This window comes from Thalia democratica, chromosome 1 (assembly GCF_965202585.1).
Source record: "Thalia democratica chromosome 1, ktThaDemo2.hap1.1, whole genome shotgun sequence".
NCBI classification, from domain to species: Eukaryota; Metazoa; Chordata; class Thaliacea; order Salpida; family Salpidae; genus Thalia; species Thalia democratica.
This window is the reverse complement of record NC_139165.1, coordinates 73,102,831-73,357,080: the sequence shown is the minus strand read 5'-3', so window position 1 is coordinate 73,357,080 and position 254,250 is coordinate 73,102,831. Positions and strand designations below refer to the sequence as shown.

General features: G+C 28.3%; 16 protein-coding genes and 1 non-coding gene across 17 annotated transcripts; 8 read left to right on the top strand and 9 right to left on the bottom strand.

The window, feature by feature from the left end:
• Window positions 1-18,998: 18,998 nt before the first annotated feature.
• LOC145830762 (uncharacterized) lies at window positions 18,999-24,261 on the top strand. The gene is made up of 4 exons (XM_082938290.1): window positions 18,999-19,109; window positions 19,664-19,753; window positions 19,838-19,944; window positions 23,526-24,261. The coding sequence occupies exons 1-4, from the start codon at window positions 19,046-19,048 to the stop codon at window positions 23,718-23,720; spliced, it is 456 nt and encodes a 151-aa protein (XP_082794416.1). The 5' UTR covers window positions 18,999-19,045; the 3' UTR covers window positions 23,721-24,261.
• A 4,139-nt stretch (window positions 24,262-28,400) lies between these two features.
• LOC145849163 (lactoylglutathione lyase-like) lies at window positions 28,401-33,805 on the bottom strand. Its single transcript, XM_082954263.1, has 5 exons — window positions 33,705-33,805; window positions 31,371-31,453; window positions 30,907-31,047; window positions 29,149-29,306; window positions 28,401-28,803 (listed from the first exon to the last, which is right to left on the bottom strand). Exons 1-5 carry the CDS (start codon window positions 33,768-33,770, stop codon window positions 28,718-28,720), a joined length of 534 nt encoding a protein of 177 aa, XP_082810389.1. The 5' UTR covers window positions 33,771-33,805; the 3' UTR covers window positions 28,401-28,717.
• Window positions 33,806-35,315: 1,510 nt separating this feature from the next.
• LOC145838989 (solute carrier family 12 member 8-like) lies at window positions 35,316-37,544 on the bottom strand. Its single transcript, XM_082946608.1, has one exon. It carries the CDS (start codon window positions 37,542-37,544, stop codon window positions 35,316-35,318), a length of 2,229 nt encoding a protein of 742 aa, XP_082802734.1.
• Window positions 37,545-49,349: 11,805 nt separating this feature from the next.
• Window positions 49,350-53,864, top strand: LOC145838979 (potassium/sodium hyperpolarization-activated cyclic nucleotide-gated channel 2-like). Its single transcript, XM_082946599.1, has 11 exons — window positions 49,350-49,430; window positions 49,699-49,859; window positions 50,060-50,209; window positions 50,521-50,643; window positions 51,076-51,205; window positions 51,569-51,704; window positions 52,036-52,217; window positions 52,453-52,533; window positions 52,625-52,804; window positions 52,966-53,169; window positions 53,754-53,864. Exons 1-11 carry the CDS (start codon window positions 49,350-49,352, stop codon window positions 53,862-53,864), a joined length of 1,539 nt encoding a protein of 512 aa, XP_082802725.1.
• A 2,858-nt stretch (window positions 53,865-56,722) lies between these two features.
• LOC145829891 (large ribosomal subunit protein eL8-like) lies at window positions 56,723-61,138 on the bottom strand. The gene is made up of 8 exons (XM_082937804.1): window positions 61,094-61,138; window positions 60,570-60,690; window positions 58,646-58,795; window positions 57,990-58,077; window positions 57,675-57,807; window positions 57,330-57,460; window positions 57,069-57,138; window positions 56,723-56,881 (listed from the first exon to the last, which is right to left on the bottom strand). Exons 1-8 carry the CDS (start codon window positions 61,094-61,096, stop codon window positions 56,771-56,773), a joined length of 807 nt encoding a protein of 268 aa, XP_082793930.1. The 5' UTR covers window positions 61,097-61,138; the 3' UTR covers window positions 56,723-56,770.
• On the bottom strand, window positions 57,208-57,289 carry LOC145849294 (small nucleolar RNA SNORD24). The gene has a single exon (XR_014372338.1). It is a non-coding gene; the product is annotated as a small nucleolar RNA SNORD24 (small nucleolar RNA).
• An 18,449-nt stretch (window positions 61,139-79,587) lies between the features above and the next one.
• LOC145838968 (uncharacterized) lies at window positions 79,588-155,083 on the top strand. Its single transcript, XM_082946587.1, is given in 153 exon segments — window positions 79,588-79,797; window positions 80,283-80,353; window positions 80,793-80,925; window positions 81,161-81,284; window positions 81,422-81,556; window positions 81,871-81,977; window positions 82,056-82,232; window positions 82,894-83,125; window positions 83,617-83,784; window positions 83,926-84,046; window positions 85,666-85,747; window positions 86,733-86,883; window positions 87,025-87,107; window positions 90,316-90,387; window positions 96,995-97,148; window positions 97,282-97,406; window positions 97,691-97,879; window positions 98,080-98,203; window positions 98,384-98,501; window positions 98,750-98,840; window positions 98,974-99,097; window positions 99,235-99,431; window positions 99,869-99,994; window positions 100,263-100,466; window positions 100,732-100,897; window positions 101,087-101,194; window positions 101,571-101,678; window positions 102,101-102,298; window positions 102,353-102,481; window positions 102,853-103,045; window positions 103,326-103,456; window positions 103,669-103,893; window positions 104,029-104,170; window positions 105,776-105,899; window positions 106,176-106,356; window positions 106,613-106,743; window positions 106,951-107,133; window positions 107,360-107,554; window positions 107,689-107,797; window positions 108,130-108,312; window positions 108,588-108,736; window positions 108,915-108,992; window positions 109,305-109,467; window positions 109,605-109,718; window positions 109,904-110,092; window positions 110,444-110,584; window positions 110,765-110,834; window positions 110,896-111,028; window positions 111,301-111,439; window positions 111,500-111,532; window positions 111,714-111,908; window positions 112,052-112,201; window positions 112,494-112,685; window positions 113,245-113,361; window positions 113,541-113,690; window positions 114,061-114,213; window positions 114,317-114,532; window positions 114,723-114,842; window positions 115,312-115,456; window positions 115,658-115,854; window positions 116,118-116,330; window positions 116,789-116,895; window positions 116,962-117,215; window positions 117,741-117,907; window positions 118,347-118,460; window positions 118,606-118,716; window positions 118,848-118,971; window positions 119,860-119,972; window positions 120,149-120,333; window positions 120,418-120,472; window positions 120,531-120,866; window positions 121,019-121,147; window positions 121,437-121,582; window positions 123,797-123,959; window positions 124,225-124,341; window positions 124,916-125,106; window positions 125,279-125,519; window positions 125,742-125,838; window positions 126,130-126,281; window positions 126,558-126,731; window positions 126,863-126,972; window positions 127,061-127,217; window positions 127,572-127,760; window positions 127,903-128,010; window positions 128,430-128,591; window positions 128,873-128,992; window positions 129,175-129,273; window positions 129,515-129,781; window positions 130,115-130,284; window positions 130,425-130,542; window positions 130,611-130,733; window positions 131,025-131,190; window positions 131,455-131,531; window positions 131,657-131,780; window positions 132,111-132,259; window positions 132,503-132,721; window positions 133,086-133,223; window positions 133,375-133,488; window positions 133,853-134,054; window positions 134,288-134,508; window positions 134,905-135,051; window positions 135,340-135,524; window positions 135,757-135,946; window positions 136,137-136,256; window positions 136,515-136,639; window positions 137,258-137,447; window positions 137,595-137,771; window positions 137,875-137,991; window positions 138,052-138,171; window positions 138,501-138,632; window positions 139,054-139,293; window positions 139,514-139,771; window positions 139,829-139,921; window positions 140,178-140,401; window positions 140,734-140,884; window positions 141,049-141,229; window positions 141,888-141,972; window positions 142,189-142,313; window positions 142,481-142,617; window positions 142,927-143,040; window positions 143,302-143,479; window positions 143,812-143,879; window positions 143,977-144,125; window positions 144,349-144,399; window positions 144,443-144,574; window positions 144,629-144,709; window positions 144,943-145,149; window positions 145,534-145,711; window positions 145,771-145,916; window positions 146,639-146,755; window positions 146,984-147,067; window positions 147,138-147,299; window positions 147,539-147,664; window positions 147,721-147,888; window positions 148,118-148,348; window positions 148,551-148,754; window positions 149,351-149,455; window positions 149,522-149,626; window positions 149,740-149,798; window positions 150,029-150,143; window positions 150,458-150,565; window positions 150,808-150,993; window positions 151,261-151,347; window positions 151,668-151,775; window positions 151,862-151,957; window positions 152,092-152,209; window positions 152,270-152,378; window positions 152,689-152,828; window positions 153,048-153,252; window positions 153,483-153,715; window positions 154,052-154,194; window positions 154,788-154,834; window positions 154,903-155,083. Coding segments are annotated over 153 exon segments (22,428 nt in total).
• On the bottom strand, window positions 89,905-96,056 carry LOC145843520 (epoxide hydrolase 1-like). Its single transcript, XM_082950947.1, has 8 exons — window positions 95,839-96,056; window positions 95,215-95,413; window positions 94,926-95,082; window positions 93,479-93,608; window positions 92,473-92,678; window positions 92,144-92,225; window positions 90,749-90,904; window positions 89,905-90,466 (listed from the first exon to the last, which is right to left on the bottom strand). The coding sequence occupies exons 1-8, from the start codon at window positions 96,054-96,056 to the stop codon at window positions 90,268-90,270; spliced, it is 1,347 nt and encodes a 448-aa protein (XP_082807073.1). The 3' UTR covers window positions 89,905-90,267.
• A 3,491-nt stretch (window positions 155,084-158,574) lies between the features above and the next one.
• LOC145847354 (uncharacterized) lies at window positions 158,575-162,116 on the top strand. The gene is made up of 7 exons (XM_082953580.1): window positions 158,575-158,699; window positions 158,758-158,840; window positions 159,132-159,213; window positions 159,439-159,603; window positions 160,127-160,387; window positions 160,709-160,881; window positions 161,919-162,116. The coding sequence occupies exons 1-7, from the start codon at window positions 158,642-158,644 to the stop codon at window positions 162,009-162,011; spliced, it is 915 nt and encodes a 304-aa protein (XP_082809706.1). The 5' UTR covers window positions 158,575-158,641; the 3' UTR covers window positions 162,012-162,116.
• Window positions 162,117-170,231: 8,115 nt separating this feature from the next.
• Window positions 170,232-171,077, top strand: LOC145838957 (uncharacterized). The gene has a single exon (XM_082946576.1). The coding sequence runs from the start codon at window positions 170,232-170,234 to the stop codon at window positions 171,075-171,077; it is 846 nt and encodes a 281-aa protein (XP_082802702.1).
• A 3,121-nt stretch (window positions 171,078-174,198) lies between these two features.
• On the bottom strand, window positions 174,199-199,566 carry LOC145829102 (condensin-2 complex subunit D3-L-like). Its single transcript, XM_082936837.1, has 33 exons — window positions 199,481-199,566; window positions 199,216-199,355; window positions 198,673-198,835; window positions 197,875-198,050; window positions 192,272-192,457; window positions 191,652-191,710; window positions 190,979-191,069; window positions 190,511-190,705; window positions 190,072-190,197; window positions 189,449-189,562; window positions 188,953-189,095; window positions 188,792-188,859; window positions 188,355-188,578; window positions 187,486-187,584; window positions 187,167-187,279; window positions 186,887-186,990; window positions 185,697-185,851; window positions 185,380-185,443; window positions 184,767-184,891; window positions 181,938-182,184; window positions 181,251-181,398; window positions 180,987-181,079; window positions 180,764-180,851; window positions 179,492-179,712; window positions 179,080-179,213; window positions 178,827-178,915; window positions 178,256-178,378; window positions 177,637-177,747; window positions 176,994-177,149; window positions 176,645-176,675; window positions 175,896-176,074; window positions 175,266-175,428; window positions 174,199-174,988 (listed from the first exon to the last, which is right to left on the bottom strand). Exons 1-33 carry the CDS (start codon window positions 199,545-199,547, stop codon window positions 174,888-174,890), a joined length of 4,296 nt encoding a protein of 1,431 aa, XP_082792963.1. The 5' UTR covers window positions 199,548-199,566; the 3' UTR covers window positions 174,199-174,887.
• A 6,064-nt stretch (window positions 199,567-205,630) lies between these two features.
• LOC145838946 (uncharacterized) lies at window positions 205,631-212,984 on the bottom strand. Its single transcript, XM_082946568.1, has 2 exons — window positions 211,557-212,984; window positions 205,631-205,668 (listed from the first exon to the last, which is right to left on the bottom strand). The coding sequence occupies exons 1-2, from the start codon at window positions 212,926-212,928 to the stop codon at window positions 205,631-205,633; spliced, it is 1,410 nt and encodes a 469-aa protein (XP_082802694.1). The 5' UTR covers window positions 212,929-212,984.
• A 1,125-nt stretch (window positions 212,985-214,109) lies between these two features.
• Window positions 214,110-215,651, bottom strand: LOC145838935 (uncharacterized). Its single transcript, XM_082946557.1, has one exon. The coding sequence runs from the start codon at window positions 215,649-215,651 to the stop codon at window positions 214,110-214,112; it is 1,542 nt and encodes a 513-aa protein (XP_082802683.1).
• A 2,030-nt stretch (window positions 215,652-217,681) lies between these two features.
• Window positions 217,682-219,237, top strand: LOC145838924 (uncharacterized). The gene has a single exon (XM_082946547.1). It carries the CDS (start codon window positions 217,690-217,692, stop codon window positions 219,235-219,237), a length of 1,548 nt encoding a protein of 515 aa, XP_082802673.1. The 5' UTR covers window positions 217,682-217,689.
• A 2,317-nt stretch (window positions 219,238-221,554) lies between these two features.
• On the bottom strand, window positions 221,555-222,904 carry LOC145838913 (ADP-ribosylarginine hydrolase CG3568-like). The gene has a single exon (XM_082946537.1). It carries the CDS (start codon window positions 222,902-222,904, stop codon window positions 221,555-221,557), a length of 1,350 nt encoding a protein of 449 aa, XP_082802663.1.
• Window positions 222,905-235,175: 12,271 nt separating this feature from the next.
• LOC145834323 (V-type proton ATPase subunit B-like) lies at window positions 235,176-237,171 on the top strand. Its single transcript, XM_082941764.1, has one exon. It carries the CDS (start codon window positions 235,189-235,191, stop codon window positions 236,674-236,676), a length of 1,488 nt encoding a protein of 495 aa, XP_082797890.1. The 5' UTR covers window positions 235,176-235,188; the 3' UTR covers window positions 236,677-237,171.
• A 52-nt stretch (window positions 237,172-237,223) lies between these two features.
• On the top strand, window positions 237,224-239,930 carry LOC145834416 (uncharacterized). The gene is made up of 3 exons (XM_082941881.1): window positions 237,224-237,367; window positions 237,847-238,043; window positions 238,986-239,930. The coding sequence occupies exons 1-3, from the start codon at window positions 237,254-237,256 to the stop codon at window positions 239,110-239,112; spliced, it is 438 nt and encodes a 145-aa protein (XP_082798007.1). The 5' UTR covers window positions 237,224-237,253; the 3' UTR covers window positions 239,113-239,930.
• The last annotated feature ends 14,320 nt before the right edge of the window (window positions 239,931-254,250 follow it).

Genomic DNA, 254,250 nt, shown 5'->3' with positions numbered 1-254,250 from the left:
TGCTAGCTTTGAAAACGCATTAACAAACCAATCTAACTTTAGCTAGTACTTAAAATACCAAGTCTTAGAAATCTTTTTGATGACATTTGTACTGAAAGTTACCTTTGAACTGCTGATTAAAAAGTATTGACATTTTACTCAATATAAAAAAATTATATAAAAAATTATTTTAGATAATTTCAATTAAATTTGATCAAACTTGGCATTATATAGCAACTTAAATATATTTATTAGTCTCAAAATTCTAAAACATAAAATTAAACTTTTTTCAATCATGAAGATTAAAAAAATTGATTGTTGCTTCAAGCATATGATTACAACTACTTTGTTTAGTTTAAAAGTTTCAGTGTAGGCTAAATTTTAAAACTTATTAGTTCTGTTAAAACTTGATAGTATAAAGCCGTCACTTCAGTTAAACTTGTTAATTTCAAATTATTTTTATAAATGTATTTAAGAGTTGATAGTTATAAAAAAAGGTTTTTCAAAAACTACATTCATAAATACCCTAATATCAGTTATTGCCCCTTTACTAGTTAAATAGTAATTTACTTTTTCAACCCTTTATTTATTATTACTCTCTGATAGACCAAAATAGCCCCTAAGAGTTGATACTGGCATTTTGGGAAAACCTGTTATAAATATTTTTCATAAAAGCCGTTGACTTGAGTTGTTACAGTTTTAAATTAAAATAAAACCTAAAACAAAATATTGAAAAAAAGGCCATAAAACTTCAGATAACAGTTTAGCAATTTAAGCTTTAATATATTACTAACACTTACTTAATTTTTCTATACTTTTTAATTAGTTTTCAAAAATTTAAAGTTTTTAGATTACTGCTTACTTACCCTTTAATTAAACAATTTAATTTTATATGCATCACCAAAATTAAGTTATTTGTAGTTTCAAATCATAATAAAATAAATCTTTTTATATTTTTATTTAAAGTACTGGTTAAATTATCTAATAACAATTGATTATTACTGTCAAATTTTTATACAAAATGAAAAGAAAATAGTTTGAAAAAATCAATTTTTAAATTTCTTTGAATAATATTAAATAAATTTACTAACCATATTTAAATAGCAAGACTTTACAAATCAATGTGGACTAAATATAAAGCATTAGTAACTGTCTTTAATAACTTTAGCGCACTTTTTTTTAACTACCGTTGAACTTTCTGTATTGAACAAAATTTTCATGTTCTAAATTACTTTATCACAAGAGTTATCTTGTGTGTTTTAAGTAGATATTAGAAAAAAAAAATTTTTTTTACAATCGCATTGAAAGTTGCTTTAATTTTTTTTTTATAAAACTAAAGATGGTTTTTTATCAAGTTTAAGCATTAAATAAACTATGTACGCCGTTTTGCAGCAAAATTTTTTGTATGTTGTTTTGTTTTAGGTTATATACAAAATTATTTTTTATATATTTACTATACAACTTTCTAATGAGAAAACTACGAGTACTCTAAACTTTACTAAAAAATTCATATCGCAAAAATAGTTGATTCAGTATATCAAAGTATGTTTGCATACATTTTTCTGTTGTAAGATTACAGCATTAGAAATAATTTGTAATAATTGCTGTATTGGTTTCAGTTTAATCAATAAGAAGATATAATATTGAACAAATTAACTTAATTTTTAAGATAATATATGAGTGCTACAAACAAATATATATATAAAAAACAAAAGTGCCACACATACTTTTTTATACACGCTAATTTACATGTTTTCAGTTTCAGTTACTATCTTTAATGATTAACTTACTTATAAAATGTTATTAAGCTACTTATTTGTAAACAGATTTTTATTTGATGATAGTTTATAAACAGTATTTTTGTTTTTGTGCTACTTACTGAGTCTACACATAAATATTTGTTTCATAAGAAAGTGTCTGTACATATTAAATGCAGACAACAAACATATGATTAGTACCACAAACGATAAATAATTTGTTTTGTTTAGCTATTTAACTATCTTTTAATAAATACTAAAGTAAACTAATTTGTAAACAAGTAAATTAGTACTCAGTTATTTGCGTTTTTAAATAATCTTACATATTAAAACTCTATGTAACAAATTTGACACTAATTAAGTTTCATGAAAAACATATGATATCAAAAGAGTTTGTGTAAAAATAAAGGTGTTTTCATAACTTATGAAAAATACTGACAACTTTAGAAACGTTGTTCTAAAAGTTTTGTTTACTTCAAATACACAATTACAAGACATAGCATTAAACAAATGCTGGTTAAAAATTTCCTAAATAAACTACCTAAAAAGCATAATTTTAGTCTACAAGCATATCTCACTTTAAAAAAAGTTTAATTTTTTTTAAATTCCTAGTAGTAAGTTAATTGTTTTATATATGTTTTAACTTAGTTTAAAATCACCAACAAACGTTTTACATAAAATAAATAACTTACATACAACCACCAAGCTACTCTCATTTTACAATAAGTTTGTTATGATTTTAGGAGTAAGCATGCTGTAACGTTTTTGGATTTTTTTAAATTTATACAAGTCTCCAATAGAGCCTGTTTCAGAAGTTTTTGAATGAGCTTTAATGTCTTTTTTATCAACAAGCAAAAACAGCCTTTTATCATTAAAAACAACTCTAATTTTAAAAAGGAATGAAGCAAAGTTTCTTGAAACCACTTGTCACTAGCAAAGATAACTTAAATAAATTCAAAACCTTTTGTAAAATTAAGTATATGAAAATTGTGCTCTCTTTTGACTATTAAAGTTTTTGTATTACAACCTTACTACTTTACGTAGAAATATTGATATGATGTAGTACTATCATTAAAATAAAGCATCATAGATAGTTTTTAACCTTAAAGTGAATTAAAAAAGTTATTAATACCTTACATATTTTTAACAACTAAACAGTATATGTTTGAATTATTCTTAAATGATAATTTTTTTTAATTGTCGTGTTACTTTGAAATAAGCTATACATACCGACAATTATAAATTCGTTTTAGTTCAATTTAAACTGAAATTATTTAGCTTTTAAAAAATTGCATAGCTTAATTACGAAGTTTTGTTTTAACGTTTAACAAAAGGTTTGAGCTTTTGATATCTTGTTACAAAAATAAAAGAAAATTAGTTTTGTATTTCACTAAACAAAAACGTGCTGTCGCAACAAAGCGCATTTTTTCTTAAATTAAATTTTTGAGACTAATTTGACAACGTTGTTAATAACACGTACATGATTTATTCATTTTAATAGTGCTACTGGTATTTTATTTAAAAGAAAGAACAAACTGAATTCGTTTACATTTTTAAACGGTATTATGGCAATACTTAATCTATGATACCTTTGTTTATCTTTTACTATTGCTTTTTTAAATAGTCACGTCACAAGTATTGTAGAATAGTTTATTGAAAGAAACGACGAAAAAAAAAACAACAGTACAGAATTAGAACTAAAAATAGCAGACATATTTTGATGCGCAAAATGTGAACAGAAAAGGCACCAGCAAATAAAAAATGTTTTCTTTGAAAATTTACTATACGATGACAAACGAGAAATTTAACCTAGGAACAGGAAACAGAAGACAGCAACAGCCAGGGACCTTTGTTGAGCGATGAAACCAAACGCCTAAGCGTCGTGGTTGTTTTGAGCCTGCTGAGCAGCGAAGTTGGCGAAGCTGAAAGGCGGCAACGGCGGCTGGGGCGCGAAATTGAACAAGTTGGGCTGAAAAACCGGGTTCAAAAAGCCAGGTTGTGCCACCGGCGGCGCCACAGAGTAGAATCTCGGGTCGATCATGGGCAGGCTTTGGAGGCACACCTGCTGCCAGTAGCTGCTCATCATCAAATTGTGGTGAATGCGTGCCCTCAACAGCTGATTGGCTGCAAACTCGTTAGTTCTGGATGATGATTGGCTCTCAGGCGTGCTGCTACAGCTGCCGCCGCTGCTCGGCTGACCATTGGCCATCGAGCTGAGCTTGGGCTGCTTGTTCAAGATGTGGTCGATCGAGTGGTCGCTGGCTGCAGGCCTCTTGTGGCCACTCGATCGCTGGCTCTCGTTCTTGACGACCTGCTGCTGTTGCGGCTGGTAAATCATGCTGCTGTCACTTGAAGGCTTCACATGAAGGTCCATCTGCATGCTTCTCTGCTGCACCTCCCTCCAAGATGGCGTCGGCCCGATCAGCGCGAAAACTTGCTCTGAGTTTTCCTTTAGAGTCCAGTAGTTTCCTGTAATTTGTATGATCATATAAGTAAATATATATGTTTAACAACTTAAACACACAATGATAGTTAATCTACTTGTGAAACATAACGTATCAAAAACGTATCTAAACTAGATGTTTGTATAAAGTTTTGTTATCAAAAATAGTAATATAAAACTTGCTACCTTTTCCTGGTGGGTCTCTTTCTGTTCTTGGTACTTTTACAAAGCAGCCATTTGAAGACAAGTTGTGCCTCACAGAGTTCTGCCAGGCTTTGCAGTTTTTCCGGTAGAATGGGAAATGTTGCTGAATAAACCTAAAACATTTTTAAAATTAAAATAAACAGCTTACCTTTTAATAAAACAAACAGTTTAAACTTTACTAGTAACGTTATAAACCTATATTATTAAATGAAAAATTAGCAGTTTAATTGTTACATAACTTTTGCAAATTTTTATGGCTAAACTATGAGTTTTGTTAAGTGTAAAATAAAAGTATAGTTAAGCACTGAGATTTGATTGTTTTAAATCTTAAAAATATTTTTCACAGCAACGAACTTGTAAATTCCGGCCAAGGTTTCCCTCTTCTCCTTGGTGGACACTATCGCCATGACGATCAAGGACACGTAGGCGAACGGGGGGCGCCTGTCCTCGATGTGCCGCCACCTGACCATTTCCTTCATCTGCTGGTGGTACTCCTGGTGGCACTGGTGGTGCTGCATGCGCTGGTGGTGGTTGGCGGGGAGCAACATCTTGTACCTGAAACAAGAAAAAACGGTTGGTTGGTTTGCCGTTTGTTTGTTGTATACTGTTTATTAGTTTTTGCATGGAGTATTTGTTGTTGTTTATTGAAAAGGCTGACAACAATGAGTTAATTACCTAATTGTTTATATTTGTTAATTGTTCCAACAGTTTTAATTTCCGTGTTTTTAGAAAATTTTTCCAGTAGTTTTTAATATTATTTTTAACCTACTAAATTGCAAAAAATCATAAGTTTTTAGACAGTTTTTAAGAATAATGCTTATTTAGTAACAATTAAATCATATAAGGTAACTCACGAATTGAACGGAATCATTCTGAGTAGACTTGTAAGCAATCAAAAGACGCTACTGGCGTTCAAATAAAACTTAAAGTATAAGCCTGTTTTTAAATTGTTAGATTAAAATAGTTCTAACTCATTTTACAAAACTAAGATAGGCATTTTAAAGCATATCAATAAAAACATATTTTATAAAAACTAAAAAACACGTTTAGAGGACATTTTATTTAGTATGCATCTTTCGTTAAAAAAACATATTAAAAAATAAATCAAAAAGTTTGGAGTTAAAAAAAAATCTCAAATCTCAACAAAGCTTTTTAGTCAAAATGTTGTTTATTTGACACGACATATTAGTTTTTAGTTTATATATACGTTATAATTTCTAAATAATGAATATAAGCTTACTTGCATTGTATTTATAAACACTCTCGTTTTTCTAATAACTTCTTTTTTCTCTCTCGTTTTTAAACACTTTCTTTTTTTGTCATTTTTTAAGTATCAAAAATAAACAAGCTTGTCTAAAAATAACTGAGTTTAAAGCTACCAGATTTTCAAAAAGAAAAATATTCAACTATAAACCTTTTAAAGTTTTTGAAACTTTTTACTAATTTCAATGTATCAAATTAGTAGAGAGTTTCGAAAACTTTAAAAGGTCTATAGTTGGATATTTTCTTTTAATGTATCTTTCAATAAAAATTTCCTCAGACTATAACAGTATTTATAAATTAAAACTACTTTTAAGTAAACTCTAATAAAAATGTAACGTTTTATAATGTCACACTTTTTTTTTACTAAATTGAATTAACACAAAAACTTTAAGATGTTTGATAGCATTCACTAATAACACTTCAAAGGTTTTTTAAACTATATTCACTACAGTTTTTATAATAGTATTTAAAAAAGATGTCTTTAAATTTCATGTAACAAAATAAAAGAAAAATTAAAAATTATCTGAAAAACTTACTTCAGTATATAAAACATTGAAGGTTTATTTTAAACTGTATTTTATGATGTCCTGCAATATTTATAACAGTATCAAAAAGCATATACGTTAAAACTATAAGCGATAACAAAAAATATTAATAAAAAACATTTTATTATTACGCTACAAATTGTAGCAAAAATATCCGTTAAAAAGTCGACTAATTAAAAGTTTTTTAAAGTTGTGAGTAAACTGGAAAGTTATGAAACAAAAAACAGGACTTAATTTATGTAAACTCAAGCAGGTAAAACTTAATACACAGTTGAATAACAGTTGAAAACCGTTTTTTAATGTTGCCAAAAGTTGATTTACAAAATGTTTATAAACTAATGTACTCAGTATATAATGAATACTATGTAAAAACTTACAAGTTTTTAATCTACTTAATAACAATAATTACCAATAGCCGAGTCTAAAATTTTTTTATCACGTCATAAAGACCTGTCAATTCATCGCGTGGGCGTCTTGTTTCAGAAAACGTTACTTCGAGTCTGCACGGCTCACGACAAAGTTGTCTGATGCAAGAACATAAAGACACAATAAAAGTGTCATCTCACAACCAGAACAATATAACAGACCGGCGTGAACTTTTTGCAATTGAAAAGACGTTGTCTCGCGCGCCGGCTAATTGAGCTCTTCCTCAAAAGTGTCACCATTGTACTTTGGAATGTCTTTCACGACTTTCCATTTCCCTCTCACAAGTAAGAGGAGTCACGAGACAAGTTCTATTAATATGCTATATGTATGCAGCAGCCCACACGTTTCTTGCTACTTTCCTTGGCGTGACAATGCAACGGGCTAGATTTCCTTGTAGCTGCAGTGAGCGCAACAAAATTAGAAAGAGCATTCGAGGTTCTTTGAGGTTATTCAAAGTTGAGGAAAAGAGTATGATGGGTTTTTTTTTTGTAAAATTTAAACAATAGTGGCAGATAAAGTTGGACTAAACGGTTTAGGAAAGTAAAATTTTTGTAGTCATTTTAACTTAACTGAACTCAAGGTTTTATTGGTTGTCCTGTTTATACTTTCTGTAATTTTTTTTGTTATTTTAGTTTTCTTTTTAAAGGTACAAAAAATTACTATACCTTTGCTTTTTTACAACTTTATTTACGACTCTCAGTACATAAATAATAAATAAGAGCAACATTTTAGTTTGAATAGTTAGATTTTCAAAAACATAAAATTATTTAAATTAATTTTATAAAACAACTAGTTTAGAAGTATTTTTAGCCTAAATATAGACGAAAGATAAAAAAAATATATAGACATTATGCTTCATTTTTTTTTAGTATGTTTTTACTATATGTATCATTTTTAAATAAAATAAAATTAAATTCTAATATTTTCTATAAAAACTAAGTTTTAAGTATTGAAAATTTTCTATTATCGTACTTGAGTAATTTTTTAAGATCAAAAGTATTTTACGAAAAATAATGATGATTATTCAAACAGAGTTTGAAATATCTTTGTTAATTTTTTTATGTAGTAGTAAAAAATTATTACAACCAAACAAGTTTAATACAGTTAAAATAACAGTAACACTATATTTGAATATCGAAAAAATTATTGTATAAAACTAAAAGTTAGTTTTTAATAACTTTATAATAAACGTGATATATCCAATTAAGCGTGTTTATATCAAATATATTTAAGTCCTTAGTTAATTTTTGGATAGCATCATTTTGTACTACTGAGAGGCTAAAATAAATATAACTTACAAATGTGGTAGAAGAAGTTTAGTTAATTATTGCAGTTATTATACAAAAATGTTTTAGTATAAATTAGCAGAAGAAAACAGAGACTAAAATTAATGAAACACTTATTCGAAGTTTAAATGGTTTTGAAATATTATTTCAACATCACTTCATCTAAGCTAATAAAACTTCGCCTAATTATAATAATTAAAGAGCTTCGCTTAAACGATGTACTAGTGATTTAAGTTTATTGCAAAACTACAGTCTCACAGTGGCAACACTACCAGTGATCATCAGTTAGGATAAACTGTGAAACTGAAGATTTAAGAAAATTAAAACAAACTTTTTACAATTAGAAAATTGAAAGCAAACTCAATCAAATGGCAGTTTAGTTTTTTTTTTTGAAATATTTGATCAATATTATCATACAGTTCGACTTTTTCGATTTAAATTTAATTAGTATGAAAACAACTAACTTCGCATACTCTTTGCATTAAAAATACCTACAAGCAGATAAAGTTTTGCGAAACCTCAAGAATCACAAACACCTAGTATTGAGTAAGTTGCTTAAAAGCTTAAGAAACAAATTTTCTATTCAAATGAGTTTCCTCATTAAAAGGCAGACGACAACTTGACGGATTTTAATAAACGTCTGTCTTTCGTAATTACACGGTAGCTTCTATTTTAATCCTCTTTCTCGTTGAAACAGGGCAAGTGGCGCTTTTGTACGGCTTGTTTAGCCGGCAACACGCTTACGCTTTGTCGAGCTGCCAAAAAATACGATTAAAATCTGCGCAGCGCTAACAGAGATATGAAACGCGACCCTTAACCCAGCGCTGAAAAACGCAACACAAACGCCACCGAGAGAGAGACAGCAAAGTGGGCATTCAAAACGAGATGTTTGCGTGTTTGTTTACAAGTCAGGGAATTACCAGATAATCCCCCTGCGCCGCCACCTGGGCCGAGCAGCCACCCAGGATGCTGACCACCTTGCAACGTCGGGCCTGATGGCTGGTAATCCGGCTCATCCATGCAAACGTAAGCAAACAAGGCGCTAAACCGAGGCGCACGATTTATTGCGCTCTGGTGTTATGCAGCTTATTTATAGGCTTGCGTGTAATTCGCGGCGAAAATAACATTTTGCTAGTTTTGTTTGCTACGCTTGTTTTAATAACTTTTAGCCACCGTTCTCACAAAGGTAGGTCACATATTTTTGCAAAACAATAGATTAGTCGCAGATCAGTTTAACATGCCTGCGCGTACAAAGTTAAAGTTCGCAGTTTTTGTAAACAAAAAAGCGTCTAAGTTTGTGTCAAGTTTATTTAGGTTTGAATTTTGTGATTAGTAATCGTTTTTGTCGAAAAACTTTAAAAATACCATTATAAGTGCTAATAAAGCGTTTTTTGAAGCTATAGTAAATTCAATAACAAACATATCAAACTTTGTTGGGAACAAAGTTCAATGAATTATTTAAGAAATAACAGTTTTTATCACTTTTAAACACTTATTGTTTACAACACTCTTGATTGTTTTTTATTTGTAATACTACTTGCTTATTAATATAAAACGTTGACAATGTTTTAATTTGCTAAACAAACAAAGTTCAATGTAGCTATTGTAATAAATTTTTAATACTAATCAAAACATTACTGTTTCATTTTTTAAGCAGTTCCAAAACATGAAGTTTTAATGTAATTTATCAGCGTAAAATCCAGCAAACACTTCATAAACTTTGAGTGTAAGCAATTATTGTGAAACACTTTAACTCATCACCATCCTTGAAAAAAAAGCGTTAAACACAATACATCACATCAAAAACCTGCAATGTTTTATCCTCGGGCTTGTCGTAGTGGCAACTTCGAAACAAATTAAAACGCTGGCGAGTCGCTTAAATTCAATTTCAGTGACAAACTTTGCGCTTGGGTGGTCTTTTTTGTGCGCTGCGACCCCACTGCGATAAAAGCGAGCGGGTTTTGTTTACGCTCTCCTTTTGTTTATTAGACTGGTAATGCCGCTGCGAAGTCGCACTCGCACGTCGCTACTGGTTACTAAGTGGCCGCCGTCTCCGCCGGTGGTCCGTTTTCATGCGATAGGTAAATATTAAAATTTATGTTTCATCATGTTATTGTGTATCGCTTTATGAACGCGTTTTGATGTGAATTTATCGGCCGGTCAGAACTTCGTGTGTGGGGAGTTGAGACACCTGAGAAAAATAGGAGAGAGCGCGCTGCCATGTGAGCATCTGAGGGCTTTGTTTAGAAAACAAGCGCACATACTGAGATGGCGGGGTGTTCCAGCGATCTCATGTGTTGGTTTGTATACATGCTACTTAGCCTGTTGCGCACACAAACAACGTACAGCTGAGACGCTCACACAGAAAGAAACCCAACTCGAACGCAAATCCCTGAAACTGAAACTTGTTTGTCTTTCGGCAGCTTATTCTGGCACACGCAGACATGGTGTCACGCACCTTTTCTAAACATTCTAAAAGCGCTATGATTTGAGCTAATCACCCTTACAACTAGACACAACTTATTAACGTGTTTACTCAAAACGGCATGTAAAAGTTAAACCGTTGAAAAGATAACTCGGGTGGGCAAATTAGTAACAAAACGTCTGGCCGTGTTTTTCAGATTTGTTTTTCATTAAAAATAATTACTGTCTAGCTTGCAGAACTTGCAACTTGAACTGCTTGTTGCGAACACAGGCGCATTTACAAACATCAATACAAAGCAGTGTCAGGTGCAGGGAGATTATCACTTGTTGTTGTAAGAGCTGAAGAATCAATTTCGAATTTAATTAGAATGTGACAAATCGGCCCACGGCAACTGTTATCGTTATTGAAAATGGTTGAGTGTTTGTTTTAGATGTAAACATTTTTTTTGATCTTTAAATATGTGAAAGATTCTAAATAAAAATAAAAGTTTAGGTTAAACCTTTACTTATTTTAAATTTAAAACCGCTTTAGATTTTTCCTATTTAGTCAGATTCGCTAACCTTACAATAGTGTACTGTAATATAAAAATAAATTATTTTGATAACTTTAAACATGTATGTATATATGTATATATATAAATTGTTAACATGTTATATAAATAAATATATATATATGTGTATTTATTTATAAATTTAATTATTTAATCGTATTGAAAGTTTAAAATAAGTATACAAAACATCGTTCATAACTTAACATACGTTGTTAAAAAGTTATAAAAGTAGAAATATTTAAAGAATACTCAAAGTTTTTGTAGATACTTGAATATAAAAATAAAACTAAACTAATAGCATTTTAAGAAGAATAAAATGTAGTAATAAGAAAAAATAAATAGAGATCACAAAATTATTAAAAGTTTAAGTTTAAAAAGCTTAAAATATTTTTGACTATTGTCAACAAATTTTTGAAAACTTGTATAATTTCTTAAATTACTTATACTCTTTCCTTACAAACAACTTAATGTTTATAGAAAACTTCTTAACATCTTTTTTTCTTAAAAATGTACTTATTAAAATATAAAATGAGTATTATGGAATTTATTTAAATATTTTCTCAAAATTTCTTAAAAATACAAATAAAAAAGTGTTTAAATTGTATATAAGACTATTTTTGTAAATTTCAACATGATTTAGTAAACAAAACTGTAAAACTTGATATTAGCACACTTTTAATAATTATGCCTTACAAATGCTAAATTTATTGTCAAATCATAAGATTTCCAAACTTTAAAAGGCGTGAAAAATTGATACCGTAACACAATAGTTTCTAGTTAATTTAGGATGTAAACTCTTATATGACTTAATAATTAGTTTCGCACAAAGAACTGTACTAAATATATACATTATTTATACAAAAAATTAAGGTAGTAATATCATCATCTACTTTTTATTTCGTATTGTAAAAAAATGTTTGAAATACGTAGAAATAATTTTGTTAAGTATAACTGTATTATGGCTAGTCTAAGTTTATACAATTAAACAATTAATAGCAACTCTAGTGTATGTAGTTTTTTATTAACAGTGTAAACAAAAGTATTGTATAGAAATAATTTTAAAATAAGCAAATAGAAAATCTTTTTTTGAATTTTTTTTTAACTTACTTTATTTAGTAGGTGTATTACTCAATGCACATACAAATAATTTTATTCAAAATACAGAGACAAAGAATAAAACAAGGTATAGATACACACACCAAAACCAATTTAAAATGTTATCAAAATTCAAAAACTCATTAGCAATAACCTATGCTTAGTTGAAGACAACACTTTTATAAGATTTTCTAAGTTAAACTTTTAATTATTAAATACCTAATTTTCTAGATACCTAAGTAGTAAATAGTTAGAATTTTTGGAATATAATAAAAACTTAAAACATATATCTTAAGTAGAGTTTTTTTTTAATTGAAAACTGTTCAATATTTTTTAAAGAATACAACGATAACTTTACTTAAATGTTTTTCATTTGTCATAAACTGTAAATGTTTTTTTGTTTTAATTAACCTACAGTTAATTTATTAGATTTATTAAAAAATCTTTAATTTTTTTAATACATTATTTTTTTGTCTAAAAAGACATTTACCATCGAGTATATCCTTTATGCATTTTACGAAACAGGTAATGTTTTTTTTTAATATATATAAGTGTTCAATTATTTCTAAAAGGCTTTAAAGATTGTAAATAGTAACATATACAAAAATGTACCAGATTAACAAAGACTACCAAAGAGAAGACCTAAAGTATCCTTGCAAACAGCTCGAGCTCTCGCGACCATCGAAACTTTGTGTGCAGCTTTTTCGAATGTTACAAAAAAAAAGATTGTCGCTGGCTAATCGCAGAAAAGAGGCCAAAAGTTTTGCACCTTTCCACTTTTCGCGCTCGTCAAACCAACAGCCTGCTAATTTTGTTTTGACTTTTAGCTAAACAACACTTCAAAGCGCACGGCTGTTGCTCTTACACGGCGTGAAATCGCATGGAAGGTGTTTTGATGGGCTTCATCTTGTGAAATTGCGTGTTTGCATCATCTCAATTCAAAACAAACCTACTTAGCGCTCATTGAGAGCGTTATTGTTGCCCATTACACAAACAACAATAATTCGTTTTCTTGTTTTCGTTTGGAAATTAATTTCGGCCGGCCATGTCACAGCCGTGTCAGGTTAAATGCTAAACAAGTCGCAAATAAGAAGAGTAAACAATAATTTTTGTTCAACAGTGTACATGCAACAGCGCCGTGTTTGAAGTTTTGATAGCTGCGAATTATCCCAAAATATTAAGTTGTTGTGACCTTTGCTGAGATGCGATTATGTGTTTTAAATTCTTGAAATAGCAGCTAGGATTGAACTTTTTTTTTGATTATGTAGTTATGAAATGTTTTTTATTGTTTATATTTAACTTAAATTGTAGCATTATTGATATTACAATCGGCAATAGTTTTAGATAAAAATAGTTTCTAAAAAATATTTTGGTAGCTGTAGCTTTTATACATACAATTTTTTATGGTGTTTTAAAATCCTTTAATTACTAGTATATATTTTGTTTGTGTCTTAATATTATACAAATGAAAAATAAGAACTTATGAAAATATTCAAGATATGTTTCACATTTTTTTATTAAAAATTGAGTAAAAACTATTTACTTTTCTCGTAAAAAGTACTATTTCTTAAAATATCTATATTTTTAAAGTATTGGATTAAAAAGTCAGTTTAAATAATTTAGGAGGAACATTTATTAAACTATTAATTTTTATGTTAATGCAATTAATTTGCTATCAAAGCAAATTAAGGTTAAAACTAAAAATTTTTAAATAAAATCTCAATGAAAGTGTAATGCTAAACCAACGAAAGCTTCTTTTCTAAAAGCAACCATTATCTTTAAACATATAAACAGATTGAAGTGTGAAGAACTAAATATTCTAAATTTAAACTTAGTGTTAGCGACAACTAAGTGTTGTTTAGCTTTTAATTTATGAGTAAAACTGCATGGTTAACCTTTAAATCTAAAGCCTGAACTTCTGTTTGAAGTTCTTAAACAACTGCTTTATCTTAAATGTTCGCATTATCTTTTTTTAAATTTTAATTCAAAAAATTACTATAATTATCATAGAGTTGATTAAAAGTATTTTGTACACTTCTAATTGCTTTTTAGAAACTAAAAAGTTAGTTTCGACGAACGCAATAAAGTATAAATTTATAGATAATGAATTTTTTAATGCAACAAAATTTTATTTTTTTCATTTAATACTAGTAATAAAATTGCTGAGAAAATTTCACCGTATGTTTACAAAAAGCATAAAAAGTCCTTTAAGCAAACACTTTTAAGTTTTAAAAGTTCTCACTCAAGTGTTGTTTATTTGTATTATAAACAAAAAAAAAGTTAAAGACGTTAATTTTTCCGTTTGTTGAAACCTAAACATGTAAAATTGTTTTACCAAAAATAATTAAGCATGTAAATAAATGATAAATCAAACACTTAGGTAAATCCTTTGAGGCTTACACATGTAAGTATGTTTAATGACACGAAATGACCATTTTAAGCTCGTATCTTAAGTTAATCTCTGACTCTAATATGCAATTTTAATTTTATTTTTTATTCAAATTTGTATTACGGGCAGTAATTACAAACTTAATGTTAATAAAAACTTTTTATTTATTCTATTAGCTCTAAAACACTTACTTACAATCTTCTTCTAAAGTTTAAGTATAAATAGTTTATTGTAAAAAAAAAGTAAAATCAAAAATTTGATAAAAGTCAAAAAATCTTTCAAAAAATAAAAAAATTGTAGTAATAGTAAATATTTTTGTAAATAAACAGTGATAATAATAATTCTTACGTATATTAAACAATTAGCTTTATATAGTCAGTACGAAAACAAATTACGTTATAAATAATCGAGGTTGTTTCATAAATTACATATTTGACGCATTAGAATTTTAGACTACGATTAATTGTGACCTAAAAGGATTATGAAAATTTTAAGTTTATGTAAACATACAACAACAAATTTCCTAAAATTTTTATTTCTTTGTTTGATATTTGTTTGTGTGAAAATTTTCTTTTATATATTAATATATAAATCTTATAAAACAATTGTAAAACGTTTAGTTTTGTTTTTGGTTAGAAAAATTGGTATGCAATTAGTATCATTTTAAAAATGCAACAAGTAAAAAGATACTTTCATATATATAAATTTTAAAGTAATTTTTGTTATAAAATCTCTAAACAAACTTTGCTTATTTTCCGACAAAAAAACCAGCTTGTGTTTGAGACTATGTTTGACTGATTTTAAAATGTTTTAGACTCATATTTTTATAGCAGTGGATAAAGTATTTAAAGTACATTAATTCTTTGTACAAAGCCAAACTTATAAAAATTGTTACTTTGGTCATTTTAAAAAAAATAATAGCAACAGTTATGAAGAGTACCCAATTCTTAAAACTAACGACGTTTCTTTTAACTACGAATGACACAGTTGGATGGAATTCTATGAAATTTTTTTTTTTTTATTTACCGGACTGTAGCATTTTTACAAAAAAAATAAAGATAAAAGTATAAAATAATACCTTTTTTTTTAAACTTACGTTTTTAATGGTTGCTATACTATAATAAACCTACCTAAAAAGTATTTTAAAATTGTGTCTACTGGTAAGAGATTTATTAAATATAGCTCCATTAAACGACTTTAATTGAAACAATGTGTGCAAAAGGTGTTTTTAAAGTTTTTTAAGTTGAAAACTCATAATTCAAACAGAAAGATTAGTATTAAAGCTCAACCTAAATAGTTAACTTTATATTATAATATTTGTGTAAAACAGCAGTTGAAAAAAAAGAAAAGTTTCAGAAACTGTTTGAAGTAAAAACAGAATAGTAGTAGTTATCTATTACATTAAATTACTTAGTTTCGACCATAAGGTAAAAATTTAAGAATAAGCTAACACTAATGTTACTCTCTTTTTGTTTTTAAAGAAAATTACCTTTTTATAAAACAGTAAAACTTGTACACATACTTATTTAAATCAAAACATAACTATTGGTACCTAGTTTTACGCGTGTTTGCAGCAGAGGTAAATTTTTTAATCTAGTCTGCACTTGAAGGAAAAAAGATCCAGTGAAAAACTATAGGTGGGGTGACTAAACTGTTTTTAAAGAATAATTAAACGTTGCAATATCTAGCAACTTATAAAATAGTTTCATTAATTAAAACTTAAATAAGCACTTGAAATAAAAGTATTTTTTTATGATAAACTTAAAATTTGTACTAACTTTGTTTTTATAACTGTGGTTAAAGTTTCTTTAGCACAAACAAATATATTGTGATTCGTAAATTAAGTTGGTTTATTTTAAAATTTATATATGTATACACCTCTGTTACCACTATATTTTAATAAAAAATGTCAAACACACATGATTACAACCACTAAGAGTTTTATTGATTTTAAATTTTTGTATACTTAAACAAAAACTTTTTAAACATTCGCAAATGGAACAAAATGTTTTTTACTTAGTGAAACACAAAATTTGGTTAGCTATTTTAGTCAAATTATAAACTTAATGTTATAAAAACATTTTTAAGGAATAGTTTATGATAAGGTATTAGTATACTGATGAACTTTAATACGATCATTTTATTTCGATACTTTTTAATTACATAATCTATAGTAGGGGTGGGCAACGTTTCTCAATCAACGGGCCGGATCCGGAAATATTTAGTCTTTTGCGGGCCGGAGCGTTTTGAATTAGTTATTTACCGGATCCAGTCGAATAATGACTTTTTAAATCCGAATCCTACTGTATACTATATTTAAATCGAGATCCAATTCCGGTCGGATTCTAGTTAAAATATAAGTTTCGGATCCGGCCGGAATCTAGTTGTATTGATACAGTATATTCATATTTTTTAAATCCTTAAAATTCACAAACTTTTCTCAAGTCTGACAACTTAAGATATATATTGAGACATGTCAGGTGTTAAAATAGTGTCTATAAATATAATTGACATTTGATTGACAAAGATACGTATGTAAAATATCGTACTTAAAAAAACACTTTACTTTGGGTAATTTGACAAAGCGATATTCCAACTAAGTTAGAACAACACAAAACATTAGGAAAAAATGGTATATTTATTAATACACGTTAATTTACAAAGTCATTTTTTAGAATATTTTAAATTCAAATTCTGAAAGTTTTTATTTGTAAAAATATAATGCAAAGTTTTATTAAAACTTTGTATATTGACCCTTAGTGGGCCTGTCACTTTGCTTGCGGGCCGGATCCCATTAATGTTTAAAAAACGGTCGGGGGGCCGGTCATTTTCACTCTGCGGGCCGGATCCGGCCCGCGGGCCGTACGTTGCCCACCCCTAATCTATAGCTTTCCAAGAAGTTAAAAGTGTTAGTTATTTAACTAGCTTTGAAACAAAAATTAAACAGTTATTTTTTTCTTTTTTTTATTATTTAAATGCTTTTAGTGCACTATAAAATGAACACGGCTTAGTATTCTAACTAACTTCCAAATAAGATACTTGTACTTAGCCAAATTAAAGATTAAAGTGTTATTTTAATGTTTATTAAACTAAAATGTCATGCTTTTACTTCTTTCTGTTTTGTTTTGAAACTTATTTAAAAACTTTAGTTTCAGCACAAACTATAAAACAATTATTGATTGAAATAAAAATTTGCTTTTTTTATTATCCAAAGAGTACCTATTAAAGCTTAGAAAAAACTTACAAACTCAACTAATTAATGTTTATTTTCAAAACATCAAACTAAAGGTTCTAAAGTCTTTAATATAATGCTTTAAACAAAGAGATTCTAAAATTTCTCATAAAAAGTTTTTGTCATCAAGTAGCTTATAGTTATTTGATACATATTTGTCAAATTCTGTAAATAGTTGCTCTAAAAAACTCAGGTGTATATAATCAAGTAGATTGGATATGAAACGCACGTAGGATACGTAGAAACGTACGTAGTTCATAAACTTATAAAATACATATGCGTGCATTAAATATTTAGTTCAATTATTTATTTACTGGAATAAAACATTATACCGTTATGTTTATTGAGACTTATTAGCTTGATAAAATGAGTTTTGTCAGTCATAAGCTTTGTAAACTAAACCAAATAAATGTAACTTTACAGTTCTCTATCAGATAGCAAGTGCTAATCACACTTGTTTGAAATCATGTATTTTGCTTTGTTTTAGCTTCAGTATTTTTTACGACAACATTAAAGTTGTTACATCTCTTTTCCTGCTGAAGTAAATGTTTTACTTTAAAGTTAGAACAAGTAACCCAGATCGAAGAAATCAATATGTAGCTAATACTTGTTTCTAGCCTGCATATCTTACTGCAAACTTTGTTTTTTCACCCTCAGAGTAATTTCAAAGCTATTGCAGGCTGGATAACTTTTCTGATTAGCATTTTTTAATGAAATTTTAAGTTACAAAGGCTATTAAGCACCTAACACTTATAAGTTTAGCAGTTTTAGTTTAAAGTTTTTATTTGTAACTCAGATTTTCCGTTATCTTGTACACATCGAAAACATATGGTAATTATTATGATACGTATTTTTTTTCTTTAATCAAAAAAATAGTTTCATTATTGACTTAATTATATATACGAGCTTTAATAATAAAAAAAAAAAGTAAGTCATTAGTATAGTTTAAAGTTAAACGAAAACTTATTTAAAAAGCACATTTTTCACTTAAAACCCTTAAGAAACATAAATCTTTTTTTTTGTTGTGTAATGTAAAATACCAAAAAAATCTTTCTATACCAAAATATTTCTATGCATGGTCAATTGACCGTAGACTTCCCTAAAATATATTTGCAATAATATGTATAATGTGTGTTTATGTTTTTACAAAAGGTTTTACGAAAACTATTTTTTTAGAACTAATCATTTTAATATTTTAAGCTTAGTTGTAAATCGGAAATTGCAATAACATAACAAAGTTACGTCAGGTGCACGTCAAACACACAATTTTTTAACTTACATGTGTTTAAACTGAAAAGTTGAATTGGATGACAGAGCTTTTTTTCTCAAACTAAATATAGTTGGATTTGTTTAAAAATTAAGCTGTATATTTAGTTCTTTTTTATGTATAATTTTTTTAGTTAGGTTACTATATAAAGTTAATAAAAAAAATATTGCACAGCCATTGTATAATGTCAGCTTTTAAAGTTTTAGTTGCTGTTGATTCAAGTGAAATAGCTGAAAAGACTTGCAAATGTAAGCATTTGAACAATTGTAGCTTTTGTTTATATCAATACAATAAAAATGTTACTAGTTTTAAATTTGAATTAAAAAAATTTTAACAACTAAATCTATTTTAATACATTATATTTTTTTTAATAACTAGTAACATTTTTTTCTAAATGTAAAATAGAAATTGTTTTATACTTTACTTAGTAATAAGTAAAAACTTTATATTGATCAGTATTTAATTTTTACCAGATTTATTAGAGCCTAACTTGCAAATGTAAAACTTTGAATAAAAATATAGGCATTTTCAATAAAATATAACTATTCTTAAGAAAACTTTTTAAGCTTTTAATAATAACAAAATTGAAAACAGTTTATAAACAAATCCTTTATTTTAAATAATACGACAACAAACATTTTAAAACATACTACAAAAGTTTTTTTATTAGTTATGACTAAAATAGTTTTTAGTTTTATCAAGTTTATCGTAACACCTTTTGTAGTTGTTATAACTAGCTAAACAGTATTCTGTGTGTTCTTTGTTTAAGCTTTCAATCGTACCTATATTTTCAAACATTCAGGGTATTTTGAAAATCTGCACAGAGACGGAAATGAGGTCACGATTGCGCACTTGGCAGAATCTCCGAGACTTCCTTCGATTTCATTCAAACGTTGGTTTTCCTTTAAACTTGTTTTGAATTGGCCTATACGTTCTTAATTAGTGCAAAAAGTTAAATTTAAAAAACAAAACGTAGATCTAGGAAGCTTTCCAACGGAAGAAATAAAAGAAATAATAGACAATCACAACAAGTCACTGGAAAACTTAAAGTTCAAGTTCATTAAAGTTGCTAAGGATACTAGTGTAAGTCTAGTTGTTTACAAATAAAACTTACTTTAAATGTGCTATTAAACCTTAAAGCTGTAATACTATTTGAGAGGATTATATAACAAAGTTCATTAATTTAAAAAAAAAAATTATATTGTTGTTTTAAAAAGACCAGTCTAAGTTAAAAAACTATCAGCTAACTATAATTTTCAATCATTAACTATTTTAGCTTCATTTTATTTCCACAATAAGTATAAGTATTTTATTCTTTATTACCTGTTTGTACTTTGATTTTACTTTTTTAAATTATTTTTTAATATTACTTTAAAGCTTAAAAATTATCAATAAATCAGTTAAGAATTATGTATGAAAATTAGAAACTAACCTGTTCATAGTTTTAAGAGTAACTTAAGTTGCCTTACTTTTCATAAAAAATATATAAATAAAACGAAAACTATTTCAAATTTATTTTATAAGTCTTTTAAGATAATAAAAACTTTGTACTTTAGAAAAATATATTGTATAACAAATCTAAAACTAATAAAAAAATTTTCAAAAACGTATGAAACAAAAAAACATACAGCTGAAACTAGTAAGGAAAGCTACGAAGTAAGGTTTTCAAAATTCAAAATTTATATAAAAAGTTATAAAAAATGTGTATATACACATTTATAATATGTATACAGTGTTAAAAAAACTAAACAACAAATTATTAAAAAATAATATTAAAGTATACCTTTTTTTTTGTAGTCAAGACGTACTGAACTTTTCATTTGTTGTTTGTGTTTATAGGGCCTTTGTTCTAAATTAATATAAGCAATGAAGAATCATTTTTTTAAGTACTAACTTTTTACCCAGCAAATTTTATAGGGTCAATGTTTTGCTGCCGTACAGCACAGTACTAAGTAATAGTTACAACAAACAACTGGCTTTAAGTTTATAGTTACTTTAATTTGCTCTTGTAGATAAGCAAGTATAAGTTGCTGAAGCTTAACTAATGTAATATAATAATTAATCTCAGTGTTCATTAATGACTTTACGCAATACTAAAACCGAGATAGATATTTTTTTAATTTTTGATAAACTTGTTAGAATTCATTTCTTAAGGTTATTAATCAGGAAAAAATCTTAACAACCTGACAAAATCTAACTTAAAAAATTCTGCAGATCTTTGGTCAAATCAGTTACAAGTAAAACATTATAAGCACAGATAGGTATCGTAGGGTAATAATTTTTATCTTACGACGTGCAGAATGATGACCCATAAGAAATGTTGCAGCGGTTAATTTGATAAATTTTCTTTGAACATATTCTATATGTTTGATTTTTTTTAAGTATAGAGACCAGATTGGTGTGTTATATTCCAACTTAGGACGAATGTACACGAGAAACAACTTTTAAAAGATGTCTTCATCTGTAGACATAAAGCTCTTAAAAACTAGTAAAGATGTATTTGATGCAATTCGGTAGAGGTAATTAATATAGTGGTTCCATTTAAAATTTTCAGCAACAAAAACTCCAAGATCTTTAAAGACTTTAGTTGCATATAAGTTTGTATTGTTTATTTTAAAGTCAAAAGAGATAAAGTAGTGTTTTTTTGAACATTTAGGACTTGACAGTTACTAGGGTTTAAGTTTAAATTTCTTTCCTTTAGCCAAATATAGATTTTATCTAAGGAATTCTGTAAAGTTGTGTTCGATTGGCTAAAAAATTTTGTGTCATCTGCGAAGAGGTTAATGTTTTTTATCTAATATCTTAAGTATAATGTTTAAGTAATCAAAGTTTAGATAAAACTATACATACGAAATTAATTATAAGTCTTAGTACCTATTGTTTTAAACAATTGTATCATTGAATTATGGTTTTGTTTCAAATCTATTTAAAAAAAAATAGATAAAAAGTTCAACATTAACACCTTTTTACAATATTAAAAGATATCTATAAAACTGTCTTAATTACACTTTAATGTGTAGTAAACTAAGTTTTAATTTCAAAAATTAGATTGACTAAACGAAGTTGTTTTAAATACAGCTGATAACCTGAGGATAATTAAAATAAGAATGTTTTTGTTTTACAACAAAGTTACTTTAAAAACCTCCTTATGTAAACATTCATTTTAGCCTTTTTTATTCACTGTTTTTATAAGTTTACTCAAAAAGTCTAAAATCACGTTAAATAGCAATTTTTTAAATGCACAGCGGATACATTTATGAAAAATAAAAAAGTGACTTATTAATAGAAAATTATCATTTTGCAAACAATTTAATTAATAAAGATTTTTTAATGTCTATTTTTTTAATCGATCGACCAATTTTTTTTAAATTGTATAAAGAAACATTTAAAATATACTAATATGTACTTACGTATATGTGGAAAGAGTTCTTTTAACACAAAAGGTATCGACAAAAAATTGTTTGTAGATAATACTAATAATAGTTTTATGTACAAAAAGACAACGACGTTTCACCCAAAATTAGGATCTTCAGGTCTTTATCAATTAAATTGAAAGATCCTAGTTTTGGGTGAAACGTCGTTGTATTTTTGTAAATAAAATTATTATTAATATGTACTTACTTTAAATTTAATAGTTTTTCCTTGAATTCAAATTGCATTTGACGCTTTTAATTGCTCTATTTTTTTTATTTAAAGCAGGGTTTCCCAAAATGGGCGGTACCGCACCCCTAGGGGTGATTTTAGTAAGTTGGGGGGAAATAGTTAGTAAACGGGCGAAGAGGGGGGGGAGGGCAATTTTAATATTTTGAAATTTACACTAGATATTCTTGAGTTGCAGAAAAAGAGCAAAAAAAAGTCTTAGGTGTATTTATTAGTAATTTTTAAATTTCTTATACTAGATATTTTAGAGTTTGCAGGTGAAGAGCAAAATAAAAGGTCTTAAGTGTATTTTTTAGTAATTTTGAAACTTACACTAGATATTCTTGAGTTTCAGATGAAGAGCAAAAAAAAGTCTTAGATGTTTTAAATGGTAGTGAGTCTTGTGCAAAAGCCTTTTTGATTTCTTCAACGGGGACATTTTGAAAAAAAAGTTTGGAAAATCCTGATTTAGAGGCTAGCTAAATGATAGATAGTTTATGATCAATGCATTTTACAAGTAGTTTTGTTTTAACTTTTATATTCTTGTTTAAGTTATTGTTGGCTGAAAAACCCAAATTCTAATTTTTGGTTTTCAAATCAAACTAACTTAGTTTTCGACAACTTTAAAATTTCAACCTTCTTTAATTTCTTATATTGTAATACAACATTAAATGTTTCAGAAAAAAGGTTATAGATTGTTCTTACTATATTATAAAAACAACTGTTTTACCATAAAAAAAACACAATTTTTTTTCTATTTACTTTTAGTGATCGTTTAGTTTAAAAAACGCTAGTTTAAAATTACAATCTGGCATGTGTATTATAAAATTAACTTTAAAGTAATTTTGATTGTTTATAGTGTTTAATTGCAAAATATGTATCAATAGAATTTAAAAAAAAAAAAAACTAAAATTATAGCATGTTTAAAATTTTTCGAACATTGTTCTTTTCTTGTGACCAAAAATACGTCTTTTTGCAGTCTTGTTTATTTTTTTATATGCTATACAAGAAAATTTAATTTACAGAATGTCAAGTTTGATTTTAAGTCAACATTGGAAGCAGCAGGGACGGCAATAGTCAGTGAAGTGGAACAGGGAGGCTTCAACATGGTTATTATGGGCAGCAGGGGGTTGGGCGCGATAAAAAGAAAACTTCTGGGGTCCGTGTCGGACTATGTGCTTCACCATTGCAACGTCCCCGTCACGATTTGCCACTTTTAATGGAAAATATTGTTATAAGTAGCCGATAAAATTTATAGGGTTACTTTTACTACTACATATATTTTTTTATATACTCAACATTTTTTATTGTTTAGAAAAAGTGGTTTTGTAAACTTTGCTGATATATAGAACGTTTAATATACGTCTTTTTAGTTTTGTTCGAAGATTAAAATCTTAATTTTATTCAAAGTAAAAAATACCATTTAAAATGTTAAATTAAAATTTTATGTTTTAGAATTAGATATGAGCTCTATTTTTTGCTATCATAATTTTTTTTTTCGTTAAATGGTTTAAACTAGATAATGCTGAGTTATAATTTTTTTATTTAAATAAATACTGTATTGACAAATATTTGAACTCAAACGTAAATGTTTTGCTTATCTATACTGTTTAAATTTGCATATTTTATATCAATGTAAACATATTACATCATGTTTGTTGTATTCCTTGTGCATGAATAAAATTTTTAAACCCATAGTCTTTTCTTTGTTTAACCAGAAAATATTATAATCTTGGTTGTATATAAAATAAACACATATATGTCTGATTTTTTTTTCATAGCTTAAATTTAATACTAAATAACTACTCTGAGAAACTAATTTGTTTAAAAGTTATAAAAGAGAATTTAACTTAAAAATACTTAATATTAATTAATTTGCAATGTTTATTTTTATCTATATATATATTTTACGTATTAGTAATTTTGAAACCAATATTTTAGTACACTGAAAGTCAACCTAAATTATTCTCTCAACAAAAGTCATAAAACTTTTCTAGTATTATACGTTAGAGACAAGCTTTGACAAACAATTTCTTCCGTTAATTAATTCCTTTTAAACTTTAATTTCACTAAAGTAAACAAACTAATCGTTTAATGTGTATTTTAGAAATATAAAACTATTTAAATTACAGAAAATAACTTCAAAAACTTTCGACGTTGAAACTCTGTACGTATTAAAGCAAATTTATATCTTTTGTAGAAAATTTTAGTGAACATAATAGTATCTAAACAACAATGTTTCATTTAAAAAGATCTTAAGTATGGCGAATGTAAAATAGTTTTGTTGTGAAACGGCCTGTAAAAAGTACATTTTAACTTTATAATCAGGTTAAACTTAAAACTCTTTAAATTTATGATAAACTATACAACTAAGACATTTTACTAGTGTGGTGAAGAGTTTTTTATTTAAATTTTATAAAGTTATAAGTTGAGGACATTTAACAACTCTGTAAAAAGAAAAAAAAAATATTTATGAAGTAAGTAGCTCATATAAGAAGGGCTTTAAAATTATAATAATTTATCTATTATCTGAAAATTTATTTTATATGTTTAAGTTAACATTTAGAAAAGTATACAAATTTATTTTGAAAACTTGATTTGCTGTAATTGTCACTATTTTTTTAATCTATATACAACTTATAAGCAGGTTTGTCTATTGTAGCTCGATATATATTCCAGTGCTTATCACTTACGTACATTATATTTTATAAGTTTTAACCTAAAATTTACTTTGGGACTTATAATACCATTAATAGATTTATAGACTAATCAAAATTCAAATATATGATACTTTCGACCAGGGGCGTCGCGTGGGGTGTTGCACTGCCGCAACTGCACCACCTTGAAATTTTGTAAGAAAAAAAAATATCTGTAGCGTTTTCGTTATTTTTTAGAACGAAATCTCTTTAAAAACTTCAATTTTGAAAACGACCATTTTGCCCACTTCACTGCCGCAAACTCTTAGCTGACTGCCGCAAATGAACTCAAAAAAGCAAAATTTCTTCAAGAATTACCGCAAAATCAATATCTTGCGGTAAGTAAACTAAATTTAAAATTCCCTAAAACAGGACATGCTTAAGTATCATCTACAAGCTATTGTAAACATAAAATAAAAACAAAGCTAAGCTACTGCAAAGGATTAAACTTGAGTTTATGTACCCACATGATTTTTTAAATTTAACAGATCACTTCTATTAAAACTGGACAATAAAAGAACAAAACTTGTCATGAATGAAATATTTAAAGAAAAAAAAGATAAGAACCTTAAATCACTAAAGTCTAAGAAATTCGATTTTTTATTTTAATCTGCATACATAAACTTAACTATAACTGATTATTGTTATCATAAAATTAATAAAATGTTTAATTAAATTATTTTTAAATGTAAAATTTAAGTTCTGAAAAAAAAAAAGAAGTTTAATATAAACTTCTAGTTCACTCTTACAGAAAAACAATTTAGATTTATATTAAATGAAAATTAGTATTATTGAAACAGTCACATATTTAAATAAAGTAAATAGCCTTAACTTAGAAACTTAGAGTAGTTTAACATTTTAGGAAAATTTAGTCTACTTTATATGACTTTTGGTTTAATTTTTTCATAAACAAAGCAAAAGTTTTAGATAAAGTTGTTGAAACATGGTTGCCTTGCCTCATAATCAGGATAATTTAGAAATGTTAAAAAATCAAGATGACCCAAGATAAATTAAAACAGACCAAATTATAAAAATATTAAGGCTGACTAAAGCAGTTTTAGTTTTTTACTCTGAAAATAACAAGCTTATTTAAAATTAAAAAATAAGTGTTTTACCCCTATGGCCACATGAAAACTAACTAACCATTTTTTTACTGCTATAAGGGTTACTTATTTAAAAATTATCTTTAAAATTCTTTAAAAATTCAAAAGCCTCACCAACTAAACTTTAAAAGTTGAGCTCCTGAGAAAAATACTGTCATCAAAATGAAAAACATATTAAAATTAAATAAAGAAAAGATACCCTTAAAAACTTTTCAATTTTAAACCTCCAAAAAAAGACATTAAAATTAGAAAAAAAGTTAATAAAAATCTTAATGTTTGTAAAAAAAAAGTGCAAAATAGTGAGGGGTAAGGGGGGGGGGGAAGGTTTATAGGCACTTCTTTACATGTTGTTGTTATTTTAACTTTTTCAAAAAGCTAATAGTTACTCTTTAATAAACTTGAAAATTCCAATTAAACTTTTAGTTACAACCGGTCAAAGCCAAAGAGTACAATGATTTATTATACAAGGAGCAAATCAAAACAGCAAAAGTATACAATTTTACTAAAAACCTATATTCTCCATCATTCTTAAAGCAATTTTTATCAAACTTTTTCATCCTAAGTTTTATAAAATTTGTTTACTTTTGTTAAAAAGAAATTTAAGTTTTTAAGTATCAATATATATTTTTATATATACAAAAAAAAAACTTTTGTTATTTTTTTTTCTTAGTGTTTCAAATATCTATTTCAGCAATTTGTTTTTTTATAAAAGAAACATCTAAAGATTTGAAGCCAACTTATAAAAAAAAAAATATGGTTTTAGTGATTTGATTTATTTGTTGTTTGAGTTTATATTATATTAATAAGGATTCTTTTGTACCTCTGACTGTGAGTTACCATATCTCAAAAGTTAATATGAATTTTTTATATTTATAAAAGATGAGTTGTAGTAAAATCAAAACTTTATAAAATAATTTCTAACAAATAATTCTAAAGTAGATGTTAAGGGCATAAAAGAGGGGGGGTAAAACACTTTTTTTAAGCGCTGATTTAGTTTGTGCCTCCCATAAGGAACCTTTTATTGCCTTTGACTTTGACCACCTATATCTAAAAAAATATATTGAATTTTTAAAATCTGTAAAAAGCATCTTGTAGCTTTGTAAAAACTACATAAAATAAGATCAAATTGTGAAGAAAGTGTTTCTTTTTTTGTAGTGAAGATTTTTTTTTTTGTTTGTAGACTTTTTAATTTCCTTGCCAAGTCTGATAAGACATTTATTTTTTTGTTAAGTTAAATATTAATGAAATAACCATTCTTAGTATGATGTTTAATCAAATGTTTTTTAAATAAAGTTGAGGCAAAATAAAAAAAAACTATTAAAGTTGCTGTATTTTCATTATAATAACAATTTGTTTTGTCTAAATTTTTTCTACTGTTAGTTTTAACTTTAAAGCCTTCTTAAAAATCAATACTCATAAGTAAGCTAAAATTTTTTGAGTCTTTTAGACTAATTAATTTTTTTTTAATATTCCTATATTTGCTTTAATTTTCACAGTATTTACTTTTTTTTAAAGTTGTTTTCTTAAATAATTTTTTTTTGAAGAAATAAATGTTTTATTTTTAAACAAAATTTCCCAAGTTACATTAGCAATTTAATGTAATTGTTCTAGAAAAAAGTCTTTATTTAAGATAAAAAAAGAGTTTCAAAGTTAGGGATTTTTTTTTTAATTCTGCACCACCTAAAAAAAATACCACGCGACGCCACTGCTTTCGACAAAAACGTAAAATTTTCAAAAGTATAATAACTTATCAAAAAACATATATACAAACATAACTTGATTTAAAGTAATACAAAATTGTTTAAAATCAATATGTTTTGTAATTAACTACACTACAACATTAAACTACAATTAAAAGTGTTATAATATATATCTATTTCATAAACAACTAAATTAAATTTTCCATTTTTCCCAAAGCAAGCGTGAAGTAGTATAATAAAAAAGTAATAGTTAAGTAACGCCTGCTAAGCAAACTTTGTAAATGACGTTTATATTGTGTAAATACAGCAAGTTTTCCACAGTAAGACTAATGAACTTGTCAATATTTATTCAGTTTGTCGAGATGCTCATTTATTTATAGTAAGTTTATATTTGCTTGTAATCAAATGTTGACATAGTTTATTTATCTTATTAAAAAACAAAAAAAAGTCATAATAAGCTCAATATGTTTTTAATATAAGTGTTAGAAAAAGTGAGCTATGTAACAAAAAAGTACAATAAAAAATGTTTAATGAATAATTGCAAAAAATAAATTCAATGGCTAAAAGTAATTATTGTGTATTAGTATGGTATATTATAAATAGTTAATGAACTATAGCTGGATAATTTATACTAAATAAGATAATATGAAAAAATAACTTGGTAATAAAACAAAAATTAAAACTACAACTACAGCTTAAAAATGTCAAGTCCGCTCAGTCAAAATGTCTTGCCCATGTTTGGGTTCAATATTTCAACCCAGTAACCGTCCGGGTCTTTGATGAACGCCAGTCCCTTCATGTGACCTGAGGTAGTACAAAATATACTGTAAGACATCATTAAAAATTGTAATTATTTTATGTAAAAATTTTTCCACAGTGATCACAGAGTTACTTAATCTTATTGCTTAGAAATCTTGAGCTAGTGTTTTATCCAATTTCATCAGCTTAAATCTTTATTTTTGTACACTTTTGGTTTTTAATGTAACAACTAAAATTCTCAATTTGAGTTCAAGGAGATAAACAAATTTTAAACAAAAGTTCCATTTGAATAACAATTCAATTTAAAGAGAGTGAAACCTTTAATAGAGTAAACAACAGTTTTTTGAAACACTATACAATTCATGAAAAAACAGTCATCAACCAACAAACCTGCGTCGGGTCTCTTCACCCACTCAACGCCGAGCTTATCGAACCTCTCACAAGCCTTGTACACGTCCTTCACCGCGATGCCGATGTGGCCGAAACCCCGCGGTTCAGCGTTGCCGTTGTGATACGAGAAATCATCCTTGTGCTCCGTTCCCCAGTTGCTGTGTGTTTTGAAAAATACAGGTCAAGTTAATTTTGTTAAAGATTTAACAGATAACATTTTCATAATCATATACCGTTCAATTGCAACAAGCACCTCTTTTGTTAATTATACAATTTTGAAATCTTATTTTTATATCTAAAACCTAGCCTTCAAAATAATTATTTTTTATTTTTTTTTTTAACTTACAGACAATTTAGTTAAAACGCAAATCAGAGTGAAATCAAAAAAGCAGCTAAGTTATAAAAATAACAGTAACAAAAACACTAATTAAAAACAAAATAGACTTTTTAAACACTTTAAGGGTTTTTCTTGGTCTTTTATCACCGCCAAATTGTTATTTAATTAAGGTTTCTTGATTGGTAAGATTTAACAGTTAAGAGATAAAATTATTAGATCCAAACAACTTAGAACTAGGAGTTATTATAAATGGAGGGTTGCCACTGGTTTTTTCAAAAAATTTTCCAGATTTTTAAAAGTACACATTTTTTGGTCTATTTTTAGTTTAAAGTAAAGTTTGGTAAGAAGCTGTCTTAAATAGCACAAAAATATAGAAAATATACTGTAAAGCTACTTTAAATAAGTTTTTTAATTAAAAAACTTTTTGATGATGACAAATTTTTTTATTTATATGATAGATTTTTTGAGTCAAATCGAAATTTTACTACTGAACATGTGAAAATTGTTACAACTCCAGGTTTTCCCAGATTTTTTATTCAAAATTTCTAGAACTCCAGGTTTTTTCAGATTTTTTTAGCCTAAATTGTCAAATTCTAGATTTTTCCAGATTTCCAGGTAAAGTGGCAACCCTGTAAATGTTTCAATAAATTTTACATAATTAAATTATCAATAATTGAAAAACTTTATTACTCGTTGGATTAATGTGATATTTTCATTCTTGTAAATAGTTACTGCTTGGACTCAGCAACATATTTATTTACCATGTACACTGGTTTATACAAACTATATATATTTACAAGTGACTATATACAAACTATATTTTTGAATTTATAGACTATGCAGCTTCTGAAGTTATGGTTTTTGAAGTTCATAAAGAGAAAAAATAATAAACAAAAAACTAAAAAAAACAACATGAAAACATCAATGTTTGAGATTAAACAATTTTTACTTCATTTTTCAAGAAAATAAATTTTAGGGTCTTTACTTAATTAGAAAAAAACAGCATTGAAAAAACGGGACACGTTCAAAATCCACCCACGATCAAAATCCATCCGAACAAAATCTACCCAATAAATTCGAGGACCGCTTACTGAACGAGGGTAAGGGTTAGTGGTAACAGTGATAGTGAAAAATAATTAAAAAAAATTCAAAAAATATATAAAACAAATTAGTAAATAAAGAAAATGTAAAAAAAATCGGGTGAATTTTGAACGCGGGTGGATTTTGATAGTATACCAAAAAACAGCATAAAAAAAAGATTTTTTATTCTTAAGATAGTACTCCTAAAACTTAAGGGCGCATTGAAAAATATATACTTAAGTCCTTATCTTTGTTACTATAAAACAAACAGAAATTTTGGATTTTCAAAAAAAAAGCTATTAAAATTTCCAACGATCATTCAAGAAACTAGCAATACTGACTGGGTGAGTTCGATGGTTCCCGGCTGGCTCAGCGCCCACACCTTTCTCTCGTTGGGATCCTGCGGAATGTTTGAGGGATCCGCGTATCCCATGAAGTACAAGGAAAACTTACCTGATGAGTTGTGGTAAGTTGCCAGCAGCCTGTGTTTAGTCAGAGAGTATTACGTGCTTGTAAAACTACTTTGAAACTTATTTGGTCATAAAATTTTTACAGAGTTCATGAAAAATGAGTAGAAACCAAAAACTTTAGCATTAATTAAAAATATACACTTGCCTGTAATCAAACTTTTTTTGTTGATTGTTGTTTATTTCGAGTTATTAGTTTTACACAGGTAATCAAAAAGGATATAAAACATAATTTCAAGCATTAATTTAAAAGGTAAACTTTAAATATCTTACCAAAATAAGTATGCCTCAGACTCTTTTTTGTATTAGGTTTATAATAAAAAAAAAAACAAATGTACCTCATACCCAACACTTCAGAGTAAAATTCCAAAGACTTTTTCGGGTCTTTCACTCTAAGCATGGTCTGCTGCATGATAAAGTCCTAAAAATTAAAATAAAAGGTTTTATTGTTTAAAAAAATAATAATAACATCATTTTGTAGTAATGAATATAAAAATAAATTAAAACTATAAAAAACTTTTGGTGATTTTAAAAATATAAAGTGGAGAGGTAATAGTTTAGTTGAACAAAGCATATAAGTTTTTTATTGAAGTCTGAAAAGTATATTTTCTGTAAGGCTTATATATTTTGAGTATTATGACTGCTTTCTATGAAGCTTAATTTCTTTAAAAAAAATTATTTAAGGCTTATAAACAGTTTTTAAAATGCATGTTTTTAATTTTTAACTTAAAATTTTAGTTGTACAAAAGTAAAAGTGCTTTCATTCATATATGATTTGATAGAAAATTTTCGGGGAAAAAATTCTTTCTAGGATAATAAAATTTATAAGGAGTTGTAAACTATAGTTTTATTTAACATAAAGTTAACATTTTAAAATATATTTTTACTTGTTATAAACTTAAGATGTTTTATTTCATTAAAACTTATAAAAGTGCCTAAAAAACTAGTGCACAATAAAAAAAACTTAACATATAACTTTAATGTTTTACCTTTAACTTTTAAATCTAAAGTAAAATAAAAAACTCTTAATGTGTTTCATTATATTTTTAATTTACAGGTGTAAAACATAAAAGATTAGTTTTTTATTAATACAAATATATTCTTAATAAACTTTATGTGTGCAGACTTTTTCTAAGTTGATAAACTAGTCAGATTTTTGAAGTCTTAAAACCACGTGTATTAATTTCAAAACAACGTACAAGTTTAAAAGTAAATAGATTAAAATTCACAATTTATTACCATTCTACCAGACTTTAAGAAATAGCCAAGGGCTTAAAACTTTGACAAAAACAAAACTTTACAAGCTGCTTTGCATTATAATAGTTTTTGTTATTCATAACTGTTCTTATATCAAGAACTTGTTAGACTTCTTTAGCCTGCTTTATTTAGATTATAGTTATAGGCTTTAATATAATTTATAAGGCTAACATTTGCAAAGCACTGACTGTATTTTCAAAATAATCCTATAACACTAAATACAAAAACATGAATTATACAGACTTTTATACAAATACTAACTGTTTTATTATACACTTATACTTTATAAAATAACTAAACAAGCTATATTTTATACTTTTAAAATAGCTGAGAAATAATTTACATTGTTTATGTAAATTAACTACTTGAATTAGAGTTGACTTTCATTTACTATATGTTTTTGATATTGTCTAATATTGGCTTCTAAGTTATACTATCTTATGTTGAGGCTACTTCTGTATGCCTTAATTAAAACAATAAAAAAAGATAGTAGAAATTTTTAGAAGTATAAACTAACAAAAAAAATCATTTAAGTAAAGTAAAAAATAGATAACATAATTTAAAACTCTGTTTCCTAACTTTAGTAGCTTAATTTTTCTACTATACTACTTAGCTAACTGTTTAAAAAAGCAATCAAATAATCCTTATAAAGAAGAATGTTAAAACAGCAAAAAAGATATTTTATAAAATTTAAACTTATTATAAGACACAGTAATGTAGTTATTTTAGAGTACAGTGAAAGAAGATTACAAATTAGTCTTTGTTTAAAGATTTCAATTAAAAATTTAAACAATTTTTCAGAAATTATAGAAAGAACAATACAATAAGCGCTAGAGTTGCATTGAGGACTTCTACAGACTTTTAATTGATACATGCGTCATAAAAAGCCAAAACAATCTCTTTTTTGAATGTTTAATTTGAAAAATAACTCTTACTCACCTAAGGTGTAAAATTTAAATAGTATCATTGTATTGGACATATTATTCATTAAACAAACTATTCGTTTTTTTCATATCTAATATATTGAAGTGTTCTATATAAACAACTTAGTTTTATACTCTTCTTAAAATGCAACAAATTTTTAACAATAAATACTTACTTTTATACTTTTGTATGTCATACACCTTAATTAATTTTATAATATATAGAAAAAATAAAGTACTAACTATGTAAGACGTAAGTATTTGATTGAAAAACATAAACTAAAACTTTTAGGTGGTTCTATCTATATTACATTAAACCAAAAAATGCATAAACTTTTCTACAGTACTTATTTAAAAATAACTGCATTATTATCATAAAACAAACATACTGAGTTTTCAATACAAAATGTATACCACCTTAAATCCAATACTTATTAAATTAAACTTATGTTTGTTATAACTATAGATAATTAATTAAGTTAAGAAAATTACTTTTGTGTCAGGATGCGGATCTTTCAAGCAACCTTGAATTTCCTCATCTGTTAGTTTATGATCCATTTTGAACTTTTAAGGTGATAAAATAATCTATCACTAAAAGAAATTATGTTTTAATTTACTGAGCTTTGAAAAAGTTTTTTCATGCTATTAGCACTACGATTTTTAACGTTAAACTTGTATTATTTATAATCAAAAATTTCCTTAACTTTAATTAATTCAATCAGACTATTTATAAGAGTTCAAAAAAAAAACAGTAGTTCAAGAACAGTTTGTATACATATGACAAAAAAAAGTATCTACTTAACTAATAATGTATCGATTAGTTCCTTTGTTCATAAAAGGCGTACCAACTACTTAGTTGCATATGAAAAAATCGAGTACCAATACAAACAGCTATTTCAAAGTGCAAAACATGCATAGCAAAATAATTATGAATATAAAAAGTGCTGGAATGCTTGCTGGAAGTGTTTGAAGAAAACATCTTAGCTTGAGATTATATGAAGACCAAAGTTGGCACTGCATTAAAAAGTACAAAAATAAGCCCTATATTAGCATATAAGGAACATTAATACAAAATATATAATATGTACATGATCAAAAATATGATATTTAAATATACAGATAGTCATTAAAATTTTATACATTGTGAGATGAACAGATTTCTTTAACTTATAAACCCTGATTAACCTAAAATAACTTCTGATTTACCCACGTTTGCATAATCTATAAAAAACATTTATTGTTCACATTTGGAATGAATTCGTTATCAATACAATACAAATTTTTGATCATTTAAAAAACAACAATAAACAAATAAGTATCAAATTAAAATGGCAGCATGAAAAGTATTCGAAGACTGAAGTATATATGACATTGAAAAATGAAACAAAACGTACACCACCACAATGTACTTACAAGATACTTACACCTGGCTAACACACCTTTGTTATAAAAGTTTAAGCTTATAAAAAAGAACAAAGTTACATTATGAAAAAAAATCTTTAGAATTTAAGCTATAAAAAAGCAACAAAATAAAATTTTGGCCAAAATTGAATTACAGCTTTAGTTAATTACAAATATCGACAAATTTTAGTTTTGTATAAAACTTTAGAACTGAAAATTTAAGCGATAAAACTGTAAAACAGTATAAAAATGTACAAAAAAAACACAAAATGAGACACAGAAAAATTAGTGCAAAAATGATAAAACAAGGGAAAATAATCTTTTAAAAAGTTATATGAACAGTTAGCATAATAATGAGATCATGATTAAATTTGATAAACAAATACTAAAACTTCATCAATCATACAACAATCTTTTATAAATGTTGAAGGTTTTAAACTAAACTAGTGCTTTTTAAATTTAACAATTTTTTAGGTCTAATACACTTGCTTTAATTCATCTAGTTCTAACCATCTAGTTCAATAAACAAAATGCATGCTCAAAAAAACTCTAAATATGTTAAGCAATAAATATATTTTAGAACAACTTGCAACATTATTAAAAGCTGAAAAAAACAAAGTAAAACTTCATGAAGACTTTAAATATAACGTTGTTAAAAATTTGAAGGTTTTAAGCATTTTTCATTGCAAGGAAAACTTAACTTTATGAAGAAGATGAGCTGCTGCCAGTCTCATACGGCTGCATGACAACAGTCGGCCTGATCTCACCAACCAAACTCCCATTGCTGTAATCACCTACTTCAGACTGGTGAAAACGGCTTCTCTCAGCAAAGTCCGAGTTGTCAAATGTCAGCTGAGTTGTTTGAACAGCGTAGGGCGACTGCATGTCCTTCTGCACAATGTACTGTTCAGCTGGAGCTGGCTTTCTTCTGAAAATACTTTTCAGTAATTCGACAAACCACTTGGTGAACTTGAAAGAAGCAGCGGCTCCAGGGTGCAGTCCGGGGTTGCTGAGCGAAGTGTAGAGATACAAAACAAGGAAAGCAAGTATGTTGATCAGCGCATACATCCAATTGATGAGAAACATAATAAGTATGTTCACGGCTGCTGCAAACAGAGAAACGTATCTGTTGACTGCAAACCTGTACCACGAGCATGGCAGTGACTGGATGTCAAACTTTGGTTGCACCTCATTACTTTGATGATTGTTCACATATGTTTTACTGGTTCCTATTTTTTCATTATCATCATCATCTGAGCTTTCTGAGGAAGACACAAGTTTCTCTTTCATGCTCGTACTCACATAATGATCTTCTTTCTTATTTTCAACACAGCTACTTTCAGCAGCAGACTCTGTTGAGCTAACATCTGGAGTTTGGAGATCAGGTTTTAAGGAAAATGAATCTTGTAGATGTTCTTTTTTAGATTTTTTCTTTGACCTTCTTTTCAATTTTAAAGTGTTAGTGTCATTAGACATTTCTGTTGCGCTTGAATTTTTTGAGTTAGTAAATATATTGTCCATGTCTTTTGTGAATTCTTCTAATGTGCCTGTACCTTGGTTTCTAGAACCATATGAGAACTTGTTCTTTTTGTCTTTGGCTAATTTTAAAGTCTCCTTGGTTGAAACACTTCCAAACTTTTTAGTATTCATCAGGTTAATGTCATAGCTCATTGCTAAAGCAAAATAAGCATAATCAACACAAGCATACACTAGCATGAAGTTACAGGTAATGACAGGTGAAATTACATTGAGACTACCAATAAGTATAAATGCAAGTGATATACAGCCTACTAAGCATATTGCTACTATAGGAGTCTTGTTTGCACCAAAACCCTTGCCAAGAAAGCCAATGCCAGGAACAACTTTTTCTTTGGCAATGCTTTGAATGACTCTTGGTGCACCATAAAGTCCAGTACTACAGGATGAAGTGCTGGACATATACAAGCCCATCAGCCATAGAAAACCAACAGCAGAGACTTTTTCTGCAATCATAAAATCTGTTTGCAAAGCCTCTCTAGTACAAGTAGACCCTAAAAGCATTACAAACAACAAATAAAGTACAAAAGATAGAAAAATAGCACTTAAGGTGCCAGTAGGAATACTTTTTGATGGTTTTTTTAAATCTCCAGACATGTTGACACCAGCCATTATTCCTGTAGCAGTTGGAAAGAACACGCCAAAGACTGAGAAAAAGCTTTCTCCTATCTGATAAGAAGGATAAGAATTGTTTTGCAAATTTTGTGCTGAGTACCCAACAAAGCCGTTTTCAGGGTCTGTGTGAACTATTGTTCCAATAATAAAATCACTGGTTGAAATAATTAAAATTACTAACAAAACAAGTTGCAACCTGATCACCCATTTAACTCCTGCTAGATTTATGGCTAAAAGAACAGCCAAAGTACCACAAGCAATCCCTCTAGTAACCCAAACACTTTCTACTTCAAAAGTATGAGTTATTGACTCTGCAAAACCTGTGCAATACAAGGCACAGACAACACACAGCCCAAAAGCATACATAATACCAACTGTGGCTCCTAGCTTTCCACCAAGCACCTTAGAAACTAGAACATAAATTCCCCCGGAGCTCAGCTCATTAATCCGCTCACATATGCCAATTGCAGATAGCGCAGCTGAAATTGCAACTGAAATAGTTATGCAGACCACCAGCACTGCAAGCCCAATGCCAACATTTCCCACCATCCAGCCAGTGCGAAGAAATAGCACTATGCCAAAAATGTTGATGAGGCAAGATGTAAAAACTCCATCCCAAGTACCAAAGAGAACAGGCTCAATGACAAAAAACTGTGTCTTCCACCAGGGTTTTCTGACAGCAGCAGTGCTTTCATGGTTTGAATCTTCAAAAAACAAATCTTTGTTGCCTGTGTTTTTTTCTTTTGGAGTAATCACTACATTGGTTTCTTCTTCAACCATTTGCTTGTTCTAACTTACTAAAAAAAATATAAACCTATAAACATTTATAATAATTATAACTGTTTATATATTGTTAATTTTGTGATAAAAGTAAACACAACTAAAAGTAATACTTGTATACAAATCTCATCAAAAAATTAATGATGTAAACTAAATTTTTATTTATATATTAAAATTAAATTTGTTTTTTATCATTATTCAAACAATTATGTTTACTTAACTTTTTTATTTGTTAGTTTTTAATGAACAAAATAATTTATATATTAGATAAGTTCAAGTTACATAACAATAAAAAAAATAGTAGTAGATTTAACTTTTCAAAAATAAATTGATCCTTTTTCTTATTTCTAATACTTTTTTTAAGTGGATAAAATTATAAACTTATAAAAATAAGAATACTGGGTTTTTTAAGAATGATTCAAAACAAACATAAATGTCTAAAATTTAGTTGTTTATGATCAGGGTTGCTAAAGGGTTTTTGAAATTTCTACTAGGTTTTCTAAATTTCTTCCAGGTTTTTAAAAGCCAAGTTTTTTAGTCAATTTTTACTAAAAAATTTAACTTAAAATAAAATAACTGTCTAAATTAATATAACAACATCAAAAAGATATCGGAAGCTACTTTAAAAATGTTTTTTAACGAAAAAAGTTTTAAATGATACAAAAAAATTATAATTATAATAGATTTTTATATCTAATTGCAATATCATTACTTGACATGTAAAAACAATTAAAAATCCAAGGTTTTTAGTGAAAATGTTTAAAATTCAAAGTTTTTTTTTAATTTCAAATCAAGGTTTTTCTAGAGTTTTGTTTCACGTAAATTGCCAAATTCCAGGTTTTTTCAGGATTTCAGGTTTTTAGGCAATCCTGAATGATTTACTATTTTTCAATCAAAAATATATAACAAAAATAAACTGCTTCTTGTGAATTTTCGACTTTACAAACTAAAAAAATATATATTTTATAATCAATTTTAGTCTAGTTTTTTCCTTTAAAATGTTATGCAGATTTTTTATAATAAACCACAGTAGTATAATAAATAAGGTTTACTTTTTACACAGTAAGTATTAAGCCCACAGCTTATGCGTGAAGTATGCACTAAATCTCAAAAGTGAGACAGATCAAAAAAAATTGAAAAAACAGTTACAATCTATTTTATTATACAAATGAAGTTAAAGAAACAATATGATCCAATGTAAAATATGCACAATAGTTTTTCATAAAATCTAGTAACACTAGAATAAATAAGATTAGATTGTATCTTAAATAAAAATAATCGAAATTAGCTATTAAATGATTTGAAAACATTTGTTTCAAAACAGTAAGCTATGCATTACACATAAAGTAAGCCCTTTTAATGGGATCAATTTGCGTACCTTATTTGATACTCTACTGAAGCTAAAAGATGTTTTTAACTTAATAATTTTAAATTAAAGCTTTGTAAATCAATAGTTTACATGGAAAAGCTACTTATAAAGGCCATAGTTGGAGAAAATTACTTCTTTGTATTTACTTTGAAATTTTGTGGTAAAATATTTTTTATTACAAATATCAATATAAATCTAGGAAAGTGAAACTATGTTATATGAATAAAATTTTAAAAATATTTCTTTTTACGTTTCAATTACAATAATTGTCAAAAATACTATATAAAACTAAGTTAAGGGCATAGGGGGGGATACACCTTGATTTTTACAAGTTGATTTTATTTTATTGAGTTTTATCTAAGCTAACAGACATTTTTAACCGCTTGAAAATACTCAAAGTAATTTCTGAGATTGAGCGATCAAAGTTGGTGAACTCATTAGGTTCCTAATGGAAGGCGCAAACTAAAAACGCAAAAAAAAACACTTTACTAAAAATCTATCTTCTCCTTCATTTTTAAGCAACCTTCTTCAAATTTTCAAACAAAGTCTATTATTAAATTTTAAAAAGATTGAATGGAGAATTTTCTTATTTTTGAAAAACAATTTTTTTATGAAAAAAAATCATCTTTTTTTTTGTTTTTTTTTATCTTAAATTTTTTTTTAATTCAAAGTCTTGAAAACTATATAAGGAATGTTTCCTGTAAGTTTGAGGTCTCTAGCTCAAAAAATGAAGGAGAAGATAGATTTTTAGTGCCTTTCAAATTTTTGAGAAAATTGACCTCAGAAAATTTGCAGTTTATACGTGGAAAATTATTATAAAAACTACAATATCTCAAAGATTAAATAAAATATTTTTCTATAAAAACTGGCTTGTAGTTTGTACTTCAAGCTTTCATGTAAGATCCAATGTTATTATAAATAAATAAAAAGTTTGGACTCCCTTATACCCTTAATATAACTTGTTCTTTTTGTATGTAGAACTTTATATTTCACATCTACTTAACATCTAAACAGAGTTTAACCTGCCTTTTTTGTTAGCTTGAGATAAACATTTTTTTAAGAAAAGGTGCCTGGTACAAAAACGTCTTAAAAATCCACTACTTTAAGTCTGATACCTTTTTTTCAAAACTAAATTTACATTTAGCTTGAAAAGTTTAAAATTGAATAGTTATACTTTTAGGCTACGTTAAAACTTTATGATTGAAAAGATTAAAAACATTTATTTTTTATAACTTTTTAAGATCAATGCAAATCAGGTCTAATGTGATACTTATTTGTAACCTATGAAACTAAACTAACAATCTTAATTGAAGTTGTGTTTATTAAAAAAAAGCTCATTTTTCAATAAAGAACAGAGGGGTGATAGACTTTATTTTTATCAAAAGGCAGTTAGAGTTTATCAACTTTATCAGATTTAACTTAATATTAGGGTTAGGGTAAAGCTTAGGGGTTAGGGTAAAGGTATTTAAAATTTTTCTACATTTCTGACTTTTTCTGAATGAATCAAAAAATCAAATTTGTAAGGATCAAATTAAAACTTTTTGTGTAATTAAATAGACTTTCACAGGGTTGCCACTCGTTTTTTAAAACTTTTTCCAGGTTTTTAAAAGTACAGATTTTTAGGTCTATTTTTATTTTGAAGTTAAGTTTAAGATAAGTAACTGTGTTTATTAACACAAAAACATTTAAAAGCTACTGTAAAGCTACTTCAAATATTTTTTTTTATAAAAACAATTTTTGATGAAGACAAAATTTTTTTATTTATATTGGATTTTTTGAGTCAAATTGAAATTTTACTACTGAACATGTGAAAATTGTTAAAATTCCAGGCTTTTCCAGACTTTTTTTGCCTAAATTGTCAAATTTCAGGTTTTTCTAGGTTTCCAGGTAAAGCGGAAACCCTGCTTTCAGTAACAAGGATACAAACTTTCTTAAGAAAACATACTAATTTTGAAAAAAATGTGGATTTATTCTAATGTGTGTTTTTCACTACACTTACGAGTGTATAAGGAAAGGGATACATTAGTATTTTTGCTAAAAAACAATAGATTTAAATGAAAACAAAATCATAAACTCCTTATTCACTCCTCTTCTTGCAACAATGTACACAAAACAAAAGGTGAGCTTAAATAATGTTAATTTCAATTGGAATAGATAAAAAACAATAATTAAAAAAGCCTTTGGTAGCATCTACTTTGCAAACTCCTATTAAATTTATTTTTAGGCCTAAAAGACCAAACACAAAAAAAAGTAGTAACATTATTCGGCTTCTTCATTACTTATTTTTTGACTTAATTTTTAACCTTGATATAATAGTCAATAATTTTTATTTTGTATATGTGTCAATATTGCATTATATAACTCAGAGAGTTTTCAAATCCGTCATTATGTCCCATATGCAATCAACAGGGTTGCCACTCATTTTTTCAAAAAATTTTCCAGGTTTTCAAAATTTCTTCAAAGTTTTCTAAATTACACACTTTTTGGGTCTATTTTTAGTTCAAAGTTAAGGGCATAGTGGGGGTAAACACCCTTTATTGGTTTTTTATCTTATTTTATATAGTTTTTACTAAGCTACAATATGCTTTTTACAGATTTTAAAAATTCAAAATAATTTTTGAGATATAGCCGGTCAAAGTTGGAGGCAACAATAGGTACCTTATGGGAGGCGCAAACAAAAATGGCCAATAACTAGAAATCACTAAAAATCTATCTCCTCCTACGTTTTTTGAGAAAACTACCTCAAATTTTCAGGAAATATTCCTTGCAATATTTATAAAATTCTGTTGGAACAGAATTTAAAAAAATAAAATAATAAAAAATTTATAACAAAAAACTAAAAAATAATTGTTTTTTTTGTTTATTTTTTATATAAAGTTTTAATTTTTTAATTTTTTTTTAATTCCTTCCGACAGAATTTTCTAAATATATCAAGGAACATTTCCTAAAAATTTGAGGTAGTTATCTCATAAAACTTAGGAGAAGATAGATTTTTAGTGAAATAGTCTATTTTTGCCGTTTTAGTTTGCGCCTCCCATAAGGTTCCTATTGTTGCCTCTGACTTTGACCGGCTATATCTCAAAAATTATTTTGAATTTTCAAAATCTGTAAAAAGCATCTTGTAGCTTAGTAAAAACTATATAAAATAAGATAAAAAACCAAAAAAGGGTGTTTACCCCCCCCCCCCCTATGCCCTTAAGTTTAAGATAAGAAACTATGTTAAATAGTTAAAAAACATTGAAAAGATACTGTAAAGCTACTTTGAATATGTTTTATAACAAAATTTTTTTAGGATGACAAATTTTTTTTATTTATATGATAGATTTTTTTGGTCAAATTGAAATTTACTACTGAAAATTATTAAAATTCCAGGTTTTTTTTTTGCCTAAATTGTCAAACTTCAGGTTTTTCAAGGTTTTCAGGTAAAGTGGCAATGCTAAATCAAGCACAATAATTAGATAACATTTTTTATGCTTGTTTAAGAACACATATAATATTAAACTTGTTAATTAACTTGTTTGAGTTCTTGACAAAAAAGTAAAAGTAAAAATAGTGTTAGGAATACAGTATTACTATTAAAAATGAATGCACTGTACATAAACTAATCAAACTTTGTCAGGCCTTATGGAGTAGGGGTCTTAATGACCACTATGAAAACTCTTGTTGCAATGTTGCAAGTTCAAAACCAATGATCCACACATATACAAAATAAATGAAGTAACACAGTTAACCTTCTCATCAAAAGCTTTTTAGATTATGCTTGCTTGTACCTTTAGTAACAATCATACTTGCACCACTAGGTGGTTAAAGCTTTAAAATAATGAACAATTTTTAGTAATTTTGAAATTAATTGCAATACAAAATTATTTTCATTAAACAAAACTTCAACAGGACTTCTTAAAAACTTTCAGTTTTGAAAATTTATAACACGTAGCTATTTTTGTAATGTTTAAAATTATTAACTTTATCAAATGATTTAAAAAAAAACTATAATAAAATAATATTTATACAGTTTTGAATAAAACCAGTTAACTTGCTTATCAATAATAGATCTATATATTTTTATGCTAGCCTGTTTTGTTTTTAATGCATTTAACTTAGCGATCTCGTAATTTTATAAGTTTCTTTATAAAAGCCATTTAATTAAAATAACAACAAAATTCAATGTAATAATAATAATGTTTATAAAGTATTAATAGTTAAAAAATTTTGAAACTTTAAAAGTAAAGTAAAAAGTACAGAAGTTTGGTAAGCCTGCCTGCACATTTTTTAACTAAAAAACTTCAGTTTTTAGTTTTAATAAGTTTCCTTTAAAGTGTAAGATAAGAAAATACTTTGCTTTGAAGATACAATTATTTATTAAAGAAAGTCTAGTTTTTGCTACTGAAATACTTCTTTTTAAAAATTTTTTGTTTAAACTTGTTTTTGGATTAAATTTTTAATAAAGTAAGGAAAAAAGTTTCTCATTTTGTTTGAGTCTGTCAACAAATGTTTTTTTCTAAAGACAAGCATCCAAGTATTAAGTATACCATTTTATACATATAACTAAAAAATTAGATGAGATAAGTAAATTTTTTTTTAAGTTCTGTTGAACTACTTTTAATAAACATATACTAAGGTATCCTTATACATATAATTTTTGTACTTTACTTCTTTTAATATGCGGTGCGCTGTATGACAAATTCTTAAACTATTAATTAATTAAAGATAATGTGTTTTGTTTCTATACGTCAGACAATGATTTAATCGTAACAAATAAAACAACAAAAAGTGATAAAGTGGTAAACCTTTATACATATAAACTGTTTTTTGAATTGTTAAACTTATAAAGCTTTTTTCGCTAAGATTGATAGCTACCATTTTATTTTTATAGAATAAACTTTTTGTGGACCATTTAGTTATAACTGCTGTTAGATTTTTTTGGAACTAAATATAGGAAACATGAGTATTGTAACAATGGATTTATTTTGGAAGAAATATTTGATTACTTTTTGAACTAAAACCTATGTAATATAATAAAGTAAACTTGTACGCTTTATAAGAAAATACATTTTTAGAGGTATTATGACATTTATAGTTTTCATGTTATCTTCGTTTAATTACCAAGAAACACTTCAGTTTGCTTCGTGTCAACAATATTAATTAGCTAAATTACCAAATCAATTAGACTGAGAATTTTTACCCTCAAAAATTTTAACAAGTTTTAGCAGTTGCTTATCGTTTTAGCTCGGAGTTTCTCAAAAATTCAGTAACAACTGCCTTGTATGCGTACCATTGTAGGTCCTTTTGTAAGACCTTGTTTTCTGCTAGTTGCAACTATTTGTAAAAAAAAAATGGTATATTCTATGCAAAGTGATGTTGAGCCTGATAAATTAAATAGTTGCACTTGAAGCATAAACTTTAACTTAACCCCTGAAACAATTATGAAAAAATAAATGAAATAAAAACTATGTAAAAACATTGTATGTAAATTGTTTTAACATTGTAATTATTTTACTTTTAAATGAGTTTACACATAATAACAGATTAGTAAAACATTGACGTACCTAATAATTTGATAATGGTTTGCAGAAAATCGTTTAAAAATAAAAAGAACTTGTAGATACATGTACTTTAATATTTATAGGCCCCCGCTCCTAATTTAAAGTGTTTCTTTATAAATTTCCTCGGACTAATAAACCAAACGACTGTGGATTTTCTAAGATTAAACTAACTTGTACTAGTTATTCGGAAGTTTAAAGTTAAGATCAAGCAAAAAGGTCTTAGGTAAAATTTACAGAAAATATAAAACTTGCGCCAGAGTTATGAAAGATTAAAAACTAAAACTACAACTGAGGCTTGCTAATATTTTTGTTTTTAAATTTAGCTTTCGATCACTATATGCATCCCTAGTCCTAAAGGATAATTTTATAAAGTTTAAAAGAGATAGCTTCTGTAAATTTTATCAACTCTTTAAAAGTAGTAGTATCAAACTTATTTTAACAATTTTGTTTTGAATCAAAAAGATCATTTATTCTGTTTTATAGTTTTTATTACATAAATAATGTAAATAAGGCTAATTTGTACTTTTTCATAAAAAAACTATAAAATGGATCTTTTTTTTGCTTGCTAGTTTACTGTGTGGCGTATTATAGGATTGTTTCATAACAATTTTGCTTTTAAACTTCCTCTTTAGTTTTTAAATTTATTTTTCCAGCAACAATATGGCTCGTGTCAATTTTTTCATTAGCTCTAGCCTGGTTCATTTCGAATAAAAAAACACTATTAACCTCTGGTTTGGATAGTGCCTCAAGGATTTGAAAATAAAAAAATCAATTTTCAAAAATTAAGAAAAGACAATTTAGAATATTGTTATTTAAGCAGTTTTTAAAACTTTGTTAAATACTAGAATATTAAAAATATTTTTCAAACTGTAGTTTAATTTATTAATTTATATGTAATTTTAATTCAACGACAAAAAAAAGCGTTCAAAATATTTTGTCCTAGGACCTGGTGAATCCTTTCGCTTATCGAGTCGCACATCACTTGGATACCTTTTAATGTCTAGTCCACGACAGTATAATAATTAGTATTATAAATAACTAGTTAATTTTTTTTAAGTCAGTACTATTTATGTTGCTGTTTTATGAACTCTTTCAATAAACTAACAAAACAAATGAAAACAAATAAAAAGTAAAACTCTTGTTTAAAAGCTTACTAAATGAAATGAAAGTTTTGAATGTTGCTCCATATTATATAATAAAATACTTTTAAGGTTTAGATAATTCCAATAACAATATAAAACTAATGTGAGTATGTATTTTAGCCTATTTTGAAAACTTTTAGATTATATTGTTCGGGAATGTTTTGGCATTTTATAAGACCCTTTATTTGTACAAATAGGAAACATATAACATAAGAAGTTTATATTATCTTAAAATATTATATTTCAGCACTCTACCTTTATAGCTAAAGTTGTAACAAAAACCTGATATGGAATGCGTTAACAGCAGCATATATAATAATAAATTTTAAATTCATATACTTTTTTTAAAGATATATATATTGTTTATTGAACGACAAAAAAATACGCTGAAAAGGTTTGGTCCAAGTACCTGGTGTACACAAAACCTATCGATTATTGAGTCATACAACAGAACAGTTTAACGCCATGCCTAGGACAAGATATTTTTGCTGCATGTTCGTAAAAATTTCAATATATACTTATCTTAACTAAGTATTTATTTCTAATCAAGCTGTTTCATATATAGTCTAAATTAAATTTAAAGTTTTTAACCGATATAAATAACTTTTTGTTTCAAAACAATATATTCAAGAAAAAAACATCAGTAGCTTAGGTTTTGAGCTGCTGTTCCTGAATAAACTATTTCTAATAAAAAAAATTTTAAAACAAAAAAAAAAATGTATATGTTTGGACGAGTAGACAGTTAGAAGCTATCAATTAAACAAGCTAAAAATCTAATCTAATTAAAGCTTATTTAGTTTTTTAAAACTCCTTCAGTCAACAAAATTGATTAGAGCTACCTTTTTTTAACAGCTTTTGCTGTTTTGTAATGTTTTGATAAGTTATTTTGGTTTTAAGTTTAGATTAAAAGTAGTAAAGGCATTAGAGGCTTTACTATTTGTAATTTGTATTCGTAACTCAGTTTATCAAGATTTTTGTTTTCTTTGGCCAGTCAAGCTTTGAGTGTAAATGTTTTGAGTTTTAATATTCAGCCGTGTCAATAGCTTTTAAACGTCAGAGTTTGTTCTAAATTTTACTCAATTTTTTGGTTTTCATTCTATGTTTAAGAATTGCTAATTAGTTATTTATTTGAAAACCCAACAGTAGTAACCAAATTGTTTGAAAATGTCAAGATAGGCTAAAAACATTTTCTGTTTTAAAAATCTGGTTTCAGATCTTAGCTTATCGTAAAGTTAATACTGTGTTTAGAGTTATTTCAGCAGTATATATCCTAAGACTCAAAAAAAAAGGTTACAAGTAAAAATAAACAAAATGTTTACTCATTATAACGTGTGAAGAATCAGTTAAAGCACGTTTTTTTTTTTAATTAGAAAGCTATGTTAGAAAACTTTTATATTTAATGATAAATTTTAAATTAAAATGTCCATTCAAAATTTTTAAGCATCTTAGTTATTCGTTTAAAAAATATTAAGAAACTTTTAAGGACATCTGGTACAAACATTGTAAATCTAGTAAAAGTTAAATCGAAGCATATCGGAAATAAATAAAAAACTGTTTTTGTTTTGCACACTAACGACTTGTATTAGATTTTCAGAGATAGATTTAAACGTACCAGCAAAAAGCTGTTTCTTTAAGAGATATCAAAGGGTTGAAGAAGTTAATAGTTATTTTATTAACTACTTAGTCGTCCTTTGATTTTACATATAAGATATCTGATCTACAATTACCTGACAGAATATGTTTCATATAAGTTTGTAAGAAAAAGAAAGTAAAACATCAAAAGAGCACTAAAAATTAATTTTTCGTTAAGTTGTTTTAAAAGTCGACTAGATAATTTTGAGAAACTTTTCAATATACTTTAAATAAAAATAACTTTTTGTCAATGACATCTACAATACTTGTGAATTTATCATTAACGATTTCTATTTGTTTTTCATACAATATTTAAAATTAATTCATGGCAAAAGGAACTTAAAAATTTTAAACATTCCTACAAATTCATAAGTTTAAACCAAAACAGTGTATTTTTTCGCCAGTTAGCAATTGAAATTAGGCTTGCATACTTAAAAAAATAAAGTGCTGAAATTGACTTCCTTAAATAAGATAGTTTGGTTTAGCAAATTTCAAAGAATCCAAATAAAAAAAACTAACTAGATTTTAAATCAAAACGTTGTTGCTGAAATTATTTCTTAGCCTTTTTTTATGTTTGTAAGTTTTTATTTTTATTGCAACATTTTGTAAAACGAGGTAGTTATTGTTAAAGTATAAACTTTTAGACAGTCTCTACGATAAGTTGCAGGGTTTTCCAAAGTCATTTTCATATTAACCCCTATGGTCAAAAAAACCGTCCCCCATATTCAGGGTTTTGGCAGGAATTCAATGGTCGCGATCAAAAATAAAAAAATAAAAATGTTCGCTGTAGTTTTAGTCACTAGAAGACTTAGTCAAAACCTTTAAAATATCATCACTCTACCAAAAATATATAAAATTAAATGTTTATTTTTATCTAAAAGTACCTAAATTTACTTATTTTATTTATCATCTACCTCATTTTCTGTGATTAAATAAAATTAAAAAGCGTAAGCTTAGTAATTTAAACTCTGACATTCGAAACGTCTACATGAAAATAAGTTGCACTAAATAAATAAATTAGTAATTGAATTAACACTATTTAATCTGATTAACATTTATTTAAGATTTCAAACATTCTTAAATTAACAAATAGTTTGTATTAAGCAGGTGCTAAACTTTTAACAGAAAATGGTAAAATGAAAATATTAAAACATCTATCAGTTTTATTTAGTCTTAATATCCTTAAAACTATATAAAAATTTCTGAAAAATAATTCGATATTTAATTTTTTAGTTTAATTTTCTAAATTTTAATAATACTTTTACTCTGATCTTTTATACTAATGTCTCCAAAGGTATTATGACGCAATTTTAAAGTATTTTTGTCAAATATGCTTCATATTATAACCAAAATAAAGTTTTTAGAAAAAAACTGATTATTTTATATGTTTCTACGAGACTTTTATTGACTTGAAGTTACTATAAAACATAAATTAAATAATTTTTGCGTAAGTATTTATTTTTAAATCTTTCCAATGTCTACACTACAAGAAAAACCAAAAAGCAGTGTATTCCATCAAAAAAGGGATGTCCTTGAAGAAGTTTACTTTAGTAAAGATAATAATGGATTTAGTATACAACCTTCGGTAAAAAGTTTAATGAAGTTTAAGTACAAAAAAAGCTCAAGCGTGTAAGTAGCCTATAATTCCTTAACTACAACAATTAAAAAATAAAGAGATTTTTTTCAGAAAATGCTTAGTAAGAAATAACTTTTCGTAATTGATAGTTTATTTTTTGTTTTTATTATGAAATTTTAATTAGTTTATATCAAAAAAGATTGCTAAGAATCAGTAGATAATTTTTATTTTGTTTTGTCAAATTTTAAGATCATCATAGTGTTTAAAATTAACAAAGAAGGCGTACATTTTTAAAGATTGTTTGTAATAACTTCTCATTGAAATTCAAAGCTTCTCTAATATAAATAAAAACCGCATTTTAAAAACTCAGTTTAGAATAAAAGGACTTAGTCATCGTTTTAGATGCATTGCAACTTGAATGAAATTAAGTGCGACAAAAACACAGTTTCTAAATAAAACCAAGTAGCTTATTTTTTGTGGTCGTCAACTTAAAAAACAGAAAAAAAAAGTATAACCTTTTTTACTTAAAATCTTTAATACAGCATGCCTTTGTCTCACAGTCATCCCTCTTGTCAGTACTCTGGAATGTGCGGAGGAATGGGAAAAATTGGAAGCTCTGTTACTGTAAATAAATTTCAACATTAATGTTTTATTAGCTATATACGTGTCTCTTCGTTTTTTGTCTTAAGTTCAACTTAACATAACATATTTAAACTTTTTGTGAAAATTGTCAATTCAAAACATGTTAATGTCAAAAACGTTTAAAACATATTAAAACAGATTATTTTAATTATAAAATTACAAAAGTACAAAAACGTATGATTTTATCTTCCAAAAATATTTTTTTACTACTTGCTATCTTAACTATTCGACAAAATTGATACAACTTTAGTTAGTCAAGCCTGAATTTCCCGACGAAGAGGAAAGGATTCTGGGAGTGCAACCGTGGATAGTGCATCCCCACAGCAATTTTCGCTTCTTCGCCGACCTCATGGTCCACGTCCTCTTCTACGCCAATGTCGTGTTCATTCCAGCAGATGTCGCCTTTTCCAAGTAAATTTATTTAGATATTGCCTATTTGCTATTTTGATTGTTACCAGTTTCAGTGAGAATAAATCTGACCTTGAAAAACATTTATAAAAATAGTGAGCTGCACTCTTTAAGCTATTTACATGATTGTTTTTGAAGTAAATGCATTTCTAAAAAAAAATTGTTTTAAACAAGCGGCAGAAAATAGTGATTTGTTTTCACAGGAAAAGGCCTTTGTACAGCAATTTGAACTTCAAGTTGTTCACCGACGCCTGGCTGCTGTTTGACATGCTGCTGAGCACTTTCACCGGCTACATTGACACCAAGTCGTACGATGACAGGATTGTATTCGACACTAGAAAGATAAGAGAAAGGTAAAAGTTTGAACAATTAGCTTCAATATTTTAATATGGAAATACAGCATTTTGGTATATCAGTACCCTATCAAGTGTAATAAAAATTTACAATGTAAATTTATTGTTACCTAAAAACGTAGATAACAATCTTTTTTAACCATAAAGGTTTGTCAGTTTAGCTTTTAATTTATAAAGCTTAAGAACTGTGCACTATAACATCTTTTTTTACTTGAAAAAGTAGAGAGATATTTTTATAATCACTTTATATTGGTGGTACAATTGAGTACTGTAAGTTTGAAAAGTCAACATCTTAGTTTTTAATATTTCAGATATTTGAAAACTCCCTTCTTTCTCGACCTGATAGCCGCCTTGCCGACCGACATATTCGCCACTTGGGTCGCATGCATGAGGTACCCACAATTTCCGCCCTCCAGAGGTCTCAAGTGCTTGCGGTTTTTGAAACTTTTCATGGTTTTTAGGGTCAGTCGTAATGTTTCAGGGTTAGTTAGTTGTGCTTTAACTGGTAATTTTATACAAACATTAAAAAATTAAATTAATTCAAAACAAATTTTTCTAAATAGTCCATCAAATATTTGTATATAATGTATAAGTTCAAAACTTTTAGTAAATTGTTAAACTTATAAAATTTTAAACTATAAAGTTGAAAACAAAAGTAAATAAATATTTAAAATAAACGTTTTACCAGTGATAAAAAAAGAAAAACTATTACTGTTTTTGGTTATATAAAAAGCTTAAATAGGCATAAACTAGAACGCAGTAAGTTATGTCATGGAGGTTTTATTAGCCGCATTTGCTTTAAAAATATGTTTACTTTTTATCAATTGATAGTAAAATTAATTAATAAACAATTGCATCAATAACAGTCGAATGACGGTTGTTGGTCGAATTGAGAGGATTTTCAACCTATCAAAAGATTCACTTTGGCTCACCATCAGAATATCTGCATCACTGTTTTGGTTGTGGTGCGTTTCTCACTGGAACGGATGCTTGCAGGTCATTCATTAGACTAGCTAATAGATTTTATCAAAAATTCCAAATATCCTTCGTATCTGCTTTTGTTTTTGTTTTAGTTTGTTCTGTAAAAAAAATTGAAATGACTGTTGAAAGTTGTTTTTAGTCTTTTATTTTTTTCATGTTTGGCATTAGAATTATAAGAACAATTGTATTTATGCAAATTTTTAAATTTCCTTTTTAATATCTTAGTAGTTGTAATACATACTTGTCTTTTTGAATAACTAAAATACTTTTCAAATTATTCAAAATTAAAAATTTTTACCAAAATTTTACATTATTGTTCTGTATTTTCATTTAACGTAAAGCACGACAGTTTATATATGCACTTAATAAATTCATCAGTGGGCTGTACCAAACTTCACAGACTTTCCAGATGATTCATGGCCGAAAGTGCGGAACATTCACCACGAACACTTCCCCTGGTTTCATGCCTACATGTGGAGCTTGCATAAAAGTTACAGTCAAATGATAGCACTAGGTCAGTTAATAAAGAGAACTGTTTAATAAATGTATGTGTTTTATGCCAAGAATATTATATATCTTCCGTTTATTTTTTAACGATATGATTAAAATATTACTTTTTAAACTTAATTTTTTTTTGTGAAATTTATACTTTCATGTTTAATATACAACGAGTAATATAACTAAATTCAGATACAACTGTTTTTCTTTGCACTTTCTTTTACGTAAATTTATTCAATCCGTTTAGTACTTTGATTTCTATACCTTCTAATTCAAGTTCTAAACCTACTTTAAGCTGCAATTGCATAGTAAAATATACGCTCCACATACCAAAAACTCAATTTCAGGTTTCAGCGTGCTGCTGCCCGAGAACTTGCACGACTTGTGGGCGTCGTGGTGGGCGATGTCGTCCGGGTGCGCCTGCTTCGCCTTCTTCACCGGCAGCATCGTCGCCATCATGCAGTACAGCAGCTCGTCGCGCATCGACTACCAGATCAAGATGAGCGAGGTGTTGGTTGAAGTGTTTGCTGTAAATTTAGATACTTTTTTTAAGCTTATTTGTTATCTGTGTCAAAAACTGTAGATGCAGTTGACAAGACAAACTTTTCATAATTCAAAGTAAAAGTAGTAAGAGATGTAAAATTAAATATGCAACTACTAACAAATAATCATTTTGTTACATAATCAAATACCAAGCAGCTTCCTGTGATGATTACATTTAAACTTTGATCTTTACTTCTCGCTTTTACTTTTTTATATAACAGCTTCGAGAGTACATGAAGTTCAGAGGTCTGCCTCGGACATTAAGAAACAGAATAGAGTTGTACTACGATATACGATTCAGAGTTTGTTTATTTGTTTTCATTTAAACTTTATAGATAAAACTACGGTACATCTACAACTTTCATTACAACTAAGCTTTTGAATAAATTACAGAATAGAGTGTTTGATGAGCGCCAAGTTTTAAACGAAATGAGCACACCGATAAGGAAGCAAATAATAATTTACGACAAAATTCGCTTCTTCAAATCCATGGACATTTTTGATGACGTCAGCGAAAATTTTCTTCTACAAATTGGTGGAGATTTAGAGTTTTGCGTTTACTTGACTGGTGACGTAAGTTTTAAAATTTTGACTTGTTTACTTAAATAAATTAGAAATTGCTTTTCTAGTTTGTGTTGTTGAATCTGTTTTTTTTTTTGCGATTTATTATAAATAACTGTTTGGATTATATTACTTAAAAATTTGAGTTATTCTGCTAAAAAATCTTTCTAAAGGTATTCCTTAAAGAGGGTGACAGAGCAATGTATTTGATATTTATTAAAAGAGGTGAAGTAGAGACTAGCACAGGCGAAAGGTATATCGACGGTCAATACTTCTGTCAAGATGTCTTATTTGACAAAACAGCAGTTCTTCAAGAAAGCGTAACTGCCAGGTCGGTGGTTGAGCTCTACCGATTGCATAGAGATAACTTCATAAAAGTTAGTTGCTTTTTTATCAAGTATTATTGTCTAGTTTGTCTTGTTATATCAATATATTAAGTTTAACAATTGTATTATCCTAATGAAATTATTTTGTTTTTAAAACTAAATGAAAAAAAAAGATCTAAATAGTTTTGTTTTAATTTTAAGCTTAAAAATCCTTTAAAATGATGTCTTTGGGATAAGAAAGTAATTTTGTCCTTAAGTTATTAAACTTTACTCATATATATATATATATATATATAATTTATTTAAATGGCGATTTTAAAAATTCTGGAACATATGTTTCACAAAGCCTTAATTTTTTATAAAGCTTTGATCATCAGCCAGTTAAATTCAAAATACAAAGCACTGTACTAAACAAAGATACAAAAGTTATGCAAAAAAACAAAAAACAGTATGACGTAATAATATGTTCCAGAATTTTTAAAATCGCCATTTAAATAAATTATTTAAAAGCCCTTCAAGTGGGCTCAGTTGAAAGTGTTTACGTTTAAACATTAACCTTATTTTATATATATATATATATATATATATATATATATATCAAAAGAGATACCTTTTTATGTATTCTTATTCAAAAGGCAGTAGAAAATTACCCTGAAGATGGTCATCAAGCAAAAAAGAGTCATGAGTTGCTGATTCAGAAAGAACTTGACTTGATACAAGAATACAACGAACAGAATATTTCATAATCTTTTTTTACATTTTTCAATGTTTGATCTAGTTTTTAAGCTTTTAGCATTAAATTTTAGTCGTAACTGACATTTTTTGATATAGTTTAAACTAAACTTCGTTTTCTAACAAACAATTTTCTGTTGTTGTAGTTTTACAAAAAACTGTGATGATTATAAAATATTTTCTATTTGAATTGTTAAAATTAAGTTTTAGTTTTGGTAGTTTTTCTAACATTAGAAAGTTAGTATTTAACGATAATTTTTTTCAATGTTTTGACTAGTATTGATACATGTCCTTAATAAAATAAAAGTTTACAATAGTATATCTGAAAAAACATTAGAACTATTTTTGTTTAACTTCTGCAAAGATTTTACTAAATGTTTTTTTGTAATAATAGCAATACAAAAAAACAAAAGATATTTTAAAAGAATAATTAGTTGCTTTACATATTGTAAACAACATTAGTTTTTGTTGTTAATCTTTAAAAATGTTAAGAAAAATTTCGGTTTACTTACACAAAATTGAAGTAGATTTTTTTTTAAATCAGGTTTTAAACAACTAACAAAGCTTCTTGAGCTAAAGAGCTGCTTATTTTGTGATTGAATTTAAGAAAATTATTGATTCAATATATAATATCGATATATTGTTGATTAAAACTTTTAATTTTAGTTACTTACGCAATAAATATTTTTATAATTCAAAAGCTTTCAAGTGTTTCGCCTGTTCACAGTAAGCTTAAAAGATATTTTGCTATAGATAGAAAATTAGATGAGTAGTTAAAATATTTCTAAAATAAGTTTGTAATCCACTTGTAACTGTCTTTAAAAAGACAATTTTAATTGGAAACACAAAGTTCTATTTGTACACAATTCCCACCCGAATGTATTCCTTTGCGAAAAAGTTCTAACCCAATCAACTCCCACTTGAATCAAGTAATTGGCCCTTAGATCTTCTGTACATTTAATCTTTTCTTTAATGAATCGCACACCATTTGGTACCTTTTAATGTCCTGTCCAGACTGATAATAGAAAAAATAATTTTATCCCATGCAAGAAATTCTTTGTGGAAAAGTTTCTTCGTGCTGCTTGACACCTACATGGTTGCCACTGATCAAGCTGAGTAAAATTTCCTGACTTTTTTAAATCAAAATCTTAAATTAAACTTATTCTAAAATACATAATCTAACACTTGGAACTATATAAAGCTGTTCAATATGTTAATAGAAAAATGTTTCAGTTTTAAAAGTATATTTTACTAATTTATACCAGATGAAGGCACTAAAAATTAAATCTAAAAGAATTGTAAATTTCTAGGAAAATTTTGGAAATTTTTTCTGACTTTAAAGGACTTTTAATTAATTTTAACCATTTGAAGGCTTTGGAAAACAAGGCATTTTGTAAATTTAAACTGACAAAATCTGACTTTTTTTCTTTTTTTTTTTATCAAATTTCCTGACTTTTCCTGACTTTTTTTCAAAACCCCCCATTTTTTCCTGACTTTTGTAATTTTTCTAAATTTTTCCTGACCGAGTGGCAACCCTGCACCTACCCACTGAAATACAACTCAAATGTTTTTAGAAATTTATTAGCATGTCATCAGTTGTTTTCGATTTACAACCTTGCACTTGAATGTCTAATTGTATGTAACTAGTTTTTCAATGTTAAATTTTAAATGTTTTTTCTTTTAGATTAGTCAAATTAAAGGTCTCAGATGAATTTTATAAACTTAATAACTGTTAGGTCTTCAATACTTTAGTTCCTTAAAAGTAGGTCCTTAATTTTAAAATGATACTATCCATTTTGGAAAAACGATGATGAACAAAGTTTCCTAGTTCTGATATTTAGGATATAGATGCTACGATTCCATTAATTTAATTGGTCCCATATAGTAGATTAAAAGCGTAAAAAGCTAATACAAAGAGAGGGTTGTTGAATGTTTTTCCAAAAACAAGTTTTTCGAACTAATTTAGTATAAAACTAAACTTGGGGGTAAAAAACTGTCCAAATAGCGTAACATATTCAAATATGAAAAAATGATTTTGTGGAAGATTTTATCAAATTTAATTTACAAGCAAATATGTTTGAAAATTTTAGAGGTTTCGAATGTTCGTTTTACATTTTCTCAATTTTTAAGTTTATCTTGCATAAATTGTTATATTCCGTATTTTCGAACTAATTTAGTATAATACTAAATTTAGGGGTGAGAAACTGTCCAAATAGCGTAACATATTCAAATATGAAAAAATGTCTTTGTGGAAGATTTTATCTCAACTTTACAAGCAAATATGTTTAAAAATATTAGAGATTTCGAATGTTCGTTTTACATTTTCTCAATTTTTAAGTTTATTTTGCATAAATTGTTAAATTCCGTATTTTTGGCAACCCTAAATGGTCTTGATCCGTAAGTTTAAGAAGCTTCAATTATATTAATGGTTTTGAAATCAAGTTTAGGCATATAACAAGTGTGCTTAAATTAAACCAAGATGACTTTAAAATTAATCTTTCATTCAGATTTAACTTGTCAAAAAATAAAGATATATTACTAACTTCATTGTCAGGAATACTGTCAAATATATATATAGATCATACCTTGCCCCTTAGGCGACATAGTTTTATCCCTTACTTGTATCTCACTAGCATTATATATATTTCACAAATTGAAGTTTTTTATTTATAAAATATATTTTAGTCTATTACTTTTTATTTTTATTGATTCACCTGCTATCATTTGTTATATATATTCATATAATAATTTTAGTTAAAAACTAATATCAAGATTTACGCATTAGAATATTTTAGTGGGAAGCTAGTTAAAATATTAACGAGCTCTGTCTGATAGAATGTATCTTACACACGTAATAATAATAAATACATCATTTTATTGTTGTTTCTAATGTTTATTGACTATGCAAAGCGAAGAAAAATTACATAAGGTTAGCTTTCTGTTCAAGTTCCTTTTGACGGAGTTTTTCGACCTTTGCGATCTTGGCCTGGGATTTGTTACCCATGATACCACCTCCCCAGTGTTTGCGGATCTGTAATATATTAAGGTTATAAATAAGTGTAATAAGGACTTAGATGTGAAAATATAATTAAAAATGTTTAAGCTAAATCAGGAAATGTCAACGGTTTCTACATTAATAATTCGGTTGAAGAAATTCTTTTCATCACTTTCGGCATAAATATCTTTATATTTATAATAATAAGCTACAATTAAGTTACCTCTTCGAATCTGTTGTTGTAGTTGGTCTCTACGGTTTCAACGAGTTTTGAAAGAGCACTCTTGTCATCACTGCAAAATAAAATTATGTATAACATTGAAATTGTTTTAATTAATATTATGAAATATTCTAAATTTAAAAGTTTCAGCGATCTTGGTGAAAATAATGTCAGCATTAAAACCTTGTTTTTCTTAATAGCAAATATTTCATTCATCATATACTTTTTGTTTACAGCAGTAGAACTAGAGAATAAAATACTCACTTGTTGACATCAGTAAGAGCAACACAGGTGCAGGTCTTGCGGTGAACCAATTTTCCAAGGCGGGCTTTGCCTTTTACAATGCAGTATGGGACTCCCATTTTGCGGCAAAGAGCTGGCAAGAAGACGACAATCTGAATATTTATTTTTGCTGTTAGTATATAAAGAAGACAAAGAATAGTTTTAGTTGAATTATGTTAGCATCAGGTTACGAAATTAATCAATGGGAAAACTTTACCAAAATAGAACATTTCAGTTAAATTTTATGTTCAGACAAATGCCTCGTAATAAAAACATCATTGCTATTTAAAAAGAGAGAAAGCATTTATGTACTTAGATGATAATTACCTCAATTGGTTCAACATCGTGGGCGATGACGACCAAAGAAGCCTTTTTCTTTTCAATGAGTCTGGTGACAGTGTTGACTCCGGAGCTCAACAAAAGTGGACGCTTGGTTGGTTTGTCACCTTCTCCCTCAGCTCTATAGTTGTTTATTATTAGTTAAAAATGAAAAAAAAAATAGTTTTTAAAATTTCAAATAATTTAAGAGCTTCTCATTGCGATGCGGATTCTCACCATGACATGCGTAAGACAGGGATAACTAATTATAATCATTGTAGCTCTTTAAAAATCAAAAAAATAATAATATAAACAAATATTTACCTGGCTGCGGCACGTTCCCTCAATCTGTTGCGTTTCTCAATCTTGCTTTCAGGTTGGTATTTCTTGCACAAGCGGAAAAGGCTGGCAGCTGTTAGCAATTATTTCTCACTATCCGGTGTCTTTTAAAGATGACTAGATGCAAACAAGAATGTTATTTCTAACAATGCTGTTTGTTCTATCACTCAAGACAATCAAGGCTATAGGGATTTTTTATGATGTTGAAATAAAAAAGATAATTTAACTTCGGTTTAAAAGAAGACATTTAGTCTATCCCTATAGCCTTGAAAGCCAATCATAGACATAAAATAATTGTCTTATGGCTGTAACCAATCATTGACTTACTACTGATCTATGGCATAAAATCCATGACCTGAATCCAATCATTGATCAAGTAGTAGTCTATGGTCTCATAAATTACCAGTCATGAACCACAAATTAGGTCTCTTGGTAAAGTGAGATTTGATTATCTTGTCACAACAAAATTATAATTTATAACTTTTATTTATTACCAAAAAATAATTAAAGCTCAATATATCAGAAAAATTGTCAGAAAAAGGGTTTGTTTTCATTAATTTTTTCAATACCACAGGGTAATCATCATTTATTATTGAGCTTTCTTTAGAATATATATTAAATTTTATTGGGTAAATACATACCAGTGGGCTTGTCGATAGCTTGGTTGAACTGGTTGATTGCTGGAGGAACCTTCAAACGGCGCTGCAAAACAGCTTTTTGCCTCTGGAGACGAATGTACTTGGGCCATCTTACAAAATGGTTTAAGTCCCTCTTTGGTTGAATGTCTTGTCCTGAAATTTAAACAGACTGATTAGCTCTCAACATTTAATTTAAAACTTAAAATAAAAACGACAAAGCATTTCATTGCGATGCGGATTCTCACCATGACATGCGTATGACAGGGATAACTAATTATAATCATTTATGCTTTTTAACACAGATTGCAGTTTTTTTATATCTAGTAAACTGTTCTAATTCACAAATAATATACTTGGTATAAAAATGGTATAAACATGCTGATTAATTTATTAATTTTAAATAATCTGTATATTATAACAAAATTTTAACACATTCTATTTAAAATATTTCATAGTTTTGCTAAATTGGAGCTTAATAATTATTATAAAATTATGTGATACTGTATTTTGAAACATTGTCAACTATTTACTTCAATTATATCTACAATTCAAAATATTTCAGAACAACCATCATAATTCATTTATTAAGCTCTATATCTGACAGCTATTATATTTAAACATAAGCTTTAACATGGTGTTATAAGAGAAAGTTTTTCTCATAATGTATGATTTGTTTTATGCTCTTCAAACTTAGTAATATTATATTAATATTTAAGTTAAAAATTAAGATAATATTTAAACATAAGCTTTACATGGTGTTATAAGAGAAAGTTTTTCTCATAATGTATGATTTGTTTTATTCTCTTAAAATTTAGTAATATTATATTAACATTTTAGTTAAAAATTAAAATTGGTGAAATTTACACAAAACTTAATATTTATTGGCTCAATATTCCACTGTAATATACATTTGTTCTATTTTAAAACTTTTACAGCCAAAATGCTAGTTGTTCATAATTAAGTTTAACTAACAATATATTTGTAGATAATTTTATTCATAAACTTAGAAAAAAATTTAAGATGAGACAACTTGATAATAAATTTCTTGTGATAATAGATAATATTGTAGTCAATATAATGTTTACAGACAAATAAACATTTATAGGTAAACATTGATGACAAACACTTAAAAAACTCAAAAATATGTAACACAGGAATAAACTTTGTGTTAAAAATGTGTGGAAATATGTTAATTATAACTTAAATTAAAAGATTACTAAGTGTATTAAATGTTTTTGAAAATGATTATACTACTCATACATGTAGGAAAATTTTACAAGTGTTGTAACACGTTTTTCTTTATTTAGCTAAAATCACAAGACATAATAATAAGAAAATGGACTCTCCAGCTTGATGACTTTATATGTAAACATTTCTAATATTGAAGGTAAACTTATATTTTCCAGTTAGAGTTAAAATTCTTCATTATTGAAAGTTGTTGATAGTTTGAAAAAATATATACATGAATCAATTTCAAGTAATAGAACACTGAAAATATAGTGACCATTAAGATATCAATATAATTAAAGGAATTCCAAGTTTTCTGAATAAGATTTCATAAGTTTTCATATTTTACTGAAAATACTAAATAAGATTTACAAAATTTAACTCAAGAACTTGCATTTTATTATTGACCAAATATTTATCAAAATGGCAAGTTTCTAAAATAAAACATAATAATATTTATGGTATAAGATTATTGAAAGTTTTTACATAAATGTCAAAGTTATAGCTACATACTGATAAATTAACAAGAATTTTAATTGTAATAAATAACCTCATTTAATGTTATACATATACCACTACTATTAAAGAAAATTTTGCATATGTAAACCAATTTTAACTTCAGTTATCAATCTTGTGACATATACTAGAAACTGCAATCTGATGTTTAGATATAAAATGTAGGTTAGTAATTTTTACTAACCAATTCCAAAGTTCTTGGACCTTTTTTCAAACAAAGGGTTGGTAGCTTTCTTGGCAGCAGCTTTACGGGCAAAAGCTGGGGTGGCTGCAACCTTCTTACCTCTACCTTTAGTTTTCTTGACCTGAAATTTACAAAATCATTACATTTATCAAGTAGAGACAATAGATTAATATTAGTAGAGAAACTTATTACCTTTAAGACAATGAAGTGCTGATTATTTTTGTATCTTTTTATTTTAGAAAAAACACACTATTATAAACATTAATTACACTATAGAACTGTTAATATAATGTTTTTGAAAATTTTGTAATGTTTATTTTTTTATAATAAATATATATATATAGAATTAGAATTTATTTATATATAAAATATCTGATAAACTGATGTCATTACACACTACATATAATAAAGCTACATTAAATATATCATAAAATTTTTTTAAATAAACATTACAAAAATTAATGTGGCTAAAAATTAATGTATATCTTATTATTTCGTAATTTCAAAACATTAATATAACTTACCATAGTGTACAATTCCAAAAATGAAAGAGATGTCACAAAATCTAACAGTGGGCTTTCTTCAATAAACGCTTGAATGAACACAATAAAGATTCAACATGAACACTTAAGCATAAAAGCCAAAATAGCAAAACCAAATAGAATAGTAAAATGTTCTAACTTTTTATTTTTGAAAAGCTAAAAAGCTTACGCTGAATAAAAAGCATTAAACTTGTTTGATAAGAAAAATCAGATTTATCTAAAGCAAAATATCGGATTTTATATACCACAGATGTTTTTGAGTTAAAACTTTATTCCGACTGACGGCGTTTCACTGCTCTCAAATAAATTTAAGAACAGATCTACGGAGACAATAAAATAGCAACACAAATTAGAAAAAAAGTATGTATAATTATGTATGATAAAATAGCTTATTATGATCTCTAAGTTTTTGTATATGTGTATACTAGTTAAAAGCAGTATTTTTTTATTAAGTAAAAGCTTTTATAATTTAAATGTGTAATAAAAATACCACTATGCAAAACCAACCTATTTTTCTCATGCCTCTACCGTAGCAAACTTAAAGGTCTAGCTCTAGCATAACTAGATTAAAAAGTTAATGTAATTTAATCAAAATAAAAGCTAAAAAAATTACAATAAATCAAGATATTGTTCTTAAATTTGAGAAGTTGCCTATAGATTGTTCTAGTTAGTAACTTAGTTTTGTTCGAACTTAAAAGTAGTTTTATATTTTTTAATTATTTTTGATCAAAAGTTTTATATAAAAATACTGTTAAGAAAAAAAAAAGTTTTTTTTTCCTACTATTAATTTTGAAAATATATTTACTAGATTAGTAATGGTTTAAAAGCCATTTTAACTAAGGCTGCCAGAAATAAAGAGTTCAAAACTTTTAATGATTATTATATTTTGTAATTAAAAACTTCATGCTCAATTAATTTCGAAAATTTTAATATTTTTAAATCGAAAATTAGTTTTTAGCTTAAAAATAAAATTTAACAATTTTTAGAAATTTAGATAGCTATAGAACATCTTGGTAGTTCTAAACTAATTTTAAGCCAAAATTTATAACTGATTTAAATTATATCTCAGAAAGCTGTATAGTATTTTAAGATGCAACAAAGTATAAGTATACGTCATAAAACCATAAAAAAATACTTTCTTAAATGCTAAACAAAAAATGTGTACATAATTAGCCCTGGTGATTAGTTATACTATTAAGAATGATAGTGTTCGAAACGAATTGTGGCTAAAAATTTAATAAAAAAGTTACCTTTTCAAATAGATTCTTTCAAATAATTACAAAATATTTTAAGTAAATGACAAAAAACAGCAACAATCCATTTAGAAACAATTCTTGACTGAAATATTTCAAAAGCCATAAAAATGGTGTCAACAAATTGTACTAAAAAAATTAACTACTCTTGACTCAAGACTTCAAAAGTCTTGAGTATAATTTAATTTGTGCGAAGTAGTTCGGTTCAGCCGGGATCAGCTGCAGTAGTAAGGTTTTTAAAATTCTTCAGTTTATAGTTTTATACAAATGAGGTAAATACAGCAATACATTAAAAATATTTTAATCCCTACATCCTTAACAACTTTTACCTATTGTTTATCTTAATTCTTACCCAAATATTTAAAAAATATTTTATTAAATAAAATACGAATAAGTAAAATTTTAATTAATCAAAAGCGCCTAGAGTTTGCTGCTCACAGGTTCAACCCTTCTCATTTTTAGGAATGAATGTCAAATCCTTTGTATAAAAAAGAAAGGGTATCAAGGTTCGTGATACTAATATTTAAATCCATTACTACACTTTAAGGTTCTACTATTATTTTTTTTAACTATTACTTAAAATAATAAATTGTAAAATAATATATGGAAAATTGGAAACCGGCACAAGCTGATAGTCTATTTTATTAGTAATAATAAATTTTAAAGTATAACTATAGGTCCTAGACAAGACGTTAAAAGGCACCCAAATAGTGTATAACTCAATAACCGAAATGTTTCTTTGTACACCAGGTCCTTGAATCAAACTTTTTTGAGCACTTTTATTTGTCGTTTAGCAAACTATATATAAAGATATTTTTTTAATTAAATTATTAGTACATATACAGCAAAAGCATTACTTTTAATTAAAAATTTAACATATGATTTTTACATAGAAATAGTAATAGAAGAAATAGTTTTTATGAAGCAGGCAAAATATTCAAATAAATTAAATTAGTCTAGTAACTTATTTTTGCTAATGTTAAATATGTTAAAATTTAACACTTTATAACTTTTATGTCTATATATAAAAAAAAGTTTTTGTTTAAAGTAAAAATTTTGATTAAGTTTGAGTAGTTTACAGATTGTTTTAAGTTTAATTATATTCTTGTTTGTGTTGTTTCTTAAAAAAACTTATTTATAGTATTTGTATTTAATTAAAACATAGTTTTGATAAGTAGATTTTATATCATAAAAATAAAAACATCAAATGAATAAGAACCTTTTAGTATTTATTTCGTGCAAAAATATCATTAGTTTAATACTTTAGCTAGATCACGGTTTCCCAAAGTGGGCCATGATAGATACTCAGCGGGCCATGAGCAGCAAAGGGGCAAAAGAGGGGACCATGTGCAGTTAAGGAGCCACAGGGAGCCATGAGCTCATAATTTGAAACTTACACTTGATATTCTGGAGTTGTCGATAAAGAGGAAAAAAAAAGTTTTAGGTGTTTTTAATGGTAGTTTTTTGAGTAATCTTATTGAAGGGGCCATAAAATTTTTTATTTTCTTTAAAAGCGGTCATTTGAAAAAAAAAATTGAGAAACCCTGTTCTAGACAAACCTATATTTTAAATTTGAACAAAATCTACAGTTATTTAAAACACAACCATTTCAACAACTTATTTTATTATCAGATTTATTTTATATTTTAATTTCAGAGTAGTTGTTGCTTATCTAGATTTTGTTAATTTTTGTATTTACAACTTTTCAATAGTATCTTGTTTTAGGTTTGATTACTTTAGTTTACCTACGACACAAACCTGATTAAATAACTTTTATGTTGCCGAATTAATTTTTACAACAGAAAATCTAAAATAAAAGAATGGAAAATACAATCGAAATGGCTAAAAGTAAAATGGTCAAACAAAAAAAATAACTTAACCTTTCATTTAAATTATAACATTTTAACCAGCATTAAAAAGTATTTGAACTATCAAATTTCGTTTTAAAATTAAATATTATATTCTAGTAAACATTTTCATGTTTATAATTACTTTTGTGTTTAAGTATAAAAAGTATAAGTTAATCATTCTTATGCAACTTTAAAATTTTGTTTTAAGTTTTTTGTATTGGTGTACTAATAAATTGTAGTATTAGATATGATAGGTGATTTAACTACTATTTACGATATAAATTCAAGCAGAATTTATTTAGTAGTTAAATGTTGAAACAATTCCAAATGGCACAACTTTTTAAGCGCTTAATTACAACTAGCTTGAACTCAAAAATAGTAATTTCAAGATTTTATTAAAAATATTAGTCACTTTCAGCTTCTTAAAATACCAGTTAAACATTATGTCTTTTTAATTACATTTTAAAATGTTTTAGGTTTAACATTAGCTTGTTATTTACATAGTAAAATATGTAAAGATTTTCAAAAAATTTAACTTGTACCAATAGCAGATAAAAATAGGTTTAAACAACATTAATTTAGCTTTATTTTAAACCTACCATGTTTTGAAATTTTTACCAGGGTTTAATTTGTCAAATTACTGTACTTAAATAAAAATAGACCTTATATTGTATACATAACTACTCAAACCTATAAAGGGCTATGACCCCCTCCGAACTGATTAAAAAAAAAAACTCCCATTAGATACGCCTAAAACCTTTTATGCCCTTTATAATCAACTCTACAATGTCTAGTAAAAGTTTAGACTACTCTGAAAGACGCCTAAAAACTTTTTTTTTGCTCATTATCATCAATTTTAGAGTATCTTGTAAAATTCAAATTATGGCCTCATTACTCTCTTAACTACTAAAAGTCCCCCCTCTTTTCTATTTTTCGCCCACTTTTGGGAACCCTAAACTACACCAAATAAAGTAGCGAATAAGTTTTTAATAAAAACAATTTTGGTTTAAATACAAATCTTTTAATCTAGCATGAACATAATTAAGTTAAAAACTTTCTGCAACAACTTAACTTTGTAATTGAAACTGTTTTTCTCTAGTAATAACTTTAGGTCATCGACGATGACTTTGAATCCAATGTCAAGTTTTTTCAGTTTAAAATGAGGAAAATACTTTGTACACAGCAGAAAAATTATACAGAATAAATGTAAACAAAATTTTCGCCTCTACTCTTCGGGTTTCTCTTAAGAATTCTTTTGAAAACCAGTCTCACAAGTTAGTGATGGTATACCAAAAATCAAAATTGTTTTCAATTATCTTGAAATATTTCAGGTTTGGTTTATTTAAAATTTTATTTTCTCAATTTCAAATCATTGTAGTATTTTTAGTGGTTAAGTTATTGTATACATTGCTGTTGGTACACATCATTTTGTTACAGATTATTCAAGTTGTGATAAAAACTTTTAAGAAAACATAATTCAAAGAGTAAATAGTATTTGAAAAAATGTTTATGTAGGTTTAAATAATAAGAAAATAGTGGTAACATAAAAAGTTCATAATTACTACATTTTAGTTAGCTTCGAAACTTATTTAAGCCATAAATCAAAAAAAGATTAATTTAAGAAAAACTATTCATTTGGTCTAATTAATAAAATATAATGGAATTTTTTAAAGATATTGATAACTACCAATAATTCAGTATTATTAGAATTTGAATTGTCGAGTACCATTATCATTGTTGTTTATTTGGTCTAATTTCAAGTCGTCTTTCTTAAGCGAATCATGGTATACCATAATTTCACAGGAATTTAAACAACCTCGTATAATCTGTACAGTAATCCGAGTAAACTCTCCAGCTTTAGACTTTTCGTAGATATCCGAAGTATTCTGTAACCTCTTCGATAATGTCACGCTACTTTTCAAGATTTTGTCTTTAACACATACACAGTGGGCCAAAATCGTGTTTAACTGGAAAAGAGAATTAATTTTTCAACTCATTGTTTGTAAATCTTTAAAAGTGTTTAATTTTAATGTGGTCTAAATGTATTGTATCTTTTAAAATTCCAAATCATTAATTTAAATATAAGAAAAGTTATAAAACTAAAAGTAGTAGCTCTGGTAAAATATTTTTGCTCCATTTATATTTTTGTAAGTTTTTTTAACAAATCAAAATTGTTACTTAAAAAAGAAAGAACTTGATCAAATACTCATTTATTAAACAATTCTTAAAAAACCCTTTTCTGAATTCTTAAAAAATTAATAAAATAAATACTTTTATGTTTAAGTAGTTATTTTATTGTTGATTTTCTATTTCAAAGGACGACAAAGTTTAAGCCAAAAAAACTCTTCAAATTGCCTTGCACCAACTGGCATAACTTATACTTTAGGAAATTTAAGTTTAAAACAATAAATTTGAAGAAACTGTGAGACATTTCAATAGTAAATAAGTTTTTAAAAATTTGTTGCTCTGTTGATAACATGAACAACTAGTATCGGTCCAAACAGCGCTGATAGCTTTCTGCGGACTTTGGCAAACAATTTTCGTAACTTATAGTTGGTCTGTAGCAGAACAGGTACTTGTTCACAAACTCTACTAAACATAGTTTTCCAAAACTCCTACCAAGTTCGATTGATTTGTTTACTGTTGAAGTATTTCCGTCTTCAAAAGCCCCAGACCCTAGCATTGCTACATATTATTAATTCAACTCTTAAACATTTCCTTTTTGATGATAAGTCTACAGTACCTCATTGTTGGTTTACATTTATTTGAAAAAAAAGCAACTTTTTTGAATATACTCTACAAAGATGTTTTAACGGTTCGTCAAGTGCGTATCCATTACTTGACGTTCTGAATAAGTTAAAAAAATATAGAATTTTTTAGCAACGATTCAGACTCGTCCACTATTAAATAAATTAAAAAAAAAACTGTGCCTTAACCTTAAGATATTTAAAACAATTTTAATTTAAATGAACTATCTGCTGACTTCGTTGTCAATACTTCTGGGACTCTTAACTAATATCACCAGCAAAGGCTGGTTATAATCAGAAATTAATGACTCTGTCATAACTACTAACAGTATCATCAAAGCGCGTTTCCTTATCAATCAAAAGTTTGGCGTATATCAAAATCATCACAAATATAAGGTAACTTTATATAAATAGAAACACTTTCAACTAAAGTATTGTTGAAAATAACTGATTAGGGACTACGAAAATCATATTGAATTTTTATAACACTGCGGTGCAAAACATTTTAAGTGTGCCGATTATACGTTAGTTAATTCCCCTTTTTATTTTTGCTAGATGAAACAATTAAAAAAAAAAGATTAGACCGACAAGTCTACTATACCTTTGTGTTTTTTATTACTAACTTAGATTTAATACCGAGGTCATTGAGAGCATAGTTACTATAATAAACGATTTTATCTTACTCTCTTGAAGTTATCAATGGCTAACCGATCATTTGTGTCGTACTGATTGAACGGCGCGCCTAATTCTTCCATAAACTTCTTAACACTTTCACTAAAGCTTTTAACATTTCAATTGCTGAAGTCTGGGTCGAAGTACGGTTTTCGTACTGACATATCATTTTACGTATTAGTGGGAAAGTTAGCCCTTAAACATATGACATATAAAGAATTAAAAAAAGATTGCAACACTGAAATCTGTTTAGCTTAATATAAGTAAAAAAAAGTTATTGTAAGAAAAATAAATAATCCATTAGTGATAAAAAACCACTCCAAAATTTATTTCAAATTCTGTTTCATCCATTTTTTATTAATCAACTGAAAATCTCGTTTAGTTTTTTAAACGAGTGAAACATTGGTTAACTAACAAAATTTAGAAAATTGAAGTTATTCTTCTTATCTATAAATTGAGAACTTTTATTATAATCTTAAAAGTACAGAAGAAAAACAAAAGTTAGTGTGCAAAAAAAAGCCCCAAAGTTACAATAGATAAATAATAGAAAATTGTTTTATAACAATATATAGTCTTTAAACTAGAACTATGTAAAAAATTTTCTAACCAAAACATAGTTTTGTGAAAATAAGAAACTTCAGACCTTTACACGGTTAGAAAAATTATGTTTTAAATAAAACTTAGTTGAAAGTTTTAACACTTAATTAATTTATGTTCTGGAAAATCCTTTAACTTAAAATAATTTACTTAACCAATATAAATATTGACAAGTTTTAAAAATATTCGTATAGTTATCAACTTATTTTTCTTTATAAAGTTTTACTTTCACTGGATAGCAGTTAGTAACTTTTAAAAAATCAATTTTAGGGAAGAACTAGCACCAGCTGAAAAGAATCCATAAATGCTACAAAAAAACCAATAAGCTTAAAAGTTCCACTGCAACAAAACCTCTGAGCTAAATTCTTTGCAAAGTTAGTTCAACCCTTTATATGTTTTTATAAGCACTCCTCGAACGAATTATTCAAATGTAAATAAAAAAATAGTTGTCAATAAGACGCCAGCTTAATAATATCAGCTAAGGTGGCGGATAAAAAGTTCAATACAAAATAAGTATCAAATCTGGAATCATCTACTCAGCTTCCGGTTATAGCGATCGGTTCAACCCGTTTAGCCGACGAAATAAGTTTGTGAAAACACAGCAAAAGGTCCGGTAAAATTAGCTATATCTACAAGGGTCTAATTTTATACACAGGGTTGCTGGATAAATCCGAGAAAAAAAAGCCATCAATTTGACCTAAATGGCAAAATTACATAAATGACAAACATGGCATCATTTATGTAGTTTATGCCAAAACAGAAGACAACGTTGAATATGAAGTTAACAGGAACAACCTTAAAGCGTTGTCAATGATGCAGGGTGAAGTAAAAAAATAAACCCTTGTTGATATGAGTTTGATTTTAATTTGTGCACTTTAAATCAATTCAAGGATGTGTTAGAAAATGCGACAAAAAAACTTGTACATAGACTGCTGATTAAACTCGAGGGAAGAGACGCCACCAAGAGTAAGGAACTCCAAGGTTTGATTGGCGTCAGAATACTTAAAAGCAGATGGAAGGGTCCAGTAAAAATTGTGAGTTTTATTAACTCAAATAAGACCGGGTTGAAAAAAATTGACTCAGCTTCTAAGTAGGTTAAAGTTCTTATAGACTTTTGTTGGAACTTAAAATAATAAGATATTCTTAGTCTTATTAAACTTTTTTAAAAAGGTCGCCATAAGTGCTATCAAATCCAAGTCTTTCGGATTGTGCAGAGGGCGGAGATTTTTGCTTCAGTCTCTCAAGAGGGACTTGGAAAGCCTCAACAAGTTTGTAAACTGTTTTCTCGAAAAAGAAAATATGTTTGTGTAGCAAAAAATGAGGGCTCTAATATAAAAAAGCAAAAATGTTTAACGTTTTACACAAATATGTTCAGTTATCTACATGAACTTTTGACAAGCGTAGATCGAAAAACTTTAAGTTAATAAAAAGTAAATTGCAAAATGAACTCCTGTCTCCAATTTTTATTTAAAAATGTTTTCAAAAGGAAAAACTTTATTGTATTTTTAACTTAAATTTTTTACACTGAAGTTATATAAACTAACCTTTTTAAGTACAATTTTATCAACTATTATTTTGTTACAAATTCATAAATAGTGTAATTAGATTTGGCAATACTGATATTCAACTTAGTAGTAAAGCCTTTTTCTGTTAACATCAATCGGGACATGCTGAGCTCCCTGTAAGAAGGAAACAATAAACCTGACAGCAATCTAATAAAAATTACTTAAATATACGAAAGAAAGGCATAAAATAATCGTGAATAATAATTATTGGAAGTTAAAAAAAAAAGCAATTAAAATAAGCTAAAAGCTTTAAACTAATATTTCATGTTATCAAGAAAATACGCCTTCTCAGAACAACAAAAATTAAGCCAGTGCTAAAACTTAAGCATTACGAGTAAAGTATTATGTCTTTTACATAAGTACATTTGGCTCAGCAGTAAATATGAAGAGTAAATGAAAAGTGATGAAAACAAAAAGACTTGGAAATTTTTTTCTAGAGGATTCAAAGCTACTTTTGGGCCGCGCCTCAGCCGATCTAATATGAAGTTGTTTGTACCAAGGGAGATGAAAAAGTAGAAGCGCTCAGGAATCATCTTCAAGACCAGCTCTTAAACGAACTGAAAGTTGAAGAGCAGCATTTTTACAAACCTCAATGGTATAACCCTTGGTACTAGAAGGTGACGCATAAAATTATCTTTATGAAAAAAGTTGTAAAACTGTATAATTAGTTAAAGAAAAAGGAACATCCTTAAGTTAATTAAAGCAAAGCTATACAAATTTTTTATATTGTATTGCTTAAAAGTACAACTTTTGTTAATCTTTTTATAAAGTGATTCTTTAACTTCTTCAAAATTTATTTAATTTAAAAGATAAACTAGATTTTGAGGTCTTCTTAATTTTTACAATTAATAGAGTAAAATCAATAGTCAAAAGGTTGTTTAGAACTCTAACAACAGAAAAAATGATTAAGGAACTTAAGCAGATATTTAAGAAAGATCAGGAAGTACTTAAAAAAAAAAGACAAAACAAATTTACATTAAGCCGAATTGAAAAATGAAAAAGAGAATTAGATAAAAATGAGACAAACTAAAATAGTTAAAAATATTTTGTCTTTCAATCAATTTTGAATGAAGCAAATAATTATCAATTTAAAGATCAAATTGTGAAAAATAAAATTCAAAATGAAAAAAAAAGGACGTTGAGAAAACAGTCAGTTTGAGTGCCCTAAGCATAAAAAGTAATACACAAACCAACTAGATGCTCATTAAAGAAATAAACAAACTGTGCAAAAATGTCATAGAAAAACTAAACCCTTGCACTACTAATAAGCACAGTTTTATTTTAACAATGTTTACTTTGAAAACTTTTAAGAAGAAAATTAGAAACCTGCATCTAGGTTCTGATTATTGTTCTATTATATACTATTTTGTTAACATTTTGACACTTAACCCAAAAAAACTTAAGCTGTAACACATTGAACCGTAAGATAAAAAATGAATTAGTATTGTTTCATAAGTATTAGTTAAAGGACCTGCATTTTGATAAGTAAATCACTATTTTAACTTGTACAAAGTTTAAATTTTTTAAGCAAAAATATTGCAGATTTCTTTTAAAAATTTTTGAAGTACAACTTCCTAAATAATTAACTACGATCAAGAAAAAAAGAAATCCAATAAAGAAAAGTATACTGTGCTGGAAAGATTTAAGGTAATTTTAAAATTAATTTGTATTCTGTAACTTGTACAAGCAAATATTTAAACCAATATATAATTACGTCACAATTCGATAGTCAAACTTTTTTAAACGAGTAAATTTAACATAATGCTTTAGTTGAACAGTTGTTTTCTTTGTTAGTTATTTATAAATTTCGCAAAGCTGTTAAATGTTAGTATAATTATTCTATTTATTTGTTTGAGTTTTACTGTTATAAAATTATTAAGTAACTTACATTTTTCTAAATCTAACCTAATAACATTATGATTTTCATATATTAGTAACTTAAAGCTACAAGTTTTACTTAGATTTTATTAAGTTTTTTGTTTTTTTTTTTTTTATTTCAAGTTTAGCCTATTGTCTTCCTACATGTTATTATATAAACTTTTACAGATTTTATTCAACTGAAGATCTCGCTTGACTAGTTTCAAGCGAGTGAAACATTGTATTGTTAATAAAATTTAGAATTGATTGTTTCATAAGTAAAGATTTGTTTTTAAGTAAAAATTTTTTGTATTTATTTATTTTTTTTATTTTAGCACTGTTTTCCATGACTGTCATATATTTTTCTAGATTTTTTAGACAAGCACTAAAGAGGTCTTTGACCGAAACTTTAAATTATCTTGAAAGAATTCAATAAGTGTAATTTATCCTCTAGAAGTTGAGATCTTTTTATTAGTTTTCGTAAAATCAAAACATAAAATAGAAAAACGAAGTTACAAAAGTGCAAATGAAAGATAAAGAAAGACTTTGGAGATTTTTAAAACGAAATTGACAGAAATTTTAAGAAGTTACGGCATACGAAAGTCCAGGATTAGGCTCTGCAGACTTTTGTCGATCTTTTAAGTTGTTGAGTCAAAAAAAACTTTTTTATTTGAATTTTTTGTTTCTTAAACTATTAAAATCAATAGTCAAATGGTTGATTAGAACTCTGTTACATGTCTGCTGCTCGTTTTACAATTCGATTACTAAAAAAATTTTTTTTTTACGAGGATCTAGACAAAAAGATGTCAAATATAAGTTTAAATAAATCTCCAAAATAACCATTTAGGCTGTTTTATATTAAAGTTGTAGAAAAAAACTATTTTACTTTTATATTTTTCCAATAAGTACAGACATAGTTTGAAAATTCTTTTTAACTAAAACACTTTAGACATGTATGAAACCAGTTCAAACACTAATTCTGTTCTGGATAACAGCTAATTATTTATTTTTGTAAAACCAAAACTAGAAAACATTTTATCTGAGTTTTTAAAAACTAATTACAAAACAACAAAACATTTAAATTCATTTTTGAAAGAAACTACAAAGGCTCTTGAACAACCAAGTGTAAAAGTGAAGAAATAAACTTTTCAAACAATTTGTATTACAATAAAATCTTATTCAAATAGAGTTCTATTTGTATTTAAAAAAGATTTCATTTGTAATTTTTGAAGTGTTACTTCACAAAATAATTTAATACGACGAAGTAAAAGAAATCAAATACAAAAAGGAATAGATTTAAGGTAATTTCACATTATTTTGTATTCTGTAAACGATTTGTATGTAACATTTTGTAAAACCTCATCTGAATAAATATTTATAACAAAGAAAAAGGTTATAGTTTAAAAGCCATAAATAGTATATCAAAGCTGAAAATAAATCAACTTTAAAAGAAAAAAGGATAAAGTCTAACGTACGAAAAAATATAAGAGTTTAAGATAAAACTGAAAAAAGTAGAATATAATAAACAAAAAGCAATCCATCTTCCTGGATAATTTTGCAGAATGATTAAAGCTCACATGAGCTCTTTGAGCAAAGCTTTGCTTTCTAAACAAACTTTGAAAAAGTAATCTTTATATAAAGGTTATTATAAAGAGTTTTAGTTAAACAAATATATAATAACAAGTATATTAAATAAAGTAACTTTGTTAACTAAATTAAGAAGTAATAACTTTAAACAAAGTGCTCAGGGAATATTACGTCACTATAAACTTACTTTTTAAAATTTTCAAATTAAAAACTATTGTTGAAAACGAAAACTTACAATTATTAGCTGCGATAACTTAATACTCTAACCTGCTGCACAACTTTGCAAATTTAACCAATGTAAAAAAAAAAAAACTAGGATTTACGGTAGGTATAAATAACTCTTAAAGGTTTAAACGTAAACTGTAAATATATTTCAATAGGCTTTTTTAGTTAAAAACAATTTTATAACAAAGTGAATTATTTTGATATGTTCGAAAATATGTATAATTTAAAGTCTTACTTGGAATTATAAAAAAAAAGGTTGTTACATTAAGAACAGATCATCAAAAAAAGTTGCAATACGTAAAAGCTATTGTAATTTAAGTTTAGATTATACTATATGTTGTTTTAGTAACTTTAAATACAGTAAAGTATACCATAAAAAAGCAATTTAATGAATGAAATTCTGAAACCAAGATTTTTTTGAAATGAGCAGAAGATACAGCAGAAGTTACAAATTACTGGACTTGAAACTTATTGTAAAACTGTTTTATATCTCCCAGTAACTAGTGAACTAATTATTCAAATAATTTATGAAAGTAATTAACCAGATAGCTCTAAATTGGTAAAAGTTATATCAAGTCAGGATCAGAATATTACTAGTTAACTAATTTTAGATAAAATTATTGAAAAAGTTATATACAACCGTTTTTAAAACTATTTTTTTCTAAATATAACATTTTAGATTACCATCTTGGTTTCAGAGAGGGCATTTTACCACCTAAGCTTTTGTCTTAGCTTGTTGAAGGAGTACTGTCTACAATTTGTCATAGACAAGACGTTAAAAGGTATCCAAATGGTGTGCGACTCCATAACCAAAAGGTTCTTTGTGCACCACATGTCCTATGGCCATATTTTGAGCGTCTTTTTGTCGTTGAATAAACTATAACTACATTTGATAAGAGTCAAACAGTTCTTGCATTCTCACTGGATTTCAGTAAAGCTTTTGATAATGACAGAAAAAAGTTGCTTAAAAAGTTAGGATGCTATGGTTAAAGAGGAAAATGGTACTTGTCATTTAAATCATATCTAAACAGCTGGTGAATTTTAAGGAGTTTGATTCAACTTATAAAAATACTGGTGTTGGAGCTCCATAAAAATCAGCCTTAAGACCTTTATTTTTAAATACAAATAAATAGTTTGCATAACAATACTTGCTTCAGAATTCTTAATTTCGCAGGTGACAAGTTGTATATACAACATTTAAACAAACCACGTATCTACAAGACAGTGTTGACCTTAATTTTGAGCTTAAAATAATGTAAACACTACTTAAAACCACCTTAAAACAGGTAATAATAAAACTAAAAGTATGCACTTCATTTAGTTAAAAAAGAGAAACAAAAAATCAAATAAAAATATAGATAAAACAATTTCAAAGAAAATAATCTTTTTTAAGTGTTTGGGTTTATAATATGGGTAGCTGTAAAATTTGCACGAGCATGCAAAATTGCACGAAGATACTTTTGTACGAAGACACTTTTACACGAAGGGTCACTTTTGCACGAAGACACTTTTGCACGAGGGAACATTTTTGCACAAGTTGATTTTTTATTTATTTTTCAATTTCTATTAGTTTTAATTTTTTTATTATTAATTTACTTTTTATTTTTTTGTTTTTACTATCACCGTTACCCCTTACCCTCGGTCGTTAGCTTTTTTTTTTTTTATTTAATTGATTTTTATTTACTCATTTTTTTAAATAATTGTTATTACTTATTTTTTAATTTTTACTTTTACAATCACTGTTACCCCTAATCCTATAGTTCCTAAAAGTAAAAGTTGATATAAAAGAATTTTGAAGAAAAATCACGGTAAAGCTCTTAAAAAAAAACTAGATTTTTTTTCTCTAAAACATTGCGTTTCCATCTTAAACTACAAATATGCATTACATAATCTACAATCAAATTTAAATTCAAACATTTTAATTCACAAAGCTTTTTTCAATGTGACTTTACATAAATGATTAACTTTATAACTTTTATAAGTATATGTTTGTAATAAGTTTTCTAAGTTACTTGAAAAATAATCATAAGCAAGTGATTAAGTTTGTATAATTTTTTTTCAACCTACATAACAACTATAAGATAAGTTTATGTCGATACAAATGCATTTAAAAATTCTAAATCCAGTATTTGTGTATACAATTTGTTTGTATAAAGTCCGTATGATGTAAATTTGAAAACTGGATTTATGATAAATTTCACTGTATAAAACTTAACATAGCTTATTTTTAAAACATGTTTTGTATGTATAAAACTTAAAAAACGTATTTAAAAAAATACAAATTTTTGAAAAACACTTTGTAAGGAAAAGTCTAAATAAATGCAAATGATTAAAGACAAGACATAAAACTTTAACACAAGCTAAATACTTGTTATAATTCTAAAATTGAAGTAAAAAAACTAAATATGCAGGTTTTAAGTCTAATAACTAACAGACAAAAATAATCAAAAAGTTAGTAATGTATTTTTAAGTTTGTATAGATGGAAATTCAGTTTTTGACAAAATTTATTTGGTTATTTCTTAATTTTGATAGTTTTAGTTTTTAAGTAAAAAGATTTATACTTTTTAAACAAGTTAAAAAAGAATTAATAAGGCCAAAAAAAATTTTAAGTAAAAGAAAATAGTTGGAAGAAAAATAATAAACAAACTAATAAAATGCAATTGTAACATTTTTGTATTTTAGTTAAAAAAAAAAATTTTTGAAGTAAAATTGTTTTGAATTGGTAATTTAATAGCTTTTTATTATAGTTTTATATGAACAATTTAATATTTAGACCCTAGACTTTTATCTATTTATAGCTATTTAAACAATAAAAACTATTTTTGATAGTTTAAATAAAATTTTAATAAAAAATATAGTATAAATCTTAATCATTCATGATTTTTTTTCACCAGTTTCAAATTAAATTTATATAAAGCAGCAGGGTTTCTAAAAGTTGGAAAAATCGGTTGATTTCAACTATTAGGGGCAAAAAAATAAATATATATTTAAGTTGTAAAGAGCAAGGGAGGTAGGCTATAGTCAAAATTTATGCCAAGTGGGCGATTATGAAAATCAGTTAAGGAACCCTTAGTATAAATTTAAAAAATAGTTTATTATTTGAATCTGAAAATTAGATATAAAAAAATAACATGACGAGGTCTTTGACCGAAACTTAGTTTGTAAAATAAATTCTTGAATGAATAAATTCATTATTTCTCCTCTAGTAGTTGAGATCTCTTTATTTTTTTTCGTAAAATCCAAAACGTATAATAAAAAATTAAGTTAGAAACTAATTAATTTATACTTGCTAAGATGTTAACAACTACTATGTTAAACTGTTAAGTAAAATCCTGATTTTTACCACATTTGAAAATAAGTTAAATACTTACAGCTAACTCGATTTATCTGTTATTTAAAGCTAAATTACAAAGCTTAAATTTTTCAAACAGAAGTTAGCTTTGTTTACAATGACATATATCAAAAAAAAAAATAATACTTTACGTACTTCAAGCTGAGGACAAATAAAACTTTCAAAAGTTTATACAATTACTGAATTATAGTTTTCGTAAAAAAGTCACATTTTTATAAAAGTTAAAAAGCTTTAAACTATATCGATTAATATAAGTTTAGGTATAAAATTGGTTTAACACTTATCTGAAACTAGTAAGAATAAGTAAAAAGTGTTCTCATGTACAACAAAAGGTGTTATGATAACAATCTTATGACGACTACTATTTGAGTGTTTTCACACAAAAAAAAGTTTTTTAAAAGTTTCAATTTTACAATATTAGCGCAGATAGTTTAAATGAAAGTTTTTGTTTTAAAAAAATATACTTCTACAATGTTTGTCTACAAATTTAGCTTATATAAAATTTTATGATTTTGTTAAGTTGGAAAATAATTTAGTTCATAATAACATAAGAAAATAAAAGCTATTTAAAAAATATTGAAATAACCAGGTTTGGTTTTGTCTGTTAATCATCAATTAAATCTAAATTAGTATAAATGCAGATTATACAATAAAAAAGCAGAAAAAAGTTTTTGCTGCTTTAGTAAAATTAAAAGGTTCCTTGATTTTTATCAAAAAATGCCAAAAACGGTTTTCTTTTCAATTCTTTCTGTTTTGTATTTAACAAAAAACTCGAAAGCCTCAGTAACAGCTGCATCTACTTTAGGTAAGCTTGTTTTAATTAAACATTGCAGAACATCGAATTTTTGCCATGTTTTAATATTAAAAACAACCTAAGTTAAAATACTAAAACAAGAAATTTAAAGTTTTAAAAAATACTTGTGTGAAAATAAAATTTCAAAACACAATTTACATCCTAATTAATTAGTGTGTATTTATTAATAACTTTGTATTAAAGTAAAGCAAATTAAAAAAAAATACTATTGATAATTGTTATTTTAAAACTTCCATGAATTCAAAATTTTCGGTATCTTTATCAAGAATATTTTTTTGTTGTTTTTTTATTTGATATTTTTACTTTATCTGTTATATGAGATACAATTTTATTTTTACGTCTTTACCTAATATAAATTTTGAGTAAGTCTAACCTTTTAAGTTACAGGAAAAGGGTTCTCTTAGTATGTGTAGAATTTATTACCATTAATTTTTATTTTTTAAGTTTAACTCAAAATTATATACTTTATTAAAAAATAGTAGTAAAAGTTGTTATTGTGGTTCTCTGCAAAAGATACATCTTTCTTTAAGAAAAATTTGACCAATATATATAGTTTTTTATCTTTAGAAAAGATTAAAAAAAAAAATTTATTTTATTGTTATTTTAAGATATAAAAAATACTTATGAAAATATTTACTCTCTTAATCTAGTCGTTTTTAACGCAGTTTACTGACCTCTAAAACAATTTTTTAATTAATGTCGTAGTATAACTAACTTTACTTTAAAACTTGTACTAGTAAAGGCTTAATAATACAAAATTTAGAGGCTTTTTATCTATTTTTTTAAGCTACTTTAAATTATTGAAACACTTCATTGAAAATAGTTAAACAGTTTCACAACTTTTCTAGTTTTTGTTTATTTTTGTACGTTCAGCTGAATGTATTTCAAAATTTTAAATACTCTACTAAAAGCTTTCATTAAAACATTAAAATTAATCGAGAAAATTTACATACAGCTACTCGTTATACAGATTCGACTACAGCTGCATCTTGTTTTAAGGGTTCATTTTTTAATGACAAAAGTATTTGCACTCTTTGCCCAGTTGGTCACTTGTAAGTTGTTAAAATTGTTTTTATAAAAAATTTGTTAACAAGCTTACTTCTTAACTCAACTACGGCTTTGTCTATTGGTTTACTAGTAACTCATTGAAAGTTACGTGAAAAAACACAATGTTTATAAAGAAAGTTTTAGCCTAGTTTAAAAAAAAAAGTTGCTTCTCATTGTTTTTGTTGTGTTTTAAGTTTTTGATGTAAAAAAAAAGTTTAATCACATACTACGAAAATGATAATATAAAAAAGGTTAATAAATTTCTTTGCATATAGCTGTCCATCTTCACTGATAAAACCGATTGAGTGCCAAGCCGGTTACTATAACAACGAAACTGGTCAGCATGCTTGTAATATTTGTCCCTCTGGGTTTTCATGCCCTTTATCAACGTTAGTTTTGATTTTGATTAGTTTTTAAATTAAATATTTTTGATCAAAATCCAACACAAATAAAAATTAAGGATTCACCCTGTTATCAATTACATACGAGCATACTACTTTTTTAAAAATGAAATAAAATTGCATTTGTCTGTAAAGTAGTTAAAGTTTTAATGAAACAAACAAAAGAGTGCAACCTGTTGAATGCAAAGCTGGCAGCTACAGCACTGGAGGACAATCCTCATGCACTGCCTGCTCGGACGGTTATTACAATCTATTAAATGGTTCTAGTGCTTGTTTGAAGTGCCCTGCTGGTAAAAGCTGTGAAGTAAGCAATTTAATTAAATTGAAGTTTACATTAAAATGATTGCATGAATACATGAAAATAGTAATTTAAGTTTTTGTTTTACATTGTTGAGTTATAAGACATTGTTTTGTAAGTTGTGCTGCAATGTTTACAAACTAGATTTTTTAGGTAAAAAATGCATCTCCGGTCGATTGTGGACCTGGTTTTTATTCGCTGTCAGCCAGTATGACATGCCAAAAATGTTTATCAGGACATTACACAAACGAAACCGGGTCGGAAACATGCCTCAGCTGCCCGGAAGGACATTTCTGTCCGGGTGACGTGGACGACCCACAAATTTGCCCGGTTGGCACTTTCAGCGGACATGGTTTCACTTCTTGCTTGAACTGCCAGTTTGGTTATTACAACACCGAAGCCGGCCAGTCATCATGCAAAGTAAATGTTTATGTGGTTTTTTCAGCTTTTTTTTTGAGTTTATAAAATGTTATCTTTAATGACTGAAAACTTCACTTTTTAAAGAAAAGCAAGATTTTAGTTGTTATGATTTGATATTTTATAACTGATTCGCCTTCTCAGTAAAGTGATTCTAATGTATACAATTTAGGTCACATTAAAAGTGTTTTTAGCTTAAAAACTTTTGCTTAAATAGCAAAAAAAAGATTTTTTTATATAATTCTAAAGAATAGTACTAAGCACTAAAAAAAAGTAAACAACTTTGCACAGTTTGTTAAATAAACTGCTTTTGTTCAAAACACAATTAACAAACTAAACAATTTATTTATTTGCATTAATATTGTTTTCAAACATAAAAAAACAAAAACTAAGTAACATTTCAATCAATAAAAAAACATAAAATCTGAAAAATTGTTTGTATTCAAAATAAACCCCAATTAAATACTAAACAGTCTTAATTTTCACAGGCATGTCCAGGTGGGTTCTCATGTAATGACGTCACGTCTGAACCACAACCCTGTATAGTAGGAACCGTAAGGTTGTTATTAAACTAGTTTACTATAAATATTTTTGATACTTTTTAGCTTTTATAATTTTAAAAGCTTTATATTTCTAACTGTAAAATTTTGAACTTTCACGTTTCAACCAAGTTACAGTTTGACTTATTTATATGCTTTTACCAGAGTAGACAAGTATAACAAACAAAAAACAATCTATGCAACTTTTGAAAACTTTTAAACAAAAAACCTTTGATTTTTTTAAGTTATATTTTATTTTTTCCTTAGGTCAATAAAAAGTTTATTTCTTGCTTTAAAAACAGCAAATAGATCTGATTAACATCAAAAATTATGGTTAAAATGTTAAAATTATAGCTACAATTAATGAATCATTTTTAACAAAAAAGGCAGAATCAAAAAATGTTTAATTAATTTTAAGTTCTCCTAGTTATAAAAACTAAATAAGAACCATAACTCCAGCAAAGTTCGCGCAACTGAGTGTGCGAGGTGCATAGAAGGTCTGACGTATGCTTCAAACGATTCATCTGAGTGTTTACCGTGTCCAGATGGATACTTGTGTGACAAGACGCTTGAACTGGACCTCAAAGACATGGTAACTGTTTATTGTTCATTTGCTGTTGTAAAGAAATTTAACTTGTTTTTACGTAATGATTATTTTAAAACTATTTTTTGAAGGATAAATGTATTAATAACTTTTATCATTCGTTTAGAATAAAGCTAAAAGTTTTTAATTGTACTGTGTAAAGCTTTAACTAGTTTTTAAAATTTTTTTATAACCTAAACATGAGCAAAGCTAGTAATAATTAATCTATCTTTCGTTAAATTAGGTATGCAAAGCTGGTTATTATGGCGGAGGAGTATTAGGCTGCACGGAGTGTTCACCTGGAACTTACAGTAACCAATCAACGAGCTCTGTTTGTGTCACGTGCCCGGCAGGACATTTTTGTCAAGGTTTATACTTGATAAAAATAACTTGTACCTTATGTTTAAAAAGCATTTATTACACAAAAAAAATGTTTGTTTGTATAATTAAACTGGCTAATCATTAAATTAAAATTTAAGTTTAAAATTTTTACTAAATGGAACAGGTTTTCGTTCTACCGAACCTGAAATATGCCCGGCAGGTAGTTACAGTAGAGATGGATCATCGGAATGTACCAGATGTCCCGAAGGCTATTACCAGGATGAAGTTGCTCAAGAACATTGCAAATCATGCCCAGCTGGTTAGTATATAATAATAATAAAACACATGTTTAACTAAGAACTTTTTTATAATTTAAAGATTTAAAGTTAAAAAACTTCGTTCAAAAAATACATATTTAAAACACATGAAAATGCAGATTAACTTATGCTTGAAATAATTAAACATGTAAAACTTATAAAATTTGACTACACCATGTAACTCTAAAAATTACTTTCTCAGCCTTGAAACTAACAATATAAATATAATTTCTTTTTTAAGTTAATACTGTAAAGCTCAAGTACAAAAATAAATTATAATAATATGAGTTTAGTTAAAAATAATTTCAACACCAAGGGTTCGAATGTCCGTATGCAAACGAAATACCTGCCGAGTGCAGCCCAGGAAGTTACTCTGTTGAAGGCCTTACTATTTGCACAAAGTGTGATGCAGGATTTTACCAGGTAACAACTTAAAGTTTATTAGGTACAAAAACAAACAAGACAATAATTGCAAATAAATTAAGCAAATCATAAATAAAGCCGGATGCTGAACAATCTTCTTGCATGGAGTGTCCAGCAGGTCACAATTGTCCGAGTTCAGGAACATCAGAACCTGTGGAGTGCGAAGCTGGAGAATTTTCTTCTGCATCTTCTTCATTGTGCACAAAATGTCCTGTCGGCTCGTACGCAATCGACCGTGCAAGTCAAAACTGTACTGTAAGTTTATCTAAGAGTTAGTAAAAAAAACAGTTTTTAACAAAAATGTAATTTGTGGAACAAAGTTCGTTTCACGTTCTATAAATTGTGTTTAAAAATATTCTGTATATATAAAAATATATTTTTTCATTGTTTTTAATGAGATGCAGTATATATATATAAACAAACAGATGTAACTTTAACTAAAGAGTCTAATTACTTTCACAGTATAGCTAAAAAAACTTTAAATAACAAATACTTAATGTTTCTTAAGCAATATAACCATATTTTTATACTGTAATTTATGTATCAAATACTTACTTAACTTTGTTTTGGAATTGTAAAATTGTAACCTATAACTTTACTAAAAAAATGTGTTTCATGATTTAATAACTTTAAATTTTCTTTCTGACAATTTGTTATAAAAATACCTTTTATATCAACGTTTTTTTTTATATACATAACTGCTTTAAATTGGAAAAGTGTTATTGCCATAGTAAAATTATATATTTTATAAAACTTTTGCTGTTCTATTTTTTCAATACGGTAAAAGAAGGACTGCAAACTTTTATCTAAAACAAATAATGTTTAAAATTCATAATAGACCAAATTTTTGCTTAGATGTTCCATTTTAAACAATATCTAAAAAACATAAAAAACCTAAAACTTCATAAAATAACAGGAGTGTCCTGTAGGCCATTACTGTCCCGATATTAAAAATGAGCCAATTCCTTGTGAAAAAGGTAAGCAATCTTTAAGTCCAGGACGATCAAGTTGTGAAGCTTGTCCCAGTGGACAGTACAACAGTTTGACGGGCCAAGCAGCTTGTGCAAACTGTCCAATTGGCCACGAATGTCCTGCAGCGTCTATTGATCCAACACCGTGTACTTCAGGAGCTTATTCTGATGAAACAGGTAAAACTTGGTCTTTATTTTGGTTTTTGTTTGTTTTAAGCCATTCGTCCTTTTGTTTTAGAAATTGGTTTTCATTATATTAATAAGTTAAATGAAGTACAAAGTTTAGAAGTGAGGTAATAACAAGCTTTTCTTAAAACTTTCTAGTTTTAAATAGTTTTTATAATCTATTTACTATAAGCACTACGCAAAACTTGAAAAAATTAATTGATACATCTTTTTAACTTATATAATTTTTATCAATTTATAACATAGTTTTTATACAAAAGGATTTAAACATTCATGAAGTTATACATTTTGTTTGTTGCACGATAAAAAAGCTCTCAAAAATTTTGGTCTAAGGACGTTGTGTACGAAAAAACCTTTTGGTTATCGAGTCGTACACCAGTTCGATACAGTTTAGTGTCTTGTCCAGGACTACGTACAGTTTTTTAGAAATATCTAAAACTGATAAGAATTTAGTCATGAAGTTTTTACAAAATATAAATTAGGAATGGAAAAGTGTAAGAGCTGTGAAACCGGATCGTATTCTGTAAAACCCGGTGAGACAAGTCCCTGCCAGCAATGCCCATCTGGGTTCAAATGCCCTAGCACAAGCAGCAGCCCTGAAATTTGCCCGGTTGGAACTTACAGCCCGTCTACGAGTACTATTTGCTTTGGTTAGAAAATTGTTTAAAAATTATTATTTTAAAAAATTGTATTTTACGTTTATTTTGTTTTATGACGGTCGTGTAGCTTTAAATGCAATGTAAGGAGACTTGAAAATGTATCAAACTAGAGAACTTTTCTAAATGTTGTAGGTTGTAAAATGGGGGAATATTCGACAAATGAAGGGGCTTCGTCCTGTTTTGTTTGCCCTCAAAACCACTATTGTCCAAGCATCACGGAAGAACCAATTAAATGCGCTGATGGTACTTTCAGGTTTTTAATAGGATCTGTTTTATATAAAAAACTACTTTATAAAATTTAAGTATACGTTTACATTTTGAACCGTTTTTATGAAAAAAAAAAGCTTAAAACTTACCAGAATTTTTTATATAAATTCTTTTCAGTTAGATGACTATAATTCATGGATAAGTATTTAATTCTCAATTTAGAAAGTATTATATATTTATTATTAAAAATCGCATTCAATGCTTACACTTGTATTTCTTATTAAAGACATAACTATTTATACATTTTAGTCATAGAGGCCCTGTCCAAATAACAAGCAACTTATTAGTTTGGCTATTGATTTTTTGTTGTTATTTATTTAAAAAAAATTAATAAACTATACTTCACAAAATTTCTAGCAGTTTGTACACATTAGTTCATTTATTTATATAAGCTTTCTTACGAAGTCGTAAAAACTTACGTGTGTCTTTTATTTGTAAAATCTTTTATTACATTCAGTGTTGTAAATCTCGTTTGAAAGTGTACAATGGCATCACGTGTGTTAAAAGAGAAAAAGTTTAAACGCGTGCCAAAGTGTTTCAAAACGCGAAGTAAACTTTTTAGGACGACAATAACAATATTTTCTAAAAAGTAATTTTTATATTTACAAATGTTGATGTTTGTAGTATTTATCTTTTCTTGGAAGCAAACAATTTTTAAAGATTTAAATGAAATTGTTAAACTGTTTTAAATTGGAGATTTTCATAGTGAATCCAATAGTTTTTTTATAAACTAGTTATCAAATTAAATGTATCATCTGATTTAGTTTCAACAACTGTAAGTAGTTAGACTTAACAATAACATTTTGAAGTTATAAAACAACAATACAGAAATTTTTTAACCCATTGAAATTATATTCAGTTAATAGTAAATACTTTTTAAAAAAAAAAAAAAAAAAAGTACGAGCTTTGTAATAAAGATAAAAGTTTTTGGTCGAACGTCAAAAGTTCTTAGAAATAAAATTTTAAATCTAGCACTAACACTTATAAATTTAAGCTTGAAAAAATGTAAAGTACGTGTTAGAGAGCTAATAAATACAAGATAAAACTTGTCAATTAAAGTTTAAGAAAAAGCTACTTTACGTAAACAGATTTGTAAATATTTGTTTATGAGCCATTAAAATTCAAATAAACTTATAAATATCCAAAAGTAAGATAAGTCTACTTTTTTTCGTAACATAAAGCATATTTTATATGTTTTGTTAAATAGGAGTTTTAATAAGTCTAAATATTTTTTATTTTGTTCTTTTGTATAAACTCTATATTTAGTAAATACTTTTAACTAGACACAGCTCAAACTTATTTTTTATCAGAGATTAAGCTAATTATTTTCAACTCTATGAAACTAAAAATCTTTAATTTGTTTAATTTAAAACACTATTTTTTATATTAATTTGGACGTGTTTTCAAGTTTTGCGTTTAAAATTGATGTTAAATAAATTAAGTGTTATTATTAGTTTTTCAACTTTATACTACTAAATAAAAGCTATTTTTTATTTATCTCAGACAGAAAAAAAACTTTTTATTAAGAATTGTAGAAAACTTCTAGATAATAATGACCAAAACGGTCGTACTTGTGTTAATCCTGCTCACGATTGACCTTTACAGTCGCCCAGGATCAACTTTTTGTGAGGGAACGCCGTATGGAGCTACATATGATTCAGATACAGCATCATTTGCAGCTTGCACAGTAAGTTTGTATATTTTGTTTGTTGTTGTTGATAGTATAAGTTCTCTTACTTTTGAGTTATTTAGCTGAGTTTTACAATGTCATTTGATAATGAGAAAAAAAAAACTTTATTTAGTTTTGGTTAGTAATGCTAAATCTACTACCAGTGAAGTAAAACTAAACTTTAATTTTATTTAAACTCTATTTCATTTTCTAAGATTTAATTTCATTCAAAATTAATAAACAAACTTTGTTTACACCCTTTAAGTTTTAGGTTTTTTTGTTGAAAGGTTTTTAAAAAGAAATAATTTAAGTTGAAAGGCAAGTTTTGTTTTAAAATTGGAAAGATCATAAAGAATGTACAAACTACATTAAAACTATAACGCAAATTTTTTTCGATACATTAATTGAGTTTATATTTTAATAAAATGATCAAAACTTCAGGGCCATAGGCGCGTGCAATAGTTTTTGAATCAAAGTATTAAAGCCTAGCAAAGTTTATTTATTAGAAAACATATTTTAATATTTTAAAGTCTTAGTAATGATAGTAGTTACGATTTTCACAAGCCAAATAAAGTTTTTACTCTTTTATCAAAAAATATATTTATCGAAATAAATTTTTGTAATAGAAATTCTTATAACTTATTTTAGTAAAACATATAAATAGTTGAAGCGTAAAAGGAGGTTCATTAAATTAATATACTTTTTTAATTTAGTATAATTATTAGATATTTGTTATCAAACTTTCAAAAGTGTTAAAGTTATTTAAAAGATTTTTAACTTGCATGATAGAACATATGTATATTTTTATTTTAAACAAAAAATAATAAAACTATTCATTTGATTTTAACGTATAAAAATATTATTTTTTGATATAGCTATTTTTCAAAGGCTTCACATATGGATGTGTTAACAAATATGTATTAGAAAAATATTTTTTTTTTCTAACAACAACTTGTACTGATCTATTAAGAGATCTCTGCAAAAGCACAATTGTTCTTTACAGATTGGAGAGTATTACGACAACACAACGTCATCATGCGAGGAATGCTTGATAGGATTCTACTGTATCGGATCAACAGCGCCCCCAATGCCCTGCCAGGTTGGAACTTACCAGGACAAAACTGGTGAAGGCAGCTGCAAAGTCTGCCCTGGAGGTTGGTTGAAAAAATGTTTACTGTAGAGTATTTTTTTTTGTTTTAATTAATAGTGTAGAGATAACAGTGTAAAATTTGATTTTATCGGCATTTTTATGTGTTTTTGTTGTAGAACTTTGAAAGTTAAGACACCATTTAAAGGTTTTAGCTGTGTGGAGTTGTATGGAAGTCCAGTCGAGTGTGCAGCTGGAAGCTATAGTCCGAAAAGCGACACTATTTGCAAGGTTAGTAATTAAGCATAGCCTTGCAAGGTTATCAGCTTAAAAAAAACTTAAAATGATTAAAAAAAACATCAGGCACCAACTAATGATTAATAAAAACGGATTATGTCATTTTTTCTGACTAATACAAGATAAAAATTGATGTTATTTGCACAGTTTAAGCTTATGTAACCATAAACTCTAGTTATGTTTAGTCAGAAAGGAAAGAAAGTTCTAAACGAATAGTTATCTTAGTAAACACCTTTAGGCAAATAGTGTTTTTAAAACAGATTTCACAAAACATACAAGACTTTATCTGTACGGTAGATAAAAATATGTGCTTGATTAACAAACACTGAATAATTTAGTAAAAATTAAAAATAGTTTTAAGTAGATTAAGTTTGAATACACAACTAAGTCGACTTAAAATTTCAAATAAAATCAAATCAGTTTAGTACTGGTGATTTTTTCCTTGGTGAATTTTTTGAATATATGAAAAAAATATTACTTTTTAACTTGAGTATTTTGAATTGGTATTTTATGTAACAATTATGTATTTTTACCAAGACAGATTAATTTATTTTATCTCGTATTTTTAAATCTAAATTTACTCTGAATCTACTCTGAGTCTACTGAATCGATTTTTAAGCTCACAATTTCACATCTTTTGAAATTACTCATTAATACAAGTATAATGAGGATAAATGTTAAACAAAAGCTATTTTCCTATTAAAATAAAGCAGTTTGGCTTTAGTCTTTTGTACTCCTTAGCATTTTTTAAATGAGCTGTTTAAATGTTCATAAAAACTTATGGTATCTATATATAAAACTATGAAGTATATTATTAAAAACATATAAACTTAGCAAAATAGGTTTTTAATAAATGAAAACTTAGTTTTTTTAAAGTTTAACAATTTAAAAATTTGGTTTTAGTTATAAAAAGTCATTTTTTGAAAGTATTTCATTAGTTTATTTAGTATATTAAAGCAAGTTGTTTCAATTAAAGTCGCTTTTTTTTTTGCTAACTAAGTAGTAACTTTATCTTCTAATCATATCTGATGTGTTGATTATCAAAAAATAACAACATGTTTTATCTACTATTAGGTTAATATTGGTTTATTAGGTATCAGTATGTATTTTTATCTGTTTAAACTTTATACAATTCCATAGTAATGCTTTTGTTTAAGACAAAGTTTATATATTTCAATGAATCGAAGGAGGTTTAACAAAATCCGCTTATAAGCACACTATATATATAATCCGACAAAACATGATTTGTACAGAAAGAGAGTCGATAGTTTCTAACTTTTAGTTTCTACTTCGATTTATATTTAATTAGAATTTTTTTAACTTGTTTAGTTTCTATTTAACTCTTTGTAAAAAAAAACTTACATATGTTAAAATTATAACTAATAGCAATATACTTTATGTTGTATTTGAGTTTTTTTGTTAATGCCTACTTTAAAAATTTTTAAGTACAGTTTCTTTAACTAAAAAACTGGACTCTAAATTAATTTTTTATTAAGTTACTCATAAATATAGTCCACATTCCACAATAAAAACAAAATAAGCCGTATGGCAACTTAGATCATGTTTTCTAATAAAAAACAGATCGATCACCGTAGTTTAAGATTATTTTGTAAACTAAATAGGCTAAGTCATAAATTGTTATGAAGACGAATTTTTTCATTGTAATTGAGAAAAAATTAACAACTTCTCAGCGTTTGGACGTTCCTTTAAAAAAATTAAACTTATTGTTAAGATTGGTAATGAAAAGTTAAAACTAACCATAAAAAAGAAATGTTATACAAGAAACTTACTAGAAATGTTAAAATTGATAAAGTCTCAAGACAAACCAAATGCTGAAATCTTTTAGATAAACCCTTGAGTGCAAAGCAACTTCTTGATAGAATGCTTACTTTAGCAGTATATATTTATGCTGAAATCTTTTTGTATCATTCATATTAAACAAATTTTCAAAACCCTACAAAATTAAAAGAGGTATCGTAGAAACTTTTTAAGCTATATTTGTTAAATTACATAAAACTTTAAAAAAAATTTTATTCTTGTAATTTTAACACCAAATTGCTTCATTAAACAGTAGACTGCTTTTAATATTTCTAATAAAATTAATTTATTTAATATTAGTTACTACATTTTACTCGTATTAAATGACACACCTAAAAAAGGTATTTTCTTTACAAAACTATAAGTTCATAAAAAAAAAAGGTAAAAACGGTTTTATATTAGTTTAATATAACATTCTCCAAATTTCTACTTTATATTCAGTTTTTCATGTTGCTTGCAATTGCATTTACACAATAATTTTCATTTTTAAAATACATCTCATTCACTATTTTCAATACAATCTATAGTTGTATATAGCAAAAATAAGTTACCTTAAGTCTTCAACATTATGAAAACGTTTAAAACTTCTTTATCGATTATTGGAAAAATACCATAATACCAAAACCTTTTTTAATACGTTTTAATTATAAGTTTACTATAAAATTTCAAAAGTTAAACTTATCATTTTTTTAACAAACAATGAGCTAAAAAAACATTAAAGTTTTTTATAAAAACAAAAGGTTTCGAAATGATGCCAACTTAAACCTTTTTCCTTAAAATGTTCTTGGTGAAAGATATTATGTTCACTTATAGCATATAACATTTTTTATAGCCCACATGAATCAAAGTTACTTTATTATTTGTAAAAAAACAAACATAAATTTATTCATTTTAACCTTGGATACATAAACTGGTTTTACCTAAAAAATTAGTACTTTTAGCGAAAAAAATGCGGAATATTTTTGAATTAAAAAACAACATAAAACTTAAACTTTTACTATTAATTATTGACAACTTAAATGAAACACTTATCTATAATAAAGAATAGTTAATAAAAGTTTTACTGTTTGCTTCAAATTACAAAAAAAAGTTCAGACTCATTTACATGATACATAAAAATTATTAAGTTGTTGCTAAAAATAAAGCAAATATTACAAAACATCTGCAATGTTTCAAACAGTAAATTACAGTTAGTTTTTCAAAAAATTACACCAAAACATAATAGTAAGCATTGCATATGTTATTGTATTATGATTACATTTCATTTGATTGGTTTTAAAATACTTTAATGAAAAATATGTTTATGAAAAGAGCACATATAAAATTTTAATAAAAATTAAATTTCAACTTTGGATGAAAATTTTTTCAATTCATCGGCAACCAGCTGAGGATGCTGAAAGGCGGCGAAGTGGCCTCCTTCTTTCATGTAGGTGAACTGGACCATGTTGGTGAACTTGTCAGTGACAATCTCTTTCGACACTGGAGCAATCTCATTAGGAAACCAAGCGTACCCCGACGGCATTTTCAACTGCAAACTGTTTGAAGCGGTTATCTTTTGAGTACACTTTAGGAAAAACAGTATAAGGAGGAATATTTTTAAAATATTAAGCCCTAGCACCGTTGGTTAGGCTAAGTATAAAAAGAAATACATTTTTTGATTTAATTTAAGTAAATAGGGTATAAAAAGATTCTTAAATAATTTTTGACCGTTGATTACAAATTAAATTTTTCATATGCAAGCTAAAAAACTTTATAAATTTCAAAACAAAATGTTACAAAAAAAAAACACTTTATTGTTGTAGCATAACTATTTATACCTTCCTAGTTTTTTAACGTCATCATATGATCTCGAAATATTCTCCTTATAAAATCTCATTGAAGATGTTATGTTGTTGTTAATCCAGTAAACCATCACATTGTCTAGCAGCTCATCTAAAGTAAAGTGTTTTGCTAAACTTCCATCTTCAGTGTTTCTTTTATTTTTAAAATTAAAAGTTTTGTTTAAAGTAGAAGAAAAACTATTTAAAAAAAAAACTAAAACTAGGATAAACCGCAAACCTTTTAAAACTTTCATCGTAATTAACTAAATTAAACTAAGTTAATAAAGTTTTTTTAGCTATGAAGTTGTTGACAAGAATGTTTATACAGTTTTAAATCTATCAAAACAAATATTTAAAGTTATTTCTTAGTTAATTATAAAACGAAAATGAAAAAATAAAATTATTTTTAAATCACAATCACTTCTTATCATTTTAAAAAATGAGATCTGTTTTTACAGAACTTTCCAAAGTTTACTAGATAGATACATTTGTTGTTTACATAATATATATATAAATAAAATAGATAATTATTGAATTTTTAACCTACTCTAAAAAAACTGTCTATAGGTTTGTTTTTTTTTTTCAAAAATGGCTATATATTATAAATTAATTGAAATTTCAATTTCAAGTAACAACTGACTAATAGTCCAACTGACAACATGATTATATTTCTCTTATAAGAGCCAATAAAGTTTTGTAGAACAATGAAGTTGAATTTCTTTTGTCTTAATTGTAATTACTATAATATAAGTATGAACTAGAAAAATAAGTTTTTAATGAGCAAAAATCACCAAAAAGTATTTAATTTCTTTTTACACATTTGGTTCTTTTTAACTTTTATAAATGTATAACAAATACACTATTTCAAAAACGCTTAATTAACAGATTTAGATTACGAATTAATAAAAACAAATTAATGACCGTTGAAATAATATCTTGATTTCATTGGAACCATGTACTATGCTAAAATTTTAAGAAATCATCGCATATATTTGTATATACATATATAACAGGTACATTTATCATAATCAAATGATTGACTTGTACAACTAAAAACTTTTAGATAAAGAAAAAATGACTGCATTATTGAAACTGCTTTTTAACACAACATAAATTTTTATGAAAAGTATTGACCTACTTAAAAATAGATGACTAAGGCTCAACTAACCGTTTTTAGGAATTTTTACTCATTCTTAACTCTACATTATAAAAATGTATACTTTTATATCGCACTTTTTAAATTTAGTTGTTAAACGTTTTGCTATTAAAAGACTAAGTAAAAATAGTTTAAAATATTACTTTACATAAAACTTTATGTTAAGTTTTATATTATATAAAAAAATCACTGTAGATACAATAACTTTATAGTATATATAAAAAAAAGAAAATAACCGAAAATCCATATCAGTCCAAGTAGAAAATTTTTCAAGTATATAAGCAGCTAGTCCAACAGGAGAATCACTCAAAGCAAAACCTGAGCATTAAGTAAAACTTTTAGGAACACTGAAATATTCATAACGACTACTTTAGATTAAAATGCAAGACTTTATAAAATAAGATGATGAGTTAAAATAGCTTTAATATCAAATTATCAAAAAAAATGTTTTGGAATCAAAATAACAAATTAAAACTCTTTTAAGTACGAAACAGTCACCTAAATTTATAAAAGCAATTGTAATAATAAGTTAGTTATTCGAAAAATGGAGAAAAAAAAGTCTCACCTACTGTGTCTGGTTTAGTTGCCTGTATATGAAAATACCCAGTTTCTTCCAACAGGTTCTTGAAATTCTTTCCCAAAGGAAATATCTTGTCTGCCTCTACCTTTGGATAGAACAAAGAAGGAAAATATGATCCCACAAATTGTTTGAGATAGTGTTTTGCTGTTGGTCGGGCTGAATTCATGTTGAGATGAATTCCTTTTACATTCCTTTAAATTTAAAATATCTTTAGTAAATGGTACAAAAAATTAAAAAAATATTAAACAGGGTTGCCAAAAGTTTTTGAGAAATTTCTTCTAGGTGTTTTGAATCACAATTTCTTTTAGTATAAAATTAAGTTTATGAAAAATATAAAAAATATCTTAAACAGTATAACAACATTAAAAAGATACTTTAAAGCCACTTTAAATGTATAAAAGAGAAAAACAAAGCAAACATTTTTTATTTATATGATAAAATCTTTTTTTTTCAAATCGAAGTTTCATTACAATACATTTATAAGTTGTTAAAAGTTTCATGTTTATTAGTGATCTTTCTTCGATACTCTAGGTTTTTTTCAAAATTTATCAAACTCCAAGTTTTTAAAGGATACCAGATTTTTTGGCAACTCTGATGAAAACAACTAATTTGTCATAAGTATTTAAAAAAAGGAAGTTTTCATTAAAATATCTTAAAACAAAACTAAAAGGTATATAAGTTAATTAATGAATACAATGGCTGGAAGTACAAACTAATTGCTTTTACTTTATAGAATCAACTACTTGTTACAAAATATTGACTCAAAGTGTATGAAACTCAAAAATATTGACTGTTAAAGATTAACAATATAATATAAAAGTAAAATTATGCAAAAAAGGACTTAAAAAGTTTAACTAGTTCTTGCAACTTTCTTAAACAGTGATTTACTAAATGAGAAAGTATAATTTTTAAGTTTCATAGTCCTTTTATGATCAAAACTTGTTTCTTAGTAATTGATTTTTATAAAATTCATAACAATTGAACAACTCACTCAGGAAACAAAGTAGCAATGCAAGTAGAAATCATGCTACCCCAATCACCACCATGCACAATGTACTCTTCATAACCTAATCTGTTCATCAGTGTGTTAAAAACTCTCGCGCATTCATATGCATTAAAGCCTTTAAAAAAATTATTGAATGTATGGTTTGTATATATCAATGACTTTTATATGCAAGCTTTACAATGAAAAAATACACCCCAAGGGTTTTTAATGCAACTTTTAAGTTTTCAGCTACTTTTTTATATTTGACAAATGTAACACTTTTGCTCGGGTTGAATTTTCTTTTTAATAATTAACTATATTTTTATATTTTTATATATTTTTTACTATCATTGTTACCCCTAACCCTTACCCTTGGTCAGTAACTTTTTTTTCTTATTGTTATTATTTTTATATTTACTTTTTTTACATTCACTTTTACCCTTGGTCCGTTTTCTATTTTTATACTAGTTTTTTTTTATTTTTTGACTACCACTGTTACCCCTAATCCTTGTTCGGTTTTCTATTTTTATTGTTATTTATTGTTATTATTTTTTTACTCTTCTGTGCAAAATTGTCACTCATGCAAAATTGTCCCGACCCCCACAAAAGCATCTTGTGCAAAATTTTAGCAGTTTAAAAAAACTACAAATTTTTATATTCTGAATTAACCCCAATGCAATGAAAATAACCCCAGTATGGGAGCAAAAAAATGTGACCTTAGAGTATTTAGCTTGAAGTTGTTTTACATGTGGCAATCACTAAAAACATATTGTGCAGAATTAAATAAGATTTTAACAATCTTTCACAGAGGCGCTTCTTGATTTTGTGTAATTTTTATCATTTTTTGTAAATTTTTTTGAATTCTTAGATTTTAATCAAATAGTCAAGAAACGCCTCTGTTTAACTTTATTTTAATTGTCTAAAAATTTGCACAATGTTTTTTTGTGATAATTGCTTGCAGCTATTTGCAAAAATACTTGCAGCTAAAAACTTTAAGGTCACAATTTTTACTTCCAGTGCTGTTTGCATTGGATTGTTTTCAGAAAATCAAAACTCTCTACCGTAAATTAAAAAAAAAATTTAATCTATTTAAATTTTGCACAAGGTACATTTGTGAAATTTGCTAAAAAAAGCAGAAAAATTAAAAGTTGTTGTTCTAATATGCACCCTAAAACAAACTAATAACTAAAACAATTATTGTACTATTTTTACAATACATAAAATCTAGATGCATTTGTTGCTGTAAAATTTAACTAATATGCTAAATTAGTTATTCTTTGAAAAATGTTTTATCAAAATAACAGTTTAAATATTAATTTATCTAGTTATTTAAACTATAATAATTTCAAATACACTTTAAATAGGGAAGTAACTAATTTATTATCTGTAACTATTGTGTTAACTATGTCACAGAATTTTCAAAAAAAAATCTAGTTGATAATATAGCACTAACCAGGCTTTTGAGCTGCATCTGAAAAACCATAACCAGGAATTGAGGCACAGACTACATGAAAGCTATTTTCATCATTTTTTTCTGTTAGCAGTGGTATTAGCTTGAAAAACTCCACAACAGAGCCAGGCCATCCATGAGTTATCAGAATTGGTTTCGCCTGAAAAATATTTGCAGATTACTAATAAACATATACATTTTCTTAAACTAGTAAAAATTAAAAAAAAACTGCTGATAACAGAAGTTCTAAATATTAAAATTTCTTAATTTTTAAAAGCAACTAAAAACTAACATTTTTGTGTTGTGATTTTTCGTGTATAAAATGTAAGTCTAAACCCTCAATTTTAGTTTTGTAGTTATCAAGTTTATTAAAAAGCTCTTGTCTTTCTGACCATTTGTATTCATTTCTCCAATGTTTAACGATACTTTTCATTTTATCATTTCTAAACCCATAAGTAAAGTTGGTTCCAGGAAGTGACTGAACTGGCCATCTATAAAAAACTAAGTAATTTAAATGTTAAATATCATATACATTTATATTTTGCAACTTTATCTAAATAATGAAATGAATTTCACTTACAGTTATTTAAAAAAAATTTGGTATATAACTAAAATTAGGAATTTAGACATATGTTATAGTAGTGTATTAGTCAAAAAGTTTCTTTTAGTTATGCACTAAAAATGCAAAACACTCAAAGCTTCTCAAAAAAAAAACATATCAAATTATTTTATTTTTGAGTTAGATACTACTTTTGATCTTACAACCTACAACTTTTCTATTTTTTGTGTCATTAAGACCCTAACATAACCACATCACAAAACTTATTAAAATATAGTAAAAATATCTAGATAATTAAAACAGTAGAAAAACTATACTATCATAGTATTAACATACACTTTTATTAGTTTGACTTACTTAATTGAGTCCAAGCGATTGTTCAAAAAATCTATTTCTGTTTGAGGAACATCTATTGTGAACTTTCTTATTGTGTCATCTGATTGCACAGTGTGAGCCCAACTTTTTGTTTGTTTGTAAAATGAGATGAGTTTTTTTATTTCAGCTTTCCCTTTTATTTTTTTCAGCTGATAAAGGAATACTGCACTGAGGATGGCTATAAAAATGTATATAATCATTTTATATCTGAAAAAAAAGTTATCTATGAATTGTTTTAGTTATAAAACATAACTTTTAACTAAATAAAAGTAAATTACTGTGCTTATAGTAAAAAAATAACAATTTTTTTTTAAATAACAGAATTCAAGAATTCTCAATTAGTATTTCAAGCATGACAGTGTATGAAGGACAATCAATTTAATTCTAGTAAAATGTTTAATTTTAGCTTGTCATAAAGCAAACAAAACAAGAATTAATTTTCTTAGCTTAGGGTAATTTGAAAAACAGCTGCTGTGTAACTAAAATGTCAAAATTTGTTTATCAATTATGAAATCAATGTAAAAAGTCTTACTTAGGACAAACGTACCAGGTTGTTCAAAGTTCAAAGTGAACACCTATTATAATTTTTTTCATATATAAATGATAAAAAGGTTATATACACCTATTTTTGTCTTTTGAACAACAATTGATTCAGCAAAAGCTAAAACTACTGCTTACTGAACGACAAAAAAAAGCGCTTAAAGCATTTGGTCTTAGTACCTGGTGAACAAACAAACCTTTTGCTTATCGATTTGTACACCTCTTGAATACCTTTTAACGCCTTGTCAAGGACAAGATACTGTTAAAAACTGTTTAGAATCTTTTAAGAAGGAAAAATATTGTTGTCGCAATGTTTTTTTTTACTTAATAAGCAAGAAATTACAAAAATAAAAACCTAGTTTAATAGAAAATTTTATAATTATAAGCGTAAGCATAAATAAAAAACACAATTGCTTATACTTTTGAATGCCTTTTCGCGTTCTTTGAAATTTAAAAATGCTCTTTGTATATAATTTGTGAACTAATTAGTTTAGTAAACAAATTTTGAAAGTTAAGCTGACAAAAACTGCATGAAAAAATGTTTCTTTGTAAACCATCGAAACTGTAAACTGATAGATAAAGATAATTTTCAAACCAGGCTTGCGGCGAAGGTACGTACAGCTCAGCCGGAGCCAGTAGTTGCTTGCAATGTCCAACCGGCCAAGAGTGTCCCGGATCAACATCTCCGGTCGATTGTCCTCCGGGATACTTTTCAACACTGGGAGTATCAACCTGTTCCGAATGTCCAGCAGGTATTTAGTTTATGTAAAATTGAAAATATGAATAAACAGTAGCTATCATTAAGCTCAAAAAAAGTTTATAAAGGCTTCGACACTATTTAGTAACAATGTGTTAAAAAAAGCTAAAAACGTTTTAAACACTCAGACAAGCACACAAACGCCAACCCAGGAGCCAGTTCCTGTCAAGAATGTCCGGCAGGCAAAAAGTGCACAGATCCAGCTTTGAGGCCTGAAAATTGTCCTGACGGGGAATACAGCGCTCAAGGGGAAGTTAGTTGATTTGGATTAAATAAATAAATAGAATAGTCATGTGTAAAACAAAATTTTTCAGCTTACCAGGTAAGTTTTAACTTTATAATTTAGCTTTAAAGTAAATATGACAACTTACTAAAAGTAATGTAATTTTTTTTTTGCTTTTTTAATGATACAAAACATACTTTTGTACCTGTTTTACTAAAAAGTATAAAAAATTGTTTTACAAAATAAATACCTTCATAGTAAAAAGCTTACCACAAAATAACTTTTTATTTCTTGTTCAACTTACAAATTTATAGAGAATATGCCATGTGTGCTCAAGAGGATTTTACTGTGACGACAAAGAGCAGGAAAAGAATTGCCCTGATGGTACTTATTCTGAAGAAATGGAAATGTCACCTTCTTGCCAGGTATGTCCAGCAGGTAAAAGGTGTCCAGATCCAACTCAACCACCGATCGACTGCGATTTCGGTGAATTTTCTCCTGAGGTAAATTCTATTCCAATTTAAGAGACTTAAGTGAAAATTTTATCTAATAAGTATTTAAACAAACTTTAATATACTTAAATTACACATATTTCTAAAAATAATACATAATCAGAAGTATATATAATGCAAAACTTATATAAGCTGCTTCTTTTATACATCAATCGATTCTGAAATTAATATGTTTAATGTTTAAAACAAAGGGAGTATCGACGTGTTCGCCCTGTCCCGCCGGGAAAGAATGCCCATCATCTAATTTTCAACGATTGTGTCCTGCGGGAACGTACAGCGAGACTGGTTGGGGTTATTGCAAGGGTTGTCCTGCAGGTTGTGAACAATTATTATATGTGAACAATTTTAGTGTTTTAAAAGTTCAATTGAGTTCAAAAAAAATATTAATTTGTATTATTTATAATACTGGATTAGGTTTGATTTTTATACTTAATACAATACTTTAAAATCTTTTCACATGTGGAATTATATATTGACAAAGTACTTAAACATCAGGCTACTACTGTCCAGACACTAAAACAGTCACACCGTGTCCATCTGGATCGACTACAAACGGAAAAGTGAATCAAACGAAATGCGATCCGTGCGAAACCGGTAAAATTTGCGATCCAAGGTGTGTGAGTTTGAAAAAAAATGCTTTTGTACTGCTCATGGAACTTATAGTTTAATAAATGCATAACTTGTTTTAAAAATATATATATTATTTTCAATTTAAACGCAAATAAATGTGAACGGCTTAACACTAATTTTTGTTTTCCTCATGTCACAAACACACTCGAATATCGAACTGAAAACCCCATTGGATTTAATTTTTGTGTGTTTTATAGTTTTAAAAATACTACCCGTGAATATTTTAAACAGCGCACCATCTGTAGAGTGCAGTGACGGAACTTACGTGCCACCGGGAACTTCTACCTGCCTTCCCTGCCCCGCCGGCGTCAGCTGCGAGAGTGTGAGTATAAATAAATAAATATAATAATGAATTTAATAAAGTTAATTTAATTTATTGTGATATAAGATACAAAGTATAAAATTAAGATTTTCTTATCAAGTTTTGTCAATTTTTTTTGCTTTCATGCAAACAGAACACCATTGTACCGTGCGACGCAGGAACGTACTCATTAGAAGGTCAGATGTCCTGCCAAGAGTGCCCGGCCGGTTCTGTTTGCCCGTACCCGGACCAAGCAGTCGTAATTAAGTGTCCTGAAGGTTAAAAACAAAACTAGTATCTTATTTATTTCAAAATTAAAGCATACTGTTTTTTGTTTTATTTTTAAATTAGGTAAAAAAATGTAGCTTGTATTCAAAAACAATTCTTACAACTTGATTCAACCTTGCACCTTTAGGGTCGTACTCGCTGAAAAATGCTTTTGTTTGTGAGTCCTGCTCAGCCGGTTACGAGTGTCCTGATACCGACAAAGATGTTGAGAACGAGTGCGGAGAGGATGAGTTCTCGTTCGGGGGACAGAAGGAGTGTACGCAATGCGAAGCGGGTTCAAAATGTCCTGCGAAAGACGGAAGCGATAATGCTTACTGCTTACCTGTTAGTTTTATCACAATACTAGCAAATTTTTATCAAGTTTTAGATAAGAAAATTGTTTTTATTCTTTTCTCAATAGTATTTTCATACGATTTGACTCTTTCTGTACTTGCACCTATTTTTACTTAATATAAGATTTTGATGGTTAAGAAAATTTAAAATATTTAACAGCTTAGTAAAAGGATGAGTTAAAAGTTTTAATTTTTAATCACACGCTATAAATAAATAAAGACAAATTGAAAGCTTTCTCAGTAATATACTTTTATAATTTTTTTCTGTTGTTTTATAAAGTTAACGACAAACTGTATAAAACAAGAACTTTCTTTTATTTCAAAGTTTAGAATTATTAACTTTCTTATATAAACACTTATTAAATATGAAGCTATTATCAAATATCAGAAATTAAATTTCTGTAGATAAATTTATCCAACTCATTATAGGGATACTACTCATTAGCAAAAGCAATTACTTGCACTCCTTGTAGAGCCGGTTACGCTTGCCCTTTCACTAATTCCGATACTGAGATTGAATGCGAGGATGGTACGTTCGCAGGAGAAGCGCAAACTGTTAGTAGTTAGAATTTCGTTCATAAAATTTAATTCTATAGTTACATTTACTAACACAAACTATTAAGTTTTCATTATTTGTTTAGAAATTTAGAAATAAATTGTAAAAATAAATTTAGTTTTTTCGTCAGTCATTGTTATTAAGATTGTTATTAAGAACATGTAACAAATTATTAACTTAGTTTAACAAAGATAATAATAAAATATTTAAAGAAAATTAAAAAAGATAGTAATAACTATATTAAAAAATTAAAACATTAACATTCAGCATTGCAACGAGTGCCCGCCAGGGTACTACTGTCCAACTAAGGACGCGCAAGACGGAGGTCTGACCATTTGTGACCCGGGCAGCTTCAGCGTAGGCAGGCAGTCGTCTTGCACCGAATGCGTGGCGGGTACTGCTTGCCCCAACCCCTACGTTGCCTATGTGGTCGATTGTCAACCTGGAACTTACTCTGACCCTGGTCAACCTGTCAGTATTACGACAATTTTATGATGCTATAACTGTGTTATTTAATACAAGTGTTGTTTATTTGATAAGAATATAAATATTTTTATGTTGGATTTTTTTGGTTTTAAAAACATTTCTTCAAAACTAAATACTTATTAAAATACATTTTGAAAATATTTAGACAGTAAAAAAGAGTTTTACTAAAAAAAAGATTCCTTTTAAGTGAATAATTTTTTTAATCAAATATTTACCAACTGAAGCAAAAGAAACTTTTTAAAACAAACAGAAATGCACGCAATGTCCGGCAGGTAAGCAGTGCCCCGACACCAAAAAATCGGGAAGCCCCTGCAACCCTGGGTACTACAGCCTGGGTGGTCAGGCTAATTGCACCGTCTGCCCGGCCGGGTACGAATGCAGCGACCCGACACTGCCCCCTAAGCCATGCCCTCCTGGTAAGTTTGAAAGAATGTTTAATTTAGAGTTTGATGATAAAATTCCGGTATAAAACCACAAAAAATAAAAGTTTGATTGCTGACCGCTTTTGAGTCTTATTGTCATGAAATAATTAGAACATTTAGTTACTTAGTTTTTTTATTAGTTAAATGTTCTTTTGTTGTACTCTAATGATAATTACATTACAGGTCAGTACTCGTTTGATAAATCTACAACTTGTGATGACTGCAACGCTGGTTACTTGTGTGAAGAGGCGAGCAAATCTCCAACTCCTACTGATTCTAAATGTCCCCTCGGTTGGTTTCTATAATTAAGAATTAGATTAATCTTAAGTTTAAAAAGTTGTTATAATGTCTTTGCTGTGATAAGTTTTTAAAACTGTTGGCTTATATAAATTATTAATTTTTTCATCTCTTTAGATAAAGTTTTTAGTAATTTGTTTGCTGTAAAAATAGTTAGTTTAAATGCAAAGTATTTTTAATGCTCATATAAAATCTTACCAAGAACTTTATAAAGTCAAAAAAAACCTGTTTAAAAAATCAAACTTAAGTACCTTTTTTTTTTTAATAAAATGAAGCAAAGTTTGATATTAAGCTAAACATGGTACTAAATTGATAAATAAATGATAGCTTCGTTTTCTTACAAAGTAACTTAAATTTTTTTGAAACTTAGGTTACTACTGCACAACCGGAACGACTTCCCCCGAAGCTTGTCCCGCGGGAACTTACGGGTTAAATAATCAGCTTGAGCAAGAATCTGATTGTTCAGACTGCCCTCCAGGTTTAAAATACACCAGTTTAAACAAAAAGACTAAAGTTCATTAGTACTCATTAAAAAATTTTTAATTACATAACAAATATTTTTAGTTTTATTTAAATCATAGATTAATACTTAAAGTAATAATTTCTTTATTAATCTAAAGATATTTGCATTAAAAAAATAAAGCCCTTTCAAAGTTTTTGTATATCTTTGGCTTATTAACTACAAAATAGTAACACACTACTTAGTTTTACATAAATATAACATTTCTTTCTCATATACTTTTTCAAACTTTGGCCCCTGTAAAAAATATAAAAGCAAAACAACTCATAGAACTTACATGTTTCTTTTAGACTTACAAAAAATATTATGAGCTATGAACTTATAATTATACATTAAAGTAATCATTTGAATATTATAAGTTTAAAAAAAAAATCTCCAAGGATACTTTTGCGACGAGGCCACTGCGGGCTACCCGAAATCAACCAACACCTGCCCACCCGGTCACTACTGCCAGGCCAAAACTGAAACGGCCACCATCGAACCTTGCCCGCCCGGAACGTACAACCCGTTGGCAGGGCAACAGAGCGAGAGCGCGTGCAAAAAAAACCCGTGCCCCGCGGGTCGCTACTGCCCGGCAGGTAGGAAAAGCTAAAACTTTTTATTTGCATAGAAAAAAAAATATTTATAAATAGGAAGCTCGGCTCCGAACCTAGCGTGCCCAAAATGTCACCACTGCACTGGTGGTAACGGAAATTTCGGGGATTCTAATGGACCAGAGCCCTGCCTTGCGGGCACTTACACTGTAGAGGAAGGATCTATAGGTTTGTTTTATATAATTTTTTTAATTAATCAATAAAGTAATTTACTGGTTGTAGTGTTTATGCAAAACGTTCTTTTGTGTGCTATATTTTAAGTAAGTTTAATTTTTGGACAATCGACGATAGGTTTTGTTAACCGTTTTTACTTTAATTTAGTTTTTGAGTTTTTTAAAACTTTTTGAACAAAGGTAGAAAAATTGTTTTATGATAATTTTCCTTTACGTATCTTTAAGATTAAAGAATAAAAATTGAAAAAATAACGGTTGAAGTATAAACAACTTATCCTGCTTATTTAAATATATCACTCTGTACTAAACGTTGGAATTTTACTTAAACATATAGAGTAAAGCTTTAGCTAAAAACTATTACAACAGCACCAAGTGAGTGTGAGAGCTGCCCTTCCGGTTACTACTGTTTGGAAGGAACCGTTGAACCGGAACCGTGCCCGTCGGGAACATTTTCCGCTTCAATGAGCATGGAAGCTGAATCTTTCTGTACACCTTGCACGGCAGGCATGGCATGCACGGTGGCAGCGCTCACCAAACCCAACTCGCCTTGCTCTCAGGGGTTTGTTTTGTTTTATTTTTGATGTAAACGCTTTAAACTGAACTGGTAAGCAAAGGTTTCTTTATTTGAAATATTTTTATGTTTTAGTTATTGAAAATAGTTATAAGTTTTATAGAACAATGATACTAAGTTGCAATATTTCACGGACCTAAAGTTTAATATTAACTAAAATTCATCCTACATAGAACAATAGTTTTTTTTTTGTTACTTTTGGTAAAAACTTGATTCACTTTAATAGTTTAACATTGATATACCAAAGATAAAACTGTTTAACTCCCAGCCACTTTTGTCCGGAAGGAACAGCTGACCCGAACTCAAATCCGTGCGAGGCAGGAACGTTCACAGATGAGTACAATTTGAAAAGCAAAGACGAGTGTTTGCCATGTCCCATTAGGTTCTATTGTCCTGAAGGTTTGTGTTGTTACTTACTGTAAAGAAATATCGTCAACACTCTGAAAACTACTTAATAGTAAACTAAGCTGCTTACATGCAAAAATATGCGCACCTTAAATATCTTAAAAAAGCTTTAACATTTTAGTAATTATGTACTGTTTTAATCGAAAACTAACAGCATAAACTTAATTTAACTTGTCTTTCAAAATTGATCTTAAAAATTGTTAAAGGCACGGGAGGCATGAACTCTCCGCCAGCAAGTTGCAATCCGGGTCACTACTGCAAGAAAGGAACCCCTGACGGTGACGAGTACCCGTGCCCGCCCGGAAAGTGGACCAATATGACCAACCTGGCCAGCGAAGACGAGTGTTGGGACTGTCCCAGGGGATACTATTGCGAGGAAGGCAGCAAAACGCAAGGAAAAGTTTGCCCAGCCGGGTATTACTGCCCATTAGGTTTAGACATTTTTAACTTGAAAAAAAAACCTTTGTACTTTGATTTTTCAATTGCAAACTAAATACTAAAACTGGTAATCAAAACTGATTATTAAAACAGTCAACAATTCGTTATAAGTAGATGTTACTGTTCAGGTACTGGAAACTACTTGGATTACCCATGCAGCAGCGGCACGTTCTCGAACACGACGGGGAACGTGAGAGTTGAGGACTGCGACGACTGCATACCGGGCCACTACTGTGGCGAGGGTCAAGTCGACCCCCAACCGTGCCCTACGTTCGTTGCTTTGTTAAATAACTACTTTGAGAAATATTATTCTTTATTACTGAGACTGTTTAAGCAAACTTGAGAGTTAATAACCTAAAAGGATTTTAAAGTAGTTAAAAAATAAAACTAAACTATTTGTATCTTTTGTTGTTACATTCTAGTTATTGGTTTAAAAAATATTATTATAGAACTTAGACAGAGACAACGAGCTTAAATCTTCTTACTCAAAAATAGGCTTTACAATATTTAGATAATATAACTACAATGTTATACAGTATAAGCTTACCAAGTTATACTTAACCGTAGTAAAAGAAAAACATTTTTTCGTAAGTTTCAAAATGTTTCACTCATTTAGGTAAATTTTTGTTTATTAATCACTTTTTTACAAACAAGTTTTATGAAACTTAAAGTGCATAAGTATTAAAGTCACTTCAGTTATTTTTTAAAATTAATACGTGTTTTGTAACTAATAAGAATTTTTTTGAAAAGTTAGCTTAATTAAACTTGATTAGGGTTTTCTCGATTAGTTTCACTTTTATAGTTTTCCATACTCCTTAAGTTTCTTTAAAAACGGTAAGTTACATTATCAATTTATGTTAGGTTATATTGTCTGCTTTTTAATTTCGAGATTAAAATAAAAGTTCTCGACTTAATAATAAGGAGAATAATCAACTCAAATTTTAAAATTATATGGTTATAAGTTAGGTTATATTGTTATATGCATCAACTTCAGTTTTAATACATGTGTAACTATTATATTTTGTAATTAAAATGGGATGAAGGTAGTCTGCCTCTTTTGATTGTAAAGACCGGACAAAATTGAAAACTTGAATATACAAAAATAAAAAATGGTTAGAACTATCAAAAAAATCAGTCTCAGTCTTATACAAACACTTCGAAGAGATCTTTCGTTTATTAAATAACAAACTTTTTCAATTCTTATTCAAATAATATTCTTATTCATTCTATTTGAATAAGAACTGAAATTGCTTTTTTTTTTCTAATAAACGAAAGATCTCTTCGAAGTGTTTGTATAAAGACTGATACTGATTTTTTGATAGTTCTAAACATTTTATATTTTTATTATATTTTGTAGTAGTGAACTACTATTATGACGTAAGTATATAACCTTTCTCCTTTTAATTGCTTGTATCAAAAATATTATTAGTTTAAAATTACATAAAACAGCAGGTTGTTCAAATGTGCATTCACTCAATTTATATTGCTTTTTACCAGAATAAACTAATAAAAATCTAAAGCTTTTAAATTAAGTCGATGATAAATTCTAGGTTCTATCTTCAACTTAAACAAATTATTTTATCAGAGTTATTGTTTTAAAGTTTTAAAAAAGCGTTTAATGTACGAGAAACAATTCTTAGAAAATTTATAGTTGTGTTAGTTTTAATTTTAACTCATTTTAAATGTACAAAATTTAATTTGTTTTTGATAAGTTAAATACAATACATTGAACGAAAGTTAATATTGAGCCTTTCTAGATAAATACCTACCACAACAGAACTGAACATTGAAGTAAATCTTTCAATGTACACAACCATTGATTTTTTTTAGAGAATTTTTGATTATTACATAATACATTGAATTTTAAACAAACAGCGGAACTTACAACAATCAAACGAGTTCTGGTAATGATCTTTCGTGTCTGAGTTGTCCACCCGGGTTCTACTGTCCAAATAACGGAACTGAAAATCCTCAATCGTGCCTTGCTGGATCTTTTTCGGTTGTTTTAGAATTATCAATTAACTATAGACTTTTATTGGTTTACCCATTTTTGAATGAGAAAAACATACTACGATTTCCAATAGTTTTCAAACAGAATTATTGAAAATTTTAGACAGAGTAAAAAAAGAAAAGTTAAATGTGTTTTTTCACTTAGTCTTTTTAAACTAAAAACATACAATTTTTTTTGATAACTTTCAAAACATAGTTTTACAAAACGTAAAACTTTAAAAAGGTATATTTGAAAACCAAACAACTTAACCATACAAATCAACAGTCTTCTGGCCAAGACGAATGCACCCCGTGCAAACCCGGCAGGTACTGTGACACTGACGAGGTCACTGAAACCGACCTGATAACCAAGGAGTGCCCTGCCGGCATGTACTGCCCGGAAGGGACTTCCACTTCCCCCAACTTCCTCGACAACTCCTGCCCCGCCGGCTTCTTTTGCAGGAAGGCTACAGAAGTTTGTGTTTTGGTACTTTGTACATTTACAACTTTTAGGTATTTTCTCATTAATTTCGGCTTAATTATCTGTATCAAAGCGCGTTAGTTTAAAAAAAAAATTTAAACTAGATTGAAGACTTTAATTTATTATTATTTTTTTAATTTTCTAACATTTGTCCTAACATTTACTTATTTGATTATGGAAATAATAGAAGCCTAATTTGGTGTAAAAAATTATAATTAATCGAGATAAATTTATGAAAAAATGCGAAACAAATCAGGTTCCAGAACCTTGTGAGCCAGGTACGTTCAGTGACAAGGAAGGATTGGAAAATCCGAGTCAGTGCGAGTCCTGCCCGCCTGGATTTTACTGTGATGTACAAAACCTAACTGCACCCGTAAGTTAAATTGATTCTAAAAATTAAAACTTTTGATTTTTTTTTGTTTGTGCATAGTAAACAGTTCTCAAAGCAAAATCACTATATATGTTTTGCAGATACATATATATATTTAAGTCACTAGTAAAAAACTTCGATTTTTTATCTAGACTTTTTAATTCTTCAATTTTTGCAATACTTTTTGCTTAATTTATTGTTTTTTTATAGGCTGGACCGTGTCCTCCGGGATATTACTGTTTGAACAGGACAGCTGCTTCTGACTCGTACCCGTGTCCGGCAGGAACTTTCTTGAACGGGACAGCGGCGGTGTCCAGTGAGAGCTGCACCAAATGTCTTTCCGGATATTATTGCCCCGACCCGGGCACATCAGACCCCATTGATTGTCCTACGGTAAGTATTAAAACAAGAAAACTATATTTTATAAAACAAAGAAGAATCGCAATTTAATAAAACTACTTATTTGATGTAAATAACTTTAAATTTATAAAATATTTAACACTATACAAAATAGTTTTGTTTTAAATTTTTGAGGACGTTTATTTCTAAAAAAACTTTTGAAAAACTTCACTTAATACTTACAGTTAAAAGTGTTAATTAAGCTCGTAATGAACTTCAGGGAAGCTACTGTCAGCCGGGAGCGCTGAAAGAAGAGCTGTGCAGCGCGGGAACTTACAACAACAACACGAACGCTCGAACGTCGGCGGAATGCAGCGAGTGCCCGGGCGGGTACTACTGTCAGGGCAGGGGGAACACAGGTCCCACCGACCAGTGCATGGAGGGATTCTACTGCATCAGCGGATCCGACAGACCTGTGAGTGTTACATCTAATACTCGTAATATTGAACATTTGTAGCAGTTTAAATTAAAAAAATATCTCGCTTTGGTCAATTATATCTCTGAAATAAAGCTAGTTATTGCTAAATAAGGAACACAACTTGCCAACAGGATCCAAGGAACGGCACCATTGGAGATATTTGCCCTGTCGGGTTTTATTGCCCCAAAGGCAGTTCTAATCCGAAAAGCTGTGAGCAAGGAAATTTTGTTGACCACCAAGGTAATATTGTTTTCTTATATGTTAAATTAGTAAGGTGCAAACAGTTGTAGTAAATTTCTATTGCTTTTTTACATTTATTTTTAAAGTATTATTGTAATTTGTGTAGAAGTTCAAAGTTAGATATTTAAAATAATGTTAAACTTTTATTGTTTAGTTTAAAGTTACATAAGGTATAAACTTTGTTTTAGATTTAGACAAAAACCATTTTTTAATCATCATTTAAGTTAAATGCAATCAGAACAGTTGTTTTGAAAAAATGGTATTAAACTTCTTATAAAGAAAAACAAAATATAAAAAAAGTATACTATTAATACTATCAACACATCAAAAAGGTGCCACATCATCGAGCGAATGCATCGACTGCCCGTGCGGTAAGTTTTGTTCCGGCGAAACGTTCGGAAATTGTTCGGCCGGATACTACTGCACCGGCGGGTCTGGCACCCCTGACCAGTATCCCGCCCAACCGGGCTACTTCGCCACCGAGGGCTCCTGCGACCAGATGGTCTGTTCTCCTGGTAAGATTTCTTATGACTTTTACACGGTCAGATTGAATTTTCAATTGAAAATATTGAAATTAATGCTATCTTTTACTTACTAAAGTTTTGAAAAACTACTCAAGTTAGTAACCTTCTGTTTTTATTTTTTTTAATGTCAAAGACTTCAAACAAAAGAAACAAGCTGAATATCAACATTTAAACACCAAGCTATTTTGAGATTTTAAACTCTCTTACGAACAAAGACTAAATGTTTTATATGACAATCATTTAAAAAGTTTTTCTTTTCTTTTCAGGGTTCTACACGCCCGGCAACTTCTTCTCGGAATGTTTGGTGTGTAAGGAAGGAGATTATTGTCCCGACCCGGGGATGAACTACACGAAAGAGTGTCCGGCTGGCAACTACTGCAAGTTGGGATCGCAAAATCCGAAAAAGTGCCCAGTAGTACGTTCTTTAATCCTTTTTTAACTCAATAATTAGAATATTTTTTTTAATAAATGTTTTGCGTTTTCACTTCAAAACAGTTTATAAAATAAGAAAATATATTTTTGTAAAAACAGCTTGTATTAGTAAGTTTATTAATTTAAAAAGCTAACAAAAAATGATAGTTGGAGTATTTCAGGGAACATTCAACAGCGAGACGGGTCAAGTGAGCGAGTTCGACTGCGATCTTTGCACTCCTGGCATGTTTTGCAATCAGGTACGAGATTATATAAAAATAACTATTATGTTGATATTATTATAATAAAATTATTTAAGTTTCTCGAACCGTCCTTTTGATATGTTATTTTTTATTTGAAAACAGTTACTATTATGTTTGCTAGCTTAAGATGCATTTGAAAGTAGTTCAAGCAATGTTAATGTGTTTAAAATAAAGTATTCGTTTAATTTTCTAAAGTATAACAATTTCTTATTTATAGGAACGATGATAGTAATATAAATATTTTTTTAAACTTTAAAGTAGATGCTTAAATTAAAGCGATTGAAGTTATAATAAATTTCAAACGAGCAGACGGGGTTAGAAGAGCCGGCAGGGGGTTGCGAACCCGGGTATTATTGTTTGGAGGGCAGCGACACTCCGACGCCCACTGATGGAATTGTGGGAGGACCGTGCCCACCAGGACATTACTGCAAAAAGGGCACTTACGACCCTTACCAAAACGAGTGCGCAATTGGTAGGTTTTGAGCAGGCTTTTGAACGGAAATAGGACTGTTATTTAGTTCTTGTCATTTTAGCTTTATAGAAGTAAAGCTCAGCAAACTCATATATTTTTATCATTTTTCATTATTTATTCAGAAAAATTAATCTTAGGTACATATAATAACGGAACGTATGGTAAAAACGAATCATATTGCGTCGATTGCAAGCCTGGATACGCTTGTACTGAGCCTGCGTTGGAAGAACCGAACGAGCTATGTTCAGCCGGTCAGTAATTTTTGTTAAATATACCGTATAAGCTAAAGCATACACGCTTCCTTTATGTTTAAAACAAAATGAAATCTGATAACAAAAAATTGTATATATGTATACTGTCATACTTCTGTGTATATTTTTTGTACTGTGATATATTTAAAAGATATAAGACAAAACAAAACAAAAAAACTCTAAAGGATATTATTGTTCTGGTCGCGCACAGTCAAGCACACCAGAGGGAGCTGTTTCGTACGGAGGGGCCTGTACAGCGGGCTACTACTGCCCGGAAGGGTCCAGCTTTCCGAAGATGTGCGAACCTGGAACGTACAACAAGCGGGAAAAGCGGGACAAGTGTTTGACTTGCGAGCCCGGCTTCTACTGTAAAGGTTGATGCTAAAAAAATTAAAAAAAAACATTGGTAAAACTTTAACATACATAAATAATTAACCGATAATTGTACAGAATATATTAGTTTGGTTTTTGGACCAACAATAATTACGAAAAAGACTTAGTTTATAGATGTACATCAAGTATAACTTAGAAAACCTTTTAAACAAATTAATAATGCAAGTAAACAGTATTTATTTTATGATAGTGTTAACTGATTTTGTAGTCAATAAAACTTATGAACATCCTCAAATTAATTACAAAGTTTTATAGTTAACTTGGAAAGCTTAATTTTTGTTTGTGACTAAACACACAAAGTTATACTACAATCATGATGCTTTAATTTTCAGGTGAAGCAAACCAAACGGTTTGTTTGCCGGGATACTATTGTCCAGAGGGAACCGGGGTTGATTTGAAGAGGTGCCCCCCTGGAACCTACAATGACCAAGAAGGCGCCAAATCATTGGACGATTGTTCTCAGTGTGAACCAGGTTAAACTAGTAGTTTTTTTTTCTGGCTTAAAAAGTTTTTAATTTATATATATTTTTATAAGTCATGGTCACCTACTTTTCAATTTAGATCGGTAACAAAGTATCATATTTTTTATAGTGAAAGCTTTTGCGAAAAAGTCGTAAGGTTAAATGAATATTTATCTAACTTTTGTTAAACAGGCTACTACTGTGGAGATTTCAACATGGATTCATCGTTTGTCACACCCTGTGAAGCCGGATATACTTGCAAGTATGCGTAACTAGTTTTTCTTATAAAACAAACTCATACGAACATCAACACCTTCTAACAGATCAGGCGTAAACGTGAGCAGTCCAGGTACGCAGCCTCACACAGGTGACGGTTACATTTGTCCCGCAGGCCACTTCTGTCCCGAGCAGACCTCAGAAGAAGAAGAGTGCGAGCCAGGAACGTTCAATCCGACGGTTTATTTGTGTACAATGTAACGTGTAACTTTTAGTGAACTTATGTGCGATTGTTTTTGACATATGTAATTTGGTGGTACACTTACAAAATTTTTTTTTTTTAAAGTTTATTATCAGTTAAGATATGTTGATAATGAACAGTCGTTGTTTAATCTTATAAACTAGTAAAAAAAAATTAAGATTTTCAAAAACTTATGTCTTGAGATATTAAAGTGTAAACATTTTGTCCGGTTTTAAGTGTTTCTAATTTTAAATGCAAAGTAAAAAATTAGGAGGGTGGTAAATCCAAAGATGATTGCATTCCTTGCTCAGTTGGTAAATACTGCCCTGTATACGGCATAAGTTCGCCTTCATTGAACTGCAGCGCTGGATTTTTCTGTTGCGGAGGCTCCAAATTTCCTACGCCGCTAGGTATATGCTTCGGCAATTTTTTTTCTTTAGGTTGAAAACTTGATATTAAATACTTTACAGGTACCTACGTTAACGACACTTATTGCCCTGATGGTGAGTTTACAGATTCTAATGATTTTAATTTTAATTGTTTATTGCAATTGTTATTAGTTAAAAAAAAACTAGAAAAAATAATAGCTACAAATATTTGTTCAAACTAAATGTTATTAACACAACATAACTATCATCTTAAACAAAAGTCATTTGACAAAAATATTTATTTCAAACAAAACAGAGGGAGGATACGAATGTCCAATAGGTAAGTACTGCCCGGAAGGCACAACGGCGCCGAGAGACTGCCCGTCGGGGACGTACAGCAACACCACCGGGCTGTCCGCTTGCGACAAGTGTCCCGCCGGTTACTACTGTCCGTACGGGGTGCGCGACTACACCACGAACCCTTGCCCGGCCGGCTATTACTGCGAAGAAGGTTTGCCTTGTTTTGGTTTCATAAAGATTAACATTTTTTAGTTATGGTTAAGGTGAAAAAGTTCTTGAAATGGTGTTGAGACAAGTACTAAATGTAACTTTTATTATTAAGTGTATAATGTTTTTATTTTTGATGTTTTTAAGGTACGGAAGATTACAAACTGACGCCTTGTCCTGCTGGTACTTTTGGAAACAAGGAACAGGCGAAAGGAGTCGAGGACTGCCAACCTTGTGAGATGGGAAAGTATTGTCTCGGAAATGGAAACACTACTTTTGATGGAGTTTGCGAAGCTGGTTTGTATTAAAGCAAGATTTTATCGACAACTAAACTTAAAACCCTTACAAACATTTTTTATTTGCATTTTTAAAGCGCAAGTAGATAAAGCTGGAAACAAAACTTGTAAACTTATCTGAAGAAGTTTTATAAAAAAAAAAACTAAATTTAGTGCTTGTTATGGAGTTATTGTTAATTTATTAGGCTTTGATATAAAAAAAAAGTTTATATCATACAAAAAAAAATTAAATTTAACTTTATACAGTGTAAAAGTGAACATTGCCTATACTTTGAGTTAAATTTTCAATACAGGACACTTTTGCATCAGCGGGGCGAGGGAAAGCACGCCTGCGAGCACGACAACCAACTACACCGACCTCTCGTCGGAAAGCTGCACTTGCTCGCCCAACGTCACATCTGGCGTGTGCCCCGTCGGCTACTTCTGCCCGGAAAACACCGGCTACCCCGTGCCTTGTTCGAGCGGATTTTACTGCGACACGCAAGGTCAGTGCGTGAACTATTTAGTTGTAAAAGTGAAAGTATGCGTATTTTTAAAATGCAAGTTATTGGATTTTTGGTGAAAAAACCTTTATTTGAAAAATCTTAGTAGTTATATGATATTTAAGAAAAGTTCAGCAGAAGACTTAATTAAGAAATTATAACTAAGATTAGTTAACTGATATTCTTTCGTTTGTATTTATTTTTTGATCTTACAAAAGTACAGAGGTCAACTTTATTTAATTTACTAAAAAACAGTAAAACTTAGTTGGATTTGAGTAAAACCACAATCTTCTTTTAAAGGTTTTATAAAAAAAATTAAGTGTATGATACAAGTTATTATAAACATTTTTTGAATTTTAATAATTTCTTGATTCTATGTTAAGACTTGTTTTATTAAATAAAAAAAATTGAAAAATTAATATTAGAATACGTATTATCAACAAAAACTGTTTAAAAAAAGACTTTTATTTTAGTTGGGCTTTTGGTAAAAAATGTTTTATAAATCAAACACTGTAATACTCAATAAAGTTTGCAAAATCAGTTATTTACACTCATCTTGTAGGAATTTCTGTGCCAACAAAGAAGTGTTCTGGTGGTTATTACTGCGAGTCAGCAGCCGTGACAAGCAAGCCTGTTGACGGTGTTACCGGATACCAGTGTCCAGCCGGATTCTATTGCCGTAAGTTGAACTTTAAAAAAAAATTTCAAACAAATGTTTTTGACCAAAATTTTATTAGCTATCAACTATTATAACTGACTTAAAGTTTATTGAAAACGTTTATTTTACACACTTAAAGTATTTTAAACAACTTTTCAGTCAACAACAAAATTTTAGTTATATAAAACAAACCATTACAGCTGAAGGAACACCTAATCCGAAACCATGTAAAGCAGGGACTTATGGGAACGGCACAGGTTTTGAATATTCGTCACAATGCAAGGATTGCACCGCAGGCTTTTATTGCCCGGGAGTCAACCAAACTTATCCAAAAGATGAGTGTTATCCAGGTAAAAACTATTATGGAAACTATAACTCAATAAAACTAAATAAATCAGTTTGTTTAAACTTCGATATTTGTCATATTTCTTGAACTAAGTGTCCGTACTTTTTTTGTCGGTCATAAAAGATTTATGAACATTGTATGAAAGTAATATAACTTATTGCAAATAAGATTATCTCGTGTTAGATTAGAATCACAATATTATATTTTAAATCGAAAAAAGTGTAGTTTAAGCATAGTTAGTAATTGATAAAAGATTTTATAATAAAAATTGTTATTTTAAGCTAAAAACTATTATTTTGTAGAAAAATAACAGTTTTCAAAGTTTAAGAGTCTTAACGGCAGTTGAATTACTCTTAAATCATAAAAAAACTCAGGATATTACTGTCCACCCGGTTCAATTCAGGGGGACGAAGTTGAGTGCGACGCGGGTTACTACTGCCCCGGTGCTTCCCCAACTCAGAAACTGTGTGAATCTGGGTTCTATCAACCCAACAACGCATCGGACAGCTGCTTGCCATGTGACGCTGGTATTTTTTTTTGCAAAGTACAGTTTAAACAAATCTAAGCTTTCTTTAGTTTAATCAAATAAAACCTTATATTTATGGTAACACAATCGAATGACTTTTAAAGGCTTCTACTGCAGCAAGGCTGACGGACCGATAACAGACTTCGCTTTGTACCCGTGCCCTCTTGGGAGCTACTGCCCGGTTGGCACAACTTCACCAACCAGCAACTTGTGCCCCGTGGGTAGGTACGGAGACAAAACCCAGTTGGAAAGTGCTGATGATTGCGACTTGTGCCCGGCTGGGAAGTTTTGCGGCGTCGAAGGACTTACTTCTGTCGATTGTTTGTTTTGTTCATATTATATATTTTTAATGTTTTTGTCGAAAAATGAGCTTTAAAAAAAGTTTAATCATCTTCACGAATTTCAGTATAATAAAAGTTTAAACGTTTAATTTAAGTTTTAGTTGGCTTCACTGTTAAGCCCTTGCTACAACATGCTGGTATTGAATCTCCAAGTATATTGTTTTTTTAGTGTTGGCACCGTTGTACGATTGCGAAGCAGGTTTTTGGTGTGTCAGTGGTGCAGAAATTGCGACACCTAACGACGGGATAACTGGAACAGAATGTCCAGTTGGACAATACTGCACAAGTGGTTAGTATTATAAATTGCAAAAATATTTGTTTATATAATTTAGCTTAAATAAGTCTATTGAATAACGTAAGTATATTGACTATACTTTAAAAATAGTTGATTTAAATAATGTTTCTGTCCAAAGTTAATAAACATCGTGTCTAAAAAAAAATTTGAGCCATTATTTTGATTTCAATTGTTGTGTAAATCTACATAAGACAGTGTTTAGAAGATTTTATAACTTGAGAAGTACTGAAATAACTTTTTCTGATTCGTTTAAAAAATTAATATTAAATCCCAGTGTAAAAAAATAATGCAGATTATATTTCATTTTTCATATTAAGTGTAAAACCTCTTTAAAAACTAATTTTAAATTTAATTATATTTGTATCTTGTTTAAAAGCTAAAGCAAGAAACGTTTTATAATCAACTTTATAAATGTGTGATTAAGTTCGGTTTAACAAAATTTTCATAATATATTATTTCCCAGGTTGCCTGAAGCCCGAAGACTGTCCTTCGGGTACTTTCAACAACAAAACGGCTCAGAAGTCTGAGGACGACTGTGAAAAGTGTACTCCAGGATATTACTGCGAAACCAGCAAACTAGAAAAACCTACTGGACCCTGCGATCCCAAGTAACTGAAAATTATTTGTTGAATAAAAACAGATCGTTTTTTTAATAAAGCGTTTAGAAAAGCCAATAAATACTTAGAAACAAAAAAAAATCTAATTAGTTTTACACAATTGTAAATAATTCTAAATAAATCTTCTTTAGTTTTAAGTTAGTATACTTCTAAAATAAAAAAAAGTTAATTTATCAATAATACATTTACCAGATACTATTGCCCGCTTGGAAGCACGTCACCTACCGAACAAGACTGCTCTGTGGGCAGTTACTGTGAAGGTGGATCCCCGGCACCGATACTGTGCGAGGAGGGAAGTTACAACCTAGATATGAATGCAGATTCGTGCAAGCCGTGTGAACCAGGACACTTTTGCACGGGTAGCAGTAGCATTGAAGATTGCCCGTTAGGTTAGCGGTTTAATATATTTTAGAACATATCAGTTAATTAATTAAATTATGTTTTACGATTTTAAACAATATAAATATTTTGAATTATTTATAATTTTTCGTCTCTTCTTAATCTTTCTTTTAGTATAAGTGGCCTAAGTTTTGATTCCTGGGTCCAGCGTAGGACAATAAACTTTCAATTAAGAAAAATAAAATCTTTCAATCTTATAAAAAATACAAAAAATATTTTTAATACTTAACATAAACTTTCAATAAAATAATAGGGTATTTTTGTCCGATCGGGACCGGAGCGGTCATTCCCGAGTGCCCGATGGGAACTTACGGAAGCTCGGAACGACTGGAATCGGAAGACGATTGTCAGGATTGCGACGCGGGAATGTACTGTGACGCAACAAAGCTCACGGGGCCGGTCGGAATGTGCTCGGCCGGGTTTTACTGCTCCAACGGAAGTTCTTCTAAGACTCCGCCCGACGATGGTTTGTTTTTATGTTAAAAAACTTTGTATTGCATTAGACAACTGAATTTATTTATACTGTTTCTTTTTCCTCGATACATTTGTAAAGTTTAAATTTAAACTTCTATTACAAGTTTAACTACATAATTGTTTTTAACTTTTTAAGGACATTAGAATTGAAGAGTTATAAATCAAAAAAAAAAAAACTCTTTAAGTTTATCTAAATCAATTATAATAAAAAAGTCTATGTTAAGTTATTATCTTGATATTTTTCAATTATAAAAATATGTTAGTAAAGCATATAAATACTAAAATATGCACTCTTTTACACAACTAATTGTAGTTTTTGCTTTAGTATAAACATTGAGATACAACTTATATATAATTAAAAAATGTTAAATATTGCCTTTTAATTATTAATCAAAGCGCTAATTCAGTTAGATTTATTTCCTTTTACAAAAAAAAACTTTTGTACGACAGGTTACAACGGTTTGTGTTCAGAAGGCTTCTATTGTCCCGAGGGTACTCCGATCGAGCAACCTTGCGAAAAGGGCACATACTCCAACCAGACCGGTAGAAAGTCAAAGGTTTGCGACGGCTAGACCTGACTCACAAATATAAGTACTTTCGTATACTATAAAATAACAATACAGGATGAATGTGCGAAGTGTGATCCAGGAAAGTACTGTCAAACTGAGGGCCTTACAGAGCCGAGCGGGGACTGCTACGGAGGGTACTACTGCACGCTGGGTGCAATCAACCCTGACAACCCCGTCCCTGACGACACCGGTGGTCCGTGTCCGACGGGGTACAGGTGCCCCAACGGGACGTCCCAGCCCCTGTCATGCGACGTCGGTTACTATAACAACCTGCCGGCGCAGACCGAGTGCTTCGTGTGCCCCGCTGGGTTCGTTTAAATTGATAATTTTAACCATTAACCAAAGATGCATAAACGCTACTAAAAAGATATTAAAATAACTTGTTAGCTTATGATAACGTTTTTGTTAAGAACAATACAAATAATACAGTTTTCTAATTAAATACTATACATACTACTAGAAACTTTCTGATAGTCTATATAAATAATAAGTTAGCTATAACCTCAGTTTTTTAAATTAAATACAAAAATGTTTTGAATAAAAGTTTCAAAAAAAAAACTATATTATAGAATGATTTGAATTTTAGTAGAAATAGAGTTAGGATTATTATTTGAACTAGTTAGACTTATTAAAAACTTAACTAATTAAAATGATTTTAATCTTAGTTTTGTTAATACTAAAAATAATCTTAGCTATTATCCTTTAATTACTTTCATCGACTCGGTTCATAATATTAGAAACGAAGTTTATTTTAAATTGTTTAAAAAAATTGTTTTTACAATTATTTCTAAACGTGGGATGAACAGCAATAAAATTTTACTAAAAACATGCAGGTTTTTCTGTCCTGAAAACACGTCGGACCCGTTTGTGAATGTGTGTCCAGTTGGCCACTTTTGCCTTGCAGGAACGTCAGACGAGTACGAGCATCCCTGCCCCATCGGAACTTTCAACAACGGCACTCAGAAAACTTCTGTGAGAGGATGTTTGCCTTGTGACCCGGGTACTGTTAGCTTATTTTTAATTAGAACGTTATTTCAAAGAGCTAGTTTGATTATAAGCAGCTAGTAAAACTAGTTCAGAAGTATCAAAAAGTGGAAATCGTTTTTACTTTTAAATACTTTAGTAGTTTTGTAAAGTAAATAATCTAAATAAAACAATATGCTGTTTTGAAAGAATTTTGTTTGTTTTAAACCAAGTAACAACTGTTTATTCTCAAACAAGCTTAAATAAAAACTTTAAAATTAAACTGAACCGAAAAAACTTCCATTAAAATATATCAAATTTTTGAAACTTTTCAAAGAGTATCAGCTCTTTTATTTCTAAACTTTCAAAAAATGAGGACTTTCTTTATCAAAGCGCACAGCTCAAACAAAAATCTGCTTTGTATTATAGAGCACGTCAACACAATCATCAAGTTTTCATTTAAAATCTTTACACAGGGATGTACTGCAACGACACGGGATTGTTGGAGCCCGTAGGGGAATGCGAGGAAGGGTGGTATTGCCTCACCTGCTCACACTCGTCCACACCGAGCAGTTACAACAACACAGCAGGTTTGCAAGAAACAGCTTGTTTCCTTTTCACATAAGCTTGTATTTTTATAAACAGTTAACTTGAAATCACACACAAACTTCATTTAATAAGGTATTAGTAAAATGTCGATATGAATGAATTAAAATGTTTATAATTTTCTGATAGCGACTTCTTGCCTGTGTCCACCGGAAGAAGACGTGACGTCGGTCGGAGGTCAGTGTCCCATTGGATACCATTGCCCTCCGAAGTCCACTCAACCAGTGCTGTGTCCTTCAGGTTAAATTTTTGTTTTTTTACGTGGAAAAAAAGACACTTTATATTAGCTTTAAAAACATATTATCATCTTTAATCATTAAGTATGTATTTTTTAATAAAGATAAAATTTTTTATTTACTTTAATCAAACAGGGGAGTTTTGTGAAACTGCCGGTTTAGGCACGGTGACGTCAGGAAAGTGCAAGGAAGGATTTTACTGCGTCGGTGGGGCAACATCTTCCACTCCTACCGACGGAGTAACTGGAAACATTTGCCCGTTTGTTTCTTTTCATTTCGTCTAACAACATTACTGTATTTTTTTTGATATACCTCCGATTAAGTGTTGGTATATTATTTAGAATTTTAGATAACTTTGTTTTTATCAGTCCACGAGCATGCTAATCTAAGAGTCAATTTGTTTTGATAAAAGTTGTATAGTTTTGAATTAAAAACTATATACAAAACTTTTGTGTAATGTATAATTTTCATTACTGCTTGAAATACTTTTTGAAATTCTAAGTTTGCTCACTAAATTATTAAAGGTAAAGTTAAATACATAAACAAGTATTTAAACAAACTGCTTGCACTGAAAAAATTATGAATGGTGTTTGTGAAGTAATTGGTACATTTTGTGAATAAACTATTCCAATAAAACTATTTTTAAAATAAGATTTAGTGATTAATATCAGCATTCCGCACATAACTTTTAATATTTTTGATAGTTTGTTTTAGTTAAACACTTTTTTTCATTTAGCTAAAATTGCTTTATGTTGAAATTATCGAACTTAGGACTAAACAATACTTTTTAACAAAACTGTTTTGTTGGTTTGATTTTTGGCACCGTCTATCTTTTCTGCCTTGTTTAGTTTTTGTAAGAAATGAAAAAAATAGCTATGAGTAAAAGCTTTAAGTAGTTCTAAACTTAAGTTAAGTATAGTACAAGTTGTTATTGCTAGTTTAAAGTTATATAAAATAGTCAGTGAAAAAATAAAATAACATGAGGTTGTTTAAGCTATTATCTATAAATAAGATAGCATATTTGTCAAGTTAAAAAAAAAGGTTTTTAAGTAATGAAAAAAAATTGAAATTATAAATTAATAAATAAAAAAATTATAACATACGTATTTTATTTACATTCTATAGTTAATACTTTTTGTATTTATAGACCTGGTCATTACTGTGAAAAGGGAACGCTTGACAAGGAATCTTGCCCACCAGGGTCATTCAGTCCATCGTATGAAAACAAAAAAATTGAAGATTGCGAACAGTGCACATCAGGTTCTTTTATTTGCAAGTGTTGAAAAAATTTTACGGTAATACTAAACAATAATACGAAATAAGATATTAAAACAAATACTTGGTAATACGAAAAAAGAAATTTAATGTGTAATATACATTGTGTATATGTTCTGTTTTTTAAAATTTCAAACCTATATTTTGCTGTTTTCTAACAGGATCATTTTGTCTTGGTGGGCAAAGTAGCACTTCCGGTCTTTGCTTGGAAGGCTACTACTGTCCGGGTGGCCAAAATACTTCCAGCCCGGATGAGTTTTATTGCCAAGAAGGCTTCAAGTGCACAGAAGGATCGAGCGACCAGCAACCGTGCGAAGACGGAACTTATCAGAACGCAATAAAACAAGTAACATATTATAGTGTTAGAGCATATTATCAAATGTATTAATTTAAATTAGAAAATAATGCTAAATATTATAAAAACCAACAGGCAGAGTGCAAAACTTGCCCTCAGGGGTTTTACTGCGAGTCAACTCCAACGTCAGGTAATAATATTCATTCAAAAAATACTTGCTTTGAAAACTATTTATAAAAAAATTCCAGGTACAGTAACGCCAGCAGAGTGCGAGGCCGGGTTCTACTGCCCACCAGGAACGAACCATTCCACCGAGTACCCGTGCCCTCCTGGCACCTACTCTGACCAGAAGAAGCTCAACACCTCCGAGCTGTGCGCAGAGTGCGATGGAGGCAGCTACTGTGTGGGCGGAGGGACCGCCCCCACCGGCTCGTGCTGGGCGGGGTTTTACTGCTCGGGCGGCTCGAGCTCTTATTCGCCGACGGACGGAGTGTCCGGGGACGTATGCCCCAGAGGTTCCTACTGCGAGAACGGTACCGCGTTGCCGGACCCTTGCCCGGCCGGAACCTATGGCCCAACTGAGGGTAAAGCTTAGTTTTGTTTTTATTTTTGAAGCTTAAAACTTAGAAATTTGTTTAAGCTCGTTTCGGAAATAAAAATAAAGTTTAATTTGCTGCTTAGCTGTGAACTGTCAAAGAAAAAGTAAGTTAACTTAACATTTAAATAAAACTCAAAGGTTTAAAGTCAAGAGACCAGTGTTCGAAATGCACTGCTGGCCAGGCTTGTACGCAACCGAGCTTGACTGAACCTAACGTGAACTGTACTTCGGGATATTACTGCCCTGAAGGCTCCAATTCATCGCAAGGTTTGCCGATAAGTAAAATTTATTACTACTAAAACTTTAAACTGGAAAACACAAATGATACCTAAAAATTTTAAACCTTTTTGTATTAAATATTTTCAGAAGTTTAGAGTCCTCTGCCAAGTATGCTATAAACTCAAGGAATCTTTATTTTAATGCTAATTACTATCATTATCTACCAAAAGTTTTATATAACTTTAATACTTTATTAGTGTTTTAATAGAGTCCTAAAATATCTGATAAACTTGTATTTTAGTACTTAATTTCAACAGTTATTTAATTAACAATTTAGAAGAAGAATGTCCTGTCGGATATTTCTGCCCAGAAGGTTCTGCATCTCCGAAAATTTGCGAGGACGGAAGCAATACGGATCTACCCGGACAAATTGAGTGTAAGAGGTGCCAAGCAGGGTTTTACTGCGTCGACGATAGTAAAAATGTTGGTATGAGTTGTAAAATGTATTGTGAGTTGGTTAGTGAGATGAGTATTTAGTTTCCATGCTGATTTTGTTTCATTGCCGTTTTCCATTCACAACATTAAAAAATGATTCAGTTGTTTTATTTAGATTTATTACAAGATTTTATTTAAAACATTCTACAATTAAAAAAACTGTTTTTGAGCCGGTTTTTAAGTGAAACAAAATTATATGTATTAATTTTCGGTTTAACTACATTAATGGATAATAGATAATATTTATCTATTTATAGAACTTATGTTGAAGTTTGAGGGTATTTCATTTACATACTAGAAATATTAAACTATTACCATATAAAAAAAATCCGTTATAAAATATTTTTTTATTAACAAACTTAATTCAACATTATAACATAACAAGAAGCAACGAAATCTATAATGACAAATGCAGGGATAACAGAAATGTTAAACAACAAATGAGCTTAAGCACAATTTTTATCATCGTCATCGTCAGAGTCAGAACTAGAAAACTTTTTGCTACGAATTTTATTTGGATCAATGCTTGACTCACCTGGATATTTTTTCTTTTTGTTGAGCTTTGCTTGTAGAAAATCTTTGCCATGTAGACCGCTCATACCATCATAGCGCTTCAAAATAAAATAAATTTAAATCAAGTTAAGCATCGAAAATCTACTTATCTTGTTGTATATGTATTACTTATACTGGGAAACTTAGGTAAACCCATCAATAAAAACTCTTAATTAAATAGAGTGTTTATTGGTATAGAGCATTACAAATTTACTGTACTGGAGTATAATCGTAAAATTAGTTTTACAGTTACTTACTTTTTTGCTAAAGTACAGATATATATAGTTTATAACTGTTTATTTAATAGCTGTTTTGAGTATTACATAAATCCTTAGTTGTCAATTAATACTTTTTAGTTATGTGATGTTAGTAAAACTTTTAGCTCTAACCCATTAACCTTTTCTACTTATTTTTTCATAATTTTTGCGTTTCACAATAAACTGCAAAAAAAAAATTCACTAGGGTATAAACTTTAAAACATAATTAATTTTTAAATAATGGTGGTTTTTTACAAAAAGTTACACTTACTCCAGTTTTATTTCCAACATTAGCTTGAGGCTGTTGCTTCAACTTTTTGGCTGTTTTTGTTGGCTGCTGATTACTAGGTGCTCCACTCCTGCTACCTTTTCCACCATCAACCTTTATAAAATTTGTTTTTATTCTAAGCTGAATAGCTTTAATCGTTTTTTAAAAAGGCAGCAATAGCTATAAGTATTTTTAACTTTACAATTTTATCAGTCATTTATTTGAGAGATATTTAGGTATGCTTAGCCAGTTAAAATTATGAGAAATTATACTACTAATGCTATTAAATTAATACAGTATCTGAAATTTAATATTGAATACTTACCTTCTTACCACCACTACTTTGTTGGGAAGTTTTAGAGTTTCCCGCTGCCTTTTTAGTACCTTTATCTATGAAAAAATTGCTTGATGTAAGATAGCTATTTTGTTAAAATTTAAAGATTTGCTGTTAAACAACAAAAACTAGAAATTTTACTAACCTACTCAACATATTTACTCAACTTAGTGCTTAGATGAAAGCTAGTGTAACTAAATTGACTTAAGATGAAATTAAAAAAATTGATATTAGCACTGTTTTATGCTAGGTATGTTAATTAATTTTTTCTTTAAGGCTTACAATAAATTAGCATTTGTTGTATGGCAAAGTATGCATGTCTATTATATGTAAAATATAAATCATACTAACCCATTTTACTCAAAGCCTAACAACAAATTTAATATTTAGATGATAGCTAGTGCAACTAAAATGAATAGAGATCAAACTATTACTACAAGTACTAACACTATTTAATATTTGATTCAATCTTCGAATTCGTTAATTTGATAAGAAGAGCTAAGCTTGTACAAACTGGTTTTAATTGAAATTGGTGTATGCTTTTTTATCGGTGTTTAAGTTATTTCAAGTTATATAAGGTCTTTTACTTGCGTAACATGTAAGCTTTTAAGTTTAATAAAATAATATTTTTGTAATTTATAACAAACAAACTTTAAGTTTTATAAAAAAATTCAAACCTACAAATTACGTTTTAAAACAAAATACTTTAGGCTTTTAATTGGTTTACTTCTAGGTTAACAAGTTTTTTCACTAGTTTTTATGCATTCAACTCACCTTTTTTGAAAAACTAGGTTTGCCCGCAAGGATCTTTTTGCCCCGAAGGTACTGGCGAATTGATCCCGAGCTGCACCGCGGGTTACTATGGAAACAGAGAAGGTCTGACCAGTGAGGATGAATGCACCCCTTGTGGCCCTGGAAAATATTGCTCTACAGACGGACTTACCGGCCCTGAAGGTTTGTTTACGTTACTTAAGTTTTTACTTTTATTCAAGATAATTTTGTATTTATACTTTATATAACTGTTTAGTTTAGACTGTGATCATTTCTATAATACTATAGATAAATGTGTGATGCTATTGTTAAAGTTTGAACTAATTTATAACAAAATTTTCAAATATATACAGTTTAAGTCTTTTAAAACTTAGCAAACAAATTTTTATTTCAATGTTCAAAACATTTAAAATTTGTATAATTAAAAAAAGTCGATTTTGCCGTACAGGCGATTGTTATGCTGGTTATTATTGTCGAAATGCTTCCATTTCAAAAACACCATCTTACAAGGGAGATGCAGCAAGCAACGCCGGTGTTTGTCCACCTGGATTTTACTGTCCGAACGGTTTGTTTCATTTTATATCTTAATTTCTACAAGAACAGTCATAAAAGCTTAAAAGGTTATAAAAACTTTAAACTAAGAAGCTTTAATTTAAAGTATTACAGTTATATCGTACATTAAGTTAATGATAATTTTGTTGAACAAAAACGAAAAGAAATAACAAAATGATCAAGAAAAAAAGGGTATAAGGAACTGGTGTACAAAAAAAAATTCGGGCATTTTGTAATACACAGCATGCTTAAATTTACTATAATAAGGTAAATAATAGTTTTTTATAGTCGAAACTTAAACTTTAAAGAAATAAAAATCACAATAATAACTAAAAAAACTTAACAGCAATTAACAGATTAAAAGTTGAACAATAGAAACTCAATCATGTTAAGGAGTACTTGCATAGTAGTTTTATTGTATTTAAATGAAAAAGTACTTCAAAAAAAATTAACTAGACATGTAGACAACTATGACAACTAGCTAGTACAATTTTATGTTAAACTAGGAAATTTTAGTAATCAACCTAAAAAAGTTTGTTATAAAAGTTGAAATTATTTTCCGTAATTTTTGTACCTTATTTCAACAGGCACAGGCGAGCCATACGCCTGCAATGCGGGCAAGTACCAGCCTGACTGGCAGCAGGAATCATCAGACTCGTGCCAGGACTGCTCTCCGGGACATTACTGCGAAACTAGCGGTCTTGCGGCACCTACCGGACAGTGTTCTGCTGGGTACTACTGCGTTTCCGGATCGCAGAACGAAATTCCCATTCTAAGTGTTAGCCATGTTTTTTATGCTTATGGTGCTAAAAAACTTGTCATAAAAGCGCAAGAGCATTTAAAATCTAGCATTAATTTTCTGAACGGCTTACAAAACATGTTTTTGCTGTAATAAAAAATACTTACAATACTGTACTAGTTGAGACGTTAAAACAAAGTTTTACTTACAGATAAACGGAGATGAGTGCCCACCTGGTACCTACTGCCCTGTTGGTTCGGCGGCCCCTAAAAACTGTTCAGGAGGCTCGTACGCTGCCAACAAGCAGAGCGAGTCGTGTAAAAATTGTCCTGCAGGTTATTATTGTGGCGAAGGGGCTTCTGACAAAACTAAGTGCGGACTTGGCACGTATTGCCCTATTAACTCCGCTTTTCCCAGACAATGTCCCGTGGGCACTTTTAGAAATGAAACAGGTGATGGTTTTTTTCTTCTTCAAGGTTGTTTATAAAAATTAGATGTAAACATTAACAGCTAAATTATGGATAATTTTTTAAAAATATAACCTGTAAGAAGTTAAGGTTGACCTGAACTAATACAATTATTGTAATTAAGTAATTTTCTCAATACTTTTTTTAAGCAAAATAACATATACTTTCAAATAAGCTGTTTTTATGGTGGGTTTTATTGTTTTTTAGGTGGGAAGGCGTTAGATGATTGCTACTTGTGCACAGGAGGATTTTATTGTGACGAAGAAGGATTAAGTGAACCATACAAACTGTGTGATGGAGGATGGTGAGATAAAACACCTTTATTTTAGTTATTAGTATTTGTTGTAACCAATATTACAATAATAGATAGTAATCAACAATACAAAACAAATAGTTGAAAAACTTAACTAATTATTTGTTCTAATACTAAATCTTTTGTTATCCGATTTCAAAAACATCTTTGCCAACTTATAACTAAAATCAAAGTCATCTAAAACAATTCTCTTGCGTGACTTTGCTTAATAAACTATGAAATTTGAATGGAAAACTACAAGGAAATAAGTAAAACTTTTTGTTGCAACAACGCTTTTACAAGGTACTGCACACTGGGAGCTGCCAGCCCACGACCGGAAAGCGACGAAAACTTCAACATTTCCGGGTGCATGTTCCCGAATGGGGGCGGGGGGAGATGTGAGGAGGGTTTTTACTGCCCGCAAGGATCCGGCGTGCCTACTCCTTGCGATGCCGGTATGAATGTTTTGTTAACTATTAGACCATGAAAACTTGTTAGAGTATTTATTGAAAATTCCGTGTTAGTCTGTAAACTTATTGTTGATAGAAAACGTATCATTTCAATATTTTTTATTAATTAAGAAAAAACATCAATGTTAGTAAGTTATCAGTCAGTTTTATTTGAAAAAAAAAGTTTGAAACTTACAATTTTTTGTGCTAAAATAACTTAGCTAAGTAAATAATTTTTTACAAGCCTTTTTAAACTTAAATATTAAGTTGTTGTACTTTCAGGATATTTTTGCAACGTTTCGGGGTTGTCAGAGGTTTCTGGACCTTGTGAGGCGGGTCATTATTGCTCTAGTGGCAGCAAAGAATCGAGACCAGTTGGGAAAATTTACGGGGACTTGTGTCCGGCCGGTCATTTCTGCCCCGAGGCAAGTCCATCACCTACACCATGTCCATCGGGTAAGAAGCGATTTATAATAAATAATACTTAAGTAGGCAAAATCACTCTATTCTTTAAGTAATTAAAAAAACGAAACTATACAGTAATAAAAGAAATAAAAGAGCTTAGATAAAACCATGAGTGTTTTTAGGCAATTTCCAGCCCTACGAAGGTGCTTATGAAGAATCAGAGTGTCAGCTTTGCAGTGGAGGGTTTTACTGTCCGAACAACGGCACCGACGTCCAAACTGACAAGTGCAAAGTTGGTTTTCAATTCGTTTTCATTATGAAATTGGTGAATTGTTTATGGTATTCAGTTCCTAATTTTACAATTTTTAACTTTTGTACAGCCCGGATATTTCTGTCCGCCGGGGTCAACCGAGGGATCTGCCAACAAATGCCCCGAAGGCACCGCTTGCCCCGAAAAATCTGAAAACTACCAAAGCTGCTTGTCCGGAACTTATCAAAATGAACAGGGAAAACCTACTTGTAAAGACTGTGAAGCAGGTTTGATACTTTACATCCTCATTTTACAAACTAAAGAGAATTAAAAGTAGTTGTTCTTACTTCCAGCTAAAAAACACTTGAAATATAGAGTTTAAAAAATTATGTTGATATAGAGCTGAAATAGTTTTTAATGAAAACTGATAAAACATTTAGATTTTTAGAAGAAAATTTCCCTTTGAAGTTTTAAAGTATAAGTAAGACAGTAACTTTAAAAAAAGTGTACTGTTTTGTTAATTTTGTAAATTATTAGACAAGGTCAGGTTTGTTTCTCACCAAAACCAGTAATAGATGAAATAGTTAAATGAGCACGTTAAGTATCATTAAAACTTTGAATATGAAGTTATTTTTATTTAGGATACTACTGCAGCCATGCGGACGCAATTGCAGCAGGCCTTCTCGGAGTTGTATCTCCAGCAGTTTGCCCTCCCGGTTTCTATTGTCCTGTGAAAACAAAATATGCAGAAGAATATCCTTGTGACATTGGGACATACAACCCTTACGAGAAAAAATCTAAGCAAATAGATTGCATAAACTGCGACGCTGGTAATATTAACTTGTATAGATTGCAAAGCTAAGGCTTTTATTTTTGCACTTGAAATATACATAATACCTAATAACTAAATACTTTTAACTTTTGTTTGAAGCTTTAAAATGATTTAACTTATTGTTTATGTTTTTTTTACAGGAAGCTACTGCGACAGAACTAATCAAACTGAGCCCACCAACATTTGCAATGCCGGCTTTTACTGCCCTCCAAAGTCTATTACTCCAAATCAAACTGACTGTCCCCAAGGTACAGTGAAATTTTCTGTATGAAATTAAAAAAACATATATATAAAGTAAGATCTACTAAAAGACAGCTTGTTTTCAATATGTTATATTTTAAAACTTATGATTCAAAGTTTTATTAGTTTACCTCAAAAAAAAAAAAAAAATTAGGAATTATAAAAGTTTTGTACGTTAATTGTATATATATAAAATTAGGTGATTATTTAAACTTAAAGGCTTTTAAATGATTTTTTATTTTTATTATATTATTTTAAATTGAACCAGCTGAAGATAAAGACAATTATCTTTATAAAACATATGTTCTGGAATTTTTTTCTAATTCATTGTCTAATAAATTATGTATACATATATGCAGTAAATGACTTTTTGTTCAAAAAATATTACTTTCATATTGCTCGCAAAGGAACTTTAATTTTTTCAAAGGTTCTTATTGTACTGCCGGGTGCGAATCTCCAGTAAGTTGTCCTGCTGGTACTTACGGAGGTGCGACAAACCTGAAAAGTGTTGATGAGTGTTCACCCTGCGACCCTGGCAGTTATTGCGATGCAGACGGTCTCAAAGAACCGAGTGGCGTTTGCTTACCAGGTGTTTATATGAAAAAATGTAAAAAATAAAAATTAGTAAATTAAAATAAATTTGAACATAGTTAGTTAAACGGTAGCTAGTTTATAGCACCAAGTACAAATAAACATTTTAAATAAGAGCTTATAAAAGTTTCATTTAAAAGTATTAAGTGTTTGAAGTTTTCTCTTCAACTAATAACCTAACTTTTGTTAAAAAGTTGTGCACTACATTACACCTAACGATAACATAGTTAGTTTTTTTGTTAAAATAAAATTGAAAAAAAAAAAAACAATTTTGTGTAGGTTACTACTGCAGCGGAAATTCGACAAAAATAAATCCTGTAGGAGAGATATTTGGAGATGTCTGCCCGTCCGGGTCTTATTGCCCTGCAAACAGTAGTGCTCCTACTGAATGTCCACCAGGTATACACTTTGATAGAGTTTAAAATATTTTCATGAAAAAATTAGTTTAACTAAAATAATCTTTTTTAAAACTAAGCAGTTGGTAATCATTTACAAAGAGTTTTATCGAACAAGTTTTTCTGTGCAGTTATTTAGATATGTGCCTAAATTGATGTTCATGTATTTGAAAACTTATATAAAAGGAACATTCAATGAGTATGAGATGAAGTCCAGTCCAATTGACTGTGTTGACTGTAAGCCTGGATACTTTTGCTCCGGTTCAGGAAATGAAAACGTTACAGGTTTAAAAACTTTGTTAAACACATAATCGTTTTAGTTGTAACTATTTTGCTTATTTACTTTTGTAATGTACACACAAAACATTTAATTAGCTTAATCCTTTTTGGGTTTAAGTATAAGTTTTAGTTTTTATGTCTTTTTAGACAAAAAAAATAGCTTACTTTAATAAAATTTTATGAAATTAAGTTATGCTTTGTATTTTTTTGAAAAAAACATTTAATAATTTTATTAAAAACATCACAGACAAATGTGACAGCGGATATTATTGCGACGGCGGTTCCTCCACCAGCACTCAGCACGAGTGTCCGGCCGGCCACTTCTGCGAGGAGGGCAGTAAGCTCCCGCGACCGTGCGCAAACGGTACGTACGCCAACGAAACGAAACAGGACGTTTGTGACGACTGCCCCGCCGGGTTCTACTGCGTTGATGCCTCGTCGCTGCCCCTGCCATGCCCACCCGGTTATTACTGCGGTGAAAAAACCGGCTACGATTGGACTCCGTGTCCGATTGGTGAGATTTTTTTTGTTTTAGTATGAGTTTAGCGATTAGAGTAGTCTTTTTTTACCAACCCAGCTATTTGGTTTGTTACCAGATTAGTTAGTAGTTGTTTATAAAGTGTTGCTTTATTAATACAAGTAATATTATTAGAGAGCTTTTCTGTTTTAGGAATTTAACAATAAAAAAAGTTCAATTTTTAAACTATCGAGCGTTTTTGATAACTATCAGAATTTTTCGAAGATATGCGTAAATATGGTTTACAAAGTTTTACTTTATTTTTACATCTACTTTTATAATAAAACTTAGCATTACTATATCCAAATAAAATTATCAAATTCACCAAAGGTACTTACAACCCGTCGTTGCAAGCGAGCAGTGGCGTGTTTTGTTTGGACTGCGTTTCCGGGCACTACTGTGATCAACTGCACATTGAAGAGCCCACCGCCCCTTGCTCGCCCGGCTTCGACTGCAGGTCTGGGGTGGACGTGCCGAACCCTAACAACATTACTAACATGGTACGTTTTCTTTAAATGTTTGGTTTCGCTTCTACACGTTAGACAAGCTATACTAAGTTATATTTATATAAAATGTCATCTGTTAGAAACCATGTTAGCAAGTTTTTCTTTGCTTGTTGTAGTAAAAATAATGATTTCAGGGCGACGGTGGGCCCTGTGGTATAGGATACCAGTGTCCCAACGGTTCTGCGGAACTTTGCCCGAGAGGAACTTTCGCTGAAGTGGAAGGGCTAGAAAAGTGCGATGATTGCAAAGCAGGTAGATCAAGCACAAAATAAAAAGAAACTAGTAAGAACAAAATCTCTTAAATGCTAATTTTTTTTCAGGATTCTACTGCGACGGAAGCTCGTCCGATGCACAAATATGTATGGAAGGTTATTACTGCCCACCTGGCACAGTAGACTTCAATCAGTATCCCTGCCCCGAGGGAACTTACAACAATCGAACAGGTGTTTAATAATAAATTAGTAACTTTAAAGTTTTTACGTAAGCCTAAAAAAAATTTAAGCTAAATTGTTTGGACTCTGGCATAACGAACACCTAGCTGATTTACCTTTGTATGTCAGTTATTAGAAAACTTAGTATTTGAAGAAAGTTTGATAGTTTAATTGATTAGCAATAAACTGAACCGCACGACTGTCAACAACAAACAAAGATTCTGCAACCTGACAAATAGTTTTTTGAATTTTAAATTTCACTCTAAAGGTAATATCTAGCATAGATCAAAAAAAATGTTTCAGGACAAGTTGACGAGTCATCTGGTTGCGACGGTTGTCCGGGCGGTTACTACTGTCCAGGCGTGGGCAACACGAGACCATTCGACGAGTGCGATGAAGGTTTCTATTGTGTGGGCAGCTCATCAACACCGACTCCTCACAACTACGGCGTCGTCAACTCTACTATCGCGTCAGTTGTGCATATTTTATAATTTTATACTAAGTTAGAAAACGAGAATAAAAATAGAAATCAAGTAGTTATAATGAGTTAAAAATTACTGAATTTAAGTGGTATAGCATGTATTTTTACAACTTAAAGATAAGTATTAAAGTTTTATTTTCAAAGTAGAAATATGTTTGTAAGTCAATAATAAATAAAAAAAGATGTAGAAAAATGTATCTAAATTAATTTTCAATTGTTAATTAGCTAAAAAAATATTTAAATAAATTACAGTAATGGAACATGCACGAACGTATTTGATTGTGTTTGCCCTTCTTTAGTTGACACAACTGGAAGTATTTGTCAGCCGGGTAAACAAACTTTAACTTTTTATGCATTCAGCCGTTTAGACTTAAACTTTATTGTTAAAAAATGTTTTAGTTTCTTTACGATTTAAAAACCTTAAGCTAAAAAATGGCTTAAAATAAATAAACAGGTTTTTATTGCCCGAGAGGAGCAAATAAGCCTCTGTTATGCGACGAAGGTATGTATTGTCCATATGAAAAACTATCAAATCCGTTTGCTGAATGCTCACCTGGTTATTATTGTAATGAAGGAAGGTAAAGTAGAGTTTTGACATCTTTAACTTTTTAAAACACTCTTGGTCTACTAAAAAGACCTTCTATATCTTTTCTTACGAACAGTTGTAAATACTTCAAAATTTTATGACCGTTTAATAATTTTGAGTTAGTACAACTGTTGTAAATTATGAAAAACTTAACCCATCACTTTTGGTTATTTATAAATTTTATTAGGAAACTATAGCTTTTATAACTTTGTAGTCTCCATAAAAAAATCAATAAGAAACTTATCAAGTATCATGATCAACACTAATTGATATCCTTATCATTATTCTTCAATTATAACCAAACTAACCAAACCAAAAACAGTTCCGTACCAGATCAAAATGTGTGTGAACCTGGATTTTATTGTCCAAATGGCAAGTTGGTGCCATGCCCGGAAGGCACATACTCACCAAGCTACCGAAATGATGACGTCACTTTGTGCGTCCCGTGCACGGCTGGAATGTACTGCGAAGGTTAACAGTTGAAAATTTTTAATGAGTGTTAACTTTTGAATAACACAAGAAAGTAAATTTACGGTCAGAAGAGTTGCACAGAGCAACCAAATAATTTGTTTGTTATCATTATTAATTACTATTAGTTGATACAGAAATCATTGAATAAACGAAAATATCATTGAAATTACAGCATCAACAAAATTGCATTAATGTTCGCAGAACAAAAAACAAATACAAAATCTCATTAATAAACTTTTACAGGTGTAGGAAATGTCAACCCAACAGGAAACTGCAGTGCAGGCTACTACTGTCCTGGTGGAAACAAGGTTTCTAAGCCTCCTACTTACTGTGACAAGCACCACAAGTGTCCGGAAGGTTCTGCCAACCAGACTGTGTGCGACCCAGGTTTCTTCCAGGATCAAACCAAAAGAGGTTTCTGCAACCCTTGCCTTGCCGGAAAAATTTGTGATCCTTATGACGGTATGTGATTTTTTCTTTTTTGTTTATTAAGTAGTTTAAAGTATATATATCAAAGCTTATTTTGCCAAAATTACAAAAAAAAAGGTATACGTTGTAAATTTAATTCTACACTTCATATATATTAACGTAAAACTTTAAAGTATATGTGTAATTTTTTCCTAACTTTAAGTTAATGTGTAATCTAAAGTTGGCCTTATAATAAAACATTTTGATTTTTTATTTGTGATATATAGTTTTATTTTTATAGTTGTTGTAAGAAAAATGTTGCAAAAAATGTTTCAAAGGTTTTTTTTGTCACTTGAATTTTATAAGTAGAGAAGTAAATAATAGTAGTAGTTGTAAACAGCTTTATAAAATTTTGCAGGTAATTTAGAGCCAGAGGACTGTCCGGCGGGAAATTACTGTCCGGTTCGTACACCACTGCCAGTTCCATGTCCTAGTGGTACTTATAATGACAAGTTGCAAGGAAAAAGCCCAGCAGATTGTTTGCCTTGCGATGGAGGTTACTGTTAATATTTACTCTTAAAAGAAACTTTATTTACTGTAATATGAAGTGTAAGTATTACAACCAGAGGCGACGCTTGTTCGAAATAAATAATTTTTAAAAAGTTCCTTTTTATTAATTTAGCTTCTAAGCTTGATTAAATTTTTAGGGTTTTTCTGCAATGGAGGCGAAGCTTCACCAAGTGGTCAATGTTTGGCGGGTTTTTACTGTCTAGGTGGCGCTAATGAGTCAACACCTGATGATGGTAGCTTAGATGTATTAGGTTTTTTTATTTTCTAAACATTTAACAGTATTTGTAACTATGTTTATTATTTTAGTATTAATTTACAACGAAAAATAGTTTAAACTACTATTGAGAAAATTAATTTTTCAATAATACATTTTTATTATGCAGAGTTTTAAGTTTATATTATTTTAAATAAATTCCGTTTTATGTAAAAATTTAAACCTTTATTATTCTTAATAGTTTTGTTCTGAACAAATTTTTATTATTTTTAAGGCTTAAACTTCTTAGATTTCTAATGTAAATGTATGTAACTATATTGTTTTAACTTTACTTTTTTGTGATATGGTTAACCTTTACTTGTTTCTTAGTCTCATTTTGAAAAAAGCACCATCAAAAACAGGTTCTCCCGTCGGCAATGGTGTCTGTCCACCCGGCTACTACTGTCCAGTAGAAACTAGCAGTCCACTGCAGTGCGACCCTGGCACGTACCAGAGTTTCAGCGGGCAGACCGGCCCAGAAAGTTGCATGGACTGCCCTCCAGGACGTTACTGCCCTGATCCCGCCACAATCTCGCCTGTCGGCCTGCCATTGTGCAGTGAAGGGTTCGTTAAAAATATTTTTTTAGTTATATATTGCATGTCTGAATCGTAATTATGTTGTGTCAAAATAAAACATTAAGTAATTCGACGAATAATAATAATAAGTCAAAAGCGAATTGCATTTCAAGTTACACTTAAATAAGGTATATAATTAGCAAGTTAGTATTAAAAAACGTTTAAAGATACAAATAAAGTTTAAAAAAATCATAAAAACCAGTGAGATTTAACCTCTAAAGGTTTGTGTGTTACGGAGGAGCGTCTTCAAGCGAGCCGGTCGACGGGGTGACGGGGGAGGTGTGTCCGCGGGGTTTCTACTGCGAGGAGGGCAGCGGGGTAGCGCAGGGCTGCCAGCCCGGTTACTACGGTCCCGACTTGCAGATGTCGGCTTGCGAGTCGTGCCCGCCAGGCTTCGTGTGTCCCACCCACAACATGACCGCCCCTGAAAAGTGTGAACCTGGTAATTATTGTATTTGTATTTTTTTATTTTCAAGTGTACTTATTTATCTTTTAAATCTGTTTATAGTTTGTGTACCAAGTTATTAATAGAGATCTTTCGTTTTGTTTTTTATTATTATTTGACTACTGACTAAAATTTCTATTTTAAAAAACCTACAAAAAGTTTTTTTTTCAGAGGTGGCCCATAGATAACTTTGTTGCTAGTATAAATACAATTATGAATGTTGAGCATAAATTATGTTTTACGTTTTAATCAATTAAAGTAAAACTATTTTAAAATATAGTTTGATTTTACGGGTTTTAAAGATATATTTAGCACAAATTTGATAATAATTAAACCTTATACTTTTAATAAAACTGTTTGATCTTTAGCCCATTAATATAACCCGTTTTCTAGGTCATTACTGTCCAATGAACAGTTCCTCCATGAGTGCATGTCCTGAATCAACTTTCAACGACAACTACGGAAGCAGTGATCCGTCAGATTGCCAGCCCTGCTCTCCTGGTTACTACTGCGAAGGGGAGGGAAACCCTGCTGAAACTGGTTTAAAATTTAATAATTTAATATAGCTTACCATACTCTGTTAAAAATTTATACAACAGTCTAAACCCTTAGTACATACTACAAAATTAATAAACTGCTACACTCTTTTTGGCTTTTGAAAATATGTCAAAACAGTTTTTATTTTTGGTAACATATTTGAAAACGAAAAAAAAGTATTAGTTACGTTTATTAAGTAAATAATTGAGTATTTTTATATTTTAGTGATGTATTTCGGAAATTAAAAAAACATTTTACGCTTATAAACTTAGTAATCTATCATTGCTTCAGACAAGTGTGCCGCCGGTTACTGGTGCAAAGGGGGAAGCTCCAAAAAAGCACCAGAAACAACGTTAGACCCGAGCTCTCCAGACTACAATGGTCCGTGTCCTGTGGGCAGGTACTGTTTGGAAGGCACCATTTCGCCAACACTCTGCCCTGCAGGAACACTGCGGAATGTGACAGGAGCCACGAAGGTTTCAAACAGCTTATTTTTTGTTTAAAAATTTAGCAAAACACCTTTAAGTTGTCATATGTTAAGCCAAAAACTAAACAGAATATTATAGCTATGAATATAGTAAGATTAAGTTGAAGTTGTAGAAAAACAATTCACTAAACTTAAATATTTTTTTTACAGATATATGGGTTAATTTATTTTTAAAAATTAACTAAGTACTTTTTCTTATTCAAGCAAAGTGACTTTTACAGGTTACAGAGTGCCAACCCTGTGATCCGGGCTACTACTGCAAGAACCCCGGCTTGTCCGAACCCACCGCAAAGTGCTTGGCGGGCTACTATTGTCCTGGTAACGGCTCGAACAGCGACCCGGCCCAATTCGACTGCACAGTGGCTCATTACTGCCCGGAAGGCTCGCCCAAACCTATACCGTGTGAAGCAGGTGTTATTTCAGTAAATTTTTTAAGTTATTTTTATAATAAAACTACTATTTACTATTTAAAAAGGTTCAGCTTAAAAGACTGAATTTAATTTTGGCAAATAAAGGTTGTATACATAAACAAGATGTTTTTTATGTTTTTTATCTAAAAAAACTTAAACAAGTGAGTATTTTAATCTTAAAACTAATATAGGGTTGTACCAGCCAAACATGGCCAGATCAGAATGTATTGCCTGCGAGCCTGGTTACTATTGCCAAAATTCGGAGTCTGGTGGTGACACTCTGTGCCCTGCATATTCATATTGTCCAGAAGGTTTAAAAAATGTTTAAGTTAAAAATTTAAATAGTTTTTAATTACTTTAAATAGATTGCAGTTTTAAATGAATTAAAAAAAGCTTAACTACTTTTTTATATATTTCAAACATTGTAGAAACATTTAAGTTTTAGTTTTATAACAATCAAAAACATTTATGAGTCCAATAAGCCTGAACTTTTTTACTAATTTTAGCTTATAAAAACAATTTTTTGTTAGAAAGTAAACAAACAAAATAGCTAATATCGAGACATTCAGGAAGCGAATATCCCCAGCTGTGTCCGAACGGAACTTACACACTGGACACAACTGAAGGTTTGCAGAGTCCAGAGGAGTGTTCTGATTGTCCCGTTGGAAAATACTGCATGAGTGGAAAAATACAGGTGAAATTGAATTAAGCTGAATTTTTTCAAAACTTTTTTAGAAATTTTAAGTAGCAAAGAAAATACTTACATTCAGAAAAGCTATATAACACCTAACTGTATGTACATATGTACTTTTCTACTTTTTATAAGCTTGAATTTTTGATTTTATTGAAAGTAAAATTAAAAATTACTTTAACTTACAATTGAAATGTTTGTTTTGTTTAGTATAGTTAAAAAACGTTTTGTTTGTGTAGATTACTAAACTTTAATTTTTTTTTAATTTTTGTGTTTCTAATAGTTTTTTCTATGTATTTGAACTTTGTGTTCTTACTTTTTGTTTTCACAACCCTTTACTAAATTGATAATGTCAAATAAATGATGAAAGCTTAGTGAGTAAATAGTTTGGTTGTTATTTCATTAGACAAATTTTCTGAGCTATATATAGCTTTTCTGATTGAATAAAATTGTTTAACTGTCTGAAATACTAAATAACTGGCGTTTGTTCTGATCCCGTATTTACGGCTTACTTGAATTTTCATATTATACTGCCGTTTTCTTATATTAGTCAAAAATTCTTTATGTTATTTTTTAACACTTGATAGCACTAAATTGAAAAAAAAAACTTTGATTTCTCAGGGAGATTGCGATGCTGGATTTTTCTGTTTGTCGCGCTCGCCGGCGAAAACTTCTTCTGAAATTTTTACCGAACCGATATCGTGCTCTACTCGCGCCACCTGTGCGGGTCTCTGCCCCGCTGGCCACTACTGCCTGAAAGGCGAAACAGACCCTGTACCTTGCCCGCAGAACACTATTCGCGAAAATCCAGGCAAGTAAAAGATACTTTTTTGACGAAAAATATTTTACATTTTTTAAATTATAAAACTTTAAAATGAAAACTAGTTATATTAAACTTTTTAAGTATGTTCTCCAACTTTGTATTTCAGCTACTATATATATATGTACATTAACAAAGGTGCAAGCAAGTTAGAAGACTGTGAGAACTGTCCGCGCGGCTCCTGGTGCCTGGAAGGCGACCCTGTGGCTCAAGAGTGCCCGGTGGGTTACTACTGCAGCGCCATGAACACCAGCGACTGCAGCACGGAGGCGGGACCCCAACCCTGCCCCAGGTACACCTTCCGCAACACCACAGGTTGGTTTTCGTGCGGCTAAGATAATACGAGAAGTAGTAGGTAGAGTTAAAATTTAAGTACTAAAATGTGTTTGCTAATTTGTGTACATTTGACATTCGTCAGGAGGAGAAAGTAAAGACGACTGCTTGCCGTGCCCGGCCGGTTACTGGTGCAACGACACCGGATTATCGGATTACTCCCTGTCCACATGTGCCGAAGGATTTTACTGCACCGGAGGTAGTAAAAAATTATTACTAAAGTTTTGCACGTAACAGTGTTTTAATGTGATAAAACTCAAAGGTGGACAACCACCGAAGCTGTGCCCGCAAGGAACGCTCAGGGACGAGCCGAGTGCGACATCCGTTGACGATTGCGAGCCGTGTCCGGAAGGATACTACTGTCCAGATCCGTACGTTACAGGTATGAGTATTTTTTCGATAAATTTTGCATCATTATCTTTATGTTTTTGAGTCGATATATTCTAACAACCTTTTAAATAATAATGTTATGAACTTTTAAAAAGTTATATATAGGTTTGAAATAGCCATTTGTTTGAAAAGCATTACAAAATTGAAAAAAAAGTTCTTAACTTTGTATAAAAAACAAAACTGTGAAGAACAACCTTTAAAACTTTTATATCTAAATTTAAAGTAACAAACTTTCAATTAAAAAATATGAATTTAGCCCAAGAAGACTATAGTAATGATTCACTTTTTTTTTTAAACATAGTTTTAACTTAAAATTTTTAGGAATTCCAAACGTGATCGGTATACCCTGTGAAGCGGGATTCCAATGTCCTGAAGGTTCTTCCATTCCATCTGTGTGTCCCGAGGGATTTTATTGCCCCAAGCAGACGGGAGATCCTAAAGAATGCCCACCAGGTAAAAATAAATATTGTATAAAAAAAAAAAAAGTTAAAGTTGCCTAGCGTTTATAAAATAGTTTTTTTTAAGTTTAAAACACCTGCTAAAAGGTATGAACTCTGAATTTTTAAGTATAGAAGAAATATTGTGAGCTTTTTTATACTATTTAAAAAAAATGATATTTAGAATAATATTTTTTTAGAGAACTAAACATGACATTTTTAACACCTTATATGAGTTTTTTAACTGTAAAATAAAAACATCAAAATTAAAGTTAAACTAATGTTAGGTATAGATGCTTCGGAACATTAGGTAAATATATTTTTTAGAACAATAGCAAACGTTTTTAATTGTTAATATGGCAAACTTTTAAAATCAATGTAAAAGCTTCATGCTCAGCTTTCTACGTATGAAACCAGTACAAAACACAAACACGCAGGTTATTTCTGCATGAACGGAACGTCGACGCCCGAAAAGTGCAAGTACCCGTACTACTGTCCCGCCGGCACGTCCGCGCCCCTGAACTGTGACGTCGGGTACCAGCCCCTGAACATATCTGACTCTGGCATCCGGGACACTTTGGAGAGATCGTGCATGCAGTGCCCGGCAGGAAGCTTCAGAAATTCTTCAGACGGGAGCAAGTGCCTGCCTTGTCCGCCCGGCTTCTACTGCCCGCCCGGTTTGTTATTAGATATGATAAAATGTTGTTTTGAAATATACTTTGAAAATTATCTTGCTGGAATATAGTTTTTTACATAAAAACCAAGTTTTGTTGAACCACAAAACTGTTTTCGAAAATCTTCAAACTTATTTTTTAAACTCATTACTTTAATGTATCTCAAAAAATAAACCTTCTCTAAAGTTTTGAGTTTTAAACGAAACTATTTTGTTCCACCAAGGCACGGCCAACTACCAGGAATTCCCGTGCCCTATCGGCAACTACTGCCCGCTGGGTGGCGTCACGCCGAGCGGAGGGGTGACCGGCTACCCCATCCCGTGTCCGTCCGGAACGTACGGGTCAGCGATGGGATCGGTGTCGTCCGTGTGCGTGAAGTGCCCACGGGGAACGTACAACAACCTGGAGGGCCAGCAAGCGTGCCTGCAGTGCGGGAGCAGCGCCACCAGCGAGCCGGGCGCTTCAGAGTGCAAGTGCACAGGTATGGGAACGTTTGAGAGATTTTTTGTGTTGAAAATGATCGTTTTTTTTTTGTCAGGAAACAACAGGGCTTTCCAGCCGAGCGACGGCGCGTGCGTGTGCAAGTCGGGATTCATTTACTACGACGAAGTTTCCGTGCTTCAGTCGGAAGGTAAGTTTGCACGTTCCTTTTAAACCAGTATAAATTAGTTCTCATAGTAGACTTTTTATATTTCAAAATGATAAACATATGTCAAAAAAAGTTGTTTTTCCTATGTTCCTGCATATTTTTGTCAAAAAAGAAAACTAAAGTACTGGTGTTTATAAGAGACAAAAAAACTCTGCTTTCATAATTTTCTGTAAAGTGGTACTTAAAAAGTGCGGAAGTATTAAAACAACCAGTCATGCTTAGTCCAATAAAAAAATAGGAAACTCTGAGTATAACTGCGAGGCTCAAGTAGACGTCAGGTGCGGAAGCGATACTGCGCGAAAATCTAACACCCGCCTCTGCGTTGCCCCCGACAACGGCATGTGTGACGAAGCGTGCATTGCCACACCTAGCGGAGGAAAATTTGACGTCGACAGCGGTATTTGCCTGTGCAATGATATAACAGTTCCAGAGGAGATTTCATGTTCCACAGGATGCAACTCGGTGGGTTTTCGCTGTAGCAGTTGGTCTTGATTTATTTAGAAAAAGAATTAAGACTGTGGGAATGTTTATGTTTAGAATAACTTATTTTTTCATTAACTTTTGTATGGTTGTTTGAAAAATGGAAATGGTTTTTAAGTGTTTAGATGTTTCAAAACTAAATAAATTTAAAAAAAACTTCAACTTGATTAATTTTTTTTTGTAGCTTTATATTAAAAAAGCATTCTGTAAAAACTTTTATTAATTTAGAATAGTTTTAAATAGAAGAAAAACTTTAAAAACTAAAAATTTTAATGATCTATGACTTTTTTATTACTTCTAATTTTGTAATTCAGATATCTACGGAGTTAAACGCCGACACGGGCAAGCTGAAAATAACAACGACATCTTTGAGCGACAATTCCACGCAAACAATAAATATTACTGACGTTTACGGTCCATCTACTAAAAACATTGCATCTTCAAACACAATACTTGTGCAATCTAGTGTGTAGCAGTTTGTATTATTTCTACTAGCAACAAAATTGCATCATATTCTAAATTGTATATATGTTTTTAGGAGCCTCCAGACTACATAACTACTAAAAAGGATTTTGATTTATAAAATATTAAATGATGTTTAAATTCATTATAAGTAATGCATTTCTAAGGTAACTACGGATTCTATGGTACTTACCCAACGTCTGCCGAAACCGTCGAGTCCTTTGTTAATGGTTCGTTGGCAGATCGAATTATTACGTCACTGTCAGGCGTATCGTCACGCAGAAAAAGAAGCGTGGAGTATTATGATGATGATGGTTATGACCTGTATCAGCATTTTGCTGGCCGAAAGTTTGTTTAAATGTTTTTCATAAGTATTTTATTTTAACGTCGTTTTATTAAAAAAAAACCGTATCTGTTATAAATGACTTTCTGTTTTGTTCTGAAAATATTCAACTTAATTGGTTTTTTGTTAAAAAGCTTAACATTGAATATGTTATTTCTAATTTCTTAATAATGAAAGTTAAAATATTTATAAAACAAGATTTGAATTTTTTTTATTCATATATAAAAAGTAATTTTAATTAATTAATTTTGAAAATATAAAGTTTTTGTTTACAATAACTAAAACAGCTTAAAGTGCAAATATTCAACTTTCGTTTAGTTGTTAAATCTAAAATTAAAGTTTTTGTAGAACAATATCTAATAAAATATATATACTTATTTATTTAAAATTAAAATTTTCCCTTAGCTAAATTTATTTTTTACTTAGCTTTTTTCGCAAAAAGTAAACTTCGAATTGAATTTAAGCAGCTTAAAATACAGCTGCTTAGTTTTCATTTATTATGATTGATTTATAATTTTTAAATATTTGCAGAACATTATCGAAATAGTCTTTTTCTCTAATTTAAGGTTAAACTATTTGCTAAAATAGATTTATAGTTTACTCAATTTTCTTCGCAAAATAAAAATTTTCAAATAAATTATTTTTAAGTACAAAAATAAACAGAATATTACAAGCGATAAGCAACGAAACGTCGCCATCAATTTCAATCGGAGTGCCTGCAGTAGAAAACCCAGTCATTTGCATGCAGGTTTGACACAAGCGCTTTCTCATTTACAGCAGACCTTGAAAATTTTTTCATCGTTATTATATTTAGCTTTCTTGTAAAATTTAAAATTAGCTTAGTTTTTTTTTAGTAGTATATATTGTTTTTATAGAACATGAGTTAATATTCTTTACTTGGTAAACTTGCTTTTGGAGTTTTAATTTTAAGGTGTTAACGACTTAAAAATATATTGATTTTTAGCTCGGAGAAATGGTACTGTTCGGAATCGTTTTGCACCCGACTGACAGAACACTGAGTAACTATCCAGTTTACGTTAGAAACCATCTTTTCAACACCAACTTAGAATTTGATTACGGGTCATTTAGGTAATTTGTTTTACAAAATAACATACAAATGAAAAAATTTCCCAAAAATTTTTGTTTTACGCCAAATAAAAAAAATACCAAACTAAATTTAGTTTTCACATCATTTACGTAACAAACTGTATTTCCGATCACATGTAAAAACCGCATCAATAATTAACAACCGGCAGGCAGCTGAAGGATTACGTCACAAAGTCGGATTATTTGGTCAACAACTTCGCCCACATTTTCCTCGACGCTGGCATATTCGTGTTTGCCGACTCGCAGAATATCGATCGAGAGGTGATCATCAACGTGCTTCCGAACGGTTCGTTTGTGTGACGGGGGGAATGTGAAGCAGTAGGGGTTAAATTGAGTGACAACTTCTTGTTTTTGAAAAATTAATTGTTAGGCATAATTGTTGGAAAAATGGTATTTTACCCCCATTTATCAGTTGTGTTTATTTTTATACTTTGTAAAAGTTTATTCTGTTCAAATAGTTTGTTTGGTAAGCTGATTATTTCTTACAGCAAACATTACTTGAATCAAGTGATAACCATACATATTTAAACATTTAGATAAAAAAATGTTTGAACAAATACTTTTATTACAACAAATATTTATTTTTCATCTCAAGGTCAAGTATGTCCTGAAACGCGCATCCAGCCGAGAACCCAGTCAAGTTTGTCGCAGTTGGGGGTTTACAAGCAGCAACCTGAAAACTTGACACCCAACATCGTTCTTATAAGTGGTGGGTGACAGTGTTTAAAAACAAAAATCACTCAAAGTTGTTTCTCTTTTTTAATTGTAAATAAGTTCTTGTTTGTTGAAGTATGAAAATGTTGCAACCAAACGCAACTTTTTATAAATAAGTTTTGTTCATAAAACAAAAAAATTCTTTATTTAATTGACAACCAGTAAAAATTTTTTTTGACTACTTCTTAAAGTAAAAAAAAACAATTAGTTAAAAAAAAAACTTACAGAATCTGGCAAACTTTTAAATATATTTTAGTTATTCTTGGATTGTTTTTGTTGTCGGCCTTTGCTCTCTTCATCGCCATCATCATAATGCGCCCTGACGACGCGGGTATTTACCCGATGCGAAACTGGTTGCCAAGATATCGGTCGCTAGGAGAAAGATGGATTCCCCCATACGCGATGCCATCTAGCGGTCAACCTTATAATAAGAAGTAATTTAAATTGATACTGACGGAAAATTTTTATTTTAGTTAATAAGCTTGAAAACGTAATTTTAAGCTTTAGATATATTTAACAAACTTTTAATTTATTTTAAGTTTTTAGAAAACAAGTAGATTATTTAAAAAAATTGGTGTACATTAAAAAAAAAATTAGAACTAGATTTAAGCCTACTACAGTTTTGTAAAAAATCAATTACATTAAAAGTATAAACTAGTTAAAGTGTTTTATTTATTTATCTATATGTTTTAAAATATTTTATTTCAAGCAAAGACAAAACTTCATAACAAAACAGAGAATAAAAAACTTCTATTCATAATAACAGCCACAACATCGAACTTATTCGTGAGCGCGGTGAGGCCGAAGGCTCAGAAAACCCCAAAAGCAAAAAAGGTAAAAAAAAACATTATTGTGCTTATACCGACCAAAAGTTTCCTAAACTTTCCTCAGCAGCTAGAACGCGTCTGAATAAATTTATTGAACTTTACAGACGAGATTTTGCTGGAAGACTTCAACGTGAGAACGTTGTACGACAAGCTGGAAGACCAGAACCTCCACTTGAGTTCGCAGCTGAGCAGACACCAGGACACCATGCATCAGTTTTATGAAAAAATGAGCAGGCAAACTGAAGGGCTGAAAGTAAGTTTTGTTCTATTGTTGATTTGTTTGTTTTTTAAACACTTTTGTAAACTGACGTACTTATTGTTTTGAATAATGGTTGTTGTAACTTTTCTGTTTATTCAGTAATAAATCAACAATAGAACAGTTTGTCAAGTAAAAAAAGTTAAATAATATACATTAATAAAGCTAATGTTATTAATGCACTTTTTTAAACATAAAATTAACTTGAGATATTTTAAAGAAAATTATCAACGAAGTCGACATGAGCAAAATCAACCAAAGCTCAAGTGTGGTCGTGGAAAAGACCTCAGAAAAACTTACAAGTAATGATAAAGTTAAACAAAACTTATCATGTTGTACAAAACCTAACAATATTTATCTTTTAAACAGCTCAGTACGGAATCAGTGAGAACACAGAGCTTCTTAACAGTCTTGAGCTGCTACTAGATAGATTGAATAGCGGCAAGGTAAGTTTTTTGTAGTTTTTTTGTTCGACTGGCATATAAAACTTTAAATCTTAGATACCGTTGTCGCCCGAGCTGGTCGAAGACTACAAAAAGCAGTTCAAAAACAGCTCCGCAGACAACTTTAGGAAATCACAGGTTTACTGTTAAGTTTTGCAAGTATTGCAAGTTAAAATACAGTTGTTTATTATATCAACGATTTTCGGAAAACGTCTTTTAAAACATAACAAATATAAACATAACATCATGTTATGTATGTTAGGTATTTAACTTTTTTATTGCGTACTGTTAAGACTAAAAAAAATGATTGCATGGTCTATATTTTTTGAAATCTAAAGTTATTTTCTTTAATCAAAAAAAAAAAAAATCAGAACAAAGGCTCAAAGTTATCGAGCCAGGAGTACTTGATAAGAACGCATCAAACAGAAAAGGACAACTTGGCAAGCGAACTGCTGGAAGAGGAAAACAACAAAATGTCGTCATTGCTCAATGACCACTACGAGGAACGTGAACGAGTTATCAGCGACATGACAGACAAGCTACACAGCAAACTGAACGGAACACTTTCTGATACTGAAGTTCGTTTACTTATTAGTTTTAACTCATAGTATCGAAGTATTTTTATAGTTACAATTCAAAAACAGAAACATATTTTTATTTTATGAAAATTTATACTGCAAGAATAAAATTTCATGCTCTTTATTTTTATAATTTTCAATTATTTAAAACTTTTAAGATGGCAATGTTTTTAAACTTTAATTTAGAAAAAAAATATTTTGAAATGAGTATAACAATTGTTAAAGATCCAAAGCTCTAGTCTATATTTAAGCAATACGTTCAAATATTTTTGGTAAACAATAATTTTTTACTCTATTTATTAAATTACATGCTTGTAATACACATTTATTTAATAATAAAGACTTATGCTCCTGCTTTTATTTTTCTTTATTATATAAAAACAGGTCAGCAAGCTCCTTGCAGAACATGACAAGGAACTTGAAACTGCTCTGAACTCGATAGGAGTTCAGAGAGACAAGCAAATGGAACGACTGAAGCAGAAACTCAAGGAAAAGCGCAAAAAGAAAACCGAAAACTTGAAGAACGCGCACAATAGCCAACTTAAGCAAGCTGGATTGGGCGGTATGTTTTATGTTTAACTATATTTTAGACAAAGCTGTTTTTTATCCATATTTTTTAAGGTGTTCAAAGTATGGTAGATACCTTAAGTAACTTAGAAGATTTAGAAGCAAAGCTGGAAAATGTTATTGTTGAAGAAAGGGGCGAAGCGAATAAAGAAAAGATTGAATCTGATGTAAACAAATGTGTAAACTTTGAAAAGCAATTGGTTAGTCTATCACTAATAGTATGTACTGAGAATAAAAGTATGTACTAAAATTTAAACATAAGCGAGCTTTTATGTATACAAATTAATAATACTTGTACTACAGTAAAGTTATTGATTTATTAACAATTTCATTTTTAAAGGTATTACTTCAAAAAAAAGTTTTAGAAATATACTAAGCTATTCTAAAAGTTTTAAAGTGTATTCTGCATAGAATAGTAAACTTAAAAAGTTCACTACTATATATTTTAAACACTTTGACTTCTTCTTATTCACACACAAAAAATGCTTTATAAAAGTTCAATAAATCTCTTAAAACTAGTTTAGTTTTTTGCAGCATGTCTGCTTTATGTTTTTTGCAAGTTAAGTTGCATACTACACTAAACTCAGATTGTTTATTTTGATAAAATAGATTAAAGATATAAGTAAAAAATATATGAACCAAACATTTTTCATATAAAGTAGTTGATTTAACTACTGCTTAAATCAGTGCTTCTAAAATGGGGTTCCGCGACGCCTCTCAGGGATTCCGCGAAGCCTTTCAAAATTTAAAAAATAACATTTATTTAATTAAACATTTTTGTAAAATTAAAATTGGGGTTCCACGGAAAAGTTGAACTTTAGAAAAGGGTTCCGCCACTAGAAAAAGGTTCAGAAGCACTGGCTTAAATCATAAACATAGCTGAGCAGTATAAGATTTCTTTTATATTATTTCAACCTCGCAGAAAGGACTTCTTGAAGTCGAAGGAGTTTCCGATGATGTTCGAGAAAAGCTCAGCAAACAGATAGTTGAACAAGAAAACCAGATAACAAAACAAATAAACGACAAGAGAGATTCACAGGTTATACGCATTACTATTCTAACGAGTTTTAGCAAATACAAGCACTTGCAAGTTATATATATTTTTTGTTGTATATGTTACTTTTATAAACAAAAGTTAATATTAAAATCAATTAGTTAACAAGATTACTTTAACATTTTTTTAGGATTTTTAACATTTAGTCTTGAAAATAAAAACAAGTGTTTAACCGTATGTATGCTTTGTTAAAAATCTTATACTTAATTTAAGATAAGCAAAATGCAAGCTCGCATGAAAGAAAGAAAACGAAAGAGATTGGAACAATTAAGAAAGAAACAAAAGTCTGAGCTAAATGTTTGTTTTTTGTTTTACTGCACAACTACTTTAAATTTTAGTTTTTATCAACGTACTTATCAATTTATAGGCTTCTGAAATCAATTTAAGCGAAAAGCACGAGCATGAAATCAAGATAGCTAAAAGTAATCTGGATGAAGAAGAAAAACTTGCCAAGCTCAACATAGTGACTTATTTGGAGTACGACAAGGCGGAACAAGTTTCAAATATGCACAAAGAAAACCTGTCAAAAGTAAGAAAGACTTTTTGATAAAATTTGAATTCAGAAACATACTTTAACAGTGGCTGATTGAAATTTACAACCTCTGAGTTTAATTTATATAGTACTAGCCGTACGACTCGATAACTGAAAGGTTTCACGTGCACCAGGTCCTTAAACCAAAAAATTTAAGCGCTTTTTTGTTGTTCAATAAACAATAAATTTTAAAAACTTTTAAAGATACCAAGTAATATGTCAGTTGTTTCAAACAGCTGGCGAGCGAAGACGGTGTGAATGAATCGGTGCAGCAGGAGATCTTGGAAAAGTTCAACCGGCAGATGGAGGAGATCAGCCATATGCAGAAGAACAACTTCAGTCGACACCAAGATGCTATGAAGGTTTGTATAAAACATTAAAATTTTCCTCCACCAAAATGACTAAACTTCGTATACAGGCGAAGTTGAAGGCGAGGCTGGCAGACAGAACTCGGAAAGTTTTGGAAGGCGCGGCCGAGAAGTGCGCTGAAAAGAACAGCGACCAAGCCGGCAAGATCATTGCAAACTTGAGTGCGTCTCAGAGCGCTGCTGAAGAAGACTTCGTTGAAACCAACTCTGAAATAAAAGTATCTATTCAAACATTGATAAAAATTTAAAAAATTCAATAGTTTGTTAAACAAACGGCTCACAGTCAAACGCCAAAAATAATTATGATAGAAACATTTGGTTTATATATTTCTTTTATAAGCAAAGCTAAAAACTGTTTAAAACAAACAGTAGAGTTAAATGAAAGACAAGCTATTTATTATTTACTAATCGAAAAACTACTTAGTTAAACTTTTCAAACACAAAAAGGCGCTGCAGCGAGAGCACAGCAGGCAGCTGGCGGTGAGCAAGCAGGAGCAGCTGAGGGAAGCGGAGGAACTGCAAGAGGAGATGGGCAGGCAGGAGAAGGAGGAAGAAGAGAAGTTGGAGAGGAACTATGTGAAGAGGATGGAGAAGGAGAAAAGGGAGATGCAAGCGAAGCACGACGCCGAGGACAAGGCCAGGAGCAAGAGCAACGGGGGAGACATGCAGGCGGATCTGGTTATTTAATCAAATAACTTTTGATTGGAGATATTGCAATATATACTTATTTGTTTTTTTTTAACAAACGTGCTCTAATAAGTACTTTGACCAATGAAAATATGAATTTTTATAACAGAAAAGTTTTTTTATTGTTTTTTTGAACTTGTTCATTTAGAACGTGTAACAACTTTTTTAGTATTTTTAGACCACTTTTTTACAGCTGCTTTCCGCGCACCAGCAAGAGATCGACCAGCTGGAGGAGAGGCTGCGCGCGGATCACGAGAGGCAGAAGAGCTTGCTGAGGAGGAAGATGGCGGAGAAGAGGCGGAGGAAGCAGGAGGAGGCGAGGCGGAGCCACGAAGTCGGCAGGCAGCGGGAGTTGATCGAACAGAAGCAGGAAATTGATGCGGCCCGAGACAAAGCTGTCAGTTATTTTTTTAAGTATTGAGATAAAAAAAACTGTAGAACATAACAACTAAGGTTATGTACGAAAGTTTAGATATTTTATTTTTGTTCTTTTAACTTAGTTCTTCAAGATTATGTTTTGTGATAACTAACAATTATAATTATTAAATATTGAGAAACATAAGTCAAAGTTTTAAAAGTATTTAGTTCTTTCAAAAGTATATCCTGTGTTTACAACTCAATCATTTTTAGTACGTTTGAATATATTTTTTTTTTATTCAGCATACTTTAAAAAATTATCGCCTAAAGTAACAAAAAACGTTTTTTATAACTTATCTTTAAATATATCAACAATTTTCAAGATAAGTTTTTATTTTTCTTAAAATGATTTATTATCGCTACAGAAGACATGCGTCAAAGAAAAAATAAAAATAAATTTCTGACAGTCAAACACGTATTACAACTTGCTTTTCCAGAATATTTGATGCAAAACTGTTACTTAAAATAGGCTTAAGAGTAATTTGCAAGTTTTATATAAAACACAGTTTGTCTATCATATTAATTTTTACAAATTAAAAAAAAATTTTTTTAAGTCAAAAAATACTTTTTGTTTAGGATAAAAAGAGAGAAAGAAACTTGATATTAGAAGGAATAAACAAAAATGGAGATGAAAATACAAAAGCAATTGTGAATGAAGTTTTAGAAAAGAGACATAAAAAAGTAATAAAATTAAGCTAGAAATACGAATTAGGTTTTAATTTGATTTAATTTACTTTTTTACTTAAGGAAACTGAAAACTTGATTGAAGAAAACAAAATGCAAAGGAAGCTAAGCTTAAACGAGCTGATGCAAAAGCTTAAGTCTGACCAAGAAAGTGAAAGACAAAAATTGGTGTGTTTTAAGTACAATAATAAACAAATTAAATCATGTTATTATTTACCTTTTATTTTCATTCTGAAATATTTATTTATAATCGTTTCTGGTTAGTATAAAATTTTTTGTAGATGTCTCGCCATGAAGCGCAGCTTTCAGAACTTGAAGGCAAAAATTATTCTAGGAACGAGCTAATGAAGAGAAAACGCCAACTGGAACTTAAACAAAATGAAGAAACCAAGTAAAAATTTAATTTAATTTTAGAAGCTATGCTCTTGTCTTTTATACTACTTAAACTTTTTTAATGCACCTACTTTAGTAAAATAAGTAAAGTTTTTGAATAAAAGTATTTTTGACTGCTTTAGCAATGCATAAAATCAAAGCTATATTTTAAATGCTTGTGCATTTTACTTGTTTTAGGCAAATGGAAAAGAAACATTTGCGTGAAATTGCGAACTTGAAAAACGATGTTGAGCAGAAGTATGAGATCAAGTTTGCAGAAGACAAACTTAAGTTGAAAGAAGCGCATTACAAAGTAAGCGTCTGTTGAAAAATTAGTAGTTTCTTAACTTTCTTATTGAAGTTTTTAATTTCATTAAGTTTGATGTTGCTATTTTTATATTATACCTCTTACCGTGAGGTTTTTTGTAGTTTACTTACATATAGCTTTAACTACATTTGGTTTGAAAAGTTCTACAACAGTAAGTAAGAAACTAACATTGTAGACTATAAAAGTAATAAATTTAATTTAACTCGTAAAACTGTTTGTTCTTTAATTTAGTATAAAAAGATGTATGCATGTCTTCAATCTAAGTAATTTATTATAAAAATAAATATTTTACCATATAGGAATTCGTAAATGCCATAAAAGAGTTTTCTTCCAAATCTTCGATGGAAGACAATTTGAGCGACGAAAAGATAAACAAAATAAACCAACTTAAATTTAAGCTGGAAAAGGTAATTGTTTCAAAACATTGTTTTGTAAGCGTAGTAAAATTTATTGAATATTTTAAACCAATATGGTTAACTTGAATAATTTCAATTTTTTTAACTTGTGATTTAAGCAAGAACATTTTCAATAAATTTTTTAATAAAGATAAACTAATTGACCAAAAAAAATTACAGTACTTTTTTCAAAACCGTTATCTTCACATTCCAACTTTAAAAATTTCAGTTTTTAAAAATGCTTTATTAACTAGGAAAGGGCGGAAGAAGAAGCGAAGATGGCGGAGGAGCTGGCGAGGACGGAGCGGGAAGAGGAGGAGAAGATGCGGGCTGAGATGAGGAAGGTGGAGGAAGAGTTGAGGAGGGAGGAGGGAGACGAGAGGGCGAGGGGGAAGAAGAGCTTGGAAGTGCTGAACAGGAGGAAGATGAAGATGTTGCAGGTTGAATTAAAATACAAGATACTGCGTAAAGTTGAATCCAATAGATCTAAACAAGCCCGTTCGAATATAAAACAGCTGTTTTTGAACGCTAACACTTTATTGGCTTATCACGTTTCGCTGTTCATAAAGTATAAGCGGCGAAACGTCGTGAGCCTTAAAGTGTTTGCGTTAAAAAAACAGTTGTTTTAAAATTGAACGAATATTTAAATACTTATGTCTTTAATCGAGATTTATAGTTTTTATAAGTAGTTGTTTTAAATTTCGCAGCAAAAGAAAGACTTGATCAAGAGCGAAGTTGAAAGAGCAGCGTCGGTTGGGGCGAGCGAAGAGGAAAAACAACGGATCATTGACCAGGTTTGAAAACACAAAGTTGAAATTTTTTTTCAGAGCATTAACATTTAAGTATTAAGTATAGAGCTTCCTTCAAAATTTGATAGCTTATTGAAACTTATTACGATACATTATTTTACTAAGTTTTTTAAAGCTTTTTTTAAATCTCAGTAATTATCAAAACTAAAAAAGTGTTTTGTAGTAATAATCTAAAAGTCTCAAAAGTCTTTACTGTTTTTGTAAGAGTGTCAAAACGACACATAGTATTAATTTTTCGATAATTTTAAGAACCAAAAGATTTTGATTAAAATCAAAAAATACATTTTATGTTTTATAAATTTTAGTACGAAAAAGAAATGGCGGATGTGGAGCGTCGTATGGACGAGGAAAAACTGAGAATGAAGTCACGGCTGGAGGAAAGATTGAATAAAATACGAAAGGAAAGAACCGACGTTGGTTTTTGAAAAATAAAGTTTTTTTATTATAGTTAATAAAAATATTGCATTTTTTATTAAAAAAAATATTTGTGTAAATTAAGGAGAAAAAACAAGAGCTTGAAGAAGACAAAGACAAGAGTATTAAAATAATGGAAGATGAACAGAAACGAAAATTAAACGCAATGCAGAAAAAACAGGTAAACAGTTAAAGATGAAAGTTTTACTTATGAGTAGAACAGTTTTATTTTTTAAGATTTGACGGAATTTAGTTTTTATACGTAAACGATATTTAAAAATTGTGTATTTTTAAAGTTTCTTACTTAAATTTTAGCTCAAAGCATTAGAAAAAAGCAGTGAAATGATTGAAAAACCTCAAATAGTTAAAGTTGCGCCTAAAATCGAAAGGAAAGTAGAAAAGGTCGAAGAAGTTAAACGTGGCAGAGCAAACGGTAGTTTAAATTAATTTTCTTTTTTATTTTGTCAATTAAAAATCGAAACAAATATTGTAGCCCAAGAAGACGTTCAAACAAAATCTCAAAGTGTTGAAGAAGCTCATGTTGATATAAGTAAAATACTATTAGAAGTTTCCAAGATTTTACCTCAGCAACAGTCTCTTAGGTAGGATGTTTGACAATGATATTTTTCTGAATCCTTATTGTTGATATATAAAAATAGACATTAAAAAGCGTTTGTTTCAAAAGATTTTAGTACTTATAATATATTGAATTTAAAAACTAACTATCACAATACTACACTAAGCATTAACACATTTTTAAAGTATAATTCAATAAAAAGTATATGTTGTGGTAAACTACCATTACTACTTTTTAGCTGCTAATAAAAATTCAACTAAGTGCTTTTTTTAGCTTTTAAGTGAGTTTTGACTTGCATTTATTATCTGTAACAACCAAATTAATGATATTTTCAGCGAGGAGTCCTTGCAGAGAACACTGATGAAGTCTCCTCTCTATGCTACGCTGCAGAAAATTCAAGCTTACCTGTCTAAAGAAGAGAACAACGAAACGAAACAAAGTCGGGCGAAAAACAACAAGACCACAGTGAGCCCTGGTACGCTGATAAAATATTTCAACTAAACATAAACTAAGTTTTAGTATGTACTTTGATTTTTTAATTTTTTAGAATTTTTGATTTATTAAGAATTTACTTATTTTGCTTATTTAGTTAAGTGTCTACAGAAATCGCAAAGTTACTTTCTTAGCGTTGGTTTTAGAAAACAAGAGAATTTTTGTTTTTTTATCCAACATCCACCAACTTTGATTTTTTAAGACGCGATCACGAACGACAAGGAGTTCCAACCGACACGGTTGAGCGATCTTACCGTGAACGAGATGATCAGCTACAAGTTTGTGTTGTTTGTCGTCTCGTTGTTGAAGAGATCGCTCCACCACCTCCCCGTATCAGTGCTCGTTGCTGAGAAGATACCTCTCGCCATGTGCCCCAGCAAGCACCACCCTTACCGCGGATCATTCACGTTCGTTTTCGAGCTTTACAGTTGCATTTCATAATATATTTTAATATGTATTTAAATAAAAAACCATTAGTTTTTTTTGCGTTTTTTGAGAGTAGTATTATAGTTGGTTTATTTTGTAAAGTTTTATGTTTTTAATTTTTTTACACTTTCAGTAAGTTCTCTTAAATCATTGTTGTTCATAAAAAAAACACTATTTACTGATAGAACATTTCTTAAACTTTCACAAACAGTTATGACGAGTCAAACACGATCTTGTACGTCAGAAGGAGCAGGTTAAATCAGGACGCTATCGGCCAGGTGGTGATGATGGTCGTCCACGTGGTGGCGCAAGTGGTTGCCAAGTGCCTCTATGACGACACAGACGACTTCACCGACGAGCTTTACAGGTGCTTGGCCGTTCTCAACGACGAGCTGTTCTTCGCTTGCATCAACTCGAACAAGAGCGGCGGGGAAACAAAACAAAGTTTGTTTAGTTTGTTAGAAATTTTTGAAAACTATAATTTTAAAAAATCTTTTATTTCGTGCATCATTATTTTTAATTATATTAAAACTCTAAGTCCTGAAAATTAAAAAATATACAAAATTATAACATAGTGTATTAATAATTAATATAAGGTAAGTAAATGGACTTTTTTTTTTTTTTTTTTAATAATGTTTTTAAACTGTCACTTAACATGGTAACACCCCATTTTTAAACCACTTACAAATCCAACTGTTTTTACATAACAAAGACCTTTAGCACTTTTATTTTCGCTTACACACATGAAAACACAACATCAATCACTATATCGATTCGCAGCGCGTTGTGACGTCATAAGCGACGCGTCGGACGTCAAGCTGCGTGCTTCGGAAGCGGAAGCAGCCACTAAGCGGATAAACAAAAAGAGGACGGAAATGTACGAGAGGGCGATCGCCGGTGATGACATCATTACGAAAAGTGAGGTCAGTGGAATTTTCACCACAACTCTATATTTATTTCATTGTAAAACTGTAAAACTATTATCTTTAAAATAAAAACTCTTATTGTGTTTTTTGTATAAATTATTTTTCTAATAGAAGAAACTACATTTTCTAAGCATTAGAGTAAAAGTTACTAAAGATTTAATTTTTTTTATTAAATTTAATTCCAACAAACATCTTGAAAGTAGCTTGAGTAGTTTTATAAAAGAACATATGAATGTTTGATTTATTTTTGATAAACTTTATTCATATTCAAACTGTTTAAGGCTGTACAAATGTACAAATTTATTTTCAATATAGACAATAAACTTCAACAAATAGATTTATGAAATGCTCAAATTAAATTCTAACCTTTAGAGCACCAATAAGAGCGAAAACAGTTTATACAAACATTTTAAACGCGCAATAAATCAAACTCGCGTTTCGACATATTATCGAACCTCCATACCACCACCGCAGTAATTGGCTTTGACTGTTTAACGCTTGCTAAATTTACGAGCGGCCGTTTTGAACCTTCACTTAGAGGAATTTGAAAATAATCTACTTATTCTGTTTCAACATATTTTTACATGCAGGCTGACACAAGAAGAGATCCGCGAAATGTCGGCTCCCTGGAGAGTAGGTGAGCGTTTTGATTGTAAACAAGATCATTTTGTTGCTAAATAATCACGAAATATTTTTGTTGATCAGGCATCCGAAGCTGAGGGGTGAGGGAAGCTCGGATAAGGACGAGAAGGACCGGATGAACGAGGAATTTATCGAGATTGCGAGGAAGGCGGCGCTGGATGCTAAGGGTGATGACGGTTTATTGAGGAACCGGATGAGCAACGTTTACGTGAAGTTGTCCGACACTCAGCAGAAGTTTGTTTGAAGCTCAACGTTAAAATGGCTGAATGTTTTTAAGATAGTGTTGCATGTTTAAATAAAGTTAAAAATTTGTTTTTAAGTTAAAAATTTTACAAGAATTGTTTAGATGTTTATAGAAATTTGTTAGGAATTACAAAAAATGAAAACGCGTAACTTCGTTTCTTTTACTTTTAAGAATATTAATTTTACTTAAGATTAAATGTATAAAAAAAGGAAGAAACCATTGATTAATTATACTCTTTGTTGTTTTTTGTAATGTTGCATAACTTGAACTAAAACTAATTGTATAATTCATTTTCAAGTTGTATTATAAATAAAAATATCGATAATTTATTTTTAACGGGAGTATTACGTAAAACTGTTTACGAAAACTTTAGGGATTTCCTAGAATGTAAAAATAGTTGCTTAAAAATAGAAATTTGATTAATTAACAATTAAACTACAAGGTTTAGTTAAGTTTAAAAAGAAAACAATTTTGATATTAGAAAAAGAACTTTTAAAGTTTTTGACGCTTAATTTAATTACTTAAATAAAATTTACTATTTAATACAAGATGTCTTAAAAAAATTTTTTAACAAATGTCATTTATTTTTTTTAAAGAATTAGAGTAAAAGCTTTGTTCAATTTTGCTTAATTTAATTTCTGTTTAATTCTAAAACAGGTTGAGAAAGAAGTAAACTAAATTCTGAACAAAAGTACTTCAGCACAACAATCTCTGTAACTTAGCAATTTTAAATGAACTTTTTATTTTATCTCAAAATTATAACACTAAGCATAATTTAATTATTTAATCGTGTGAAATTTGCACTGTGTTTTATTTTTAATCTTTAGCACTCGTGATATATGTATCTATATTTTAAGCGGATGTTGCAATAAACTATATTCAAAAAATGTCTATCAAAAAATATATAAAAATGTTGCAGTTTTAAAATGAAAAATTTGTATGATAATAAAAATAAACTTGGTTTTCCCTTTAAAAACTCATTAATTCTTAACGGCCCTTTATGCCACGGATTGTATGCATATCAAAACAGATAAAAAGCACCTTAATGCGCTTTGTGATATCATCCAAATTGTTCTCTTAAGCATCCTACACGGAAAGCAGATGGCTTTATTAGTTTAGAAAATAGAATGGACGCGCACAATGCAACTACAAAAAAAAGTATGATGGTTAGAAAAAAATAGATATCGATCTTAAAAAAGAGAAAAGAAAACAAGGCGACAAATAAAAGCCGATGTTGTTTGTTCTTAGACGAGCATTAAAAATTTTCAGGTAAGGTTCGTGTAGAATTGTAACCGAAAAAAAAGTTTAGGATTGTTTAGAGATTTTTTCAACGCAAAGTTATATTAAAAAAGCTTAGCAACAAATAATCTAAAAAACTCAAGTATATTGCAATTGTTTAGCGATAATCAACTTTAAATAGGATTAGTTTTAAGTGGTTTTAAAATTTATTTTTTTTATCTCAAAAAAATATACCAGGTTTTGAATAGTAAAACTCTTCTATTATAATAGAGTTATGTATAACACTTAGTTAGACTATAGATGTATTTAATACAATATATAATTTCGATTTATTAAAATTACTGAAGTTCAACGAATTTGCTTTATTGAAAGTTAGAACAATAAGAAAATGTATATACGGTTACTTTATTATATCAAATTAAATTTACTTATCGGTTTAAATTTAAAATAAACATATAATTTTTTTCATCTTAAATTTTTATCATCGATCTTTATTTTTTCAAACAACTTATTCTCAACACAAAATCGTTTAAAATTGACTTGTCACAATGATTTGTTTACTCGTTGAATTATTTAAAATGTCGCGAACCCTTTGAAAACAAAAGCTTTTCAAAATTTCACACCTGTATGAAAAGCCAGCACAAGTTTTTCCAAAAGTTTAAGTTTATATTGAGATAAAAAGTTTAAAGTAGGTTTTTAATCTTAAACAATATATTTGATTTATACGAACAGAGACTTATAAACAAATTTTAACATATTCAAACTTACCAAAAAAAAAGTATATAAAAAAATCAAAATAGTTGAGTACGTTAAATCGAAAACAGTCATTAAAAAGTTAAATACACCCTTAACAAAAAAAAATTCCGTTCACAAGTTAAAATATTTTTAATTAGAAAAACTAATTAAACTATAATATTTTACTGTTAGAAATTTTTGGGTTTCTGTTACTAAACTATTTTGAACCAACTTAGTTTAGTGTTAGTTGCGTTAAAATAGTAGTAAAGATTTCTACACTTTTTTGTTAAATACAGTATTGTTTGATTTTTTTTATATTTAAGTTAAAAATAAAGCCCGTTCCTTTTTAATTATTTTTTTTATAAAAAAATAAAACACTTAACTAGTACCAATTATATGTAAAGTTCACTACAAAAATATCAGTAAGCATCATGATGGCTTTTTTAAAATAAGAAGTCAAATAAAAAATTTATATTGTTTTAATAAAATTTTATATCTACAATATGATTTTATAACTTTAAATATACATCAAACAGCAACTTTTACACAATAAAAATATTATAACATCCGGTATAATATAAAACAAATTTGTTATTCAACTTAAAACCGCTGAATTAAGAAATTTAAGAACTAAGTCAATAAATAATTTTGGAGTTTATACTTTTCTTAAACTTTCTCGACTTACAAAACTTAAGCTTTATTAAAATTTTTATTTTAAGTTATAAATTTTAAGTTTATAAAACTTTTCTGTAGCTGTTTAAAAAAAGATTATTTTTATAGTAGAAGTTCTAAAACTTTCAACCGTACGTACATATACCATAAAACATGGTATTTTTTATATACCAGTGAGCAGTTGTCTTACTTAAAAACTTACTTATTTATTAGCAGTTTATGTATCATATGATTGTAAAAAACTCATGAAAATAAGCAAAATAGAATTTGTATAAGCAAAATAACTTAAATTTTAGAACAATAGGTTTCAAGTATTCAATGACGCAAGACTAAGGTAATTTTTTGTAAAGTAAAATTACATTAAAATTAATTAAGTTAAACAAATAGTAATAATAAAATAAACCCAGTTTGTTAAACCTTCGCGGTCGTATAAAAAAAACAAATCGATTGCTGATGACGCAAGTCACAAATGACGTAACAACGATTCTCTGAGGTAGAGTTGACGCGCGCGACCTTTAATGCAAAGAACTAGGTAAGACTCTTCAGGAAAAATATGAAAAAATACACGTTGGTGAGCAATTAAAATCTTTCATGTTCATGTGCCTTTGTCACCGTTCTGCGCACAGCTAAAGACAAAAAGAGCATCTACAGAGAGCAAAAGCAGCTCTCGTGGCGCTGTAATGAATAATTTATGCGCTCATGTGAAATTATTTTATTGCAAAGTATCAACGCTCACCTACAAGAGCAAATTACACCCTGCGTCTTGGTAAAATTACTTTTTGAATCTAATAAAAATGTTCGTTAGGGTATGTAGAACGTTTTGTATCATTTTGGATTTCTTTGCAGACTTTGAGTGTTAGGATTTAAAATATCTTTAATTTTTGATTTTTTTCGTTCGACTTCAAAGAGTGTATGGAGTTTTGGAAGAGTTATTTTTGTTTCGGGCTTCTAATTTTGGTGTTCGGTAAAAGTATGTTTTTTATTTTATACTTATTTAATTTTATGTTACTTTTTTTTAATTTTTCTAGATGCATCGTCGGTGCCAGTATCACAAAAGCCAGAAGTTCCAGTTGAGTTGGACAAAAAAGAAAGTCGTAAAAACAGTGACACGGTTATTATTGACAAATTTTTATTTTACAACTTTTTATTACTAAAAAACTTAAGATAATAATTTTTAGTGGTTTCTCTTATGTTTATTATGTCTATATAAAGACTTTTTATTAAAACAAATTAAATACAAATATTGTAGCCTACACATAAAAAAAAAATTTTGAGTATAAATAATTTGGTAAAAAACTATAAATGCTAGCTTTAATTCGATTATATAATTTTATTGCGGAAAAAAAATGTTTTTTTTTGTATTATAAATATAACATATTGTTTTAAAATTTTATGTTCGTAGGCAATGCAATGCGTCTTAGAACTGATTGAGTTGATGACTTCAGATTACTCAGAGTTGTCACAAGACTGTGAACGAATAATGAGTTTGTTTTTTTTTATCGGAAAGCTTTTTAGTAGCATTCTTGTAATTTTTATAGTACAAAAGAAGTTCATGTAAAAAATAGATAATTAGTTTTTTAAAATAAAAATTAGAAACTAAAAATTGTTATGCAACTACACTAACATTAAAGAGTAGTTTTTACGCGTGTAGTCAATATTAGATTAAAGTGAAGTGCTCGGTTTTATATAAAACATTTTTTAATTTGAAGACCGTTTAGTTGACGAAACGAGCAACTATGACGTAGTTAATAAGAAAAGCGACGTTGACGCGGATGCTTTAAAAACCCTTATCGAGCCCAAAACTTTGGAGAAACCCGAGAAAGAGGTGCCGGTTGCCGAGGAAGAAAAAAGATCTCGTAACAGCGCAATCAAAGGTAAGAACTTCGAATAGTTTGCAAACATGTTTACTTAAAAAATAACTTTCACTTGAGGTAGTTTTTCTATTGTGGGTACTTGATTGACGTAGAAATTGAAAAAAAAACTGTATTATAGAATTTATTAGACTTGCATATTTTTCTAACCAACTTAACGAAAATTTAAGTCAAAAACTAACAAAAATATTCATGCTTCGGTTTCGATAACTATACCCTACATTTGAAAGTAATATAGAACTAGTTATTAACATTAAAAATTAAATGTAAGTTTAAAAAAGTAACATTTCTTTTTATTTAATAGGCGAAAGCAACTTACGCATTACAAGTATTTTTTAAACTTTCTTTAATCTGTTTAGAAATTCAAATAGAAAAACTAAGCTTGTAAGCCTCATCTATAAAAACATTAACACATTTAAGTTTAAAACGTATCAGCTTCAGAAGATATATTAGAGAACAAACTAAATTAAATATTATGCCCAAAATTTACTTCGACTTCTATAAATTAAAAATTTACTTTTTGAAGCGCTGGAGATGATGAAAAACCCGCGAATGAAAGCAACTTCCGCACCTGCCAATTTAAAAGCCGCCAAAAATGTCGACGAAACTTTCCAACCGAACCTCGTCGGCGACAGCTTTGAGGAGGAAATAAAGTTCGGCAAACCGTTTATGACGTCATTCAACGGAGTGGACGACAAGTTTCTTATTGTTCCGATGCGCATGAGTGAGTCTGAAGACGAATATGTGCCAATCGAAGATGCTAAAATTTCACCTGACTTGTACGACGGTAATAACTCTATTGTATTTGTTAGAGTTAAGATATTACAGTAAACAAGCATTAATATGTTGCTTCTAAAAACCGTTCTAATAACATTAATCTTTTGTATTGTATTGTATTGTTTCGTTTCTACCCAGCACTTAGTACTTAAAAAACATTTGAAAAATTGAAAAGCTTTTCGCTTTGCTTTTTGTGTTTGCTTCAAAGTATTTTCAACTAAGTCTTCATAAAACATAAAATAACTAACTGGTTTAACATTTTTTAAGCATATATTTACAAAATTATTAAGCGAAGGCATTGCAAATTATTTTTATATTATTATTACCGCAGACCTGTACTCTTTGGAGCCCGATGACCTCAAAGACGACGATTATCTCAGCGAACTCGAAAAGCTTTCACCGCAGAATGGAAAGGATTATGACGTGTCGCGTGACCCGAATCTGGACGACCTGGCTCGCATCTGGGGAAATCTGAACCCGAAGTCCGAGCCGAAAGATGCCGACGTACGTTTGACATTTCAGAACTGTACTGTGTACAAGTGGCGACGTGTGGTATTATTTTTAGGATGTGCGGAAAATTTACAAGTATTTTAAAAACCGTTAAAGCTTTTTTTATGCTTGGTTTAGCAAGGTTAAGGTACTACAACTACAGCAAATTGTTTTTAAGCAAAATTTTATTTATCAAGTAATATTCTTAAGAGCTGTTTAAAACTACAGTGAGTTTTTACATCTAAATGCGACGCCTCATCTATATACCCAACGAGTTGTTAAGTAGTTAATATGTACATTGTATTAAAAAAAAACAGGAACCGTTTTTTTTGTTTATACTTCATTGTTGACTTTTTAAAGATTAAGTAGTAAAAGTTTACAGTTGTTTTATTTATCTTGTTCACCGATCTTTTTTTATAAAGAGTTAGTTTATGTCACGTTGTTTCTTTCAGGAGACATCAGATAGATCAATACATTTGTTCGCTCACAAAATCGATATGAGTTATTAAGAAATATCAGTTTGAGCATTATTGAAATAAACTTTATGAAAAATAAATAAGAACGGCTAATTAAAAACTAGGATTTGATATAAAAAATTGAACAAAAGTAAAAGAAAAGCAAGTGATTTTTATTTTAAACTAAACAACAGTATCTACTGCTGAAATTTTACCGTTATTATGAATAACAATATGTTATAATATTGGCAGATATTTTTTGTTTATTAAACGTTAAAAAAACGGCTTAAAATATTTGGTTCTAGGACCTAGGGCACGAAGAACCTTTCGGTTATCGAGTCGCAAACCAATTGGATACCTTTTAACGTTTTTTCCAGGACAAATACATTAATAACAAACTTTTAAAATACTATATTGTAAAAAAATCTGTTATTGTGATACTAATTAAACATAAGTAATTAATGTAAGAACTTCTGCAATTTTTTTTTTTTAATTTATATTAAAGTTAAAAAAAAATTATTTTAATAGTTTGCACAACATACTTTTAAAGCGTGTAACTTACCTTTTTACAACTTGAACTAACTAAAATATTTCCAGGAAGATGAAAAAATAAAAGACGGCATGTTGTTCGACTTAGAGATGGATCTTGAAAAGCTTAATGAAGACTTGAAAAGTTTAAAGAAACCGTAATTAGTTTCTTTCTTTTTATTTGTAAATATTTTAACTGTTGGAGTCAGACGTACGACAGTTTTCTACATCACTACTTTATTTTATTTAAAAGCTTAGTTCAAGTAAAACTGCTGTAACGAGTATATGCTTATCAAACGTTTAGTGTATTTCTATAAGCTTCTACTACTTTTTACATTCCTTGTTAAAGCTGAAAAGCTTCGACAATCAATGTAGCTTTTGTAAATAATTCTATTGTACATACTTTAAACTTGTGCTTGATTGAAATTATACCAACATTCGTAGCAATATGCTCGAATTTACTATGACTAGATATTTATTTGAGACAGACATCCAAATATTTTTGGTGTATAGTTATTTTAAAAGTTATAACTGCCAACATGTTAAAAAAGAAGTTAGGTATATTTTCCAATTCACTGATAAAGACGTATTTTTTTAGTTAAAGTGGCTGAAAGAATGCTTTTAAGATGTTTTGTAGTAAATATTTTGCTTTTAGTATCAGCTTTCCACCATTAAATGTAATGTGTATTTACATTTTTACTTTTTGAAACAATGTGTGCTACTCGCTCTAATGTACATTGCGATGTTTTATATACAACAGTAAGATTTTACAGTGATACTTGATATACTTCGCTCTCTGTGCTTTTATTTGTTGTTCTTTTGAATTATTTTCGGTTATATGAAGTTGCAATACTACGTATACTTTTCTCTCTTGACTTGAGTAGTATAAGTGTAAATATAGAAGTGTTTTAAAAAGTTGTATGAATAAAATAACACAAAAAAAACATTGTTTATTTTGTTGTTCTTGTTAAGTAATTACAACTTTCTCAGATAGAAATAACACGTAAATACCAAAAGAAATACATGTTATGCTTAAAGTTTTAATGAAATAAAAACATTTTCAAGAAAACTGATTTTAGTCATGTTCAAAGCACAAATGTCAAGTGCTGAATATAGATGGAGCTTTCTCTATTATGTTTTCATTTCATAATAACATGGTTAAACTATCCTTTACTTTCGTGATTCTAATTTAAAATTTACGTTAACTTTTTGCTGTAGTTTAAAGATTTTTTATAAATGCTTAATTAAAAAATATTTTAAGATTACTGTTATATAATGTAACATTAGTAAATAAAGTTTTGTTCTTGTCCTAGAAATTTTAAATCTTTTTTTTTTTTGCTTAGTTCAAGTAAAGTACTTAAGTCGACTAAACTGCTTAAAGCTTCTAATAAAACAATTATGCCTTTATAGTTACAACTTATTAAATTGATTGATAATTTTTAAGCAAAAAAAAATCCATATTTTATTATCGGGATAGTTTTAAGCTAAAAAAATGTTTAAGCTACGATCTAATTCTACTTAATACTATAACAGTAAGTAATTTTTTTAAAGTAAAATTAATTAGATTAATTTAAAAGTAAGATACTTTTTACACGTTTAATAATTATTATTATTCGATTATTTATACTTTTGTTGTGCAGGGAACAAATTCTTATTTACTTTAGTTTACCAATGTTCGCAAATAAAGTAAAATTAGATGAAAATAATGTTACAAGCTTTTATAAAATTAAACACTTCTTTAGTCTCTAAAATATTGAACTTAATATGTACTTAAACTAATTTTATCTTGTTTTAAGTAAAATTAAACTTATTAGATTTTAATGTATAAAAACTATAGTTAGTTTTATCACTAGTTGTAAAGTTTGTCTTAGTTTCAAATTAAACAATTGTTGTCAAGTTTATCATAAAATAACTTTTCTTTAGAAATTATTTACAAATAATTCATGTTGAAGTAAAAGACATATATTTTATTTTTTTTTAATATTTACTTGAACTGTAAAAAGGCAGTTAAGCTTTTTTTTAAACACCTACAATATCAGCTTTAAAAAAAAAACTTAAACTTTAATTGATCTTGGTTTTTATTAAAAATTGACTGCAATATTAAAAAAAAAATATTTAAAGATAATAGTTTGTAGTTTTTATACCAACTAGTTTAAGAGCTATAAGTTTGTATAACTGTGATTGCGAATAACTTTTACAAAATTCTAGATGTAATTTTTTTTAATTAAAAACTTTACTAAAGAACATTATTTTAAATAAGAGTTCAAATAAAAATAAAGGTAACAATTATGCAGTAGTTATAAAATAGTCAATTAGACTAAAACTATTTTTAATAAATTATTACAAGCAAACTAGAGACATAGAAAACATTTACTTAATTTTTGACTTTAAACATATAGAAACTTATAAATATTAACAAATTATAATAAAAATTCACAAATTCATTTTTCATTTTACAATTTTTCAATCATTCATGGATCAACTAAAGACTAAAGTTCAAATTTCTATATGTAAGTCGCCAAAATTTATTTCAGAAAGTTTAAACAAAAAACGTTTATTCAGTATTCAAAACTCTTCGTTTCTAGAATTCTAAAAACTCTTCTGGTCAAAACTACAAATAAACACTTAATTAAAAAACTAATAAAGACCAAATTAATTACTTGTTGATAAGAATATTTTAAGCGATTGATGTTTAAAAGTATTATGTACGCTTAATATAATAACGTTAGGGTAAAAGGTTAGAATAAATTGAAATATTATTTATAATTATTATTAAACATTTAGACCTTAAATTTTTCAAAAACTTTGTCATCTTTTCGGCTTTATATAGCTTTGTACTGTGCTTAATACTTCAATAAGGAACTCCTTGTAAACTATAATATTTATATTAACTTTTTTTAAAGTTTTTTTCCAAGAAATGTTGCTACTTTTTGTTGTGATATCAAAATGTTTTCAAAAATTTTCACTTTTATTAAATTCCATTGTATGTAGTCTAAATTGAATATTTAAAAATAAAAATCTTTGAAAGCTATATTTATACAAGACGTTAAAAGGTATCCGTGGTGTGCAACTTGATAACCGAAAGGTTCGTTTCGTTGTACACTAGGTCCTAGAACCAAATATTTTAAGCGTCTTTTTTGTCGTTTAATAAACTATATAAAAATATTAAAAGTATAAAACAAAGTTTTGTGATCAAATAATTTATATTTAAGTTTTGTCATAAATAAAAAAAAGTTGAACCTATGTCAAAACAGTATTAATCTTATTCTTAATAATTACTTGACTAATTTTAAAACGAAATAAATAATAACCATACAACAAAACTTTGTTATAAAAGACTTTGTTATACTCCTTTAAAACAACTAATTTGTTTAGTTTGACGTAATTTACTGTTGTTTAAGAAAAATTAGAATAGAACATATAAATGAAAAAAAAAAAAAATTCTTAAAAAAGTTTGAAAAGGAGTTTATTTTTTTTTTTTCATAGAAATTAAAACAAGGTAGCTTTTGTAATTACTATATATACTAAGTACAACTTTTTAACTGATGTATAAATTTGAATAAACATGATAGCACTCTTTAAATTAACATTATTTAGAAAAGTTTAAGTTTTTTTTTCTTAATTGCGTAAAACAACTTGGTTAATATATAAAAAGTAGAAAGTAAGAAAAAAAAGTACCTTTTAGTTAATGAAATAGTAATTTGATTACTATACAAAAGAATGTTAGAAATGTGACTGTAGATTAGAATTTAGATAAATGATGTAGATTTTTTAAATATTTTAAACTAAAAGTATATGTTCGCATTTAGTAATAAAATTTAATTTTTTTTAAGCATAAATCATCTATAAGAGGAAAAACAAATTTAATACGAATATTGTATACAACTCTTATCAAAAAAGCTTTATGGTTATAATTCTAAGATATAGTTAAACTTTTGATACCAAATCTTATTTTTTAACTAGTTCGAACTCGAGATTAAAAAATTAAATGGTTATAAACAGTATTTTGTTGCTTTTAATTAGCTAATTAGATTTTAAAACAAATTACTATTTAAAAGAACTAACTTGTTTAATAATTACACATTTTAATTTGCAGGTAAATGTTAAAAATTTGAAGCAAGATTACCAATGCAGATTAAATTAAAATAACCTTTATAAAAATTACTTGGTATTGTACTTCTTTGATTTTTAATTATCAGAAAAGGTTGACTTAGAATTCATTTTACAAACTGTTTCTTGGTAGTTATTTTATTAAAGTATTGTTATTTTCTCCTAAAGTTAAACTTTTATTAAAGATACATTTAACATTTAAAGTATAGTTTAAAAGCTTCTGTATATGAAATGTCAACTTAATTTACAAAAATAAAGATTTTTTTTGTTTTTGTTTTAGCTGTTAGTTTCTTACTTATTTCAGAACCAGTAGTCTAACATAAAGCTTTAGTTTAAATATGCAAAATTTAAGATGTTTAGGAGAAAAATTATATTTAAAACTATAACAATTTAGATAAGGTATTGTAGTCAAAAATCTGAAAAGCAACAGTGTTTTTTTTTCTTGTACTAATACTAGTACTATAAATTAGTAGTTTGTTTTAATAAGTTATACTACGAAGTTTTATTTTATCTAGCAAAAAAAATTAAAAAAGCTATTGTTTTGTAGCAAGATTACAGTTTTTAGCAACCAAATTTTAAAATAAACATATTAATATATATATAAATTACACTAAGCTTTTTAAAATTAAACTGTTTTTATTATAATCGTTTATAAAAAATCTCACTAGTTTTGAGATTATTAGTGAAAAAAAAAATTGTAGTTGTGTAACTGTATATGATTTTCTCTCAGATTTACAAATCATTTTTATGGGCCAAGCTGAGAAAATAGAAACTAGTAGGACTTCTAGCTTTTAAACTTGGTTAAATCTTAACTTAGTAACTTAACTTAGTAACTTAGTTGTGGACAAAAAAATGCTCATCATAATAAAAAATCTCCATTAATTGTTAAATTTAAATTTAGAAATAACAGCTAAGGTTGTACAAACTTATCTCAACAGTCATTATTTAAAAGCTATTTGGTTCAGTAATTTTTTTTTGTCAGACTTCAGACTTTAACAACAACATTTAAATGTAGATAGAAAGATAAAGAATATTATTTAGGTATGAATTAAAAAATTTAAAGTTGATAAAAAGCTTCTTTTTTTTGATGTTATTTTAACAATGCAAAACCAAAAATTACAGTGTTAATATTTTATTTTATCTAATGAATGTTATAAACTATAACTTTTTTATAATGTACTCAACACAATTTAGAAATTAATTTAATATAATCTATAAATTTAATAATCCCTAAAATAATGAACTTTAAAATGTAGAAACAACATTTTTTTATTGCAGTAGAAGTTTTTATGTTAAAACTCAAGTATTTTAAGCTTTGATTTATGTCAAAAAAATTACAAATTAAAGATTTAAAGACTAAACATTTTGATTTGAGAAAATTTTTAAAAAACTGTAAATTTTAAAAAACTGTCAACTAATATTTCAATTACTTTTTGAATTTAAAGTATTTAGAAACTCCTTTTTTTAGCCTCTCTGCATAGAGTTCTAAAATTGACCAATTAGACAGAAATAAATCAAAACACGTAAACCACCTTTATTTTTATTTTTTTTATTGTGTAATGCTATAAAATGAATTAACAATTCAGATTTATATAAGAAAATTTTGTGTTAGACTTTGTTTTATCCTTTTTAATAATATTTAATTTCATAAAGGTAATATTGTATTTTTACTGTTTTAATAATCTTAGAGAACTTAAAAGTTTATTTCATATAAAACTAGAACTTTTAAATGTAGTGTAATAGTTTATATATTAAAAACAAAAAAAAAAGTATTTAATTTAAAGTGTTTATTGCGAAATTTTTGTAAAATGCTTTTGTTTATTTAAACAAGTTTATAACAAAAATTTTCTTTTGCAACCTTATAACTATAACCATTCAACACATGGTAAAGTCTTTCCACAGTTTAAAATGTGCTCTATTGCCTTTGTTTTAGATTTATAAAATGTTTTAGTAATTCACTTAATCTTGCATTATTAAAAATAAAGTTATTAGAATTTATTAACTACAGTAACCTTCCGCATATCTTTGAATATTGAATCTTAAATAAAAACTGCAATTCACCATGAACAATATTGAGTTTGAAATCTTGAGTCTTATACTTTTAGTAAAGGGTGTAATACGAGTCAGGTTTATAACAGTTTCTTAACCATGTATGGTAATACTTGATGTCTTTATTTTTTTGATTATTTATTTTTTAGACTTTAGAAAATGTTTTATGTTTCTTTCTGTAGCTGCTTATGTTTCAAAATTTATAATTCTATTGTTTAATTGATTTGTTAATAAAAATGTGAGCTGTATACTATGAGTATTACTTAATTTTTAAATTTCTTTCTATTTTTACGTACGATAATAAGATTTTTAAAATAGTTTAGTTTTTTTTTTATAAGTTATTTTTTAGCTTCCTATAACGATTGTAAAATCTTTAATCAATAATTTCACAAAAGTTTTATAAATGATAAACTAGAACCATTTTTGTTGATCAAATAACATATATTGTTAATTTCTTTAAACTAAGTTTCAAAGCAATTAAGTTGTTCAGAAGTCTTCAGACGAAAGGTCTGACAATAGATATGATAATTTTTCGCTTAAGTAGAATTTCAGCTTTAATATACTTTTAGTTTTTTAAACTCTTAGAATTTTTTAGTACACTTTGGGTAGAGCTAATATATAATTGAAAAATAAAACTAAAGGTCTTCAGATTTTTTTTTCCTACCTAGATTCAACAACAATAATGGTTACAAATTGCTAGTTTACCAATGTAGTAAATTATGTGCTGATATACCAGGAAAGTTCCAGGGTGAACTTAAAATTTTTTTATTAAATAGTGATTATCAAGGTCATAAACTCATAAGTGATCATTGCTACTTTTTTAATTTACTTTTGTTGAAAGAGTTAATAAAAGTTTTCATCTAATGCCCAAAAACTTTAGTTCAAAACTTGATTTGTTTGGTTAAAACAACAGTGGTTCAGTCTAAATTGCAGAATTTTCTATCTGTCTGTTCTTTATATTATTTATTAAGATTACTATCTAGAACTAACTTCAGAATATTTACAAACTTCTTTATCTACATATATTTCTCTAGTATGCCTACATACATATTGCCCATGTAAAAATTTAGTGATATATGTACTTTTTAACAGAGAGTCAAGTATATAAATAAATGGTAAGCTTAGATTACTGTCTCAAGATAACAAAAGATAAATTATATTTAATTAGCTGAGGAAACCTAAAAAGATTTTTTTGTTAGCAAATACTACTTGCTTTTTTATAGTTACATTTATGAGCTTGGAAAAGTATTCAGAAAAAATTTAAATAAGAATAATTTTTTTTGTTGTTATCATTATTAATCATTGTTTTTTATTTTCGTTAAGTGCATAGTGTGCAAATATTAAAGTACTTATTTTTATAATATTATTTATAAAAGCAAAATTGAGATTATATTTAAGCTCACTTTTTTAAGAAAGTTGTATAATACTTTTTATATATTTGTTGAAATATAAACTTCTTTGAGTATTTCAATCAACTATTTTGAAAAATAATAAAAGTTAAATTTACAGCATAGTATACTGATAAAATTCAACGTAAAAATATATCAGCTTATTACAGTTTTACATTCTTTGAAAAATTTGAGACCTATATTTCACTTATTTTCATGTCTGTTATTAATATTGATTATCTCGTTTTATAAATCAAATTAAAATTAATATTACTAAGTCTAGAAATGTTCTCTACTTCTATTTTTAATCTTTTAAGTTTTAGGCCCACTGTATTTTAATTCTTATCTTGTTGACAAGTTTTTGAGTAGGCTATGAATTTTTAAGTAATCTATAACTTGGTAATTTTCATTTGATTTTTACTATTGTTTCGTTTTATTGGTTTTTTTTTTCTAAAGGTTTGAAAGTTAAGAAAAAAAAATTCTAGCTTGTAAGAAATTGTAAAAGCATGAAGTGTACGATTCAATACCCGATCCTAAAACCCAACTTTTTGAGCGCTTTTTTATCGTATAATAAACATTGCCTAACAAAAATTATCGTATATTTTATTCACTTCATAACAAAATGAATCTTCTACTTATGAAACAAAAAATAAAACAGCCAACTTATATTAAGGTTTTTTAAGAACATATGTTTAATAATTGTACTGTTATTTAAGTTTTTAATTATCACCAATACATTTAATTAAAAAAAATATTATGCTTCTTCAGATATCGGTAATAAAAAACCCTGTCATTATAAGTATTTGATATTCAGGATTTATTATTCAACCATTATATGGAGGAACAAAATAGTTTAATGGAGCAAGAGGAAGAAGATAACGATGACGTTTGGTGCGCGCCAAAAAATTTATCCACAGGAGGTCGCTTTAATTACACACTGCTCTCCAACAAGAACACCAACAAGCTGGCGGTCAGAAAAACACCGGTTGGGGACTTCCCGGGCAGGCGGAAAGCGGTGAAGCGGGAAATAAAGTTTCTGAAGCAGCTCAGCCACAGGGACCACGTGGTCAGTATGGTGGACTACGGCGTGGATAAAGACATGCTGCCCTACGTCATGACCAGCCACGCCACGAACCTTGGCGACTACTTCGGTGCCATAGACAAGAGAGTGAGGAAGTCGAGAGCCAAGTTTGCGTTCAGGCAGCTGTGCGACGTCGTCGACTACTTGCACGCGATATCGGTGACCCACGGTAAAATAGAGCCGAGCAATATCTTGATGACAGCCGATCACACTTTGAAGATGTGCAACTTCGAGCTGGCGAAAAAGCACAGGTCCACGGAGTTCGTCCGGCCGGTGTTTCCCTACGGTCCATCCGAACCCTTCATGGCACCCGAGGTGTACCAGATGGACAACTTGTGCCCCTTCCAAGCCGACATGTGGTCGGTTGGCGCGGTCATATTGACAATATTAGCCAAAAAGCACTGCTGGAAGGAGCCGGATTTCTCGGACGGCAAGTACAAGAGGTTCTTCAAGAAGAGAGAGATGGTGGCGGGCGTGAGGGAGCTGAAAGGTTTGGATTGTGACGAAACAGAGGCCGTGTTGCAGCTGCTGCACATTCAGCCGCGCAGAAGGTGGTCGCCGTATGAGCTGAAAAATTGCAGGTGGCTCTCTTCGACTTAACTGTTTTCAATAACTTCTAGAAGTTGTAAAATACAAAGTGTATAAGATAAAATCTAATACCTTAGAATTTTCTACGTTAATTTTCCTTTTACTTTAATTATAGTTTGGTATTAAAAATTTACTTTAAATAATAGTTTTCTTATAAAAATGTTAAATTCGTAACTTAACTAAGAAATTTAAATTTAAATTATTAGTATTTTTAAAGAAAGAAATTTATTTAATTCTATTCTAATTTCTTGTACTTGTTTACGAGTAATATTAATCTGAGGGTTAAAAAAATACAGGTCGTATACAAAAATATTATAGCCTCATTGTTACTTTTAAAGCTTTCTTTTTAACTTCATAGATATTTACTATTAGATTAACAAACCAAAAACTAAATAATAACATGGTTTTAAGTTCTAAAGAGAACAAGAGAAAAAAACATTTTAAGTATTTCATACTAATGAATGTCACTTTTAAGATTATTTTGCTCAGAAAATATGGCTTTCTAATGATTGCTCAATGTTCTTAATCATTATGTTCGAATTATTATAATAAAAAAGTTTAAAATCAGTTTTATGTATCTTGGTTTTAATTTCGAGATAATATATCATCAACTTCATTATCAAATATAATCCATTCATTTATTCTTGTTATTTAAGTCAAATAGAAAGAGCTCATTTTTAATTTTAAAAACCCATTTTAAAAATGGTGCGGTGTGAATTTTTTCTACATAAGAACACTTGCTTTTATTAAAGCTAAAACAAAAAATATCAATATAGTTTTTTATTAACTATAGCATTTTATAAGTCAAAGTAATTATTTTTTAAGAAGTAGTGTTTAACTAAATAATAGTTTTGTAGCAATTGATAAATTAAAACATCTTAGATAATATTAAGTAGTGGTTTAGAAAAATTTTCAATACTGGTGATATAAGAAAGTTCTGTAATAAAGTCTTACAGATGAAAGTTTGTATCGTAACAAAAAGTAAACTGTAAACAAAAACTTTGCCAAAGTTTGTGCACAAAAATAAGTTTTACTTATATATTTAAAAATAGTTACTTTTTCAAATTGTTACATTCGTGCAAACGATTGATGAACTTAACAATATATTATCGATCAAAAGATCTTTTGACATTTGTATATATAATAAAATTTTGATGATATAAAAGTGTTAAAGAGGATTAAAGTTGAAACGAGCTCATCAAAAAAGAGGATCTAACGATATTATCCTTAATTCATACCATAATTGCTAAAAGTGAATAAATTTATATGCTCATCAACAGGGTTCGTGCGCGAAATTTTTTTTATTTAGCCTGACATCTTTTCAAAGTTAAAAAATACCCTTTAGAAGTCGTTTTAGGTATTGGTGGGTCTTTATTAGTACTATTGTAGTCTCCGACTTCAACCAGCTTTATCTCAAAATTTTTTTGAGCTTTAAAAATCTGCCAAAAGCAACTCATAGCTTAGTTACAACTCAATAAAATAAGACTGAATTTTCAAAAAGGTGATTGACCTTTAACACAACAAATTCAGTAATGAGTTTTAAAATAAGTGTTATATCTAATCTATTACTAGTGTAAAAACTTAATATATATTACTAAACACAAGTGTTCAATTTAATTAAGCACTAAGTAAAAATATTATAACCAGAAGATTTATAATAAAACGACGTGCATTTTCGTGTTTTATTAAAGTTTAAAATGAAACGCTTACACGAGTATTAAAATAAGTTAAAAAAAATTATTATAGTATTTTGACTAATATTTAAAATTGATATATAATTATAAATCCTAAACTCTAAATAAATACAGTGATTGTTTATGCCATATCAAATTTTAAAAGCTTACACTTTAGTTAAAAAAAAACCTTTAGCATTTTGTTCTTGTAAAGAAAAATTAATTGTACCTAAAATTTTTACACCCACAAAACTTAATACTTATATGTTAAAGCTAGGTTTTAGTCTTATGAATATCTCTAATAACTTAAAAAAATCAGTAAAACATATGAATAAATTGCTAAGAGTTTTAATCTAAAAAGTATTTGGTATAAAGCCTTTAAATTAGAAATTAAAACAGACCAACCAACTAAGCTATGAAATACATAGCTGATGTAAACGAATTCAAACAAAGATCTAAGTTGTTAAACTAAACTGTATTTTTTTATGAATTCTCATAATTACGACGTACAAAATCTACTCAAAATAACAAATGAAGATTCTTAAATTTTTTTTAGAGATTCAACAAAAGGTTTAAGCGTTTATTTTTACAAATACTGACTGATTTTTTCTTTAATAACTAAATCTTTATTTAGAAATAAATTCACATCTCAATTTGATCTTAAAAAGATTTCTCATTTTTTTTAATTAAAATTTTGAAGCATTTGAACTGATAAAAACTGAGATTCTGTAATTTTTTATTAGAAAACTGATTTAGCCTAACGTTTTCCAACCTTTTTCAAAAAAACTGATTTAGCCTGACGCGCACGAACCCTGCATCAATAAGTTTTGCCTAAGTTTAAATATTTTATTTCGAAATTATAAAAATAGTCTACCAACAATTACCATTACAGCATTACCTATACTTAGCAACTAGTTAATTAACCTAATGTGCAGCCTTTTAAAGATATATGAATTTTTGTTTTGTGATGTAAAAACCTATTACTTTTCGGGACACTTTTCAATTCTCTGTTTTTGAACATAAGGAAATGCTAAAGTTAGTTAATATTCATCAAAAATACTTAGTTGTCGTTAGAAATGTAAAACTTACTATACCTCCTGCTAATAGCTAAACAGAAGTTTTTTTTTGAAAGTCGTTCTATACAGCTTTCACAAAGAAATAATTTAAATTACATCTTACGATTTTTTAATAATTTATTTAGAAATAACAATAGCAAAAACAAGCTCAGCTAAATATGCTTTCGATTTATGGAAATACATAAAGTAAAATTTAAGATGATCTAAAAACAAGTTTTAAAACAAATATTTTATTTAGAACTTAATAGCGAAATAAAAACAACATATATTTTCTATTAAAACATAGTTTAAACAGGAAAATAATAAACGGCCATGTGCACATATTTTAGTTTAAAAATGACAATAAGAAAGTTCAAACAAATTACGAGAAAAAAAAGGTATAACTCTTTAGATAAAAAGCTAAAATATTAAAACGAACTGTTAAAAACTAAAAATCTATAAAAATTACATTATTCGACGTAATAAAATGTCAAACATTTTTGTTGCTTTAAATGCAAGTAAATAATTAACAATTTAAAAAGAAAATCACTTTAGCCTTTAACGGCATGTATAAAAAGTAATGTTTGAAAATTAGTACGAAAAGTTTACAATAATACGAAAGAAAAACTAAACATCAATGACCGGTTTAATTCGAATAGATTACAACATAATAATTGAAATTTATTAGAATTTAATTCGTTCATATTTATAATTGTGTTTTAAAATTTATATGTCTAGGCAATAAACTAAAATAGCTATAGTATTAGCAGGCCATAGTTTTTTCAAATATTTTCAAAAAAATAACTTGCTTTAAAACCATTTCGAAGTTGACATAATTTTCATAAAAAATAAGTAATCTTTTAATATTGAAAGAAAAATAAAACAAAAAATTTCTTATAAAACGTGCTACAAATTATTCATTATTATTCCATAAAAATTAACACAAAGTTTTCAAGATTAGTGACACGCCGGCATAAAACAAAAGCTAAAAACACTTTCAAACGCATTTTTCATTCACATTACCCCATATGCAGACAAAACTGACGTTCTCAGAACGAAACTTGAACACAAAACATTTTTTGGTATACAATTCTTCACTCCTCTTCTTCTTCAGGAATGTCGGGTTCGGGTATTATGCTCATCTGAAGATTTCCAAAAGTTATGTCTGAGTTCGGCATCACCGACTTGTCAGGGACTGTTGGCAGATTTATAACGTAAAGTTTTATTATTAGTTTGAAAAATAATGCTTATTGTAAGATACTAATTACCTTCATCGAATAATATAATACATCTTTAAATTTTTTTCAAGTACAAAACATGTAATATGGTAAAAAGAAAATTTTTAAAGTAAAAAAAAAAACTATATAACTAACAGCAAAACTGCTCACTATTTGGTGTTCCAAAACTCATAAACTTAGTTTTCAAATTCATTTTCTATTTATAAACAAAAAAACTTTTTTGTTCCAACTAACCGCTGGGTGTGCTGCAGACCCTGCTGTGTTTCGTCACTTTCCTCGGCGGAGGCGTGTTGAAACCGAACGCTTTCTGGAACTTCCTCTTCTCCGGTGGCTGCCTGTTGATGTTCTCCTGCTCAGCTTGCTCGTCCTCCGCGAATATGTTGCGAACAACCGCGCACTACGGTTGTTTGAGTAATCAGATAGCTATCAGTACTTTAGGAAGTATAAAAATACTTCGTCTTGGTTGTAGTACTTATATAAAAAAGCGGCAATAACAACAAAACGAGTTGTTTGAGTACGGGAAAGTTTTAATTTATTTACCACTCGAAAAACTATTGTATATAAAAAACTGGATTGATATTTCAAACGAGTACGAAATATCAAACATAATATGGTTAAAATTCATAAAAAACAGTTTTATATATTGCTTATTAATATAGAAAACTTTTCAAATTATAATAGTACTGTTAAGATACCCTTCGTTGGTGAATTGTATTGACGCTTGAAAACTATCTTTAACATCTTAACACTTATTCACCTTTTACTAAACATACCACTACTGGAGTTACTTGCTTATAATACATCATAATTAAAACAATGACTACCTTCTAATCATTATAAATATTAAAAAGCTTCTAATCACACCTTCTCGCCGATGTTTCTCTCCGTGTTCAGGTTCACCTTTCCCATGCTCTTCCTGGCCGACCGCACCAGCTCCTCTATCCTGATCGTGGTGCCCATGCTCTTCCTCTTCTGCGTGGCCGGCGTCCCGTGTATGTGCGGCGTCCTGGTCACGTTCATCGAGCGACGCAGTTTCGGATCGGCTGGGTGAAAAGTATTAGAAAAATTCAAAACATGCACTGTTGGGATCTTTTCAGGTTGCGTGTAAAGTTGTTTGAAATGGTTTGAAACTAGAGAAGTGTGAAAAAATGTCTAATTGTTACAAGAAGGCTAATAAAAATCAAAAGTTACTGGTTCATAAAATGTTTTTATTCATTATTATTATGTTTTAAACTTTTGTTCACTTTACTCTTTATTGGTTAACCTAATTCAGAAATTAGAAAGTAGTTATTTACATTTGTACCTAAATATTGTATTATATGTACTTTTGCTAAACTTTATCAAAAAATAGTTTCAAGCTTACTTAAAAGAGTTACTAAGCTATAAAACTTATAATGTAAAACTACTTAATTTTATAACAAAAAAACGCGACGTAACACAAACTAAAGAGTATGATGAACAAAATGACCCAGTGGAAATCATGTAAAATTTATCAAAAATAATTCAGACTGTTTACTGTTAATTAAAAAATTACAATATAACTTAGATTTTAAACAAACATACCTATAACTTTTTTAAAGTATGTATATATAATTCATAAACAAAATACTTACTTCTTGGTAGAGTTGATGGACTCAAGAAAATCTGAAAAAAAAGTTGTTTTGATTATATACAAAATAACTGACACAATTTTATTAAAAATTTATTGGAATAATTTATTTCAATAATCTTTACTATTATAATTTACAAACACAGTGCAAACTACAAATCGTCTGTTTTTTATTTCTACAGATTGATCTTACCATTTATAATTTTATTTAAGCACAATTTTCTTAAAAACATTAAAATCAAATGCTTGAAGCAAAACTTAATTTTAATATTATTTTCATAATACATTTATCATAAGCTAATTCTCTAGCTGTATACATTTTTTTATCTAGTACAAAGCAAAACGAAACGTACGTTCTGCTTGCTGATGTTCAGGTTGGACGCGGGAAGCTGCGACTGCTCCTGCTGCTCCCTCTCGAACCGCTTCATGTCGAACTCCACCTCTTTCGCCAGCTGCGGGTCCTCGCTCAGCATCGAGTCCACCTCGTTCTTGTACTCCGACATCACTTGCTGTAGTTAATTGATAATTTTGTTGAATTATGAGGCGTCGTGTGTGAGAAAATGTAAAATAAGAGGAGTTACCGCGACATCATGTGCTACGTAATACAATGGAATCAAGAAAAACTTGCTTTAAATAACAAATCAGAGGTTCGTTACTTAAATTACAAGGTTTTATGTGTAAGATAAATGTAAAAATAGGGAACGAACGATTACATGATGGTTTCATCCACATACTTCAAACATAGTTTAAAAAAAAATTGGTAGAGTTAGAGTATTCTTAATTAAACAAAATAACAGTTAATCAATTAGAGGTTTTAAACTTTTTAGTCACTCTTTAGTTAGTACCTTGTTTAAATTACAAAAACAAGTATCAGTACTGGATATTAACATTTTTTCGCTTTAAAACTTGTTGAGGGTTGTAAAGCTGTTTTACAATTATTTCACAGCTTAAACAATCTTACGACAACAACATAAAAAGTATGTATTGTGAACAAACACGGAGGTACAACATAACATCCTTCATCATGGGACTCCTTGATAACGCCAGCATGTTCTTCAGTTCGATTATGTGCGGGAATATATTTGCTATCAAGTTTCTCTTCACTGCCTGAAAACAAAAGTATTTCATTTTATTAAATAAAAGCTTGAACGATTTTTTTTTTACTTTTGAACAGTTTTAAAGGAGTAAAAGTCTTTTAAAAATATTTTCATTAAGTAATCAGGGTTCCCAAATGTTTCTGGCAAATTTCCTCCAGGTTTTCAACATTTCATTCAGGTTTTTTAAAGTACGGAATTTCGGGTCTATTTTTAGATTAAGGTAAAAAACTGTTTTAAAAAGTAGAAAAACATTGAAAAGATACTGTAAAGATACTTTTAAATGTGTTTTTTAATAAAAAAAATTTTACTGCTTAACATGTAAAAATTAATTAAAATTCTAGGTTTTTTAGCCTAAATTGTCAAATTCCAGGTTTTTTGGCAACCCTGAGTAATGTATTGTAGCGTCATAAATTTTTAAGAAAACTTGTTAAAATTTCAAAGAAAAACCTACAAATCTAGAAAAAAGTCTAAATTAAATAACAGTTCAGTTACTTAAAACTGTTTATAACAAAACAAACTTCGGTGACAAATTTAATTTGCATCTGTTTGACAATTTTCTTCTTCTTCTTGTTTGCCACATGCTCATCTTCCTCGAAATCTTCTTCTTCCGAAGACTTTTTCAGACATCTCAGTCGGATCTCCTGTGATATTATTATAAATAAGAATTGATATATTTAATATAATCATGTCATCAAAAATTTAACCTGGTATTTTTTTTACATCTAAGCTTAAAATAATATATCAGTGTTACTAAATGTTTCCTGTGATATAAATAAAACGTTTTGCTATTGTATTTTTGTATATCGAAGTTTAACAATAACTTATTAATTATACAGCCCGATTTGGTAAGTCTTATTGAACAATCATTAGGGCTTTATAATTTCTTACGTTACAAGTACAAGTTTTTCAACTTCTAAACTCTTTGTTTTTAATTTTTAACAAACTTACTACAATTTTTTATTTTACTTTACACAGTAAAATTATAGTAATAAATTCATCTTTTACTTGGTGTAGACAACTTGTACAAAAACAGTTATCAATAAAATCTTCATTAAGTGAAAAATGACAAACAAAAATATTTGCACTAACAGAACAGCACAGAATAGAAAGTGCATCTTTAAGAAGCTGGCCAGTTTTTCCATTTTCCTCAAACTTTATCGTTCCAAACACTACTTTTTCTGTCAATTTTAACATATTTTTAAAAGTATAAAAGTTTAGTACTGACTTGTAACAGAAAAATAAATAATGATTTCAATAAACTAAACATCAACTTTATAATTAAAAACTCTGATCAACAGAAATTGCTAAATATTTATATAGATACTGGAACAACATAACTAACGGACGATTTCTTCAATAATTTTTCCAGTCAAGTTGATTCTGTTGTAGTCGTCCATGTTGTTAAGCATGTACTGGTACAACTTCAACCTTTCATGCATGTGAACCTTACCACTCAAATCAAACAACTTCTGCTCCCTTTTTTCAAATACGAATAAAAATTATTAAAGTTTTTTTTTTACTTTAATTACTATCATCAATAGTTTTGTGCTCTCTTCGTTCAAACATAAAGACTTAAGCCATGGTGGTACTTTAAACAATTAGATTATAAATCAGAGCTTTTTAAACGCTTAGTTCTAAATGCTTAATAATAATTTTACCTGATAATAAAGAAAAGAAAACTACAAATCGAGAAAAATTTATAAACATATTATAGGAGACTAAGTCTCTTAAAAAAGGTTAAAAAAGCTTCAAACTTTTCAGTTTTGACGATGCCGCAGGTGCGCTCCACCTCGTAGTTGTTGAAGTAGAAGATGGCGGAGACGAAGTTGGAGTAGAAGCAGTTGCCGGCCTTGTTCTCGCCGGTGAGTATCTCCTGCAGGCAGCTCCTCGTCAGCTTCTTCACCTGCGCGTCGGTGCTGCACGCCGAGAAGAGGAACTTGTACAGGAGCGACCCCTTCCACTTGATGTACTCTTTCTGTAACGTTTACATTTGATGTTATATTTTTTTTTAATTTTTTGCAACAAACTTTAATTAACGAATACATTCAAGTACTCGTTTTTAATATTTAGTATTTAATAGCTTTACTGCTGAAGAAGTTTTTGTCGAAAAGCTCAAAGAAAAAAAGGTTTTTTTATTTATTTGGGTAAACTTTAGTTTTTAAACCATTATTATCAAATATTTTTAGTAAACACAAATCCAGCATATTAAAACTAAAGAAAGTTGAGTTTTATTTATTATAACAGTTTAAGTTAGTAGTACGTCAGTTAATTTTAAAATAAAAATCATGATAATATAACAGTTGTCAAATTTATCTTAAATATCGTAAAAATCAGGGAAATTGCGGCCTGTAATTATTTTTCAGTGAAAACATTAAATTATGATAGAAGTTACAATTACTCTTTTAATTAAATAATTAGTATTCGATAGTGCATTATTATTGTATATTTTAAGATATTTTTGTCTTAAAATAGTATTTTTTGTATATTACTACAATTCTTTGTACACATTCTGCCGGCAGAAGAAGATTTACGGCCTGCAAACAATTTTTTATAAGAATATTGGCCCCGCGACTTAAAAAATCTGCTGACCCTGGTATAAACAATAAACTTTTGTAAATATAATTACCTTACATAAGTAACTAATGTTTTGTAAAAAATGATACATAAAAGTAAATTTCATCTAAGACGAAATTCAACATGTAAGATAAGTGTAAGTTAAAATAAAATATTTATTTGTTTTTAATTATAACTGATAGAAAAATATAACAACTAGTAACACAGTTGATCCATATTTATAGTTAACGTCTTTTATAACTCACGACAGTAGAAAAAAAAAAGTAAGGTATTATATTATAAAAACGGTAATTTTATTTGAAAATATTACTTTAAAAAATATTTCATTTTATAACCTTAAAACTTGTTTAGCTTAATTTAAAAAAAATAAATTAATGTCAAAAGGACATAACATACGTGAACACACACAAAAATAATGTGGTATTTTTAATATAAAGTAAAAAAAAAATCACTTTTATCAAGCCACTTAGCAGCAAAATACACTGTTTTCTAATCGGAATGTTTTCATCACATAGACAAGTACCCATTGTATCTATGAACCTGTTTTGTTAACAATTAGTATAAATTACAAAGTATGTTGTATAAAGTTTTACTTGGAATATTTTCAAAATACAAAACACTTTAAAAAGCTCAGCTTTATATATACACACTAAATACATAAGGAGAATAACAAACGGGTTAGTGATTTGAGTCTGCACAACTGTAAGATCGCAGAGGATTATAAGTGCATTGTTCCTCATACATTCATCAGTGCTGGTTTCCATTTCACTATAAGTTAATTATAGTTAATATTAAGATAATATTAAGGAGTAAACTAACTTTATAAAAATTCTGAGCTTTATCATTTATTTAATTATTTAAATACTTACATGCAAAAAAAAAATTGTAAATTGAGTTTTAGAAGCTAACAACTTTCGAACCAAAATTATTAGAACTAACTTAGCAATAGCTCCGATGCATTTTTTGGCGAGCAGTTCATTGAGAACGCACAATTTTCCCAACGCGATTATTGCATGAGATCTGATCAACGCTGGGATTCCGTTCGGATAAAATTGTGAAAAGAGTTGCTGGGATTGAATGTTTCCATCTGATGAAATTTTTATTTAATTTATTAATTTTGTGGTGAGGTTTTAATAAAATTAATTCACAAGAAAGCTAGCTAAATGATTTTTTTTCTAACATTACTTATAGTAATACTAATATAAACAGGACACTATTAAAAGTATTACAGTGTAAAATTAAAGTCTTGTAAGATGTTAATAAACCCAACAATTAATTCCAACCACAAAGCGCATTATTACATAATATTAACATTAGATAGAAAAAATTTATTTTGTTTAATATCTTTAGTAAGCTTAAAAGATTAGACTTAAAACTATAGAATACACGCATTATAGCTAATAAGACTAAGCTTGGTTAAAAGTAGATTACTACTTTAGGGTGTGTGTAAAGAGACAAATTAAAAGAAAGTTTAGTCAGCATAAAGTCAGCTTTAACACAACTTAGTTTTTTAGCTTCTTCAACCGAAAAAAGTGAATTGATCAACTGACAAATTACTAATTTTAAATCACAGAAACCTACCAAACGCTTTATTTACACAAAAGAACAATCAAAAAGAAAACCAACCGTTTTGTGTGGACCCGTCGCCCTTGTTGTGCAAGTCGGTCAGCAGCGACTGGATTGAAATAACCAGCTTCTTGTCGTAACTCCCGCCCAGCCTCTGCACGCACGACGACACCACGTGCAGCTTGTTGATCAGCAGCTGCTGGTCGAACTGCGAGTTCGTCACGTTGGCCGGCGCGTCGTCGTGGAAACGGTACATCCAAGTTGAAATGTCGTCGGCCACCGCCCTGCACCACTGCGTCACCTTCTTCTGTTGAAGTGTCGTTAGGGGAAATTAGCAGGGAAAATTATGATTTTTTATGAAAACTATTAAATATGTTATTTGTATTTGGTAAGCTTGTTAGTATAAGTTATTTTACAGCGCACATAAAATAACTGATTAAATGTAAAAAGTGTTTAAGAAGTTTAAATTTACGAATATTTTAAAACTTAAAATTTTTGAGACGTTTTAAACAGTTTCAGATTATTTTGTGTCAGAACAAACACTATTTTATTTTTAAAGAAGTTTATTTAAAACAATTTAGTGAGCACAGATTTTTATCAACGGTGCATTGAGTTTAAAAATTAAAACCAGATCTGCCGAAAGAACTAATAAATTAATCAATATAATTCAATTAACAACTTAAATAAGTTTTACTTTTGAGCAACTTTGAGTACTTTTAAATAACTTTATTAACAAAAAAAAATTCAAAAAGTAATTTTGGCTCAAACAAATTGTTAAAATGCTTAAAAACTACTAAATAAAAAAAAATTGACATATACACAATACACATGATTTGCTTAAGTTTAATAAATATTATGTGGTATTCCATAATAACATAATCTATTTTTAATACTAATGGGTTTTTCGATTAAAACTTATCAAAACTTAGCTCAAACGTTTTTTGTATATTGAAATTTCATAAACTTTGTAGATTAATAAAATTCAATTGTGAGATACCTATAAAGAATTAAGATTAATTTAAAACGGCGTTTTAATAAGCCTCTGTTAAATTTAATAATAAATTAGCTTAATGTGATCAATAAACTAAATCTAAAACTGCATTGTTATTTCAATACACTAAAATTGTAAAAATTGTTTAAATTATAACATAAATAAGAACTATAAAAGCTAAAAAGGTTTTATTTAAGAAATCAATTTACTCAAACAAAAAAACAAAATAATCTTTGCAAAGACTGTATTTATATCTTAATGATTACATAAAGAATTAAAGTTTTTATAAATAATTTGCAATTGTACTTTAGAAAAATACAAAAAAAAATTGACGTCCATAAAAAGAAATAGCTTTTATTAAGTACTATTTGTACCATTGTTTTTATATTAATAAATTATTCAAAGACTTTTACAGTTCTAAAGGTAGATTACCAAACATTAGTATATAAAGGTCTTCATATCAGTAATTTGTATTTTGTTCTAAAAGCAATGAGCTTGTCAAACTATTGGTTTTCTGGTTGTCTTAAAATTTTAACACTAACTATGATTCAGCTACAAATATAAACTCCACAACTTTTTGAGATTTTTTTATGTGATATAATATATATCATATATAGTACAAAATCAATAATTTATCAATCTTTACTTAATTTTTTTCACTAATTTCATTTAGTAACTATGGTGCAGGAATTAGGTACATAAAATTATATAACTTATTTTTGTAGAAGAATAAAATTGTTATAATTCTAAAACTAATAAAAATGTAGCTTTTTCTTTCAACCGGTCAATATTCAAATGTAACATTTATTAACATTAACATAACTGTAAAAAAAAAACTTACTTTGTACTTCAGAAAACTTAAGCTATTTTTCTATTAATTAACTTTTTTTGAAAATAATATTTTATTACTTACAAAGAAATTAATCCAACAGAAATAATTTTACAAAATGGAAGAAAAACAAATCGAACCTCAAGAAGAAAGCAAACAATTCGCAACATTAAACAAATACTCAGAAGTTTTGCAAAACTGCCAACTGGAAGAAGCGCAGGAAGTTTGCAAGGATGCGGTCGAGGAAATACTCCAGAAGACCATGCACGGCGGCACGGACGTCTTCGAGAAGCTGCAGGCCTTGTGCGAAAAGGTCATCGCAGAGGGGAAGGGCACGGACCTGTTCGAAAGCATCTGCAAGGTCGCCTCAAACCACGTGACGCTGAAAATCTTAGACGGGCTCTTGAACCAGCTGGAAGACAAGAACTTTGTCATGATTCTGAACAAGATCTGGGAGGACTTCTACTTCCACACGCACGAGATCAACCAGGTGTTCGAGCCGCTGCAGGAATACTGCTTCGACGCGAAGCTGGAAAACCTGCAGGCGAAAATGCTGAAGACGTTCAGGGACGAGCTGGTGCTGAGCCAGAGCGTGCTCGCGTACGTGCAGGAGCACCTGGGCAAGATGATCAAAAGGTACGAAGATGGGGAGTTGTCGCTGCGAACCGAGATCAGAAAGTGCTGCTTCATGCTGAAAACCTTGGATTATAACGAGAAGCCCGAGAAGTACAGGGAAAAGTTCGAGGAGGGGTTTTTGGAGAGATGCTCCGAGTTCTACGAAAGCTCGTGATTGAATGTTTTAGCAGATTCAATTAAGATTGAATTTTCTGTCAACTTATTAATTATTACGTATGTAAAGACTATACATTCAAGATAACACAAGTAAAGGTACTATTCACCGCAACTATTTTGTAAATTTCGTTACTGGTTATTTTCAATAAACTATAAGATATAGATGACTAGAAATTTATATAAAAAACGTTTTCCGTGCTATATTTAAATAAATTATGGTTTTTTAAACTTTGGAAAATAACTACATAAAATTCAAACTGTTCATAAATCAACTTACTTTAGCTTCTTTTTCATCTTTAGCGTCCTTACATCCGGCTTCAGACAAGTTGATAATGGTTTCGATGCAGGACGATATGAGTGTCACGTGAAACTTGTACGAAGAAATCATCCCTTTCAAATACTCTGCATATTTGTTCACCGTAAAAAAATTGAAATATAAAGCATAAACAGCCTTCATTTAGTATACTTGTAAAACTGTTTTGTTGTTAGAATACTAACAAAAACTGTTACAGTTTTTAATGTTTCTTAATTAAATCTGTATATAATATTATATAAACTTAGATAGTTATATCTGTAATTATATACCAATTTTAAAAGTATTGAACTTTTTTAATATATAAATTTCTTATATATTTTAAAACTAAACACCAATCACTAAAGCCTAAAACCTTGGAAACAAATTTTTGATTATTATAAATCTAAAATATATAAAAAGACCAAAGAATATATATTTAGTTATAACTTTATTCTTTTTTAGTTAATTTTTTAAGATAATTCAGGTAACTGAGGAAAAGTAGCTCTTTATTTGTAGGTACAACTAAGACTTACTGTGTGGTAATTGTGTAGTAAATAAGTATGAAATAATAGGTTAAACTTTAAACTTAACAAACCTATGATTTCATCTTTTTCTGTGATGAACGATGAAAATTGTCCTACACAGCACAAAATATCTTTCTGCATAAATTTTAGCATTTAAATTAGTTTAAAAATTATATAATTATTTAAAAAATCCTATTTTTAGCAGGTTTGTCAGAATCAACTTGCTAAAGAACAATTACTTTAAGTTAAACTGAGTTTTATCTTGAAAAAGTTAAGTAATTCAATAAGTACTTTAAAAATTTAAATCGAAATATTTAGCACAGGTTTCTAATTTCGAAAACACATCATTTACTTCAAAGAACAAAAAATAAATAAAAACCACTTTTACCATATAAATCATCTGATAGTTAGCTTGGATGTTTGTATTTTTTGTGTTGAAATCTGCCTTAAAGTTTGTGATTATGACGTCATTAATGAGCTTTTTATGACTTGTTATCTTTTGGTAACGACAGCTAAGGACTCGAAGTAGCAACCAACACAAAGCTGTATTAAAATTTAGATTTAAAGAACAATTTTGTTGCTAAAACTTTTATTTCATATAAGTTTAATATCAACAATATTTTGAATTGTAATTTAAAGTTGATTTTTTTATTATTATCTTCTTAGTAAAAAATAATTGTTTATGTTTAAAAGGGTTTAAATAAAATTATTCATACTTATATAATTAGTACAATGTAAAATACTTAAAACAATTTGTGTACCTAAGAACAGATTTCATTAAAAGTACAATGACCACTTGACGTAAAATACTTTACAGTTATAAAAGTAATTTTTGATATTAACTATTTGAACAACTAATTTGACAGAGTAATCTATCAAAAAGGGAGATTTTAAATTTGTTATACATTTATAATTTGAAAATTCGCTTTGCGGTGAAACAGTGTAATTGTGTTCCTTAAAATAATAAAGTTTGAACTTTTGATGTTTGCATAAAATACTTATGTTATTTATTTATAAATAGGATGTGATATACAAATAAACTAATATAAAAGATTACATAACTTTGTTATTTTACTGAGTTGAAAATCCGTAATGTTTAAATAAAAAAACAATTATAAAAATAAAATACTCAGCTAGCAAAAAAACACTGAACATTTAATATATCCTTGAACTAAATTACTATTTTTTACGTCATTATACTAGATCAGGGGTCGGTAGGTCAAAAAGGAACGTTTTTTATGTGCTTTAAAAATATATTTTTAAAGATTTTTTTTTCAAACAAAAAAAAAATTAGGCGATATATTATCGTTTAAAGATAACATTAATTTATTTTTTTGTTTTTTGAGAATATTAATATATTAAACTAGATTTTTTTTAAATCAAAGTGGCCCGCGGGCCGCAGTTTGCCGACAACTAGATGAAAATATGTTTGCAAATCATATTTTTTATATAAATTAAAACAAACTATCAAAATTAGCTAAAGATTCTACTATACTAAAATATAGCAGATTATATACATAAACAGATTAGATACTAAAAAAGAAAATTTGTGATTTATGATAATTTCTTCAACTATACCTTTGTATTTTTCATCCTTTATCCGTTCCGCAAGTTTTTTGATAAAATTTCCGTTTATTAAATCTTGGTCGTACCACAAACTGATCATCTTTTGCAAATAAATTCTGATAATAAAGTTTCTTATCAAAAATTTTAAATAAAACTTGACTAGCTTTTTATAAATAAAATTTGTAGTGAAAAACTATTACGTTTTAAAACTATGAGCTGGAATAACTATAGTTAAAGTATAAACCTGAACAAAAAACCTTGAAATTCAAAAAAATGATGCTAGCTAACTAACCTGTATTTATAACGCTTACTGACAGTAAATAAGCTCAACAAGTCCCATGAAAGTTCTATATCTTCTTTCATCAAATTTGATAATATCGGCGTCATAATTGTTGTGTTCATCAACTGTTCAAATACATATATTTTTTTTCAAATTGGTAAGTTTAAAACTTATATTACATGACTCGACTACTACATAAATCTTTAATATATAAAACATATTTTAAACATTAACTTTAAAACTAGTTTTTAATTTTAATTAATCTATTTAGCTTTCAAAATACTCAGTACAAAAATATAAACCAAACACAATTTATTTCAAAATTAAACACCTGGGCGGCTTTTTCTTCCAAAGAGCTTTCGGTGTCAAACAGAGAAATGCTGAGACACTTAAACCAGTACCACTGGATCAATTGCAAATTCTTTCTTGTCTGTTAAAATCAAAACATTTCACATAAATATAACTTTTCTTTTAAAAATTTTAAGTCATCACAGACTTTAGTAGCCTTTTAGAAAATGATATTATCTTAATTCCAAGTATACAAGATAAAGCAATATAAACTTTTTAGAAAACTCAATTCATTAAAAACAAAGGAATCAATAATATACAATAACCATAAAGATTATTAAAATCAATGTTTAAATTAAAAAGTAATTAAAATAAAAAATATAAATAAAAAAGCATTTAATTAGTTTATTTTATCAGGGTTGCCAAAAGTTTTTTTTTTGAGTTTCTTTCACATTTTTTAAAGAACAAATTTTGGTTTATGTTTAGTATAAGATTAAATTTAAGGTAAAAAATTGTATCAAACAAAAAAACAACATTAAAAATATACTTTAAAGCTGTTTCGAATATGTTTTTTACTTAAAAAAAAAATTATACAAAACAAAGAAAAATTTTTGTTAATTATGAATTTTTCATGCCTAGTCAAAATTTCATCATTTTAATGAAAAATTGTTTAAAATTATTTTTAAGTTTTCTAGGTTTTTAAGTTATTTATGTTCAAATTTCCAGGTTTTCTAGTTTTTTTTTTTATTTCTCAAATTCCAGGTCTTTTTTTTGCCTAAATTTTTCAATTTCCAGGCTTTTCGACAACCCTGTTTTATAAATAAATAATGAATGATGTCTAAAGACAAAAAGCAATTACACACGATATGGTGAGCTACACGACTCTACACAATCAAGCTGTTGCGTTCAAACCTTGAAAATGGAAGTTATGCTCTGAATCGCAATCTTCCTCACGCTGAGCATCGGGTCCTTGCTGGCGAGCACGAACAGCTTCATGACGCTCTTGTTGACGGTTATGACGTCATAGTGGCTGGTGATGACGGAGGTGAGGGCTTGAAGGGCGGCCTTCCGCACCAGCAACGACTCGCTCCTGGTCTTGGAAGACAACTTGTTGAACAGCTTGTACCGGCCCATCTCTGCGTGGAAACAGTTGTTTGTATTTTTCTATTTGTAGATTTTTTAGCAGCAGCTTAAAACAGATTGGAATGAAAAAACTATTAAAGTCAATCGGAAAAATTAAAAGTATTATTTCTCAGAACTTTAAAGTAGGTTACTAAACTTTTAGTTACTAAACTTTTGTTTGCAACAGTATTTATTATATACATTTTTTCTTTATAACTAATACACACCGAACTGAGAAGTGTAATCGTGCTGCTCGTCATTCAGCAGCTCGTAGTTTTCTTCCTCCACATTTATCCTGAATTTATATATTCAATTATTAAAAATAACTTTAGCTTTCAAACGTAAGATTTATATTTGGCGCATTAAAGAAAGCAAGAAACAATAATACCTGAAAGCTTTCGCAATAAACTCTTTGTTTATGATGTTGTTTTCAGTATTGTTTAATTCGTTCATTAAGAATATGCTGCTTATGTTATTCAACGCTCTGCATTTAACAGATATTATTGCATCATCAACTAGCTCGTAACATTCCTAAACAAAAGTTTATACTTCAAAACATAACAAAAAACATTCTTCATACAAAAGATTTAAAGGTTTTGTGCTTGCAAAATTATTTAAATCATACTCTTTTAATTATAAAAGTTGGAACTTTTGTTAAATCTATTAATCATTAAAAGTTAACTTTATGTAACTAACTCCTTTTTTACTGAAAATATTTTTAGTTTTTATAATAAATTGAAACCTAAAAGTAGTACTAAGCTAAAAAATATGGTATATAGTAATAAATACCTTAAATTTTAACTTATTGACGTTTTGAAACCTATATATATTAAATTTTTACTCAAACAACCAAATTTAAAGTAAATTTTGTTTTAAAAACTAACCCTAAATAGCCTAATTTTGAGGTTTTTAATAGTTTGTTTTAATTCTTCATCATCACTTCTTGACGTTTTAAACACAGCTTCTATTGCAAACAAGCCATTTATTACAAACGAGTTCTGTAGAAAAGGTATTATTTTACAAAACAATAGTGAGTTGTTAGTGTTTATATTAGTACTTATATTTTAGATTATAAATATCTAAAATTAGTCTAAACCAGGGTTTCCAAAGTGGGCCAAGTGGCCCCCTAGGGGGCCATGAGCAGTAAAGGAGCCACAGGGGGGCCATGAGGCCATAACTTGAAACTTACACTAGATATTCTTGAGTTGCAGATGAAGAGCAAAAAAAAAAAAGGTCTTTCGTGTATTTTATGGTAGTTTAGAAACTTACACTAGATATTCTTGAGTTGCAGATAAAGAGCAAAAAAAACCTATATGTTGAAGGGGGCCATTGCTTTTTCAAACTCTTTAAAGGGGGCCATTTGCAAAAAAGTTTGGGAAACCCTGGTCTAAACTAATTTTAGGAAATATTTTGCCTTCCTTAATCAGAAGAGTCCAAAATCAAGCTTAAACATTCACTGCTCAAAAGATGTGCCTTTAAATTTTTTTTATAAAGTTACGAAACCGACCTTGTCCTGCTGAACAAACTTGCTCAGCCACTCCAGCGCTTTGACGAAGCGTCGTGCGGACAAGCTGTTGAAAATTTTGATCAAGTTCGCCTGCATCTGCTGCCTGAACACGGACTTGTCCCGGCACTGTGTTGAAATATAACAAGTTACAATGAAAATCATCCTAAAGTTCAAGCTTTTATCTAATCGTAGAAATATTTATATTATGTACTAAAAGTTAAACTTAAAGAGTCAAATGTTAGTCAATAACAGGGCTTCTTTTAGCGATATGTTGCCGTTGAAAGTGATCAGTAAGGGGACAAAAAGCAAATTTATGTGTTCAACTAGTAAAAATGAGGTGTTTAGTAAAAAGGGCGTTAATCTTTAAATTCCTGCCAAATGGGCAATCATGAAAACGAGTTTCAGAAATTCTGTTTACAAGAAAACTTGAACAACTGACGAGCGCAATGAGGTTGAAAGTTCTGTCGAGCACCGTTTCGTCGTCCACTTGCTCGTGCTTGTTCTTCACGATCATCAGCAAACTGACGAAGTTCGACGCGCACACGCTCGCCTCCTTGGGGATGGACGCCTGAGTGACCGCGTACGATTTCCTCTGTGACATCATAAACACCTGCGTCAGCACCTGGTTGGCTATCTGTTGGTTTGTATGATTAGGTTGGAGACAGTCGCTTGCAAGTAAAAACTTCAAAACTACGTCAATATTTATAATTAAATAAGTAAAGAGCAAACAATTTTCTTTTTTATGTGTGAATTAAAACTTTACCACTTTATTTATAACCGGACTGTTGTTAAAACGCATAACTTTTAACAGCATTTTCCAACTTAAAAAACAAACTAAGAACAAATAAAGTACTAAAAACAAATAAAATTTAATGAATTAAATCCTACATCCATACATCAAACTAACACTGTTGACGGCTCCTTGTCTGTCGTGAATGAGATTGTAGAGGCATTTGTACAAGCAAACATCCACAGTGAAGCAGCTTGTTGTGTTCGAACTGAAGATAACGAACATTTCAAAATGAACATCATGTAATATTTTTGTTTAAAAACGTAAAATAATTATACTACTTTATAAAAAAAGGTAAGAAAAAAAAATTAAATGGACTAATATACAAATTTTTTTCTTGTAAGCTTAAGTTAAATGATGGAATAAAAACAATTTTAAATTGAGAAAAAAATTATATATGGACATTATATCATATACTTTTACTGTACATTGTGAGTAAAAAACTAAACAAAAATATTAAAATTGAAAATTATTTTTAAAATACTTATACATACTACTAAAAAAATATAATCAATAATACTTTATTTCTATTATTAAACTAATATAAAACAGATTTTAAATTTCACAACCGAAATTATTTTTTTAAGGAAAATACCTTATTGAAAGTAAGGTATATATTTTGCAAAAACAGTTGATGTAAATTTTATAAGTGTTAATTTATTTCCTTTACTTTAAAATTACACCAATAATCATCTGAATTACTACTACTAAGAAAAATATAAAAATTATATCTAAAATTATCATCTAGCTCGAGCATATTTTAAAATATTTAACATAAAAAGAGACTCACCAAAAGTGTTCAGAACTTATTGAAGTTTGTTCGATTAGCTCTAAAATTCCGATGATGCCCTACAAATATTATTTAGTTTTAAAGTAGTTAAAAAACTTTGTTATTTTCTATAAAAATACTTTCAATGTCAATAGGACGTAATTAATTTGTGTCCAAAAAGAAATATTCTGTTAAAATGATTTTAATTTAAATAAAAAAACTGTTAATTATAAGACTATAGCAGATAAAAAGATACCAAAAGTAATTACCTTAAATTACAAAAGTTTATTTTGAAATAACCTAATAAAGATATTGTGTGTTGAGAAAAGAATTTTTAAGTAGTCCGAAAACTGTATCATTGTATTTATTAAAGAAATCCAACATTAAATTTATTTTTGGGACCATATAACGAATATATTTAAACAGCAAGTATGCAGTTAAAACTAATTATAAGAATATAAAATTAAGCAAGTGCTCATAAAAGGTGGGATACATAATCATTTTTTAAGATATATTAAATGTTGGCTCTTATATTAATTACAAACATCAAGCCATTATTTATTGAAATCAAAAATCTTTTTGTAACATAACAAACCATGCAAAAAGCTCCTGTTACAAACGTATCAAAGTTATAAACCAACATCAATGGTGTGCTGCAGTATGTCGGTGAGAAAGCCTTTGAAGGAAACGACATTCATGGCGCGGCACAGCTGCTCCGCCACCGCCTTGATCACCGTCATCAGCTGAACTTTGTGCTGCAGCGACAAGCTGGATTCAGTGGGCTGCTGCTGCGCGTTCTCGCCCTCCGAATCCTCGGAATCGCTGAACTGTTTTGAGTCAAGATTGAAAAATTTATTACCTTACTTTGCTAAACGTAGCTGAATTACTGTTGAACTTGCGCAGAACAAAACTTCTTTTTTTTTCGGTACACTCACAATTTCAACCCGAAGTTAGAATTTCACTAAGATTGAATTCATAATATTAAATTTCATTAAACAAGGTGTCTTTCTATATGCACACCTTCAACAAACTCATTTTTGGTCATTAAACTAAATTTTAACAACTAAAAGTTTGAAGCAGGGACCCAACCAAGGTAATCATAAATTGTAAAATACACATCTTTAGAGTTACTGAAACGTTTTAAAATTCATGAGCTTGAATTCATGACCTAAAACGTACCTAAATTACCTTTGAATTTAAACAGATTAAGCTTCCTTTTTTCTTAACAATTATGATGAAAGTACTACATATTCAAAATATATTTTTATGAAAACAAAATTTAAATAAAGCATCTTTTGTAGACGACCTTAAACAAACTCATTTTTAAATATGCTATCTGGTAACAAACTATATTATTAAGAAATAAGTGTTGATAAAATTATATAAAGTTAACTAAACACTAAAACTAAATTTTATCATTTTTAAATTCGTTAGCAGGGTCTGGACCTATTCTAAAACAAATCACAAGTTCAACCCTATTTATGTGTGAAAGATTAATTTCAAGCTCAAAACATTTATATGAAAAACTATTTTATTGTCAAAAATAAGCACTTCCTTGAGTTATATGCTTATAAAGGATTTAAGAGAAAGAAGAGTTAAATTCAAAATGTGGACTATTCATGATATACTTTTTTTTTATCAACCAGTTGCTACAAAAAAAATCATATACATTTAACTATTAAGGGCTTAGAGGGGGGTAAAACACTTTTTTTTTAATTTAGTTTTATTTATTACATAATTAGATAAGCTACTTGTTACTTTTTACCGCTTGTTAAAATTCAAAGTAACTTTTGAGATATAAGCGATCAAAGTTAGAGCCTTCAATACGTTCTTATGGAAGGTTCAAACAAAAAGGGCAAAAGCATTTTCCCTCAGTTTTGCGCAATTGTTTTAAACCGTTTTTAGAGTAGTATTTAATAAATTTTAAACAACTTGTAAGAAACTATTTTTTTAATTTTGGTTTAAAAAAAATTTATGACTTTTTTTGAAAAACCCGCTTCCTACAAGTTGTTTGTAATATTGAATGTACACTTTCTGAAAAATTGAATTAAATTACACAAAGTAGTAACCTTTCAAAAAATGAAGGAGAAAATATATTTTTAGTAAATTTTTCAAAATTCAAAGAAAATCGGCCTTGAAAATTTTTGATTCCATACAGTTGTATTGGATTTTTTTTACAACACTTGTTATATCACAAATGTTAATTGAAATTTTTCTGTTCTATAACAAGTATCTTATAGAATATACTATTATCTATAAAATAAGTGCCAATATTAATTTAAAAAAAAAACAAAAAAAGGTTGGACCCACCTATGCCCTTAATGATCATTGTCAGTATTTAGAACTTTCAAAATAAAGGATTCAAAAATTTCTTATCAAACCAAACTCATTTAAGCTTGATGAAACAAATCAAATCAAGTAAAAACCTGAAAATTTGATACACGTTCACTTAGTAAAACAAAAGTAAACTAGGTACGAACACAGAGAGTAAAAGGTTTTTTAGAGTAAAACAGGAAGGTAAGATAATTTACTCTGGTTATATAAACAAGAAGATATTTATAAACTTATATTAAGTTTTTTTAAGAAAAATTAAACATTTACATTTTAACTTTACACTAGTAAATAAATTAATCATTATTTATACGCACAAGTTTACTAAAAAAAGTTAAGAATTAATTTTAGCAACACTTTACTATCTCTATTACTCTTGCAATCACAGTTAAACAATTCATAGAAAAATAAATATTGAAAACAATAGAACCTAAAATTTTTCAAAGTTTTTTTAATTTCCTCTATTCTTTATCACTCCTAAATAAACTGTTCAAACATCTATCTGTAATAAGCTAACACTACACACGAATTTAATTGTAAAATTGATATTAGACACAGTGTTATTTGTGGTAATTAAAGTGATAAGTTGAGGTTACTACTTTCAGGGTTCGTGCGCGAAATTCCTTTTCATTTAGCCTGACAGAGACCAATTTAGCCTGACGTTTTTTCAAAGTAGAAAAAATCACCTTCAGAAGGAATTTTGGGTATCGGGGGGTCTCAATTAGCAAATTAACACAATAAAAGTATTCACAAAACTACTTTTAAAGAAAATAAAAATATAAATGAATTATTTTTCAACATCTATCAATCGCTTACCCAGCAACTTGAATATTTTTACCTAGTCATTGTAATTTCTACTTCAATGAATTCATACCTTTTTATATTTTGGGGCTTAGTTACATCCACCTATTATCACCCATATACATGGTTCGTGTCAATTAGTACTTGAATTCGTCAATTATAAGTTACATGACTGGACCAGAAGCTTTTATTAAAACAGAAATGTGAATAAGTCTGTAAAAGAAAAACAAAATGTAATTAAACACATCTCTAAAAAACTTTATGTTATCATTAAAGCATCTTAATTTTTAAAATAACTAATTAAGCTAATCATGATATTACATAAATTATTTCAAAGAATCTTTTTAAACGAATACATAAAGATAAGTATTAAACACATGATATGGACTCTAAAACTTATCTTTTCATTAACAACATAATTTTGAAAACAATAAGTATATCATATACCTGTTTTTAAAATACATGCTTTTATCACTTAATTTGAACTTTTTAAATAAAAAAACTAAATTTTAAAATAAGCTTCATTTTGCTAAGTAAAATTATCTAAGCGTTATAATAAACGGAAACATTTAAAAAGAGTAAAATAAAAGTTACTATCAACTCATTAACTTGCAAAATATGATTCTACTACTTATGAAATTTATATCTTTAAGCTAAGTTTTAGTCTTGTGAATATCTCTAATAACTTTGAATGAACAGAAAATAAAATATATGAACAAACTGCTAAGAGTATTAATCTAAAAAGTATTTGGTATAAAGCCTTTATATTAGAAATTAAAACAGTTTAACCAACTACGCTCTGAAAAACAAAGCTCATGTAAACAAATTCAGACACACAGCTAAGTTGTTGAACTAAACTGTAATGTTTAAACTGTACTTTTTTATGAATTTTTATAATTATGACGTATATAATCTACTAAAAACAAAATAATGAAGATTCTTAAAATTATTTTAGAGATTCAACAAAAGGTTTTAAGCACTTATTTTTACAAATACTGACTGATTTTGTCTTTAATAACTAAATCTTTATTTAAAAATAAATTCACATCTTAATTTATTCTTGATTATAAAATTTCATGCATTTGAACTGACAAAAACTGAGATTCTCAAATTTTTAAACATAAAAACTGATTTAGCCTGACGTTTTTCAACTTTTTTCAAAAAAACTGATTTAGCCTGATTTAGCCTGACTTAGCCTGACGCGCACGAACCCTGTACTTTTTATTTTGCAATAAAGGTGCTTTACTTTTGTTATTAGGTTCTTTTACAACTATAAACAGGGTACCTACGCAAAACTTTTAAAATTTAGACTGACATGCCCCGATATAGCCTGATTATTTAAGGAAGATAAGTTATTTAAAAAGTTTATTTTATATATAAGGTAGTAATTTTAAATGTTAACCTTTTATAATCTAATGACAATTTAATAAAATTAAATAGAAATAAAACATTGAAATACTGGGACACGTTCAAAATCCACCCGCGAACAAAATCCACCCAGTCAAATTCGAGAACCGATCGAGGGTAAGGGCTAGGGGTAACAGTGATAGTGAAAAATAAATTAAAGTTAAAAAATTAAATAATATAAAATAAATTAATAGTTACAGAAAATATATAAAAAATCGGGTGAATTTTGAACACGGGTGGATTTTGACAGTATACGGAAATACTTAAGTTACTTATAACGTAAAAAAAAAACATTTAGACTACAACCAAATATATTTTAAGAAAATGTAAAATTCTAATTGTTTTTTTTTCTGTAAGAAGTTTTGATCACAGATACATAACCTACTCTAAAATACTTTACAATTATAACTAATGTACAACATCTCAACTAAATTTGTTGTTTGAGATAACCATTAATCAAAAAATTTATGAATTTTCTTATGAAATAATAAAAAGTACATATATTTAATCTAGTGATTATTCACAAACATTAAGGTTTTTTAACATAAGATAAAAAATTAAAGAAAATAAATAAACACAACAAGTTAAAATATAAACTATTTTTACTCAACTTAAGATTTTAGCACGCCAAAATGTATGTTTGTTTTATCAAGTTTTAAAAATTTCACAAAACATATAAATTATAAATTAATGTAATTTTAATATTCACTTAAAAGCATTCAATTTAAGTGTTATATTGAAACTTATGAATTTTTAAATAGTAAAAATTAATTTACACATACTCTGATCACATTAAATTATCTAAATATTATTTAAAGCAAAACAGTATAAGTTCAGTTTTTTATAAGTTGAGTTATAAGTTGAAAAATAGTTGTTTTTTAAGGGAACAAAGAAAAAACAAAAATTAAAACTAAAGTTTATTTAGAGACAACTAAAAAGAAAAAGTTTATTTACTTAAAACAGACAAATTTAAGTTTTATAGCTGTTAGCAGGAAATTTTGTTGTAAAAGTTGTAAAAAAATATTTTAAAAATTATAATAAAATGCTGACTTAAGGGCTAAAAATAACATTTCAAAAAAAGTTTCCGATACAAATGTATAGATCGCAAATTTTTTTAGATCAATTTTCTCGGAAATATAAAAATCATTAAAAATCTATCCTCTCCTTCATTTTTTGAGCTAGAGACCTCAAACTTTCAGGAAACGTTCCTTTTATAGTTTAAATAACTTTGAATGTTGGAATTTAAAAAAATAAATTTAAATAAAAATTATAAATAAAAAAACCAAGAAAATAGGTGGTTTTTTTAAATAAAAACTTAATTTTTCAAAATTAAAAAAATTCCTGCATTCAGTCTTTTTTTAAATTAATTATACACTTTCTGTGAAAACTTGAAGCTTATTGCTTAAAAAATGAAGGAGGAGATAGATTTTTAGTGAAATGGTCTTTTTTCGCGTTTTTAGTTTGCGCCTTCGATAAGGAACCTATTAAGGTCACCGCTTTGACCGCTCATATCTCAAAAAATACTTTGAATTTTTTCAATCGGTTAAAAATTTCTGGTAGCTCAGATAAAACTATATAAAATAAGATCAACTTGTAAAAATCAAGGTGGACCCCCCCCCTATGCCCTTATCTAAAACTACTGATAATCTTAAAATGATGACTAGCCATTATATGCCACGAAATAAAAAAATACACAACAACTAACCATAACAACACATTTAGAAACTTGTGCCAATTGGCTAGGTTTTGAAACATGCCCGCCATTTGACTTTTTAGCTTTTTTGTTTTTCTCTTTTTGGTTTACAACTCTTGTTATCGACTTAATAGACTTAAGACAGTTTCCAAAAACGATTTCATTAAAAAATTCATTATGAGTGCTTCCTATAAAAAATAATAGAAATTAATTTAATACAAAGTAAACTTTAAAATTAGTTTTACAAGTTAAAATAGTTTATACGCCATGCAACTGTTTTTTAAATATACAACAAACTTAATCTAAAAAGTTTTTCATGAAAAGCAACTAAAAATTCTTGGCAAATCTTTTATTCAGCTAGGTATCTTTTCAAGAGTAAATAAAGTTTTAAGAACTGCTAGTAATTTAAATGGATTTTAAAAGGACACCCTACTGAAGTATCATTCAGTAAGTTCATTATCACAGGGTTGCCAAAAGTTTTTTGTAAATTTCTTCCAGGTTGTTAAATAATAACTTTTTTGGTCTATTGTTTGTATAAAATTAAACTTAAGATAAAAAAAAAACTTTCTTAAATGACATAGCAATATTGAAAAGATACTGTAAAGCTACTTTAAATTTGTTTTTTAATGAACATGAACACAAAAAAATTTTATCATTATGATAGATAATCGAATTTAATTCAAATTTTGTTACTTTAAATGTAAAACATTTAGATTTTTGTTCGAAATTCTAGGTTTTTTGGCAACCCTGTTATCAGCAACTAGGTTTACTCCACATCTTATTAAAAAAATTATTATAAAAGAAACTTACCACTTTCTCTAAGCATTAAAAAGTATAGTTGTGAAGCATGCAGACTGGCAAGTTTTTGAGAATAAGTTGATGAAAATTGTGCTCCTATTTCAAACAATTTAAACATTAATGTCAGGATAGCTGCATGAGTAATATCTTCCTGTCTCAGTATTTGCCATAATGTCTAGAGCAAAAAAATAATTTAAATATAAAAGAATAAGTTGTTTAATTTTTTCAATTAGCTATTCTTTTATTTTTGTTAAATATCATTTATAACATCTTAGCACAATTTCAAAAGTTAAGAATATTTTTAAACTTGACCTTGTTAAAAAATACAAAAACTGACAAGTAATATTTATTCAAAAGCAATTTTAACATGATTAAAAGTAATACACTTTTTTGTTATAAAAAAATCATTTACGCTATACCAAGCTAACTTTTTATTTAGCAAAGTTATCATTTTTTTTAAGGTCTTTTTAACTATAAATTCAAACTGTGTAAGAAGTTATATGATAACATTTTTAACTAAAATTGTTTAAACATTGAAACTTTTTTTTAACTAACTTGTCTTTCTGCAGAAGACTCAAAAATTCTTTTTAATGAATTAGCACATTTTTCTAGTTTGATGTGCAAATTGGCTGGAAAGCTTTCCCACTCAACCTCAGTGTCAGTAAATTCAGATGAAACATATTGATCAATTACATCTAAATTTAAAGAACAAAATTAAAAAAATAACAACATTACAAAGACTTTTTTATGCTTAATAAAAACTTTAAAATAAATTAACTATTACTAGTATATTACTTAAATGAACAATTACTAAACAAACCATTTGGAATTTGATTGAGTTCTAAAGTGTGAAGTGTTGTGATGAAGTTTTTTACTTGAGAGGACATCAAAACATTTAAGATAATAAAAGCTAGAAAAATTGAATAAAAATAATAACTAAACTATAAATACAAACAACTAGAAACAAAGATTATGTTAAATATGCATTTAAAAGTTTAAGAAATTTTTTATGGAGAAAAAAAATTGCTCATAAATACTTTAAATGAGGTTTTTTATTTGCACTATTTAGTGCACATTTATAATCCTACCAGCAAAAAAAATAATATAAGCATTTAATTATATATAGTTAGGTATACAAGTTTAACAAACAATTCACATAAAGTTTAGTTAAAAATATAACAAAAATAGAAAGTTTAATTTTAAATAAACTAATTTTTAGAAAATTAACTGATTCCTTAAAATAGTATATGTTTATAATAATTTTTTACAAATTCTAGCTACTCATGTTCATAAACATTATTTTACAAAGCTATTATAAAAAATTACATAAAAATATCTAGATTTTTGAAAAATTATAAACTTCAAGCATTTATTTTTTAATATCTTCAGGCAAAAAATAATTTCAATTTACCTGTCACTAATTCTGAAACAATAAACCAACTAGGAATTCTTTTGTATAATGCTATTGGTTAAGTATAACAATGTTTAGTGATTGGTTCTCTATGCTAAATTAAAAACAATGTGTCAACAAAGTTTTCATCCATTAACTAAATAGTTTGTTCAAAACGTGTATAATCAACATATTATTTATTGCATTTACGTATTATACTAACATAAGGTCTTCAAAGTGTGCACATGTGCACATCACACTAGTTAACACAAAATTTATTTTGGGGTGCATGAATCCTAATTAGAAAAATTATCCTAAATTATGAAACTTACACTAGATATTCTGAAGGTTGTGTTGAACAGCACAAAAAAAAGGTCTCGAGTGTATTTAGGACTAATTTTTAACTTACACTAGATATTACAACAAAATTTTTGAAAATTACACTGGAAAATTAAAAACTATAAAAAAAAAAAATATTATAGACTTCTTGATGAAGAGCACGTTGGGATGGAAAGAATTTTATTTTGCAATTTAGGGTGCACATATTTTGATTAGCTTAAAGACTACTGAACTAATCAATAAGAGTTATTAGTATTACATATGATAATAGGTGTACTGTGAGGTATGTATTAAAGAAATCATTTGTTCTTACTTCTATGTAAGAACAACTTATTTTATATAAATACTGCAAGATATTACATATAAGTATAAAATATACTTTAACACAGACAAAATACAGTAGTAATTTGCAGAGGTAGTATGCTAAATAAAGGGCTGCACTCTTTGAGGTAAAACACCAACTTTAGTCACCATAAACTTACTTGAGTTTTTTTTTTTTTGCATTACCAGCTAACTGTTATCTATGCTTCTATTTTTATTCAAGTATGCATAGGGTTGCCATTCTTTGAACCGAGAAAATCTAGCTTGTCCTTGACAAGGCGTTAAAAGGTATTCTTGGTGTGCAACTCGATAACCGGAAGGTTCTTTGTGCAACAGCTCTTAAGACAAAATATTTTGAGCGTCTTTTTGTTGTTTAATAAACTAGAAACTAAAATAACTTACTGACTGAAAACAAGCTTGATTCACTTAATTAAAAGTTTTATTTTTATTTTAGCAGTTAACTTTTGCATTAGACTTTCATTAGGGTGCAACTCTTTGAGACAATTAAGCAAGGCTTAGTAACCAAAAACTACAATTTTTTACTAGTGATAAGTTTAATAAAAAAATATCCTGATTGTGTGGCAACCCTGTTTTAACTTAAAAATTGATAATAATGACTGTAAAAATATGCTTGCACAAACTATGTATAAAAAACGTTACAAAATAAAATATACTTATTCTAAAGTGTAAGTAGTTTAAAATTAATAAAGATTGAACACTTAAAAAAATAAATATGCACTATTAGGAGGAAACTTATACATAACAGAACGCAAATTTTAAGCCTTGACCACTGACAGATAATAAAACCACTGACAGATTTGGCACTCTTTGATGAAAAAACTAGCCCAAGTAAACTAGCTTGGTTTTATTAAACAGCTAATAAAAATGTTGTGCTTTTGTTTTATTAATCTTTTAGTCTGTTTTATGTTTTAATCAGTCCAGGACAGAGTCAGAATGTTTTTGTAATTTTTTTATTACACTTTCATTAAACAAATAATAAATCAAAAGATAATACTTATTTTTCTAAATATTAAAGTTTTTTAAACAGACCAACATTTTAAATTACTTTCAATAACTACTAACTTTCAGTAAAACCTAAAAACTAATTAAAACCTGGTTTTGTTGTCAGTAGAACTTATCGGGTAAAAACAGTCTTAAAGAATTTTTTTTCAGTCTGGACCTGTTGTTAATAGTTCTACAGTACAGTCCAATGCTAATCAAAGTCTGGTGAATTAAATTTGATAACTTTTTGTTTATAAACACTTAAAACATTCATCTACAGATGGGAAGTAAATATCAGCCAGTCTACCTTGTGCAACAATAAACGTTTTCTGGACAACAGGTAGTGTGTTACATCATATGTAATTTTACCTGCCCCATTAATAAATAACTTTTAACTTTTCAAAAACAAGCAGAAAACTATCTTTTAAACAAAAAAAAAAAACCCTTGGTGACACGCCATTTGGAGAACACTCACATGGCTAAAATCTCAACAGTAAAAAGCAGAAAGTGTTGGAAGAATAATTTGAAAGCATCAGTAAAATAGAATGCAAAATCTTATTAAGTAATCTAGTTCTTCAACTTTCAGTAAAATAACTTAAATATCAGCATAAGTCCTGTTTTTGTTGACAATTTTTAAAAATTGCCTTACATTGTGTGGCTAAAACTAATTTAAAAAAACTTTATATTAAAATAAAAACCAACTATTAATCAAAACTACTAATTAGTTTTTCTTTATAATAGGAAAACATACTAAATGATATGTAAATATATTACTTAGTCAAACAGTTTCAGTTTAAATAATTTAGCTTAAAATCAAACTTGAATCGTAACAAAATAAATATTTGAAAACAAACTAACAGCAGGGGTTAACAGTTATATAACTTGATGAACTATGCTTTTTCTAATGTTAATAAAATAAAAACAACCTGTGACTTGGTCAAAAATTTCCAAAGTTTAAAATAAAACCCTTCGAGCTGTAAAATTATTCAAAATAGCTTATTAAAACTCTTGTGATTGGCTAATTTTTAATGAAAAGTTTCCCAATTCAAATTGAGCAATTTTGTACTTAAAAAACTTTTATACAGTTTATTCATTTTTTCTACAAAAATACTTATAGAACTACTTCAATTTAAACATAGCTCTTTAAAAAATATGAATTAAACTTTACTTGATACCAAAAATTTAACATCTAGATATGAACTCTTAGTAAGGTCTTTTAAAATTAAACCATATTTAATCTCACTTTTATATTGTTTATTGCAGTGTTTTTCAGGGGACACACAGGAAACAGAAAACCAGTCAAAACACACCCCTGACTAGTAGTAGTGCTACAAATTCAGCTAACACTTTTAAACCTCCAACAGATCACAACAACAATCAAAACATGTGATCACTGCCACAAGAATGAGAACCTACAATCAGTTGTTGACAAACACATTAAACTATTATTATAATAAATAAATGAAGCTTGAACATTAAAAATCATACAGCTATCTTACTATAACAAAAATAAAATTTTAAAAATTAATAAACAAAAATTAAAGCGCTTAAATCTTGTTAATTTTTAATTGAACGACAAATTAATGCTCAAAATAATCAGTCTTAAGACCTGGTGTTAAAAAAAATTGGTTATCAAGTTGTACACCTCATATATACAGTTTGAAGTCTATCCAGGTAAAATTAAAACTTAATAAGATTTAATATAAACAAGTAAGAAAAAACAGGTGAGTTTTCTTCAAATAATTTTAACAAAATTAATGTACAAAACAAATGGTAAAACATCAGCAAAAGTCACCAGAGTCTAAGCCTGGACTTTCATGAGCGGTTAGACAAGCTTTAGTTTACATAAAGTTTTGATCATACCACTTGGATTTTCAAACTTTGAATCAGTTAAGAAAAAAACCCTGGTCTCAGTCTACAAAAAGTTTGTTGTCTGATGTGATATGCCAGTTGATATGATAAAAACTTAGTATTGAACGAAAAAAAGGTTAGTTAAAAAAATTAATACAAACCTATTAATGCAATAATTAAATTTGATTTATTATTTTTAGTTATAATAATTAAAATCTATATTATTAGAATATTCTATTTGAATAAGCTTTAAATAGAATAAAAATAAATTAATTAAAATGGCTGACAAAGTGAACTGTTCTACTTTGAATAAAAGATTGAGCGGTTTGAGAAGACTTCTAAGACTTAAACTTGATATGCTTCATATTAAAATCAAGGGATTGCATGAAAAGCTAGCAAGTCAAGCGGAGGTTAACAATGAATTGAAATGTTCTCTAATCTTCATGGGTAAGGAACTTAAAGATGTAAAAAATTATAATAAATTAATGATGAAAGAGATGAAAGTTGTCAACCTCAGTAATGAGAAGTTGACAAAAAATGTTGTGGAAATTTAGGAGAAGGAAAAATCTCAACATTTTGAAGTAAACAAGATACAAAACTGGTTGCAAGGAAGTAACATTGAAATTCAAGGGGTACCCTGTTGAAGATACTAATGAAAAAGTTGAAAACATTTGATAAGTGTGCTCAAAAAAATTGACCTTAAGGTAGAAAGAGGCCAAATTGGCAAATTAGAAGAATGAAGCCAGTCAAAGCAGAAACCAACCAAGAGAAGAAGGATGGTAAGAGGATGTTTAATGCTGTTTTAGTGGCATTAAAATCTAGTGACCTGAAGGATAATTTCATGAAGCATAAAAGTTAGCTAATGCCTTTTTTAGGGATGTGAATGTCACTATGGTTTTTGTTAATGAGAACCTGAAAAAGTCTAGTAGGATTTTCCTTGGTCATGCTAGGAGATTCTGAAAAGAAAATGGTTGGAAGTTAGGATAAAAAAATGGAATCATCAGAAATTAAGTATGATGGTTAACCAGCTATTATTTTAGACTTTACAGAAGACCTTCAAAAGTTTCAAAATAAATAGCTGTTTGTTGTCTTTACATGTAAGTAAAAGTATAAATATTTTTTTTAGATGAGTTGTTTAAAATCTAAGACTAATAGTTTTACTTTTATTGATGTCCACAATGTCTGTAAAGTTTATCATAAAAATTTTAAATCTACAAATTTGGACTCGACCTATTGTGATAAATGTATGAGATGGATGCATTTAAACTGTTGTGGAATACCTGATCATGAGTTTCATTTTTATGTTAATAATGAAGATCCTTTTTATTATATTGACTGTGTAAATGAACTAGGACTAAGTACTGTTGGTAGTAGGGGTTTTTTGCAGATCTTGTTTTTAAAAATTTTCCCATTTATATGACTGTTTGTTTTGTGAGGGATGCACTTATAATAGGATACATATTGAATGTATCACAGTATCTGTTAAAAGGTTGAAAAAATTATACAAAAATGATTTACTCTTTTTTGTAAAACTTGTGAATTAAGAATGTCTGTTAATAAAAATGATTACATTTGTTTAGTGTGTAAAAAAAATGTAAAAAATAATTGTATATATTGTGAAATATGTAGCAAATGGTCACATTTTAAATGTAGTAAAACTTCTAGTTCCCAATTTGTTTCTTAAAGTAAATTCAATGAACCTTTTTTTTTGTTTTAATTGTTTAGTACAGAAAATACATTTTAGTTTAATTAGTACTACAGAATTTGAAAACCTTTACCTATATCATATTAAAAATGTAAATCTTCTTGTAGAGTATGTGGTAATGCATGTAGAAATTCTATTAAAAAAAGTATTAAGTGTGATTTGTTTAATGTATGGACTCATTTTAAAAGTTCAACTTTAACTCTCATACAATTTGAAAGTCATGTAAACAATGAGGATGAAACTTTTTATGTAAAATTTGTTTTGATAATGTTTTCCATTTTATAAAATTAATAACACAGAATTACTTCCATTAAATTATTGTCTCACTAATGAAAACAATATTTCATACATTGATACTGAGCCTACTGCTGCTTCTTCACAGTACACCTCTGCAGACAGTCTAAAAACAAAATTTTGAATAGCAAACTTTGCTTTTTACATGTATATATAATAAGCTTATCAAAAAACTTATCTCTATCAGAAGAATTAATGATTTCCTAAAGAACTTTACCTGACATAACAAGGGTCTGTAAGACCAAATAATACAATCTTGATTTGAAAATGTTAAATAAATACACATTTCACTAAACAAATTCTTTTTCAAAAGCAGGAGTTGGAATATACAATAATAACTCTATAATATATACACTAAAAAATGAACATAGTTTTCCATAGTTAAAAATCAATTTTGGTAGAATTATCAGTGGGAGTAAATAGTAATAAATATTACTAGGATTAATTTATCGCCATCCAGGGACATCAGTTACAGAATTTACCAAACAATTTTCAGATTTTTTATTGAATATTGCACTACAAAATAAAGATACTTGCATATTCTGGGTAGTAAACATAAATTAACTCAAAAAAGATGAGGAAGCATCAATTAAAAACTATTATTATGATTAAACTTGTAGCTTTGGTTTTCCCAATGTGATTAATGTTTCAACAAAAATTACTAACCTGGGAGTTACTCACCCGCAAAAAATTCAAACTCAAATGTACTTTTATTAGATATTTTTGATCATTTCCCACTCTATGTAAAACTAAAATATTGTAACCAAAATAAGACTAATATGAATTCTAAAATTCAATTTTACCAAGCCTTTTCTAAAATGAACACTCAAAGACTTATGATTGATACCTCCACAACTTTCAATAAATTTTGAATATATAAAATTATCCAAAGACTCAATACACTCAAAGTTTGAATGCTTAATAGATAAAATCAAAGATAAAGTGATAAAAATAAAACTCTGAAAAAACTGTCAAAACCTAAATAAAATTCAAGTCAAAACACTCAATTACCAAAGGTATTCTTAAATCTATTAGGCATAAAAAGAACCTTTACAAAATATCTTGCAAAAATAACTTTAGTAAAATACATTAAAAAAATATAAAGTTTACAGAAACAAATTAAAAAAGATTAAAACATTTTCAATAAAATATATTTAAAAAAAATTACAAAGTTGTTATAAAAATTCAGCAGACTTGGAAGGTAATTGATTAAATTACAAACAGACAAGAAAAAAACATTTCCCCCACTAACTTGAAATAAATGAAAAATATTTTGTTAATACAGATAAAATTGTAAATAACTTGAACCTATATTTTGCCAATGTTGGAAAAAAAACTTATTCAAAACAGGAATTTTATCTAAAATCCTCTTGTTGTAGAAAGGGTAACAAGAAAATAAGGATGTAAATTATCATAAATATCAAAACCTAGGGGAGAAGACGGTGTGGAGCCCATAGTAGACTTTGGTTTCCATTGTCAATATTGGCAGAAATGGGTCAAAAAAGGGTGTTTACTATTTTTAAACTTAAATAAATGTTTATGAGAAATGTATATGTATATAACTACTTTTAAAGTTTTTGATTTTTTTTTTCATTATAGTTTTAAAGTTAGCTCAAAGTACTAGTTACAAGCAAATGATGAGCAGCTCGATGACCAAAAGGTCTTTCTTAAAACTATTCCATTGAACTTAGTTGTGAGCTTTTACATTTTTTCTTTTTTTCAAAAAAAAAACATATATAAACATGGCAATTGATTTTTTTATACACACAAATAACAGTAAAACGTATGCTCTGACAAAAAGCTTAAAATAATTTCTAATTTATGTTGCTTTTTCAGGCAAATATATTCATACTTAAACTATCTATTTACTAAGTATTTAGAAGATTTATATTTATTTATAATTCTTTTTTTGAATATGTATCGACAAATGGGTTTTAATCTTGCAATACTTAACATATAGAGTTTTATAGAGCCCTAAATAAACCAAAAAAAAAGTTGCATTGGACAAGACACTAAAACTGTATCCACGGTGTATGATCCAATAACTGAAGGGTTTTTTGTACACAAGGTCCTTGGATCAAACTTTTAGAGAACTTTTTTTTGTTGTCAAAAAAACAAAGTTGTTTACCCTTAAAAAGTGATTTACAAAGCTTAAAATAAAACCACTATTATAAGGTAAGTAAAAAAAAGAATTCAGTCAAATATTAACTATTGTTATTTAGTTTAAAAGTTAGCTTTGACTATTAAATTAAATTACTGTGATACATAAGAACAACTGTACTGCTAAAATTATCTGCTTATAATTAACAAAAGTTATTACATTTGTGAGTGAAACAAGGATACATATATTTATTTTTTTCTACTTGGAATTATAAATACTTAAGATAATTTAATACTTTTTAAAAAAGGTTTTGTTGCTACTGTAATGTTTTAATTGGTTCACAAGCTTTGTTACTACAAAATTTGTAGTACAAGCCACTAGTGTGCCTCAATATTTTGTTTTATTTTCTCTTTTAAAAAGCGCCTACCAAAAACGTCTATTTTGTTTTTGACTCATCTGGTTTTAACAGCTTAAATAACTCTATTAAAACCGAAAATTAAAAAAAAATTAACAAACTTATATAGAAAAAAAAAATTCTACGCTTATTGGTATAATCAAAGGATCTTTTGAATAAAAAAACATTTTATTCATGGTATTTTTAGTTTTTTCATATTACAAATTTTTAATTTTCATAATAAATTTTTTATCATACTTAAATACAGGTTTGTTTTAATATTTTTTTTGTTTTTTTTTTGTTTATAATGTGCATATTATTAAATAGATTAATAAAAAAAAATACGTCGAGCAGATTGTAAAAGCAGTTTTAAAAAAATTAAAAATTTTCGTCAACAGGATTTAAGTTATTTATTATTTTAATTTTATGAGATTTTTTATAACTGCTTTTATCAAGTCTGGCGCCGAGCGAGGCGTACTTACTATAACATGAAACTATTTTTTATTTGTTCTGGTTTTTTTACCAAACTCTTTATTCAAACCAGTGCCATTATAAATGAAAGTTCTATAAAAACAATCTCTTTATTACTGCTCTTTTACTTTAGTTCGTCAAGATTATACGCTTTAAAATCTAAGTGTAGGGAACTATAGTATTTACGACCGCTTGGACCAGATCATGGTTTCCCAAAGTGAGAGATATCGCCCACGTAGAGACGGTGTTAACTATCAGGGAAAGATGACTTGTAGCGAAAAAGTAAATAAGTAATTAAATAGTAAACAGGCGATAAATAACAAATAAGACATTTTGTCAAGTTTTTGCCATTAATGAATTTATTAAAACAAAACATTCCAGCAGTTTAGTTAAATAATTATGTCTGTTGGCATGTAAATACTGCACCAACAGTTTTGTGAGTTTTTTAACCAAATTCAAAGAGTTTAACTTATAATAATAAAAAAGTTATACTATCATATCATGTGTTCTGAAATACAAAAAAAAATAGTAACCCTACAAAGATTATAAGGTATAAAATTTTAATAAACATAAATACTTTTAAAAATTAATACTATAAAAATTATTAAAAAAAATTATTAAAAGAAATAAAACAAGTTTTAGTATAATAAATTAAGCTCGTAGATATAGCTATCATTTTGATTCTTCAAAGTTATACCCCTAAATTTATTACAAACGAAACTTTTCAAAAAAAAACTGTTCTCTTTCATCTTATAGTAAGTTAAATTTAACCAAAAATTAATATTTTAGTAACTCAAGTATAAAATTTTACTGATTTAGCAAACTGTTTTATAATTTCAAGGCATAAATATTTGTTAATCGCAACAATAAATCTAGATTAAAATTGTTGTAAAATATTTGTTCTGAATTAATCATAAGGAATTTTTGAATTCGAGTGTGAAATTTGTATTAGGAACTATATCTACAAACAAAAGTAATGTTCTTTTTTTTTTATAATTCAACTTTGTATTATTAAACTAACTTTTTACATTTCAAACAAACTTAAAAATTACCTTTTAGACAATGAACTATGATTTAAAGAAAGTTTAGTTTCTATTGTGTTAAACCTTTTTCTTAATAAATTTACATTTATTTTCGAGCCTTTTCTACATAAACAATTTATAATTTCATTTAATAAAATTTATTTATCAAGTCAAAACAGTAATTAAGTAATGAATGTTATAGGAACTTTATTCACCTGTCTCATTGCAAAAATAAAAAAATTGGAGCTAACTAGTTTCGTACGCTACTCGAAATCACTATAGTATTTTCTAATAAAAATATATTAAAAACAATGAAGTAATAAGTGCTTACATTAAAACGGCAATTAAGTTTATTTAGTTTGTAATAGAATAGACTATTAGTGTCTTAAACAGATTGCAATTTCACAGTTTTAGGAGATACAGTTTTTTTTGTTTTAAGGAGTGGTTTAAAGTTTATTGAACACGATGGAAAAAATCAAAGCTCAAAGATTTTAGTTAAAGGATCTGAAATAAAGAAAGACCATTCTGTAATCGAATTGAGCTACACTTCAAATAAAATACGCGTAAATACCTGTATAAATAAAATGAAATGTTTATTTTCATAAAAGCTTGTATTAAAAATATTGTTAAATTATTTTTTAAACAAAAAATGTTTTCTAGTAACTAAAACTATTTAACTAGGCTACATAATAAAAAATGATAAAATGTATTATAAATGTCTCATTCTAACTACTGCCTTAAAACGCTAGATCATACAAATAGATTTTATCTACAAATTGTTTCTTTATTAAAAAAAATACTTCTTTATGTGAAGTATTTTATAAATTGCAGCTTCAAGCATCAAAAAGTTAATAATTTTATAGTAACATGAAAAATTCTGATAATTTTAAAACAAAGTTATAAAGTTATGGTAGTTTGGCTCACAAAAAAAATGTCTAAATTTTCAAATACCAGTTAAAATAATTTACACAAAGAATAAAGCTGTTATTGTAAAAGCAGAGAAGATATTAAAAGATAATTGCGAAGTAGTTTAATTTTTGATGTTAATGATTTTCATTTACAGCATGACTGAATGTTTAAAGATCTTATTTTCTACTGTTGCAATAGCTAAATCGATTTAAATATAACTTTATTTAATGAAGAATTAAAGAAAACATTTTTTTTTGATAAATAGCTCAAAGTTTAACTTTTTAAACAGTTTTACTTGCATATTAGTTTTCTTTTTTTAATATTAAAGTTGTTATATAATCTTATGTAAAAGTTTACTATTAAGAGTAAGAGTAATATTAAAGTTTTTCATGACATACTAAATTGGCAATCAGCTAATAATTTTTCTATAATAATGCAAATAAATTTAACTAACAAGCGTACAATAAGGAAGTAATTATTACGACGTCATTTTAATTGCCTAAATTTTCAATTGTGGTTTACTTTGTAAAATACCAAGTAAGCCTATTGTTATAAATTACCTATGACAACCTATGGCTAGAAAATTATAACAGCTAAGTAATTTTTGCACTATTTTTTTTCACTTTATAAAAAACTTTGATGATATTTACAAATAAATAGTACACTTAAAAACAGGTACTTTATACAACTATTAGCTAAATAATTTTTATACACGAAACTTAAATTTAAAATTGGTATCTAAAATAGTTGTAAAAATTTTTTTTAATGAAAGTAAACCAAACAGACAAGTTTTAATAAGTTTTTAGATAATAAGGTTAGATAAGGAACTAATTTCAATTGTTTTCGGAAGAATAAGTACAGTTTTAATTCGACTAATTTATCACTCAATAAAATTTTGATACTATGTGGGTAAACGTTAAGTAGATAAATTTAAATCCTTTATAGAAGCTAAAATGACTTTTTAAGTTAACAAAATTTCAATTGATATAGAAACCATTTAGTTAATTTATAAGTATAAAATGAGTAGTAGAAAAAAAGGATAGTGCACTTATTAATTTATATACACTTAAAATTAAATCAAAGTTCGTCTTTTATACTTTTCTTTTTATTATCTTCCGGTTCTTCGACGAATATTTCTTCCTTATATCTATCAAATAGTTCAAATACTTTATCTAGGTTCGAATTTATTTCGTCTTTTTCAACAACACCGTCAGAGTTTTCATCTAAAGCCGAAAATATTTTCTCACCGCCCGGCTTCGAACCGCGTAAATGTTTAATGTAGATTTTGACAAAGCTTTCTTTCAGCCATTTATCGCGTCTTCTCAACACAGACTCGACGTATTTAAAATCAATTAAATAAAACTCCAGGTCTACACCGTTTGATGGATCTCTCTCAAAGACATTTATGTAGTTTTTCAAATCTTCTTCGTTCAGGAGTTGAAGCTCAGTTTCGCAATCCAGTTTGCCATCTGAGTTTTTATCGATTGTTTCCAGCATCTCAAGTGCTCTTCTGTTCAATTGCTTCTGCTCTTTTCCCTTATAATTTCCAAACATTCCGTCTTCTATCATCATGTTCACTAGCTTTTCTGCTGTGACAACACCATCGAACCTACGGCATAAACGTTCAAAAAGCTTACTTTTCCCATACACTTCACTGTTTCCCATAGTTTGGTATTCCTCTACCCCGTCATACTTCCAAACGTACGGAAATTCCGACAGAAACTTTGATTCAGGGACGGACCCGTCTTTTGGGCATCCCTTGTTTTTAAATTTTATCAACCGGGCAATCAAAAAACTTACGGCCATGTTTCTGTTTTCATAAGAATTCACCTGGTGCCAGTATACCGTGGGTAGAAACAAACAATCACCAGCCGACATCTTTGCGGAATGCCACGGAACCTTTTTCATTTCGGGGAATTTTTCCAAATCGACAGAACTCGGATCCAGCTTTGAAAAGCCTCCCACTGGTGCGGGGAACTCAGGAGCCACGGGCAAGTCATGGGTGTGGTTGGGGTGAATCAAGACCCACTCTTTTCTCCCCTCCAGCAAGCAGTTGATCTGGTTGAAGGCGTCCGCGTGAAGCGCGCTACTTGTGTTGCCAGAACTCATCCACATGTTGATCTCTACAACCCGCTTGTAGTAACTTCCGCATAATATGCAGTTTGGCACCAAAATTTCTTTGGCCATCGGGTCGGGCAGCTGAGTGACCATGTACTTGTCTTCCGTTTTGTAAGTTTCAAGGAAATGTTTTATTGAGTCCTGCCCCAAGCCCATGTCGCCTGTCGGAACATTATGTTCATTAATCTTACTTACCTTGCTTTCAAGTCTGACCCTTAAATTTCCGTATTTCTCTATCAAGTACTCGTCTTTCCATAGGTTGAAAGCGGGCCAGGTAGACCCGAACGACTTGAAGATGACAGGTTTACCCACACTGAAGTACTCATCCCAAAACTGTTTGGGTGAAATCATTTCGTGCAAAACGTCTATATGTCCTTCTGGTTTTTTATGGAGGCCGAGAGGTTTTAGATGACCAAACTGATCATTCTGACAGATAACATAAGGAACAATAATTAAAAATAAATTAACTGCGTTCATTTGGTTTATTTAAGTACCTGTAAACGTATAGTTGATGAAGTTTTTAAAAATGAATGATAATTAATTGCAAATCATGAAGTTTTAATTATCGTTATTTTTAAAAAACTTTTAAATTTATTATTTATAAAATTCAAAAAAATCACATAGCAATGTTTTTCAAGTTGATTTAATCAAAAAATTGTTAAATATTACTTAAAAGTTAAAAATTGTGCCTTTAAACATAATAGTAAAGCAATACATCTGTTTCATGTTTCCTAAGATAGTTTGACTATAGTTGTTTTTGTTTAAGTGTTTTTCAGTTATGTAGTTAAAGATAGTTATAAAATATTTTAGGAGCTGAATATTTTTGTTAAACGACTTCTTTTAATGACGTATTTTAGAGTAGCAGATCATGGTCAAATTATAGAAGCAACTAGTCAATAAAAAAAGTCACCATTAGAAAATTAAATTACGATTGTACAGTCTACTTATAAAAATTGAAATAAAGTTAGAATTTTAACACAAAAATGAAGCTATTTTTTAAAATTTATACAGTTTTAAGTTCACAAAAGAGTTAAATTTTAATCATTTTAGGCTTAGTTTAAACACAAGTATAAGTTACAATGGTATAACAAATAATGTTTTTTACAGCTTGTAAACATCTGATTTAGTTCAACTTATCACATGCAACATTGTATGATCAAGTAGGAGTAACCCATACGAATACTTCACTAAATTTAATTCAATCTAAGCAATAGTTAGTTTCTTAAAATTTTTACATACAGTATAATAAACATTTTACACACAGTTATCGAAGATCTAAACACTTAAACTAAATTATTTTATAGGTGTTGTAATTCATTAGCTTAAAACCTAAAATTGTAAGTTTGAATTTCGAATTTAACAGAAGGTTTAAAATTGAAAAATACATATGCTAAAATGATCAAATGTTTATAAATTTTAATTAAATATTTAAAATTATAAATTTAACAAAAAAGCAAATAAAGTACAAAAGTAGATACCTAGCTAAAATAATAATAATAAATTATATTAGTTAATACTCAGTATATTTGAAACTACAGCTCTGTTCTTTTAAAACGTTTCAAGTTGCCAGATTTGCTTTCGACAACATCAGATCTGGCTTGCCTGTCGAACATATCTAGAAACTTGCTCAAGTTCATACTCAGCTCAACTATGTCCACTGTTCCGTCAGAGTTTCCGTCCAATATAGAAAACAACCTTACCCCTCCGCTGTGAGAAGACTTGAAAGACTTCAAATAAGCTTCAATAAAATCGCTTCTGGTCCAAAGCTGTCGCGAGCGCACGAGCTTCAGAACTTTGTTTTTGTCGATGTGGTAAAACTCGTACTCTTCCCCGTTGGCCGGGTCGGGATCGTAAGCTTCGGACAGCTTGATCAGCTGTTCTATGTCCAAAAGCTTCTTTTCGATGTCACAAGAAAAGACGCTGTCCCCGTTCGCATCGAGGAGTTGTAAAATTTCACTCGCCTGCTCTTTCAAGTCGTCCAGCTCGTCCTCATTCACTTCGTAATCGTCAAAATCGTTCAGAGTGCCCTTGTAATTTTCCACCTCTCTAGCGTCCACCAATATCCGCAGAATGTCATCAAAGCTCAAAGCTCCTCTGGAACCCTCGCACCATCCGCTCAGCGTCTCGTTGAACTCAAACGGATCCGGGTTTCCCATCGTTTGAGTGCCGAAGCCGTCGTACTTCCAAACGTACGGCACTTCCGACAAGAGCTTCGGGGTGGGCGGCTCTTCGGAGCAACCGCTGCTGTCAAAATTGCCCAAGCGTGAAACTAAAATGCTGACGGCCATGTTTCTTTTTCCGTAGGAGCGCACCTGGTGCCAGTACTGGGTGGGGAGAAACAAGCAGTCCCCAGCCGACATCCTTGCCGAGTGCCAGGGGATGCTTTTCATTTCGGGGAATTTCTCGAAATCTACAGAGTCCACGTTGATCCTGGTGAAGCCACCGTAGGGCTCGCCCACTTCCACTTCAACGGGCAGCTTTTTCGTGTACCTCGGGTGAATAAGCACCCACTCTTTCGTGCCACTCAGCAAGCAATTGATCGCGTTGTCGGCGTCCCTGTGCAGCAAGCTGGTGGTATTGCCCGAGCTCATCCACATGTTGACTTCCAACATCCGGCCGTGAAAACTTCCGCACAATATGCAGCTTGGCACCAACACTTCTTTTGCCATCGGGTCGGGCAGCTGAGTCACCATGTACTTGTCTTCCGTTTTGTAAGTTTCAAGAAAATGTTTAATTGAGTCCTGCCCCAAGCCTCGGTCTCCGACAGGCGTGTTATCCTTTTCGTATTTGCTTTCAATTTTAACTTTCAAGTTTCCGTAGTTTCCCGTTAAGTACTCGTCAGTCCAAAGTTCATAAGACGGCGAGTTCAGAGCGAAGCCTTTGAAAATAACCGGCCTTCCAATTTTGACGTAATCCTCCCAGAATTTTTGCGCGGGAATCATTGTGTCCAACACATCAATGTGTCCACTGGGTGGAGTGTGGAGCCCGAGCGGCTGTAAGTTTTGAAGACTTTCAACATGCCTACTTTGAGCTATTAAAAGCAGAAACGTAAACTTTATGATTTCAAAAGTCATTGACTTTTTGTTTTGATTCTTCTGCTTTCTTAATGACTTTATCCAAAGAAAAACTGTTGTATAATATAAACTTATTGTATAAGTAAGAAAAATGTACTTAGTTTAAGAAGCCGTAACTTAGTTGTTTTTATAAGATTAAATGTGTTTAACTAGAAAAATTGTTTTTTCTCTAACTTTTGATTATAGATAACTGTAACTATAACAAATTTATATAAACATCATTTTTCAAAAAAAAAATTAAACGGAAATAAATATCAAACAGTTAATTTTTATTTCTAAAATAAGTGTATAACATACTTGAGTTTAAATCATTTTATTGCTAAACACGATGAACTTAATAAAAGTTTATTTTGCTAGTGAAACATATAAAGACATATTAAAAAGAAAAAGGCAATGCAATAACTTTTTTAGCTATCGTTTTTCCTTAATCGAGAAGTAATGTTGCAACAGATTGTTTATTAAACTTAAGTTCTCTTTTTTCAATTTTTTTATAAAAGTGTTACGACATAAGACTTATATTTTAGTGTGTAAAAATAATCGTTACACACTACTACGCTTTATAAAATACACAAAAATTATTAGTTTGTCTTTCTGTTAATGCGAAATAATAAATTGTATTTTAGTTTATGAAAGCTTTTTTTTAAGTTTCAATTAAAACAATTCATCAATTTTAAAACTATTTTGTGTTTTTAATTTTCAGTATTACGTTGATTTTTAATTACTTCAAAAGTTTTTTGCTGTTATATTAACATAGAACAGTAGAAATAATTAAGCTAAGTATTAATTTAAGCAAGTTTTTATAAATTTTCGACAGAAAAGCTAAGTCCGATTTTGTTGAAAATAAGTCTGACGACTTAAAATGTTTTAAAAGAACATAGCTGTAATTTTAGATATACTTAATATTAATTAATACAAAAAAAAACTTTTGTTGGATAGGGAAATGGTTTTTATAGACTTGTACTTACTTGCTTTTGTTTGCTACTTGTATAGTTTTATAGAGATGATTAATAAAAAATACTTTAGAGTACACTTAAAGTTTATAATATCTGAGTATTGAAGCTCATGTATTTTGTTTTCTTTTTTTGATATTCAAACTTACAACTTAAGTTTTATAAGCCAGAGAATTACAACAAGCGGCAACTATCTTATTTTAGAGTTTGAATAAAAACTATAAATGTTCAATTTTGTAAAGTATTGATATTTTAGTAATTGTGTTTAAAATGTTTATTATACAAAACATTTAAAAAAAACTTAAATGAGCAAGACATGGCTTCATAAAGATTCAACTTATTAAAATATTTATAAAAATTATTGTATTTTGATCAAATTAGTAAATAGTTTAACTACCTTAGATAAATACAAGCTGCAAATAACATTATATACCGCAACATTTTCACTTACAATTGTGGCTCTCGTCCAAACTAAGAATATAATAACTAAAATTTATATTTTCAGAAGTTTGAATTGTATAAACTGTAATATAACTGCTTTTTATGTAGTAGTTGTTTATAATATTTCAGTTTTTATAAACAAATTGTAAAAACATAAGTAGAATAACTACATATTTCATTTCAATTAATGACTTTCATTGTTTACTAGTTGCTTCTATAACTTTATAATGATCTGCTACGATTGAGAAAACGATTTAAAAAAAATAAGTATTTTATCTTTGAAAGTTCAAAGACATAGCTTTTAGAAAATCTTAAAGTACACATACCACTTATGTACAATATATTTCGGTTAAAATATTGTAAGAAAATTTAAACAACAGTACTACTTTACTTTTATGCTTATGGCAAAAGTATCAAACTTTTAAATAATATCGATTTGTTTGTTAAAATCACAATGAAAAATATTGCTAAGATGTTTCTACGGTTCGAACGAAAATATTCATTATAATATGCAAAATTATAGTTCTTAAAATAATTATTTAAGGAATTTTTTTTTAATTAACCTTTTGGTTATGAACTAAATTTAAATACTATTTTATCTAATAAGTTTAATTAAACTTGTTTTTCATAGAATATTAAAAAACAATATGAACTTGATCAATCTTCTTATGATATTTGTTCCTTATGTTGTCTGTCAGAATGATCTATTTGGTCATCTAAAACCTCTCGGCCTCCATAAAAAACCAGAAGGACATATAGACGTTTTGCACGAAATGATTTCGCCCAAGCAGTTTTGGGATGAGTACTTCAGCATGGGAAAACCTGTCATCTTCAAGTCGTTCGGGTCTACCTGGCCCGCTTTCAACCTATGGACAGACGAGTACTTAAAAGAGAAATATGGAAATTTAAGAATTAAAACTGAAGCTAAGTTTGAAAAAGACTATACTCCGGCAGGCGACATGGGATTAGGGCAGGACTCGATGAAACATTTCCTTGAAACTTACAAAACGGATGACAAGTACATGGTGACCCAGCTACCCGACCCGATGGCCAAAGAAATTTTGGTACCAAACTGCATATTATGCGGAAGTTATTACAAGCGTATTGTCGAGATCGATATGTGGATGAGTTCTGGCAACACGACAAGTATGCTCCACAGGGACGCCTTCAACCAGATCAACTGCTTGCTGAAGGGCAGAAAAGAGTGGGTTATGATTCACCCCAACCACACCCAGGACTTGCCCGTGGCTGTTGAAATCGGTGACCCGATTGGAGGCTTCGCGAGGCTGGACGTTAACTCCGTTGACTTTGAAAAGTTCCCCGAAATGAAAAACGTTCCGTGGCACTCGGCAAAGATGTCGGCTGGCGATTGTTTGTTTCTCCCAACCCAGTACTGGCACCAGGTGCGTTCTTATGAAAACAGAAACATGGCCGTCAGTTTTTTGATTGCCCGGTTGAAGAATTTTAAAAACAAGGGGTGCCCAAAAGACGGGTCCGTCCCCGAATCAAAACTGCTGTCGGAATTTCCGTACGTTTGGAAATATGATGGGGTAGAGGAATACCAAACTATGGGAAACAGAGACATATATGGTAATAGGAAAATGTTTGAATACCTTTGCCGTAAGTTCGACGGTGTTGTCACGGCAGAAAATTTGGTGAACATAATGTTAGATAGTAAAGAAGTTCGAAACTACAAGGGAAGTTTAGAAATAGTCGGAGAATACAAGCTCGACGAAAGAGAACGCAAAATATTGAACAGAAAAGCAGTTGAGATGCTGGAAACAATCGATAAAAATTCCGATGGCAAACTGGATTGCAAAACAGAGCTTCAACTCCTGAACGAAGAAGATTTGAAAAACTACATTAATGTCTTTGAAAGAGACCCAGCAAACGGTGTAGACCTGGAGTTTTACGATATCGAATTTAAACACGTTAGGTCTCTGTTGAGAAGACGCGATAAATGGCTAAAAGAAAACTTTGTCGAAACCTATATGAAACATTTAGGCGGTTCGAAGCCGGGCGGTGAGAAAGTATTTTCGGCTTTAGATGAAAACTCTGACGGTGTTGTTGAAAAAAACGAAATAAATTCGAACCTAGATAAAGTATTTGAACTTTTTGATAGATACCGAGAAAATGAGTTTGTCGAAGATAGAATAAGTGATCATGAGAGGGAAAGCACAAAAGACGAACTTTAATTCAACTTAGATATTTTTTTTTTACAAAGTTAAACAACTTAACTATTCATTATTATCTAATACTCGTAAAATGATTATTACAGTAACCTCTTACTACTACGCGCTCATTAAGTTACGCGCTCTCGTTTAGTTACGCATTTTAGAATTCTCTCAGAATAAAAAAATTTAGTGTTGTACAAATCAAATTTATCGTGTGTATCAGTTAATAATATATACATCTATATAACTTTTTCGTTTCTAATCAAATGCATTACCAGAAAACAGCCAATATATGAAGTAGGTATATTTGCTACCTCTCGTTTAATTAAATTCTTTCGTTTAACTACGCACTTTTGGTGTGAACGAAATGTTTGTTTATTCCAAGAAGTTACTGTATTTTAAGAAAATACTGTTTTATAGTTACTGAAAATTTTGTTATTTTTTAAACATTTTATTTTATCAATAACTCACACTGATCTGGTGCAAAGTGTAAGTTATCAAAGTTATGTATAGTACTTATAAGTATATCTTACTCTTTTAAATAGCTGAAATCATCATTCACAAACTAGTAAACTTTTTTATTTTTGGTTGTTAAACTATTTTGGTTAGTACTTTTTTAAACAAATATGTTATTATTCAAAATAAACTTCTTTTATTACTACTAACTTAAAGTTTCAATTCAAATCATCAGAAGTTGACGTCTTTCTACACGCATCGTCCTTTGAGCACATTTATGTGCTTCGATATTTTTATAGTGTTCAATAAACATTATAATTAAAGTATAAATAACTAGTTATTATAATGATCTTTTTTTTTCTCATTCTCTTAATCAGCTGTGTAATGTATTATGTACTAGCTTTCATTTTTACCTAATTAAATAGTTCAACGTTAAAACTTTACTACCTTTTAAGTAATTCAGTTCTTGAACATGTTGTAAAGCTATACTTATATTCATTTAAAATATAAATTCTTATAATAACATCATCCTTATTTTTGATATTTACATTTTAAAATCTTTTTAAGTAAAACCTTTTGGCTAAGTTTTGTAATTGGAGCACAATGGTCAGATGAAGCAATGGCATTAAGTCGATGTTATAAAAAAATTACACTAAGAATGCGTACAAAGACTAAATAAGGTGTTATATTATATTTTAATGACTTTAACTACATATAAATCATGACTTTAAACTGTATCCTGGTGTATGACTCGATAACCGAAAGGTTTTTCGTACACCAGGTCCTTGGACCAATGAGCGCTTTAAAACAGCTTGTTTTTAAAAACTGACAAAAGTCACTTATACATAGATGATCGGTAACTAACTAAGTTAAAGTCTTTTTTACAACACCGTAACTTGATTAAACATCAATTTAAGGCTTAAAATTTGACAAAACGTGCAATAATATTATAACTGTAAATTAAATGCCTATAAGTAAGTTTTTTAGCTTTTTTATAGTATAGTACATCGCAGGCCGCAATTTTCCAACTTCTAGGCCAAAGTATCTTTTACTTACTACTTTTTAAATTTATTTTCAAAATTATAACTCGATAACCGTTAACAACTCGATAACCGAAAGCTTTTTTCGAGTTTTAGGACTAAATATTTTGAGAGCTTTTTTTTTTGTCATTCAATAAACAATTATTTAGAATTGTACTTATTTCAAAGACTACTAATTAAAGTTTAAATTTGTGATGATAGGTTTTAATGTTTCTATCTAGATACTTCTATCTAGAGTTTTTTAAGCTTCATATATTTGCATAAAACATTCTTTTTTGCATTGATAGTATTAAACTGTTTATTAAACTAGTAAAATTTAACTGTTTGAGTTACTAAAAACAGAATTATTAGTATATTTTCACTCAATAGATTATAGATCAACTCTATAGATAGATTATAGAGAACAGTTTTATTTTTCTCTGAAATTCTTTTTGCAATGGATATAATGATATAAATTTAACTTTTTTTTTTCATTCTTTAATAAAATTGACTTTAAATAAAAGATTACATGGCTAATTAAACTTCTTATGATACCACTTACAACTAACAACAACCTTTTTTTATTTAATTTTTTAATGTAGTTTCGATTAAAAAAATAAATTTATAAACAGCTCGGAAAAAACTATATTTATAGTTTTATTAGTTATTTTTTATTGAAATTTTTGCTATTATAAGTCAACTATAGAGCATTCTACCTAACAAAGTGTACTTAAACATGTAAATTAGTTTTCTAACTTTATTTAAAACATTTTAATTCGTGTATACATTATAGAAAAACTAGGCAAACTCTGAAAAAACTACCAAGGAGGCGCCGAAATTACCTAAACATTTTTCTCAAATTATTAAGGATAAAAAACAGTGTTTCTGCCGCAAAGGTTCAAATTTACATCCGGGTTCTGAAGCTCGGATATCGTGCTGCAGGCAGCAGCCGCGGAATCCCCCGACCCCCTGATCCTGTTCTTCTTCTTCGTCGCCGTCCAGTACTCGTTGCCGGGGTAGGAGTTGCCGTCCCAAGCGTACATGGCGACCAGCAGCTTGCCCTCATCCTCGCCCCGCAGCTTGGCGGCCGGATCTCTTTTAGAAAAGGAGACTTTGCAGTCGGACCCCGCCGCCGTCCTAACCACCTGATTGTGTCTGACGCTTCCCTGGTAATTTTCAATCCAGGAGAAGTCAACGTTGGCCACGTGGGTGAGGTTCAGTTCTTTCAACAGGTCCACCGCCAAGTCGACGTAGATGGTCGGCTGAATCCCGTTCGGTAGTCCCTCCGGTTTCCACATTCCCATTCCTAACCCGACAATGTGACAGAACGCCTTCTTTCCGGCTTCCTTTCCCCTGCAGTCCGCTTCGAGCAGGAACGGTTCCAAGACTGCCCTCATTCTCTGGCGGTACACGATTTTGTCAAAGTACGCGACCGCGTTTGAGAAGCCCAACTTGAACGAAACGAAGCGGTCTTTCATCGCCTTGCTTACGTAAATCTCGTCGTAGCTGAAAAACCTGTCATTCGGCATGTCGTAGAAGCGCGCCCATATGCTGAGAACCTTGGTCTTGATGCTGTTTTTGTCAGCGCGCGCGCCGTAACCGTTGTTGGGGGTGTTCTGCTCCCTGGTAACCAGCATGTGTTTCCACTCCACGACTCCAGGTTTCTTCAGCCTGGCGCCAATGCAAGCGATGTACACTCCTTCTGTTTCGAAACTGTCGGGGTTTCCCGGCACCGCGCTGTTGTTTCTGCTCCCGCTGTTGATAAACAACGTCGGCGTCGACACCATCAAGAAGGCCGAGAACGCCATTTCGTCGTAGCTCATGAGGTTTTCCAACACGAAAGGTTGCGTTTCGCCTTTCGTTCCGATCCTGGTGAAAGAATTTCTGTACTCCGAGCCGTCTTTGAGCATGCAGTGGTCGTTGGATTTGAAAAAGGCCAGGGGTCGTTTTGTTAAGCACCGATCTACAAACTGCCAGCCTTTAAAGTCACCGGCGTAAACCGCCTTGTATATCGGCTCATTTTTCATCAAATTGATAAATGCTGTTACACAGGGTTTTAGCTTTCTGTACAGCAAAGGACGGGTTCTTTTAGCGTGATCTAGAATGACTTCAGCACATCCCTTCTTCTTGCTCAGTGTTTTTATGCTGTTAGTAGCAACGGGATAAAAATGCTTGTATGGAACATTGTTCAATCTTTTGATAAGTTTATCCATTTAGTAACTACTTTATAAGCTTCTAAAATTTAAACAAAATAAGAAGGAAATATAAAACTAAAACTTATTTTTATTTACTATGATTTTTTTTTTCAAAATTAAACAAAACAATCTATAACAATGACAGGTTTGCCACTCGTTTTTTCCAGGTTTTTCAAGTTTCTTTCAGGTTTTTAAAAGTTCATTTTTGGGTATATTATTAGTTTTAAGTTAATTTCTTTATAAAAAAATGTGTTAAACAGTATAAAAACATTAAAAATGTACTAGAAAGTTACTTTAAATGTGTTTTTTTAATAAAAAAATTTCAGAAGATGACAAAAAATCTTATCTATATGATAGATTTTTTGTGTCCAATCGAAATTTTACTAATTAAAATGTTAAAACTATCAAAATTCCAGGTTTTTCCAGGTTATTTTTGCCTAAATTGTCGAATTGTAGGTTTTTCCAGGTAAAGTGGCAACCCTGCAAAGATCTAATTTTATAGCTGTACCATGATTTTGTCATAGAAATAAATAATTATTCCTTTTAAATTAGCAATAGGATAACAATATAAATTAAAAAAATTACATTTTATGTTACTTGGTGTTTTTTGCCGGTTAGCTTATAAATGAATATCATACAGTAAATATTTTACAGTCTTTTAATGATTGACTAATAGAAGTCTAGAACTTAAAAAAATTAAAAATGAAACACACTTAAAACCAAAAACTGTTAAAAGGTTTCCAAGATATGAGGCCACTAGGGGTTGATTTTGCTAAGTTTGGAGAACTTTGCTTTAATCGAACCACTTAGAAAAAATCAAAACAGTAAACTACTAAACATTACGTGCTGGATAACAATTTGTGTCTTTAAAAAACCATATATATTATATTACTGAAGTTTGAAACACTTTTATTTCAGTGAAATTCTCTAGCATTCAGGCATTGATCATTGAACAAAATCTCAGGTAAAGGCAGTGATATAATTATCACTATATTGTGCATTTAAAAAACAAAGTTCGCAGCTATATATGATATTTTAAGTTATGGTTGTAGCAATCAAATAATTTAACAACTTATATGTTTTAAATAAACTTATTAAAGTTATTCTAACTTTTTAATATAGCTCAGGTTTTTATTTTCTATCTTATTCTTTCTAATTTCAATAAACCAATTGTTCTTTTTACATCTAACAATAATAAATACTTTAAAAAAAATCTTAAATTAATCTTGTTTAGCTCAAATAAAAAACCACAAAATAGGATAAATTGATTTTAATACAAAAGTTTATAAAAAATAGTATGAAAACACTAAACTTTATCAAAGCAGTTCAATGTTTAAATATCTTCGATATAAAAGCTTTAACTAATTTAACAATTTCAAAAATTTTCACTAACATTATTTCTAGTTTTTGAAATAATTTAAACAAACATGTAAATTTACTTAGGTTACTAACTTCACTAAAAACAACTGATAATTTTTTTTTTAGGAGTTGTGTTTTAATCCTTTCATTAAAAGGTAACAATTCTTGTAATTTTAAATAAGGGTTAAAATTATTAGCTGTTATAAATACTGCTACAATAAAAACTTAAATTTTAATGTACTTATGTGTTTTCAAACTTTTAAAAACTGCACTTGCACAGCATTTCAGTAGTTTAGAATTTTTGGGTTAAAATTATCAAAATAGGTTATCCTTAATTCAAAGTTTTTACAATATTTTGTTAGAAACTATAACTTTCACAGAAATTTGTTCCACATTCTGGCTTTAGCAGGGTTTGACAAGCAAATAAAAACTCAAGTATTTGTAACAGTTAAATCTTTATAGAAAAGTTTTGAACAATTTATAAATAAAACTAAAGCGATTGAAAAAAGAAAAACTAATTCAATATACATACATAAAATTTATTTTTAAGTTACAAAAAATTAAAATGACTCCAAATTGAAATTGCATAGTCTGTAAGAGTTGCAAAGAGAGACACTTTAGTTCATTGCTAAAATGACATTATTTCAAAAATAATCATATAATAGCAGAGCGAAGCCCTACTAGTGATAGTATGTCAAAAGAAAAGTTTAGAAGTTCCTGTGAAAATGATAACATTTAACAAAACAATATATTCACATAAAATTAAAAACAATTTTAGACTTAAATTCTCATTAAAAAATTAAACAAAATTTCTACTATTATTATACTTAATTAATACAAAATATAATCAAACTTTATGAATAATACTAGAGTATAAAACTGTAAAAATTCTATAAAAAAATCATTGCAAAGTTAACTAACTTATCTTCACATGTTCTACTTTAAGAAACACTGCTCCACAATACTGATGGTATTATACAACCTTATAAAATTCTACTGTTTTAGTAGTTCAAGTTCTTTGTTTACTTACAATATAAATAGTTTGGTCAATTTTCAGCAGATGTGAATACTTTTGTCCATTTCTGTTTTTTTTAAGATAAGGACTTTTTTTGTATTTAATGTTCAAAAACAAAATATTTTACTATGGGTTTAATCAGCAATTTAACAAAGTTTTAACTTTTTACAGGAACTTTTCAGTTGTATATTACTTTTTCTAATACACCAGGGCTAAAAAAGTTGTTTTGACTCTTATTTATGATGTTTACTTATTTTAAAAAGTAGGTTTTTTAAAACTATCAATTAAAATACTTATTACAATGTTTACTTAGTAGATGCTTAATATAGAATATTAAAACAGAAAATATTTTTTAATTGAAGTGAATTAAAATTAATGAAAGTTTTTGTATAAAAAAAATTGAAGCTATTATATTGTATTTTCTATTTATCTTATAGACGCTTAAAAAGGGTAGGTCTATTAAAATTTGACTAAACGAGGAAGTATAAACTACTATTACTTATCTATTTTTTAGATAGTTTACATTTTTTTATTTTTAGCACAGCTTATTTAGTTTTTAAGGAGTTGTTAATTTGAATAAACAGTACCAAATAAATCGGTTCGGCTGCAATATTATAGTGAGATTTTTTTTTATAAAATATTTTGCAAACGAGGTATAGTAATATTATAGCAGTGAATAAATATTTTTTATAATCTTTAAAATGATCCATATAATCAAATTGTTTATATATTAAGCCTTAATTTTAACCCACCTTACACAAATGTTTAATAAGTAAATCTAAAAAAAGTTTTAACCACCATTTAAATTTAAACTAAAACAGATGTATGTAAAAGTTTAACCAATCAGAAACGTTAGAATATGTAGCTGACAGAAATAAAGTAGAGCAGAAATAATAATATATACATATATCCTATAATTACCATATTTTTAATTTTATAAATATATTGATTTTAAATACCATAGTTTATTATACTTAGATCGTCAATTGTCTAGTAATGAATAATTTTATTAGAAAATGGAAACCTGTAAATTGGCTAGCATTAGTTATAAAAAAAATAAAAAGAGCTATGAGAAATTTCAGGATGAATTAGAAATAATTTGATGTGGCAAGTATATTACAAGTCATAAGAAATTTTATTTTTCTATCATTTTGTTTTCTTCGTTTATATCTGTTTCATTCTATATCTGTATCATTTAATTTTCATTAACTATCAAAACATATAAATCAAGATTTTTTTCTAACTAAGTTATAAGTTGAAACATATGTAAAACAAAACAAAAAAATTTTTTTTTTAGAATCAAGTATTAAAAGCAATATTTTAACTACATTAAATAAATCTAAATTATATTTGTATAATTAAAACAAAGTTTAACCTAACAAAAGTTTTAATTCTAAAATACTTCAAAGGCTTTAACTAAATTTATTTGAAATAGAAAGTAAACTAATTTAGTTGCTTTTTGACTAAACTAAAATCAAATAAGCTTACAGTTCAAGAGTTGAGAAACTATCTGGTGAAGAAAGCGTCAAATACAAAGAAATACTATTTACACAATGTTTAAGCAAACAATACAGTATTGTTGAAATCTTTTGTTTTTTCGTATACCATTATGTTGTAACTGAAAGTTTATAAAAACATTTGTTTTATCAAATCATGTAAAAAACATATTTCAAGTTTTAATTCGTATTTAAGCACCTTAACTATTAAAATTTCAAAGTTAAAATACGGTTTTTAGTAAAGTTAAATGACATAAAAAAGTTTAATTAAACTGTTTAGAAATGGTATAAGTAAAAAATTTTAAATAAAATGGGCATCTTAAGTCAATAAAATAGTAACACTATTAAAATAAAGAATTCTGAAGCATTTATAAAGTAAGCTTGTAAATTAGTCAAATCACTTGTAAAAAAGTATTATCATGCACTACGCAGTAAGATTTCAAATGGTGATGTAATTTTAGAAATTTGTTACTTTTGTTTGATGTAAATTAATTATTTTACAAGAAAAAGAATAAATATATAAAAAATCTAAAAACATTTTAAGTTTTGAGTAACTGAAAGCAAAAGTTCGAAAATTATGCAGTAAAGTATTTTAAATGTGTGAAAATTTTGTTTATAAAACTAAGTTTATATAAGCATATTTATGTAAAATTATTAAGTTATAAAACAATTAGTATTATGACTTAAATAATTGTATTAAGCAAACTTATTTAAAAAAAAAAAAATTTTCTTCTTTTACAACTTATTTAATCAGTTTTACTTTTTAACTTAAAAATAAAACAAATATTTTATACAGGTTGAACAAGAACATAAAAGACATATATTGATTATATTAATCTCTAATATTTAAATGCTGTGTTTGATATATGATTTCTATTTTTAGAAAACCCATAAAGATTATTTAAACTTATGAAACTTTTGAGCACTCCTATTTTTTTTCTATTAATTAGAACAAACAATCTACTCGTAAATCCATTTAGGTGTAGTACAGATTTAAAAAAATTATTGTCTACTTAGTATTTGTTTTAATTAAACAAAATTAAACTTGTAAACATATTTTTAACTAACACAACTTTCTTCTAAATATAAAAGTTGTTTACTGCTAAAAGTAATTAAACATAAATTTAATTTTACTGATCTCTAGAAGTGCAGTTTATTAAACAATTAGGTATTTTTAAAAAGTTTAAACATAACTGATTCATTTTCGAAAAAAGTTTATTTATTAATTTCGTTTAGCTCTCTTCAGAATAACATTGCTAAAAACTATGAATATTGTAGAGTAATGTTAGTTATATATAATGAATTTGAAAAGTCTAACAAAAAATAGTTACGTCATAAAGTATAAAAGTCTGTTTAGAAAAAGTTTGAAAAATAGAATAAAGCTGTACTGAACTAACTTGAGGTAATTTATAAGACAAAATTGCTAAAACAAAAACATTTAAAATAGTAGAAATTTTTACCTTAAACTAAATTAAATAAAAAGCACATTAAAAATACGACAATAACGACAACAAAAATAATACTACTAAAGACCCTATTTGTAAAGTATTAAATTGTAAAAATCCCTTTGTTTGCAAATTTTTGGCTCGCGAGATAGGTATTTTTGTTGTTATTTAATTATAACAACTAAATAGTAATTGATAACTTTTCTCTTATACTTGTATCGTTTTTAAGCACCTTAATATTTTTTAATACAATTCAAAAAAAATTCTTTTTAATTTAATTATGTAAATTTAACTACATAAAAACTATAGTTTAATCTTTATTTTCATAAAGTTTATTTGCTTACGAAAATTCTAAAATACAAAACTAAAGCCTTTAAACAAACTTAATTCGTGTTTACTAGCTCAAACTGTAAAAAGTTTTTGAATATCGCTTTAACAAGAACATTTGTTAGTACCCAAATACTAGGTTTATTCATAGTTTCCATCTATTAATTAGCTAAAATCTACACGTGTTCGTAACTGTGTTCAGGTAAAGACTTTGTTTTGTTAACTTAGATATTAAAACGTTCTTTAAAAACAATATAACATACAGTACTAAATGCCTACGGAATAAAGGAAGTAAGCAAAACTTATTTTTTTTCCTTTTTAAACTTTTTTTTGTCTTTTATATTCTTTATTAGTCTAAGGAACAAACTTATTTTAAGGATATAAAGTTTTAAATTTGTAAACGTGAATTTATCAGTGTTTGTTTTAATTATTAAAATTTAATTTCTATAAATATAAAAAGTGTTTTTACAGAGAGAATTAAATTTTAGCTTGTGTACCATGACCAAGATTCTTAGTTTAATTTAAATAAACTTTTGCTTTAGTTTATAATTTTTCAAAACTTATAAATTTCACTAGTGAGTATTTTCATGGTCGTCGTATGATGCAGTCAAATTGAAAGACAGAAAATTAAAAAATAAGTAGTCTTAACTTAGACATTTATTCAGTAAAAGCTATTTTAAAAATATATATCCTTTTATTCTCCTGAAAAAAATTATTTGCCAACTCCAAGACAAGTATTCCACATATTTTATACAACTTTTCTAAAGTAAAACAGCTTTCTTGGTTTTTGCACAAAATTGTGAATATTTTTAGACTAACAATTTCAAATCTATGCAATTTTATTTACTTTATAAAAAAACTCTCTTTCAAATTTATAATATACTTAAAAAATTTTGAGTTAAAAAGTTAATCTTTTACAGCAAGTAATTGTGTGTTATGTGTAAGCTATTTGAGATTTTTCGGATGAACACATTGTAAATTATAAACACTAAGCAGCAGCAACAAGCTCTGTTTATTTAGTTTTGAACCACATCATCTTATTGCAACATATTTTATACAAACTATTTAAAATCAAGCTTTTAATTGAGTTTTATTAGTTCAATAATTTTTTTAATTAATTTTAATGTAGTATATAGTTAATGACGACTTTGAAAAAACTCAATGCTGAAAGTTTCAACATCTAAATTCAGTGGTTGAAAGATTATGTTTCCTGATGGTGCAGGAAAGGTCCTAATCAGCTTTCAAAACTCAACATGTGAACATTGCAATATTGTAACCCATGGCCCACAAAAAAATTCCTGAACTATTTAGTTTTACAATTAATTTGTTGTGTTTGTTTTTAAATATGCAAGTAAACATAACAAACTTTTTTTTTTTGAATATGAGTGCTATTGCAATAATTAACTTATGAATAAAGATCAAGAAACTCAAATATTTACTATTTTAAAGTTTCAAACTTTTGTTCTCTATGGCAAATTTGAACATAATAATGTTCATTTTTGTGCATTTACCATTTTAAATCTCATTAAAATATTAAATAGTATGGATAAAGGTAAAAGAAGTATTAAAAAAAATTCCTACTTTGACCATAAAAAAGATGTTTTTATGATTAAGTTAAGCAGTATAAATTACCACTATTTTTTTTGTATTTGGGTGACCAATTGGTTTCAATCTTGCACCATTCAACTCATAAAGTTTTCATAGCTGTCCCTACTCAATCATGTCACACTCATATATTTAAAATTGATAAGAGGCTCTTTTGTTTCAGAATTTGCTTAAATTTCTCTAATTTATATCCGTACTATTTAATATTTATTACATTTACATAAAAATTCTAAATGCAGGAAAATGAACATTATGTTTTTATTTTTTATAGAGAACAAAAGTTTAAAACTTTAAAATAGTAGTTATTTGAGTTTCTTGGTCTTTATTTATGAGTTAATTTATACAATGGTGCTTCTATTTAAAAAAAAATTGATATGTTTGCTTGCATGAAAATAATTAATAATGATATAATTTACCTAGAACTGAAGATGACAACTCAAAATTCTTCTGTAATTCATGATGTACACTTCTTTTTGAGGACATTTCTGGTTGAATACTATTTTTTGGCAAAATTTCTCCACATAATTATATAAAATCATAAACATAATATGAAGACCATTATGGTGTTACCTTATTTTGATTTTATGTCAATCCAATCAGTCATTATGAAGTCATTATGTAAAACCAAAAATTTTAGTATTTTATACTGCAGCTTGATGACTAAAATGTCTCTTCACAAAAATCCATTTACAGTAGTTGTGAGCGTTCAGATTTTTCTTTCCTTTTTCTTTTTTATTATATTTTAATAGGTTGACTTAATATTATAAATAGTTAAATAATAACTTTCAATACTATGTATACAAATGTTCTTATGGTGGCAATCTTACCTGAAAACCTTGAGTTTGATGCATTTTAAAAATAAAACTTGATTCATGAACAAATTTTACATTTAAACTAAGAAATTTTAGATAAGATAAGAAATGTCTATTATATACAATAAAAATATATTAAGAGCTTTATTTATTGTAATATACATTTAAGTTACGATCTTTTAAATAATTATTTATTATTAATTATTTTTTATTACCTCTAATTTACTTTTATAATAAAAAACAACAAAAAAACTCATACTTGTAAAAAATAGAAACAAGTTACAAGAATATAGTTGCTACCTTATCAGAGTTACCATTTTACCTGGAACAAGCTGCATTTTAACAATTAAATTTAGCAAGTTCAAAATTTAGGCAAAACAACCTATAATTTTAAAATAAAATTATCAGAAATTAAAAATTTTCAATAGTTTTTAATAAAAGACAAAAAATAACTTGATTTTTTAATTTCAAGAATTTTATTTATTACAAAACACATTTAAAGTAACATTACATGATCTTTTTAGTAATTTTGTACTTTTAAAAGCATTGGTATACTTGTTTGATATTCTCCTAAAAAGGACAAGGAAACTTGTACTTGATAAAACCTAAGAGAAAGTCAGACAGCCTGGAAAATTTTTCTTAAAACCAAAATTAAAAAAAAAAAATTAATAGTATCATAACAAAAAACCAAAAAAAAAAGTTTTTTTTGTTTGTTTTTTATATAAAATTTTTATTTTTTAATTAAAAAAAAACTCTTTCTTACATAATTGTCTGAATATATCAAGGAACATTTCCTGAAAGTTTGAGGTAGTTATCTCAAAAAACGTAGGAGAAGATAGATTTTTAATGAAATAGTCTATTTTTGCTGTTTTAGTTTCCGCCTCCTATAAGGGACCTATTGTTTCCTCTGACTTTGACCGGCTATATCTCAAAAGTTTTTTTGAAATTTTAAAATCTGTAAAAAGCATCTTGTAGCTTAGTAAAAACTATATAAAATAAGATCAAAGTTTAAAAAAAAGTGTTAACCCCCCTATGCCCTTAACAAAACAAAGCTCAATATTTTTATTACTAGTCACACTTAGTAGACTTTCATAACTAACCAAGGGAAACTTAGCTACTGATGTTTTTTATATTTTAAACAAAAATTATGTTATCTAAACATTTTCTTTTGTATATAGCTTTCAAGTGCTTTAAAAATTATTAAATATAATGCTTTAGATTATAACAAGACTGCTGTACTTTAAATAACAATTACTCTAAATATCAGCTTACATATTAGAATAATTTTTTTTCTTAATTTAGACAAGGTCTTTAATTGAAAAATATATTTTGCATGATATCAACGTTGTATAGTATCAAGATAACATCAATTAAAATATTATTTTACTAGATTGTTACAACACTACATTTATGCTAATTGAAAAGATTTAGCTTATAAGATTTAAAGTTTTTTTATTCTCAATACTTTCAAAGTGTTGGTTTAGGATAAAAGTATAAGATTTTAAATAATTTTATGTAAGTTGTATCTAACTCTTAACTATAATAGACTGTAAAAGTCTCTAGCTAGATAATAGTAAAGTGCTCAAACAAAATCTTACTTTTACTATTTTCTTAAAAGTGAAGCCCATAGATGTCCAAGTGTACTTCTGTTCTATAAGCAGAACAGTTATTAACATGGTTTATGGTTTTCTGTATTTTCCTGTTTTTTATTTTGCTAAGGAGTGATAATCCTAATTTATTTTAAACTTGTTTTTTTTTTTACTTTTTAATATATTTAATTTAATGGTTTTAAAAAGTAAAAGCAATAATATTTCACTTTACATTTTAATTTTTTGTTGAAATATTTTTACAGAATTTTAGAAACACTGTTTTAATCACAATACACTAATTTAAATAATAACTTTAATTTTTAGTTTGTTTATTTAAGCAACACCACCTTTATCTGTGCCTTATAGCAGATTTATAAGCTATATTAAAGATTTTCAGATTCAACTTGAAAGGTTAACACTTTTTTTTTGTTTTTACAACTTAGATGTTTAGAATTTACTAAACCTTTAAATATTTATACTTTTTATATTTGTTTACATTTTACTTTATAATAGTAATACTTAAGGGCATAGGGGGGATCACCTTGATTTATACAAATTGATCTTATTTTATAGTGTTTTATCTGAGCTATCAGACATTTTTAACCGCTTAAAAAAATCAAAGTATTTTTTGAGATATGAGCAATCAAAGTCAGTGACCTCAATAGGTTTCTAATGGAAGGCGCAAACTAAAAATGTGAAAAAAGACCATTTCACTAAAAAATACTCCTTGTTCATTTTTTAAACAATCCTCTATAAATTTTCACAGAAAGTTTATTACTAAATTTTAAAATGATTGAATGCAGGAGTTTTTTTAAATTAGAAAAATAATTTTTTTATTAAAAAATTACTTTTTTTTTGTTTTTTTATCTAAAAATATAATTTTTTTATATTTTCAAAATTCCAACATTCAAAGTATTTTAAACTATAAAAGGAGCGTTTCCTAAAAGTTGAGGTCTCTAGCTCAAAAAATGAAGGAGAAGATAGGTTTTTAGTGATTTTTTTTAATTTTTGAGAATATTGACCCCAAAAAATTTGCGTCCATGCGTTTGTATCGGAAACTCTTTATAAAAGTTACAATATCTCAAAATTTAAATTAAATTTTTTAGTTCTATAAAAACTGGCTTGTAGTTTGTACTTCATGCTTTTATATAAGATCCAGTGTTATTTTTAGTAAAAAAATGTCGGACCCCCTATGCCCTTAATTCATTATTTTATTATTTTACTTAAGGGCATAGGGGGGGGGAGTAAACACCTTTTTTTTAAATTTGATCTAATTTTATATAGTTTTTACTAAGCTACAAGATGCTTTTTATAGATTTTGAAATTTCAAAATAACTTTTGAGATATAGCCGGTCTAAATTGGAGGAAACAATAGGTTCCTTATAGGAGGAGCAAACTAAAACAGCAATATATGCTTTTAATTTCTAGTAAAACAAAAAGTTGACTTAAGAAATGTTAAATATTAGAATCTTCTTGAAGTAGGAATATTTATTTTTATAGTTACATATAGTAATAATTTTATAATTAAAAATTATAACTCAAGAAGTAAAATTTTTAACAATAAAAATTACTCTAGACTTTGACACAAACAAACTTTATCAGATTGATTTAAGAATAAATTATATTTTTTTGTTATTAATTATATTTTTTTATTTTTACCGTGTTTAACACACAATTTCTTTTGTTATTTATATAAAAAAAGATCATTTCATTTCAAACTGTTATAACATTTAATATTTTTATGTGATACTCTTTTTTCTTGGAGAGTTTTCTTCTTTGTAGAAAACTCTCCTAAAACATGTGCTTATTGTCTTCAGACAAAATTATTTTCAGTTATACTTAAATTTAAATAAGTCTTACATTTTAGTGACTGTACAGTTTTGGTTATTTAAATTTGTTTTTTTTTTCATTCTTTCTTTATTAAGTTTAAAAACTTAATAATAAATTGATATTGTTTCTTACACTTTAATTTAAAGTATTTCTAATTAAGGATTAAATTAAGATGGGAATATACACTTTTGCACAAAGGGTCAAATATGCACTAAGGGATAATTTTGCTCAAAGAAACTTATGCACAAAGGGTCACTTTGGCACTAGGAGTTTATTTTGCACAGTGAGTCAATATTCACAAGTGACACATTTTCATGAGAGTAAGAATGATAATTAAGTAATTTATTAAAAAAATTAAAAAATGATAAACAAATAGTTCCAATTAAGGGTTAGGGGTAACAGTAATAGTAAAAGAAAAATAAAATGAATAATGAAATTTGCCAATCAAGGGTAAGAGTTAGGTTAACAGTAATAGTTTAAAATAAATAAAAAATGCTATAGAAAAAATTTACAAACCAAGGGTAAAGTTAGGGTTAACAGTGATAATGTAGAAAAATTAAGAGAAAATAAAAATACAAAAAAGTTTCAACCCTTACAAAAGTGTCTTCATGCAAAGTTGACAGTTGGTGCAAAAATGACCCTTTGTGAAAAAGTGTCTTTGTGCAAAGTTTCTCTTTGTGCATTTTTTCACCTACCCACCTAAGATACACACTGATATACTTATATTTTTAATTATAGTTTCAACTAAAACAATTACTTCTAGCATTGTAATTTGTTTGGTTCCTTAACTTTTCATTTTTATTTCAGATATTTAAATAAAAACTATGATGGAAGTTGATAATGCTACCTTAGCTGGTGCTAGGGAACATGCAATGGCAGTCAGCAGAGACTACATTGATCATCCGCGCAAAACTTACCAGACAGTTTCAGGAGTCAACGGGCCACTAGTCATCTTGGAAAAGGTCAAGTATGCAAAGTATGCTGAAATTGTGACTCTCACCCTTAAAGACGGCACACAAAGAAGCGGTCAAGTTCTTGAAGTGAGCGGTGACAAGGCAATTGTTCAGGTTTTTGAAGGCACCTCTGGTATTGATGCCAAGCACACCCAGTGTGAATTCACTGGTGACATTTTGAAAATTGCCACTTCTGAAGATATGTTAGGTAGAGTGTTTAATGGGTCAGGTAAACCAATTGATAATGGTCCTGCAGTTTTGCCAGAAGATTACTTAGACATCCAAGGACAGCCAATTAACCCTGAATCTCGAATTTACCCAGAAGAAATGATCCAAACTGGAATTTCTGCAATTGATGTTATGAACAGTATTGCCAGAGGACAAAAAATTCCTATATTTTCTGCCAATGGTCTCCCCCATAATGAAATTGCTGCACAAATTTGTAGACAGGGTGGTCTTGTAAAGAAGCCAACCAAAAGTGTCTTAGATGGACATGATGATAACTTTGCCATTGTTTTTGCTGCTATGGGTGTAAACATGGAAACTGCTAGATTCTTTAAAACTGATTTTGAACAAAATGGATCAATGGACAATGTGTGCTTGTTTTTGAACCTTGCCAATGACCCCACAATTGAAAGAATCATTACTCCAAGACTTGCGCTGACAACAGCAGAGTATTTGGCATACCAGTGTGAAAAGCACGTTTTGGTCATTTTGACTGATATGAGCTCATATGCAGAAGCTCTGCGTGAAGTTTCAGCAGCTAGAGAAGAAGTGCCCGGGCGAAGAGGTTTCCCTGGTTACATGTACACTGATCTTGCCACCATCTATGAAAGGGCTGGCAGAGTTGCTGGCAGAAATGGCTCTATCACCCAAATTCCCATTTTGACTATGCCCAACGATGACATCACCCATCCAATTCCTGATTTGACAGGGTACATCACAGAGGGGCAGATATACATTGACAGACAGCTCCACAACAGGCAAATTTACCCACCAATCAATGTACTTCCTTCCCTTAGCCGTCTTATGAAGTCTGCGATTGGTGAAGGCATGACCAGAAAGGACCATGGAGATGTCAGCAACCAGCTGTATGCCAACTATGCCATTGGTAAGGACGCAATGGCCATGAAAGCTGTTGTTGGTGAGGAAGCTCTCTCAAACGAAGACAAGCAGTACTTGGAGTTCTTGTCAAAGTTTGAGAAAGAGTTTATCACTCAAGGTAGGTATGAAAATAGATCCGTATACGAGTCTCTTGACATTGGCTGGGATTTGCTCCGTCTCTTCCCTAGAGAAATGCTTAAGAGAATTCCGCCTAAAATTGCTGATGAGTACTATGATAGGAAGAACCTTATTTAAATTGACTATTGATTTTTCTTGGTTTTCTTTCTTATGAACATTACCATTTTTAGTAAACTTTATTGAAAGTGTTACTATGATGACACTATGATTGAAATTAACTTTAATTTGTCATATTCTGTGCAATATTTATGCAAGTAACTATATAAGTTGTCTACTAGCTTATATTATTTATTTACAATGATCTTAGTTTCATGTTGCATGGTAATAGTGTTTGTTTTTGTAAATATGTCTTTTAAATACTTTAAAAAAAATATACAACTTGTAGTGGAACTTTCTCATTCAAGTTGTTTTTCCTTTGCTATAACCGTGTTTCCTTTCTGTGTTTCAAAGTTTTTTGATGATTACAAATTAGTAAATATTGCTTTAAATTCGAAAAAAAAATTTATTCAAGATATCTAAAACTATATATTACCTGTAATTAATATCTTTAACAAGCTTTTCAATATGTATATATCAAATTGATTTATTAACTTTGTTCAATGTTTTAAAACAAGCTTTATCAAGTAATAGCTTAACTAAACAATAATATATCATTTGTAAGTTACTTCATCAGTGTATTTCACAGCATACTAAAATGACTGATGAAGATTGGCAGGTTGAATGCAGTGATGATGAATGCGCCGAAGACTACAAGCCTTCTACAGATAAAATAATCGAGTGGCTGGAAAGAGTTTGTGATGGAAAAGAGGTTTGATTTAATTCTATTTGCATTTTATAACTAGTTTAAATAATGTTTGTTATTATATTATAAAGTTATTTATTTTCAGAGTACTAACCTAACAACTGTAAAGTTTATCTGTTGCTCTTTAATTTTGAAAACACATATACTTAAGCAAATATACTTCATATAAAATGATAATTTATAGTTAATAAAATAAAATTTATTAACCTTTAGCAAACAATGTTTTTTACAACTTATAAAGTTGTTATTTAATGATATATATTAAATCTACCAACAATTTTGTTAAATACTATGGCATTTATTTTGTAAACTACGTATTAGTGTATATAGAATTAATAAAATTTAGATCTTTTGGTTATTCAAAAATATTAAGCTGTTTGGTAAACTTTATATTCAAAGTTTGACATAAGTACTATCTACTCACGCGTTTTAGAAACAACAGCGTGATCAACTATAATCATAATTATAAATGTTTAAAAAAAAAGCTACCTGCTTTGGAGTGCAAGATCTACCCGAAGAGATCGAACAAGCCGGAAGAAATGGAAGTAGATGATAAGGAAGAAGTGGAAGCTGAAGAGAAACATGAAGTTGATGAAGTAGTTGACAAGCCACCACCACCACAACCCACTGATTTCGATAACGAGTTCGATTTTGACACCGAACCCAGCCAACCTGTTAAAACGTCAGTTGTTAAACTTTGTTCTTGTAATTGTAGTATTGTGATTTACTTTATTTGTATAAATAACTTCTGCAACTTTTAGCTGGAATAAGTTAATTATGCCTTTTTTATTTAATGGTTGCAGCGATTAATTAACTTAAAAGTATATGTAATTAAGTATACAACAGTTTAAGTATTGAAACAAAATATAATATATGATAGATAAAATAAAAATATATAATCCAGTTCGCAATCTTATTATCTTAGTTTTTTGCACATAAGCTATTTTGGCACAAATCTGCATTTAAAACTAAAATAATAGCTTTATATTGATTGGCAGCGTTTATAATTTTCGAAGATTAGTGTTTATTAATTGTGTGATTTTCCTTAATTTTACATTACTCCTTTAAAAAATTTTTAAATGCTTTTAACGTGTTTATCAAGCTTTGGTGCAGTAAAGTTTTTACAAAAATCTTGTTTTTAGTTTACTGGCTGTAAACAAAATATTGTTTGTATATAAACAAAATGAAAATATATTAAGTAAGTACTAAAAAAAAAAACACATGTGCATTTACAAATAGAACTATCACGGTATTTTTTGCACATATATTGTTAATACTTTCATGTGTACATTGATGCATTTTACTAAGAATTTTCATTCAGTGTTTTGACCGTAAAACACTAATAAAAATATAGCGATTCACAAAGATAAACTGTAGTTTTTTTTGCATGCAAGTAGTATATTTTAATCGTAACTGAGTATAATTTTTATAAATTACTGTTTTGGAAACTTGTTTTTGTAAAATTAAAAACCAATAAAGTGTCAAGCAATAAACATACTTATATTCTAACACAGTTTTTGCTGTTTTTAAAATAAACATTTAACAAATGTATTTCAAAGTTTATTAGTGGCAATAGGCAAATTTTGCTTTGTAAATTTTAACATTACTTAACCTGTTTCAACAGTTTCAAAGTGAAGAGGGCAACCGAAAGGCAGCCAACAAAATCGGTGGCTCGAATGGATCAGGTTTGTTCGAACATTGTCAAGTATCACAAGCTGGATGAAAAAAATCAAGCGGCCGGCGATAAGTGAGAATAAAGTATGAAACTAAATAGGAGGCATAAAGTAACCGTGGGAGTGTTTTTGAAATAAGTTCTAATGAGTTGAGTGTTACTAAACATAACAGAGTTCTTTATCAATCATTTTTGCCCTGTTTAGTTTGTAGTAAAAAGTAAATTGTTGTTAATTTAACCGTTTGAACAAATTAATATTTTACTATAAACTTTATTTTAAACCTGTTAGTTATTTTACTGAAGCAAATTAATTTATTTACATAAATGTTGGCAGTAGCTTTTCACTTTCAACTTTTGTTCACTATAACAAAACGATTGCAAAAGTACTAATCGATATTTAGTTTGTCATGTTACAATAAAGTTCTATTGTGATGTTTGTTTGCACAAAATTATCATCGATTGTCATTTGTTTGTTTGTTTTTGAATTTGTTTTAATCCAAAAAAAGGTTATTTTACAAATGTGTGAAAATAGATAGTGAAAGATAATTAACTTAATGTACTATTTTTTATTTATATTATTTATTTTGAAATTTGTTTTATAGCTGAAATTAAATCTCCCCGTTTTTGTTTTAAAAACTGGTAAAGTTTCAAGTTTAACATCTAGTTTTGCCTAAGTAGTTGTTTTTTAAAGCTCTTTTTAAATTGTATTTATGTAAAAGTTTTTTAGTTTAGATTTTTATTAGTTTAAGGACAATTACTAAAAAACCATAAAAGTTAAAAATTTCATTATGATCAATACAAAATACAACTTTACATAGGTAAATATTTTTGGTTAATAAGTAAAATCATATAATTTATTTTTCAAATTTTTATTTTAATAAAAGTTAGAAACTGATTGTTTACTTCGTAAAAAATAAAGAAGACCTTTTAACCTTGTCATTCATTAAATTATGCTGAGCTTTTCAATATGTTAGATATGAGAGCACTACCTAACACAATTTTAATGACTATGCAATAAAACAGGTCTTTGCTTGCCAAAGTTTTATTGTGCATAAAAGCATAGATGTTTTAAAAAAAGTTTCTGAAAATATTTATATAGTGAATAAAGCATTTAATGTTTAATTTAAAAGAAAGATTTAGAAGTTAGTATGTTAGAAAAATATACTCTATTTTAATTGTAAAAAAAAATTAATATTTTTTATCTTAAATTTATAGTTGACAAAATATTAAAAAAATACAAGTTATTAAAACGAAGCATAAATTATTTCAGTCACTTTTTAAACTAAATTTAAAGTTATTGTAGAACCATAGCTCTTCGTTTTAATACGTTTTGTGACTTTAAACGTATAGCTTTCTTTAAAAACTTAATAAGTTTTTTGATTTTAATTATAAGTTATATACTCAAAATATTAGATTAGAAAACTAATATTTAAATTAATTATTTTCATACATATCTGATTTAATGAAAAGTTTACGTATAACTCAAATTTTCTGTTAGTTTAAAAAAAATAGTTTGCATACTGTACCTTACATTAAAGTACAATATAATGTCTTATTAGTTCTAGAAACTATTATGACCAACTTTTAATATTATAAGTTTTATACTTTAAAACTAGTAACTCGATAAACTTAGAATAACTAAGGTTTTAACATTATATCATTAAAGTTTAAATAGAAAATTATATATATCCTAAAACCTAATAAATATTAATAATTACGAATGGCAACTAACATTAATATATTTTACAGCAGTCATTTGTATAGTGTTAAAAACTAATGTAAACATTTTTAAACTCGTAGTTTTCAATAAGTTTTTCTTTATAAACATAAGTACTTTTATTCAAAACTAGCTATAGTATTTTATAAAAATATTTTATTTCTTATACTTTGTGTTAACTTTGTTTTGTTATAGTTAAATAAGTTATTTATTTCCAAAAAAAAAAAAAACTTTTATTTAAATGTTATAATTTTCTTCTGTCTTTTATCCAGTAAAAGTATAAAGACTTGTAAACTCGTTTCTGTTATTTTAAATGTTTATAAACTTAGATTATATTTTTAGTAACTGTTTATTCAATATTGACAAAATTTTAATCTTTAATAAAAACCAATGCGCAAACATTAGTAAATGCTTAAAAGCCTATTTAAAAATTAACATGACGTAAACAAGCTGAAATTTGACCGAATTCGGATCCAGTTTATTGAAAAGACTTAGCTATCCGCGATCAGCTTCTGCAGTTTTATGTTTTGATTATTGAATTTTTGCTTAAAAACTTTTTTATAGAAATCTTTACTGCTTTTTAGCGCCTTTTAAATTTCTAAAAAATAATTAAGACTGTTGTTTTCAACTGTTTCGGAATTAGTTTTTTATAAGCATTTAATTTAAAGAAGACAGCATGTGTAAAATAAAGGTTTTTTTTAAAAGGTTAACGTAAAAAAAAAGATAAAGATTAGTACATATTAAGGATATTAGTGAAGTTAAGAAATGTAAAATTTTGTTAATATTTTTATACTATTGATGTACTAAAAAAAAACTGCAATGAATATTTAAAACATTTAAGTATATAAGTTTAAAATTGAATGAGGCCTTAAAATTTTTGCTTTGAAAGGACTAGAAAAATTAAAAGAATGTTTCAGTACTACGTGGTTAATATAAATTTGATTCCAATTGTTTTATTACGGCTGAAGAATGGCAACTTGTTAGACACATTAATTATCTGCTAGAACCTTTTTACATAGTAACGCAGAAGTTTGGTAGAAACAACACATTGCTGTCAAGTGTATTTTCGCATACGGAAATACTGATTTTCTTTATTTTAAAGCAGATAGTCCACCAAGTTAAAGTGGTTTTAAAAGTTTAGCAACATTGAAAGAAAATATAAAATAAGCTATCAAAAGAAGGTTGTATACTACAAATGTTAGCTCACACTTAAACCTTCATGATAACAGTTTGTTTTAAGTCACAACAGCTGTTGATTCACGGTATCGACTTTACTCGCTCCTAATCTCAAACAGGAGGTTAAAAGGCTGCTAAAATTATACGTAAAAAAAGCATAGTTGTCGTAAAACTGATCAAAGTGGTCAATTTCCTCGAGTACCGCCTAAAAATCCAAATACACAAATATCTACAAATGATGTTCTCAGTGATTCTTTGTCATTCTACTGATCGTTTAAAACAAAAACAAATGCAGACACTCACGAAAATGAGCAACAAGATATAGTTGATCAAGATATTGTGAAAGAAATTAAGGTTTATTTTTTGGCAAAAAAAAATACTTAAACAACTTGTAGAAGCTAAACTTTTATCTTGGTGGAAGTTAAACAAGAAAAGGTACCCAGGTTTGCAAAAAAGTTACTTTCGGCACTTCTATCTTCTGTTTATTCTGAAAGGTTATTTTCTTAAACTGGTAGATTGTACCAGCTAAAGAAAAAACGATTGCTTCCAAAGACCAGCGAAAAAAATTATTTCTTCATCACATTTTAAAATGCTAAAATAGTTTTTTTTTGTAGCTTTTATAGGGTGGATACAAGTATATGTTATTTACTGAATTATTTACTTTTATACCTAAGCATTTTTAAAAGAAGTTAATTTTCATCATTTAGTTCAAACTTTTCTATATAAAATTTATTTAAGCACTGACGAGGTCTTTAACCTAAACTTAGTTTTTAAAATAAATTCTTGAAAGAATGAATACGTAAATACTAAAATAGTAATTAAAGTTTGTTATTTTTTAGGATTTAAACATTTAGTTTCTTTTACATCATACAAGTTAAAAAATTCAAGATCAATTGAATAAGTAGTTTGAAACCATATCTTTAAATTTAAACTGAGATTTCGTATACATAGAATTTCTTGGTTTTGTTTGAACGTCGTTTATTTTTTTTCTTAGTGTTCAAAATAAATTAAGTTAATTGTAACATTGTTTTTATTTATTATCAAGTATACAATTAAACATTTTTTACTAAACTAATGGTATTGTAATAGTTTATTTTTCTAAGTTTGTTATATATTAACACTACATAAAGCTTAGAGTGTTTAGGATCCGGCCGGATCTTAGACTAAAAAAAGATTTGGATCTTAACTAAAGGATTCGGTAGATCACTAACGTTTTTTGATGTTTAAACAAGCAGAGCTCATTGAATGTTTAACAATCCGAATTTTTTTCCGAAACTAAATGTTTTTAAATCCTGTATTTAACATACGTTACTTTGCTACTCATAAAACATAAGCAGTTCTAGAAATCTATAGAAAATTCGCCTACAATAAAAAACATGCAGAAGTTTTCTACAATATTTATATATTAAGTATATTTAATCTAAATTTAAAAACAGTCTTAAGAAGTTCAAGAAAAGAAAAAAGTTTATGAACTCTCCCAAACAAAACTTAAATGTAGTTGAAATAAACTAGTCAAAGACCTATATTAACATTTTTTTTTTACAAGTTTTTTTAAGTAACACCAACATTTGTTACAGAAATCCTTTAAGAAAACATTGCTAAGCTTAATAAAACTAAAAATCAGTTCTTTGTTCATTATTAACTATCAATTTCTTTGATTATGAAGTTATAGGTTTAACATGACCAGAGTTTTTAATTTATAATATATTTTTGCATAAAAAATTTTGAGCACGTCTCAAGTCCAGACTTTGGCTCTTTGAACTTTTCCGATGTTCTATTATTGATTTGTATATATAAAAAAATTAATAATTTTTACTTAATGTCTTAAACTTAATTTCTACCTATATGTTTTTTTATATAAAGAATTAGTAGATTGTTTTATTTACTTGTTAAACACACATTAATTTTGTTTCAAAACAAGTACTGTTCTTAACACGTTCTTTTTAATTCCAAATAAGTTTTAAGTAGACTAAAACAGATAGAACCGTAAAACATAGATTTATATGGTCACAGTTTTAGTCGTCAGGTGGTATAATGTCTCCTAAGCAAGCCGTTTATATTGAAAAATATTTAAATCTAGATTTCTAAAAGTTAAGATTGTGCGTTCTTAATTTGTTAAAACTAGCAGCATAACGTATAAGTGTAAGATACCAGATCTTTTACAGAGATTTCTAAAACTCAAGTTTTAGCTGTGTAAATTAAAAAAAAAAAAACAAATCATATTGAGATCAATTTTAGACATGCTGTTAAACTGATAGAAAATATTGAAAACTTATCGAAGTCACTGATTGTTAGTACTAAAAAAAGACTTTTATAAAATAGAAAATTTTCAAAAAATTGGTATAAATTAATGGTTATTTTATTATATGTGGCATTATCTTAACGAAAAGTTTCTATAAAGCAGACTTAGAATTTAAAGTTTAAATTTTCAGCTTAAAGAGTATTAAATGTTAAAAATTATATTTTCTAAACTTTAAATTACTGATTATAGACACAAATTTTGAAATAAACCAATCAATAAAATTTGTTAAAAAGTATCTTGTAAAGTTAGTTTTTTTTTAATTTTCTATATACAACATAACTTTTTCTTGAATTTTTTTTTAACTGTTTGTCTTTTACAAATTTGTGAGTTATAAAACTTAATTTCTTACAAATACTATAATGAAAATGTCTTGTATAAAATAACAAATAAAATTATTTTATAAATTTTTATAGAAAAATTAAACTTGACTTCTCTTAAACTAAAAAAGTAGGAATGTCAAAGAAACTCAAAAGACTAGGTATTCAGTGTAAAAGTATTTAAGTCAAAAATATTTTAAGTACTTTTAAGCTCATACCTAACTTCAGTTCATATCAAATGTCAAAGTTTTTTTATTTATTTTCTATGCATTTTGATTTGTCCAAAACATATTTTGTTATTATCAAAAACTTTTAGTATTTAAAGTATTTAGTATAATAAAAATAAGTCGTCACAAAAAGCTTTGAGTTTTTTATTGTTTTTATAGATCTCTGGATGTTCATTAAAATTAAGTTGCGATATTTATGTTTTGTTTTTTACAAATTATGTTTTTTTTTTCTTTATTTTATTTCACTGAAAAAACTAAAAAGCAGTAAAATGTTTTCAATGTCTTCATAAGCAATTTTATTTTCGAATAATTTGTAATACACTTAAACATCTAAGAACAAAAATTATGTACGAATAATTAAGCTGAAACTTAAGTTTTAATGCTAAATAAAGGTTAAGCATTTTATGAAAGAAGCTTATTCCAATAAACAGGTTACCTTCCATTTAATTTAAAAAATTCATTATGTGCTAAATACATATTGTAGCGAAACGTAATTAACTATGACTATTAAGTTGAGCTACAAAGTTATTAAATTAAAAGTTCACTGAGTTAGCAACATTTTTAACTAAAGAATAGTAGATGCCTTATTATTCAAGAGTATATAATAAAATTGGTCTTGAAAAACTAGTTTGTGTATTATTCTTTTTGTACCAAAAAAATTGACACGACTTTATAAAATTAACTAGCTCATCTGGAATTTTTTAAATCTTATTTAAATATATCTTATTTTAGTAATAGTTGTCAAAAAGAGTTGGTATGCTTTAACCTAGCATGCCAAAGTTTTTTAAACTTAGCTTTCTATTTATCTTTGTTGTAAATTACTTGTATTTCATTAGTTCAAACTTTGAATTTATTAAAAATATTCTTAAAAAAAAGTACTTAAGTATTTGATTTAAGTTCAATACTCATAAAATAATACTTAACTTTATGTTAGCTTGTAAACCATAATATTCTATAGAATTTTATAAGAAAAGTAAGCAATCAGTGGCATTTTGGTAAAAAAAATAAATAATAAACATTAATATTTATAGCCTTAATGAATATTTAAAATGTTACGCAGTTCCATCTCACAATCTGATCTTCCTGAACAACACCAGAATCTCGTGTTAAAGAATCTTGAAGCTGTTAAAAGTTTACAGCCAAACTCTGGTTCAGGACCTGGAAAAAAACATTTGATGCAGCCTGAAATTCAAATTCTGAAAGCTGTTATGAAGACTCCGAGCATAAGCTTGAAAATCGATACAGTAGAAGATTGCACCCAATGGCATGTCAGACTAAAAAGTGCTATTTTTATGCTGATCGTGATGGTTTTCTGCCAAACTATGACTCAGATACTGATTGCGATTCATCTGATACAGATCCTGATCCAGAGACTGAAAGTGATTTATATGGTACATATCTTGATCAAGATACTGAAAGTAATTCATCTGATACAGATTACGACAGCAGTTTTGAAGATTTAGAGCCAGAAAACATGCGCATTATTTCAAGAATCGATACAAAAACCGAGATTTCTACAAACTTCAAAACATGCACGCCACAACCCAGGCTTGTAGGAATAGAAAGTGTCATTTTTATGCTGTTAGTGAAAATTTTCTGCCAAACTATGACTCAGACACTGATTGCGACTCATCTGATGCAGATCCTGATCCGGAGACTGAAAGTGATTTATCTGATACAGCTCCTGATCCGGAGACTGATAATTATTCATTTGATACAGATCCTGAAAGTGATTCATCTGATGCAGATCCAGAGACTGAAAGTGATTCGTCTGATACAGACTATGACAGCAGTTATGAAAATTTAGAGCCAGAAAACATGCGCATCTATTTCAAGTATCGGTTCAGAAAACAAGATTTCAATAAATTTGAAAACATGCACGCCACAACCCAGGCTTGTAGGAATAGAAAGTGCCATTTTTATGCTCTTAGTGATGATTTTCTGCCAAACTTTAACTCAGAGATTGATAGTTACACATCTGATAAAGATCCTGGTTCGGAGACTGATTGCGACTCATCTGATGCAGCTCCTGATCCAAATACTGAAAGTGACTCATCTGATACAGATTATTACAGCAGTTTTGAAGATTTAGAGCCAGAAAATATGCGCATCTATGTCAAGAAGCGATACAAAAAACGACTTCAAAACATGCACGCCACAACCAAGGCTTGTAGGAACAGAAAGTGTCTATTTTATGCTCTTAGTGATGATTTTCTGCCAAACTATGACTCAAAGACTAATAGTGATTTATCTGATAAAGATCCTGATCCGGAGACTGATAGTTATTCATTTGATTCAGATCTTGATCAAGATATTGAAAGTGAATCATCTGATACAGATCCTGATCCAGAAGCTGAAAGTGAATCATCTGGTACAGATTATTACAGCAGTTTCGAAGATTTAGAACCAGAAAACATGTGCATCTGTTTTAAGAATCGAAACAAGAACCGGGATATCTACAAATTTCAAAACATGCAACCCACAGCCCAGGCTTGTCGGAATAGAAAGTGTCATTCTTATGCTCTTAGAGATCACTTTAAATATTTTTCCGGTTTAAAAAAAGCGGGCAGTGTTGGACCAAAAAAGAAGTTAAAGCATGATGAGGACGGACCGAAAAAGATTGACTTGAATAATAAACCAATAAGTAGAACTTTTGGTGAAGTAGCAACAATAAAAAAGATCAAAAGAAGATAGATATACAAACTCTTTCAACTGTACGACGATTTACTGTGAAAACTTTCAACAGTGTAGAAATTCATTGAAAATTCAGTTGTGTTTCATATTTAATTTTTTTTTTAGTAAGCTTTTATTTTCCGATTTCGTTTAGTTTATATTTCTCATTGTTAGCAGTATAAACGCATGTGGTATACTTTTTATTAATTGTAACTTGGTCCAGAGATTAAAGTGCAAAAAAAAACTAATGAAGTTCTGTATAAATATGATTACTCTGATTATTCAAAATAACTTTTAAACTTCAAAAAGTTTTAAGTAACAAATAAACTATGATCAGTATAAAAAAGAAGCTATTTAATAGTCTAAATTAATAGTTATTAACAATGAATAGGAAAATTTTCATTTATTTACAACTTGATAGTATGTTTTTTTTAATCTTGGACAAAATTTAAGAAAAATACATCAGGGTTAATTACTCTGCAATCGTTTAGCGGAAATGACAGCATTGACGGTTAAGTTTTCTAGATGTTTTATATATCTAATGCGATAAACTATTTTATTTTTCACATAATCCACACGTAAAACAACTCTTTACTTCTTTTACTTATTTAGCTATACGATGCATAGTATAATAAATACTTATTCTAAAACAATAGTTTTCAAAAACAATGATTGATTGATATTTAAATAAACAACCTAAATAATCAGTTTATTGAAGTAATCGTTTTATAAACCATCAAAAACTATGTTCAATTATATTGGTTAAAATAGAAATAAAAACTTGCTCATTTAGATCAAAAGGAAACCTCAATAAGTCCCAAATAAAATCGAAAAAAAATCCTACTTAACCAATCGAGTGTAATTATTACTGTACTATGGAATTTATTTTTTAAGAATATAAATTTATGGCTTTTTAAGTTATAAGTAACACAATTTTTAGATATAAAATTTCATGACAATATTGGTATTTTGTAAACCTGTCCAATCACTGTGAATGCTATTTGAGAAGACTCTTAAAACCACAGCACTTGATATTATTCTTTTTTCTTATTTGTAAACTATTAAGTATAACTGAGTATGTTAAGTAAAATTTTTGATAAGACTAATTCAAATAAAAATTAACATGAGAACAAAGTTTCATTAACTTTGTTGATTATTTTATGCTTATTTTTCTAAAAAATAACCGTTTTGTATAAATGTAATCATGTTTTTCCAAAACTATAGAAAATACCAAACTAAATAAAGGTCATAAAGATAATAGATCCTTAGTTCAGTGCTTCTGAACCTTTTCTAGTGGCAGAACCCTTTTCCAAACTTCAACTTTTCTGCGGAACCCCAATATTAATTTTACATTAAATGTTTAATTAAATAAATGTACTTTTTTAATTTTTGAAAGGCTTCGCGGAACCCCTGAGAGGCGTCGCGGAACCCTAGGGTTCCGCGGAACCCCTTTTCAGAAGCACTACCTTAGTTAAAATAGTAACTTAAGTCTTAAAAATGTTTTAAAGAATTAAATAAATTGAGGAGACGGTGTTTCTGTAAGAAAAATATATTTTACTTATAGATTTTTAAGAAAGCTTGTATTTTGTGTAAAATTTTCTATAAAAACCACATTAATTTTATTCATCAGTCTTTAAGAATAAATTAAAATCACTTTTTACCTACATGAAACTTTTTTTTATGCTTAATTTAATAGTTAAAAATAGAATATTATTTGTTAAAAAGTAAAGAAAGAATTAAGGAAAGTAAACCATACGACTGAATAACCGTCAATAGCTTATATTCTGTACCAGTACCTTTGTTGCTATCTAATTTCAAATTTATTTTATGTTTAAAAGAACAAACCATGCTGTAAATCAGATAAAAAGTTTTGTTTTCCATTTTATTGTATAAAGTAGTAAGTGTACCAACCTTGTAACACCAAGTTCATATACTTTATTTATACAAAACTGCTGCCGACCTCTGCTCTGGAACATTAATGTCAAATGCTTATTACTAATTGAAACTATAAATTCAGTTATTTATGCAATATGCGACAAAAATTCTATCTTGTTTCAAACTGTACTATGTTTGTTTGTGTAAACGTAGGATCGTCAACAGTATCTTAAAGAAATGTGGATACAATGACACTAAAAATATAGACATAGTCTCAAAGATAACTGCAAAATTTCAATAAAAAAGAGATTTAAACTGAGAAATTGTATCAAACTAAAAAAAATCTGCATAATGACTTTTCGTGTTTTGTTGTTTGAATAGAAAAGCAATTTAAGTAGTTAATAACCCCTGGTACAGAAATTTTTTTTATAAAAACAAGGACTTTCATTTTAACATACTTTCAGATACCTAATTTTTTAAGTTATACTGTACTGTATTACCTTATATAAATAAATTGCCAGTCATATCAAACACTGTAAACAAAAAATAAAAAAAAACATTTTGGGAGGCTAACAACATAAAAAAAAATTATATATCAATATTTATTATAAGTAATGAATTTAATTGTGTAAAAAGATCAGGTAAATTGTTTCTTCTATATACACTTAACATCATTACTTAGTTTTTTCAAATAGTTACCAACAATATTTATTATAAATTTTAAAAGATAAAGTTAAAACTATTTAAAAATAATACAATTTGTAGTAAAAAGTATTATATATTTTTTATTAATATTTAATTTTGATAATGTAGTTTACGATAAACTAAAATAATGTTAAATATTTTAGATAATTTTTTTATTGATAAAAATAAGTTCTAATTGCATAGTTCTTTTAGTGTATGAAAATATCTGATGTTTCATAAAATTTTTTGGAGCAGTTAAATAATCTTCATCAATATTAAGTTAATTGAACGATAAAAAAAGCGCTCAAAGAGTTTAGTCTAAGGACCTGGTATACAAAGGAACCTTTCGGTTATCGAGTCGTACATCACATAATTTTATAACCTTTGTAATTGATCAAACTATGAATACACAGTAAATATTTATTTGTTGAAAAATGTTGGATATTTTTGATTACTAAAGTTTTGCAGTCTTATTTATCACTAAACGAAAATAGTTTTGTTGTAATTCACAATATTAACAAGCATAAATAACATAATGTTTAAACTTTCGAGAAACTAAAACAAACTTATAAAAATGTAAGATAATCTTAAGTCCTGGAAAACACGTTAAAAGCATCCGTAGTGTGCGAAATGATAACCGAAAGGTTCTTCGTGCACCAGGTTCAAGGACAAAATATTTTGATTGTCTTTTTTTTCTGGATCAATAAACTATAATATACTGTGACAGGTTTTAACTCAATTTTTTTAAGTTAATTTATGTATAACTTTATTTTAGATATTAGTTTAACATACAACCAGTTTTACTTTAGTTTGGAAAAATTATGACCTTAAACACTTTTAAAGAAATCATTAGTTCTAACTGTACTACTTGTTAAGCCAGTTTCTTAGTATGTTTATAAAGCTAATTAAAAAGTATATAGAAAATATTTAAAAACTATAAAGTATCTAAAGGCGTCGTCTAATATTGTAAAATAATTAAGTTGTGGTACATCTTACAACATCAACCGACTTTATCTAATACTCAAAATACAACAAATTTGCTTTATTTTTGCTCTTCGGAAGATCTTATTTTTGAAAAAGTAGTTCAGTTGTTTTTTAATATTTTTTCACAACAAAAAAAGACTCTTATTAAACTCTTCATAGAAAGAAATAATATATTTCAGTCATTTGATAAATTTTTTAGGCCAACAACTAAGAAATAACATATAGAGACTCTTAAAGGTGTTTAAGCTAGAGAATAAAAATGAACAGCCAACCAACTATGTATCAGTATTGTAAACAGTTTGTATGAATCTTTAGTGGTTTTTTTATTAGTTCGAAATGTTATCATGCTAAGATGTCTTATAACTAGTGATGTATCGGACTCACTATCCGGATCCGGGTCCGGCCGGATCCTAACAGAGATCCGGCCGGACCCGGATCTAGTTAGTAAAAAAGACCATACTGAAAAGTATTTTTTACAAACAAATTTATATTAATTTACACAAACCCTGTGTAAATTAATAAGAGTCATTTTCGTCACTTAAAATTAAACACCTACCCCGATTGGCTCATTTTGTACACGTGACTAATTTACACTTGTTTACATTTAAACTATGAAATAAACATTTCATAAATGCAACTCTTTACATATGAAGTAAATAAATTGAAAACTTTGGACTGAATACTTGCATTATTTGTTGTTTTAAGTTGAGCTCAGAGAATATTTAGAGTTAATACGGTTGAATGTACGAGCCAATGAGAATCATTTGACGAAATGTTTCAAACTAAATACTGATGCAACAAAACATCAGAACATGACAGGTAGTTTATATGTAAGCAGTTAGTTAGTTTGGTGTGCAGCTTGAAGCAACAAAATATCTTGAACTTTTTGTGAATGCTTATTGTAAGTAGTGTTTTGTTTTAAAAGTGAATATTTCAACTGGTGTTTAATTGTTTAAATATTTAAGCCAGGTTTATAGTTTAATAGTTTATTAAAAATTTTACAGTTTCTTGTTTACTAAAAGTTTTATTTAATTTTTAGTATATTGTTTTAAGTCTTTTGATATAGATTTAAATATCTTCCAGTTTTTAAAGTGTCACCAAAGTAATTAATAATTTTGTATATGCTAGTATTTCTTGTTGTGTTTTATATAAAAAATTCATCACTCAAAAATGTCGTGTCTGATTATAGAAAGTAGTCTCAGTTTGAATTTAGTATTTGTTAGATATTAATTAAATAAGGTAGGATTTAATTATGATGGGTAGTACTAATAAGTTAAGTGTACCACAATCAGCCCACAACTTTACTACCAAATTGTCTACCTTTGCTAGCTGTTATCTGATTATTAGATTAAAGTAATTTTTCAGTTTTTAAAAACCTCATTCTGACTCAGGCTTGTTTATACTCACTCTAGCTAGTTTTATTGACTTAAACAGTGGCAACCCTGCTAGTTTGAAAATTTTTGGGAATTTTAGAAAATCTTGGACTGCCTAAGGCTAGTTTTCTTTTAGATTTTTTTAATGAGTTTGAGCTGATCCAGTTTTCAATATTTTGTAATTTTCTAGTGTATTTTGTTCAAGAACTTGATTTCAGGTTTTTAATTGTAAATAACACCTAAATTTGTAAACCTTGTGGCTAGCTGTTCTACTTATTATTAGATTAAAGTTCTTTTTTTTTTTAGTTTTTAAAAACCTCATTCTGACTCAGGCTAGTTTATACTAATGATGTACCGGACTCACTATCCGGGTCCGGCTGGATATTGCCATTTTTGTTTGATATCCGGATCCGGCCGGACTCTAATTTGAAAAAAAGTCCGGATCCGGTTCCGGCCGGATTCTAATTTGAAAAAAAAAAAGTCCGGATCCGGTTCCGGCTGGATTCTGATTTAAAAAAAAAAGTCCGGATCCGGCCGGAACCGAAATTGTGTGTCCGGTACATTACTACTTATAACTAATTTACTTTAAAATTAAAAAATACTAAGTCAAATAAAAGTAGGTTTACTACGATTCTACTTTCAGCCTTATAATTCAAATATGTTTAAAGATATAAACTAGTATCACTATTTTTTAAATTAATTGCCAATTTTTTTTCGAATTAAAAAAAAATATTGTTACACTTTTACTTCTTATTGTAACAAAAAATAGTAATTCAAATGCATTTAAAAAAGTACAAGCACGATTTTCTGCTAGATTTTGATTTTATATGTTGTTTAAATTTGAAAAGTATTGGTGTAAAATTTTTTTTAAATAAATACTAATTGTTGTCCACAACTTTTTAAATAACCGTAAGAACTTGATAACGAAAACATCTTAATGTTATTTTTAGTTTAACATTTTCCTCTCAAAAAATGTATGCAGTTTATTAAGCTTAATATTATACATATTGTATATTGACTTAGTATGGACTTGTGTATTAAAACTCAGATAATTTTACTCAGGCCTGATTGAGGATAATTTGAATTATATTTGATGAATGATAACTAACCCGGTTAACTAATAAACTTTAAGTTTTTGGACAACCTAACATAAATAATCAAATAATCTACACAATACATAATTAAAAAGTTCTAACTATTAATACCAAAAAACTCAAGATAATAGTTTTAATATAAATTAAGGGCAGCTGTTTTTAATAAACTCGTCACTTTAAAAGCTTTCATAACAATCAACTATGTATTAAGACATTTTAAATCAGTGGCTCTCAGCCTTTATAAATGCTATACAGAGCAATATATGTAACTAAACTATAAGTTGTTACTATAGAAAGTACTATTTTTTTACGGTTTTTACGTTTTAATATGTAACAATTAAAACTGTGGACTTTTCTATTTAAAATATACAAAGCAGACTTAAGTTAAAAACACTTTTACCAAATGTTTTGTAGAAAGTATTTTTTTTCTTCTCACTCCTTTAAATAAACTAATAAATACCTCTCAACAATTTTAATTCATAACACTACCTAGTTTTTTGATTGTCTGTAGATTTTAAATCAAAATATAAAAATGCCTAACTTAGTTCGTGCAACACTTTTAAGTACTAAAAAGTAAAATAAAACTTATAAGATTTTATTAATATATTGTTTTTCGTTAATCTACAAAACTTTTTTTAAATTATAGTGCAAAAAACTTTGATTATATATTTTTTTAAACGTATTTAAAACAACTTTGGTAAACTCTAGACTAAAAATTAAAAACACAAGGTGAATTTTTATAAGGCAAGGCTTTTTCAAAACTTATCAAAATTCAAATTTACTAGGTAATTCAGA

Bases quoted from the DNA above. Each gene is read 5' to 3' on its own strand.
- LOC145849163 (XM_082954263.1), bottom strand. From the start codon at position 33,770: ATGGATCATAAACTAACAGATGAGGAAATTCAAGGTTGCTTGAAAGAT. The intron at 31,048-31,370 runs GTACATTTGTTT...GACTAAACACAG, and splicing joins TCTGAAGTGTTGGGTATGAG to GCTGCTGGCAACTTACCACA. The intron at 29,307-30,906 runs GTCAGTATTGCT...CAAAACACACAG, and splicing joins GGAACCATCGAACTCACCCA to CAACTGGGGAACGGAGCACA.
- LOC145838989 (XM_082946608.1), bottom strand. From the start codon at position 37,544: ATGGTTGAAGAAGAAACCAATGTAGTGATTACTCCAAAAGAAAAAAAC.
- LOC145838913 (XM_082946537.1), bottom strand. From the start codon at position 222,904: ATGGATAAACTTATCAAAAGATTGAACAATGTTCCATACAAGCATTTT.
- LOC145838935 (XM_082946557.1), bottom strand. From the start codon at position 215,651: ATGACTTTTGAAATCATAAAGTTTACGTTTCTGCTTTTAATAGCTCAA.
- LOC145838979 (XM_082946599.1), top strand. From the start codon at position 49,350: ATGCCTTTGTCTCACAGTCATCCCTCTTGTCAGTACTCTGGAATGTGC. The intron at 50,644-51,075 runs GTTTTTGAAACT...CATCAATAACAG, and splicing joins AGAGGTCTCAAGTGCTTGCG to TCGAATGACGGTTGTTGGTC. The intron at 53,170-53,753 runs GTTAGTTGCTTT...CTTATTCAAAAG, and splicing joins ATAGAGATAACTTCATAAAA to GCAGTAGAAAATTACCCTGA.
- LOC145829102 (XM_082936837.1), bottom strand. From the start codon at position 199,547: ATGTCCTCTCAAGTAAAAAACTTCATCACAACACTTCACACTTTAGAA. The intron at 191,711-192,271 runs GTTGGTTTATAA...TAATATTTGTAG, and splicing joins TACTGCAGCACACCATTGAT to GGCATCATCGGAATTTTAGA. The intron at 188,579-188,791 runs GTGTGTATTAGT...GTTTCCACGCAG, and splicing joins CGATTACACTTCTCAGTTCG to AGATGGGCCGGTACAAGCTG.
- LOC145847354 (XM_082953580.1), top strand. From the start codon at position 158,642: ATGGAGTTTTGGAAGAGTTATTTTTGTTTCGGGCTTCTAATTTTGGTG. The intron at 159,604-160,126 runs GTAAGAACTTCG...TACTTTTTGAAG, and splicing joins TCGTAACAGCGCAATCAAAG to CGCTGGAGATGATGAAAAAC. The intron at 160,388-160,708 runs GTAATAACTCTA...TTATTACCGCAG, and splicing joins TTCACCTGACTTGTACGACG to ACCTGTACTCTTTGGAGCCC.
- LOC145838946 (XM_082946568.1), bottom strand. From the start codon at position 212,928: ATGATTTCACCCAAACAGTTTTGGGATGAGTACTTCAGTGTGGGTAAA. The intron at 205,669-211,556 runs GTATAAAAGACG...TTTTGTTTTTAG, and splicing joins GGAAGATAATAAAAAGAAAA to ACTGTCTGCAGAGGTGTACT.
- LOC145838924 (XM_082946547.1), top strand. From the start codon at position 217,690: ATGAACTTGATCAATCTTCTTATGATATTTGTTCCTTATGTTGTCTGT.
- LOC145843520 (XM_082950947.1), bottom strand. From the start codon at position 96,056: ATGATTATATACATTTTTATAGCCATCCTCAGTGCAGTATTCCTTTAT. The intron at 93,609-94,925 runs GTTAGTGCTATA...ATTTTTTTAAAG, and splicing joins AGATGCAGCTCAAAAGCCTG to GCTTTAATGCATATGAATGC. The intron at 90,905-92,143 runs GTTATTTTCTTT...TAAAAATAAAAG, and splicing joins TGGACTGATATGGATTTTCG to AAACACTGAAGATGGAAGTT.
- LOC145830762 (XM_082938290.1), top strand. From the start codon at position 19,046: ATGTCAGCTTTTAAAGTTTTAGTTGCTGTTGATTCAAGTGAAATAGCT. The intron at 19,110-19,663 runs GTAAGCATTTGA...TCAAACATTCAG, and splicing joins AGCTGAAAAGACTTGCAAAT to GGTATTTTGAAAATCTGCAC. The intron at 19,945-23,525 runs GTAAGTCTAGTT...TTTAATTTACAG, and splicing joins AAGTTGCTAAGGATACTAGT to AATGTCAAGTTTGATTTTAA.
- LOC145838957 (XM_082946576.1), top strand. From the start codon at position 170,232: ATGGAGGAACAAAATAGTTTAATGGAGCAAGAGGAAGAAGATAACGAT.
- LOC145829891 (XM_082937804.1), bottom strand. The intron at 58,078-58,645 runs GTATGTATTTAC...AATTGCTAACAG, and splicing joins AGCTATCGACAAGCCCACTG to CTGCCAGCCTTTTCCGCTTG. The intron at 57,808-57,989 runs GTAAATATTTGT...AAACAACTATAG, and splicing joins AGGGAACGTGCCGCAGCCAG to AGCTGAGGGAGAAGGTGACA.
- LOC145834416 (XM_082941881.1), top strand. From the start codon at position 237,254: ATGACTGATGAAGATTGGCAGGTTGAATGCAGTGATGATGAATGCGCC. The intron at 237,368-237,846 runs GTTTGATTTAAT...TTAAAAAAAAAG, and splicing joins GAGTTTGTGATGGAAAAGAG to CTACCTGCTTTGGAGTGCAA. The intron at 238,044-238,985 runs GTCAGTTGTTAA...CTGTTTCAACAG, and splicing joins CCCAGCCAACCTGTTAAAAC to TTTCAAAGTGAAGAGGGCAA.
- LOC145834323 (XM_082941764.1), top strand. From the start codon at position 235,189: ATGATGGAAGTTGATAATGCTACCTTAGCTGGTGCTAGGGAACATGCA.